Source organism: Stegostoma tigrinum, chromosome 16, assembly GCF_030684315.1.
Source record: "Stegostoma tigrinum isolate sSteTig4 chromosome 16, sSteTig4.hap1, whole genome shotgun sequence".
NCBI classification, from domain to species: domain Eukaryota; kingdom Metazoa; phylum Chordata; class Chondrichthyes; order Orectolobiformes; family Stegostomatidae; genus Stegostoma; species Stegostoma tigrinum.
The window spans coordinates 8,591,609-8,879,966 of NC_081369.1; the positions used below are offsets into that span (position 1 = coordinate 8,591,609).

At 44.7% G+C, this 288,358-nt stretch overlaps 3 protein-coding genes across 5 annotated transcripts; all 3 read right to left on the minus strand.

The window, feature by feature from the left end:
• Positions 1-11,178: 11,178 nt before the first annotated feature.
• trim71 (tripartite motif containing 71, E3 ubiquitin protein ligase) lies at positions 11,179-59,712 on the minus strand. Its single transcript, XM_048546748.2, has 4 exons — positions 58,341-59,712; positions 37,804-37,971; positions 21,995-22,129; positions 11,179-18,259 (listed from the first exon to the last, which is right to left on the minus strand). The coding sequence occupies exons 1-4, from the start codon at positions 59,418-59,420 to the stop codon at positions 16,808-16,810; spliced, it is 2,835 nt and encodes a 944-aa protein (XP_048402705.1). The 5' UTR covers positions 59,421-59,712; the 3' UTR covers positions 11,179-16,807.
• A 38,587-nt stretch (positions 59,713-98,299) lies between these two features.
• tmem208 (transmembrane protein 208) lies at positions 98,300-109,911 on the minus strand. Of its 2 annotated transcripts, none has more exons than XM_048546594.1 (6): positions 109,778-109,911; positions 108,138-108,236; positions 105,090-105,149; positions 103,258-103,394; positions 101,695-101,779; positions 98,300-100,601 (listed from the first exon to the last, which is right to left on the minus strand). In XM_048546594.1, the coding sequence occupies exons 1-6, from the start codon at positions 109,781-109,783 to the stop codon at positions 100,464-100,466; spliced, it is 525 nt and encodes a 174-aa protein (XP_048402551.1). In that variant the 5' UTR covers positions 109,784-109,911; the 3' UTR covers positions 98,300-100,463. The 2 variants fall into 2 exon arrangements, with proteins under 2 accessions (XP_048402551.1, XP_048402550.1); XM_048546593.1 differs by having other exon boundaries at positions 108,138-108,239.
• Positions 109,912-127,597: 17,686 nt separating this feature from the next.
• On the minus strand, positions 127,598-220,957 carry exoc3l1 (exocyst complex component 3-like 1). Of its 2 annotated transcripts, none has more exons than XM_048546719.2 (13): positions 220,538-220,957; positions 187,419-187,579; positions 184,098-184,317; positions 165,996-166,668; positions 158,504-158,624; positions 155,574-155,699; positions 151,433-151,533; positions 148,354-148,461; positions 147,364-147,514; positions 145,629-145,751; positions 143,509-143,664; positions 142,132-142,256; positions 127,598-129,898 (listed from the first exon to the last, which is right to left on the minus strand). In XM_048546719.2, exons 1-13 carry the CDS (start codon positions 220,602-220,604, stop codon positions 129,712-129,714), a joined length of 2,319 nt encoding a protein of 772 aa, XP_048402676.1. In that variant the 5' UTR covers positions 220,605-220,957; the 3' UTR covers positions 127,598-129,711. The 2 variants fall into 2 exon arrangements, with proteins under 2 accessions (XP_048402676.1, XP_048402677.1); XM_048546720.2 differs by lacking the exon at positions 220,538-220,957 and adding an exon at positions 196,113-196,228.
• Between the last annotated feature and the right edge of the window lie 67,401 nt (positions 220,958-288,358).

Consider the following 288,358-nt stretch of genomic DNA (forward strand, 5'->3'; position numbering starts at 1 on the left):
TGTCAGCCTTGACTATTCTTAATGACCCAGTCTCGACAGCCCTCTGTGGTAAAGAATTCCACAGATTCACAACCCTCTGAGGTATGAAATTCATCCTCATCTCTGTCTTAAATATGCAATTCCTTCTTTTGAGTTTCAACCCTTTGGTCGTAGACTCTCCCACAAGGGGAAACAACCTCTCCACACAACTACCGTGTAAAGTCCCCTTGTAAGTGTTAACAAGGTCACCCTATAAACTCCAATGAGTACAGGCCTAACCTACTCTCCTTCTCCTCACGGGACAGCCCCTCAACTCCCAGGATTGGTGTAGTGAATCTCGACTGAACTGCCTCCAATGCCTTAGATAAGGGGCGCAAAACTGGCCATAGTATTCTGGCTATGGTCTGACTGGAGTTACATTTAATGTATAGTTACGTTTTATACTCTATTCCATTCGAAATAAAGGTCAACATTCCGATTGCCATCCCTTTTAAGCACTGAAATTGGATGTGAGCTTTGTGTATCTCATGGAGGATTCTAAATCCCTCTGTTCTGTAGCTTTCTGCAGTCTTTCTCCGGTGAAATAATATTCCGCTTCTCTATTCCTCCTGCCAAAGTACATAACCTCCCATTTCCCATCTGCCACGTTTAGGCCTCATTCAAGCCCTGTCCCACAGTCACCAACTTCATCATCATAGACAACATTGAGGCAGCAGTGTGTCGGGGGAGGTGTGATAGTTTATTCCCTGCCAAAAGAACCAAGAATGGCCATCGGGCCACTACTGCTCTTCTCCCACTTGAGGCGCTATTTCTCCAGGGCCATAGCCAGGCAGTTCCAGCCATTCTAAAAAATAAATCACTCCGCCTGGTCTTTGCCAGTCACACTCTTTCCCCAGATCCCAATAGCTCATGGGCACCAACCTCAGGAACCTACTCACCATTCCTGAGTGGAAAACGAGTTTGTTCTAGGAGTATGATTTACACCAACACCCCTCCCCAACCCTGTCTCAAAGTAACAGCCTCTAAATCCTGCAGATTCGGGACCTGGAACTCACGCACCACGTCAAGGTTTATGACCTTTGACTGAGAACTCATCTCCATGTTGGAGAAGGGCAAAGCTAAGCGCAGCGTAAGTGTAGCGTCGACATCCAGGAATAGTGTTGGGAACCTGAGATGAACCTCTTCACCCAGAGACTGGCTAGAATTGAGGCAAAATGCATTCAAGTGCAAGATGGATTAGGATACAAGATGGACACAGCTGCAAGAGTAAGCTGATTGGATGAGATGGTGTTGGATAACCAAGGGTAGGGGTGGTGGGGGCGTGGAAGCTGATCAGGAGTAGATTGGAACGTGGATTAATCGAATCAAGTGTTGTCAGAGTGAATGGCAGAGTAGGGTCAAAAAACAGAGGGACCAATTTTTGGTTCATAGTCCCTATGTTCATACACACATAGGCTGAGACTCATTGGGATCCAAGCACTGGTAGAGAGTGATCGGGCTGAATGGCCTGTTTCTGTCATTACACACTACGAAATTCCACACAGGGATCCCTTACTACCATTCAAAAGATGTAGAAGTGTTTGCTTTCCCCTGGTATCCCGATCAACGCCAACCAGCACCCAACGGCAACTATCCACTCACCATCTCGCGGCAATATGTGGGATCTTGCAATGCACACTTTGGCTGCTGCATTGTCAGCTTTGAAAGAGAGTCGGCCCTTCAAAATAGCCTCATTGGTTGTAAAGCGTTGTGGGGCGCGAGCTCATGGAAGGTTCTACGTAAATGCAGTTCCGTTCCTTCTTTATCGTTCCGAGTGAGGGCAGGAATGGGGCTAATTGATGCCGCCCTCTGTGGCCAAGTAGCTCACAGGGACAATGGAGCTTCCTGTGTAACCACGCCTGGGGCCTTGTCGATGTTCCCCTGTTGGATTTCTCCAGGCTTGCTGGGTGCGTTTTTTTTTCAAAAACATAAAGTGAGAAGAATTCAGCATCGAACCAAAAAAGCAGCGACATAATTTGAATGCTCAATTTACGGCTGAGGCCCTGACACTCAAGTGTTGCCTCTTCCAGACTATTAATGGCACCAAGTGGCGACTGAGCTAATTGTGTTTTATGATGAACAAACACGCAAAGAGAGAGAGAGAGACGTGCAATATATCCCAACAGGGTTATAAATGGAGATTGCTCACCACAAACATCCCTTCCCAGGCACAGCAAAAGCTTAAAAAGACATCAGCCAAACAACAACTGTCATTCAGTCTGTGCCTCCCTCCCTCCTTTGAGGGGCCTCCATCGAGCCCCTTTGATTTACAATTTATAGCAACTTGAAGGAGCCAGTCTGTGTCCCACCAGACGTGTGATTTAAGTGCCAGAGAGAGCTTTCTTTCTCCTCTTCCCCCCCAGCCCACACCACCCCCCCCCACCACCACTTCCACTCCCTCCCACCCTACGGCCCCTCCTTTGTTTTAAGGGGTATTTGTAGCGAGGAGATTCAACGCTGGAATTCCTGGCGACAATGACTCCCTTAACAGACAGCACAATGGAGGCTCTGCTGAGTTACCCTGTCAGCTTGCTGTACTGTATGGCCTCATAACAGACTCAAGAGTGTGTCAGGGGGGGCTTGGGGCAGGGTGGGGGCGGATGCTGGTGGGTGGGTGTGTGTGCCTGCTTTGTAAAGGCAAAGAAATGCCAGGAATTCTCACTCGCTGGAGGCTGAGCAACATTCCACTCCCACCCCTCCACCCCACCCTCACTTTTGGGCAGACGAGCTCTAAAAGCGACAGCGTCACAAATGAATGGGAAGAACAACGGGACCGAGGCCACGCCAGATTCTTTCACTTGCTAGGCTGTGTTATACTTTGCGAGAGCAAGAGGAGACCTTGCCTTGCTGTTTTCATTCATGTCACCATCCTGGTTTAAGACAGGGCTCCGGCCCAGTTGATGTTCTGCCGGTTCGCGCCTTGAGCCGAGCCCTCAGGAGAACGCTGGCTTTGGTCTATAGCAAATTAGCAGACCTCGGGGATCACTGCATTGGATATAAAGACCGGCCTACTCCATGTGACTCCCTACTGTAAAGGAGCTAATGATGGGAGAAGACATGAGGAGGCCACTCAGCCCCATCCACCATTCAGTTTGGTCCTGGTTAGTTGGGGTTTGGGTAAAGGGGTGCTTCCTGGCTTGACATTATCCCAGTGTGGTCTAACTCTAATGGAAATGTAATGCTCCCCTTGTCATGAACTCCCTGACCTGGGGAAATGATTCCTCTCCATCTACAGCCAACAAGACTCTCTCCACTCTTCATTGGGAGGGATACAGTGGAGTTGGGTGTAATATGTACCAGAAAACCGGACCTGAAATATTAACTCTGGTTTTTTTCTTCACATGCGCTTGCCAGACCTGCTGAGCTTTTCCAGCAACTTCTTTTTTGTTCCTGATTTACAGCATCTGCAGTCCTTTCAGCTTTCCTTTAAAATCTGTCCTCTCTCACCTGAAACCCATGCCCTCTACTTTTGGACTCCCCTACCGTAGAAAAGACCTTGGCTATTCACCCTATCCGTGCCCCTCATGATCTTATAAACCGCCGTAAGGTCACCCCTCAGTCTCTGACATTTCAAGGAAAACAGCCCTGGCCTATTCAGCCTCTCCCTGTGGCTCAAACACTCCAGACCTGGCAACATCCTTGTCAATATTTTCTGAACTCTTTCAAGTTTAGCAACATCTTTCCTGTAGCAGGGAGGCCAGAACTGAACACAGTATTCCAAAAGTGGCCTAACCAAAGTCCTGTACAGCTGCATCGTGAGGTCCCACTTCATACCCAATGCACTCTCCATTCACATCTTTTCAGAAGATGCAAGTTTGCAAAGCAGTTCATCTGAGGTGCCTTCCTTCTTCACTCACCAACAGCACAGTTCATACTTCTCACCCCAACAGTCTCCATCGTCAACAGATACCTTGTGGTACCCTTCACAGAATCACATCCCACGCTCGCCTATCCTCATTCCAAAGCGAACATTCTCTCTCGACACCCTGCCCCAATCCCAACTCCACTTCCCTTCACAACAAAGACCGAAATTGCGGGATGAACTCAGCATGTCTGGCAGCAGTTGTGGAGAGAAAGCGGAGCTCTGCAGCAATTCCTGTTTTCGTTTCATTTGCCAGCATCCACAGTTCTTTGGTATCATTTCTCCCCTTCCCTCTCGTATGGCACATTTCTGCATCTTACAGCCAGACCCTGGGTGAGTTTGTCTAAGTTGAACAGTTCCAGACGTCAAACAAAATGATTAAGCCCCTGGATGGGGTGGGGGTGGGGTTTGGTGGTGGTGGTGGTAGGGATGGACTGATCTCCCCCTGTATTCATCCATGCCCTCTTCAGCTATTTCTAACAAGGTTAATTTTGGCCAGATCCCTTCTGTTACCATTCTCCCAGACCCATGGAAATGATGTTTTAGACGAAGCCAAACTAACCAGGCTTTCTTGAATTAACATAGTGAGCTTATTAGTTAGAAATGTAAGATGAATTAGTAACACAAACACAGATAAGAAGTGAGTCCAAAATGATGAGACATAATCCAGAGGGGCCTGGCTTGCTATTGAACAGGAGCATCCTCATTGTCTTTATAGTCATGAGGCATCACAATCCAGCCTGTTTTGAGATAACAAGATGTGGAGCTGGATGAACACAGCAGGCCAAGCAGCATCTTAGGAGCAGGAGGGCTGACCTTTCCGGCCTAGATCCTTCATCAGAAGAGTCTAGGCCTGAAACGTCAGCTTTCCTGCTCCTGAGATGCTGCTTGGCCTGCTGTGTTCATCCAGCTCCACACCTTGTTATCTCGGATTCTCCAGCATCTGCAGTTCCTACTACCTCAGTCTGTTTTGATTCCCCTCATTCTCCTTTTAAGGATCATTGTTTGACATTACCCTTTCATCTTTAGATTTGAATTACAAATTAAGTCTTTCCACAGTACTTTGGGGCTCTGACACATGGTCATGGCTCATGTAAGAGGAGTTGCAACATCTGCCATCTTACCACCTTCCTCCTCAGCGTTCAAGGCCCCAAGCACTACTTGCAGGAGAAACAGAGGTCAATTTAGCTCACTTGTCTGGAGAGATGATGTGCAAAGCAGTGTGATGCCAACGGCCTGGGTTCCGTTCTCATCACTGGCAGAGCTTACCACAAAGGACTCTCTATCTCAACCTCTGCTGAGGTATGGCAACTCTTAGGTTAAACCACCACCAGTTGTCTCTCTGTAATGAGAGCGCAGCCCTATGGTCTGGTAAGAATGTGGCAACTTGACTGACCCCTTCTGTAGTGTATATATATCTGCTCACTCCACAACTATGATCTGAGCGTGTTATTCTTGTTCCCGCACTGTCCCCTTCATCCAGAGGGTTCTAGTAAAGCTCAACACCAGCTTGAGGGGCAGCACCCAGAGTGAGACCAGGCTTCTACCTGCAACACCAGGATGTATAGGGGATAGTTCTTTTGACTGTGAACTTCACAACCTTCTGATTCAACATTGACCATTGGATCATAATCTCTGCAACCAGTTTGTTTCATTTCCTTTCTGAGATAGCAAGAACTTCAGATGCAGGAGTCGGCGTCAACATAGTGTGGAGCTGGAGGAACACAACAGGACAGGCAACATCAGAGGAGTAGGAAAGGCGATGTTTCGGGTTTATGCCCTTCATCATGACGGGTCTGAAACATCGACTTACCTGCCCCTCTACTGCTGCCTGACCTGCTGTGTTTCTTCATTTCTTTTCTGACGTTTTTGATTGTGCCTCAATTCATTCTTTATTTCTACATGCTTTGTGCAGTTGAATGCTATCAGGCATTTTTAAAGAATTAGATTTAGGTTTTACTGTCACGTGTACTTAAGCACAGGGATAAGGAGTACAGTGAAAAGTTTACAATGTTGCCATTCCTGGCACAATGTTGGGCACAAAGGTGCCCAGGTACAAACTGATAGGTTAAAAAGTAGAAAAAGAAAGAAACAAGAGAGAAGTTCAATATTATTTCTTATTTATGATTTTGTACTGAGAAGAACTGGCAAGTTATAAGTTCCAAATTACAGTCCTTATGTAACTATGGGTCTGCAGTCACTCCACTCCAGGCCTTCCCTGCAAGGGCTCGATTTCTCAATCCCTATACCTCCACGTTTTCGTCTTGCTACTGCTCATTCAGGCTCACCAGCTGCCTCACCATAGGCTGCCAGTGTCCAGCCCCTGATGTTGCTCCGTGCCCCACCCAACCCCCAGCTGCTTCCACAACGCTGCTGACCATCAGAGATCTGCCCAGGCCTCACCAACTGCCTTGTGAGATGCTAGCAAAGTGCCTGCTCTAGGCCCCTAGTCCCTGTCCCCCACAGCTGAGCTCCTTTCAGAAGGCAAGAGAGAAATAAAAACAAAAAACAATGAGAAAGGAAAAAGAAATGCAGTCAGAGTAGACAAGCTCTGGCTCAGGAGTCCTATTAGGCAGCCATCCTGCTGCTCAGCATTCGTACCTCATCTTGACAGAGCTTCTGTTTTTTTTACTCAATCCATTACCAATGCCTTTGGATTTTGAAGACTTCAAAGTTGTTATCAGGAAAAGACAGAGGGTGTTGTAGACTTGCTCACTGAGCCAGTGTGTTTGGTTGCAGACATTTCATCACCCTGCTTGGTAACATTGTCACGGCGCTTCCAGTGAAGCATTGGCATTATTTGTTACTGCTTGTTATTTGTAAGCCTCAGTTTGCTGAGATTGTTGGCATTACTTCCAGTTCTGTTTTTCAATTTTGTATATTGGGTCCAGCTCAATGCGTTTGTCGAAGAAGATCCAGTTGGAATGCCAGGCCTCAGGCATGTCTCTGTGTGGCTTGTGCTATTACGGACACATTGTCCCAATCAAATTTGTGTCCTTCTTTGTCCTCGTATACCGAGACCAGTGAGAATTGGTTATGTCTCTTGGTGGTTAGTTGGCATTTGCATATGCTTATTGTCAGTTTTCCTCCAGTTTGACCTATACAATACTTTTCACAGCCCTTGCATGGTATTGTGCATATTACATTAGTTTTATTGTTCATGGGTATGGGATCCTTTTATTTTCATCAGTAGCTGTTGCAGAGTGGTTGTTGGATTATGGGCTACCCTGATAGCTAGGGGGCTGGGAAAAAGGTGGAAGGAATGCTTCCTCTTATGGGAGAATCTAGAACTAAGGGTCATAGATAAAACAAAAAAGGGTCACCTAAGACAGAGATGAGGGGGATAAAAAAAAACAGCAGAGTGTCTTTTGAAATTCCTTTACTCAAAAGGTAGCAGATGCAGAATCCTTAAGTATCTTCAGGTAGCAGTAGATAGATTGTTGATGATCAAGAAGATGAAAGGTCATCAAGGGATATGTAGCAATGTGGAGTCAAGGGAAAAAAAAAAATCAAATCTGACAGGGTATCCCAAAGATAACGGTACAGAAACAGTGGCCATAAGTGATATGCCAGGGGTCTATTAACTCAGTAAGAATGGAAGCAGGCTAGAGTAGTCCCACCCAAGCAGGCTAGCAGCAAAACTACAAGCAGGTCAAGGGCACAGAGAAGACAAGGCTTCCTTTTATTGAAATCACAAGGACACCATGATGTGAAGTTGATGGAGAGCAGTTTCTCTGAAAGCAGATTATATCATTAACAAGACAAATTAGATAGATACTTGAAAGAAAACAATTGCAAGGTAACGAAGAAATAGGACTACTTAAACTGCTCTAAAGTGAGCTGGCAAAGCTTTCAATAAATCACCTGAGCTGTAACCAGATGATTCAACTGAGCCAAGTTTTGGTTTTGAACAGATTTAAAAATGATTTCTTACATCCAACAATGTCAGGTAACCACTTGCACTTGTTTTTCAGTTATATTCTGATCTTTCTGCATAACTAGAAATAAACTGACTGTGATTAAAGATGTATGTTTTACATATACAAAAATAGTGGGAATGGCTACTTTTCTAAAGTGTTTTAAAAAGAATAAGGTCAAACAGTTAGCCAGTCTAGTATGCACCAGAGAGTAGGAACCCTGCAGTATTAATGAGAAACTGTTTTTACTACAGTTGTTAAAATTAGGTAGGGTTAACATTGAAAACCATAAGCTTATTTTCAGTTAAGGATAAATCAAGAATTGATTTTAATTCAGAGAATCCAGAATTTGAAAGTTACACAGCAGTTTGGAGAATGGCTAAAAGCAAATACAAAGGAATATAAAAAACAATTCAGGGAAAGCAGTTGCCTCAGTGCTTAGGTCAAATTTGAGAAACTTCAAAACTAAGGGTGCCTGTTAAGGATTAAAGTTCATTTAAAGCAGAGAAAAATCTAAAAACTTTGAGTAGTCAAGTAGGACAACTTCAGAGCTCACAAAAATGAAAGGGAAGAATCAATTAAGTCAAGTTAATTGATACATAAGGATAATTTTTCCAGTTGAGTTTCTAACATTGTAACAGAAGACAGGATTAGACTTTGTTTTGCTGCTTTTTAAAAACATCTTTCAAACAGCTCTGTATTTAGGCAGCTTAGATTGTTCTTTCCATTGTGTAATCAACATCTGTTGTGCTGTTGAAAGAAATTGTCAGCACACACAGTCAGTGAAAGTGATATTAACTCAAGATCTACCAACCAAATTTTAACTGAAACCGCAGAATCCCTAATGCAGACAAGGTCATTCAGCCAGCGTCCACACCAACCCTCTGAAGAGCATCCCACCTAGACGCTGTCCCCACCCCCACAAACCCTATTTTCCACAGCCAATCCACTTAGCCTGCAAACTTTTGAACTGTGCGAGAACGTGCATGCAGACAAAATGTGCAAACTCCACAGTCACCCAAAGATGGAATCAAACCCAGGTCCCTGGTATTATGACGCAGCAATTCTAATCAGATGACTTGTCCAGTAGTACCAGAAGCTGGGATCGTGACATAGTCAACAACGGCCTGATTCGTTTTGGGTTTTATCATCACATGGTTGGGATCACTTCGAATAGCGTGCTGTGAAATCAGGTTTGGCAATTTGGAACCTTCCTTGCTTCAGTTGCCTTGATGTCTAATCAGATGTGAGATATAGAGCAGTCCAAATACCCTTGTCCTGAGCTCAGTATACACCATGTTGCCCAGAAGTTCAAGAGTCTACAGACCAGCAGATCCTATTGGTAAGAGAGAGAAAAAAAAAAGTTACATAAGTGAAATACTGGTCACTAGATAGAGCCTGTGGGAATCAGCAACCGGTCATCATTGACATGGCATTTTTCATCCCATGCGATGTCTTAAAGATGCAAGTGTGCTTCTATTAAATCGGTTTTAAATTTAAAAAGCACAAAGCTGAAGCTCCTCCCCCCAACCCCAACAAGATCATAAAAACCTCTTATAAAAGAAAGAGTCAAAACACATTTTTAAAAAAAAAGCGCTGATATTACATGAGGGATCAAGGGCATTAATTTGTGAAATGGACTCCCTAGCAATTTCCTTCCCATTGCCTGACATCAAGTCTACAGGTGACAAACGAGCAGTCAATCCCTGACATGACTTTGTACTGAACAAGGTGTAGGTGGGTTTGCCACAATTTGCTAGCATGCCCTGGGCAGGCAAGTCAAAGCTTCTATTCCTGATCTCTATTCAGTGAGAAAGTATTGTGTGCAGCTGTTGAAATATCATTTAACTGCTGAGCTACTTGTTCCAATCCCCCCACCCGTCATCTATTAGAAATGCAGTGACATGCAAGTGCCCCCATCCCCCCATGAATCCGAATGCAGTTTTATTTTAATCACCATTTGTTTTTGTACTTCAGTGGCTTCTCATTTTTGTTGGGAATAAGCACGTGTGGTGGAAAGGCAGTCATACCAAGAAAGCGGCGCCTGAGATTTCAGAAACGGAAGCTTGTAAAACTGAAAGCACTTCAGCCCTCCATTTTCTTGGAGGTCAGAAGTACTGAATCTCAACAGCTGTTTTAAATTATGTATCTTTTGCCTTGTGAATCCAAAATGAAGTGACATTTGTTTGTAATTACAATACCCAGATATAACTTTAACAAAACATTTTGAGATTGTTCTTGTGAGCCACAGCTTGCTATGAACTAGCTTGCTGCTTTTAAAGATGATTTTCAGTGCCTGAAAGTTCAGTTTAGTGTCTTTCATAGACCTTTCCTTCAAGCAATGGGCCTTTAATAGCTATTGCCAGGCTATTTCAAGGGAATTGAAGGGTTAGCCACATTGGTATGGGACTGGAGTAGGTAGTGATCAATCACGAGTAAGATGGCAGATTTCCTATTGACGTCATTAGTGAGCCAGATATTTACTCAATCCAACAACCTCAAGGCCACATTTTCAGATTTGACTCAAATACTAAAATTTTACCTCAAAGTGCAGAGGTGGAATTCAAGTACTAATTCTCAGAACTACTAGTCTCGACCTCTAGGCTAGGATTAGTCACCCAATAGCTACTACAATATTCTAGTCCAAGCTACAGTTATCTTTGCATCTAGGGGGCTGAAATGCACTAACAAGGCCATTATTATATCCTACTAGCATGTTATGTAGTGACACTGGCCTACCAGGAACTGTGGGAACTTGGGGATAATGCAATAGTATGCAAAACCCAAGTCCACAGATTTTTTGCTTACCTACAGTTTGCTAATTTTTGGCAACCTTCATTTCTATTTTCTGCCTATTTAGGCGCTGACCAGGCTCCAATAATGGCACAAATTAGGGAAGAACAAACAACATGAACAAGACACAAGTAGACGGCTCTTGAAGCACAGTGGTGCTGTCCCTACCCGTGGGCCAAAAGATTACTGTTCAAAACCCACCACTCTAAGAGTGTAGTTATGTTAAACTATTGCAGTTAGATCTGGCCCAGGGGATTATGATACAAGTCTTGATATTATGACCAATCCAAACTTATGCAGCAAGTACAAGTTTCTCTATCGAGTCCACATAGCTTCACGTTTGGTTTTAAACTGTTAACAGCTTTCATACCCTGCTAGAGTATGTTGAGGAAATTAAGAAATCAGGACTTCAATCCAAAAAAAATCAAAACTCCTAATTCAAGTCTGCCATGATTTAAGTGTCACTCATTCGCATCCATTTTTGCCACTTGAAATCTATTACATGTGGTGTACTGATTTATTACTTGAGAAAACAGAACAAGAACACATCATCAATTGTAAACAAATTTTATTGAACTTTCATCCAGATAAAATTGCACAAACATCAATTTTTAGGCTTTCAAACACACAGGATTAAGAAGTGTTCCAGGTCAGTAAACCTCATTCTTTGGTGCAGAGGCTGGATCTTATAATGTAGAGGTAAGTTATACAAAAGGGTGAAACAAAAAAAAAATTACCCGTCACCTTACTGTAAAGACAACCCCAAGAGGAATTTTCTTTTAAAACACTTTTCTGGCAGTCTAGGACTCCAATTCCCCCTTTCCTTTAAGCAGTGGTAACCACCGATGAACATTAAATGCTGGGTTGTTGTACAACAGTAACTTAAACAATACTGCTCAGACATCTTTAAATACAGAAACAGGCTCCGTCATTTTGAGGCACTTGTCTAAGTTTGAGAAAAGGGCCTTTGACCACTTGCACCAGACATTTTAATGCTATCCCCTTAATCTAGAACACAGACTACAAAGTTAAAATTAGAAAAGAAAAACAGAGGCAATAAGCAAAATCACTTCTTACACAACTCAATATAACTTTTGATTTTACTGTAGCTCTGCCTCTAAAATAATTTGAGCCCAGAACTTGGTTTCACCGTTTTTAGAAAACAGTGAAAACTTCTTTAAGCTATATATTACGTCTTCTCAGCCAGGATTTCTGGATCTTGGACCAGACACTAAATTCTCAAGAATAAATTTTGAATAAAGTCTGCTTAACTAGTGGTTTGAAACCCAGTTTCACGAAATATAAAAAAAAACTTAAGCACTTCATAAAATCAGTTCACAAAAACAATTTGTTTAAACAAACAGCACATCAGGTGCTCCCACTATCAACCAGGGTCATACTTTGTCAATGAAAATGTCAATAACTCCTGTCTACATTTGAACAACATCCAACGTTTTAGTGTGTGAAACGGGTTATTCAATTTCTGATCACTCAGCTTTGAGTAAACTGCACTGGGTTAAATGGTCAAAACCCTGCAAGGCTTCAACTGCATCTGCCAGCAAGCTTAGAAAATCAACTCAAGTGCCTGTGAGCTTCAGATTCTATTTCGTACACATGTTCACAGATGACAAACCAAAGTGGCCAGGAGTCCAACTGCTCCCCAAACCGATGTTAACATCAAATCTTCCCCTTCCTCCCAAGCATTGTCACCTTTCAAACAACTAACCAGAACAGCACCTCTATCTACACTTTTGCAAAACCTTACCTGACATGCAGAAGGACAACAGAAGGGATGCCACAACAAATACCTTAAGGGAAAACTCAAGACAACTGACCAAAAGCTTGTCCATTTCCTACCACCAAAACATTTCCCAACAGGCAAGTGAGAACATTTTGGGACAGTGGAAAAAAAGGACGAGTCACCTTTGAGATTAGAATGTTTACCATTATTTTGTGTATAAATATAACAATTCTTCTGTGTGTAAAAGAGGTAGAGATTTGGCCTGCCCTGTGATGCCACTAAATCAAGCCACATGACTATTCATAAAATTGTACCATTCAGCACACAGCAGGGCTAGTGGGAAAGTCACTTGCCACTGAGTTTTCCCAAGAGCTTCCTTTTGACAGCAGTTGACAGGATAAGCCTGGAAGCATAAGGTCTTTTAAACATCTAATTTATGTACATTAAAACAAAGATAATTTCTGTTAAGTTTAGAAGTTCTGCTCAGATTGTAGAATTTCTTTTTGTGAAGTGTTACTGAAGCCACACTACAGACACTTAACTATAGAACCTAACGACATGCTGAATGGGAGTTTTCTAAAATAGGAGATGACAAAACTACTAGGGGCTTCGTATGAACCATCATCCATATATTTATTTGTTCAATGCCCATTTCGGCAGCATTAAAATCCTGACATCAGAAGACTGCACATTAGCCTCCGGTGCAAGCTATTCACCCAACGGCAGGTGAGCCAATTGGGTTCCAACATGAGGTAGTTTGAAGCTGCCACAGAAAGAGGCACTGAGGTAGACAAAAACCATTACCTGACAAGGCACCAGAACCACATCTTGCACCCCAATTACCATCCAGAGATAGTAGGATCACTTCCCTGAGAATTATGTATCATTTTGACCCTAGTCTCTGAATTAACTGGCTTATTGGAATTCTGCAAGTTGATCTTTTGTTGAGGTTATTGGAGGTAAGGTACTGTGCCTGCTTAAACGTTAAGAATTGTGAACATAATCCATTAAGCACTTTGAGTGAACTCTGAATTTGCTTGTATAGCTGTGTGAAGTTGTTTTGTGTATACTCAAGCTAAAACAGACTTTGGGGATTTGTCCAGTTACAGAATTGGGAAAAAAAGTGATGAGTTTTGAATGCTGATGCACCTAATTCATAGTAGTGATTTAGTTTTTTATGCATTATCTTCAGTCACCAGCTGGATAGCAGACATTTAAGCCAAATTGAAAATGATTAAAAAAGGGTGAATTTTTAAAACAAGAACTTTACCTTCTCCCCTGGAATCATGCTTTTAACTTCACATTTTTGCACCTGTGAAAAAAGTAGCTTAAGGTTTCAGATCAATGCACTTACAAAAATTCAAGAATGCATTATGTTTTGAAAAAATACTGCAAATATTAACTGATGACCTCATTATGAGCAACATGATAAAAAGGGTCATCACATTATAGATTAGCGAAGTTCACCAATTGAGTCCATCAGGACAAGAACTGGCTATCATAACCAATTTTTTTTAAAGCCAGGAGACCATTGCAAAACCTATATTATACCAATAACCTCAAACACAGTAAGATATTTTAAACAATCTTCATTAAGGACACACCCTTTTTTAAATAAGATTCAATTTGGTTAAGATTTATCTGCTATCCCAAAGGAACTCAATACAGTAATAACTGATTCATCTGGTGTGTAAAAATTGATACATTTTTCAATTTTTACTTTTAAAATGCACCCCAAAAGTGGGGCTGACAACTGTGTGCTTGTATCCTTAAATTTGTGCTAGAGGGAAAAAAAATGGCTTCAGGAGACATATCTATGGCTGTATACCAAGAGCCGTAACTGTATAAAACTCAGTTAAGAGCACAGCATTCAAATTACAAGAATTCTTGTAAGTTTCAATCTAATTTTAAAGACAAAACCTATTTCATACTTCAAAAGGTGGAGAGTCTACATATATTTTTCAAATTGATGGGCCCCTTAACTGTTTCGCATTAACCATTAACCACTGCTCATGAACAATTTCCCGATGTGTAAAACAAAAGCCATTCTACGCTACAACATCTAACCACGACATACTCAACCGACTGTTACAATCTGAAGCAGCACATTAGCCAGTTTCATCTTGAAAGCTAAACAGATTCAGTAGGGAGCTCACAACAATGTAGAATACTAACATTTATAAATGGATACTGCTCCACACAAATTTTGAATTTTTAATCTTAATGTTAACCAAAAAAAACCACTTTTCCAGGCTGGGACCTCAAATTTACATTAATGTTACCCCTCATTTCAGATTTCGCCATTATCATTTTACTGACTAGCATGCCTCTTTCATCCTACAAACTAAAATGTCTTGTCTCAACAAGCTCAGAGTAATGATAAAAGTTGCATCAATTTGTTTCATTTAATTAAATAACAGCTCGTACACTTCAAATTCAATTCCTTATGGCCCAGGATTAAGGTCCAGCCGCATTCAGAGGTTAGCCCAGTAGTTCATCCTTTAGCCTGATTTAGAGAGCTGACCAAGGTGAGTTGCTCCAAAATGAAGTCACAGTCTTCTGTTCAAAAGAAAACAAGCTGCCAAATGTGAAAACCCCCAACCTTCACAGCTTTTAAACACTTGGACCCATTTCCTTCCCAAAAGGCAATGATTACTCATTGTTAAAGGTTGAATGAATCACAGGCTACTAGCTTTTGCAAGCTGCAAACAATTGGCAGGCAAAAGGCTAAAAAGTGAAATGAAAATGGGATTCTATCTTTAACTCTGATTACCAAACTAGCAAGGCAGGAAAACTAGTGGAGTATCTTAGCAGGTATGATGAAACTGGCTCAGAGTCAAAACTGTACAATTTACGGCGATCAATGACCTCTGGATTTTGCAAAAATATTCAGTGTGGTTTCTGTAAAATGTCATGTTTATTTGCTGCGATCCCCAGACTGTAAAAATACTGTTGTCTTTTCTAAAATCCATACTTAAGAAGGCTGTGAAGGAAGTCACTTGCATAAACTTAATTTAAAATAGTTTTAAAGAGACATTGTCTCATTTCTAAACTAATTGGTCACTTTGGGCTACAGGAAAAACGGAAGATTCAGAGATGAAAATAAATCCAAGGATTCTACCAATGTTCCTACGACTACAGCGCGCATATATATATGTATGTATATATATATATATTTCCTCAACTATTAGCTACAACTAGAATCCTGGCAGAATATTCACATAACAGCGCAGTGCCAGTCCTAATGGGTCTTCACAAGCATTACTACTGCCCCAGCACACAACACACACAAGCCATTACAATAATGCTCTTTAAAGAACTGACTTTTTTCCTACTCGAGGGGTCAGGACAACATAAATCTATTGCCTAAAACCGACCAGTAAAGAACTAATCAGCTCAATTGCATTTTACACTTTTTTGCATTAAAATACCAACACATGATTTCTCAATGAAGTATGGAGGATTAAAAATCTCCCCATTTAGGAAACTTGGCATTGAGAAACATTTCAGTTTATGGCATCTGTAACAGTGCGTGTGCATCCAAACAGTGGCACACCAAAACAGGACCAGTGGACTTTGATCACCCTGAACTCGTTTTTCTAAAGATTCCCAATTAACGGAACTCAAGACTAAACAAGACCCAAGGAAATAGTCTTCTAAATCAGCCAATTCACACTTCCAAAGCAAAGTAATACTGCCTCTGAAACCAAATACAGCCTACCAATTCAGTAGGAAATTGATTTTATGTAGGTACCTGAGCTAGCAGTTGAGGTAAATATAATTTGATTATCCCAGGTGCCTTACTATACTTTGATCTTCAGGGTATCAAATAGCATCCCAAGTCTTCCTTACACAAATATCCCAAATAAACACACACTTAGAAGAACCCTCAACAACTTCTATGTTCACCATTATGTGCATCAGGCCAAAGAACATTACACCCCAAAAACAACAAAAAAAAGTATTTAGCTTACATTCAGGTGAAGCGTAGGGCTACATTCAGAAGAGTGTAGGGCTAAACGTACGAGATATTCAATATCAACTAATCCCTGAAAACAAAACGTATGCAGGTAGGCAGCCGAAGCTTTTCAGTCACCCACGAATGGCCATTTTTAGGCTAGAGAAGTGGCCAATAGTCTTCCTACCTGAGAGATTTTTCTTTAAATAAAGCTACAGGACAATTTTAATACTAAGAAACAAGTCTTTGGATTCAGGTCATAAAGGCACCAATTGCCTGGACACATTTGCACAGTTCCATGGAAATATCCAAACATTAAGTCAGCCCAACATCTGCAGGCAGTGAGGTAGGTCTATATATTTATGTAGTTTTGAAGTAGTCTCACAGCTCACACTTTACCAACATGAGGTAGATGACTGCAGCACAGAAAAAAAACCTGTCTTCTCTAGGGAAAACAATTAAGACATTGTCCCTGAGCAACAAATCCACAATATAGAAAATCAAAGCACACAGCATTATTAAAACAAGAGGATACGATTGTTGCCAAAGTCGACGACTACTATCAGTCCATCTGGCATCAGGGCTATTCCGGATGGTCGATCCATCTGTCCAAAGCCACTGCCTTGGGTCCCGAACTTGCACAGGAAATTGCCATTTGGTTCAAAGATCTGAATGCGATGGTTCCTGGAATCAGCAACAATTATGCGCCCTTCTTGGTCAATAGCTACACCCTGAGGTCGGAGGAATTGACCGTTACTTGTGCCTTCAGAGCCAAGGAAACGTGCAGACTGGAAGTCAGGATGGATTACCAGCAGCCGGTGGTTGTTGAAATCTGTGACCACAAGGTGTCCTTCATGGTTAAAGGCCACTCCACGAGGAGAATCAAAGTGCTTCCACAATGCTCCCTCAAAGCCATATTTACTTACAAAATTTCCATCTGGGCCAAAAAGCTGAACTCTATGATTGCGAGTGTCAGACACTAGGATCTTTCCATCAGTATTGACTGCAACATCCCAAGGATAATTGAACTGGCCATTCTTGCTTCCTTTCTCCCCAAACTTAAGGATAAATTGCCCCTCAAAGGTAAACACCTGAATGCGGTGATTGTCCTTATCAGCCACTACGATGCGACAATTCTGATCACAGGCAACTCCAGCAGGACGATCAAACTGCCCGGGCCTGGCACCCGCTGTCCCAAACTTGTGGTGATAGGTTCCACTTGGCGTGAATACTTGAACACGGTTGTTGCTACGATCAGCAATGATAATATAGCCTTCTTTGTTGACACAGACACCCCACGGTCGGCAAAGCTGCCCGTCTTCATCCCCTTCTCCGCCAAAGGAGCAGATTGGGAGCCCAATTCCAGAGTAGTTGCGACCAGCTTTAACAATTACTCGAAAAGGGCTGTTCTCAATATGCTGACCGCGAATTGTCACAGAGACCACATGTTCTCCTTCCAGATGTGGGGAGTAACTAACTGTGTAAGTGCCGTCATGATGATCAAGAACATCAGCACGAAAGAGACAGCCATCAGGTCCCATGATAACAACTACGACCAAGTCACCACCAGATGATCTTCCTTCACCAGTGTGATCCTTGGTGATTACGGTGAAGCTGCTCATTTTCCCACGTAATGCCCGTTTCAATCCTTCACCAGTTGCTGTAGATATTGGGGCATATGCACTGCTACTAATTATGCCCAGTGACTTGATGGCTTTGTACAGTACACCATCGGGTGGAATGAACGAAAGTGTGTCATCGTCTTGAGGCTGAAGGAGATTCCGAAGTTTCTTCAAGTCCTGGATTTGGACAAACATTTGTTCTTTTGCCAAGAGAACATCCACATCACGTCCATCCAATAAGGCTTTCTGAACACAATCTATAGTGCTTTCTAGCCGGGTTAAATTCTCACGCAGTGCTTCCACTTGAAGGTGCAGGGTCTTGGCCTTCATTTGCCGGATCTTTTCAACCTGTTCATGTGAAAATTAAAATTAAGCAAATTTTATTTAAAATGCTGCACACTATTTTAATGATTTCACCAACTATAAATAACATTGACCGCCCAGCCTATTTCTTCCACCTTGCTACCTCAAAAAAAAGCATCCATTTAACTGCTTCAAACTTTTTATTTTTAAAGGTATAAGTGCAGAGCAAATCCTATGCTCAGAGGAAAAGATCCCTCCCTCCCCAATGAGTTTGCTAGATAATAGTCAAAAATCAGGCAATGAAGCAGATTTCCTCTAGTTTAGGAGCACTATACCCAACTGAAACATCCAAATCCCACCTGAATGGAGATCAGTTTATGCTGGAAACCACGTGCTTCTAATCTGTTATAATTCCACATCATCTAAAAACTGGAGCAATAGTTGCTGTACAGTACAATATTATCCCAAATTGTTCTTTGCAAAGGCTACAATTAGGTCTTAACACAAGGGCTCTCCAGTCAAAACCTTCAAACAAAATCAATAACTCTTACTACAGAACCTTAAAATTTCTTTGCCCGCAGTACACAAAAATAATATACTATTAAAAGCACTGAGTCAAATCTCAAATGTTAGCAATGATTACCAAGACAATTGTAGAGCAACTAAATTAAAAACAGAGTTCAGTCTTACTAACTTCTCAATATTGAATGATACGGTTTTTATCCTATTGCCAAAGACACCTTGCAGTGCATAACCTGGGTGCAGCAATGACAGGTCAAAATATTTAAGAGCACTGTAGGACAAAGTTGAACTTTGAATTTACCTCTTGTATTTTGAGGTAGGAATACCTTCGCAAATACTAATGCAGCACCTTTCAAATTTGAATTATCCTGTACCTCAGAGAATCCCTACAGTGTGGGAGCAGATCATTTGGCCCATGGAGTTCACACTGACCCTCCAACAAGCATCACACCCTGACTCAACACCTATCCTATCCGGTACCTGTAATCCTGCGTTTTAGCACAGTCAATCCATCTAACCTGCACATCTTTGGACTGTGAGCAGAAAGCAGATCACTTGGAGGAAACCCATGCAGACAGAGAACATGCAAATTCCAGAGTCGCCCACAGGTGAAATCAAACTTGGGTCCTTGGCACTGTGGGGCAGCAGTGCTCACCACTGAGACACCACACTGTCCCCTCCTGAACAAATCCACAAACTTAAGGTTCAACACAAATTCTGTGGATGCACCATGTAGTCTTAAGTATTCCACTGTCTCTATTTTTTTAAAAAATGATATGTGCATTGTGTGTATTAAAATTCAACCTAACAGCATTTCCATAATTCTCATTCTGAAATATGCTAATTCCTCACAGGTAAATGTAAAGAATGATCTATTACATAATACTACTGAAGCGGCTGGGTTATTACATTCCTGTTTGTTGATCTGAACTATTGACTTCATTTATGAAATGCAGTTTTCAAAACCTATTTAACCTAAATTTGTGAACCAGGGCTTTTATTTACCCTCCATTTACAAACTGTTTTCTGCTGTTGTTCCAAACAATGGCATCATCTTCCTCTACTACAATTCTAAGAACCTCCAGTACACCACAAATTGCCACTCACACTTAATCCTTGCCAATCCATTCTCACCAGACACACTCTCCTGCCGGGTTCTTTGGAGAGGACAAAGACAATCCTATTGTACCCAACCTCGTGAATCTCCTCAGCAATGCTTCCATGCCAATACATCTTTCCTTTGATATTGAGGTAAAACTGTATAGTGTTGAGTGTAGTCTGATGAGTCTCTTGTATAGTTTTATCAAACTTCCCCATTTTTATAATTCATTCCCTTTGCCAAAGACCAGTCAATTTGTCATTGCATTTTACAATTTATTCACAAGAACTGCCAAATTCTACTGTGTTACACCCACATGCAGTCTTTCTCTATTTAAATAATATTCAGGTCATCCTCTTCTTGCCAAATGTTGGCAAATATGAGCATAGTGTGCCAAATAACCATTTTCCACGCTGTAAATTTCTATGATTTAACTGTAGGCCAATTATTTTAATATTAATAGCCAACAGCAAAGTTCTGTTCCAAGAAACATTGATTTTAGGAGCTTTTAACGGCAGATCACGTCTAAGCTAATCAAGTTCTCTGAATGAGAGAGGCTGGAATGGTTGTCTAGATCCAAATCCTTATACCCATTCTTCCTCTCTACTTTGAGAAATCATTTGTTTTTGTCTTAAAGATGGACAAAGTACTTATGCAGTGCCTGGAGAAACAACATGGTGAGGCAATAAAACTCTATTCTGAAGTGGGTGCTAGCACAAAAAAAAAGGGATTTATATGCAAAGCTCTCAAAGTGCAAGCAGCTGGCCAACGAGCTAATTGAGAAACTTCATTTGTAAATAAAAAGAATGAATTAAAAAAAATCATGGTACATTTAGAAATCTCTGGTTTGACTTCAGCTGGAACATTATGTACAGTTCCGTACACCATGTTTTAAAGCTGTCCAGACCCTGGAGAGGGCGGAGATGTTGTTTACTGGGATAGTTATGAAGAGAGATTGGAAAAGTTATAATTTCCTTCTGCAATAGTTTAGGACCCAGAGATGCACAAAATTAGGAGCATTTTGATAACCAAATACTAGCCCAAGAAATTTGCTCTTGCAATTTAGGTTGTAACCAAATGACATATCTTTTTAAAACTTGGTTAAAAGAGATTTCTTCAAAAGGTTAAAACCTGGGAGTAGAAAGGCGTTAATTCAGATTCCTTGGAGCTTTCAGAAAGCAACTAAAATGTGCTCACAGAGGTTGAGGGGTATGGGGGGGGTCCTGCTTTGGACAGCTATCACAAGCGTGACAAACCAAATGGCCTTCTACATTAAGGTCCCAACCCATTTAAATCTTCATCTTGAGCAGGTGTTAGATTCCAAGATTTGCTTGAGAGAAATGCTTTTCCAGTATAGCATCAAGATCAATACCATCAAGTGAATTAAGTGGTTATTCATCGGATTTCCGTTGGCAGGACCGCACTCCTAATGACTACAGAAGAATCAAAGCACTTCGGTCAGATGTCACTTTTGGGAGACTACTACTTCCTTTCCTCACAATCCATCTTCTGTGCAGGCAGTCAGATATGCAACATGAGTATTTCATTTGATGCCGATTATGAACCAGACAGTCAGTCTGGTTTGCAAACGCAGTTCAAAGTTGGGATGGGGCGCGCGACCTCTTACACTCCAAGACAACAGCTCACTACCTGTTTCTCTCAAAGCAACTAGGGAACGACAATGACTACCGGCCTAGCCAGCATTACTCACATCCTATGAATGAATTAAACAAAAATAGCTCCAAACCTATCTAAACTCACGTACATAAAGCACGGCATAACAAAGCAATGCAGTGCAAGTCAAAACCAACAGAAGAATGGGGTGGAGATGGAGCAGCAAAAGAAAGTTTGGTTCCCATGTGAGCATTTAGTACTGAGCCACAAACCAGAGATGTACCATGTTTTTCAAATGCCAAACTTCTCTGTACAGCTTGCACTGAGTGTTTGATATTCACTGTCAGTCTAACTGTTGAGGCAGAAACCCTCAATTCATTTAAAAGGAACATGGACCTGCATCTGAAATGCTGTAGCCTGCAAGGCTATGGACCGGGTGCTAGAAAAGGGAACAGAATGGACAGCTAGTTTATTGTGACAGCTCTAATATGATGGACTGAATGGCCTCTTCTTATGCTGTAACTTTATGATTCTCAGTAACTCACCTTTCTTAATAGGTCACACTCACGTTCCTCTAGAGCCTTCTTGTGCCGTGAAGTAACTGCTTTGACTTCGGAACGAATCACTTGGGCTTTCATCTCGACTTGTTCCACCATAGCTCTGACTTTCTCTATGCTGAGCTGATTTTTTTTTGAGAGGGTGTGAAGGAGGAAGAGAATAGAAACAATTAATGAACCACTAAAATAACTTACAATTTGCCTTTATAAATACTGCATTTTCTCATGATTGCTATAGCACTGGAGGTCAATATCAAGATGTTCTACAGTTAGCTTTCCAAAACGATATGCTTTTCCTCAACTAAGAATTTTTTTTCATATTTTTAGAACTTCACGCAGCCATCCTTTATTGTTGTCTTGTGTTAACACAAGGGTATACAACTTTTGTACAGGAACACTAGATAATGGGAATTGTTAAGACTATATTTGAAGGTTGGTATAATTCCTTATGTCCCTTTACAAAGTTACAAACTAGGAATTACGTAGAAATCCACATCATCTTTAACATCCATTCTCTGCCTTGTGCTGACAGCTCCTAAAGAATGGGGGTCAGAAATAGTAACTGAAATTTTGCCCTCCACTAACCCAGGGTAATGCAGCCAGCTGTAGCACCCCACTGCAGCATAAGGGATCAGCCTGTATGACTCAATTTTCACAGATTCAGCCAGCTGCATCATTATGTCATCTGTACACAAATGGTCTAACATGGACAGTTGCTACATTAATCTATCATACAACATTACTAGAAATTTCTAGTGCAACCAGAGCCAAGAGTTACTAATACAGATCTATTCAGTCAAATTTAATTTCCAGACTACTTGACACCCAAGTAGATTTTCAGTGTAAACTGTAGAACGTTAAAGAAAGGAGCTGCTCAGAATGAACAGCAAAAAGGATCAAATTCACTCAGGATTAGCCAGCCAGAAATCTTTATGTTCAGTGTTAACAGCTTGAAGGAGGGAACAGGTTGACTCTCATTTTACAACTATCTGAAGTGTTTATTTTTAATCTAAATGGTTCAAATAACAAGAAAGAATGTTGGTGCATGGTGGTTTGATTGTGGTTCAGCGAAGTACCATTTGGAAAACCATTTCAGCAATTACCAAGATTTCATCATTGTTATTTGGAACAGCATTACAGCAAAGAAGCTTTCTCCCCACTGAAGACAACAAAATTTAACTTATTGCCTAAGTCACATTTAAGAAATATTCCCAAAGATGATTTATTGCAGTGATTGCACATTAACTGCACTCAAGTCCCTCCGATTCCCTTCAGTAATGCAGAACTTCAAAATATCTACAGTCAAAGTTAGAGCTAGAAAGTGAGCTACTTTTCCTTTCTGATTGAAACGCTAATTTGATAGGATGACCATGAGTTGGCACACTTAGTCCAGTTCAAGAAACAAACATATCCAAATGTTTTAAAAAAAAAATTGATTTCGGTTGGTAACACAATTGAGTGTAACTCCAACACAAACAAGCCACATTAAACCCAGAGCACAGTATTCCTTTGTGTTGTTTGCTCCTTGTATGGGAAAATTAACAGTAAAGTAGTCACAAAACTGTAGAAAGACACATCCGATATAGCTGTGGTGATACTACCAACAGAATGACAATTATAGATATTTTATCAGATAATACAGACACCTGAGCAGTATGGAGGAGTGCTGCATTGGAGATGCCCCTTTCGGTTGAAATGCTTAACTGAGGCATTTACTTGGCCACACTGATATTACAAGATCCTGAAGTATTAGACAGGACCCAGTGACCTGGTCAGTGTTTAACCCTCAAGTCAAGCATATTGAATCAGATTATAGATTCATACATGATTCAACTAGTCTTTATTTTTAACCTTCCCAAACAAACGGATGCAAGATTTCCTTTACTATTCTTCATTGCGTAAGGTAACTGATTGTTCAAAAGACTGTCACAAATAGAATCAACAGCAAAGTTAAAGCTCATGAGATAAAAGAGAGTGGCAATGTTGGCTGGGTGGCAAAAAACAAGGGCCAGTGGTCTTTTTTTCAGATTGGAGGAAAGTATATAGTGAGCATGACAGCCAAGAAAAACTTAAACCATACCAAATTCTGAGCTTTTATGAACAGCAGTGAAATTATGATAAGTCTGCAAGTAGGACTGGTTTGGCCTCAACCAGAATACTGCACTGGGGCACTGCATACTAGGAGGGAAGGAAGAGAAGATTTTAGATGAGGAGTAGAGCACAATGATCCCACAGTCAAATGATTTCAGTTAGATGGACAGATTAGCAATACCAGGATTATTTTAAAAGATGATTGAGGGGATATTTGACAAATGCGTAAATGTGGGGTCCGAACAGGGTTGACAAAAGTATCAAGAATCAGAAGACGGCAAACAACAGAAGCAGCAGCAGTAACTGAGGAACTTTGTGCAGGTGTTAGGATCTGGTTTCAAAACCCAAACGGAGGTGGAGAGATTCAAACAAAACCTCAATAGAAAATTGAATAACTGTCTGGAAGGGAAAAGCTTCATCATTTAGGAAATTCAGGCAAGTGGGACTAGCAGCAGCGCTCTTGCAGAGAGCTGGTAATGTCATGGGCTGAACAGCCTCCAACTGTACTGTAACCATCCTATGATACAAAAATATCAAGTGTGCACACGTGATTTACTCACACCAAATTGACATTACTTCACTATTGCGAGGGTGCTCATGAGTCAGTAGCAGTACTTGATATTTGAGGGAACCCAGTTTACTGCTTAATTTCATTAGCCTTAGGTCACCAAGTCAAATGCTTCCTCTTCAATGGCAGTCGCTTGGGGATGGACAATGATTTCCTATCTAGTTTGATGGGTTCTCACTCAGTTGAGATCAACCTCTGATCTGTTGAAACGCCACACATATGGCAAGTTGGGCAAACGGGCTGCTTCAAGGTCTATGCAGCCCGTCAGAGGTCTAGACATCGAGTGGTTTTCAGGAGCATGCAGTCAATGTGTTTTGTGACTTTCCGCAAGAAACACCTCTATTTTTGTCAGTCACAATCAGGGCCTTGGAGGAATGTCTGTCCTTTCAGGAATGCACTGAAGATATCTTGAAGACAATTTCCATTTCTCCCCCCTCAAGTATTTTTCTAAAGGTCCACACAATCATCACCTAAATACCAAAACTCAATGATCGAAGTCATGAAATTTTGATCTACTTGAAAGTGGCACATTTTGATCAGTTTCCCAACTAATTTTGTGAATTATTGCAGGCAATAACTTGGTAAGAAAAATGGAGAAGATTAATACTACGACCTTGCCTTGTTTGGCCCGCCTTCAGAAATAGTGTGTGTTGGTTTAATTTGGTGTGGATTGCAGCATGCATGGCATTCTGAACCAGGCAGAGAATAATGGCAAAGTTAAAGACAGCCATATTTAAGGGAGGATAGTCCATAAACTTCCATGGTTGACACAGTCAAACACTGGAGGTTTGAAAGGCCACAAACAGCAGTGGGTGCTGTTCCTTGCATTTTTTCAAAACAATATATTTTACAGTGATATGTTGGCAATACCTCTGAGGAAAACCATGCTTCCTATGGAAAGAGTTTTATCACTGGAAGCAGGCAATAAAGAGAAGCCTCACCATGTTCAATTATGGAAATATGCAAAGCAGTTTCAATGGGCTGAATGGCCTAATTCTATTCCTATATCTTATGATCTTACATCAGCGAGATTCCTCCAAGTTAATACAAACTGAATCGACTCCCTTATTGAATACAGTCAGTCACACCCAAGTTCAGAGTAGCATCTGGAAAAAAGAAACAGCTGTGCTAGAAATTTGCAACAAAATACTGGAAATACTTAAAAGCTAACTTTTCTGTACTAATGAAATGCCACTTATCTGAAATATCATCTGCCACCCTCTCTAGAGACACTGCCAGGATTTTCTGCACCGTCCCATGAGATGCTTCTAGCTAACTGAAGATCACTCGGGTTCAATTAATTAATTGAATTCTGCACCATACTATTGTCTGAAGGAAATCTTAAAAATTACACAATTTAAGTTTCATTTCCCAATTCCACCCGGCTAGTGGGCTTCCACGAGGAAGTTCAATCAGTATTCTTGATACAACCCTTTATGCACTTTTAACTATTATAAACTTTGGGTATTTTGCATGACAGAAGGAAAACATTTCTTACATCGACAGTACAACTTTAAGTTTCATTGATCTAAATGACATTTTTAGAACAAAGTATAGCTTTTCCAAAGACAGAATGCAAAATTAAGTAGGCCTTCAGTAATTTATCAAAGACAACAAAATATTGGACATTTGAAACAAACGTACAGGTTGGTAACATCTCAAACAGGATCAAATCACTTTTGCTTTTGTTCTGAGTTTATTTTCTAATTTTTTAAAAATTAAAAAGTTGAAGCACATTAAGATAGCTTAATTTTGAGTATGCATTTCCAGTCCTTGATGGATTAACCTGAATTTTGAAATCTACAACACAGTCAACAATTTAATTCCTTTCGACATGTAGAGAATTTCAAACTGCAGCATGTTTCATTTCCAGCAGGTCAGCAACTCGTTTGCAACAGCATGATATTCAGAGCACAATGCAAGTAATTTCACTAAACCACAAGCCCTTGTGGAGTTTAGAACATTCAGCATCAAGCTAGAAACAAAACTTGAGCATTTACACAAAATAATAGACCATAGTCCAAGTATTTGTGGGCAGAGAAGAACTGTCCCACAGCTTAAGATGAAAGGTTAATGTCACCGTATGTAAGGGAATCAGCACCAAAGACACAGGAGCAGACCTTGCTGTTCCTTGAGCTTCCTTTGCCGTCCACTAAATTCATGGTTAAACTTTTAGCTCTTCCATAGTTCTGCCCTATCCTTGTACATCTCCATTTCCTTGGTGTCTAAAAAAAATGTCATCGCTCATTTTAATGCAACACCTAGACTGCTGTGGCAGAACGTGGTTCTACATGATCCCTTAAATGCAAGATTATGTACAGTTTAGTGTCAAATGGACATTATACTCGTACGCATTGGGATTTATTTAAAACACAGGCCAGCTCTGCACAGAATTTGAATTAGTGAAGACAGCTGCCCACACAGTGCTAGGTCAACTGCAGAACTGCATAGTTAATATTGCAGACATATAATATCTAAATCTAAAATAGTTGTTATTCCAAAAACGAACATACTACAGATCTTGTTGCAACTAGACAATGTCCTCCTGGCAGAGGAGGAGAAAACAATGGGTAGACCAATGTTTTGTGAAGTGCTCTTTTACGACCCAAGTTAATTACTTTTATCAACTGGTCTTCAAAAGTGGATTTAAACAAAAGGAGCAGTAAGCCTAGAATTATGAAAAGAGTTATGAGACAGGGATAATGAGCCAAATTAAAATGAGGTTCACAATCACTGGATTCACATTCATACACGTGGTCAGAGTTAAGGGATAAATCTTTTAAAAAATTGCATTTTGATGGATACCAGGCCTTTATAAAATCTTTAGACGATTATTCACAGATAAGTAGAGCTGCATATCTTGCTCAATGCAACCAGTTTCAGCAAACTTGTAGTAATATTTACTTATTTGTTATAGACTGGGGCTCTTTCCTCCAAGCATTTGACAAGTCGATAACTGGAGAGAAATTAGAAGGAGCAAAAAGACAGGGGAGTCTAGAAGCTTCCAGCATGACAGTCGCCTGCCAAACTCAGTCAGAAACAGGCCTCTCTTCACTTTTCAATCTACAGTCACTGTAGTTGGCTGACTAACACCAGTTCTCCCTTGGTTAGCCAATTTAACACCCAAATCAACTGCAAGGACTGAGCATAGCAACCACACTATCATCTACAGCATCTTTACGTAAGTAATTAATTTGCATTCCATTCCAGGCCAGTTGCCAACAAAAACCTTGTCTTCGTTCTGTTCCTTCTTAAAAAGAAGCTACTGTTCAAAGTTCAATGCTTATCTTCAACTTTGCTCCAAACTAAAAACAGAAAAATGAAAAAATGGGTCATTGTCTCTACAGAGTACAGGAATGGAAGTACATTCTAAGGGCATTTCAGCTACCAAGATTGGGCTTGGGAAAAGAAAGATCGATATCATTGCCAGTAAATTAAACTTTAATGTTATGCTCTCTAGACAGTATCTTAAGTGTGCACTGAGTGGCCATTTAAAACAAGCCATCAGTATTCCTAACTCTCAGACACCCTTACCATTAAATCACATTTCTCTGGACCAAGGATATGATGGCAACGTGTAGGGCTGTTGAAACAGACAAGGATGGCAGTATTAGCGTCTTATTATTTTGACCAGTTACAGTTCTCAAGACACTGCAACACTTACCAAATCCTAGTTTTGGCTAGGGAGTTGAAGATTTATTTTGAACTTAAGTCTAGAATGCATGCGTTTTTGAAAAATGTTCTTTCATGACATCTCATGTTGCTAGGGCATTTACTGCCCATCCCTAATTACTAACACAAAAAGGTGGCAAGTTGCTTTCTTGGACCACTACAGTCCATTTGGTGTTAAGTACATCCACATTACTAAGGTAAGAGACAAATCCAAATGAGGTGATAAAAGGGGCTGGAAATACTCAGCAAGTCCAGAAGAATCTGTGAAAAGTTAACATTTTGATGCCTATACAACTCTCCAAACTTTGAGTTTCTTGAGACTTTTGATTTCATTTCAGATTTCCATAGTAGACAGTATTTTGCTTCTTTAATAGTTGAAAAAGATCAGCCAGTAACCACATTCCCATCATTGAACCCCCTTAAAGTCAAAAACTTTACTTCCAACGTGAACCTCAAGCACCCAAACTAATCAAACAGTAGTGTGGGAGATGATAGAGCTGAGGCGTCATAGGTATAAAATACCCCAGATCAAATATGGAGATAATTCATTATTCAACAAAAAGGTCTGATCAATTCCAGGTCACAAGGCTAAACATGAAACTGCAGCCTCCATATGAGTTGGGGGTAGGGGAAGATAGTGGGTCAGTTAGCACCAATTTCCCTTTCAGATTCCATTGTTTCAGTGTTGTGGTAAAGGAAAGGTAAAGGTGAGCCTACATTGTGGTTTTTGTAAAAGCAAAAAGTAAAAGATCCCAATCTAATTTATTACATACAAGCTTATCTAGCAAGTTTCAGTTAGCCCCCTACCCAGCCGCCATGCAATCTTGCTGACATGTAGGTCAGAAACAACTCACTCCATTACTGCCAGCAAGTCACATCCCTGGTCATGCACCACACAAACCCGTTCAGTTAATTGCCAGCTCCTTGCTAACCCAGAAATTCCATAGCATTACATTGCATTCAAGCTGTTCAGCAAAAGGTATAGGATTTTAACAAGAGAATTTAAAGTTAGGCCAACTGAAACCAGCTGGCTAGATTTGTCTGCTGTAATGTAAGCTATTCATTAAAGAAGGAATGAAAAGTGAGTTCCATTTAAAAATATACAGAGTGGGGAGGTCCCAGAAAAAAACACCTTCCTCTTTCTGGTGTCAAGTACATACAGAATTACATATAAGGCACTGGTTTGAAACCAATTTTCTATAATTAATACTGCCTTTCACAGGGAGAATGTGTAATGTGTGGACAGTTAAGTGTGTGCAGTTTAAGTTATCTGTCCAACTACTGTTAGGAGCAATGTCTCTCATCTGGTCCCACAATACCATTTTTCCTCCCTGAAATATGAAGAGGACAAAGTAGGAACTTTGACACATGAACTAGACAATTGTCCAGAAAGCCACGCTATATTTCAGAGCACCTTAGCACGAATTGGTTTCAAATGTTGCGCATGTTCCCCGGTCAACTAAAACTTAGAACAATTTATGTCCAAGAGTTGTCACATTGCATGACAACACAATCACAGACCCAGGAAACGATCCTAAAAAGACTGAACACTGTCAGCCAACATAGCAATGTGTCTCCCATAAACTCACATCCAAAGCCACAACTTTTCACTTTGAAGCCGAGGAGGATAGGAATCTTGAGGTGGCTTTGATTCAGTTGCTTTATGGCTCGAGTCAGTATGAAAGGGGCTCAGGGTCAGGTCACAGTACTTTGCAAATGAAAACAGGCTGGTGCCAATCTCCACACGATCCTTCTCCCCCACAGCAAATAGTTGGGGCTTTATTTACTATTTTAATTGTTTCAATTCACCATAAGACATTCACAATCACAAGCCATGGTCAAAGGTTGGGTTTCTGCTCACCAACGAGAATGAGAGTTCTTTGTGGATGGCTGTTGATCTAATATAATTGAATTGCAGTCATCTCTTGATATTTGTTTCAAAAGATTTTGTAAGCTGTCTGTAGTTTTCCTTGGACACTGTGGCAAAGGTCAGAAAAACAAGAGCAAGGTAATGGCTTTGATTGACAGTTGTATCTTACACTTTGGAGATGGAGACACAGAGAGCTTGTGGACAGGGGATTCAAAATCTCAGAACTGATACAACCAGGAGGCTATTCAATTCATCATGCCTGAACAGTTTCAATGCCATTCCTCTGCCTTCTCTGTGTAACCACACATTCTTTTAAAGGAGCATGAGACGGCTACAGGAAATGTCTCCACCCGACAGTCAGTACATTTCAGAACGTAACCATGCTCAAATGCTTCCTCTCATTTTTGCTTCTCTTTCAGATTATTTTAAATCTGTGTCCTCTCTTGTTTATCCTTTCATACAGGCAACATTTTCTTTTCATCTACTCAGTCTGAGTTTGAATATATTGAACAGATCTCTCCGCCTCCCACTCTCCAAGGAGAATGGTCTCAGGTTTTCCAATCTAATCTTTGTAACCGAAATTCCTCTCATTGGAACCATTTCCATAAATCTCTTCTGCATTCACTCCAATGCATCACCCAAATAGGAACACAAGACTGAGGCCAAAACTAGTGACTACAGAAGCTCAACACAATCTCTTTTCTTTTTTATTCTATGCCTTATTAATAAAGCCTCATATTGCTCCAGTAACCACTCTCAAACCTGTAGTGCTGGCTTTAACTACATATGCCCTCTGCTCCTGTACCCCTTTCAGAGTCACACCCTTTTTTTTTATAGTCACTGCATGCTGTTCCCACTGTAATGCTTCACCTCTACCTCTCTGCATTGAACTTCATCTTTGCTGAGCTGACCACTTGCCAATGTCATTTTGAAGTTCTGCACTTCAGTTTTGCATTGCCCATGCATATTGAAACTGTGCCTTGCTGATTTCAAGGTGCGGAATGTCGCCCAACCTCCCAGAGAAAGTTAGAATTCCTAGAGAATGGCACAAATGATAAGCCATTGGACATAGTTTCAGCAGCAGATTGGGAAAGGCTCTGAAAATTATCCATGTTTTGTTCTACAGGGAGTGCTTCAATTTTATGCAGAGCAGCCAACAATTTACGCTAATCAGAAGAGTTTGGTTAATTCTGAGCATGAGCTGTGTTATACTGTAGAACGGAAGAGACGATGTTTTAAAGTTTGCCAGGAAGACAGAACAAAAGGTTGATATTTTATTTAACTCATCAAGGAGAACACCATTTTTATGCTTTATCTTGTGTAAGTAAAACCAATGATGGTTCACTTTGTTAAAATGTATATTCAGCCCACTTTAAAACAAGAGCATTACATGATCCATTCCAGTGACAAGTGTACAAAAGGTTCCCAAGTCACAATCCCTCTGTCATGCCATTATTTATCCAGATAAATGGACAATAAAGTCTACATGTTGGATCATTAAGCATGTGATTGATTCTAAGCTTACAGGAATAACTTGAAACAAAACTGTAGAAAATATCAAAACTAAAGATCCAAACGCAGGAGCCTTTGATCATTATGTGGCAGCCTTGTCAGAAATACATTTAGTCACACCTTGTCTGTGATAAGCACCCACAGTCCAACAGTTGATGTGTTAGGTCAGTGCAGAGGTGTATAGGAACATTCAAGGAACTAGAAAGCAGGTTCTATTCTGGGAACCATACCCCAGCAGGAAAAGGGAAGCTGAAAGTAACCTGAAATGAATCCCAATTTTTTTCCAACCAAAGCTTCTTCAAAGGACTGATATGCTTCAGCAATAAGCTGGGGAAAGCAGACACAGAACCAGATCAGGTTTAAGAGTTTAGTCTGATTTGCAAATGTCACCCACAACATCAATTGTGGTCAGGTGGACTGCAGATTGCTTTTCTTTGTAAAATGGAGATAATAGCAGCAAGATTTAAGACATAACAAAAGCAAATGGGAACAAACCCCACTCAAAATAACTTCTTTTAACATCAGTTTGATTTAAATAGCCAGATAGAGATGCGAGAAAAATTATTTTCTGTTTCTTTGGAGGCTGTTGAAACTGATTACTTAATTGCAGATTAACTAACTTCCTTGAAGGAAAAAAAGTGACCATACAGCTTGCAAGAAATTCATTACAGTAGGCATGACAAAACTTTATGTCCCATGAAGAGACTTGAGAAGGCTCATGATCGACATATTTCCCAACTTTCTGTTTTGTTCCAAAACTCAAGTCTTCTCCCACACTACCAAAACAAAAGTAACGTTTCTTGTACAGTTCACCTCCCACCAACCAGTTGATTAAAAACATGGTGACTCATCAAATCACAGGAATTTACAGCCATAATTCCACAAGAAAACAATTAACACACCCAAAGACTAGGTCCTGAATTATCTCTCACACAAAAAGCTGCATTTACCCCAACACAAGAATTGAGTGCGGATAGATGCAATTTGCCCAATTAGGTGAGATTACTGTGAAAGAAGCAGAGACACTTGAGTAAACCAAGTTCAATTTAATCTTCAAACACAGCTTAACATTCACTAAATAAATAACGTGAACCCTTGTCTGTAAGTTTCCTTCCCAAGTAGTCTCAGCATACAATTCAAACTTAATAATTAATTGCTGCTCCAACTTATTCAGTATATAGAGGTCAAACTAGGGACTTCTGCAATTTGTGCAACTTAGTACTGAGGGAGGGAGGGAGGGAGGCAGGGGATGAATAATGGAGTGTATTGCAAAAATATATTATCAGAATTCTGTTTAATAAAGGATGCAGATTCAACATATAAAAGTACACCTTTCTAGGATCTGGTGGCTCTCAACTTGGTGACTATCTACCATGCTGTGACTCAGCTGCACAGCGACAAACAAAGGTGTTAATTCAAATGGAGTAGCTAAAAACAAAACACAAAAGCAAGTACTAAAAACATGGCTTATCTTTAGGGACCAGTCTTTCAGCATTCTCCTTCAACTGAACCACTTAGAAACAACGTTCTACAGGTCAGCTCATAATCTAATGATTCAAAGGGTAAAACAGACTTAAGTCAAAAAAATTGAAAAAAAAAAGGAGGGTAACAAAAACAAATCTGGAAAGGACTCAATGACTAATTACAAATTTTGGAATCAGCAACAGGGCGGTGGAAACACAACCCCGCTCATAACTCTATTCCCAACTAAAGAGGCTTTCACGCACATTTTCTGCATCTACCCTGGCTCACAACAGATCTGGAACGACCAGAATTCAGCTGCAAAAAAGCCAAATTCTCTCAATGCGATTTTAAGTATTTCAAACCAAGGCACATTACATTACCTGTTTGTCCTCATATACGTTTATAAACTCTGTGCCTTCATCAACTACAGCATGCTCGGTGGTCAAGTGGACAAGAAGCCACGGTTCATGCTCTAATAACCATGGATTCTGGTGGAACTACACTCCAATTGGGCTTTCAAAAAAAACAGGATCCTGTACAATGTCCCTATACCCACCAGAATGAAATAATCTCCCAAACGTGCAAGACATCACAAAGTTACTACACTCAAGGAACAGGGTATTACTCTAGGGTGTTACCTTCAGGGAAGGAGACAAGAGCGTTATTATTTAAAAACATATTTTTAGACAGGTTGGCTAGATGTGCCCTAATTTACATAAAGAATGCAAAATCTAATTGCACATTAAAATCCAATGAGTACTCAATTTATCCCTCAGACAAGCCAAACCCACCAAACAGAATATTTTCCCCCAACTGTAAGCTGTGTTTGAGCAAGACAAAGATCCAGTTGCACCTGCACGCAATATTTAAACAGCTGCACACAATAAATACACCTCAAATCAGTATTTTATTTTATAATCAGAAAAAGAGAAAAACCAGTTTGACACAATATGCACAGGTCACATTTTAATATCTAACTAAAGTGCACAACCATTAACGACCCTTATTTTATCATGGTTTCTGTCCCAAACAAGTTGAGATACGGCAGTTGTTTAAACCCAAGAAATGTTAAGGCAGTTATTGCTGTTTTAAATTAATTCCACATCCAGTGTTTAATTGCATACAGGTGGTAACATCAAAAGAGAAGTAATAGCTGAAATCACGATTGTTCGGAACGGAGGGACACATCATGTAAAGTGTGTCTGTAAACGGGACTCGGTTCCATTCTGCACCACCTGCAAAAGTTCTAACACTTAAGACCCCTGTTGTGATTCAGCACATTTACATAATTGATAGCTCAGCCACGGAAAGGAGGGCTGAAGTTCAATTACTGGCCTGTCTTCAGTTAGCTAATCTTTGCAAGAGGTCAGAACTGACCTCATTCTGTGGACCAGGCAATGAATTACTGCCATATATCCAGTACGCAAACACAACTAAGCAAATGTCTACCAGGTAAGCACATTTTACCATGACAAGAGAACAAATGGTTCCTCAGGTGCCATATTGAAAGAAATTGTTGTATAGAACACAACAGTTTTAGTATGTTTAGACTTGAATGACAACTTAGCTAAAGGCTGGGACCTGGGAAGTGAAACAAGCTTTTTCAAGAAGGTAAGCTGCAACTTCTGACACACCCAGAAATGAACTTAAAAGGACATGGAAGAATATTTAGAATGCGCATAAAAGGGATTACAATTTTGCTGATATCAAACAAAGATACACAAATGTAAGAATGCACAATATATCTTAAAGGAATGCGTAGATTTTCAGCCAATGGAGCTTCAACATACAAAGAAGTTTAGAAGAAGTGAGAACACACCAGTTATTAGTAAATTTGGAAAGATTTCAGAAACACAGAAGGGATAGACAAACAGAAAAACTTCAAGTAGGAAGAAAGAACAGACGGCAATTTGGGATACTAAGTTGTACAGCTATGATCCTGAAAACAAAAACAGGGAGGGATAAGGAGATTTCACATGGAACTTCAGAATGTCATGTTAATATAGAAAAGAAAGAGCATAAGGTATTCAGATACACTTGCATACACAAGTAAAAGGAAATAAGGTGGCATCATCTGTACTGGTTCTTTAAAAGGAACAATTCACTAAGTGCCATTCTCCCAACTTCTTCTCATAATGCTGAACATTCTTCCTTCTCACAATAATCTGACTCCCTCTGTGTGTTAACTGAATCCACCTTCACTCCACACTGTGTTCATCAGATCCTCACCACTCACTGAAGTTTCTTCTCATGCCCTTATTTTTTTTGCCAGTTGTCTTAAATCGGCACTATTTGGTTTTCAATCTTCCAGGAATGGAAATACTTGCCATCTACTCTGTCCAGAATCATGTTTTTGAATACCTCTAACACATTACTTTGGAACAATCAGGGATCTCCTTTTGAGAAGAGATGGATGAGAGGTAAAGTTTCTCATTTCTGCAGCAATGCGCATGAATCTTTTCTGCACTCTGATGTCGTCAAACCTTTCCAAAGGTAAGGTACACAGGACTACAAGCAGCTCTCTATTATCTTACAGCATGGAAACGACTTTTTGGTCCAGTACGACCATACCAACAAGACACCCCAATCTGACCTGGTCCCATCTGCCAGCATTCAGCCCATATCCCTCTAAACCCTTCTCCATTCATGCACTTTTTAAATGTTGCAAATATACCCATCTCCTCCACTTCGTCTGGCAGCTCATTCCATATGTAAATCACCCTCTGCACGAAAAAGTTACCCAATAGATGCTTTTCAAATCTTTCCCCTCACCTTAAACCTATGCCCTCTAGTTTTGGACTCCCCTACCCTGGAAAAGACCTTGGCTAGTCATCTGTCCATGCCCTCTTGATTTTTCAAATCTCAAAAAGGTCACGCCTCAGCCTAGGGGGAAAATGCCCAGTCTGTTCAGCCCATCCCTATAACTCAAACCCTCCAGTCCTGACAATATCCTTGTAATCTTTTCTGCAGCCTCAAGTTTACCAATCTCTTTCCTACAGGTGGCATATACACAAGTTGCATGTAGTATTCTAAAAGTGGCCTCTCCAACAACCTGCACAGCCACAACATAACACCCCAAATCCTAATGTCAGTGTTCTGACCAATGAAGACAAATATGCCAAACACCTTCTTCACTGTCCAACTCCTACTCCACTTTCAAGGAACTACGCACCTGCATCCCTAAGTCCCTTCGTCCAGCAACATTGCCCAGAGCCATAGCATTAAGTGTGCAAGTCCTCCCCTGCTTTGCCTTACCAAATGCAGCACCTCATTTATCCAAATTAGACTCCATCTTCCACTCCTCAACCAATTGGCCCATTTGATCAAATTCCTGTTGTACTCGATACCCCTAATTCACTATCCACGACACCACCAATTTTGATGTCCATCTGCAAACTTACTAAGCATACCTCATTTTTATATAAATGATTTAGATACAAAGACAAGAAATAGTGGACCCAGTACCAATCCTTGTGACACATCCTGGTCACAGGCCTTCAGTCCAAAAATCAAGAGTCTACCACCCTCTGTCTCTTATTTTCAATCCAACTAGCTAAATTGTCTTGGATCTCATGTGATCTAATCTTAGAGAGTCTACCACATGGAACTTAATGCTGAAGTCCATATAGACAAAGCATACTGCTCTGCCCTCCACCAACTTTGTTGTATCTTTAAAAATCCCAGTTAATGATTCCTAATCAGTTCTTGCCTTTCTAAATGAAAGAAATCCTGCCCCCCACCCCCAACTTCCCCAAAAGATCATCCACCACTGATGTTAAGGCTCAGATGGCCCCAGATAAGGCCGAACCATGTTTTAAAAAAATCAAGTTTAACGAATTCTTTGTCTGGATTCTACACCCCTATCAAAAAAACCTAGGATGCCTTACATGCTCTTCTAGGGAGTCCTCTGCTCCTGCTTCCGTTACTTTATAAAAGATACAATTTTAATATCTCTCCATATATCTTCTACCAAAATGAATCATTTTTCTCTTCTAAAAGTCCATGTACACCAGAACAACAGAATTAACTTCAACTTTCTCCTTTGTCCCTTCAAAAGCTCCAAGTTAGACATGATTTGTCTTTAACAAATCAGTGCTAGTGCTCCTAACTAACCTGCACTTGTCCATGTAACTATAAATGCAAGTCCTAAGTTATCATTTCTATTGATCTCTAAGCATTGGAGAAACCTGGTTAAAAGTAATAAATAGTGAACAAACGTGGAAGACTGCAACAGCAGTGTATAACAAAGACTGTGCTAGACTGCATAGAGGACATTTACGGACTGTTGAGGGGGGATTTTTGGACGGATTGATCTGAAAAGATTAAAAAAGCAGATGATAATTGTGGACAGAGGCCAATGCAAAGAAAATAGTATCTATCACAGTTGCAGTGTTTAACGTACAGGCCACAGCTGTAATTACAAGGATATTAATCTTCAGCAGAAACTGAAGAAATCTAAAAACGACGATGCAAATGGGAGGCAGTTATAAGCTAAGCTGAAGACAGACTTGGGGTTGCGATCATGAAATTAGACTGAAACAGGGGCAATACAAATGAAGATATTAATACAAGAACTACAACCCAATGTACCTTGGTCTAACAATGTTCACTTTTACAAACCTGAATTGCCTGTCGGCCTTGCTGTGCATCTGCTAATAACTGTAGGGTAATTTCTTTGGAGTCCTGTACGGCATCCTGGAGGTAGACAAAGCTGTGCCCCACATGACGGCTCATTGTGCATTCTCGACAAATTGGGACAGCGCAAGTATCACAGTACAGACGCATCACCTAGAAGAGGAGACAGTGACAATTTTAGCTAAGTTAAAATAAATGAGATCAAAATTAAAACCAGCTTCGACCAAAATATTGAAAACACAACTGAGATTTTAAAAAGCTCTCGCGAAAGCAACTCCATGAAACCGTTTCTAAAATGTAGTGTTTCAGAATGTATGTTAGTGCAGAGATGATCTTATCTCCCAAATGATCATGTGATTTTTCAGATAAGACAACATTCACAATTTATCTTTGTAGTGCACCTGGTGTCCTATGCCAAGGCTGCAGGAGCAGAGAGGCGCATCCTCTGGCTCCCGAGGTCAAAAAGCAGTAGGTAGCATGACACCATTTACTCAGGAAGACAACTGCTTTGTGCGAAGTCCTTTATATCCCTACATCTCCATGGCAAAAAGATGGACTTCACTTAGCACTGCACAAAAGGATGTGCCAGATATCATGAACAAGAGTGGTAGTATGATTACACCACAAGCTCCTGACTGGTCTTGACAGGGGGAAAGTTGAAAGAATCTCTGCTAGAAAACTCAGTTCCGGTAGCATCTGTGGAGAGAAAGCAGAGTTAACATCTCAGGGCCAGTGACCCTCCTTTAGAGGGTTTTTTTTGTTCTTGTGGGTCAGCCCAAAATTTGAAACAATCATTTGAAAATTAGGGCTTACCCTCAGGACATCGATGGGATATTTCTCCCCCTTGACAGTTGTGCAACTTTGGAACCCTGTCTCAGGTGGTGGTGAGGGTGGGGTCTTTAATATTTGTAGAGAGGTAGATAGATTGTTGTTAAACAAGGGAATTGAAAGGTCATTTGGGGGTCGGGGGAATGTGGAATTCAAAAAAACAGATCAACCATGAGCACGATGGCAGAACAGACTTAAAGCTGTCTACTTCGGTTCCTATTTCGTATGCTCAAATGCCATTATTAACCCTCACCTTGCTGGCCCGCTGTGTCTAAACACTAGAAACAAAAATGCATATTGGCCTGCAGAGAAATTTGAAGCAGAATTAAGCTGCGCGCTCCTCATAGCTCTTACTGCTATCACAAGGATTAGTCTAATGTTGTTTTCTTTTGCAAAATTTCTGGAATTTACAACCAGAAAAAGTTACTGTAGAATTTCAACACTGATATGAACACCAATTAGGATACTCAACTACTTAATGTATTATAGATAAATTACAAGCTCCTGATAACATCCAGCTGACTGCTAATTGAATTCAATGGAGGGAAAGAATGCATCCAGGAAACAGACTTCAAATTGCGTTACACACGTTAACGTTCTTTCCACCATAAAAAATATCCGTTCTCATCTCTAACCAAGAGGAAGAAAAGTTCAGGTACAGAGGGTTTCCTTAGCTCAGTTTGATGCAAAAGCCTCAGCATCACTGCACTGACATGATTTGGAATTGCACAATACCCCAGATAACCTGGAAATCAAAGTTTCCATATTCTGCTCACATCATCCATCAACTAATTGTACCACTCTTACCCTACCAAATAGATTCTCAAGGATGATAATGGTAATACCGGAACAATTTGAGGGATGAAAATGTGAACTTCAGATTCCCCATTCATGTACATAAAGTGCTATTGATGGTATCTGCAGGCTCCACTTCTCCCATGCAAAAATCACCTACCCTCTACTCAAGCATTGACTGGTAACTCCCACATCACAAATCTTTTAGCTACTTTGTTGCATCAGCTGTCACATGATTCTTATTTCCACCTTCTCCCATCTCAAATCTACCTTAAGGTGGAGAAGCTTGACAGGGTAGATGTGAGAAAATATTTCCCCTGGCTGGGAGATCTACAACTCTGATTCAGTGTCAGAATAAGGGGCTCAGCCATTTGGGCTTTAGGAGAGCAGAATTGTCTCCAAAGATTGTGAATCTTGGCATTCTGAACCCCACAGCTGTATCCAGAATGTTCATTTCTAAACAGAATATTCCAAAAAGAAATCAGTTTTGGGGTATTAGGAGTAATTGAGGGAAAAGAGGATTGTACAAAAAAGTAAGGTACAGTCAGTCTTGTTGGCTAGAAAAGTCAGCTCAAAGAGCCAAAAGACCACCTCCTATTTCCATCAACTCTGAAAACAGTAGGTAGCAGAAATTGGTCAGGTCACTAGACTCTGACTGTAATAAAAACTGCAAGTTAGCTCACCTACAGCCATAAAATATTAGACTTAATGCAAACAAGAAAACACAAATTGGAATGAATTTCCATCTTATAGTTACTTTAAAAGTCATGTTGATTTTTTGAGTCATCTAATGAGGCTCCTACATCAACATCACAACATAGTGCACATTTTCCCCCAGGTCTAAAACCTCGACTGCATTTGAATCCAGCATGCAGGTGATACTTTGACAAGGCATTTCAACCTCACCCAAATATCACATCTCTATTTGTTCTAAAAGAATTCAAGTATTAGGCCCGAGCAGATTTGTACCATGACGAAGGTTTTGGAGTAGATTTGTAGCTCAGATTGTGGGTGTTGAGGTTGGTTGGCTTGCCAAGCCGGTTTGTTGTTTCACAGACATTTCTTTACCATGCTGGGTAACATCCTCAGTGCAGCCTCCCATGGGGTGCTAGTGTGTTTTCTACCTGGTTTTAAAACTCCGGGGTCAAGGAGAAGCACCAACTCGACTGGGACAACACCAAAATCCTGGGACAAGCTAAGCAGAGGCAGGCACGGGAATTCCTAGAAGCCTGGCACTCCACGAAGCATGCTATCAATGAACACAGAACTCGACCCCATATACACTCCACTATGGAGGAAACCTGAAAGTGAGGCAATCCCCAACGGACTCCAGAGTTTAAAAACCAGGTGGGAAAACACACCAAACGCTTCATCGGAGGCTGCACGGAGGATGTTACCCAACATGGTAACAAAACGTCTGCGAAACAACAAACCAGCTCAGACTTGTACCGTATATATTAAAAGATGTTTTCCAGACCTCCATCTTGGAACTGTGCAAAAAGAAATCAATTTTTTTTCTCTAAATGACAAAATAACTTCTTCTCTAACACCAAATTCCATGCAACAACTGTCACCCTGCTTGAAATTCGCTAAACAGTACAGACCCTAGTTAAAACCTGGAATCTTTGTAAAACAAACTGCATGCATATGGTGGCAGAGGTGTGGGAGTGGGGGAGTGAAGCCAGAAGTAAAGAACTTTAAAGAAGTCGTTTGGTGGAAAGCACAGCTACGGGAAAAACAAAGAGGAAGCAAATCAGAGTTCAAAAAGAAAAAACCCTTGAACTATGAAACTATAATGCCTTCTATCTCTTCAGAACAATTCTTCAAAGCTCTCAGCTGACTTCTACACTGGAGTAGCGCTTTCGGGTTTCGAAAGGTCTTTGTATCTAAATGTGGGGGGAATATCACGTCTTAACTGAAATCAAGCTAAATCTGGTGAAAACCGTAGAACTTGAGGCGTTCCAGTCATTTAGCCACAATTAAAAATATACATTTCTTCAAATGCTTAAGACATAGCAGACTATCAACTAACCAAGCTGAGTAAAATTCTGTATTGAATGCTATTAACATACAAAACAAAAGGCTCTATTTCCATCGAGATTCTTCTTGGAAGAGTTGGGGGGGGGGGGGGGAAGAATAGGAAATATGATCGCGAGGTCAAGAGAATCACGTTTCACTCCTTCCTCCAAAGCAGTAAGGCAAAAAGGAGCATTTGCTAAATGCCTCAAAATGAAACCAGTGCAAAGAAACTGCTAAATTCATGAATGGCTCCTCTGGTGGTCACAAAAACACAGCTTTCTTTCAGCTCTGTTTAAGAAAAACAGAAGAGCGTAAAGGGATGCAATGCTTCTGAAATCTTACACTGCGGCAGCATAAGTGAGTAGTGTCACTATTCGTGCAGCGCGACAATAAATTTCACATCTACACAGAGTGCTGGTAATTTAAAGTTACAAGATTATTCTGAGCAAACAAGAAGCTGTCTCAAAATGCAATATCAGACTCGAGGCATTTGCATTCTAGAACCTCAACTGGTGCTAGGTCCTATCAAATTGTTCTGATTTGGTACAATAATGTGCGTGATGATATCAAGGATAAATTGCACTGTGGCACACAGACTGATTTCAATTGCTGCATGGAATGTTCAAAGACTCTTCAGAGCTACCATAAAACAAAATATGACATTAAAAAATAATGGATCATACAAGTAAAAATGTCTGATCAAAAGGAGTGCATTAAAAGCAGGAAACCAAGGTGGAGGGGTTTAGGGAAGTATTCTAGCGTTTACAGCCGAGACTACTAAGGTATGGTCACCAATGAAAAAACAAATACAACTGGGAATGCAAAAGAGGCCAGAATTAGACAAGTGTGGACTTCTCTTCCACTGTATTATGGTTTGGAGAAGGTTAGAGACAGGAAGGCTTTGAGACTTTAACCTCCACAAGGCTAGAAATTGCCTCAATGTTTCATGAAATAATGTACATTTATGCATGTTACATACCAAAATGTAGAGCTTTTATAGTGCAAGAAGTGATGTAATTATTCTAGTCAATAGTTGTACAGGTAAATAAAGCACCAGTATCTAAAAATCCCTATCACAAACAGATAGGTTCTATTAAACGACTTTTTAAACCAAGATAGGCATGTCTGTTTTCAAATTGTTTTCCTTTCAACTTCACACATTTCACACACAAAATCATGAATCAGTCCACTAGCTTGGTGACATCTACAAAATGCAATTTGAAAGTGAGGCTATTCATTACATTCTTTTCACCTCAATTTACCAGAGACATTAATTCAAAGGGGTCTGCTAATGACCCTTGAACTGCTGCTGGTTCAAAATTCAGAATGCATAAATAATTTAATCTTTTAAAAAATAACTCAATCTGTGGATTAATATGGACCCTAAAAGTGTTAGATAACGTGTGCAGAGATAGTAGGAACTGCAGATGCTGGAGAATCCGAGATAACAAGGTGTACAGCTGGATGAACACAGCAGGCCAAGCAGCAGAGGAGCAAGGCGGCTGACGTTTCAGGCCTAGACTCTTCTGAAGGTGATAATGGTCTAGGCCCAAAACGTCAGCCTTCCTGCTTCTCTGATGTTGCTTGGCCTGTGTTCATCCAGCCCTATACCATGTTATCTCAGTGATAATTCACTGAATAACTGAATTATAAAGTATACAACCTGTTATTTGGACCTAAGCCAGCTAAATTAGTGTTGGCAACGTCCCAGTTGTTGTGAATATTCCTTACTGAAACACTTCTGAACCACAACATGAACAAGTGTATGTGGTTTTGTTGACAGAGATAAAAATTCATATGCAACATACCACATCATGAGTTAAGTGTGGTCAGAACCATAGATTAGGATTACTTCTGCAACCCATATTAACCAGCTTTCCCAAATTCAGGTACTAATTGGATATCAGTTTAGTTCAAGATGAAATGGTGATGTCATGGTAACATCACCAACTAGTAATCTAGAGACCCAGGCTAAATGTTATGGGGACAAGGGTTCAAATGCCATCGCAGCAGGTTATGGAACATAAAAATAAGACTGGAATTAAAAGTTAGACCATGACAATGCTCACCAGATTGTTGAAAATCTGCTTTAATGATTTTTGTAGAAGCAAATCTGCTCTCCTTAGACTGGTTTACATGTGACTCCAAAACTTACTTAAATGTGATAAGGGGGACTCTTACTGCCCTCTGCAGTCTAACAAGTCATACAGTTCAAGAGCAATCAGAGCACCTACATCTTGTTTAAAATCATAAGTTAAATATTTATGTAAAAGACGAAAGGAGGCAGTGAACAAAGGGCAGGTATAAAACTTAAGTTGTGTTTCTTTTCAAACTTACCAGGTGAGCAATTGCTAATACCAACAGAAAAAAGGTAACTAGTGTCTATTGCCCATTAGCCAGTGTATTAAATAAAACCAGACATTGTGAGTGCTTCAGATAAAAGCAATACATGCAAACGTTTGTACTTTTAAATGGAGTATCTGGTTTCACAGAACAAAAAAAAAACTTAATTTTCCAAATATATTCCCACCAAGCTTCTGAAAACATCGTCATCAGTACTATAATAATTCATGTGGGGATACAGAATAAAAAATAAATATGATTACCTGACAGTTTTCCTACCACCATTTCAAGCGAGGAGTGCCAATTCTGATTTAGTTCAGTCAACTATCTTGACATTTTGAAACAATATTACAAGCAGATTACAAGGATTTTTAAAAGTATATTAATTCTGGTCAACTTGAAGTGAGAACTTCAGGGGTCACAATTTATTGTCTGTCTAGATGAGTAGCAAGCAGTGATGATGCAAATATACTGCAACTACATCCTGACAAATAACATAGAAATTAAAGTATTTTTGGCGGGGTTGAAAAGATCAGGAAAGATAGTACACTAGCTTAACTATGAGCTTAGTATTAACAGTCCAGTTCTTTCTAAAAGTCAATCTGGTGCCACTTTGTAAATATCTTCCATGAAGTGCTCACTTCTAAGCCACTTTCCCAATGGCTGTTAAATATACATATCAAGAATGCATTAAGTTTGGTTTGTGACACTTGCTAAGTTAGGTGATTTCAGTTGAAGGTAGAAGTATTGGTGGTATTGAAGTGTAATATTTTTCTCAATCTGGGGCAAGGAGCAAGTGCACGTGCACGTGCATCTGGTTTTGGGGGCACATGCTGAGAAGGAATGACAGATAAAAGGAAAATAACGGACAGAGGCACAGTCCCATATAGACACTGATGAGATGAACAGCAGAATTAGCCATGGTTTAAAAGTGCCAAGGGCAATCAAAACCTAGGTTCAAAATGCCAATTCTTACCATAAGGGACAAACCAGTGTGTAAACAACTTCCAGCACACAGCTCTGAAATAGCAACTAAATAGCTCACCACAGACCACCACAAAATAGCTTTGTTTTAAAATCTACAAGACAACACAAGTGGCAAGTGGAAAAAAATGCTTTATAGGCAATACTGCAAGCTGAGCTGGCTCAGAAAATAAAAGCTTTTACTGGATCAATCTGTTGAGAGCTAGCAGCATGTGGTATAATGCTACAAGCACTTTTTGTCACTCATTGTTCTATTTCTACATCTGCTGATTCAACGCAAGTTTAAACTCTCCACATACTGAAGGATGTTCAGGTGGTCAGTGATGAGGTTTTTGTTTAAGCTAATAGTCACTGTACATGAACACCTGGTTACCATGTGATAAACACAGGTACTTTGATAAGATTTGATAATATGAATCTCTCCTACAGTCACTGCGTGGCCATAGTATGGTCAGGAGTTCAGTAAATAACTCACACCTTTTGGTTGCCTACTCGACCAAGTATGCTTTCAAAAAGAAATAATCTGACAGTAAACATAGTAATCAGCGGGGGTGGGGGGGGAGGGGGGAGAAACGATGGGGAGGAAGAAAAGAAAGAAAAAAACGAAATATCCAGTGGCCTTTGCTTGGAACTTTACAAGTATGCAAATCAGATAAGGACCAGCTTCACCCACAGGTGGGACTTCTTTCTTGTCCCCTTGTAACTAAATAACCTAACATCTATACAGCTAGTAAGAACTGCAGATGCGGGAGTCACATGACATGGCATGGAGGTGGAGAAACACAGCAGGTCAGGCAGAGGAGCAGGAAAGTTGACGTTTCAGGTCAGGACCCTTTACTCTACTCTGATGTTGCCTGGCCTGCTGTGTTCCTCCAGTTCCACACTGTGCTATCTACATGGCTACACTGGCAATCTCAAGTAGATGTTCTCTTATCAAATTGCAGTTAATGAAAATAAAATCAGTGTCACAATGAGCAAAAACACTGTGGGGGGAGGGGGTGGGGAGAGGAACTCTAATATGCTTAACTCTTTTTTGAAAAAAAAATGAGTCTTAGAGAACAAAAACTGACTGCATGGCTCAAACAGCCAAAAACAAACAATGCTTTGCTGCTTCATTTGTAATGCCAGACTGGATTAATTTACTGCTCCCTTTGATTTATCATGCAGATACTTGCAACATTAGTTGATCAGAATTTTAAATGGTGGAAAGGGTCTGCAATTTTGTTCTGCAGAATGCAGTCAGCTTACGTTTATTTCACACCAAGCATTCTTCACGCTGATATTTCTTACCAAACATCAGCTCATGATCGTTAGGTCACATTAAAAACGTGCCAGCCACTGAAGCATGAGGTATTTTCATTTTAGGTACCCACTATCAACATTACCTCTTTTGAGGTTAGAGGCAGATTAGTTTGTGAAGCGTACAGTGTCTTAACCTTGAACTAAAAAAATGTACAGAGTCACAGTACAAAAGAATTATGGCAAGGCAATGGTGTAATGTCACTGGACTAATAATCCAAGGCCCCAGACTAGTGCCCTAGGGTACACCATAACAGATGGCGAAATTTGATATCAATAAAAGAAGTCTAGAATTAAAAGCTAGCCTATTTGGTGACCATTTTGTAAAAATTGCATCTTATTCACTCATGCTCTTGAGGGAAGGAAGTGTGTTGTCCTCACCTGGTATGGTTTACATGTAACCCCCAATCCACAGCAATGTGGTTGACTCTCAACTTCACTCCAAAATGGCCCTTGCAAGCCACTTATTGCATATAGTAATTTCAAAGGGATGAGTAATAAATGCTCACTCAGCCAGCAATGTCTGCATCCGCAAACAAATAGTTATTCCATATCCATCCAGCCTCCCATCTCTTTTTCAGCAGAATTGTTAGCATAATGCAAAGATATGGGAAGTTTTTGACTTCAGTCAAGACTGACCACAACCATTCCAGCCACATGCTTTCATTTCAACAATTGAAGAAAGACTGAACGCAAACCCAGGGATGTAACCAACAGAATCAAGTGCAACTTAGGAAGTACTATTACTAATACTAAGAAGGAACACCAGTGAGCTATAATTTTTAAAATCTACAGGCTAAAATGCATGTCAAATGTATTTCAGTCCAACACTTAAATATGGTAAAGCTGCAAGGAGGTTGCAAAAAAAAAAGCAAAAACAGTCTGCAAAATGTTAACAGTTTTTAAAAAGTCCTCTGCCCACCTAAAACCACGTGCTCACAAACAGCTTGTTAAAAGCTTTAACCTCACCCCAAGAAAAATCTGGTTACAGTACACAAGTGTTGTTCTTTTTGAACTTTCCTTCAATCTCATTGCCTACAGGGTGGTACAAATACACGATCATTATTTTAACTCCCAGTTGTTGACATTTTAGTATACAGATTTGAGCCAGCTTCAACTGTTCTGGCAACATGCCTGCGAGTATTTTCATCAAGCACCTGAAATCACATCAATAAATTCATTGGGTGACAAGAGAAGTTGAGGGGTAAAAGAAGAAAAGCCTGTGGGATTGACTGAGTACACAGCTTTCATTTAATTCCCTTAAGGTAAGGGCAATGTAAACTTCTGATAAACGCCAGGATGGTAAACAAGGCCAACATTTAGCACCTCAACACAAACTATTCTGGCCTGTTGTGAGATTATCACCTTCTCCCCACAAGGGCAAGATGACTACAACACTGTCATGGATTGTGCCAATACTGTTTGCAGAGCTCCAAGCTAGAGCAAAATGACTGCGTCAAATGCAATTATTCCAGTGCTCCAGCACAACCAGCTACTCCAAAAGGCTGAGCACCACCTACAAATGGCATCTTAAATCTCTATGCCATTTCACCCTTTTCTAAAGGGTAATGAGATACATGATTTCAGCTAATGTCAGGATGATGAGGGTACGTCAATCTTGTATGTGGTGGTAAATTAATTAGGGAGAGGACAATACACTAACTTGCAAAGCATATGTTTCATTCCTAATAATCCTATCTCCATGTGAAATTAAGGGAAAGTATTGTCAGAGATAATGGGAACTGCAGATGCTGGAGATTCCAAGATAATAAAATGTGAGGCTGGATGAACACAGCAGGCCAAGCAGCATCTCAGGAGCACAAAAGCTGACGTTTCGGGCCTAGACCCTTCATCAGAGAGGGGGATGGGGGGAGGGAACTGGAATAAATAGGGAGAGAGGGGGAGGCGGACCGAAGATGGAGAGTAAAGAAGATAGGTGGAGAGGGTGTAGGTGGGGAGGTAGGGAGGGGATAGGTCAGTCCAGGGAAGACGGACAGGTCAAGGAGGTGGGATGAGGTTAGTAGGTAGCTGGGGGTGCGGCTTGGGGTGGGAGGAAGGGATGGGTGAGAGGAAGAACCGGTTAGGGAGGCAGAGACAGGTTGGACTGGTTTTGGGATGCAGTGGGTGGGGGGGGGAAGAGCTGGGCTGGTTGTGTGGTGCAGTGGGGGGAGGGGATGAACTGGGCTGGTTGAGGGATGCAGTGGGGGAAGGGGAGATTTTGAAACTGGTGAAGTCCACATTGATACCATATGGCTGCAGGGTTCCCAGGCGGAATATGAGTTGCTGTTCCTGCAACCTTCGGGTGGCATCATTGTGGCAGTGCAGGAGGCCCATGATGGACATGTCATCAAGAGAATGGGAGGGGGAGTGGAAATGGTTTGCGACAGGGAGGTGCAGTTGTTTGTTGCGAACTGAGCGGAGGTGTTCTGCAAAGCGGTCCCCAAGCCTTGTCAATGCTTTGCTCCCATCTTTACACAACAATAGGTGCAAATCCACTTCTAACACCACCCAAAACTTAACCGCCACCCGCAAAGCCAGCTTGTGTATCGCGCCTCCAATTTTGTATTCTAACTAAACTTCAAAAACATCAATGCCTGCTTTCTATAATATTGTAATCTATGAAGAACTGACTTACAGCACTCCAACTTGCAAATTCTCATCCCTGCATTTTAAGTCCTCCAATGACATCAGACCTCTCAATCACCAACTTCCTTCTTGCAGATAAAGGTTATCCCTTTAGCTAATACAACTCATGCACTCACCAAAACTGACCACTTGCCTTTAAAACCCTCCATAAAATAAATTTCTTTGACCAAAGTTTTTGACAGGAGCCAGAGTTGAGCTAGCTCCTGTCTTTATCCAAAATCACTGGAAGAGGATCACGAACACCGTGTTTACATTTCCCTTAGGCAGGATTAACACACCTCACCTTCAAATTATGAATCTTTAAGTGATAAATGAAACATTAAATTCCAAGATTCACTCATTTATCAGAAAGAGAAAAGCAAGACTCATTCCATACAGCAGATTAAATACAACCATCTGCACTAAACCTATTCCTTTCAGCCCCCTTAGATGCCTAGAGTCTCACAATAAGCACACAATTCAAAGAGAGAGACATGTTAAGGTCACATCCTCAGGAACACAAAGTCAGTGACAAAAAAGTGCTATGCATTAATAACAAATGGCAGAAAAGCATTAACAGCAGCTGCCATTCTAAGTTGCTTAGCCATTCAGTCCTAGAAGTAACTGAGGATACACACAAAGCATGAACATACACTCCACATTGCTAGTCGTAGCTGGTAACATACCCATTTACCAGAAATTGCGTGATTCTCAGGTCATCCTGTTTCTCCTTTATCAAAATGGGGCAAGAGATTTATTGCCATTCTAGGACAAACTATTTTCTCTCAGTATACCAGTTTTTAAAATTGAGCCCCTGGGGGGAAAACCAGGCAAGTTTTTCATGAGAAAATAAAATTAGTTAGTGGAGTACAAAGTCATAGGGCAGTAACAGCACGGAAACTGTCACTTTGGTCAAATTTGTCCATGCTGACAAGATATCCTAAATAAATCCAGTCCCATTTGCCTGCATTTGGTGCATCCCTCCAAATGCTTCCTATTCACACTCATCCAGGTGCCTTTTCATTGCTGTCGTTATACCAGCCTCCACCACTTTCTCTCAGCTCTTTCCATACACTCACCACTGCAAAAATGTTGCCAAGGTCTCTTTCAAATCCTTTCCCCCTCACCTCATTATGCCCTCTAGTTTTGTACTCCACCGCCCCCCCCCCCCCCCCACCCCAGTCCAGGGAAAAGACTTGTCTACTCACTGTATCCACGTCCCCCACGATTTTATGAACCTCTATGAAGTCACCCCTCGGCCTCCAACACTCCAGGAACAGTCACCCCAGCCTACTTGGCCTCCCCTGATAGCTCAAACCCTCTAACCCCAGCAGCATCAGTATATAAATCTTTTCTGAATCCTTGCAAGTTTCAAAGCATCCTTCTTACAGCAGGGAGACTATAACTGCAGGCAGTATGCCAAAAGGTGACCTAACCAATATCCTATACAGCTGCAACATGACATCCCAACTCCTCCTGTCAATGCACTGACCAATAAAGGCAAGCATTCCAAACACCACCTTCACCATCCGATCTACTAGGGACAACTCTTTCAAGGAACTATGAACCTGACCTCCAAGATCTTTTCATTCAGCAACATTCCGAGGCCTTACCATTAATCACCTAAGTCCTGATCTGATTCGCTGTTCCAAAATGCAGCACCTCATTTATCTAAAATTAAACTTCATCTGCAATTCCTCAGCCCTTTGACCCATCTGATCAAGGTCCTGCTGTACTCTGATAACCTGCTTCACTGTCCACTACATCTCCAATTTTGGTGTCATCTACAAACAGACAATCCATACCTCTCACCTACATTAACCATTTTTCTTGTTGTGATATCTATTTGAATTCCAGCTCAAATTAATTTCACAATTCAATTCTACAGTTCTCATGAGACTCTTAACTAAAGAACTTTTGTAATGCACTGTATCTACTATACAAGTGCATTTCAAAAGATGTGGTATATCAGTACACTGACATTCCATGCTTAAGTAATTGAAATTTCACACAAACATTAGCATGTTTTCTTTTTCCACAATTATATGTTCCAATCCCACAAATCCAGGTTCACCTCTGCAAGTTGAGAGAAAAATCAAGTATCTAATTATAATTGCAAACAAAGCCAATGATTACTCAGGTGAACTTTCTGACATATATAGTCTGTAACAAATTTAAACATTACATTTATAATCCAAGGCATCCAAACCTATTTTATACAAGATTCTTGAACAACTTCCCGATTATCCAATTGGTCTGAATTCAAAATGGGTGTCGTGAAGCTAAATATAGACAACTGTTTGCAAATCTCGAATGGCTTCATTATTTAAGGCCGTTTTATAATTTCAGAACGTGTTTTTTTTGGGGGGGTGGGGAGAGAGAAATCTTAGAGGGAACTTTGAAGAGGGAACGGTAAAGTGTACAGTCTGATCTTTGCACAGAATACTTCAGTTATACCACACCAGTTCATAACTGGCTGATTTCAAAATGAATTTACAAGCACAGCAGTTAAATTTTTTTGTGTAGAAGCTGTCATGTATCCAAAGCTTTTGTTTGTTTTTCAAATGTGACTTTCAAACGATTTCTAATTTAGCACTTAATGCGAAGGATGATAGCACACAAGGGAAAATGCTTCCCCACTTTAGGCACCTAGTTTCAATACTACTTACTCCCACTGTCAAGAACAACACATTTCCTCCTACTGTGCTCCACCAGTGCAAAACTGTGCTTCTGCTGCCAGTGTAGCATCAGTTAATGTATACCAAGTTAAGCCAGCTTTAGTCCCATAAATCAAGAATATGTTAAGGTACCGTCCACCCCTTAATGGATGATATAGGTCATAATATCATACTGTATTTACCAGAGGTATTTTAAAAAAGACAAAACTTGATCGAGTGTTAAAACACTGAGCACTGCATGTGAAGCTAACAAACTGACAGTTCAGAGAACAATATGGCCACCTGTGATGGCGTGGTATTTTGGAGGACGGGTGGAGTTGGAGGAACATAATTTTCTGTACACCAAAAGTAATTAGCATTGTCTGTCTTTTAACTACTTAACATAGATGATAGCAAAGTTATGACCAAGATGCCTTGTACACACGGAATGCAACTGCGTGTAAGCAATAGTAATTAACCTAATTGCAACATTGTTCACCATTGAAGCAGAGGGATATCACATGGGAAGACGGACTTGAAAAACAGTAAGGACCGCAGGTGCTGCAAGTCAGAGTCAATAGAAGCTGGAAAAGCACAGCAGGTCACACAGCATCCAAGAAGCAGGAAAGTCAACTTTTCAGGCCGAAACCCTACATCATGGAACAACCGCAGTGTCAGGTCAGGAAAAATGTGAACCGTAATAAATTGTTAACTGATTCACAGAAATAAACATGCATATACATTTCCACAAAATGCTTCCAGCACAACATTAAATTTAGTTCAGCATTATGGAGTCCCTCCTCTACTTAATCAACAGAACAGTATAGATGTATTCTGTGAATCAAGGTCACATGGAGCAGAAGCTGCTGGGAATTGCAAGCTTTAAAAATATTCAAACTAGCAAATAAGTCAAATTCTGAAAAATTAGCAATGTCTACCTGTAAAAAATCAGATATATAATGATGGCGCTTTCTGAGCATGCACAGCATCAAGTTAAAAGTTAACCCTCACATACTTACCAACTGCACTGAAATACAAGACTGCAAGATTCTTTGGTCAAAAAAGCCTCCAAATGAAGGGAGGGAACACTGCAGACCTCATGAAATGTTTACTGTGGGTTCAAACCAAACATATTCCAATTGTAGTGATCACTATCTCCTTCCACAGAATCAACCAAAGTGAACATATAAGCTTTTGTACCCAATCACTAGATGTGATTTTAGTACTTTCTTAAATTTCATTCAATTATCTATCCATAACAACCAACAACTTGATGTTGGAAGACAAGGTAACCAATTGGTATTCCAATATTTTAGAGGATTAATACTATGGAAACATAGAAAGATAGAAAATAGGAGGAGTAAGCCATTCATCCTTGGGAAGAGTGAGCAAGGGTGGGAAATGTGTTTTTGGGGAGCACTGTAACGGGTAACGTTGTGCAACTGGTCCCTAGATCGTCTGTAGTTGATAATGTTAGAAGTGGCAAGAGAACTCCGCCCTATGGAAAACATAAGTGGCAGTGATTAATGACTTTGCAGACAACACAAGAACTGGTGGATAGTGAGGAAGAATATCAGAGAATGCAGGGAATAGAATGCTTTGCCTGCAACGGTAGTAGATTCGACAACTTTAGGTACATTTAAGTCGTCATTGGATAAGCATATGGACGTACATGGAATAGTGTAGGTTAGATGGGCTTGAGATCAGTATGACAGGTTGGCACAACATCGAGGGCCGAAGGGCCTGTACTGTGCTGTAATGTTCTATGTAGCTGAAAATTTCAGTAGAGAAATGACATATGGAGTTTAATCCCGATAATGCATTTTGAGAGGTCAAATGCAAGAGGAAATTATATTGCAAATGGCCAGACTGTCAGGAGCACGGATACCAAGCGATTTGGTATCTAAGGCCATTGCTCTCTGAAAGTGGCAATATAAGCGGACACGGTAGTAAAGGGAGCTTACAACACACTTACCTTCAGTCGGAGCACCGAGTATTAAGACTGGCAAGTCATGTTGCAACTCTAAGAGTTTGACTCCAAATGATTGGTCAGCTTGGCACAATTCCTGCTCCAAATCTATGTCACGCTATGCCAGAAACTGTCCATGGACTGGGATGTGTGTTGTGCAAGAAACTCTTGACAGTGAGTCTAAGGGATTGAATACCAGAGATCTGCCAGCGGTCATAGCTAGTCATCAGGTAATGTATACAAGTGGCAACGACACATTCTCCTTATACTTGAATTTTCCAGATCAAGGACCCATAAACAAGACAAATAACATTAATTCCATCAGGATTGCTCCAATGATTTCTCCAAAATGATGGAATGCTTGTCCACTTAGAATCATGGCTTTTTAGTGAGTAACTTAGCCTTGCTTATAGCTTTAAATCAGAGATGCAACCACAAATCAACAGTTCGGCACTGAGAAAGTAACAAAAAAAAATGTTCTCATCGCAAACTCTTAACTCGAGAAACATTCACTATTCAATTCCCATTCGACACTGAATCAGGAATGATACATAACCTCACTGAGGAATATCTTCATTATTAAATCATTTGCCCCTCCCATTACAGAGCATCCATCCATTTACTTTAGCAAACACATCTAACAAAACACCATCATATCCCTTGATCTTGCTCACTCTTCCACCTGACTGCCGACCTTTTCAAGTTTTGATATTACTTCAAGAAAGGAGCCTAAGCACTTAATGGATGAACTGAGGAATCATTGTTTGGTCTCGTTTCTTTATTAAAAAAATTAAATCTGACACTTTGTCCTGAAGAAAATGAATGCAGTCTATAAGTCCCTTGCTACCAACTAATTTTGGCAAGGTGTGGAGTATGTTTGTTAAAACTGAGCTCAATTCTGTCCATCTGCCTATCAGTTTTCCGCCTTGGGGTGGATGAACTAAACTTCCTAATGCAAGAGGGAAAATCCAATTGCTTTTTTTCCCCCCCTTACACTGGATTCACAGCTACCTCATACTTGCTTTAGTTTGGCTCACAACAGTTAGCAGATCAGAACAGTGTGTCCAGGGCAGACTGACATTGCAAACGTTTTACACTTGCCTTTTAACTAAATACAAAGCAAAATTTTCACTAACCTTTTGCTGTTGATACTAAAGTAAGCATTTTTAAACTGAAGGCAAAGGTAGCTCTGGGCAGAGAGAGAAATTGAACATTTATCAGATGAGAAACAGGAGAAGTATGTTATTCAGCACCTCCAGTTTGCTATATCATTCAAGATTACAAACTGAAAGAGTTAAGGCCTTAACTCCATTACCCTCCCTGCACTCCAAAAACCACAACCCCTTTGTAGATTAAAAATCAATTCCTTGAGAAATGCAGGGAAATCCTGTTCCACAGCACAATGTACGGATAGTTTTGGAAACTTTCAATAATGAAGGTACTTTATCAAAACACTCACCCACTTGAGGGCTGCTGAAAAAGGGTAAACGAAAGTTCAAAAACTTTGGTTGGTAAGGCACACATCCATAAACACTGAAAAGGCTGATACATGTGAAAATAAACCATAATTTAAAAGTGCAATGAAAGATGCAATACTAAGCCTGCATATCCCATTTATAACACATACCCAATTATTAAGGGATAGTAGGAACTGCCGATGGAGAATCTGAGATAACAAGGTGTAGAGCTGGATGAACACAGCAGGCCAAGCAGCAGAGGAGCAGGACAGTGATCTAGAAAGGGTCTAGACCCGAAACATCAGCTTTCCGGCTCCCCTGATGCTGCTTGGCCTGCTGTGTTCATCCAGCTTTACACCTTGTTACCCCAGTTAAAGAATTTTCCTTTCGGGAAGAATATGAAACCCTTGTAGATAACTGCTTTTTCACCAATGTAAATCTATAGATTAAACGTTTTTTCAATTTCAAAAACGCCTGCAAAAATCCATTTTTCTCTGATTCATCCAGTTGCTAGAAGTTCTAAAATCGAGAAAGCAAGTATGATGGAGATCATTCCAAAACCCTTCATAGGAAATCAAACCGTTAAAGTAGACATTGCTGTAGCATGGTAAACATGCCAGCCCATTTGCACACTGAGCCCAGAATTAAACATGGCCAAATTATTTATTTTTGCTGTTCGCCAGAATGACTTTTCTGGATTAGAATCCAGACCGAATAGAAGCACTGTATTCAAAACACTATCAGTTAGGCCAAAAAACACACCCCAGTCGGTGGACTTCAGGTGAAAACCTATCTATATGCAGTATTTTTGATAGACAATCCACAACCTCAAATTTATATGCCTAAACATATATTGTAGTTAAATTTTCACATTGGAATAAGAGTTTTGCTAACAAGACCAGGGTCAGAAATTAAGTTGCAACTATGTAGCACCTTGTGTCACCAGGAGATCCCCCAAACTGCTTTTTATTTATTACATCTTCACATCCTGTCATCATTTGAGCTCATTGCAGCAGTCCTTTTATACAAGTCAAACAATCCAGTGTCACAAGGAGTCCAAGGGAATTAACCACTTCAAATAATGAGAAAAGAATTATGTTTGAAGGTTTTCAGTCAATTGCAGTTAGATCAGGCTGCATCACCAGCCTGGCACCTAACTAGTTAGCCAGTTAAGAAAAACAACTATTTCAGCAAGAATGAAACTAAGGGGTTTTAGTCAATACATTAATTGACTATCAGAGGTACCCTCAAGGCTCTGGGCATAAAAAATATTTAAAACTACTAAAACGATTTGTGTTATAATATGCATGAAGCAACATCTATATACACAAGGAAAACTTATCCCAATACCCCCAATTTCATTTAAATTGATTCTGGTCTTGATTGTAGCTTTTTTTCTGCCTAGGTGTGTTTTACCAGATGCTCCTGAGTACTAGCCCCGTAACCAAACTGTGAATTCCTGATCAGCGATATGATCCATTAGAAATTTGTCTTCGCTCCAAATGACATCAAAAACACTGCAATTCTTGGCCGAACACGCATTTAAAAAATACCAAAATTATTGTTTCTAACAGAAATTGCATTAACGCAGTAACGCGTTTTCTTTGGCTGAGATTATTACTTTGTAACATTTGCAATTCTTTAAGAGATTTACCTCTCCTGGGTGAAAAGGATATTCACGTACATTAGCGCAGCCCGAAAAATTAATGAAATGGGTGAAAAATAAATGAATGACAACAGGCTGTTACTCATCAGAGCGGGCAGAACAACAGGACGACAAAGCAAATTTACACTCTGCGAAACAGAGAGGTCCTGGTCTCGGAGTAAAAACGCACGTTTTGACTCGGCCCGCCCAACAAAAGGCACCATTTTGTTTTGGGGGAAAAAAGGCTGCCCCGCAACCCCGGAACGAAGAGGGACGACACGTGTACGTGTACACACAAAACCAAGTCTCCCAAGTCAAACATGCTGTTTTCTCCAGTGCTAACTTAAGTTGCTGTTGCGAACTCGCCACAATCCAAAATTAATCGATACCTTATTGATATGTTGTCCAATTGACAGTGGGCAGAACATGAATGGACACAATTTAGCAGCGATCGAGCAGAGACAGGCTGAAAAAGACGCCCTTGCTGTCGAAGCCACGTTTGAGGACATATTGTTTCCAGGTTGTTCAAACGAGACCCCTTTAAGGCTGACACCTTTGCAATTAAATATTCTTGGCGCTTAGCCAACTCATCATTCAAAGAATATTTCCCAATTTATTGCAAAAACCCGAAACAAAGTTTCCTAATATTATGTAGCGCAATTGTAGAAGTTTTGTTCTAAATATGCTCATCGTCCCTTTCTTTTCCGACCCGTTGAATTACACAAGATTTATCAACCATCCAACTACCGTCTATGTTGATCCTGGTCATTTTAAATATTTATGTCATTGTTCCACACCAATATTGCTTCATCTAAACACCGGTAAGGCAGCCAAGATGATGTCAACAGCTGCTGTAACCTATGACAAATTTGTCAGCAAAATTAAGACATCGAATAAGCAGCATTGGACACAACACTGAAAACAGTAGACCTGTGAACCTGGACTGAAGATCGGCCTCAAACCAGGGCAGAAAACGTTTGCCCCATATCGCTCTAGAAGTTAAAATGTTAATTAAAAGTAAAATGCAAACAAAAAAGGTTGGAAATGTCAGGATTTGCGGCCACGAGAATAGTTTATGGTCGTTGTTCGTATTAAAATCTGCAACCAGAACATGGGGAAAATGAAATGAACTTTAGGAATATAGGCAAATAAAGGCAGAAGAGCAAAACCCCGAGTTGAAACATGAATATGATGAAACATTTCCACTCATTTCGAACAAAATTGTGACCTCTAAGTTAAGCTAAGAATGTGTACATAATTTATTACACCCAGAAATTATCAAAACATCCCAGTTCCCGGTATTAAATTTCAAGATTCATGGGACTATCAAGTAAATATTACACAAAACAGTTGGGTGCATATACCGAATTGCACCTAATTCGTACCTCCAAAATCACTCGTTAATGCTTTAGCACAATTTATTTAAAAACGATTTTCCTCAAAACTAAATTCATCAAATCAGAATTTGCCAGAAAAAAACATCGCAAAGCATGAAGCTAATTCAAAACGTTGCATCTTCTCCAGTGCAGCGAAAAAAGGTTGCATTCCTTCCCCAAGCAACGAATAAATTGCAATCTAGTCCCAAGTAAGAAACGAAATATTCCGTACTTTAAACCCCACGCAACGAACGAGGCCCCGATGCATTCCGAGCCCCACACAACGAACGAGGCCCCGATGCATTCTCAATGCCGGACCAACGAATGAGCCCCGCCGAAATTAAAAGGTCGCGGCATTTTAGGCCGTTCCTTCACAACGCGGGCTTTGCCTTTACAACCGTCCAGTGCAGCCAACCGAGCCACGAAATGGAAGGAAACGCTGCATCTTTCTCTCCTGGGCAACCCTCCCCCCACCCCGGAACCACCGAGGCGCCGGTTCGGTAAGCGGGCCACATTTGAACCTACTTCGTTCTCGTGTTGCTGGCAGTAGCTGACCCGTTCGTGAGAGAGGGGCAGGCTGGGGAAGGGCTGCTGGTTGTAGTGGGGGGGCTGCGGTTGCTGTTGCTGCTGCTGCCTGAAGCGGTGGATGGCGTGCTCCTTGGTGAGGCGGACCCGCTGGTGGGCCCGCACGCAGCGGTCACACAGGTACTCGGCGCAGTCCAGGCAGCGGGAGGTGACCGGGGCCCCTTCGTCACACGAGCTGCAGCCGCCGCCTCCTCCAGCCGGTGAGCTCCTCGGCCGGCCACGGCCTCTGCCCCCTCCCGCTCCTCCCCCGTCCAGCTCATCCTCAGCCGCCGACACCACGTCCAGCAGGTTGTTGAGCAGTAGCAGCTCGGCCGGGAGGCCCGGCTCGTTGTCGGAGGGAGCCGAGGCGCCGGGCATCAGGCGCTCGCAGATGGGGCAGCTCAGCTGCTCCGAGGAGGAGGAGGAGGACGACGATGAGGTGGAGGAGGAAGAGGAGATGGCCGTGGAGGCGGCCTCGGGCTCCGGGCCAGGCCCGTTCCCGGGTTGGAGGCGCCGGTGAGCGGCGGTGGGCGGACCCCCGGCTCCCCGCCGCTGCCTGCGGGGACCCCCGGCTCCGTGAGCCTCCAGGCACGCCTGGCAGAAGGAGTGGCGGCACGGCAGCAAGCGTAGCTCCTCGGCCGCCGCGGAACTCCGAGGGCGAGGCCCCGGGACCGGAGCGGGCAGCCCGCGGGAGCAGCACAGGCCGCACTGAGGCTGAGCGGGCGGTGCCGGCTGGAGTTGGGTGTCGGGCCGCCCCGAGGGAGCCGCGCTCGGCTGCTGTTGCTGCTGCGGAGGCTGGGCTTGGGCCTGGGCCTGAGGTGGCGGCGGCGGCGGGGGAGCAGCAGCAGCAGCAGCCGCCGCCGCCGCCTGCTCGGGACCGCAGAAAGGGGCGGCCATGGCGGCGTCCGAGCGCTGGAAACAGCGCGGGTAGAAGCGGCCCTGGGCCAGCTCGGGGGCCGGCGGCGGCGGCCTGGACGAGGGCAGCCGCTCGGCTTCCTCAGCGAGAACCGCTCCCCTCTGCAGCGACCGAGAAATCCACATGGAGAGGCCGGCGGGGGCTCATATTCCCCCCCGCGGGAGGCGCCGGGAGGTCGGGGAGGGTCCGGCCTGGGGTCCCTCAATAATAATTTTTTTAAAAATCTCCCCTCTTTCTCTCTCGCTCCCTCCGCCCGCTTGAATAGCTACTAGAGGCCTCTCTTCAATCCCCGGGCCTTCCTAGACCTCTTGCCGATCCTCCTCCTCCTCCTCCCGGCCTCTCTTCAGCTGCACTCCGAGCTCCTACTGCTCGAGCCGCCGCTCCCTGGCGCGGCTGCGCGCTCCATCTTCTCGCACTTTCTCTCCCTCCGCGCGCTCCTGCCGCCTCTTTCGACGTCAGACCGACGCCGTGCGAGAGGCGGGGCCACCCTCACGTCGCCCTGCGTCCAGGTACTGCCCCGCCTCCTCCTCCTTTCATTCATTCATTTCATTCACTACAGGCCATTCATAATTCATTCCATTCATAACTCCGACGCGCCCTCCCCCGCCCGCAACTAGGAGGAATGATTTGCAAACTATCGAACTCTCCTATTTTGGCTCAGGTGTGGCTTCGACGCGTTTTCGCCCTCCCCCTATTTCTGCGAAAACATCTTTTCGTGTGCTTTCACCACATTTTTTATGAATCGCCCTAAACCACAAATTTGACGCTGCGATCCCCCAGCATTTGTTTTTCAGTACAGGTTCCTGCATCTGCAGTAATTTGCAAATTATCTTGCGGAGTCTTACCCTTGCAAATTCGACATGCAGTCCAAATGCAAAGGTGGGCAACACATTCTGATCTGGCCAGACGTGCCAACTTACCGTGGAGAAATAAAACAAAGGTCGTACCAAACAGAACGTGCTCGGAAAACTTTGCAAGTCTTGCAGCAACTGTGGAGCGAAAAAGAGTTTTACACTTCGAGTCTGTACGAGAAACACCAACCACAGAGAATGGTGCTAGGGTTATGCAGGGGAAAGAGGGGGTTCCCATCCTAAAAAGAAAGTCACCTGTTGAAACCACTATCCTTATTTCCTAACGTCGTGAATATCCAATTTGTACTTTATTATCTTCAGTGACAATCACTATCACTATCTATAACTATCACGACAAGATGTTTCTGACGAGTATCTCATTTTGAGAGACACGGTTTATGTGTTTAAACTGTTACCCATATCATGGAATATTTTCCAATTATATCTTCCGTTTCATGTAGAATCTCCCAATTATATCTTGATTTTTATTTCAGTGTAGCGTTAGTGGCAGTGATTCATAAAGTTGTGGATTCCAGTGCCACTCTCTCGTAGACTGGACCACATACCGTACACTTAGCTAGACTAACAGGAGGCTGGAAGAATACAGCAAGCCAGACAGTATCTGGAGGAAAAGGGCAGTCAACATTTTGGGTATCACCCATCTTCAGATCTCCTGCTCATCTACCTGGATTCCAGCATTTTTCCAGATTTTTTTTTGACGTTACACCTAAATGTTGTACTGAGGGAAGTTGCTTCAATATGAATGTTTGAGCTGCTGATATTTGGATGAGACATTAAACGAAGATTCTGTCTACACTCACATTGTGATAGTACACTGGAAATCAAGCCTCACTATTCCTGGAATTGTCACGACAGCGAAAGATTTGGTCAAACTATCCAAAGCCCTCAGTTTACCTGAACTGGAAAATTCAGGTTAAGAGTAAATAAACACTAGGTTTCTATACTTCACAAGATTCTAACAGTTCATTATGACCAAATTGTCTTTAACGAGTGGCATTTAAGAAATATGAATTGCCAACTGATAACTCTATAAATTAAACTTTATCTCTTCCAAAATGTCCACTTTTCACAACAGACAGATACACAAAGACATGGATATTAGAAGTGGAAAAGGAAAAGGGAAAAAAAACAGGACACAGTTCAATAGCACCAGTCTGCACAACAGAAGTTGGTGAGGTGTTGAACTGAATCTTTTAGTTTCTTCAAATTCTTTTCAGTTCTTCGCTGTTGACATAACATTATTTAAACACTGATGTTCTCTTTCATTCACTGGTTGAAAATCTGTCATTTCATTTTCTTTAAAGGCAGTTTATTCCTCCTGCAACAGAGAATTTGAAGAGTGGAGGGCATCTAAGCAGCTACTGGAGACTTTCTGGTGTTTCCACACAGGAGAGACACATGTCTGCTTTCTCAGTGCAGGTTGTGTGGTTCTCTGCTGCACTGGTCCCACCTAAGCCTCGGTCACTCGGTCAGAAGCCAATCAGCATGCTGTTGTCAGAGATAATGGGAACTGCAGATGCTGGAGAATCCAAGATAACAGAGTGTTGAACTGGATAACACAGCAGACCAAGCAGCACCTTAGGAGCACAAAAGCTGACGTTTCGGGCCTAAATTCTGATGAAGGGTCTAGGCCTGAAATGTCAGCTCTTGTGCTCCTAAGATGCTGTGTTCATCCAGCTCCACACTTTGTTATCCAGCATGCTGTTGTCAAGCAGTTGTCCCTTAATTCAGAATATCAGCTCCACTGTGTCTGCTTTTACTGTCATTGTTCTTGGGAATACAATATTGTATGCAACTCACAATGTGCTCCAGTAAACATATTTTTAAAAATCCAGCCATTTCTTTGCATCATCTCCTTGGTTTAAAGCAGTACATTTTTATGCCATTATCCAAAAATTAGATGAAAATAAGGAAAGATACACTCCGTACATTAACCTCATAGGTGACTGTCAATGATTTACTAAGGTCAGAGGAATTACCATTGTACTTCAGTGAACATTCTTCTTTCTTTCAACCAACATAACCAACTCTAGGTTTTCTAGTCATTGTCTCTGTGTTGATTAAGGGCCATGCAATGAGTAAATTGGCTGTTGTATTTCTTGCACCACTCACTTCAAAATTACACGTTTGGCTGTCATAATCCAATCCACTAGGGATCTGCCATCACCGCCCCCCACCTCGATTTATTTCAGAGCCCCATTTCTGAAGAAGGTTCCGGACCTGAAACATCAGCTTTCCTGCTCCTCTGACGCTGCCTGGGCTGCTGTGTTCCTCCAGCTCCACACCTTGTTATCTCAGACTCCAACATCGGCAGTTCCTACCGTCTCCACGTTTGGCTGTCAAAGGCAAGTTGAAGCAATGGAAGGCACCACATAAATTCATATTATTTATATACTTCAGCATATGTGATAAAGGCTAAACACCCACTTTATAAAGTGATATGGTAACAAATTAGGAGCCTGCTTACATCTCACCCGATTTTTATGCTTCACCCTCCCTCCCCCTGTCAATTATGAGTGGTTTGTGATCATTCGCCGTGTGAAAGAATTATCCAGCAGCGTTGTTGTTGAATAGCTCATATTATTGTCAAAGCCTCGACACTTGTGACCTGTGTACCCTCTGTCTGTGCTGCTCTCTGAGGGTGAAGTGTACCTAACGGGTTCCAGGCTCTCTCCCTTTTCGTGATCTCTGCTAAAAGACAGCACCAGCTTGTACGTGATGAACTGTCCCTTGCCTCTTCGCCCTCTCGTGGCCAGAATGGGCCGGTGATCGTGCTAAGACTGGAGAGATTGTCTTATGTCGTCAATCCCTCAATCTCCAATTAAAGAGCATGCCTGCGCCTTAAAATCAGAAGGTGCTGCAAAAGACCCAAGGATCTTGCTGTATCTGTGGACTATGCTACAGAATGAGTGTAGTTTGTTGACGTAGAGCTACAATTTGTGTGTGGCAAGTTCTGGATTCAGATCTTTGCTCTCTTATTATGAAACGTGAGACTGACATACTTTTGTTAACCAGAAATATTAACGGGTGTGGGACAACAGAAGGTTTATGGAGTTAGGCTGCACGTCACCCAGGCAATGACCACTGCTGACAAGAGAGAATCTAATCATTACCCCTTTACATTCAATAGTGATACTACCACTGAATCTCCCACTATCAACATGTTGGGAGTTATCATTGACCAAAAACTAAACTGAACTAGCTATAAAAATACAGAAGCTGCAACAGCAGGCTACAGGCTAGTATTCTTGCAATGAGTAATTCACTTCCTAACTTCCCAAAGCCTGCCCACAAGGCACAAGTCGAGTGGGTGTGGAATACTCCCCATTTGCCTGGATGAGTGCAGCTCCAACTATACCTAAGCATCTTTACACCATCCAGGACAAAGCAGCCCACTTGATTGGCACCACATCCGCAAATATCCTTTCCTTCCATCACTGACACTAACTGGTGCACCACAGAAATTTGCCAAAGCTCCTTAGAAAGCATCTTCCAAACCGTCCCCCCACCCCGACCACTTCAATCTAGAAGGACAAGAGCAGCCGATACATGAAAACACCACCACCTTTAGGTTCCCCTCTTAAGCCATCCTAACTTAGAAATATACCACCTCAGTGTCGTTGCATCAAATTCCTGGAATTCTGTCCCTGACGGCATTGTGGATCTACCTACGGTACATGGGCTGCAGCGGTTCAAGAAGGCAGCTTATTACCACCTTCTCAAGAGCACTTAGGAATGGACAATAAATGCTGGGTCAGCCAGCGACACGCACATCCCATGAGTGAACAAGAGAAGGAACTCTGAACTCATTGATGGTGGGAAGGACTCAGGGGCTAAATCATTCATGCCTATTTCTCCTGAGATCCTATGAAAGGGACTTTGACTTTTAGTAGCTTTTTTACCAGCAAGGCTTAAAGCAACAAGCCACAGCACAGGAGTTCAGAGACACTAGCCTGTGGAAATGGCCAAAAGTCAGATGACACAATGTTATAGTTCAACAAGTTTTTTTGAAAACACAAGCTTTCAGAGCATTGCCCCTTTGTAAGGTGAAGCAAGAGAGGAGCTCCCAGGCACAGAATTTACAGTCAGAGAGATCAATCAGCAGAGAGATCAAAAGCTTGTACAATCTTTTGGTGAGTGGAGTGCTGACAGAATAATAATTCTCAGAAAGAGATCAAGAGTGTCAGACGGTATGAGTAAAGTGGCAACAGCTGAATAACAAGTGAAGGGATGACCTATAATCCAAATGAGTGAGGCAGGGAGATACTTACGAAAACATTAAAGATAAGTTGGTGCTGGAGACAAACCAAATGATTGCAATAACGTAGTAGGTATAGAGTTGCAAGCTGAGTGTCTAACTAAAGTATAAGCCTTTGGACAGTCTGCAAGTTCAGATCCTGCTTTGGGAAAGAAAAATTAAAATGTGAACTCACTTGAAATCAGGTAGATGATTTTTGCCAAGTATTTTCTATTCATCTTCATTGGGATTTCAATGGGGTTATTGGTATATTCATTGAAAGAATAAAAATGGGAGCACTGGGATGGCAGGCTGGAGACAATAAGTTTTAAAAATTCAGTAAATTAGTATTCAATATCTACTTTATGGACGCATTTCCCTGGAGCATCAGAGACTGAGGGATGACCTTACAGAGGTTTATAAAATCATGAGGGGCATGGATAGGATGAATGGTCAAGACCTTTTTCCCAGGTTGGGGGGAGTCCAAAATTAGAGAGAATAGGTTTAAGGTGAGAGGGGTAAGATTTAAAAGGGGCTTAAGAGGTAACTTTTTCACACAGACAGTGGTGCATGTATGGAATGAACTGCTAGAGGAAGTGGTGGAGGCTGGTACAATTACACTATTTAAAAGGCATCCAGAAGGGTATATGAATAGGAAGCATTTAGGGGAATATGGCCAAATGCTGGTAGATAGGACTAGATTAATTTAGGAGAACTGGTCGGCATGGACAAGTTGGACCTAAGGGTCTGTTTCCATGCTGTACATCTCTATGACTTATTTGGTATGAAATTGGAGTAATTCTACTTTCTCCAGTTTTATATTGTACAAAAGTAAACTTATGGCACACCAGGGCAGCTCACATTTTCACAGAATGCCTATTTGTGGCTTGTCGACAGTTGTGAATGCTTCAGGTGCCTATGTAGAAGAAGTGCAGTACGCTGCAGAATCTTGACCTCCAGGCTTCAGAACTCGAGAAATGTTTCCAGTCACTGTGGTGCCTCCAGGAAACTGAGAACCATGTGGAAAGCCTATTTAAGGAGATGGTCAAATGTGCTTAGGAACATAGAGGCAGAGATAGAATAGGTCAGACAGGTCTGGAGTCCCGGGCAGGTAACACAGGAATCCCTTGAGTCTGTATTGCTCACAAACTGGTTTTCCATTTTGGATATTGATGAGGCAGAGGATCCTTCGGAAGAATGTAGCAAGAGTCAAACCTGTGGTGTCACAAGTGCCTGAGCTGTTTAGGTGTTGGAGGAAGCAAAGTGGAAGGGCAATAGTGACAAAAATTTGCCAGTTAGGGAAATAGGTAGATATTTCTGCAGCCATTGATGTGACTTGAGGATGGATTATAGCCTCCTGGGTCAACTGCTGTCAATGAGTGGTCTCAGGACATTCTTTTAGGAGAGGGTGGACAGTCAGAGATTGTGGTCCCTCTCTGTATCAGTTGACATAGGGAGATAGAGCATATGATCCTGAAATAGAGTTTAAAGGAGTTAAGCAAAAGGTCAAAAAGCAAAACCTTTAAGGCAATAATTTTATCAAATGTATTCATTCATGGGATGAGGGTGTCACTGGCTAGACCAGTGTTTATGGCCCAAACCTAGTCGCCCAGAGGGCGGTAGAGTCAGAGATAATGGGAACTGCAGATGCAGGAAATGCTACACTTGTCCCCACACCTCCTCCCTCACCCCCATCCCAGGCCCCAAGATGACATTCCACATTAAGCAGAGGTTCACCTGCACATCTGCCAATGTGATATACTGCATCCACTGTACCCGGTGCGGCTTTCTCTACATTGGGGAAACCAAGCGGAGGCTTGGGGACCGCTTTGCAGAACACCTCCGCTCAGTTCGCAACAAACAACTGCACCTCCCAGTCGCAAACCATTTCCACTCCCCCTCCCATTCTCTTGATGACATGTCCATCATGGGCCTCCTGCACTGCCACAATGATGCCACCCGAAGGTTGCAGGAACAGCAACTCATATTCCGCCTGGGAACCCTGCAGCCATATGGTATCAATGTGGACTTCACCAGTTTCAAAATCTCCCCTTCCCCCACTGCATCCCTAAACCAGCCCAGTTCATCCCCTCCCCCCACTGCACCACACAACCAGCCCAGCTCTTCCCCCCCACCCACTGCATCCCAAAACCAGTCCAACCTGTCTCTGCCTCCCTAACCGGTTCTTCCTCTCACCCATCCCTTCCTCCCACCCCAAGCCGCACCCCCAGCTACCTACTAACCTCATCCCACCTCCTTGACCTGTCCGTCTTCCCTGGACTGACCTATCCCCTCCCTACCTCCCCACCTACACCCTCTCCACCTATCTTCTTTACTCTCCATCTTCGGTCCGCCTCCCCCTCTCTCCCTATTTATTCCAGTTCCCTCCCCCCATCCCCCTCTCTGATGAAGGGTCTAGGCCCGAAACGTCAGCTTTTGTGCTCCTGAGATGCTGCTTGGCCTGCTGTGTTCATCCAGCCTCACATTTTATTATTAGGGCGGTAGAGTCAGCCACATTGCTGTGAGTCAGGAGTCACATGTAGCCCAGACCAGATAAGGTTGGCAGCTTCCTTCCCTAAAGGGCATTAGTGAGCCATTTGAGTTTTTCCCAACAATTGACAATGGATTCATGGTCAATAATTTCTCATAATTCCACATATTTATCAAATTCAAATTCCACCATCTGCCATAGTGGGATTCGAAACCCGGTCTCTGGTTTAACAGTCCAGTGATAATATCACAAAGCCATTGTCTCCCTACAGTACCACATGTAGAGGAGATGGGACTTGTACAAGGAGGATGGCTTACACGTCAGCGAGACTGGAACTAATATCTTCGTGGAGAGATTCGCAAATGTGTTTGGTGAGGTTTGAAATGGCCTCATCAGGGGGATGGGAGATTGAGAGGAAATTACAACAGGAGAAAAACAGAAGTAGAAAAACAGTATGTGAAAGTGGAATGCAGCTATAACAAATGCCAACATCTAAAAGGGTCAAAACATGTAAGAACATTAAAAAGCCAGAATTAAAGGCATTCTGCCCAAATGCATGCAGAATTCTCAACATGTTCAGTGAATTGTTGGCAGAAATCGAAGTAAATGGGTATAATCTTGATTGTTATTACAGAGACTAAACTGCAGAGTGACCTAAATTGAATATTAAATTATATTTGACATTTAGGAAGGACAGGCAAGAAGCAGAACAGGCTGGAAAGTGCTAGAACATAAAACAAAGAACAATACAGCACAGGAACAGGCCTTTTGGCCCTCCAAGCCTATGCTGACACATTTTGCCCTTCCATACTAAAACTGTCTTCACTTACAGAATCTGTGTCCCTCTATTCTCTTCCTATTCATGAATTTGTCCAGGCGTTTATTGAATGCTGCTTTTGTCTCTGCTTCCACCACCTCCTCCGGCAGCACATTCCAGGCACTCACCATATTTTTGTGAAAAACATGCCTTGCACACCTGTTTAAAACTTACCCCTTGCACCTTGAACCTGTGTTCACTATACCCTGGGAAGAAGTCTCATACTTTCCACTCTATCCATGCCATTCACAATCATATAAACTTCTATCAGGTCACCCCTCAATCTCTTGTATTCCAGTGAAAACAAACCCAGTCCATCCAACCTTTCTTCATAACTAAAATCCCCCTTACCAGGCAACATTGTGGTAAACCTTTTCTGTATCACCTCCCCAGAGCATCCACATCTTTGTGCTGACCAAAGCTGCAATGTAACTTGCCTATCCTTATACACAGTGCCCCTTGTGGGTCTCCAATTTACAAAGGTCCAACTTACAGATGCTCGCACTTACAAGTACAATCCCATTCAGGGCTGTAATTTTAAATATTCAACATATGAACATTTTCTGTTCTTACAACTGGCTGGTTTATATTGTCCTGTGTTATGGACCAGAAAAGACCCCCTTGGAATATTTTAAGAACGTAGCCTAGACCTGACGATTTTCTTAGTTTAAAGACAAATGTGATGTGCTATGTTCACATGCAATATGACTGATCAAACTACTGGACGCTAAGCAAAACACGATTTACTCATACACTATTGTAAAAATACGACAAAAGAAATAAGAACTTAGAACAACTTAACTCTATTAGAAAACTTAACAGAATAATACATATAGTACCTGTTACTAATTAACTGTTCCAATATAGGAACATCCCATAAACATACCCCTTGGCCAAAAAGCAAATTCAACAATCAGATTTTATCACATTTAACGCTTGCAGTATGAAGAGAAAACTCAGCTCTAGCTGTAACTGAGAGGGGGAAAAGTAACTTCCAAGCACAGCAGCTTCTGCCTCTAGTTAAATCTGAGATACTGAAAAAAATGTAGAAATCCTCAATTGAGACCTGGCCACAGCCAGCCAAGCTGCATCTATTGTTCCAACATTAAAAAAAACTCAAGGCCTCACAAGTTGTTTACATTTATGTTATCACAGGCTGCTGTTTACCTCTCATTCAGTCTTTCTTGTAAAAGTAACCAGACAAAATACGCCTCTTAAATCCACAGCATCATCACACCTGCATTGTGTTCCAACTTGCGTAGAAATTGACTTGTGAGTAGACTCAGGAACAGGACCCATTTGCAACCCGGGGACTGCCTGCATTACTGACTGACTCGATAGGCAGTGCTTGAGAGCATCTTCCCAATATGCAGCCTCTACTACCTAGTACAGGGGCAGTAGAGTCATGGAGTCAGTAGGTGCATGGCAATACTGTCCACCTTCAAGTTGTCCTCCAAGTTACACAGCATCTGGGACTTGGAAATATGTTGCCGTTTTGTCATTGTCACTGTTGCTGAGTCAAAATCCTTATTGAGCAGCACAATGGGAGTATACAGGAGTTCAAGCTGAAGATTGATCACCACTGTCTCAAGTTCAGTTAAAGACAAGTGATAAATGCGAGCCATATCAGAACCCCCCACATCCCTAGAATGGCACTAATGGGCTTCCTGTGCTGCCATATTACCCTGGCGTACGTAGTAGTTCACATTTCCAGCTACGGTTCTCTCTCATTTTGCGGCTGTACTTCAAAGGCTAATATGGTTGGGATCCTTGCGAGGGCTTCTCTGCTTGTGCCTTCAGCTAGTCCACACTTGCTTTTCCATCTGGCTGCTTTTCTTTAATGAATACTAGAACCTATTGCTTTTTAATGGATTTTGTTTAGTCTTGCCTGTGATATTACCTACTGTAAACTGAGGCCAGGGTCAAGCTGAATCCTTTCCAACATCTGTTAATCTTCCTGGCCTAACTATGAATCACTTCTTTTTGGCGTGAGTCATTTTATTGAACATTACATTTGTGCACCGGATCATGTCTCTGAATCCTTGCATGACTGTCTAGTATGGTCCCCTTTCAACTTAAACAGACTGACTTCTACAATCCTCCACCCCCTCACATAATCAGTGGTTTTCATCACTTTTTAATATGAAATGGAAGCTTACCAGTTATCGTAGAAGCCCTACAATGTGGAAGCAGGCCATTTGGCCCAGCGAGTCCACACCAACCCCCCGAAGAGTATCCGACCTAGACCCATCACCATCCCCGATCCTATCCCTGCAACCGTGCATTTCCTGTGGCTAATCCACCTAGCCTGCACATCCCTCGACACTATGGGCATGACAAATCCATTAACCTACACATCTGTGGACTGTGGGAGGAAACCCAAGCACCCGGACGAAACACAGACACAGGAAGAATGTGTAAACTCCACACAGACAGTCGCCTTAAGGTGGAATCGAACCCAAGTCCCTGGAACTGTGAGGTAGCAATGCTAACCACTGAGCCAACATACTGCCTTTTATTTCAGTCTCCAAATAAACTCACTAAGGCTTTTGATGTGCCTAGTTCTTCCTCTCACTAGATTGATCTCCTGGGATGAGAGGGTGGTCCTATGATGAGCGACTGAATACATGGGGTCTGTTATAGTCTGGAGTTTAGTAGAATGAGAGGTGATCTCATTGAAACAAATAGAATTCTGCAGATACTTGACAGAATATACATGGAGAGTGCATTTCTGCAGGGTCAGATATCTACGACTTGGGACCATGGTCTCAGGATATAGAGGTTGATCATTTAGGGCTGAGATGAGGGGAAATTACTTCACTCAATGAGTTATAAATCTTTGGAATGTTCCACCTCAGAGGAAGCTTCATTGTTGAGTGTATGTAAGGCTGGGATGTTCTGTTTTCTTGGGGAATATGTGGAGTAGGCAGGAAAGTGGAGCTGAAACCCAAGATGAGCCATAGTGCTATTGGATGGCAGAAAAGGTTTGATGGTTTCAGGAACCTCTGCTCCTATTTCTCGCGGTTTTACTTTGGCCGTTTTGTGGAAGGTGTGCTCTGATATGTCAGTAGGAGGTCTTATTTGATAATCACAAGGCTGTCAATTCAAGCCCCATGGCACAGAATTGGAGATGAACTATAATCTGTCACTGCGGGTGTACTGTACTCCTGACATTGCTATTTCCTTGGTGACAAATTAAACCGAGGCGCGTGTGTGGTCCTCAGATCAAAGTAAGTGAATTGCAATCATTTAAGAGCAGGGAGTCACGGTGTCCTGGGCGTTATACATATCTCAATGAATATTCTTTCCAAAGAAAAAGGTTGTCTCCTTATAAATGTTGTAAGAGCATGAATTGTCAGCCGTGCTTACCAGGAAGCCATGATGGCGCCTAATAGGTCTCCTGAGCAGCACCTTTTTTGCTTCCTCTGTTTGTTTTCTTTTCTCCTCTTTTTCTTTCCTTTCTACTTACCTCTTTGTATTCAGGTGGCACCCATGACGATGAGCTTAGCCAGTGCTGCCTTGATGTGAAGCCCAGCGCAGACACAAGCCAAAGCCAACTGCAGACTTGTCTGCTCCATCTCCTTTTACTTTCTTTCTTTCCCTGCTCTTTTCTTTTTTAACTTTAACCTTACTTACCTTCTGTGGACGCCACCGGGCAGAATCAGCAGCTGTCGCATTGCCGAGATCAGCCTCATGCCGTCTCACGGCGGCGATGTTGTCGTCGGTAGGGACAAGATGGCGTTGAACAATGATGGCACAGTTCTGTGGCAGCAGCGCAGTGAGGAGACTCCTGCCGGTGATGGTCTCAGCTTCAGGGTGGAACAGCCCAGATCCAGGCCCACGGTTAAGCACTATAGGAGAGCTGTAATGCGAAAATTTTAACTTTATTTCTTTATTTTCTACTTTAAACCTAAGATTTTGTACCTACATACCCCCGTACCTAAGATGGTGCCCGAAAATGGCAACGTTGTACACTTTGCTGTGTACTCCTGTACTTGAGTACACATGAGAATAAAGTCTAATCCTAGTTCTATTTCCTATATTGGAAGAATGACTACGCTTCAGAAATTCCAAACGATCTCTGAAAAGTTTACAATACCTTGAGACCGCATGCAAAACCTTTTACTTAATTCCGTGAAAGGTTGTTAAAATTGACCTTTCATATGAATCTTTTCTCCCTTGAATTACACCAGCTGCCAACTATTTTAGTTGCAGCTCCATGAAAATGAGATATGCAGAAGACTGCTGCGTAATATTAGTAATTCCTCTGCGTCCCAGTGGACTGGGAATGTTAGCATCATGAAATCACAGTGGTACAGAAAGACACCATTTTGCCTGCCATGTCTGTGCTGACCCTTTGAAAGATCTATCCAATTTATTCCACACCTCCCGCTCTTTCCCCATAGCCCTGGAAATGTCTCCTTTTGACATGCGTGTTCCATTTTGAAAATTATTATTGAAACTGCTCCCACCATTCCCAATCACAACAACGTGTTCTGAAGAAAATAATCTTCTCATCGTTCCTTTGATTCTTTCATGTACTTGAGTGCAGGATGATCCCTCAAACAGCAATGAAATAATTTGTTTTTGATATTGATTGAGGTTTTTACATTAACCGGACACTGAGGAGAAATCTTATCCACATAGTGCCTTGGGTTCTTTTACATTTGGCCCGCAATATTGTGCTGAACTTTTACCCTAAACCTAAAGTCTACCTAACCTCCACCCCTACCTTATACTATCATCCATATGCCTATCTAATAGCCGCTTAAATGCCCCTAATGGCATTTGCCCTACGACAAGGGCAGTTTGCCTGTATTTTGTGCTTGAACCTTTGAAGTGGTGCGTGAATCCAAAACCTCATAATTCACGATTGTTACCTCAAACTGGATGAGCTGACAATCTGAAATAATGGAATAAGGAAAATTCATTCATGAGTTATAGAGTCATACAGCATGGAAATAGACCCTTCAGTCCAACCAGCCCATGTTGACTATAATCCCAAACTAAACTAGTCCCACCCGCCTGCGCTTGGCCCATGTCCCTTCAGACATTTCTTATTTATGTACCTGTCCAAATATCTTTTAAACGTTGTAAATGTACCCACATCCACCACTTCCTCTGGAAGTTCATTCCTCACACGAACCACTCTCTGTGTAAAAATAACTGCACCCCATGTCTTTTTTAAATCTTTCTCCTCTCACCTTAAAAATATGCCCCTGGTCTTGAAATTCCCCCACCCCAGGGAAAAGACACCTGCCATTCGTAAGAACTAGGAGCAGGAGTAGACCATCCGGCCTGTTGAGCCTGCCCTGCCATTTAATAAGATCATGGCAGATTATTTTGAGACTCAGCTTCACTTAACCACCCACTCACCATATCCCTTAATTCCTTTACTGTTCAAAAATTTATCTAGCCTTGCCTTAAACACATTCAGCGAGGTAGCTTCAACAGCTTCACTGGGCAGGGAATTCCACAGATTCACAACCCTTTGGGTGAAGAACTTCCTCCTGACCTCAGTCCTACATCTGCTTCCCTTTATTTTGAGGCAATGCCCTCTAGTCCTAGTTTCACCTGCTAGCGGAAACAACCTCCCTGCCTCCACCTTTTCTATTCCCTTCATAATCTGATATGTTTCCATAAGATCTCCCCTCATTCTTCTGAATTCCAATGAGTATAATCCCAGTCTACTCAGTATCTCCTCATAATCCAACCCTCTCAACTCTGGAATCAACCGAGTGAATCTCCTCTTCACCCCTCCAGTGCTAGTATATTGTTTTGCAAGTAAGGAGACCAAAACTGCACACAGTACTCCTGGTGTGGCCTCACCAGGACCCTGTACAGCTGCAGCAGAGTCTCTCAGTTTTTAAACTCCACCCATCTAGCAATGACAGACAAAATTCCATTTGCCTTTTTAATTACCTGCTGCGCCTGCAATCCTACTTTTAGTGATTCATACACAAGGACACCCAAGTCCCTCTGCACAGCAGCGTGCTGCAATTTTTTATCATTTAAAACATAGTCCATTTTGCTGTTATTCCTACCAAAATGGATGACCTCACACTTGTCAACATTGTATTCCATCTGTCAGACCTTTACCCACCTACTTAGACTATATGTATCCCTCTACAGACTTTCAGTGTCTTCTGCACACTTTGCTCTACCACTCACCTTAGTGTTATCTGCAAATTTTGACATACCACACTTAGCCCCCAACTCCAAATCATCTATTCAGCTTATCTATACCCTCCATGAATTTATATATCTTTAGAAGGTCACCCGCTCAATGTCCTACTCTCCAGTAATGAAAGATCCAGCCTGCCCAAACTCCCCATATAACTCAAACCCTCCATTCCTGGCAAATCCAGGCAAGTCTCTTCTGAACGCTTTCCAGCTGAATGTTTTTCTCGTAACACAGCAACCAGAACTGGACACATTACTTCAGAAGAGTTCCTCGCCAATTACAAAGGACTCTGGGCTGAGGTGAGGGGTGGGCCTTTTAAACCCTTTGAACCTGGTACACCATTCAAGAAAATTCTGGCTAATCTGGTTGTGGTCTAAATTCATTTTCCTGTCTGCAACCCCCACCCATCAATGAATTTTGACTCCTTTCTCTATCAAAAATCCACCTAACCCAATGCCCACAGTTTTCTAGGGGAACACAATTCCACAGGGTAACAGCCCTGTCATAGATAAAACATTTCTCCTCCTCTCCATCTTAAAAGCAAGACCACTTATTCTTAAACTGTGCCCTCTAACTCTAGTCTCTCCGAGCAGGGAAGCAGTATCTACCTTGTCAAGTCTGCTCACGATCTTGCATGTCTCAATAAGATCTCCTCTCATTCTTCAAAGCTACAATTGGTAAAGGTGCCTTAAAATAAGGTCTCAATCCTGGGAATAAGACGCAAGAACCTTCCTTGAGCTGCTTCCATTGCAAGTATATTTCGTTACCAATAAGGAGCTAGATGTGGACTCATTAACACCCTGCACAGCTATTTTTATTTTTCATTTGTTTTGCAATAACATCAACATTCCAACCATTTTCTGTACCCGATTCTAACTTTTAATTATTCAGGTCACCTGATATAGTTACTATTACACACTGCCGCTAATAGTCTCCATGAGTAGTCATTCATTCCAGTAGGCTGACTATTATCCACTCATTTGTCTGTCCGACTGTTGTTCTCTCTCTTTCGGCTCTATGCCCACCAATCGTTTACTCCTTACTCCTTCGCCCTACCCTATCTTCTGCATATAAAATAAATTTCCTACCCATCATCAGTTCTAAAGAAAGGTTATTGGACCCGAAACATTAACTCTTATTTCTCTTCACAGATGCTGCCAGACCTGCTGAGCTTTTCGACGTTGACCCCGATATAGTTTCCAGCATTTTTATTTCCCTCTGTTCTTGAATAATGTCATACTGGTATACTTCCGATATGATGATGCTGTGATTTTAAGAGGTGTTTTTTTGTCCCTTTATTGAAAGAGAGTGATTGGAAGACTGGTGATGTGGAGATTATAAACAACTTGTGAAGCCTTGAAGTGTTATGTTAAAAGGCTAAAACAATAGAAGCAGCCTGAATGGGTGTGATCAAGCCTCCACCCACAGAACCAGATGTTTTTAGTTTTTAGTTTGCAGTAGTTTGGGGTCTTGAAATGGTGGAAGTTATTTTTCCCCTCTCTTGCTTACAGCCAAAAGCCGGGTGCTCCCTTCCTGCTATTGGCATTGCATTTGAGACAAAATCTTTGACCTTGCCTTTTACCAAGGGTGCGTTTAGGGAATGTTACCATATTGGCACAGTTCATTAGTAATAGATATTGTATCTATTATTCTGTTAAGTTTTCCAATAGAGCTAAGTTATTCTGAGTTATAGAACATAGAACATAGAACATTACAGCACAGTACAGGCCCTTCAGCCCTCGATGTTGTGCTGACCTGCCATACCAATCTCAAGCCCATCTAACCTACACTATTCCATGTACGTCCATATGCTTATCCAATGACGACTTAAATGTACCTAAAGTTGGCGAATCTACTACCGTTGCAGGCAAAGCGTTCCATTCCCTTACTACTCTCTGAGTAAAGAAACTACCTCTGACATCTGTCCTATATCTTTCACCCCTCAATTTAAAGCTATGCCCCCTCGTGTTCGCCGTCACCATCCTAGGAAAAAGGCTCTCCCTATCCACCCTATCTAACCCTCTGATTATTTTATATGTTTCAATTAAGTCACCTCTCAACCTTCTTCTCTCTAACAAAAACAGCCTCAAGTCCCTCAGCCTTTCGTAAGACCTTGCCTCCATATCAGGCAACATCCTAGTAAATCTCCTCTGCACCCTTTCCAAAGCTTCCACATCCTTCTTATAATGCGGTGACCAGAACTGTACACAATACTCCAAGTGCGGCCACACCAGAGTTTTGTACAGCTTCACCATAACCTCTTGGTTCCGGAACTCGATCCCTCTATTAATAAAAGCTAAAACACTGTATGCCTTCTTAACAGCCCTGTCAACCTGGGTGGCAACTTTCAAGGATCTGTGTACATGGACACCGAGATCTCTCTGCTCATCCACACTACTAAGAATCTCTGCTCTCTCTGATGAAGGGTCTAGGCCCGAAACGTCAGCTTTTGTGCTCCTGAGATGCTGCTGGGCCTGCTGTGTTCACCCAGCCTCACATTTCATTATCTAAGAATCTTATCATTAGCCCAGTACATTGCCTTCCGGTTACTCCCACCAAAGTGCATCACCTCACACTTGTCTACATTAAATTCCATTTGCCACCTCTCAGCCCAGCTCTGCAGCTTATCTATGTCTCTCTGTGACCTACAACATCCTTCGCCACTATCCACAACTCCACCGACCTTAGTGTTGTCTGCAAGTTCTTCTTTCTTTTGTCGTATTTTAACTATAGTCTTTGAATAAATTGTGTTTTGCTTAACATTGAGTAGTTTGACTAATCAAATTGAATCTGAAGCTCAGCATTTGCCTGTATAATAAGAAAAAGTTAGTGTCTAGGCCACCTTATTAAAATATTTTGAGGGGGTCCGCTCTGGTCCATGACTCCAATGCAATGGAACCCTTGCAGAATCTAAGAAATTTGGAAAGATTATAACCAATGAGTCAGCTATCTCTGTAGCCACTTGTTTTAATGCTCTAAGATGTTGGTCATCTGCTCCTTATAAGTGTTTAACTCAAACAGTTTCCCAGCGCCTTTTCCCTGGTGACGGTGATTAAGTTCCTTCCCCAATTCGCTTCTTGATTTTCAAGTATCTTTGTTTTCTCAGTCATCTTCAGTGCAGAGACTCACAGGATATCTGTTCAACACCTCCATCATTTCCTTACTCTCAATTATCAATTCTCCAGACTGTCTATCAATGGCACCAGCTTTACTCTGTGCTCTATGATCTGTTCCCTAGGACGCACACCAAGACAAACATCAACTACACCTGGAGGACCATCAGCTCAGTGATAGATGCTCCCTGGTCTGCCCAAAGCTCATTGGTCTTCCACAGCAAGGAGTTGGCCTCGACTGAGTGTTGCAGACTGGCTCATTCCAAGGTCCAGGACTACGTGCTGAGTGACACACTAAAGCTTGGGGCAGCTACCCCCAAGGTGAGTGGGAAAAGACCAGTGTCTAAGGTCTTCCTGCTGAAATTAAATGGGGGTCTGTTCAGTTATCATATGCTTCTGTGCCTCAAATGTATCTAAATATAATCTTGAACATGTAGGAGGTGCCTTTGGTTTGTTTGCTGGCTAAAGTCAGACTCCAGTGTTTGCTTGTTTTTCCACGTGCTACTGTACAGAACCGAACTGCTTCAGTGAATGTGTATGCTTATAAAGATATTTTTAAGAATAAGGTATAGTTTTGAAAATAGCTTTAGTTACACTTTTCCTTTACAAACACTTATAGAAGCTCTTACCAAATAGTTTTATATTACAAGCTAGCTTTTGCTCATATCCTATATTCTTGCTTAATTTTTTTGTCATTATTTGCTGATTCTTAAATTCTAACCACTTTTAAGATCCAGCACTAAGCTTTGCAGATTTGTACAGTGTTTATTTCGATTCGGTACTTATCTTCACTTCCTCCTTCAGCCTTCTCAATAAAGTCCTTCTCACTGGGATAAACCTTTTCTGAGACTTATTAAATATTTTCTAAAACGTCAGCAAGTATATCACTACCATTCCAACTTTTAACCTAGTTTTCAAGTTCATCTTAGCCACTTCTGCCTTTATACCCTTATAATTACCTTTATTCAGATTTAAAACATTACTCCTGGACGAACTTCTCCTCTTCAAACTGAACATGAAATTCTACAGTGTTGTTGTCACCGTCAATGAAATGCTGCTTTACCAAAAAGATTTTGATAATCTTGACTCATTGCTCATTATCAAATCTAGAGTAGTCTGCTCCCCTGCCCAGGTTGGCTTGAGAATATACCACACTAATAAATTGTCTGAAAACACTCTGAGTTATTTTTCCATGCTACCTTCACCAATCTGATTCATCCAATCTAACTGTAGATTATAAAGTTTCCCACGATAATTGTAGTCCCTTGCATGTATGAGCCATTTATCTCTTCCTGTATTATCTTGCCCTTCAGTGTAACTACCGTTAGAAGGCCTATAAACTCTGTCAAATGACCTGTTATCCTTCCTATTTCTTATCTTTGCACAAAATGATTCTATATCTTGCTCCACAAAGTGAAAGTTATCTCGCACTACTGCACTAATGACATCCTGAATGAACACAGCTAATGTTTCGGAACTTCCTATGAGCAGCCTGATCATTTCTATCATTTCATTTCATCGTGCAAAATGCCCTTCAAAACTCAGGTCCTTGCCTTGGTCACCTTGCAATGACGTCTTTGTGAACATAGAATCCCTACAATGTGGAAAGAGGCCATTCAGCCCATTGAGTCTGCGCTGAACTTTTGAAGAACATCTCAGCCAGAACTAGACCCCAATCTATCCTCATAACCCCACATTCAGCACGGTCAATCCACCTAACCTGCATATCCCTGGACACTACAGGGCAATTTCCCATGGCCAGTCCATCTTAACTTGCATGTCTTTGGACTATGGGAGGAAACCCGAGCACCCAGAGGAAACCCACGCAGGCACGGGGAGAATTTGCAAACTCCACAAAGACAGTCGCCTGAGGGTGGAATCGAACCCGGGATCATGGTGCTGTGAGGCCACAATGCCACCCCTAATGATGACAGCTATCAGGCCATACCTATTTATTTGTATCTCTGCCCTTTTATCTTTTTTCAGTCTCTAGCCTTGTCTGCAGAAAACTGGAGGCGCAAAATATCACCTGTCTTAAGATAACAAAGTGTGGAGCTGGATGAACACAGCAGGCAAAGCAACATCTCAGGAGCACAAAAGCTGACATTTCGGGCCTAGACCCTTCATACAGACAAAGCGAGTGGCCATGGGTACCCACATGGGCCCAAGCTATGCCTGCCTCTTTGTAGGTTAAGTGGAACAGTCCCTCTTCCGCACCTACACAGGCCCCAAACCCCACCTCTTCCTCCGTTACATTGATGACTGTATCGGCGCCGCCTCTTGCTCCCCAGAGGAGCTCAAACAGTTCATCCACTTTACCAACACCTTCCACCCCAACCTCAAGTTCACCTGGGCCATCTCTAACACATCCCTCACCTTCCTGGACCTAAAAAGCTCTCTGATGAAGGGTCTAGGCCCGAAACATCAGCTTTTGTGCTCTTGAGATGCTGCTTGGCCTGCTGTGTTCATCCAGCTCCAGACTTTGTTATCTTGGATTCTCCAGCATCTGCAGTTCCCATTATCACATCACCTGTCTTGCCATCTTTATTATGTCACAAAATTGATTTTTCTTGTTACAGAGATAGTAGGAACTGCAGATGCTGGAGAATCTAAGACAATAAGGTGTAGAGCTGGATGAACACAGCAGGCCAAGCACACCCACAACGTCAGCTTTCCTGCTCCTCTGATGCTGCTTGGCCTGCTGTGTTCATCCAGCTCTACACATTGACTTTTCTTCATTAGTTTGTACACAGATTTTAACTCCTTTCACAAAATGAAGATATCTTTTCCAGCCCAATGGTAGCTTCTGACTGTGTAGTGAAGGTAGTCTCCTGGTCTCAGGGGCCCCCGGACATACATAATGTATGAGCATTATCCTGTACACTGAATAGCTCTATAGCTTGCAGTTAGCACAGGAAGACATGAGACATACACCACAATACAGATAAAGAAGTTTCGCTCCGCATTTAACTCAGCAAGACAACTCAAATAATTACTTTTGTTTCATACCGAGTACAGCTCAGGTTACTGCAGTAGTAGGCAAGCTGTTCGGTACATAGTTACACATCAGTGAATGCAGTAATGATACTTAAACTGATACCTGACCTGGAGGAGGGAGGTGAGAGACAGTCATGAAGCGAATGAAAAAACTACCTCGTTACCTCCTCCAGGAGTGAATCAAGTTCTCAGAATGGCTTCCCCCAGCCCCCACTGCCAATTACTTTGTCTAAATGTATATTACCATAGTCGCTTCAAGATGCCATTTAACACCCTTTTCTTGTGTTTAATTTCACACTCAGCAGGGCATTGAGCCACGCATTACACTTAATGCCTGAATCTCCTGGTTATGTCCTCTCTGACAATAAACTTAACTAAAGTGACTTGTTTTGCATTGCCACCAGGGTGTCTATTCCCAACTCAGGGCGTGGGGGCCACCATTAAATCTAGCCAATGCGGTCCACCTGTACACCAAGCCATCGCACAGTGGCACCCCCTCAGCTCTTGTCAGTATTCGGCCTATCTTTTCCATCAAAATGTTTCCGAGTTATGCTGAGCACCGTGGGGAATTACAGACTCGGTGAAATCAAACATGCAATTGTTTTTGAAAAACCGAATGAACTGCGGCTGCTGGAAATCAGAAATTGCTAGAGAAACGCAGCAGGCATCAGTGGAGAGAAAGCAGAATTAACGTTTCGAATTCAGTGACCCTTCTTCAGAACAAGTCTGTGGGCACATTCTGCAATAGTTTTCTCCTGTGAGTCACTACTAATGTGGTTTTGCATAAAATATTTTTTTAGCCCCAAAAGAATGGGCCCTTTACACTACGTTTTCTCCTTAGGACCATTCTTCCAAACCTTGATTTGATTTCTTGTTGTCACGTATACCTAAGTACAGTGAAAACTTTTGATTTGTGCGCAGCAGATCATAGCAAACAAGGACATACAGACCACAGGGCGCTTGGATAAAGCGGGGCATACAAGGAGATGCACAAAGCATGATCAACATTATTTGAAATGATCTGGAGATGATGGTATCCGACTGGGGTCAGAAATCACACAACACCAGGTCATAGTCCAAAAGGTTTATTTGAAATCATGAGCTTTTGGAGTACTGCCCCTTCATCAGGTGAACCAGCGCTCTGAAAGCTTGTGATGTCAAATAAAACTGTTGGACTATAACCTGGTGTCGGTGACTTCCAATGTTATTTGAAGTTAGAGGGGTTCCCCTTTAACAGTGTAATAACAGCAAGGAAGTAGCTGTTCTTGAACCTTTTAGTCTGTCTGTTCAAGCTTCTGTCTCTTCTGCCTGACAGAAGAGCTTAGAAGAGAGCATTACTGGGTAATGCACTAACATACTTACATTTCTTTGGCTGTAGTGACTCTATTTATATTTATAATGCAGAGGGTATCACTGCTGAATTGGAGTTGAAAAGCAGTACTTGCTAGTGGGGCTACAAATGGAGCTTTTCCTTGAGTTGTGATATCAGTTGCCCCAGAGGAGTCACTCTTTCAGCCATGAGTGAGAAACTAGTGTGACTCTCAACCTCTCTCTTAGGCCTTGAGGACATAATTGGGTGTGCTGAGGGAGTGCAACACTGTCATCAACACCTTCAGGAGCATTAGACTTTAAGCCTGGTGCAGTGCTGGGGCACACAAACATTCAAAGAGCACCAACAGTTTTTGCCTGATATTCTTCCAATAACTCAACGGGATAGAATGAAGATAAATGAAAAGAATGTTGGAAATACTCCACAACCAGGGAGAACGAGTCAGGCCAGTGACCATTCATCAGAAATAGTAAAAGTTAAAGGTGAAACAGGGATTAAGTGGATGGAGGGAGAACAAAGCAGGTCTGCAAAGGGATGGAAGATTACGTGACAAAGGAGAGGGTGTGTGGTACCATGTTAAGTGAATGAAGATAGTGTGAGTAGACAATGTGTAAATGAGGAAAGAGAAACATTGCCATCCACTGCCATTCAAAACCCAAACATTGTATCTCCTGCCAATGCCCTGGGACAGGAGGTCGGTGCCACTGATGTTATTGTCGTCACCAGTTGCTGCTGTTCCTTCCTTGCCACCCCATTCCTTGGTTCATTGCCAACTCCTCACTGGTACAGTCAGGCACTGTGCCATCACCCTAATTAGTTCTGTACAAATTCCAACCATACGGCTATCCATTGTGCTGTCTGACCATGTGGTGCCAACCATTGCCTACATATTGTTGGTGCCAGCAATCCCTTTTCTGACTGGATCTACAGGACATGCTTGGTCTGAATTGGGCAAAGAAAACCGCCAGTTGGTCTACTGAAAAGAGGCCGTTGTCAGCAATAAGATCTTGCTAAGACTGTGAGGAGAAATAGATGGCGGGTCTTTGAGATCCAAAGCTTTCCAAAACCCATGTCCTGGAGTCTACCCTCTGAGAACAATGTCCTCATATAACACCATCATCAACCCACTCATTGCTGCCCTTGCTATTCCTCCCCTCATCACTATACTCGCCACTCCACCCAACACACCCCCGCCCACTTCCCTTGCCATTCCATCCACCATACTCTTCACTGCACCACACATCACTCCCTTTATTGCTCGCCCATCACTCCCAACACCACTCTCCTCACCATTCTCCTCATCACTCTCCTCATGGTTCCCCTTGCCACTCCGTGCACCACTTCCCCTGCCCCTCTCCAAAATGTTCCCCTTGCTGCTCTCCCCATTGCCTGTTTGTGGGTGCCCTTCCTGCACCTCTTATTGCCACTCCCCTTGATCCCCGCCCTGCTCCTCTCCCTGCTCCCTTTCTGCTGTCCCTTGCATCGACCTCGACATTTGCTGCTCCAATCGCTATGTTATTGACACACTGCCCCTCTGTTGCTCCACTCACCACCCATTCAGTATTTTGGCTGTCACCTTGCTATTTTCACCCTCCTCCCCTCACTGCCTGTCTCTCACCGTTCGCTCCTTACTGCCCGTCTCTCCCCTTCCTCCCCTCACTGCCCGTCTCTCCCCTTCCGCCCCTCACTGCCCGTCTCACTCATTCCTCCCATCACTGCCCGTCTCACTCCTTCCTCCCCTCACTGCCCGTCTCTCCCATTCCTCCCCTCACTGCCTGTCTCACCCCTTCCGCCCCTCACTGCCTGTCTCTCCCCTTCCGCCCTTCACTGCCCATCTCACTCCTTCCTCCCCTCACTGCCCGTCTCTCCCTTTCCTCCCCTCACTTCCTGTCTCTCCCCTTCCTCCCCTCACTTCCTGTCTCTCCCCTTCCTCCCTCACTGCCTGTCCCTCCCCCTCCTCCACTCACTGCCCATCTCTCCCCTTCCTCCCTCATTGCCCATCTCTCCCCTTCCTCCCTCACTGCCTGTCCCTCCCCCTCCACCACGCACTGCCTGACTCTCCTCTTCCTACCTTCACTGCCTGTCTCTCCCCTTCCTCCCCTCACTGCCTGTCTCTTCCCTTCCACCCCTCACTGCTTGCCCCTCACCCTCCTCCCCTCACTGCCTGTCCCTCACCCTCCTCCCATCACTGCCCGTCTCTCTGCTTCCTTCCCTTCACTGCCCGTCCCTCCCATCCCCTTTTTAGAATACTGTGTCCAATTTTGGGCCCCACACCTCAGGAAGGACATACTGGGCTGGAACGTGTCCAGCGGAGATTCACATGGATGATCCCTGGAATGGTAGGTTTAATGTACAATGAACGGCTAAGGATCCCGGGATTGTACTCATTAGAGTTTAGAAGGTTGAGGGGAGATCTAATAGAAACTTACAAGATAATGTATGGCTTAGAAAGGGTGGATGCTGGGAAGTTGTTTCCGTTAGGCAGGGAGACTAGGACCCGTGGGCACAGCCTTAAAATTAGAGGGGGTAAATTTAAAACTGAAATGAGGAGACATTCCTTCAGCCAGAGAGTGGTGGGCTTGTGGAATTCATTGCCATGGAGTGCACTGGAGGCCGAGACGTTAAATGCCTTCAAGGCAGAGTTCGATAAATTCCTGATCTCACAAGGAATCAAGGGCGACGGGGAGAGTGCAGGGAAGTGGAGTTGAAATGCCCATCAGCCATGATTTAAATGGCGGAGTGGACTTGATGGTCCGAATGGCCTTACTTCCACTCCTATGTCTTATGGTCTTCTTCGCCTCACTGCCTGTCTCTCCTCTTCCTCCCTCACTGACTGTCCCTCACCCTCCTCCCCTCTCTGTGTGCCCCTCACTGCCTGTTCCATAACGTCCCTCACTCAAATTGCCTTGTTTTCTCTGACTATGTACTAATGAAGCACTTTGGGATGTTTCACTATGTTAACGGTACTGTATAAACATTCTTCAATGCTTTCACTTTCCTGGCGGTGGCTCAGGCTGTGGCCCTGGTGTGAGAGAGAATCCCTGGCCTGAGGCAGACGGGTAGGAATCCTGGACAGAAGGACAGCATCATAGGTCTGGCAGCCTGGAGCAGGCCTGCGCATGGAGATGTCCCAAATGAAATCCAACTGGTTGCCAGGACATTACCACATGTGGGATCTTGCTGTGCAGAAAATGCCTGACTGGATTCCTGTAGTGACCACAATACAAAAGAACTTGCCAGTCTTGCGGATGAGGAAGGCGCTGTATAAATGTGCATTTTTTCTTTCGAACTTGGATGGTTGGCAACCCCACTTCCCCTTTCGCCCTCCCTTCTACAAGCACTCGGCCTACCTCCTGTTGGCACAGTGGTGATTGAGGGTCGAGTGCACCCCCTCTCCCCACGTTGGCACTGTGTGCCAGGCAGACCCCGAGAGATGAGGTCTGCCATGACCATCCGACCTCTCGCGCTTGCAAAGGGACACCCCGCATCACATAAATCTCTGAGGGACAACACAACCATCATTTCCCTCACACACACATTATGACCTTTCTGGTCTTAATAAAAAACATCCTTGGATCCTGTCCAACACAATAACACTGCAGGAGCTTCCTATTACTTTTCTCAGAGGTAGGAGAGAAAGGGTGATGGGAAGTCACTTTGAACGCAGTCAACTCTGACTCGGAGAGGAGGTGGTGATGCTATTTTAACGACAAAATCCCAGCTGAGAGCTGTGGTCAGGATCACTTGGGACAGTACTGATGGATTCTCAGGGATTCAGGAAATCAGTAGTCAGACAGCTATCGCGCAGGCCAACAGATTGTGAAATTAACATCTGAAATTTGGGAATGACTGCCCTGGGGAACTATGTGGAAAACCAGCTAGGCTTGAGGTAATAAAACATTTGAGGATCTCATCACTCAAGCATGTTTGGCTGATGAACAAGCCTGTTTACTGAACATCTCTTCCTTAACTCTTTCTATCACACATTCCCTATTTTGCTGGCTTCATACTTGGAGTGAGGGGAAGAGGTTCCTTCACCACCCCCCTCACCAGCCCCATCTAATTTGGTGACATAGAGTCAAAATGGCATGCAAACAGCCCCTTCTGTCCAACTAGTCCTGTTCCCAAACTAAACTAGTCCCACATCCCTGCATTTATCCTGCCTCCAAACATTTCTTATTCATGTACTTATCCAAATGTCTTATAAACATTTTCATTTACCTGCACCTACCACATCCTCTGGAAGGTCATTCCACACATGAGCCACTCCTTGTGTAAAAAAATGAGATCCCCCATGTCCTTTTTAAATCTTACTCCTCTCACCTTCAAAATATGCCCCCAAGTTTTGAACTCCCCCAGCCTTGGGAAAAGACGTTGCTATTCACCTATCTCTGCCCCTCATGATCTTACAAACCTCTATGAGGTCACCTCTCAACCTCCAATACTCCAGTGAAGAAAGTTCCAGTTTATCTGGCTTCTCTTTGTAACTCAAACCGTCCATTCCCAGCAATACCCCGGTGGATCTTTTCTGAAACCTCTCCAATTTAATAACATCTTTCCTATCACAGGGCAACCAGAACAGGACACAGTATCCCAGAACAGCCTTCACCAATGTCCTGTACAATCTCAACACGAGGTCCTAACTACTATAGTCAAGGTTCCGAGCAATGAAGGCAAGTGTGCCAAATGCCTTTTTAACCAGGTAGGAGCAAATTACAGCATACGTCGGAATTTCTACCAAAAGCAATAAAAGCTATGCAACATGGTGGCTCAGTGGTTAGCGCTGCAGCCTCACAGTGCCAGGGACCTGGGTTCAATTCCAGCCTTGGGCGACTGTCTGTGTGGAGTTTGCACATTCTCCCTGTGTCTGCGTGGGTTTCCTCCCATAATCCAAAGATGTGCAGGTTAAGGTGAATCAGCCATGCCACATTGCCCATTGTGTTCAGGGATGTGTAAATTAAGTGGATTAGACATGGGAAATGCTGGGTTACAGGGTAAGGGAGTTGGTCTGGGTGGGATGCTCTTTAGAGGGGCAGCGTCAACTTGTTGAGCCGAATGGCCTGTTTCCACAATGTAGGGATTCTATGATCACTGTAGGTCAGACAGCATCCACGGAGAGGATGAAGAGTCATCTAGACTTGAAACATTATCTTGCTCTGTCTCTCTCTCTCTCTCATGGATGCTGTGACCATGGAAGTTTCCAGCCTTCTTGACCACCCTCTCTACATGTGATAACTGAAAGCAATTTGGTGGATGGTGAAATGTGTGATATAAATGCACGTTTTTCTCTAATGCTAAGATGTTCAACCTGCCTGTCCTCTCCCATAGATGCAAATGATTAATTGCAGAAGAGTTGTTCCTGGTGCCTTGGCCAAAATCTCAAACCAACGCCTAGAATAGACTAAGATAATAAAATGTGAGGCTGGATGAACACAGCAGGCCAAGCAGCATCTCAGGAGCACAAAAGCTGACATTTCGGGCCTAGACCCTTCATCAGAGAGGGGGATGGGGAGAGGGAACTGGAATAAATAGGGAGAGAGGGGGAGGCGGACCAAAGACGGACACAAGAGAGTTGCAATGGGAGAGAGATTCCCTGAGGTTGGTCCGGAGGGAGGAGGGTAACTTCTTCAGGTTAGGCATCCCTGGAAGGGGCTTCGCAGTGAGGTTAAAATAGAATAGACTCCCCGGAGATTGCTTATTGGCCCTGTTTGTGAGATCGTGCTGAACACAAACAGGCTGCAGCCACCAAGCAGCAACTGCACTCTATAGGTGTAAGATAACAAGGTGTAGAGCTGGATGGACACAGCAGGCCAAGCAGCATCAGAGAAGCTGGAAATCTGATGTTTTGGGCCTAGATTCTTCTTCAGAAATGGGGGAGGGGAAGGGGATTCTGAAATAAATAGGGAGAGAGGGGGAGGTGGATAGAAGATGGTTAGAGGAGCAGATAGGTGGAGAGGAGACAGACAGGCCAAAGAGGCAGGGATGGAGCCAGTAAAGGTGAGTGTAGGTGGGGAGCTGGTATGGGGATAGGCCAGTCCTGGGAGGACGGACAGGTCAAGGAGGCGGGGATGTGGCTAGTACGTAGGAGATGGGGGTGGGGGTTGAGGTGGGAGGAGGGGATAGGTGGGAGGAGGGACAGGTTAGGGACGTGGGTACAAATTGGACTGGTTTTGGGATGCGGTCAGGGGAGGAAAGATTTTGAAGCTGGTGAAGTCCACATTGATACCATTGGTCTGCAGGGTTCCCAAGAGGAATATGAGTTGCTGTTCCTGCAACCTTCGGGTGGCATCATTGTGGCACTGTTGGTGGCCCAGGATGGACATGTTGTCTGAGGAGTGGGAGGGGGATTTAAAGTGGTTCATGACTGGGAGGTGCTTTTGTTTGACGCGAACCGAGCGTAGGTGTTCCACAAAGCGGTGCCCAAGTCTCCGCTTGGTTTCCCTGATGTAGAGGAAGCCACATCGATAACAGCAGATACAGTGAACCACATCAGCAGATGTGCAGGTGAACATCCGTTTGATATGGAAGGTTTTCTTGGGGCCTGGGTTGGCGGGGAGGAGCAGGTGTAGCACTTCCTACGGTTGCAGGGAAAAGTGCCGGGTGTGGTGGGGCTGGTGGGGAGTGTGGAGCAGACAAGGGAGTCATGGAGAGAGTGGTCCCTCTGGAAGGCAGATAAGGGTGGGGAGGGAAATGTCCTTGGTGGGGTCAGATTGCAGGTGGTGGAAGAGCCGGAGAATGAACCTCTGATCCAATGTATCATCCTCCAGCACTTCCGCCATCTGCAGTCTGACCCTACTACCGAAGAAAGTCTCCTGCAGTGCCACAATGATGCCACCCAAAGGTTGCAGGAACAGCACCTCATATTCCGCTTGGGAACCCTGCAGCCCAATGGTATCAATGTGGACTTCTCAAGCTTCAAAATCTCCCCTTCCCCGAATGCATCCCAAAACCAGCCCAACTCATCCCCGGCTCCCTAACCTGTCTGTCCTCTCCCCCACCTAACCCATCCTCCCACCTCAACCCCCAGCCCACTTCCTACCTACTGGCCTCATTACCGCCTCCTTGACCTGTCCATCTTCCCTGGACTGCTCAAAACCCACCCCAACTCCCTACCTACACTCACCTTTACTCGCTCCATATCCACCTCCTTAACCTGTCCATCTCCTCTCCATTTACCTGCTCCTTTATCTATCTTTTATCCACCTCCCCCTCTCTCCCTATTTATTTCAGAATCCCCTTCCCCTCCCCCATTTCTGAAGAAAGGTCCAGACCCGAAACAGCAGCCTTCCTGCTCCTCTGATGCTGCTTGGCCTGCTGTGTTCATCCAGCTTCACACCGTGTTATCTGAGATTCTCCAGCCTCTCTCTAAGTATAAAGCTTCCTCCCAGCGTGAGGCCCGTGGACAGTGATTAGAAATATGGAAATGCAAACAAGGATATTGTGGAGGAGTCAGAGCTTTGAAAATTGGAATCAAGAATACAACTCAGTCGTAGGATTGCCTTTGGGAGTCAGAAAAGGGGGAGGATGATCTGGCTCAGGGGACTGATGGAGTGGCAGAGTAAGGAGTAACACCAGAGGCCTAAGAAAATTGACCAATTATGTCCAAATGCCAACTGACAATCACCAGCTGAGGGTAAAGGATACAGTTCAGAAACTCTTGGTGTGGAAAGCAGGATGACTTTGCATTCATGTAGCACCTTTCATGCTCACAGAACATCACAAAACACCTCGCAGACAATAGTTGAGATGGGTTCTGTGAATATGGAGTTGAGGCCACAATGAAATCAGTCACCATCTTATTAAATTGCAGAACAGGCAAATTCATATGTCTTAACCAATAATTTCTAGTCATCGTTGTAATTTAAGGAATGCTTCGGTCAAATATGTGCATCATAATACGGTTACAAAAAGAACCCCTCTTAATGAGGAGATAGAAAATCAGAAATTGCTAGAGAAACTGCAGCATCTGTGGAGGGAAGCGTTTCAGATCTCTGCTGTGACTCTTCTTCAGAACACAGGGCTTGAAACACTAACTCTCTCCACGCTCACTGCCCGAGTTTCTCCAGCCCTTACTGTTTCTGTTTCAGATTTCTAGCACCTTTTGTTTTAAAGACCAGATTTCCTAACTTCGTAATCATTGGTTGCATTGAAGCCAGGGAGAACTTCCCTACTCTTCCTCGAACAGTGTCTGTCAGAAGGGCACCTCACACTCACCTCAAAAGTTCGGAGGAATTATTTTACCTGTTAGTGCTAGATTTCCAGTTTCAGGGAAACAAGATGAATTTTGACTAGTTCTGTCATTCACAAGGTTGGGACCATAACAGACTGAAGCCTCTGGTGTTGGAATCTGGACAGTCACATGACTTAGAAGCCAACAAGTTCCTGTTAGGCCTAACACTTTGGGACTGAGAGGGAGAAACTGGTGGCATGGAGGGAGCAGCAGAGGGTTTACAGTCCTGCCAGGGGGCTTGGCGGAGTAAAACCTACAGCGCCCGAGGTGTTTGTAGGTTTCAGTGAGCTTACAACAAGTATCCATGTGAAAAACACATGGGAGAGAATCAGATGTTACTTTCTGCCTGCCTGGCTCTGAAACTGAATTTGAAGGAATTTCCACATCAAAGGGCTGCGATGATTCATAGGCCACAAGAATGAAGCTTACAGTTGTATAAACATCATCTCAACCTCAGCACAGCAGTGAACTGTCTGCTTTACTCTAACAAATAGAAATTTTTACCTTTTCTGCTCTCTCTGTACCTCTTCTAATCTCACCTCTTGCACTACTGTGCGGCTGCTCTCCAAATGTGGCAGGAACCAACTTCAGGTGTGGCCCTGTCCTGTCAGACACAGGTTAACAGATCAAGATCAGGAGGATTAATTCTCTTTCGTGTCCCAGAACCGAGTTGGTTAGTCTGGAATTCTTCCTACACGAAGGAAACAGAGAGATTTTTTGAAATGGTGGCATTTCAAAGGCTAATCTAAAGCATTTGGCACTCACACTGCAGATGTCAAGTAGGCCTATGCACTGTGATAAAAGTTTTACTGGTGTTTTTGGAGTTTACTCACTGCACCATGCATGGAACTGACCTGCTTAACTTGGTGCTCTGCAATAAGGGATCAGTGTCGAGGGCAAACTCTTAGGTGTGGATTTTTCTCCTTGCTGATTAACAGGTAGAGACTTAAAAGTGTTGGCTTTTCTGTTTTTCACTGCACCTAATGGATCCAGAAAATATCTGTTGGGGTGTGAAATGGCCAGCAGATTCATACATCTGCATCAAGGGCTGTGTTGGGAAACACGCAGAAAGCTTTCTGCTTTTCAGTGTCAAATTTCCGCCAGAGAAGAAAAGCTCAGCAACCAACAGCTTAGCCGCTTCAATTCTTATCAGTTTGTTAATAATTTTTGATCATTTATAATAATTCTAGACAGGGACTGAGTCTGGGTGGGATGTTGTTTGGAATATTGGATTGAACTGAATGGCCTGCTTCAACGTTGTAGGGATTCTAACTATTGCTGGTTTAGTTGTCCCGATCAGATGGGCACTCTTGGTTATTTCCAAACACAGTTAAGGGTCAGCCGTAGGGATAGTAAGGATTGCCGATGCTGGAATCAGAGAGGCGTGGAGCTGGAGGAACGCAGCAGGCCAGGCAGCATCAGAGGAGCAGGAAAGCTGACGTTCCGGGTCAGGACAGAAGGGTCCCAGCTCAAAACGTCAACTTTCCTGCTCCTCTGATGCTGCCTGGCCCGCTGCGTTCCTCCAGCTCCACACTGTGTTATATCTAAGAGTCAGCCGTACTGCTGTGGGTCTGGATTCACATGTAGGCCAAACTGGGAAAGGTTGGCAGATTTCCTTTCCCAAAAGGCATCAGTCACAATTAGACCATCCCTTTTTAAGTTTCGACTTCAACATCTGCCATGGTGGACTATAAATCCACATCTCTGGAATATTAGATTGTGGGTCTGGATGGCTAATCCAGTGATATTACCACTACACCACCATATTCCTCTTGTTGGGGGGATACAAAGATTGCTAAACGTTACAGAAAGCAGAGTACACCAGTCTACAGGCTAACCGGTGCACTAATCACCCAAAACTGAGCAAATGAAGCGAGACTCTGGGGGAGTTGCGCTCCTTAAACAAATAAGTACTCCACTTGAGAGTCAGCCTAGGCCAAGTCCCTGGGGGTCATATAAACCAATGAAGGGGGAATGGCTGCATTGGACAACACGCTCAGTAAGAGCGGTGGAAGCGGGCACGGCATGAAACAGGGTCCTTAGGATTCTGGGATTTTTTTCACTTGCTGTGGAAAGTTCCTTTGCTTCCAGCTGGCAATCAGATGTGAAAAATATGACAGCCTGCCCTGTGGCCTGATTCTGGGTCCATATATCTGTGTGCTTCACCCACCTGCATCTCTGGGAGGGGGCTTACTTACAGAGAACATTTGACCTGTTATAAGTAAGAAAATGAAAATAAAAACACACACACACACACACACACACACACACACACACACACACACACACACACACACACACAATTAGTAGAGATAGGATGCAGTGGCATTGTGGAAATCTCACTGCATAGGAACTCAAGACTCCCTTGCAGGCTAATGTACTAGGGACATGGTTCTCACAATTCAGTTAATAAGGCCAATCTCAATCATTCTGATCTTGACAACTTCCATCTTACATTGAAAAAAACCCATCAGATTCACCAATGTTGGCCTACTTGTGACTTCATGCCCACAGGGATGACTCTTAACTGCCTCTTGAAATGGCCCTTAAAGCCATTCAGCTCAAGGGCCAATTAGGGGTGACTTTGCTAACGATGCTCACATCCCATTAGTAAATTAAGAAAAAGAAAAATAATCAGTGACTCAGGTTGGGGGTGGGGGTGATGTTGAGAGATTGGACAAGCCCATAGTGGTGGGTGTGGGGGTGGGGGGGGTCGGTACTGGGGGACAGCACGGGGGAGTGTACTTTAAAAAGTTGGCCAATCAAATCAGGAGGCTTTTAGTTGAATAGAAAAAGAAACATTTCGGGTGGCACAGTGGTTAGCACTGTTCCCTCGTGTTCCAGCTGTGGGCAACTGTCTGTGTGGAGTTTGCATGTCCTCCCTGTGCCTGTGCAGATTTCCTCCGGGTGCTCCGATTTCCTCCCACAGTCCAGATATGTGCAGGTTAGGTGGGTTGGCCACAGGGAATTGGGATGTAAAGACTAGATAGTTTAGCCATTGGAAATGCAGTGTTACAGGGACTGGGTCTGGGGGGGGATGCTGTTTGGGATGTTGGGATGGACTGAATGGCCTGCTTCAACGTTGTAGGGATTCTAACTATTGTTGGTTTATCCTTACAGTTCATACCCTTTTCCGTTCACACCTGCCACTCTCTTCACCAGTTCCCCTGGCCTCTCTACCCTCTGTGGTCATGCTAATACACACAGCAGTCTCCAGCCACTTTCTTGCATCCTATAAAACAGGCAGTAGAATGCCTGACTGAGTTGGATGATCAGCCATGATCATCTTGACCAGTAGGGAAGGCTCAAAGGGCTGAGTGGACTACTCCTAATTTCTATGTATCTCCTCATCACCCATGACAACCTTTCCATCTAATTGGGAAAGAACACCTCCGACAAACCACTTCAGATGTTCCTTCCCACTCCAACTGCTTCATTTTTGGCCATCCATTCATCACAATTCTATTGTTCCCTCACCTCAGTGTTCACGTTCTTGTCATCAGCTAAAACATTACCATCTTCCACCTCGGTCATCATTTCACACCTCAGTCACAGTTGCACTTCAATACAAAGGGGGAGCAAAGCGAATAGTTTCTGAGTCACAGAGATAATGGGAACTGCAGATGCTGGAGAATTCCAAGATAATAAAATGTGAGGCTGGATGAACACAGCAGGCCAAGCAGCATCTCAGGAGCACAAAAGCTTCTGAGTCACATGCAGTTTAGCTGTTCCTTATCAAATCTGCTAGACTACATCAGTGTGAATGGACCTCATTTCCACTGCTCAAGGGTCAACTGGAAAGTAAAGATAACCCCACAGTTCTTTTCTCAACTTTATAACTGTTCTCCATCCTTACATCTGGCCACCTGAGAAGCTTATGACCTTTGTCTGACATCATCACATTCAATACCCTCTCTTGCAGCTTTCTTTTTTTGTTTATTTATCAGGAAATATGGTTTTCATCCATTTGGTTGTTTCTTGTTCCTGCATTGAGTGGCTTGCTGGCCCATTTCATAGGGGAGTTGAGTCAACCATGTTGTTATGAGCCATGTGAAGTCATACAGCCCAGAAACTGACCCTATGGCCGACCAGTCCACGCTGAACGTAATCCCAAACTAAAACTAGTCCCACCTGCCTGCTCCTGGCCCATATCCCTCTAAACATTTCTTATTCATGTACTTATCTAAGCGTCCTTTAAATGTTGTAATTATACCCACATCCACGACTTCCTCTGGCAGTTCATTCCACACGCAAACCACCCTGTGTGTCAAAAAATTGCCACTTCACGTCTTTTTTAAATCTCTCTTCTCTCACCTTAAAAACATGCCCCCTTGACTTGGAATTCCCCATCCTAGGGAAAAGGCATTCATCTTATCTATGCCCCTCATGATTATACAAACCTCTCAACCTACAATGCTGCAGTGAACAATGTCCCAGCCTTTCCTTATAACTCAGACCCTCCATACCAGCAAGCATGTAGGTCAGTCTTGGTAAGGATGGGAGATTTCCTTCCCTAAAGGACATCAGTGAACCAGATGAGTATTTTATGGCGATCAATAATGGTCTCATGGTTACCATCACTGAGTAGCCTTCCATTCCCAATGTATTTGCTGAATATTCATTCCCCTTCCTGCCATGGAGGGATTTCAATAAAACGAATTGTTTAAATCTCTCCGTTCAGATTGGTGATCCTGCTCTGGCAGAGAAATTGTTTTCACTAAAATCACACAAACTTTTGTTTTGCAGTGTTGTTTACTGGAAGACAATGGTGTGGTAACATTTTTCCTGGTAATCCACAGACCAGGGGACCTAAGTTTGAATCCCATCACAGTGGAGGGGGAAAATTTGAATTGAATGTTGAAAAAAAACACTGGAATTGGAAGTCTAATGATGATCATTAAATCATTGTCATAAAACCCCCATCAAAGCTCATTCCTGTTCTTTTGAAACAAAATCATGCCTAGTCAGAGCTACATCAATGTGGTGGACTCTTAATTACCCAAAATCCCTGAAGCCATTCAGTTGTATCAATGGCTAAAATGGAATGGAAGTGGACAAACCACTTGTCATTAACCTAGGCACTTGAGACCTGCTCTATAATACTAGCACTTTCCCTGCAGATTTGTTCCTCTCCATCCCCTCCTCCAGTTGGTAGTGTATACACTACAATGAGCAATAGTCATGCATCCTTTTCATTCCAAAGGTCCAGCCACACTGACTGCATCCTTGAACCCTTTGTGACATCGTCCTTAACTTTAACATAGCAATGCCCTCCGTCATCAATACGGCTACACCTCTCTTTTCCTAAAGTCACAATCAGATCAACCATAGATAACAAGGTGTAGAGCTGGATGAACACAGCAGGCCAAGCAGCATCTTAGGAGCAGGAAAGCTGACATTTCAGGCCTAGACCCTTTTTCTGATGAAGGGTCTAGGCCCAAAACGTCAGCTTTCCTGCTCCTCTGATGCTGCTTGGCCTGCTGTGTTCATCCAGCTCCACACCGTGTTATCTCAGATTCGCCAGCATCTGCAGTTCCTATTATATCAGATCAACCGTAACTTGATTGCGAGGCAGGCTGGCTTGAGGGGCCAAATGGCTTCCTCCTGTTTCTATTTCTGGTGCTTTGACACCACCCCATTCAATTATCTTCCATCTATTGCAAAAGACAGTTCAGACTTTGAGGGAATGTAGCAGTGCTGGATGTGACTCCTCAAGGTAAATGTCTGTTGAGACCCTGAGTATCAACAGGATATTTCACCATGTGGTGCAGCTTGATTTCCACTCTCCTGTGTGCACCACACTCACACTTTCAATACCACCCCACAGGTTAGTAAGTACAATTACAGCACATGGAAATGGGGATTATACTGACATTAGGAATTGGTTGAGACAGAAAACAGAATATAAATTGTCATTTTCAATGTGGCAGGGCTAGATTAGTAGGCACTGTGATGATACAACTTGGAGGGAGGATTTCAAAAGGATTAGGTCAGATTAAATGAGAAAGAAAATTGCACATGGAATATAATATTTAAAAATGTGGAATTATCTAATTGGTCAGAGAAACAGAAACACAGGGTATTAATGAAATGGAGAAAGATTGACGCGTCAATGTCCTCATACACAAGTCACAAAGATATTATGCATGAACTGTCATTGGGAAGGCAAATGGTATGCTTGCCTTCAAGTCAAGAAGACAAGTAAAGAAATCTTGCTGTAAATACACAGAATACTTCTGAGCTTTGTAACAAAGTTCCAGTAGACTGATTCCTTGGATCACAGGGCTGTCCTAGAAAGAGAGATTGAGGAGGCTGGGCCTGTATTCTTAAGAGATCAGCCCTTGTTCTTCTGAACTCATTGAAGCATGCAAATTTTTTAGATAGCACAGCAGGGTAGGGACAGGATGGATATTGTTCTCATCACTTAGGTGGGGGGAGGAGGTAGTGGAGGGTCTAGAACTAGGGAACATGGTCTCAGGGAAAGGTACAAGTCATTTAATACCAAGATGAGGAAGAATTACTTCAGAGAACGGTGAATGTTTGGCATTCTCTAGCACAGAGGGCTAGGGAGGCCCATCATGTTCCTTGCTAACTAGTGGAGTGACGCAGGGATCAGTGCTAAGCCATAAGTATTTACAATGTAGATTAATGGCTTGGATGAGAAGGTGAGGACACTTGTTGCCAAGTTTGCAGACTACACAAAAGTAGGTGGGAAGGCAAACATTGAGAATTACGGGGTCTGTAGGGGGATATAGTCCGGTTAAGTCAGTAGGCAAAAACCTGGCACATGAAATGAACTGTTGGCTTTTGTTTCAAGGAGAATAAAGTATAATAGTGGCTGGTTTTGCTAAGTCTATAAAAGAGCATTAATCACGCCAAAGCAGGAATACTGTGAACAGTTTTGGTTTCCTTATCTAAGGAAAGATATATTGGCATTGGAGGCTGTCCAGGCAACACTCACTAGGAGATAGCGGGCATGAAATGCGAGTCTTTTGAGAAGTGCTTGAGTAGACTGAGCCTGTACTCGTTGGGATACAGAAGAATGAGAGGTGGCCTTGTTGAGACATACAAGATTCTTAAGGCACTTGATTGAGTCGATATACAGTCATCGAGTCCTACAGCACAGAGACAGACCCTTTGGCCCAAACTGGTCCATACCAACCAAAATGTCCATCCACAATAAGCCTATTTCCCTCCACTTGGCCCATATCCTTCTAAACCTTTCCTATCCATGTATTTGTTCAAATGCCTTTGAAATGTTGTTAATGTACCCACCTCAAACACTTTTACTGTTAGCTCATTCCACATGCATACCACCCTCTGTGTAAAAAAAGTTGCCGCTTAGGTTCCCATGTATTCTTTCCCCACTTACCATAAACTGATGCTCTCTAGTCCTTGATCCCCCAACCTTGGGAAAAAGACTGAGTGCGTTGACTCTATCCTTGCCTCTAGTGATCTTATAAAAGATTTCCCCCCCTCAGTCTCCTACATTCTCAAGAAAAAAGTAGTAACTTGTCCGTCTCCCTATAACTCAGTCCCTTGAGTCCTGACAACATCCTTGTTAATTTCGTCTGCACTTCTCCAGTTTAATAACATCTTTCCTACAGCAAGGTGACCAGAACTGAACGCAATATTCCAAGGGCAGTCTCGCCAATGTCAAAAGCCTTCTTCCCTGCCCCGTTTACCTGTGACTCCACTTTCAGAGAACCACGCACCTGAACTCCAAGGTCCCTCTCTTCCATGACATTCCTTAAGGGTCTATCATTCACCACAAATCCCCTACCTGGATTTGACTTTCCAAAATGCAACACCTCACACTTATCTACATTTAATACCATTTGCCATTTCTCGACCCGCTTCCCCAGCTGATCAAGATCCTGGTGTAATTTCTGGTAACCTTCCTCACTGTTCATGATACCACCTACTTCAGTGTCATCCACAAACTTACTAACTAATTATGCCTTGCACTTTCTCATCCAAAGCTTGTCCCCCAACCTTGTGGAAGGGGACAATCTCTGAATAAGGGTGGCATACATTTAAGGCAAAGGAAGAGGAATTTCTTGAGGGTAGCAAGTCTGCAGAATCGTTTACTGCAGAGGGGTTTTCATTGGGTGGGTAAAGGAAGTAAACTCAAGGCCAAGGCAGATTTTTAAAATAAAACAGGAGTTGAGGATTATCAGATTGGCCACAATCTCATTGGATGGTGGGACCAATTAAATGGGCTGAATGGCCTACCTCTGCTCCCATATCTTCGGATTTTATAGATCTCTGCATATTAAAGGCAAAAGGACCATGCAAGAAAATGACCAAGGTATTGCAAACAGGGCAGGCGGCTTGAGGAGTCAAGTGGCTTCCTGCTCCCATTATGTTTCTAATCAGAATTACTTAAGTAAGCACATTCAAGTGGTCACTCAGCTAATCAGCGGAAACAAAAGAACATACATTTGGGATAACAAAGGTGTAGAGCTGGATGAACACAGCAGGCCAAGCAGCATCCTAGGAGGAGGAAAGCTAGAGGCCCGAAACGTCAGCTTTCCTGCTCCGAGGATGCCGCTTGGCCTGCCGTGTTCATCGACTCTACACCTTGTTATCTCAGCTTCTCCAGCACATGCAGTTCCTACTATCTCTGAACATACATTTGGGATGGTGTTCCTGCTCCCGTTCCCGTTGAAATCTCCCAAACCACCGTCCGCACCCCCAGATTAAATCCAAGGCAATCACTAGCACAGCATAGCGTATCGTACAATATTTATTCAATATGCATTTGATATTGTGTAAACTGATTGTTTCTTAGAGTTTAATAAAATTTTAAATAGTTATTTGTCACTGATTCAATACAGTAAGGGGAGAAGATCGAAGTCGTTCAGCCTTGACTGTTGATCTGTCAGCCATCATGCACCCTCAACTCCTGTAGGCAATGAGTTAAGACACTGATACATTTAAGATGTGAAAACGTTTGGTCCTTGGGGGTAAGTTTGCTGCCACAGCATTCTCCCCTGTGCATAGACTCTAAGTGTAAAACCCTGCAGGTCTCTCCCCCCAGCCGCCTAATCCACAAAGACGGCCTTGCTTGACCATGTCAAGTAGCATTTTGTCTCTAGTTCCAAATATGTCGCAGAGATATTAAGACTCAACTCGCTCGACAGTAGCTCATTCGCACGAGGAAAAGTTAGACGTACACTCATATTGCACTCTTCACATCCGCAGGACATTCCCACGAGCTTTACTGTGTGACAGCCATTTGCAGAGCAGTCGCTGTCGCAATGTAGGGAGATACAGCAGCCCATTTATGTACAGCGGGGGCTCACCAGGAAACAGCAATGCGATGACGACCAGGTAATCTGTTTATGATGTTGGCTGAGGTACAAATATCGACTTGGAGAACTCTAAGTGCCACTGGGATTCTGTTAACTGCAGAGGAAGTCAGATGGAGCCTTGTTCTTATGTCTTGTCGCAGAAGATAGCGCTGCTGGCAATGCAGCACCCCTCTAGTACTGCACTGGAATGTCACCCTCTGCTCAAGGCCTGTGTTGAATGAACTCATGATCTTCTTGGCAAGAAGGGCAGTAGAATACTGACAGCCACATCTGACAGAGCAACGGTGAAAACGACAGCTCATTAAAAATGGTAAAAAAAATTTAAAGACTGACCCTGGACGTAGGAGCACTCTTGCCAGTGTAGCCCTGCTCCATTTTATTAGAATATTCCCCGTGTATACTCCTTGGAATAGGATGGGTTTTTTTGGGGGAGGGGTAGAGTAAGGAAACCATGAGGGAAAGGAAGAGTTTTTCCCACTGCGAGTCTAGAATAAGGGGAGATCGCAGGTGTACAAAGTGAAGGCAAGTCGATGGAGTTGAGACATAGATAAGCCATGATCTCACTGATTAGAACAGGTTAAATGAACTCCCATCCATTCCAATGTGCCACTCAGTGAGGAGGGAGCTGGGAGTTGTGGCGTCCCACATGGAGGGTGGGATCAGGCAGTGGGCAAACAGAAGCTCGCTCTCTCCCTCCCTCTGGTTGGCCAACCCTTGCCCCAACATCCCTGGGATAGTAACTCCTGCTCGCTACCCATCCCACTATTTTCTGGGCAGGGTAACGGGCAGACATAGGATCACTGCAAAATCGATAGATCACTGACTGGCACTGGCCAAGGGTTTGAACATTTCAACAAACGTGCTGAGGCACAAGGGGGTTTTCCTCGAGCCGTTCCTAACTAAAATTCCCAGTCACTGGAACTGAAAGCTCTGATCCCTCGTGCGTAGTCTATAGGCCACTCAGGATCCTGTGGTGAAAGGTCCACGAGGGCCAGGCCAGGGCAGGGCACGATCTATTCTCTCCTTCTTGGTTAGCCAGGAATCAATGCTGAGGGTTACCCACCAACACAGTGGTAAAAAGATGTCCGACGTCTGAAGAGCTGGTCTCCAAGGAAAGCTGCTGCTCGGAACAAACGTGGACACGCAAACTCGAAAGCTGAGGTAGTGAGGCATCGCTAAGCCGGTTTGGTTCCACAAAGATTTCAGTACTTTACCCACCCATTTGGCTCAGTGGTGCTGTCCTTCGGGGGGTGGAGGAAAATGGCACCTAAAGCTAACAAGCAGCGGAGCATGAATCAACCTGAGGTGCAGACACACGGAGGAGAATGGCCAGCAGTGGCTCAATTCTTTCTTTTAAAAAAGCCTTGGACTAATTACACAGCAACAGGACGTACAGGGAGGGGTGGGGGGTGCCAACCATTGAGAAACAGCTAGTGCGTTCCCTCAGCACAGGTAGGCCTCTTCACGAGAGGCCCGAGGTAGCAGAGAAATCTTGGCGAGAGGGGTGGGGCGACGGCTACGTTCTCAGCGCACGGCTCTGAGGACTCGATCGGTAAACAAAGGTCTGGAAGCAGCTCGTCCTACTGCTGCTTTCTCATCTGTCGGCGCTCCTGTCGCCTGTGCTTCTTTTCAGACATCTCCGGATTACCGGGAGGCTCTGCTGTAAACCAAGGTCCCAGGATGTTCACCCACAGCAAGTAGAGAGCCCTACCTGGTGCCTGAAAAAACACACAGACAAGTCTTTAGTTCTTTGAGGTGACCAAACAGGTATATGACAGTAAATCGGTTGACGTGATGTATATGGATTTCAGCAAAGCATAGAAGGCATACAGTGTTTTAGCTTTTATTAATAGAGGGATCGTGTTCCGGAACCAAGAGGTTATATGCTGCAGCTGTACAAAACTCTGATGCGGCCGCACTTGGAGTACTGTCTACAGTTCTGGTCACTGCATTATAAGAAGGATGTGGAAGCTTTGGAAAGGGTGCAGAGGAGATTTACTAGGATGTTGCCTGGTATGGAGGGAAGGTCTTACGAGGAAAGGCTGGAGGACTTGAGGCTGTTTTCATTAGAAACTGAAGCACTCAGAGGAAGTCCATGCAGACGTGGGGAGATTGTGCAAACTCCATACAGACAGGTGGTCTCCTGAGGGTGGAAGTGAACTCGGGCGCTGAGGCAGCAGTGCTAACCACTAAGCCACCCAAGCAGATCTGACTGCATCCCTTCCACTACATCTGACCCCACAAGTATTCAATCATGACAGTGAGAGAAAAGTGGAGAGCGACCCATGCGCAGTGGGATCTGCTGTCAGTTGAGTGGTTGAATCAATGACACACTACTCCTGGAGCTGCTGGCATAGCAGGTGAAAGCTTCAGTACCCAGCTCTAAACGTCAATTACAATGAGACATAGCCACACAACACCAAGTCCCACACCAGCTGGCAACATATTAAGCACGGGAGCCCATGCAAAACGCTCCACGCCTGCTTTGCAGGCTCCTTGGGCGACAAAGTGCAATCCAGTCTGAACAGGCATAAACGCAGCCTTTAACTAAAAATGACCCTCTCCCTGACTGGGGCTACCACCTTCAAATCATGGGTGTTGAGAATAACTCGCTCTTCCACACTCTGGGTCTCATTGCTTCTCCTCCAGCCCTCTGCTTGACCCCACCCACACCACCACCACACCGCGCCCCCCCCACACCCGCCCCACCACCACACCGCTCCCCCCCCAAATTAGCAACCAAACAAGCAATTCCTTCAGCTAAAAATCCCTTCAAGTCAACAGAGCGCATTTGACACAATAAGAACTCACCAAGAGCCACAGATACCAGAAGTACATGGATACACAGCTGAGGACCTGCAAGATAGCAGTGAGTAAGATCACGTCCTTCAGATGCCTAGAAGGTAAAACAACGGCAGATTAGCACCACAGCAGCTAACCTCGGTGAAGCAGAAAGCTTTGGGCTTCAGGGGTGCAACAACTTTGCATTGAAACAGCACTGGTTACAAATGGACATCCCGGGACGCTGCAGAGGAGCGCTTTCAAATAAACACAAGCCACTTTAGGGGGTAGCGAACAAAACCTTGGCCAAAGAAATTAAAGCAGCATCTTAAGGGGGAAAGAACGAACGAGGGGTTGAATAGTTAGAGAGGGAGGTGGGAGTCACGGCCACCCATGGCAACAGGCCACAAGTGCAAGGACACAGCGATCTCAGGGTTGGATCAGGTTACCAAGGGAATTCACAGGCTGTTAATGTTTTTGTGCAAGGCTAGCAGTGTGGAAAGAAGTCTCCCTGGAGCCAGAGTTTTGTATTCATTCGGCATGTTGGCTTGATTGTGACGAGACCAGATTAGGATAAAAACAAAGGAACAATGGAAATGACTCAACAGGACAGGCAGCGTCCACACTGGGAGAAAGAAATCTGGGAAATGTTCGAGACGACAGGCTTGAAGCAAAACACGAGGAAAGACCAGAGAGAGACCTGCAACAGAGTTGGAGCAGATGCAACCAGACAATAAAGTGAATAATGGGGCAAGGCAAGGTGATGGAGCAAGGGAAGCTAATTAGTATGTAAACCAAAAACAGCTGGAAATGACTGTAAAAGCAAACTGCTGCAGAAACCGGAATTCAGAAATACAAACAGAAAACGCTGGAAATATTCAGCAGATCAAATGCCATCTGCAGAGAAAGATAAACTTGCACTAATATAGAACTCTTTTACATTGTTGAACATTTGGATGTGCTTTTTCAAGTTTGTTTTCCGGCATAGTGGGAGAAATACAGCCATTTTTTTCCCCCCACTGCCGCAACACACTCAAACAGCAATATGGTAAACCGAATAAACTGCTTTCCATATTGATCGAGGAGTAAATATTGTGACGAGACCAAATTAGGTTAAAAACAAAGGAATTATGGAAATGACTCAGCAGGACAGGCAGCGTCCACACTGGGAGAAAGAAATCTGGGAAATGTTCGAGATGACAGGCTTGAAGCAAAACACGAGGAAAGACCAGAGAGAGACCTGGGGTCTAGTGGGGATGAACCTCTGTTTTCCTCGCTATCGTGCAATGGGACACTTGATGTAATGTCTCAGCCAAAGTACAGCCCTTCCACTACCGCAGCACTCCTTCAGTACTGCACTGGAGCAACAGGCTAGATCTCTGTGCTCGAGTAGGACTCGAACCCAGAACCATTAGGCTCACGCAGCGAGTGTGCTAGTCTCAGAGACACAGCTGATACTAGAAAAGCAAAAAAGGATCACCGGTGTGAAACGTGAACTTCAGTCTGAGGAATACACATTGAGATTCAGGTGATCAGAAACTGCCCGTGTTATTTGGGGACAGGTCAGATGCTTGCAGCAGTGCGGACACTCACTCTGCCATACCCTGCTCCATGTTCAGGTCGATGCCTCCGTCGAGTAGGACACGTTCCTCAGAGAACACAGGCTGTGCCATTCCCTGCATCCAACGGTAGCTGAAACTATAGACAACAAAGGCAAAAGCCAAGAATCCCTGCAAAACAAAAAGGACATTTTTAAAAGGAGGGGGGATAGCAGAAGGCGGGGGGGGGGGGGGGGCAGCAGAAGGCAGGGAGAGCAGCAAGAGGGGCAGAAAGAGTCAGGACGGCAGGCCTTGTTTCATTTATTTCCTGCATCTCATTAAAAATAAAGGCTCGGTAAATCCCATCCATTTCTTCCTTGAATCACCACTGCTTTCCACCCTCAGTGAATGCGACATGGAATCTGAACCTTTGCCCAAACTCATCCATGCCAAACAGGTATCCTAAATAAATCTAGTCCCATTTGCCAGCATTTGGCCCATATCCCTCTAAATCCTTCCTATTCATGTCCCCATCCAGATGCCTTTTAAACGTTGTAACTATCAGCCTCCAACATTTCCTCTGGAAGCTCATTCCATAAATGCACCACCCTCTGAGTGAAAAAAGTTGCCCCTTAGGTCCGTTTTAAATTTTTCCCCTCTCACCTTGAACATCTTTTCATCCTCAGTGATCTCCACCATCTCAGCTCTTCTTGTTCTCTATCCTACGATTACTGGCTTTCTTTGCACTATAAATCTGTCCATTTTAACTCTGCTACCCCATACATGGCCACTTTCTGGTCACGTAATTCAAAGGTCTTGCTACTCCCACAGAGAAAATAGTCCCCAATAATTTTCTTGTACCATTTGCCATCCATGTTTTCCTTCCCTCTTTACACTCCACTTCCTTTTATCTGCCCTGTGGGTACCGCTGCTGCCTCACAGCGCCAGGCACTTGGCTTTGATTCCAACCCTCGGCCAACAGTGTGGGGTTTGCATGTTCTCCTTGTGTCTGCAAGGGTTTCCTCCCACGGTACAAAGATGTGCAGATTAGGGAGGATTGGCTGCGCTAAGTTGCCCCACAGTGTCAAGGGATGTGCAGGCTGAGTAGGTTAGCCATGGGAAATGCAGGGTGGGTGGGCCTGGACTCAATAGGACAAACAGCCTCTTTCCACACCACAGGGATTCTACGATTCTATGAAAAGAAACGCTCCAGGTCACTCATCTTCGTATTTTCAGATTCCCAACTACCTACCCTTCAGTCTACAACTGCTTTGAGTGGCTAGTGATTGAATAAACCATCCCCACCCACCACCAATGGTAATCTCGTCTCCATTTGAGCCGTTACTCCTTTCCTAATTATTCCCCTGGTGACAAGCCCAATCTCCACTACCTGAAGTCGTAGAGCCATTAAGCACAGAAACAGAACCTGCGGTCCAACTCGTTCTGCCGAACAGGTTTCCCCAAACTAACCCAGTCCCATTTTACTGGACTTGGCCCATATCCCTCTAAACCCTTCCTATTCATGTACCTGCCCAAAGGTCTTTTAGATGTTCTAACTGTACCTTCAACTATCATTTCCTCTGGCAGTTCATTCCACACACAAACCACCCTCTGTGTGAGCATGTTGGCACTCATGCCCCTTTTAAATCTTTATCCTCTCACCATAAACCCTTGTCTTCTAGTTTTGAATGCCCATCTATTGGCAAAATGATTTAACCGTTCATTGCCAGACTACTGAATATAAAGCGTCGTATAACGCCTTCCTCCACTAAAACTGTACCGCATTCGAAGCTCATTCTGGAATTCAGGCACGGTGCCTGGATCTTTTCACCCGCCACCATTCACACCGTAAGCTCCACTCACCAAGCCGTTCCTCCAGAGACTTACCCAGGTCCAGAACGTGACTGAGCTGTAGAACAGGAAGAGGTTCACTGTGCCGTAGATAGCCTGTGGATAAGAAAAGGCGGGCATGAGTGAGACAGCAACAACGTAACTCAGGGTCTCACAGCTCTTCCAAGAAGGGGAATGCGACGTGCTCAGAATGCAACCAGGACCACTCAGGACAGCTCCCAGCCAGTCGGACTGCTTTTGCACAGGCGGTAATATGAACCTGTGAAGTAGAATTGGACCATTCGGCCCCTCGAGCCTGTTCCACCAAACAAACAGATCAGCCATGATCTTATTGTGTCCCAAATTCCACATTCTTATCTAAGCCAATAATCTTTGATCCCCTTACCCAATAAAAACCTCCCACCATCTTCAAGATGTTCAATAACATCTCCCCCACCCCCATCAATACCTCCGCCTAAAGTTGCATAACCATCAAAAATTTAAAAAACAAATCTCACCTCTGTCCTAAAAGGGCGACTGCCATATAACAGTACTCCTAGCACTGGGCCCTTCCCCAACAGGAAACACTTTGTCCACGTGCACCCTGCCAAGACCATTCAGGATCATATTCACCCAACCAAATCACCCTTCACTCTCAACACCAATGGAAACAAGCCCAGGCTGCCCGTTCTCTCCTCAAAAGTCAACTGATTCATTCCAGATATCATTCTAGTAACCGTTCTCTGAGCCATCTCCAACACATTTACATCCTTTCCTAAATAAGGAGACCAAAATTGTACGCAATATTCAACTTGTGGTTTCTTCAACACCCTACACAAATGAAGTGTAATTTTATGTTAATGCTCAGTTCCTCTTGCAGTAACTGATTACATTCCATTAGTCTTAATGACTTGCTGTACCAGTGCACTAACTTTTTGGGAACTCTCACACTCAGTAATTCGCCGCACGCGCAGTCAAGCAGTACAATTTGAATAATACTGCTTTATCATTCACCTTGCCAAAGTTAACAACTTCACATTTCCCACACTACACTCTCTCGAGCCCAAGTCTGTGTCCTATTGTGTCATTTCCTCGATACGCTTTCCCACTGATCTTTGTGCTGCTCGCAGATGTAGCCACCATGCCTTCACCTCCCTCATCAGTCATCAAAATAAATTCTAAAACAAAATTTGAGGCCTCAGCGCAGATTCCTGTGGGTCCCCATTTGTCATATTCTGCCAGTTTGAAAAAAGTTCATTGATGCATATTCTAACTTGCCAAGCTTCTCTCTGTACCACTATGTTCCCCTCTACACCATGAACTCCAACATAATAACCTTTTAAGAGGGAACCTTGACAAACGTTCTCAAATTCCAAACATAGGACATCAGTGAGCTCCTGTTTATCTACGGCCTAAGTTACTCCTTAAAAGAATTCAAATAAATTGGTTAAAATAGGATTTCTTTTCAAAATACCACGTTGACTCTTTCCAATTGCCCAGTTACAACCTCCTTAATGATTGATTCTGACATCTTCTCTACTGAGATAACTGGCCTCCGGTTTGTTACCTCCCTTCTTCGTTGAAGAGGGGCTGTATTTGCTACTTTTCAGATCATCAGAATTGTAACTCTAACAAAATTTTGGAAAATTAATGCCAAGGTATCTACTACTTTATTAGTAACCTCCCTTAAGACCCAAGAATGAAGTTTGATAGGGGGCCAACCTATCAACCTCTCGCTCCATCAGTTTGTTCAGTACCACCACTGGGTCAGTGGTTAGGACCGGTTCCTTCAACTTCCTCATTTACAGCTATTACAAGGATTTTTTTTTGCATTGTCTATAGTGAAGACAGAGGCAAAATATTTTATCTTCTTATCAACGCCTCAATCTCACTGTATGCAGAAGCAACAATTTACTTACCCCTGTTCTTTCTAAGTAGTCCTGGAAACTTTCGCTATCCTTCTTCGTACATTTCTTGCTCTGTTTTCTTTGTCCTAATTAACCATTTTGTCATTTTTTGTTGTTCTTATATGCTGACCAGTCAAATGATCTGCCACTCACCTTTGTACAACATGATATTCCTTCAGTTTCTTCAGACAACCACAGATGGTGGGTCCTCTCGTTGAAATTTTTTATAGTAGGAATGTGGTGATTTTGAAGTATCCATTTAAATATGTGCCACTGTCTCTACTGATCTCCTTCCCCAATCTGCAATCTCCCTTCAGCTGGCTCAATTTTCATGCCCAGACAGCTGCCCTAATTTCTGTTTAAAACACTAGTCTTAGACCCACCCTGTTTCCTCTCAAACCGGATGTGTAATTCAAGCAGATTACTGTTGTTGAAACATACAGGTGCCTCTATCCACAGAGGCCATTCATTAATCCTTTCACAATACTAAGTCCAGTGTAGCCTGGTCTCTGGACAGCTCCAGAACTTGCCGCTTTAAGCGCCTCTTGCAAAACTCCTTACTTAGGCTACTACTAACAACCTGATTTTTCCAGATATGTAGGTTAAAATCCACCCCACCATAATTATTACCACTGCTTTATCACAAGTACCCAATATTTGTTCAAGTATACAGTTCAGAGGTTTGTAGTCCACTGTCACTATGGGCTACCTCCCCTTACTAGCCCTCATCACATTCTTGAGCTCTTGTGCAAAGGTCATCTTTAATTGGTGCATTACTACCATCTTTGATTAACAGTTATCCCTCCCCCTTTTCCTAAATTCCTATTCTTCTCAAATCTCATATCCATCAAGATTCAGAGCACAATCCTTGCCAGCCTGCAGTTACAATTTTGTAACAGCGACTAGATGATATTTATTCACTTCAAATGTACACTATCAATTCATTTAGTTATGAATGCTCTTACAATTCAGATACAGGCCTGCAGTTTATTTCTTATCTGCGCAGCATCTAGTCTTGACTGTTGGTGCATTCTTAGCCTTTTCTCTCTCTTTAGGCCATTCTGACATGATCTTTTTCCACACTAGCAATTCATTCTCCTGCCTTTAACTCTATTCCTTGACTGAGGCTTGATCACATGGTCCTGATGGTAATATCTCCTTAAGCCCATCCCTCACAGACACAAATCATTAAACTCACATTTGCTCCCAGAATAATTCGCAAGTAGAATGTTAGGGTCTCCTTGTTCTCTTCGAAAATCTGCTTCTTCCCTTTCGTTCCAACTTTTCCTCCCTTCGGCTGCTTGAACAAGAAAGGAAATAATTCATTCAATCAGCTTCAGGGACTGTGGAGACAGGACTGCAACTCTGTTTTCAATGCTGACAGCTACACTGCATTGGAGACAATACAGAGGAGATTCACTAGGTTGATCCTGGGTATGGCAGGACAGTCTTATGAAGAGAGATTGAGCCTGTGCTCCTTGGGGCTTGGGAGAATGAGAGATGATCTTAATGAAACTTACAAAATTCCTGGGGCACTTGACAAGGTAGGTGCAGAAAGATTGCTTCCCCTTGTGGGACAGGTCCAGGATTAGACAGCATAACTTCAGAGTAAGGGGTCACACATTTAAGAAGAGAGAAGCAGGAATTTCTTCCCTCAGGGGTCAGTGAATTGGTGGAATTCTTTACCAGAGGCAGTCAATAGACACATTCTATGACTTTGTCTTAGTCTTGAATTGTACAACTTGCTCACGTCAACTAGATATCCTGAATTAATCTAGTCCCATTTGCCAGCATTTGGTTCATATCACTCTAAACCCTTCTTATTCGTGTACCCACCCTGATGGCTTTTAAATGTTGTAATTGTACCAGCCTCCACCACTTCCTCTGGCAGCTCATTCTATGCAGAGATTTTTAATCAGTAAGGCAATCAAGGGTTATAGGGGTAAGGCAGGAAAGTGGATTGAGGATTCAGATCAGCTGCAATCTCATGGCATGGTGGAGGCTGCTTCTGCTCCTACATCTCAAGTAAACAGAAAATGCTTGAAATAGGCAGGTAAGGCAATATCTGTTGGGGGGAAACTGATAAGAATAAAGGTTGATGAACATCTGCAGAAATGCTGTTCTTATAAAACAATGTGAACTCAGTCTTCTGTATTGGATCAAGAGCACAGAAAATCACTAAAGGACAGGGCCTGCAAAGATAAGCAGGGGATAGGGCAAGACAACCTGGAACTCAAGCACATACCAGGGTGCCAATCTCAAAAAGACTACTGCCTGGTTTGTTGCTAAACCAGCAAATGACAACATCCCCAGTTTCAATCTCAGGTTGACACTGAGCTAACTGGTTACAACCGGGTCATCAGCAGTGTCACAATTAGTTCAACACAGAAAGGTCACATTGATAGGAGGCCAGTCAGCCCGCTCATGCCATGGCGGCTCTCTGCATGGCCTAGTCAATTTTATTAGAGCTGTAAATAATTCAGCTTCCACCACATTCGCAGACAGAGGGTTACAAAGTGAGCCATCCGGGCTTGTGCAACTGTTTGAGGGGATTGTACGAGACTTTGGGCTGGCCACAGGCTCTCTCCCCGTGGTGACCCCTTTAACCAGACCCTCTCTGTACTGACACTAAGGGGACATTGCCCCATTCCCCAACCTGCCACAGACCCTCCTCTCTTTGTACCTCCCCAGGGACTGGCCCTGAGCCCCTACACCTCCTCTGACCTTACCCCCCTCTACTTCTCTGCAGCACTTCACTCTTGCTTCATCTCCCGTGGCTGGGTTTTCCGCCCTCCCCCTCTCTAGGCCCCTGGGATGAACCCCACGCCCCACACTCACCGCCATAGTTTCCCCTCACTTTCTGAGGCCGGCTGCCGTGTTCGTGCTCGTCTTCCTCCCCCGAGGAGGCGGGTCAAAGCACCGGTCCGGCTGACCAGCTCAGCACTCCGGAACCTCTTCCGGCGCACAGCCAGTCCGTGTCGCTCCCTGATGTCGCACTGAGGGGGCGGGGTCAGTGCGCGGGGACGTGTCAGATGGGAGGAGCTCCGCCCACGGGGAGGGCAGCAGCGCCCCCTCTGGCCAGTGCCACTGGGAGGGCAGCAGCTCTTGAGGATGATGGAAGTCTGCAATAAAAGCCAGAAACGCTGGAAATACTCAGCAGAGCTGGCAGCATCCATGGAGAGAGAAACAGAGTTCGCATTTCAGATCAATGGCCGACTGTAGAGGAAGGACCCAGTCACAAAAAGGCATACCAGTTAGAAGTGATAATGGGAACTGCAGATCCTGGAGAATTCCAAGATAACAAAGTGTGGGGCTGGATGAACACAGCAGGCCAAGCAGCATCTCAGGAGCACAAAACCTTTGTGCTCCTGAGATGCTGCCAGTTAGAAGTGAACCTACTGGAGTCCCATTTTGGTGTATACTGAATGGCCCCAGCCGCTGAGTGTCATTCTCCAGTGTTGTTGATGTTTCCCTCTCGGTGACCCGAGTATCCTCACTCCCTGAGCAGCAAGAAGAGAATGCATTAACAAACAAATGATGTGGAGGTGCCGGTGTTGGACTGTGGTGGACAAGTTCAGAAATTGCACAACATCAGGTTATGGCCCAACAGTGTGGAGCTGGATGAACACAGCAGGCCTAGCAGCATCTCAGGAGCTCAAAAGCTGATGTTTCGGGCCTAGGAAGGACTGAGGCTCCAAAAGCTTGTGTTTTCAAATAAACCTGTTTGTCTATAACCTGAGGTCTTGTGATTGCTGACCTTACTAAATGAAGACTAGCATTTCTATGATAACGTGGTGTAGAGCTGGATGTACACAGCAGGCCAAGCAGCATCAGAGGAGCAGGAAAGCTGACGTTTCAGGTCGAGACCCTACATCAGAGTCTTCCTACTCCTCTGATGCTGCTTGGCCTGCTGTGTTCATCCAGCTCTACACCTTGTTATCTCAGATTCTCCAGCACCTGCAGTACTATCTCTCTTGCATTTCTATAGTGATTTTCACATGCTGAGACATCCCAAGACGCTTCGAGACCAATGAAATATCTTCAAACTTGTCGTGATGTGGCAAATGCAGAACTGCAAAGTGGTAATGAGGGGAGTTTGTGAAGAGGTTAGCGGAGAGATTAATACTGGCCAGGATAATGAAGTGTGGAGCTGGATGAACACAGCAGGCCAAGCAGCATCTCAGGAGCACAACCCTGCTCTTCCTCAAAGCAGTGTTTTGAGATTCTTCACCTGCACTGTTCAGTTTAACATTGCATGCAAAATGCAACATTTCTGGCAGTGCAGCAGCTTCCACAAACAAATTTATTTAGTGCTCTCCCTGGAAGGAGCCGCAGATGTCAATGCAGAGGTGCCAAAGGACACAACAAAGAAATAGTAAACAGTACATACACTTCTTGCTGCTGCTTGTCCTACATTAGAACAGAGGCTATCCCTAAAAGTAAATGCCATGATTTTTGTTGGTTTATTTTTGAATTTCCTCATGGTTATCACAATGAGAAGAAATTAGTTGTTTCAAGATGCAGCAGCGAAGGTCCATACCGCATTTGGTTAGAACAAACTGAAAGTCAGTACCTCTGCTCATTCCCAACAGGCAAGCCGCAGGTATTCCAGCTTGCGATGAGAGGTGAACATTTAATCAGAGAACAGCACAGTGGCTGTTTCAACATTTTAAAGCCTCCTGCAAGAGCAAGTCCACTCAATTTCTGGACCCGAAACATTAGCTTGCTGTCTCTCCACAGATGCCGCCTGGCCTGCTGTGATTTCCAGCAACGTTTTGTTTTCTGTGCAGGTTCCAGCATCCGCAGCAATTTGCCCTTGTGATGTGTTTAACCGACGGCCACGTCTCTTCGAGGAATGCCCAACCTGAAGAAGGTTTGCTCTTCCCTCTGACAGCAGTTCTGATGTAGAGTCATCCAGATTTGAAACATTAGTTTCCTCTCTCTCCACAGATACTGCCTTGACCCGCTGTGATTTCCAGCAACTTTTTTTTAGTTGTCAACTCAATTTCTAGCCTAGCATGCCAACAGCACACCCTCATCTTTTGCTTTCATTATTGGTAGGTCTCCAGTTAAATGACTCTAGCGAGGTGTGCAGCCTTAAGGATCACAAAGTTCCGTTTTTGATTCTGATTGAAAAGGGCTTGATTTTCTTTTAGCATTGAGAACAACAGGAGATCAGAGGAAATAAAACTAAGCAACATAAAACTTGCAACAACTGCAGGAAATACTGGAGAAACCCAGCAGGCCTGGCAGCATCTGTGGACAGAGAAATAAAGTTTACATTTTGAGTCTTGTTTGACTTTTTTCAGAACTAAAGAGTTCAAAATAGTCAGATCAGACTCGAAGTGTTAGCTCTTCACAGTTTCCAGCTTCTCACCTGTTAGAAAATACCCTTTACTTCAAAGTGGATGACCTTACACTTAATTACATTGCAGTCAATGTCTGAACCTTATAAACGTCCCAGATGGACGCTTTGTGCCAAGTCAGTCCAAAATATGGAAACAGCCAATGAAATTGTTGTTCAATACTTGATATCTGTGACACTTTGGTCATATCTTGTAGATACCTCGTACAAATTCAAAACGGGTTAGTGCAACTAACAAAGTACAGAATGAAGAGATAATAAAATGTGAGGCTGGATGAACACAGCAGGCACAGCAGCATCTCAGGAGCACAAAAGCTGACGTTTCGGGCCTAGACCCTTCATCAGAGAGGTCTAGGCCTGAAACGTCAGCTTTTGTGCTCCTGAGATGCTGCTTGGCCTGCTGTGTTCATCCAGCCTCACATTTTATTATCTTGGATTCTCCAGCATCTGCAGTTCCCATTATCACTTACAGAATGAACGGAATTTGAGCTGGAGAATTTGCATCACAATGTTGCTACATAACATCTACTTGGGACAGAGAGAGCTTGATAGATACAATGAAGTGTGAACTGACTCCTTCCTGTCTTATCAGGTGACTCATTCATGGCTGGGACATTAAAACTCATTCACATCAGCCATTACATAGTAACTAAAGAGAAGCTACACTAGGTTCCTGTAGTCTTTGGAATATACAACTGACATTGAGAGATCATGTTACCCAGCTCCTTGTGTGGGTGAATGCTGGATTTGAACATGCAGTCATTCAAGATGACACAGTTATCTGCCTTAACCCAGTACCACCAGCCCCCATAACTTTCTTTCCCACTCAGAAATCTCTCTCCGAGCTGAGTCCTGCTTATGGTTTGCCAACAAGTCAAAAGACCTCTTCACTGTAAACAGAGAGCCTCAGAGGAAGGTTTCAATCTTGCCATGGCAATTTGTGGAGAAAGGGATGCACTAGATGTTACTAAAAAGCGACTGTGTCAGAGAGCGCCACATCACCCAGATGCAATCTGTACTGACTAGACCCTTTAATCTGTATTGTTAACTTAGCCAAGTAACCTTTGATGCACTGTAAATTGTATTTTCCTGTGTGAATGAGAGTTTGTGTTTGTGTGTGTCTGTCTGCATGTGGTAGTGGGAAATAGGATGGACTAATACACTATATTTGCTTTTTTTATCTTAAGTGGGTTTTAGCAATAAGACCGCCGCATTTCTTATCAAGTTTAACTCAAAATACAACTCAGGCTTAATGCTAAGAAATTATCAACAGCCAAGTATGTACATATTTGGCAATGCAGCACATCTGAGCCAGAAAGATTTGAGATGGAGATGTCTGCCTCCTGCAGACATGTGTGTTCAGGACAACAAAATGTGAAGCTGGATGAACACAGCAGGCCAAGCAGCATCTCAGGAGCACAAAAGCTGACGTTTCGGGCCTAGACCCTTCATCAGAGAGGGAGATGGGGTGAGGGTTCTGGAATAAATAGGGAGAGAGGGGGAGGCGGACCGAAGATGGAGAGAAAAGAAGATAGGTGGAGAGGGTATAGGTGGGGAGGTAAGGAGGGGATACGTCAGTCCAGGGAAGACGGACAGGTCAAGGAGGTGTGATGAGGTTAGTAGGTAGATGGGGGTGCGGCTTGGGGTGGGAGGAAGGGATGGGTGAGAGGAAGAACAGGTTAGGGAGGCGGAGACAGGTCAGTCCAACCTGTCTCTGCCTCCCTAACCTGTTCTTCCTCTCACCCATCCCTTCCTCCCACCCCAAGCTGCACCCCCATCTACCTACTAACCTCATCACACCTCCTTGACCTGTCCGTCTTCCCTGGACTGACCTATCCCCTCCTTACCTCCCCACCTATACCCTCTCCACCTATCTTCTTTTCTCTCCATCTTCGGTCCGCCTCCCCCTCTCTCCCTATTTATTCCAGAACCCTCACCCCAACCCCTCTCTGATTAAGGGTCTAGGCCTAAAACGTCAGCTTTTGTGCTCCTGAGATGCTGCTTGGCCTGCTGTGTTCATCCAGCCTCACATTTTGTTGTCTTGGATTCTCCAGCATTTGCAGTTCCCATTATCTCTGTGTTCAGGACAGTCTTGTTGTTCACAAACTCTCATATCCTGCAACCCAGGCACACAATGTGCTCTGCCATAACTTATCTGCACTGTTTATCTTTTAAAGTGTAGCTTTCCCCCCCCTCTAACTTGTAATACATGCTGACACATTGAAAGAGATCATTCCACATTTAAACAATTCTCTCCTAAACCCTGTTCTGTTGGCGACAATATTAAATTCAATTCCACTATACTAATTGACTTGTTGACTCAAAGAATACTTTGACTGACAAAGCTGCGGTTAAGTAATGAATAATACTTTCATCATTTTAAATACCTCTCACAAACTCACCTGTAATAGAGTCATACAGCACAGAAATTGACCCTCTGAGTCTGTGCCGAACATAATCGCAAACTACACTAATCCCACCTACCTACTCCTGGCCCATATCCCTCCAAACCTTCCATATTCATGTACTTATCCAAATCTCTTGTGAACATTGTAACTGTGCCCACATCCACCACTTCCTCAGGAAGTTCATTCCACATGTGAAACACCCTCTGTGTAAAAAATTTGCCCTTCATGCTTTTTCTAAACCTCTCTCCTCTCACCGTAGAAATGTGCCCCCTAGTCCTGAAATCCCCCCCCATGGGAAAAGACACCTACTATTAACTATTTCTGTACCCTAATTGATTTTATAAGGTCACCTCTAAACCTCGGATGCTCCAGTGAAAAAATTTCAGCCTCAACAGCCTTTCTTTATAACTCAGACCTTCCATCCCCAGCTAAATCCAGGTAAATCTCCACTGAGAAGGCTCAAATTTCCAAGTCTTTGTGTAACTGTTGTGTTATGACTTTATGACTGTATTACACTCCTCTGAAATGCCTTGGCATTCGCTCCGCTGAAGGTGCTATATCAATGTACTTTGTTATTGGGCAAGTTAAGGATTGCTTCCATTTAAGCGCACTGCCTCTAAGTATAATCATATAGCCTAATTCATAATGCCTCTTGAGCACTTGGAATGCCATAACATTCAAGGTGAAGGGCTTTGTGCTGGAAAGTTGGTTTCGTGTAGCTTTAGTGTTGCTTTGGTTGTATGGAGTTGATGGGCCGAAGAGTCTCGTCTATTAAGTATGATTCTGCAAATGCCCTGCCTGTGTAGCTTTTTGACAGTCCTGTCTTAAAGGGAACAAGTGAATGTCTTATCCTTGTATTTCACGTTCACTTCTAGCGGAATCAGGCTTCTAAAAAAGACCTTTTCAGAACTTTCTTTAGTTTGCGGTTGGAATGTGTGAGGAATGAAGGGGGAATGCTCATCGGGATTTCGAAACGAATTAAAAGCAAGGTTCAACGGTGGAGACTAAGATCTTGTAGATTGCGTATGTCACAGGCTGAGGACCAAGAGAGGAAGAGAGCAAGACAGGGAGAATTTGAGCAAGCAGAAAAAAGGAAATATAATTTCGAAGACTGAGCCACAAGCCTACAAGTCTTTAATTACGGGGAAAGGGTAGCACAAGCAGGTGATGCCTGTGGGGTTACACTCTTCGGACCACACCTGATCTTTCAGTCTTTGTGAATTTATTACTCTGAAAGGAATTTAGAGATGGCATGGTTGTGACCAGTTTTTAAAGTTCAATGAATTAACAAATGTCGTAGGAGACAAATTACATTTTAATTTTTGAAGCTGAGTGATAGTGACAAAATAATTGTATCATATAAGAGAATAATATCAATGCAATTGACTTTAAATGATGTTCATTTCTGAAGCTAATTACTAGTACTTGAAATGATTTGTGTAGTACAAAGGCATGATTGCAGTGTAAAGTTCTTTAAAGTTGAATTAGCCTGGTAAATTATTATTTAACAAAGCCTACCCGATTCTGTCTAACCTCAGAAGCTAAGCAGAGTCAGGACTGCTTAATAATTGAAGGCGTGGGGGGCTGGACTTCTTGGGAATACACACCAGAGGATCCTTGAATACTGCCTTCAAATGGTGGGCATTTTGTTGGTCACTTGTTCATTCGCTCTCCCACTCCCACTCTCTCTCTTTCTTCCTCTTGATAATTCTCTGTTTCTTTTCCTTCCTCACCCTCTCTCTCTTCTTTCTCCCTATGCCTGGTTCACTCCCACTGTTCTGCCAAATCCATTGTTCCCATGCTTTCTGGCTCAATTTCACCACGTTTTTAGTCTCATTTTGCTTTCTTTCTTGGTCAGCCTCTATGTTTCACTCTCACTCTCTCCCGACTTTACACTCAGCAACATTTTTTATGGGACAATAAAGCAGGTGGCACGGTGGCTCAGTGGTTAGCTCTGCTGCCTGAAAGCACCAGGGACCCGGGTTTGATTCCAGCCTCGGGCGACTGTGTGTGGAGTTTGCACATTCTCCTCGCGTCTGTGCGGGTTTCCTCCCACAGTCCCAAAGATGTGCGGGTTAAGGGTGATAATGGGAACTGCAGATGCGGGAGAATCCAAGATATCAAAGTGTGGAACTGGATGAACACAGCGGGCCCAGCAGCATCTCAGGAGCACAAAAGCTGGCATTTCGGGCCTAGACCCTTCATCAGAAAAGGGGGATGGGGAGAGGGTTCTGGAATAAATAGGGAGAGAGGGGGAGGCGGACCGAAGATGGAGAGAAAAGAAGATAGGTGGAGAGGAGAGTATAGGTGGGGAGGTAGGGAGGGGATAGGTCAGTCCAGGGAAGACGGACAGGTCAAGGAGGTGGGATGAGGGGGTAAGTAGGAAATGGAGGTGCGGCTTGGGGTGGGAGGAAGGGATGGGTGAGAGGAAGAACAGGTTAGGGAAGCAGAGACAGGTTGGACTGGTTTTGTGATGCAGTGGGGGGAGAGGATGAGCTGGGCTGGTTTTGGGATGCAGTGGGGGAAGGGGAGATTTTGAAGCTTGTGAAGTCCACATTGATACCATTGGGCTGCAGGGTTCCCAAGCGGAATATGAGTTGCTGTTCCTGCAACCTTCGGGTGGCACCATTGTGGCACTGCAGGAGGCCCATGATGGACATGTCGTCTGAGGAATGGGAGGGGGAGTTGAAATGGTTCGCGACTGGGAGGTGCAGTTGTTTGTTGCGAACCGAGCGGAGGTGTTCTGCAAAGCGGTCGCCAAGCCTCCGCTTGGTTTCCGCAATGTACAGGAAGCCACACCGGGTGCAATGGATACAATATACCACATTGACAGATATGCAGGTGAACATCTGTTTGATATGGAAGGTCATCTTGGGGCCTGGAATGGGGGTGAGGGAGGAGGTGTGGGGGCAAGTGTAGCACTTCCTGCAGTTGCAGGGGAAGGTGCCGGGTGTAGTGGGGTTGGAGGGCAGTGTGGAGCAAACAAGGGAGTCACGGAGAGAGTGGTCTCTCCGGAAAGCAGACAAGGGTGGGGATGGAAAAATGTCTTGGGTGGTGGGGTCGGATTGAAGATGGCGCAAGTGTCGGAGGATGATATGTTGTATCCGGAGGTTGGTGGGGTGGTGTGTGAGAATGAGGGAGATCCTCTGGGGGCGGTTGTGGCGGGGGGCGGGGTGTGAGGGATGTGTTGCGGGAAATGCGGGAGATGCAGTCAAGGGCGTTCTCAAACACTGTGGGGGGAAAGTTGCGGTCCTGGAAGAACGTGGACATCTGGGATGTGCGGGAGTGGAATGCCTAATCCTGGGAGCAGATGTGGCGGAGGCGGAGGAATTGGGAATAGGGGATGGAATTTTTGCAGGAGAGTGGGTGGGAGGATGTGTATTCTAGGTAGCTGTGGGAGTCAGTGGGCTTGAAATGGACATCAGTTTCTAGCTGGTTGCCTGATTTGGAGACTGAGAGGTCCAGGAAGGTGAGGGATGTGTTGGAGATGGCCCAGGTGAACTTGAGGTTGGGGTGGAACGTGTTGGTAAAGTGGATGAACTGTTCGAGCTCCTCTGGGGAGAAAGAGGCGGCGCCGATACAGTCGTTAATGTAACGGAGGAAGAGGTGGGGTTCGGGGTCTGTGTAGGTGCAGAAGAGGGACTGTTCCACGTAACCTACAAAGAGGCAGGCATACCTCGAATACACCTCCTCTAACCCACCCTCCTGCAAAAATTCCATCCCCTATTCCCAATTCCTCTGCCTCCACTGCATCTGCTCCCAGGATGAGGCATCCCTGCACATCCCAGATGTCCACGTTCTTCCAGGACCGCAACTTTCCCCCCGCAGTGGTCGAGAACGCCCTTGACTGCGTCTCCCGCATTTCCCACAACACATCCCTCACACCCCGCCCCTGCCACATCCACCCCCAGAGGAACCCCTTCGTCCTCACATACCACCCCACCAACCTTACAACATATCATCCTCCAACACTTCTGCCATCTACAATCCGACCCCACCACCCAAAACATTTTTCCATCCCCACCCTTGCCTGCCTTCCGGAGAGACCACTCTCTCCGCGACTCCCTTGTCCGGTCTACACTCCCCTCCAACCCCACCACACCTTCCCCTGCAACCGCAGGAAGTGCTACACTTGCCCCCACACCTCCTCCCTCAGCCCCATCCCAGGCCCCAGGATGACCTTCCATATCAAACAGATGTTCACAGGCACATCTGCCAATGTGGTATATTGTATCCATTGCGCCCGGTGTGACTTACTCTACATTGGGAAAACCAAGCAGAAGCTTGGAGACAGCTTTGCAGAACACCTCCGCTCAGTTCACAATAAACAACTGCACCTCGCAGTCGCAAACCATTTTAACTCCCCCTCCCATTCTTCAGATGACATGTCCATTATGCGCCTCCTGCAGTGCCACAATGATGCCACCCAAAGGTTGCAGGAACAACAACTCATATTCCGCCTGGGAACCCTGCAGCCTAATGGTATCAATGTGGACTTCACAAGCTTCAAAATCTCCCCTTCCCCCACTGCATCCCAAAACCAGCCCAGTTCGTCCCCTCCCCCCACTGCACCACACAACCAGCCCAGCTCTTCCCCTCCACCCACTGCATCCCAAAACCAGTCCAACCTGTCTCTGCCTCCCTAACCGGTTCTTCCTCTCACCCATCCCTTCCTCCCACCTCAAGCTGCACCTCCATTTCCTACCTACCACCTCATCCAGCCTCCTTGACCTGTCCGTCTTCCCTGGACTGACCTATCCCCTCCCTACCTCCCCACCTATACTCTCCTCTCCACCTATCTTCTTTTCTCTCCATCTTCGGTCCGCCTCCCCCTCTCTCCCTATTTATTCCAGTACCCTCTCCTCATCCCCCTCTCTGATGAAGGGTCTAGGCCCGAAACATCAGCTTTTGTGCTCCTGAGATACTGCTTGGCCTGCTGTGTTCATCCAGCTCCACACTTTGTTATCCAGGTTATGGTGGATTGGCCATGCTAACTTGCCCACAGTGTCCAATGGTGTGCAGGCTAGGTGGGTTAATCATGGGGAATGCAGGGTTATAGGAGGTCTGGGTGGGATGCTTTTACAAGAGTGAGTGTGGATGCAATGGGCCAAATGGCCTGCTTCCACAATTTGGGGATTCTAATTCAATTTCCCTGTTTTTTATTCTCTCTCTCACATACTTTCTTTGGCTTATTAATTCCTTGCCAAGGGATAGAATTCCTCCCATGATGAACTCGGGTTCCTCGTTGCTTTTACCTGTGCAAGGAAAGATTGAAGTGCGCAAATGGTCGAGGTGACTTGACTTTACAAAGTGACCCTGAGCCTTTTGTAAGCAGTGAGGCCCCAAGTCTGAGCGACGAGGATAGGTTCAATGGGGACCGTAGTTTAACATTTCTTCTTGTTGCCAACTTGCGGTGCATGTATTCCTGCAGCTTTCAACATGCACACTCCCACCCCTGCCCCTAAAACAGCCTGCGTAATCCTCCTCCAATATGTTTGTAACAAAGGAAAGGGTGATATGCAACATTATTAAAGCATGTATGCTTTTTTTACATTATTGAATAATTAATGGCCATATTACGTTCGATTCCTGAAGACTGTGTCAGCATTGACAATCGACTTTTGGAATACCATGTGCAATTCTGGTCTTCCTGCTTAGGCGAGACATGAGACTTGAAACACTGCAGAAGAGATCTACGTTGCCAGAGTTGAAGGGGTTGAGATATAGGGAGAGGCTGAATAGGCTGGGGCTATTTTCCCTGGAGCTTTGAAGGCTGAGAGGGGAGCTTCTAGAGGCTTATTAAATCATGAGGGCTGTGGATAGGGTGAACAGCCAAAGCCTTTTTCCCAGGGTAGGGGAGTCCAAAACTGGAGGGCATAGGTTTTAGGTGAGAGGGGAAAGATTTAAAAGGACCTAAAGGGCAACTTTGGTGCAGGTATGCAATGATGAAATAATGGAGGTGGGTACAATTACAACATTTAAAAGGCACCTGGATGGGTATATGAATAGGAAAGGTTTGGAGGGATGTGGGCCATATGCTGGCAAATGGGAACTGATTAATTTAGGATATCTGGTCGGCAATGGACAAGTTGGACCGAAGGTTCTGCTTCTGTGCTGTACAGCTGTACGATTCTAAACATTTTTTGAGCTCTGAGTTCTTGATGTCTCTGCCATGAGTGAAACTGACTTCAAACAGCTCACAAGAAGTTGTCCTGCAGGAGACTAGCCGGTGTTTAACATCAACAACTTGAACTGTGGCCTACCCCACTCGGTGCCACCTTTATCCTCCTGTTCTCACTTTCAACAATTCTTTTATCTGCAATCGCTTGCCCTCGATAAGGGGCGTTTCTGTGGGAACCTGCCTGAGTGTCTATGTCTTGCCTTTCTATGTTGGATGTGCAGACACACACTTGATTCTCATGTCACTCAGCAGCCCCTCTTTGTCTGTCAGCGTGGATGACCGTATACAGCTGCCTCCTGACTTCTCATCAATGGAATCCTCAATTCTCAAGTCTCTCTCACCCTTCCATGTTGTCTACCTGGAAATCCCATTCCCCAGAACCACAACGAGGCTGGATTTCTACTGAGGCCGGCTGACAGTGGGGAAGGCTTTAAGTAAAGGCAGTCAGAACCTGAACATTGAAGGAAAGTCGCCCTTCCCACTATTTTCATCAGCATGAGACAGGAAACCCAAACTAAAACTGGGCTAATTTAAATTAGCATCATGCTTCAGACAGATCCCAGTTTAGCTCTCCCAAGGGCTTACCCTAAAGTATAGCAAATGCAGATTTATGGAAATGGCTAAGATGCATGTGACATATAGATACATTTAACTGTCACGGCTTGAAGTTATTTAAACCCCGAGCCCTTTCTTCTGTACTCAGAAGTGCTATCACACACCTTGACCGACTTTCCTGCCACCAAATCACCATGACATTTTTTTGAGTGTTTTCTTTTTCCCCTTAACGACTATCCACCACAAATAATCACCCGTGCAGCCAATTCAGTATGTACGAATAAAGCTCATTATGGCCAATGCAAACCATCAAAAGTGAGTGGGGGAGTGCTGGGTAGGGGAAGGGTAGGGAGAGAGGGAAGGGGCTAAATCAGAATGGAATTGGAATGAAAAATAAAGGCATTGAGAACATGGATGGGCACCGTATGCTCCATTTCCAAGAATACTGAGCATGAATGTGTCCAAGGAAGAGGGGTAGACTGTCAAGGGGGATGAGAGAGTATAGAGATGTCATGGAGGACTGAGAGGGTTTGGAGGTGTCATGGAGGACCGAGAGAGATTGGAGGTGTCATGGGGGCCTGAGAGGGTCTGGAAGTATAATAAGGGTATGAGGAAGCATTGGAGTTGGATGAACGATGGCAGATGAGGGCTAGAGATCCAAACAGCCTGTTACAAAATGTGGCCAAAAACTTAGAGAAGTGAATGAATCCTTCGATTCCCCCCTGCCTCAGTATTCACTCATCTCAGAGGCTGTCCCTGAATTGCATTTGGAAGAGACAGGTCTGACTCAGTCACAAGTGGCCCAAGTGCAGGTAAGAACCTAAGGCACATAAGAACTAGGAGCAGGAGTAGGCCATCTGGCCCCTCGAGCCTGCCCGCCATTTAATAAGACACAGCTGATCTTTTTGAGACTCAGCTCCAATTACCCGCCCACTCACCATATCCCTTATTCCCTTACTGTTCAAAAATTTATCTAGCCTTGCCTTAAACACATTCAGTGAGGTAGCTTCAGCCACTTCACTGGGCAGGGAATTCCACAGATTCACAACCTTTTGGGTGACCTCAGTCCTAGATCTGCTTCCCTTTATTTCAAGGCGATGCCCTCTAGTCCTAGTTTCACCTGCTAGTGGAAACAACCTCCCTGCCCCCACCTTATCTATTCCCTTCATAATCTTATATGTTTCCATAAGATCTCCCATCATTCTTCTGAATTCTAAAAATTATTTGAATTATGAATTATGAATTATTTAACCATGAAAATCATGCATATGGCTATCGTTTCCATGGAGATGAGTCCTGGGTTGGGAAGTTGCCCAGCTCAAACCTCCCCCAACTTGATGGTAAAAATGCAACCCAGGTTGTTTAACTGCTGCTGCATTCCTTCCTTCAGTCTCCCTGTTGGTTTGCAGAGATCCAGCCTCTCGCTCTCAGCGGCTGAATAATTGCTTCCTTCTTTTTTAAGCCTGACCAAGGATCTATTTACCTGATGAAGTAGTTTGCTGTTGGGTTTACCCTGGTCCCTGTGGAGTCCCTCTGCTGGCTATCTCCCCTTCCCTTCTCAATTTCTTCCAGCTCCGTTAAGCAGCACCATCAGATTCTGAAATGTGAGGCTGGATGAACACAGCAGGCCCAGCAGCATCTCAGGAGCACCTGAGATGCTGCTGGGCCTGCTGTGTTCATCCAGCCTCACATTTCATTATCTTGGATTCTCCAGCATCTGCAGTTCCCATTATCACCATCAGGTTCTGTTGGCCATGTTCCTGCAAGTCGGCCAGCTGCCACTTGTTAGTGAGGTATTAGATCAAGGGTCATGTGACTGTTGGCAATGTCATACTTGCCCAATGTTTACAAGTGCTTTGGCACTTACCTCAGTTGATTGCTGTCACACCACCAAGGGCTGAACAAAATCTTTGCCCTTTGGTTCTGCCGATCACAAAGATTCCGGCAATGTGGTCATTTACTAATTTAAAGAAAAGCACAAAGCAAAGAGAGAGGTTTTGGGAAATGGCGGGGGTGCCTTGAAGCCATTGCTCTTTCAAAGAAATTTCCCATGATTCTTTGGTGAGTTGGCAATCATATTTCTAAAGGGGAACAGTCACTGTCTGAGGCTTTTTAGCTGTAGTACATTGAGGACTGCACACTCTAGGCCCTCCTAGTTGCCTTATGACGAATGCATATTATGAATGGAGGCATCTCAGAGTGAAATATGATGTACAGAGCCAAAAATGCTCTATTTCTAGCACTTTCTGTAATTTCCAATATATTGCACTCAGATATTTTCTAGTCAATCTTTTATAACACTTCTCTGGAGTGGATGGGGCTTGAACCCATGTCTTGTGGCCCTGCACTCAGCTTATATACTTCACATGGAAAGTATTTTGAAATTATTAGGACAATTGCTGACGCATTGAGTGGATAGAAATATAGAAACATAGAAAACATGTGCAGGAGTAGGCCACTCGGCCCTTCAAGCATGCACCAACATTCAGTTTGATTATGGCTGATCATGCAATCTCTGTATCCCACTCCTGCTTTCTCTCCTCATACCCCTTGAACCCTTTAGCCGCAAGGACCATGTCGAGCTCCCACTTGAATATATCTAATGGACTGACCCCAACAGCTTCCTGTGGGAGAGAATTCCACAGGTTCACAACTCTCTGAGTGAAGAAATTCTTCCTCATCTCAGCCCTGAATAGTTCACCCCTCATTCTTAGACTTTAGTTCTGGTCTTTCCCAACATCAGGAACATTCTTCCGACATCTAGCCTGTTCGCTCCCATCAGGATTGTTGTATGTTTCTATGAGATCACCCGTCATTCTTCTAAATTCCAGCGAGTACAAGCCCAGTGGATCCAGTCTTTCCTCATGTGTCAGTTCTGCCTTCCCGGGAATCGGTCTGGTGAACCTTCGCTGGGCTCCCTCAGCAGCACGAGTATCCTTCCTTAGACTAGGGGACCAAAACTGCCAACAAGCGCAGGGCAGAGCCAGGTTAACTTTTATTGCAAATTCTTTAGTATTCAAGTCGTAATGCTTTGTAATGTTTGTTACAAATTTCATGAATGAATAAGTTTAAAAAAAGCTATGTAGTTTCAGTCATTAGTTCACCATCTCCTCATTAACTTTTCCTGCTTTAGGGTTTGGCGGTCCAGATAACTCCTTGTATGACAGGAAGCTCTCCTGTGAGTTTTTCTGAATCGAGCACTGGGTGTTTGAACCCTTTTCATCTGGGAAGCAGCACTTAAACGAGGCAAAAGGTCCTGCAAACCACCTACTGCTCCCTCATCCAGACCACCGCCCGCCCTCCCGCGTTTGTATACCACCACACAAAACAAAACATCGGAATCAATAGGGAGATCCAAAAACAAATGCAGTCCCTGTTTCTGACCTCTGAGGTTACAACTCAAACTACCCACTCCCCCTGCCAGAACACAGGCACACTTGCACACACAAATGCACATACTGCCTCATACAGACATCTATAAAATGCACTCACGCAAATGCAACCACAGTTAGAAACATGCACAATGGCAGAAACTAAAGAAATCTTGCACTCACACATATATGACACACATACACAGACATTAGCTCACATTGTTATGCAGCAAAACAGTCGCAGAGACGTAGAATAGTACAGCACGGAAACAGACCCTTTGGTCCAACTCGTCCATTGCCGACTAGATATCCTAAATTAATCTAGTTCCATTTGCCAGGATTTGGCCCACATCCCTCTAAACCCTTCCTATTCATGTACCCTTCAAGATGCCTTTTAAATGCTGTAATTGTACCAGCCTCCACCACTCCTGCTGGCAGCTCGTTCCATACACGCACCACCCTCTGCATGAAAAAGTTGCCCCTCAGTCTGTTTTAAATCTTTCCCTTTAGTTGTGGACTCCCCTACTCTGGGAAAAAGAATTTGGCACTTTGAAGGGAAGTTAATAAATGCCTTTGAAGGTATATGGTTGAATGTGCAAAATGAAGAAATTCCCAAAACTATCAAGGCACTAGAGAGAGTGTAGAAGATATTTATGATATGCTTCAGTTACTGTTACTCAGATGGGTTGGACAAATTGAGACTGTTGTCCTGGGAGAGGAGATCTGAAAGAAGTTTTGAAAATTACCCGTAGATTGGGCGACATTTTCACCTTCGACCAATTGCCATTTGCGAGTGAGGTATTAGATCAAGGGATACGAAGTCGAGAGTGTGCAGACTTCATTTGCAGAAGTAGCAAAAGTGACCAAAGAGAACTTGTGAGTAGTCAAGGTCTGGAATGCACTGGCTGGGCTGTGGCAGAAGCAGGCTCAATCAAGGTGTTCGAAAAGTAAGCGAGCAACGTGCATGGTCGGGGTAGAAGGCAGGAGACTAGAGCTGAGTGCGATTTTCCTCACCCTAGCACAAAAGGTCAGGAGAGAGGGAAGTAATTGGGAGAGGTGGCTCCAGGCAGATGCTATGACTTCAGCAAATAAGTACCAGGCAAGAAGTTCCAGGGATGTCTTTCTTGATTCTCCTAATAATGTAATTAAAAATCCGACCATCACAAATATGAGCATGCCTTTTTACAGACCGTGTGAGGCTGTCAATGATGAGCAGAACACATTCCGTTCAATCTGTTAGAGACCAGTTACACTGAGAGTGTTGCAGTCCATTGTCTTTTTATTTCAGGCAATATTTATCAGGGATCCAAACTCAGCCAAAGCGTCTCTGAGCTGAACATTTACATCACTTGTCCCGGGTATTCCTGGATTGTGGAAAAGGTGAATGAGGAAGTTAGCCTGTTGGTTGCCTGTAATCATTCGAGATTTTCCTGAAAGCACTTTCCGAGTTTAAGTATGAGCTGCTGTTAGACAGGACACTAATTTAGTTTTGATTCTTGGAGACTGTGAGTGGAAAGCTGGTGATACAATCCTTGCTAGCTGTTGAGGTATTGAAGAGTCAAGTGGGGCTTCTGGGGTAAAACAAATGGGGTAACAACACTGACGATTGAGATTTAACACTGTGATCTGGCTGACTGATGCCCGAACAGCTACAATTCAACAAGCTCCTGTACAAAATAGGCTTTGGAGAACTGTGGAAACATACAGTCCACGACAGATTCCATTGTACATGCCTTGGTGAAAAAAAAGGCACTCTTGCATAGAGGGTCCTGAACTGGTTTCAGGATTTCTTGTATGATGTATTGGTGGATGCAAACCTCAGGTTCAGGAATCTGAAGGTGCATTTACTGTGACTAACCATAGAGTGTGCGAGCCAGGACTTTGCCGGTGGCCTCCGAGCCAGCAGCTTGTGAGTGCAAACATTATTCTGAGGATTTACGCACAAAAGCCCCGGCTGACACTTCAGTGAGGGGCGGGGGGACTGCCACACTGCTGAAGATACTGCCTCTGGATGAAACATGAAACTGAGAGTGGTTGCCAAATTCCCCATGGTACCGTTTCAGAGAAATCTATGAGAGGTCGCCCTGGTGCTTTGGCCAGTTTTAATACTTCAACTAATGCATTCGATCTAGTCATCGTCCCATTGCAGAGTAATGGGAGCTCGCGGTGCATAAATAGGCTGCTGATTTTCCTACATCACACGAGTGGACATACTTCGAAAGAGTATTTCATAGTAAAACCCTTTGGAGCATCCTGAGATTGAGGAAGGTGATATACAAATGCAACTCATTCTTTCTAGATCGATTGCCATTTGGATTGGGAAATTTAGATCCTGACTTTCTACCTGCAGGTCATGAGGATTAACAAATACTATCCAATTTACATGGGATATGATGTGAATTACAAAGCCCATTTACATCCAGTCAACACCAGGTTAGTGCAATATTTCTGCTTCAAAGTTGATGGTATGATGGCTCAGCAGTTAGCACTGCTGCCTCACAGCACCAGGGACCCAGGTTCAATCCCACCCTCAGGTAACTGTCTGTGTGGAGTTTGCACATTCTCCCTGCGTCTGTGTGGGTTTCCCTGGGGGTCCTCTGGTTTCCTCCCACAGTCCAACGATGTGTAAGTGAAGTGGCAAAGTGTGGAGGTGGATGAGCACAGCAGGCCAAGCAGCATCTTAGGAGCACAAAAGCTGACATTTTGGGGCCTTGACCCTTCATCAGAATCTAGGCCCAAAACGTCAGCTTTTGTGCTCCTAAGGTGCTGCTTGGCCCGCTGTGTTCATCTAGCCCCACACCTTGTTATCACACAAGCAGGTCTCACTGCTTATGTGCTAAGAGGTCACAACTACATTGATAACACTCGAGGAACCACCAGGAAACAGAGCTCACTGTGGCTAGGAATAGTCAGGAAGTGGTGACCGAGTGCAGTGTGTGATTTTCAGTGCACAGTGAGGCTAGTCCTTCAGTGAAAATGAAGACCCTGCTGTTCTCTTGCTCTGAAACAGAGAGTGTGTAGCAAACCGCACCAATGATCTGTACAAGTCTTTTACTGGACAAGGACAGGATTGTATTGGAGTTGGGCTTTAAAGAGGGGTCTATTCAATCCCATTTGATCCCACGTCCCTTGGTGGCATATGGACTGGGCTCTGGTTTTGATGCATAGGGTGATCGGATCAATGAAATCAGTTGGGAGGCCTTTTTGAGTTAACATACCATTTATTGACATCCATGTCCACGACATTAGCCTTACCAATGTAATCTCCCTACTCAGACACATTGTTGTTCCTGCAGGATGGTTGGTGGGAGGGTGTTGGTGAGGTCTGTCGCCTGATACAGGCTGAAGCCTCTGGTTATAGTCAAAAGCCTGAGTTGTGAGGGATCAGCGTGAACCCCAGTGTCATTAACCGGGGGCCACTTTCAATTTCAGAGGTAGACCTGACAGATCAACAGGGTGGGGGCACCACCCAGCTGCCAAGGCAGTATTCGCAGCTTGGGTCTAGTTGAAATCTGGTCAGTCCAGCTACATTCTCTGACAGGACACCCTAGAGTAACTTGCCAATTCTAGGCCGGGGACAAAAATGGGATTTTATGTCGTGGGGTGAAAAGTTGAGGGCAAGGTGAGGGCGTCCCAGTCTCGCAAAGGCCTGCCGGCCCACTCCCACTCCATAACCCACACCCACCGTTCCTGGCACTGTGCATTTAATACCGCAAGTTTCCCTGGCCATTTTCTTTCACTGCGGTGACCAGGATCCACGCACAATTCCTCAAAATTCCACTAATCAGGTTACTGACCTGCAATTCAAAGCGGGCACTCTCTCTGGCTACCTGAGGGAAGGGGCCTTCGAAAATGGTTTCCAGGGTGGAGTGGAGATGTGGTGGCTTAGTGGTAATGTCACTTGGAATCATAGGCTAATGCTCTGGGGAATATGGGTTCCAATCACCTCATGGCACCTGACGGAATTTAAATTGTTAATAAATCTGGAATGTAAAGCTGCTGACCATGAAACTATCATTGATTGTTACAAAAACCCATCTGGTTCACTAGTACCCTTTAGCGAAGGAAATCTGCCATCCTTATCCAGTCTGGACCACATGTAACTCCATCCATGACTCTCTGAAATGGCCTAGTTCGAGGGCGATTAAGGATGGGCAATAAATTTCTGGCCTTGCCGGCGAGGCCCTTGTCCCATGAAAGCGTAAATAATTCGTCAATTTGGGGTTGCGTGGGAGGATTGTAAGCTCAGAACTCCCTCAGGCAGGAAGCTCCAGTGTTGAGAATAAACGATGAAAGGCGGATGTGACATTTACGAGCTGTCCTGAGCTTGATAAGCATTTCCTTCTCTCCCAGGAGCGGGCATGTGGTTTGTATTTGGTCTGGTGGCAGGTAATCCCCTCGTGCCCAGACCTCTGACAGCAACCCTTGGTGGAATTTTCAGCTGGGTGGTCAAGTGTGACTCTTTACTGGTATTCCTCTCTCCTACAGAGGACACAACAGCTGGAAAATAGTAGCAGGAACCAGCCCAAACATTCACTCTGTGTGGGATGGTGGCATGTCGGCCATGCTTTGGAAGGAGGAAGTTGGCACCAACAGGTTTCATTCCTCTGCAAATATGAGAGGTAAGTGTATGTCTGAGTGGGGATAGGGGGGGAAAATCAGAGGCTTGAAGACCAGGGGCTCACTAATGTTGGCAGCAACTGGTCTGCCTGCTTAATCTGGACACCTTCTGCCAAGTTAGCGTCCAGTATCCATTGCACAGTCAGATGTGGACAGAAAGATGGTGTCACATGGGCAATTGTCAGGTGACCTCTTACTCCACCCTGGGGTCCTCAGTGAGATGTGAGGTGGTGGGTGGGGTGAAGGAGTTGTTGGGGAGGTGGTCTGGGGCCTTATCCGCATTTGACAGCAGGCAGGCAGAAGGGGAGAACGGGAGCCGGCACCAGGATCTCAGAGAAGATGGGCTGGTAGTCTTCGGGGGCAGGCTGGGAGTTCTGCTCCAACATCTCCAACACCGTCCCACGGATGTCTTTGGGCACGTCGCCCCGGATATCCAGCAGGGCGGAAACGTGCTCGTCACTGGCAAAAAAAAATCAGGAAATCGTCATGTTATTCAAGAACAGAAGTGGCCTTCCCAAATCAGGCATAGAGATGCCCAGCGCAGAAACAAACCCTTCAGTCCAACTCATCCATACTGACCAGATATCCTACATTAATATAGTCCCATTTGGGCCCATATCACTTTAAACCCTTCCTATGCCCATACAGATACCAGTCATGGATTGCATTGGTATCATTCATCACGATCTAGCATTTAACCACAGTTTCCCTGGATCTGGATTTTCACGGAGGTAAAGCTTGGCATCTCCAGCTTAAACTAACAACAGACCCAAATCCTAATGTCACCTTTAATCCAAGTTAAATTTGTGATGAACCCACGTTTAAGCAAACCTTTATTGCAATACATTTGAGTCAAATTAAACATTTGCACCATGTCAGGAGTGTTTAAACAACAAAAAACAAACCTCCTCAGATTTGTTATCCACTGGAGCAGGTGAGACTTGAACCGAGGACTCCTGGTTTAGGAGGCGAGAACATATACCATGGTACCACAAAAGCCCTTCTGAGATAATAGCTACCTTACAGGAGATGATCACAAACAGTTGCACAGGTTTCAGGAACAAAAACAGAAGTTGCTGGAAAAGCTCAGCAGGTCGGGCAGCATCTGTGAAGGAAAAAGTCAGAGTTAACGTTTCGGGTCTGGTGACCCTTCCTCAGAACTGATGGTAGCTGGGAAAGCGGTAGTTTATATGCAGAAAATACGGAGGGGGATGGGATAGGGAGTAACCGATAGGATAAAGGATAGAGCTCGAAGAGAGAGAAGGGCAGTTGGATAGACAAAGGAGTCAATGATGATCTGGCTAGGGAGGGTTTTAGGTGTTAATGGGAACTGTTAGTGACTAACAATAGGCAGTGTGTAATGGCACACTATGTGGTGACAAGGCTTGGTGTGTGGGGTAGGGGACTAGGACATGGAAGAGTTTAGGCCCTAAAATTATTGAACTCGATATTCAGTCCAGACGGCTGTAGGGTCCCCACGTGGAAAATGAGCTGTTGTTTGTCCAGCCTGCATTGAGCTTCGCTGGAACACTGCAGCAAGCCTGAGACAGAGATGTTGGCCAGGGACCAGGGTGGTGTGTTAAGGTAGCAGGCAACTGGAAGCTCAGGGTCTTTTCTGTGGGCAGAAAGTAGATGTTCTGCGAAACGGTTACCCAGTTTCTGGATCTCTCTGTACAAAGACATCTCCAATGTGACTTTAAACTGCCTGTCAATCAATGCCAGGGTTCTCATCCATATCCAAGGTTCTGGGTGAACTCATGAGCCTTAGACCCTTAAAGACAGAGCATGGCTAGCTACTCTTTCATAATGGAATATTCCTGTCTATAAAATAACATTATTTACAATTTGCAGTAGCGCATGAGATTCATAACACATTCAGTTGAAAATGGCGGTGGTGACATTTAGGGAGTGACTCAGTACCCAATGGCCTCACGTTACTTTACACACTTTCCCAAGATGGAGTTTATTAGCATTTCTCTCCGTCCTCCGCTGCTTGCTTCCTATTGGTCACAGTATCACTTCCTGCGCCATCTCATACTGCCATCATCACAGCCGCTCACCAGTTGCCAATGAGCCAGACCAGGGAGGGGCACTGGGAATAGACAAATTTGAAAAGCAGGAAATCGCCTGGAAAGTAAAAAAAAACCTGAAAACTGCCACTGCACAGATTCACAGAAGTGTTATGGCACATTGTGCCTGCACAGGCTGTTCGGATGAACATCATTACCCAGTGCCACACTCCTGCTTTTTCCTGGCATCACTTATAGGCTTTTCCCCTATGGCCATTATTCAGTGCCTTCTTGAATGCCCCTTGATAATCTCTCACTAAACAAAAGTGCTTGGACTGAATTTTTCCGATGATGTTTCTCCTCTGAGTGCCCTTCAAATGAGGGGTCCACAAATCCTTCTGACATCAACCCTGATTAATTAAAGGGGACACCTTCCCTCTCTTCCATTTCAAAGCCTGAACTCTGCTTCTGCCTATGATAGAGTCATAAAGCCACACGGCACAGAAACAGACCCTTTGGTCCAAACCAGTCCATGCCAAACATAATCCCAAACTAAACTAGTCCCACCTGCCTGCTCTTGGCCCATATCCCTCCAAGCATTTCTTATTCATGTACTTATATGAGTGACCTTTAAATGTTGTAACTGTACCCATATCCACCACTTCCTCTGGAAGTTCACTTCACACACACACCACTCTCTGTGTAAAATAATTGCCCGTCAAGTCTTTTTTAAATCTTTCTCCTCTCACCTTAAAAATGTGACCCCTGGTCTTGAAATCTCTCACTCTAGGGAAAAGCCAACTTCTTTTAACCTCATCTATACCCCTCATGATTTTATAAACGTCAATAAGGTCAATGCTCAATCTACTATGTTCCAATAAAAATGTCCCAGCCTATCCACCCTAATTCAAACCTTCCCTACCCAGCAACATCCTGGTAAATCTCTTCTAAACCTTCTCAGCCTTAATAATATCCTTTCTATAACAGGGCAACCAGAACTGGGCGCGGCACTCCAGAAGTGGCCTCTTCAATGTCCTGTACAACCTCACAGCTCCTGGATTGACTGACTGGACACACAACTGGGCTATCTGGGGATCTGGATCTATTCTTCAGTGGCTCTGCCCAATGGGAAATGAGGATCGACAGTATATCTGTCATCTTCCCATGCCCAGACCTTGTGGCTGTTTTGTTTTGAACCCCATGGTCACTGAGAAGAAGCTGGGCCACAAAGTGGTCTCGCATACTTCGCCCCCTGGACTATGTCACCAAACTTTGCATTTCCAACTCCACAAATGGAATATGGGAGGCCTTAAAGCCATCATATGCATGATTGTTTTCCATACTGGCTGGTCTAAAGATAGTTACAGCCTCGAAAGGAGTGTTTGTAACATAGCCTGTAGCATTATTAATAAAAACCCATCTGGTTCATTAATGTCCTTCAGGGAAGGAAACTGCCATCTTTACCTGGTCTGGCCTACATGTGACTCCAGACCCACAGCAATGTGGTTGACTCTGAACTGCCCTCTGGGCAATAAATGACTCGTAACTGCCCTCTGGGCGTTTCCTCTTTATTCACAGCAAGTGGGCACCATTGGTCAGGCCAATAATTGTTGCCCTCCTCAATTAGGGATGGGCAAAAAATGATGGCATGGCCAGCAATGCCCAAATCCCATGAAGAAATATATTAGATAAAATCAGCTTGGAAATTCTTTCACTATTCTTCACGGGCAGATTCATAGATACTATCTGATATCACGTCCAACATTATTGTTCTGAGGAAAGAGATGGGGAGAAATTGTTTTTGGGTTTGAGAGTAAAAAGCAGCAAAGGGGAATCGGAGAATTACAACCGCAGAAGGAGAGATCTATTGTTCTGAAAGACTCAAAATGTTAACTCTGTCTCTTGGTAGGTGCACCCAGACCTGCTGAGCTTCTCCAGCATTTTCAGAGTTCATTTGCAAAATCCGGTGTTCAGTTGGGAGGCTGAGGGCAGAGGGGTTATTCGGTAACTCTTTCAAAGGGCCACAGCAGGTAATGATGGGCCAAATTGCCTCCTTTTGTGCTGCAAAATTCGAGAATATTCTGAATCTACTCCAAGAGAAGAGGTTATATGCCATGCCAATCTTTCCCTTTGGACCTGCCCTGCTCCCAGCTCGCTGACCTCACCCATTTCCCTGCTAATTATTTGCTTAAAAACTGGTAACATTTCTCACAGCTTTCAGTTCTGATGAAAGCCCAGGGAATTATAGATGGGTTTGAGGACAGAAGGAGGTAATTTGGCCCATTGTGCCTGTGCTGGCCCTCTGCTGGAATGATTCCCTTGTACCACTTTGCACTTTTTCAATGTTGTCCTTCCTGCAAATGAACAAGTTGCCTTTGGAAAGACTTGACTGACCCAATTTCGACCACACCCTCAGAAAGTGCCAACAAGATTCGAACCGCTCGCTGTGTGAAAAAGATCTGCTTCATATTATCATTCCTTCTGTTGACAATAAATGTAACAGTCTGCTTCCCAATCAGTTCTGAGGAAGGGTCACCGGACCCAAAACGTTAACTCTGATTTTGTTTGTTCACAGATGCTGCCGGATCTGCTGAGCTTTACCAGCAACTTCTGTTTTTATTCCTGATTTACAGCATCCGCAATTCTTTGAGTTTTTATTGAGGATTTCCTGCATTTTATGTTTAAACTGTTCACATTTGCAGCATGTTGCTGCTCGGCGTTCCTGTAGGCAGTCATCTCAATAAGGAGTGGATATGTAAAAGCAGTTCTGTGGTACATCAACTGCCTCAACCTCTCCACCCCTCTCACCCACTCTAACCTCTCCCCCGCAGAACGGGCAGCCCTCCGCTCCAACCCCAACCTCACCATCAAACCCGCAGACAAGGGAGGCGCAGCGGTAGTATGGCGCACTGACCTCTACATCGCCAAGGCCAAACGCCAACTCTCCGACACCTCCTCCTACCGCCCCCACGATCATGACCCCACCCCCGAGCACCAAACCATCATCTCCAACACCATTCACGACCTCATCACCTCAGGGGACCTTCCACCCACAGCCTCCAACCTTATTATTCCCCAATCCCGCATGGCCCGTTTCTATCTACTTCCCAAAATCCACAAACCTGCCTGCCCTGGTCGACCCATTGTCTCAGCCTGTTCCTGCCCCACTGAACTCATCTCCACCTATCTGGACTCCATTTTCTCCCCTTTGGTCCAGGAGCTCCCCACCTACGTCCGTGACACCACCCACGCCCTTCACCTCCTCCAGAACTCCAATTTCTTGGCCCCAAACACCTCATTTTCACCATGGATGTCCAGTCCCTATACACCTGTATTCCTCATGCAGATGGCCTCAAGGCCCTCCGCTTCTTCCTGTCCCACAGGCCCGACCAGTTCCCCTCCACCGACACCCTCATCCGCCTAGCCGAACTCGTTCTTACCCTCAACCACTTCTCTTTTAATTCCTCCCACTTCCTACAGACAAAGGGGGTGGCAATGGGCACCCGCATGGGCCCCAGCTATGTCTGCCTCTTTGTAGGTTACGTGGAACAGTCCATCTTCCGCACCTACACAGGCCTCAAACCCCACCTCTTCCTCTGTTACATTGATGACTGGATCGGCGCCGCCTCTTGCTCCCCAGAGGAGCTTGAACGGTTCATCCACTTCACCAACACCTTCCACCCCAAACCCAAGTTCACTTGGGCCATCTACAACACATCCCTCACCTTCCTGGACCTTTCAGTCTCCATCTCAGGCAACCAGCTAGTTACTGATGTCCATTTCAAGCCCACCGACTCCCACACATACCTAGAATACACCTCCTCCCGCCCACCCTCCTGCAAATATTCCGTCCCCTATTCCCAATTCCTCTACCTCCGCCACATCTGCTCCCAGGATGAGGCATTCCACTCCCGCACATCCCAGATGTCCAAGTTCTTCAAGGACCGCAACTTTCCCCCCCGCAGTAGTCGAGAACGCCCTTGACCGCGTCTCCCGCATTTCCCGCAACACATCCCTCACACCCCGCCCCCGCCACAACCGCCCAAAGAGGATCCCCCTCGTTCTCACACACCACCCCACCAACCTCCGGAAACAACGCATCATCCTCCGACACTTGCACCATCTACAATCCGACCCCACCACCCAACACATTTTTCTATCCCCACCCTTGTCTGCCTTCCGGAGAGATCACTCTCTCCGTGACTCCCTTGTTCGCTCCACACTCCCCTCCAACCCCACCACACCCGGCACCTTCCCCTGCAACCGCAGGAAGTGCTACACCTACCCCCACACCTCCTTCCTCACCCCCATCCCAGGCCCCAAGATGACTTTCCATATTAAGCAGAGGTTCACCTGCACATCCGCCAATGTGGTATACTGTATCCATTGTACCCGGTGTGGCTTCCTCTACATTGGGGAAACCAAGCGGAGGCTTGGGGACCGCTTTGCAGAACACCTCCGCTCGGTTCGCAATAAACAACTGCACCTCCAGTCGCGAACCATTTCAACTCCCCCTCCCATTCTTCAGACGACATGTCCATCATGGGCCTCCTGCAGTGCCACAATGATGCCACCCAAAGGTTGCAGGAACAGCAACTCATATTCCGCTTGGGAACCCTGCAGCCCAATGGTATCAATGTGGACTTCACAAGCTTCAAAATCTCCCCTTCCCCCACTGCATCCTAAAACCAGCCCAGCCCATCCCCTCCCCCCACTGCATCACATAACCAGCCCAGCCTGTCTCTGCCTCCCTAACCTGTTCTTCCTCTCACCCATCCCTTCCTCCCACCCCAAGCCGCACCTCCATCTCCTACCTACTAACCTCATCCCACCTCCTTGACTTATCCATCTTCCTTGGACTGACCTATCCCCTCCCTACCTCCCCACCTATACTCTCCTCTCTCCCTATTTTGTTTTCTCTCCATCTTCGTCTGCCTCCCCCTCTCTCCCTATTTATTCCAGAACCCTCACCCCATCCCCCTCTCTGATGAAGGGTCTAGGCCCGAAACATCAGCTTTTGTGCTCCTGAGATGCTGCTTGGCCTGCTGTGATCATCCAGCTTCACACATTATTATCTGTGGTCTCAGTGATCTGGTTGCGGGACGGAGGGGGCGGTGGAAATCACTGCCTCACACTCTCTAATTTTCGGGATGGTTAAACAGATGCACAATAAACCATTTCCGCAGAGGCCTGTGGTTCTCAGAGAGCGGCAGCCAGCTATGAAGTCTGGCTTTAGATCAAATTCGGAAGCTTCTGTCCACAAACTGCTCTACTCTCACTGCAAGGTGCATTGCTGCAACCAAGTGGTGGGCTCGAGGTATAACTCCTGCATGGAAGGTTCGTCACCAAGAACCTCTTCTGTATGGCACCTCGAGTGCAGAAAGAGGCTATCGAGTCTGTACCAACCATTCGAACAGCATCAGACTCAGACCCAAACCCAGTTCCCCACCCTATTCCCCATATTTAGCACGGCCAATCCACCTGACCTACACACTATAGGACAATTTAGCATGGCCAATCCACCTAACCTACACACTACAGGGCAATTTAGCATGGCCAATCCACCTAACCTACACACTATAGGACAATTTAGCATGGCCAATCCACCTAACCTACACACTATAGGACAATTTAGCATGGCCAATCCACCTAACCTACACATCCCTAGACACTGCAGGGCAATTTAGCACGGCCAATCCATTCACCTAACCTGCACATCTTTGGACTGTGGGAGGAAACCCACTCAGACACGGGGAGAACATGCAAACTCTGCACAGACAGTCACCCGAGGGTGGAATCGAAACCAAGACATTAGCGCTGTGAGGTAGCGGTGCTAACCACTGAGCCACCGTGCTGCTGTAATGGTCCTGATTCACAGCTGTATTATGAAAGGAAATAGTCAGGCCCCGTAAAGAGAAATCAGGCCAGATAGCGAAAGGCTTGGTAAAAGAGTGCTTTAAAGGGGGAAAGTGAAGAAAAATTTGGGGATGTGTGCAGGGAGGGAACTCCAGAGCTGACGGCCAGGCCACTGAGAGCACAGCCAATAAAGGGTAGAATGATCAAAATGGAGTATTGTGACAGGCCAGAACTGGAGCTGAGTGTAGACAACTGTCGGGGAGTATGTGGAGATTACCGAGGTAGGAAGGGGTAAGGCCATGGACGGATTTGTTAGCATGAACGAGGATTGATCAGGAGCCAGTACAGGTCAGTGAGCTCAGGGCTGATGGGGTAATAGGGCTGGCTGTGAGTCAAGATACAGGCAAGTAGAGTCTTGGAAGATCTCAAGTTGGTGCAATATGGAAGACCAGCCTTAGAATAGCCGTGACAGGGTTTCAGCAGCAAATGAGCTGATCATTGGCAAAATCTGTAGGCACTACAGAACTGGATCATAATCAATAATTCAATCTATCCCAACGCACAGAAATTTCTACTTATCAGTTCCAGATGTAGCTCGATAACTTCGCAACTGCAGCAAAGTTGAGAGAAGTGGGGGGCAGGTGGAGATGGGTACCATTAGCATATCAGTAAAAAAACAAATCAGATAAGGGTCTTCCTAGAACATAGAGACATAGAAAAGTACAGCACGGTACAGGCCCTTCAGCCCACGATGTTCTGCCGTGGAATAATCCTAATCCAAAAATAAAATAACCTAACCTACATTCCCCTAAATTCACTGCTGACCGTGTGCATGTCCAGCAGTCGCTTAAATGTCACTAATGACTCCGCTTCCACGACTACCACTGGTAAACTATTCCATGCGCTCACAACTCTCTGGGTGAAGAACCTCCCTCTGACGTCTCCTCTATATCTTCCTCCTAACACCTTAAAACTATGACCCCTCGTGGCAGTCAATCCTGCCCTGGGGAAAAGTCTCTGGCTATCGACTCTATCCATGCCTCTCATTACCTTGTACACCTCGATCAGGTCACCTCTCTTCCTCCTTCTCTCCAGAGAGAAAAGTCCGAGCTCAGTCAACCTCTCCTCGTAAGACAAGCCCTCCAGTCCAGGCAGCATCCTGGTAAACCTCCTTTGCACCCTCTCCAAAGCCTCCACATCTTTCCTATAATAGGGCAACCAGAACTGGACACAATATTCCAAGTGTGGTCTCACCAGGGTTTTGTAGAGCTGCAGCATAACCTCGCGGCTCTTAAACTTGATCCCCCTGTTAATGAAAGCCAAAACACCATATGCTTTCTTAACAACCTTATCCAGCTGGGTGGCAACTTTGAGGGAACTATGCACTTGAACACCAAGATCCCGCTGTTCCTCCACACTGCTGAGGATCCTGCCTTTAATCCTATATTCAGAATTTAAGTTCGACCTTCCAAAATGCATCACTTCACATTTATCCAGGTTGAACTCCATCTGCCATTTCTCAGCCCAGCTCTGCATTCTGTCAATGTCTCGCTGAAGCCTGCAATAGCCCTTGATACTATCAACGGCACCTCCAAACTTTGTGTCATCGGCAAACATACTAACCCACCCCTCAACCTCCTCATCCAAGTCATTTATAAAAACTACAAAGAGCAGAGGCCCAAGAACAGAGCCCTGCGGGACACCACTCAGCACTGACCTCCAGGCAGAATACTTACCATCTACAACCACTCTCTGCCTCCTGTCAGCCGACCAATTCTGAATCCAGACAGCCAAATCACCCTGTATCCCATACCTCCTGACTTTATGAATGAGCCTGTCTTGGGGAACCTTATCAAATGCCTTGCTAAAGTCCACGTACACCACATCCACTGCTCGACCCTCGTCGACCTGTCTCGTGACCTCCTCAAAGAACTCAATAAAATTTGTAAGGCATGACCTGCCCCTCACAAAGCCATGCTGACTTCCTTTAATCACGCTATGCTTTTCCAAATAGTCATAAATCCTATCCCTCAGAATTCTTTCCAAAACCTTGCTGATCACAAACGTAAGACTGACTGGTCTGTAAGTCAATGAGGAATAGATGTGGCTAAAGATCGATCTTCGACAAATACCAGAGATAACAGTGTAGGAGTGGGAAGAGAAACCATTGCTACTGATTCTCTGGATATCATTAGAGGATATCATAATTGATGGTGTCAAAGAATTTAGACAAGTTGAGAGGAAAAGGAGGCTGTGCTCACTTTGCTGTGAAAAACAGGAAAGCAGAGTAATACTTAAATCGTGATATATTGGGTAAATGTGGATATACAAAGGGATCTGAGTACTTCAGGCAATAAACGTAGACAGGCGAGTACAGCAAGCAGTTTGAGAAGACAGCAGGTATATTTGCCTTCATTGCAACAGGATTTCAGCTCAGACATAGGGACGTCTTAGAGCTTTGATGAGGCCGTACTGGAGGATTGTGCACAGTTTTGATCTCCCATCACAAGAAAGGATATATTTGCCACCGAGGGAGTGCAGTAGAGCTGTACTAGGCTGATACCGAGAGGGACAGGACTGTCATCTGAGGAGAGATTTGTTGAACTGGGCCTGCGTTCGCTCGGGTTTAGAAGAAGGAGATCTGATTGAGACATATAAGATTCGAACGGGGCTGGACAGACTGGATGCAGGGAGGAGGTGTTTCTTCGTCGGGGAGTCTAGAGCTGGGGAGACAGCCTCAGGATGCAGGGTCGGCCATTTTGGACTCAGATTGGGAAAGACTTCTTCACTCAGAGGGTAGTGAACCTGTGGAATTCTCTACCTCAGAAAGCAGTGGAGGCCAGGTCACTGAATGTATAGAAGGAGGAGATTTTTGGATCGAAAGGCATCAAGGGGAGAAAGAGGATCAGCCAATGACATACTGAATAGTGGAGCAGGCTCGGAGGGCCAAATGGCCAACTCCCACTCCTAGTTTCGATGTTTCTAAGTTTCAAGGCTGCCTTTCAACTGTGTTCCTTTGGAGGGTAAACTGACTGGTTGGCCAAGCGCCTTTCCTTGATATTACGATGGTCATGTAATTCTGTGAAGTACGGATAATAAAGTCATAAATTGGCACTGGAGTTGGCCTATCAGCTCTTTGAGATTCACCTCCCACCTCGACTCTAGCCTCCTGCACTCCCTCCGGATCGGTTAATTTCCCTCACACCCAAAAATGTATCAATTTGAGCCTTCCACAGTGACTGAGCATTCAGAGCCCTTTGCCATTGAGAACTCGCAAGGTTTACAATAGGGTGAAGAAGCATAGAGTCACAGAGCTGTACAGCACAGAAACAGGCCTTTTGGTCCATCTCGTCCATGCCGATCAGATATCCTAAATTAGTCTAGTCTTATTTATCAGCACTTGGTCCTTATCCCTCTGAACCCTTCCTATTCATTTACGCATTCATATACCAACCTTCGCTACTTTACTCAGGCAGCTCATTCCATACACACACCACCCTCTGTGTGGAAAAGTTGCCCCTTAGGTCCCTTTTAAATCTTTCACCTTAAACCTAAGCCCTCTAGTTTTGGACCCCCCTTCCCTGGGGAAAAGACCTCACCTATTCATCCTATCCATGTCCCTCATGATTTTATTAACCTCTGTAAGGTCACACCTCAGCCTCCGACAGTCCAGGGAAAAAATCCCCGGCCTATCCAGCCTCTTCCTGTGGCTGAAACACTCCAACCCCGGAAACATCATTGCAAATCTTTTCTGAACCCTTTCAAGTTTTACAAAATCTTGCATATAGCAGGGACACCAGCATTGAACGCAGTATTCCAAAAGTGGCCTAATCAAAGTCCTATACAGCTGCAACAGGACCCTCCCAATTTCTATACTGAATGCACTGACCAATAAAGGCAAGCATCCCAAATGTCTTCTTCGCTATCCTGTCTGGCTGCGACTCCACTTTCAAGGAATTATGAACCTGCACTCCCAAGATCTCTTTGTTCAGCAACACTCCCCAGGACCTCACCATTAAGTGTTTCAGTCCTGCCCTCTTTTCACGTCAGCTCTAGATATGCCACCTCTTAATATGAGACTGTGACTGACTAGATCTACCCTCCTCAGCCATACTGCAATGACTCAAGGAAGCTAAAGACCAACTTCTCCAGGGCAACGAGGGTTAGCATCTATGTAAGGTAGGCACTGCCAAATCCAATAGGGAATTCAGAAGAAACCCGAATGGAGAGAATGTGGTTCTAGCTATGACGGAGAAGGGAACAAAAATCGTGCATTCACAGGGATGCGAGAAAAGCATTTGAGGGAGAGGGACTGGAGGGTTACAATGGTAGATTTAAATGAGAAAAGATAGAAGGAAACTCAAGGGGAACATAAACAACAGCGTGGACACGCTGGGCTGAGTGGGCTGTTTCTGTGCCAAATACCCAAAGTAATTCTGTGTAAAGTGCATACTAGACCTGTCAGCAATGCCCAGGTTGTAGAGTGAATATTTCATACTGAATATTTCATCCAGTTTACGGAGGACGAAGGGCTACCTTTCCATTGGGAATGCTTCCTCGGTTTGCTTAAAACACGGAACAAAATATCCCTCAGATCTTCCTTTTAGCCGCACAGGCTACAAAAGAAGATCCGCTGGCCTCTACCCATTTTATACTCCAACCCATACACCCAACCAATGAGCCATATTGGATTAGGAGTGCACACGTCAAATAGTATTGGGATCCAAATGGGCAGACTGATATCACTAGTCCTGGTAGTTCCTCAGTTCTAGGTGGTTCAATTGGGGTCAGGCTGGTGTACTGGATATGTCCTGGAGGAGGAGTTACCTGATGTCAGGATAATTGGCTACAAGGCAGGAGACCTCCAGACTGAGGAGGGAAGTGTCCTTCAGTTTCACGAGCTCTGATACAGAAGAAATCACTCTGGTTAGGTGATCAGGTTCTTCCATTCCCTGCAAGTGGAAAAGGGTAGAGCTGTTCACTGGGGCAGGGGTAGTGCAATGTCAAGCTCCCTCCCCATCAACTGTCCTCAGCTGTGACCAGAGGAAGATTGAACCTTTTGGGTGTCTAAGTATTTGTGTGAACTGAATCTAAAATGTGTGTATGGCGTGTGTTGTGTGTGTGTGTATGCATGTGAATGTGTGTGTGAGTATGTGTGCAAGTCTGTGCATGTGTGTGTGTGTGTATGTATGTGTATCGTCTGTCTGTGTGTGTGTGCGCGCGCGCGCATGCGTCTTTGTCAGTGTGTGTGTGTATGTATGTGTGTGTGTCTGTGTGTGCGCACTTATGGGTATATGTCTGTGTGTGTGCTCGTGTGTATCTCTGCGTGTGTCTGTGTGTTAATGTGTGTGTGTGTGTGTATGTCTCTGTGTTTGTGTGTGTGCATCTCTGCATGTGCGTCTGTGTGTGATTATGTCTGTCTCTGTGTGTCTGTGTGTGTGTGCACCCCTGTACTTCTTTGTGTGCCTGTGTACATGCATGTACGCCTTAACAGTACATTCATGCTTTTACATTACTTTTGTTTCCAACAATAAGAAAACTAACAGACTTCAATTAAAAACTCTGTTTTTGCCCCTCAATGACACTGAGGAAAATCGTAGAATTATAAACGTCATGACCAAGATAGCCCCAAACAAATAAATAAGCTGTAAGGAAATATTGACGGTGAAGTAGTAAGGTGGATACGTATGGTACTACTGTTTCAGGACAGTAGGGGGTGGTATAAGGCCAAACGTCCCCTTGGTGTAAGTCCGTGATTGGAGCTGACAGTGTGAAAACTTTCATCTCTATGACAACTGTGTGCTCACAAAACATCAGACTGGCATGATATCCTGCAGAAATGGAACCAGAAAAGGATGTGTTAAAATAGTCATCATGCAGGTAGAATAGAGAGAGAGGGGCTGAAGCTGCCTTTGAGCGGAGTTGAGTTGGCTAGGCCTGGAGAAGCCACCTTCATAATTCCTTATCAATATTTCCTCTATGCCATGTGTGGGCTATGTAGCTATGCAGGACAAGCAGCCATCCCTTTAAGACGAGCCCGTGTGAAGTCAGGCAACAATCTTAAAGGGGCTGGCTACTGCAAATAAAGTCCAGTGAAGGAGATTTTAGAGGGCTGCTCCTCATTAACATCCAGAGTTTTCAGTGCAAAGGAAGTTTAAAGTCAATGCTTCCTCAGTAATAATTGATCAAAATATTAGGACTCACCAAATTACAGAAGAGCTCGTGCAACTTCTCTGCATCGCAGGCCATTCTGTCTGACAGCCTCTCTCGTTCCGTAGGGTTTTTGCAGACAATCTTCCTCAGCACCAGCGTACGGACATAATCAATAATTACCAGCCGGAGGCCTTCAGACAGCATGAACTGTGGAGTCAGCAATCACAGATAGAGAGAGTGATTACACCTTGTGCCTGAGGCATGTATTAAAGCTTGGGGCAGCTGCTTCTAGGGCCCAGCGGGGAACAGTTACATTGTAAGCTCTACCCTTCAAATGCTAATACACCGAAGGGCTGGGTGCTACCCATCAGCCCGTGGGTTTAGCATAGAATGTACATTATAGGTGCCCTGTTGCAATTATATATAGGCATCTCCAGCTCCAGAGAACTGTACAGAGCTGAAAAAGATGATTTTCATTGCACCTTCTGCACTCTGCAGTTTGAAACATTTTACTTTTACAAGTATTAGGAATGAAGTATGTTTTTGGAAAATAAAATAATGGGCATTACATTTACAGGGCTGATTCTCTCTCTTTAAAGTTTAATATTCCCTCCCTCCCGACCCTTGCGTTCTTTCTGGAAATACTTTGTGTAAATCACATGGCTCTCACAAAACAGCATTCAATTTTCAGTTTGTGTGGGGTAGGTTGGGTGGTTGCAGAGTGCCAGTGATACATCTGAATGAATAACATGGTAAGCATGATAAAACAGAGCACAGGTTATTCTGGCCACTCATTCAGTTCAACCATTGAGTCACAGAGCCATAGGGTTGTACAGCACAGAAACACACCCTTTGGTCCAACTCACTCATGCCAACCAGATACCTTAATTAGTCTAGTCCCATTTGCCAGCATTTGGCCCATGTCCCTCTGAACCCTTCCTATTCATGTACACATCCAGATGCCCTTTAAATGCTGTAATTGTATCAGCCTCCACCACTTCCTCTGGCAGCTCATTACCTACACGCACCACCCTCTGCGTGAAAAAGTTTCCCCTTAGATCCCTTTAGACCTTTCCCATCTTACCTTCACTTATAGTGTGTGTGTGTGTGTGTGTGTGTGTGTGTGTGTGTGTGTGTGTGTGTGTGTGTGTATATGCGGGTGTAAAGAAATGGAAGCGTATTTGTCTGCACATATGCTTTTCTGAGCAGCTGAGCCTTTATAAGTGTGAGCAAGCGTGCATCCAGAGGAGTACATTAGATGAAGTGTAGGTTTTCAAGTATATACTGGTGTAAGTGTACAGGTATACACAGGTGTGAGTGTGTTGGACTGTTCTAGGGCATCTGACATAACGCCCTGAGATGCTTTTCCTCACAGTACAAGTCAAGAATCTATATTAGTGAGTAATAATCAGAGTTTTGCAGACCTTCCTCCTTCCCAATTACCCTTGCAATATTGGACCTTGTGAACTTTGACAGAAAAGACATCAGGATAACCTTTGACTGTTATAAGAGATAATGGGAACTGCAGATGCTGGAGAATTCAAAATAACAAAGTGTGAAGCTGGATGAACACAGCAGGCCAATGAAGGGTCTAGGCCCGAAACGTCAGCTTTTGTGCTCCTGAGATGCTGCTTGGCCTGCTGTGTTCATCCAGCCTCACACTTTGTTATCTTGGATTGTTAGTTCTTTGCAACAGGCACCAATGATGATACTTACTATTTAAGTACCTTTAAGAAACATGATAAAATCGGGGGGGAAATTAAATGGTGAAGTACCAGCAGGGGCTGCTATTCCACTGAGCCTGGTTGGTTACAGTTCTCCCAGGGAGGCCAGGTTGCCACGGTAATTAGCCTGGAGCTTTCTTTCCATCACAAGGAATCTGTCCCACTTTCACCACCTGGTGTATGCTGGCAAGCTTTACAAGTTAATGCTTGACCTGTTTGGACCACATTATGAACACACTTCTTGACCGTCAGTGTCCTGGAGTGGGACTTGAACCCAGGCCTCCCAGGTCCAAGATAGGGCCTACTGGCCAGAGCAACAAGGATAGGCAGGATCTTTGCTGTGGGCCCCACTTCTAATCTCTTAAAGGAGGCTGTGATTTCTTGTCTAGTTGAATGAGAGAGAGGAGGGGGGAAAGGCAGTGAGCTAAATAAAGAGATGTCCCTCACCTGGAAGATGGGCTCCCTGATGTGGGTGAAGTAACTGCAGTGTGTCTCCAAGACAGTGCAGATAGTGTCGATAATATCAGACCCACAGAACCAGGACGTAGACCACAGCTGGACAAAATGGGGCTGGAGGAAAGATTCACCATGAGTTTAATATTTGACATTGCGCCAACTTTCATAGAGATTATAGAAATGAAAAGATCTCAAAATTGGGAAATGGAACACTTATTTCCTGTGACCACTAACTGGAACAAACACTCCCAGGACAAGGACAACAGGAGGTTAGATACAGGGTTCTGCTCCCTCAGCACTATCCCCATCAAATATTCTCAAGACAGGGACCGCACAGGGACAGATACAGTGTAAAGCTCCCTTTGCTCTTTTAAAATTAAAGCAAATGTGCCTCTAGGCTTTTATGATGAACATAAAGCTGGCTCTACTCTTTTTAAAGAAGCATAAAGCTTCCTCTACACTGCCCCCACTAAATACTCCTAGGACAGGGACAGCACAGGGTTAGATACAAAATAAAGCTCGCTCTATACTGTCCCCATCAAACACTTCAAGGCAGGGAAAGCACAAGGTGAGAGACAGAGTAAAGCTCCCTTTAATCTTTTAAAACATTAAAGCAAAGATCCATCTACACTGACCCCATCCAATACTCCCAGGGCAGTGTTAACTACAGAGTAAAAATCCCACCAGGATGCCCCAAGTTCCAATTTTAGAGGAATTTTCCCCTTATTTATTCACAGGAATTGGGCATCTCTGGTTAGGCCAGCATTTATTGCTATTCCCAACTGCCAACAGGGCAGTTGAGAGTCAATCATGTTGCTGTGGGTCCGGAGTCACATGTAGTCCAGGTAGGAAAGGCAGATTTCCTTTCCTGGGGGACATTAGTGACCCTGATGGGATTTTCCCTAACGATAGGCAATGGTTTCATGGTTATCATTCCAGATTTTGTTTTTAATTTCACCTTCCGCCATGGTGGGATTCAAACCGACATCCCCAGACCTTACCTGGGTCTCTGGATTAACAGTCCATTGATAATACCACTAGGCCATCACATTCCTTCCAACCCTATTCATTACCTCCTGAGAGAAAATCAGTCTTGTATGATTTCTTTTGTCACCAACGCTTGACTGATATGGCCTCAAGCCGATCCCATGATGCACTGAGACAGTGGGTACAACGAGGGAGGTGAGAGGTCAGAGTGCAGGCACAATTGCTATGACAACACGCTCTTCCCTCCACAGTTGTCTCGATCAGACACCTACTCGACCAGCAGACCACGACTTCACTCCGACGTTTTCTGAGCAGAATACTTACGGGGAGGAGTGCAAAGTGAGGCTTGTTGTCAGGTCACTTCTGAAATGGCTGACTGCTTTCTCTAAAAAACAATTAAACCCCGGGATTTGGGCTTCAGTAGCAAGATGGGCATTTGTTTCCTAAGCTTGATACAACTTTGTGGGTTGCCAGGCCCTTCAGCTGATGTTGGTGAAGGGCTCAAATCACAGACTGGGTAGGAGGGCGAAACAGAACCAGTTGGACTTTGATGCCAATCTGGCTTGATCGCTTGTGTTGATGCCAACCTTTCAAATATTCTTGAATGGCTGCTTGAACTCACTGTGGATGGCTAACCCTGTAGCAGGAAGCGTTATGTTACGGTTTACAATAGTTGGATTCTGGCTCTCCAACATCCAGCCCACACTAATCCTTCTCAGCCACCCGTAGAGCTCAGTACCTGGAGTTCTGAAAGCATCTCGTCTATCAGCAGCCTGCAGCCTTTCTTCGTTGCTCGGTCCACAGCTGTATCGATGGGGTGAGGTAACTTGCTGCAGCCATCGCCATGGGAACCCTGGATGCCTTGCTGCTGCAGCCATTGGATGCATCTCCTGAGACACAAATTGGGGGGGAAAGGCATCAGGTACAAGCTACAGCTCCCTCCCAAGCAGAAGGACCGTCGGTCCCTGCCCCCTGCCTGATGCAGTGCAGTCGTCTCCTGGCTTTCTTGTGCAAACTCTTAACAGGGTCAGTTGGTCATTTCAAACCAGCATATTGGCTTTCCACCTTACGTTAGCCCAGGGGGACCACAGATGCTCAATCATTGACGGCATCCAAGATTGAGGCCCACTGGTTTTTATAAGAAGACAAGGAATGGTGGGATAGTGTGGGAAGGTGAGATTGACTGTTTGCCATGATTAAGAGAGCAGATTCGAAGGGATGAACGGCCTACTCCAATTCTAACTCATTGTGTCCTTATACCTGCAAAAGTATAGCGCAGTTATGACCAGTGGTGCAGGAGGCTTAGACTCGGCTAGGAGCACCCTCACCTCTGAACCTATAGGTTCCGTTCCAGGGACAAACCGAACAGAAATAAACGCTGTCACGCTAACACAGCTCTGCAGGAGGGAAACGCTGTTGGAGGAGCACTGTTTTAGGTGAGACATCGGACCGAGTCTGTATTTACCATGCACAGATAGATGTAAAAGATCCAATGGCATCTCATCAAGGAAGGGCAGCATGTTCCCCCACACCCCAGTGTCCAGGCCAATGTTTATCGCTTCAACCACATCATCAAAAACGATCGCTCTGCCGTTTGCTGTGTTCAAATTGGCTGCTACGTTCCTGATTTTCTATCAATGACTTAACTTCAGTGAGTGCGCCATTGGCTGTAAACTGTTTGGAGATGTCTGGTAATATGGGTCTTTCTTTCTCTCTGCTGCCTACATACCTGAATGCGATACAGTTGTTGACAGCAGCCAGCAGGTACAGCAGGTAGTACTTGGGCTGTGAGGGTTTCTGTCGTTCCTTGCCATAACTGATCACTGCCTCTCGGAACCTGTGGGAAGAGTCCATGAAGAACTGAGAAGATTGAAAAGGTTCAGAGAGAACTCCCATTGCTTTCACTGCCCCCATTATTCACTGGGCAGCCATCTGTATCCAGCATAAACCACTCTGCAAGTCTAGCAGCATTTGTGGTCATGTAAACTAATAGAGAGAAGCTAACGAACCAGAGTCCACTAGAGGCTATAGGAGTCTCCTTCTATTAGTGAGGGATCAAAGCTTGTGGACCACTACCAATCTCCAGAAATGGCGAAATTCAGCAGAAATCCATTCCTATCTTATCTTATATGTGATTTATCTCCATCTCCCACAAACTGCGCACAATCTCTGTCCATTACTATCTATTAGACAGAGTTGGTGAATAATTAAAATCTTCAGACTTTATGAGGAAGGTCATGTAGAAGTATCCTTGGATGGGGAATATTTTGGTGCAATGTGATACTGCATTTGACTCATGATAAGGACTTCAAGCCACAATCCGTGGGCCCCTAGCCCTGGTGGATTTGGTTATGCGAGGGCTGGTTGTCACAGAGTTGTACAGCATGGAAACATACCCTTCAGTCCAACTTGTCTGCGCCAACCAGATGTCCCAATCTATTCTAGTCTGAGATATCAAGGTGTAAAACTGGATGAACACAGCAGGCCAAGCAGCATCAGAGGAGCAGGAAAGCTGATGTTTCGGGCCTAGACCCTGCTTCAGAAAAATGAAGAATGTTTATTTTTTCCTGCTTCATTTTTCTGAAGAAGGGTCGAGGCCCGAAACGTCAGCTTTCCTGCTCCTCTGATGCTGCTTGGCCTGCTGTGTTCATCCAGCTCTACACCTTGTTATCTCAGATTCTCCAGCATCTGCAGATCCTGCCATTTCTATTCTAGTCCGATTTGCCAGCGTTTGACCCATATCCCTCTGTACCCTTCCTATTCATATATCCATCCAGGTGTCTTTTAAATGTTGTCATTGTACCAGCCTCCACCACTTCCTCTGGCATCTAGTTCCATATATACTCCACCCTCTGCATGAAAAAGTTTCCCCTTAGGTCCCTTTTAAATCTTTCCCCTCTCACTTTAAACCAATCACCACTAATTTTGGACTCCCCCACCCTGGGAAAAGACCTTGGCTATTCGCCCTATTTAATACACTTCTATAAGTTCACCTCTCAGCCTTCGAACCTCCAGGGAAAGTAGTCCCAGCCTAATCACCGCCTCCCTATGGCTCAAACCCTCCAACCCTGGAAATATCTCGTAAACATTTTCCGCACCCAGCAACATCCTTCCTGTAGCAGGGTGACCAGAATGAACACAGCATTCTAAAAGTGGCCTCACCAATGTCCTGTACAGCTACAACATGGCATCCCAACTCCTATACTCAATGTACTGACCAACAAAGGTAAATGTGCCAAATGCCTCCTTCACCACCTTGTCTACCTGTGACTCCACTTTCAAGGAACTATGTATTTGCCATACTAGATCTCTTTGTTTGGCAACCCTCCCTAGAACCCTACTATTAATTGTATAAGTCTGCCCTGGTCTGTTCTTGGTGAGAAATTGTGAGGGGTTCGCTCAAGGAAAGGGCCATGCAGATCACCATGGTGTGGTTGATCATGAATACATGTTTTTTGGAAGAATGCTGAGCCCAGGGGTTGTAACATCAATCACAGCCTAACTCTGGTGCTATGCAGAGAAATACATATAGCTGGACTTGCACTGAGCTGGGAGTGCCACCCTCACTCACCCCCAGTGCTATCTCCTGGTGTCACCTTCGAATTTGCAGGTTCTTTTGCTGAAGGAAGGTCCCGACCTGAAACACCAGCTTTCCTACTCCTTTGATGTTGCCTGGCCTACTGCGCTCTTCCAGCTCCACACTGTGTTATCTCTAATTTGCAGGTGAGCGGTCACTCCAGTGCGGTCTCTGAAAACCTGGAGGCTTCACGAACTCATGTGCCGCACTATTTTGCGTCCTTCCCGAAGGTCTTTCAATGTTTCCGACACACTACAGCTCCTGACCCTAGCAGCAGCTAGAATCCACCACATTCTTCTGAAGCGCAGTCTGACTTCAAGTGGCACAGGCTGGCTTTAAGAGATGGGTAGGGTCGCACAAATTTGTGCTGCCCTCCCCCACTGCTGAACGGGACAGTCGCCCAGCCACACATCCGCGTTGCAAGCCACAGTCATGGAAATGAACATAACCTTCATATTTATAGAGTCGATAGCCAATAGAGTCGATAGCCAGAGACTTTTCCCCAGGGCAGGATTGACTGCCACAAGGGGTCATAGTTTTAAGGTGTTAAGAGAAAGGTATAAAGGAGACGTCAGAGGGAGGTTCTTCACCCAGAGAATTGTGAGCGCATGGAATAGTTTGCCAGTGGTAGTCGTGGAAGCAGAGTCATTAGTGACATTTAAGCAACTGCTGGACATGCACGTGGACAGCAGTGAATTGAGGGGAATGTAGGTTAGGTTATTTTATTTTTGGATTAGGATTATTCCACGGTACAACATTGTGGGCCGAAGGGCCTGTACTGTGCTGTACTTTTCTATGTTCTATTGAATCTTTGACCGAAAGACCAAAACAAATGGCTCACAGTTGCTCGGGTAAACTTGGGCTCGCATTTTCTTAATTGCCAATTGCAACGATCATCAGGTATCCTGGAAAGATGCTGTCAGTGGCTGGTCTTGCCAGGATTTCTGGGAATGCGGGGACAGAGATTGGCAGAGTTCCTACTGGATTGAATAAACCTGCATTGGTGAACATATCACCAATTTGATACCATCAAATTTTGGCTACTTGAGCTGTCCAGTGTCTCTTTCAAACACCTCTTCAATTTTATCCCTCACTGAAACACTATTATCCAACATCGACAATTTTGGGTCAGGGAAGTGTGACATTCTGGACAGTTTCTCACATTTTGACGGTCACGATAATGAGCTGTCAGGGTACAAACCATTGCACATTACCTACGTTCCTCAGTTACCTGCACAGGAAAGACTCCAGTTCTTGCAGGGCCATTGTGACCATTTGGTCCCTGAGAGAGTCACTGATGACCATCGCCACCTGGACATTCTCTTCCAGCATCTGGATAGCAAAGGTCAAAGTTCAAAAATCAAGACAACAATTCACTAAAGGCAACTTATAACAACCAGCATCAGTGGGTCCCATCGTCTGATTATTTGCTCATATTCCTTAAAATTTCAGTTATTATTGCTCTGACTAAAGCTGTATACAGAAACTGTGCTATCGAATACTTTTCTCTTGTTGGTAAAGTTATACACACTTCCACCTAGTAGCTCAGTGTCCATGAGTATCACAAATTGAGGTAATGACCCATACTAATTATAGAATCACCATCTCGATTCTGAGTTAATTCCTCAGACATGGATGTCAATCACTGGGCCAGTGTTTATTGGTCATTTCCAACTGAGAAGGTAGTGGCAAGCTATCCTCTTGAACCACTTCCGTTCTGAGGTGTAGGGACACCCCCTAAGCTGTTAGGCAGGGAGTTCCAGGATTTTGACCAGCAACACTGAAGGAACGGCAATGTATTTTCAAGGCAGGATGTTGAGTGCCTCGGATAGAAACCTGCAGGGGGCAGTGTTCCCTCGTATCTACTGCCTTCTTGATTGTGGGTTTGAAAGGCGCTGTCAATTGCCCATCAGTTTACTGGTCTTATTAAGAACATAGGAGAGGAACAGAAAAAGGGTTTTTCTTCTCCTCTGCCTGTAACATCATTCAATATCACAGTTGATGAGCCTCTAAAGCCCTTCACATATCCTTGCTGAACAAAACATTATCAGTATCAAGGAGATAACAAGAACTACAGATGCTGGAGTCAGAGACAACAGAGTGTGGAGCTGGAGGAACACAGCAGGCCAGGCAGCATCAGAGGAGCAGGAAAGCTGACGTTTCGGGTCAGGACCCTTCTTCAGAAATCCCAACCCAAAATGTCAACTTTTCTGCTCCTCTGATGCTGCCTGGCCTGTTGTGTTCCTCCATTATCAGTGTTGACATTCTCACTCCATTCCCAGCCTCCCCATTTTTGGGGGAGATAAGTCCAGATTTCTACTACCATAAGTGAGTGAAAGGCTGCTTCTTTGTCATTGAGTAGAATCATGGAATCCCTGCACAGTGTGGGACGAGGCCATCTGGCCCATCGTGTCTACACTGATCCTCCTCTTCCCGATATCAGCCAGGAACAAGAGAGCTCTAAATTTAAGGCAGAATAGATCTGCTCATTCCAGAATGTTCCAGTGGAGGAAATAATTTTTCTTTCTCTGTTCTATCGTAAAAAAACACCAAGGCCTAAAATGTTATGATGAGCCAAAGGGGTAGAGGTGAGGAGAGCGGAGGAGTGGGGGAAGGGTAATTAAGAGGGGAACCACATCAGTGCACAGGCGTTTTCTTAGGGGCTGGAGTGAGTGTGAAGGGGCTGCTCATTCCAAGGAACTGTCGCATACTTAAAAGCTCTAACTCGGCGCTGTCAACATTTTGCAGACAGTAGGGTGACAACTGCTACATCCGCTCTATGGGCTGCATGTCGAACGCAGGCAGACTTCCACCATTAGCCTTGAGGGGTCAGGCTCACTGGCCTAAAGAGGGCACTGGAAGCAGGGCTTGAGGCCCAATAATGTCCCTGTGGGCAGGGCCTCTTTTGATACTCGCCCACCTTACAAACCCCCAACCCCAATAAAACAGTTTTACTGTTGGAGCTAGCCTGCAGCAGGCCTCAGGCCCCACCCCTTCCCACCTCAGCAACATCCACTTCTCCTGGTGGGGCCTACTGAGGCTGCTGTCCCCCTAACTGAGCCAGCAACTTCAGGAACCCGTACACTACTCAAGATTGGGCTGCCTATCCACAACATAAAGACTGCATCTTTTCATTTGACTTCATTTTTGATTATGAACCAAACTGGGGAAAGCTTGTTTCAAAACAAAGAAAATGGAAATATAGAAAGCGGGAGCAGGAGTAGGCCAGTTGTTCTTTGAGCCTTCTCAGCTAATCAATAAGGTCATGGTTATTCATCCAACTCAGTAACCTGTTCCTGCTTTCTCTCTATATCCTTTAATTTCTTTAGTGCTAAGGAGCATGTATCAGAGAGCATTTCTGCTTTGTTCATCCATAACTGTGCATGGATATTTGGTAGAGATGGAGCAGGTTCAGTTATGCTGCCTGACGCAGTAGAATAGCCTCTTTTCACCATCAGCCTCCCCCTCGAGGGGCATGAGGGAGTGAAGAGGGGCCACTGAAATGTTAGAGGGTGTGGCTTGGATACCTGCACCTCAGATCACATGTCTAACTCCTTCTTGAAAACATTCAATGTTTTGGACTTAACTGCTTTCAGTGGTAATAAATTGTAAAGGCTCATCACTCTCTGGGTGGAGAAATTTCTCTACATCTCAGTCCTATATCCTTAGACAGACTGTAACCCCCTGGTTTGGACTCCTTGGTCATGGGGAACACCCTTCCTGCATCTACCCTGCGTAGTCCCATTAGAATTTTACAGAGATCTCCCCCACTTAATTCTTCTGAACTCCAGTGAATATAACCTAAACCAATCTAGTCTTTCTCCATCCCCGTATTTAGGAAGGAATTGCTGTACCTTTAAAAAGCAAGTTACTCATTAAGGGTTGTGTATACATCTTGCTTTGCAAGCAGTGCGGGAGGTTTAGGACAAGACTACTTGGAGCCAGGGTGTGTATACAGAGAAAGATTTGGTTGGCAACAGGTTGCTAATTGGTTTGTGACAATTTGAGGATCCCAAATGTCATCAGCCTGATGACAACTCTCTGAATGGTTCCTGGGTAGCTGAATAGCTTGTGGGTATGTACAATATAGTCAGAAACCTTTGGACTTTGGAAGTGGAGCTGGTATGTCTCTCTCTCTCTCTCTCTTTGTCCAGTAAAAGTTAAAGGAAGCCAGCTGCTTTCTCCTACCCAGTTCGAATAAGCTATAAATCAATAAATCAGAGACTTTGTAATTTGTGAACCAGTCACCCTGTGGCTCCTGCAAAGAAGTGAAAAGGACTCAGGAAACAAACGGAATATTCTATTGAATCCTGTGGACTGATACAATTGAACTATTTGAAGTATTTGCTTTTCCTCCACCCATAACACCAATTCTTTTAATCTTTATGTGTTTGTCTCCATATGCACGTAAGGGCTTTAGGAGTGGCTTAGAATTTTAACTAGCAGAGCCATATGAGATCATGCACAATTGTTTACTTGTGATTAAAATTAACTAGTATGTAATAATTAGGAGCTCTGGTTAAGTACAGGAACCTGGTTAGTGCATTCTGTTAACCTGGGACTATCCAACAGTTATATTTGAATCTTTGTATACCTTGATAAAATTCAGTCATGACTCCAGGAGACTGCCTGTGGTCAGGCCCCACTGCTGGATCATCTGAGCTTAGGGGAAGCTACAGGTCAATGCCACTTGGTTTCACTATCCATGGGTTAAGGGTGGGAGCATGCATCTGAGAGCATTTCTGCTTTGTTCATCCATAACTGCATGGGTATTTGGTAGAGATGGAGCGAGTTCAGTTATGCTGCCCGGCATAGTAGAATAGCCTCTTTTCACCATCAGCCTCCCCCTCGAGGGGCATGAGGGAGTGAAGAGGGGCCACTGAAACATTAGAGGGTGTGGCTTGGATACCTGGACCTCAGATCATTAGCATAATACCTCCATGACCTTCTATGATTCCAATGTACTCCAACATGCCTGATTATCCTGCAACCTGCGTGGAAAGGGCTCATTGAAGACTTAACTTCAATTCAAGGGTCTTCTGCTCATAGAATCACAGGAATACTGGGGCAGGCCACTCAAGTGTGCACTGCCATCTAGATCATACCACCATCCACCTCAGTGCAATATCCCTGTGCTACCTGCATAATTCCTTGAAGCCATTAATAACTAGAAAGCTCAGTCTATTATGGGGGTCAAAATTCCTTAACAAAGAAGATAACGAGACCAGTTGGATAATAAAAGCAAACAGATAAAACATCAGGAGCAGCCAGCAGCCCTTACCTGGTTATTTATGTCACATTGTGTACAGAGCCTGATACACAGAGCAGTGAAAATGCATCGGACTCACATTATGGTGCTAATTGATACTGACCTGGGTTACAATCACTGGCAGGCTGGAGTGGTAGTAACCTTCGTGGTCAGACTCAGGCTCCTCCTCTCGGTACCAGTCATTCACTTCAGCTTCCAAGGCTTTCTGCATCCAGTCTGACACTGCCACCTAGGGGGAGCAAATAATGTCAATCTGGGAATCTGAGATAATGGGAACTGCAGATGCTGCAGAATCCAAGGTAACCAAGTGTGAAGCTGGATGAACACAGCGGGCCAAGCAGCATCTCAGGAGCACAAGAGCTGACGTTTTGGGCCTGGATGCTCTGATGAAGGGTCTAGGCCCGAAACGTCAGCTTTTGTGCTCCTGAGATGCTGCTTGGCCTGCTGTGTTCATCCAGCTTCACACTTGGTTATCTTCAATCTGGGAATCTGTTTGGTCCATTCAGCTTGGATTCTGTTGACCGGTCGGCTGGCTCTCTCCCAGTTTCAGCACCCACTCTGAGCAACCCTTCCACTTCTGATGAGGAGGGGTGAGTGACCTGACCTTTCCTTCCATCTCACTTAAGAACTTGGGAGCAGGAGCCAGCCATTCAGCCCCTCGAACCTGCTCCCCCATTCAATATGGCCGATCTCAACTTGGCCTCACCTCTACTTTCCTGCCCGCTCCTCATAGCCCTTCAACCTCCTTTAGGAATTAAAAATCCACCTAGCTCCTCCTTCAGGTTACTCAGTGTCCAAGAATCCACTGCACTGTGGGGTACTGAATTCCACAGATACACAACCCTTTGAGAGAAGTAATTTCTCCTCACCTCTGTTTTCAATCTACTGCCCCTTATCCTTAAACTACGACCTCTCATTGTAGATTGGCCCACAACAAGAACATCTTTTCTATGTTTGCTTCATCAATCACCTTTAGCATCTTAAATATACATCAATTAGATAGAGTCATAGAGTTATACAGCACAGAAGCAGGCCCTTTGGCCCAACTCGTCCATGGTGACCAGATATCCTAAATTAATCTAGTCCCATTTGTCAGCATTTGGCCCATATTCCTCCAAACCGTTCCTACTCATGTACACAATCAGATGCCTTTTAAATGTTGTAATTGTACTGGCCTCCACCACTTCCTCTGGCAGCTCATTCCAAACAAGTACCACCTTCTGCGTGAAAAAGTTACCCCTCAGGTCCCTTTTAAATCTTTCCCCTCCGACCGGAAACCCATGCCCTCTAATTTTGGACTCCCCCCACCCTGGGGGAAAGACCTCGCCTACTCACCCTATTCGCATCCCTCATGATTTTATAAATCTCTGTAAGGTCACCCCTCAACCTCCTACGCTCCAGGGAAAGTAGTCTCTTCTCATTCTTCCAAAATCGAGACAGCATAAGTCTCATGCTCTCTCCATAAAACTCTCACCTCTGGAATCAATATTGTGAATGTTCTCTAAACTGCCTCCAAAGCATTTACATCCCTCCTCAAGTAAGGGGACCAAAATTGTGTGCAATACGTCAGGTTTGGTTTCACTAATGCCTTGTTCGGGTGCAGCAACACCTCCCTACACTTATACTCTGTTCCTTCAGCAATAAATGGCAACATTCCATTTGCCTTCCTTCTTACTTGCTGTGCCTGCGTACTAGCTTTAGATGAAGTGTGCACAAAGACACCAAGATCCTGTGTACCAAAGCACTCTGAAGTTTCTCTCCATTTAGATAATAATTTGCCTTTCTATTCTTTCGACCAAAATGGATAATCTCACACTTTATACCCGAACGGATATACTAAAATGGATAAAGCTTTTGCTTGAGCATATAATGGGCCAACCTTAACATTATCCAACTGAACAATGGCCTATTTTACATGTCCGACTGGAGCCCAAGCCTTTCAGCCTGTTTCTGGCAGGTCAGAGGCTTTAATAGCTACACCAACTCAATGTTCATGAGGATACCCTGTCAGGGGGCAATCACTGCCAAACTTCACAAGCGCTGTAAGGCATGAGGTGGTAGAATGAGCCAATCATTTGGCTGACGTATCAGTTGGATGCTACATCAATAGTTATGAAATTGGGTGGCCAACCAATATAACCTGTTGACAAATACCTGACCCAGAGTCACTAGTGCATTTGACAACCGGTATTCTGTAGTTATCGGGCTTTGAGGAACAAGGGTATTGACTGCGCTAACCACATATTCCACACTCGAATGAGGTGAAATCCATCTTGGCAGCAGGAGCGCTCCTGCCTCTCGGCCAGCAGGTCCGAGCTCAAGTCCCACTTCAGGGCACGCTGGCCACAGAGCTGTGTCATAACTTGCACAAACAGGCTGTTGAGAAAGGAAATTGGGGAGGGAGAGGGTCTCTGGGTCAGAAGGTGAATGGGTTGATTAAAGATGAATGGAAAGATATTTAGGGGACTCGGGAATAAGACTGGCAAATGGGGGAAGGTCAAGATGAACTGGTTGGGCCAAGAAGATCTTCATTATATGCAATTCTTTGAGTGAGACTCATTCCTCAACACTCTATGACATGACTGTTGACCCAGTTTTCCTTCTCTCCTCAGCTGACTGTGAGTAATCCTCAGGGGCCATGCTCAGACTGATCTTTGTTGTTTTGAGTCCCGCAGTTGTGCCTGCTTTCCCCTCTGCACATCCCAAGACACTGCGTTAAACAATGGAATCTGATTTTGAGATTAAATGATTCCAGTGAGCTACCGCTTTACTTAATCTTAAACTTATAGGGACACTTAGATAAGCAGATGAATAGAAAAGGTTTGAAGGGATATGGGCCAGGAGCAGGCAGGTGGGACTAGTTTAGTTTGGGCTTATGGGCGGGTTACGCCAAAGGGTCTGTTTCCATGCTGTGTGACTCTATGTAGTTTATTTTACTTTAAAAGTTCAGGTTTGCACTTTGAAGCTGAGAAATGTAAGTTTCAGTGGGCCCTCCCAAAGTTAAAAGTCCTTTTAAAAAGGTCTCAAACTCACCCGGACAGCGCTGACATACTTATTCTGCAGCTGCTCCAGGGCATCTTGGGAAATCAGAGGTCCCGGTGACACAATGTCGACATCGGGAGAGAGATCTGGGTGAGTGAGCATCTTTGGACGGCTGGGAGAGAAACAAAAGGATAGGAAAACAGGAAACCAGGTTGCGATAACACCGTTACAGGAAAAACATCACAAATGATTAACATTCCTCGGCAATTACTGGGTGTGATGGTTTCTTCAGAGGTGGGGCCCTTTCCCCTGGCTAGGAGGAGGCTTCCTGTCAGCACTGAGCAAGATTCTTTTGTGGTGAGGAGGCAAGATGAAGGATGGTTTGTTTGAGCGAAAGGGTGACTTTTCATCATTAAAACCACGCAGCCCAGCCATTTGGCCCATTGCACGTTTGTGCTGACTCTCCCGATTAGTCCTTCCCTCTGTTGGTCTGCAGCTCTTTTCTATTTTAAGTATTCCCTTTGGGACTGTTACAGCTCTCAGGTTGTGCAGGTCATGTGACCTCCTCATTATCAATTTACTTTAGGGGCAATGGTCCATTTTACCAGGCCAGCTTCGGGATAATGACATCTAAACATTTGATGTATACAACGGTTTTTGTCTGGGGGAGGGCAAGGGCTATCTTCTTAAATCAAAGAATTATTAACTCATGGAATGTGAGCATCGTCAACAAGGCCCAAGGTTATTGTTCACCACGAATTGCCCCTAAGAAGGTGGTTGTGAGTGACTTTCCTACAAATGCTACAGTATATCACGGTGCTAGATTCTCATACAACTGAGCGGCTTGCGAGGCCAGAACCAACCACATTGCTATGGGCCTGGAGTCGCATGTAGGCCCAACCAGGTAAAGAAGGCAGATTTCCTTCACTAAGGAACATTAATGAACCAGAATTGATTTCTACGACAGTGCAGTAGTTTTATGGTCACAGCTACAAATACTATCATTTTGTCCCTAATTTATTTAATTAACTGAATTTAAATTCCTCAGGTGTGATTTGAACCCGTATCTGTGAGATTATTCGTCCTGTGGTCTGGATAACGAGTCCAGTCAATACCATTTGGTAACGGTATTGGACTTATAGTCCCAATGCACCTTAACAGGCAGATCGAATCCCTACAGTGCAGGGAAAGGCCATTCAGCCTATCAAGTTTGCACCAGCCCTCTAAAGAACATTGCACCCACCCTATCCGCAGAACTTCACATTTAGCACGGCCAATCCACCTAACCTGCACATCTTTGAACTGTGGGACGATACTGGAGCAAACTCACACAGACATAGGGATGACATGCAAATTCCACACAGACAGTCATCTGAGGCTGGAATCGAACCCAGATCCCTGGCATCATGAGGCAGCAGTGTTAAGCCACTGTGCTGCCACGTAAGGATTTGAGGAGCATCACTCAATGCCAAAGGACGTTGCTTCCAATGATACTGAGCTGTCTCAGGGTTACATTGATGCCAGCCTCAGACATTCAGCTATATTGTTGTCTGGGTAATAAATGACGATATCTAATAAGTATACTGCTGATGGGAAGGTTCAGAGTTTGAGCATTCCAGTCTCGGGTTTTAGGTTGAAGATATCGCAGACAATCAGAAAAAAACCGACGCAGAAACAAACACTTTCTCGCCAGTTGGTAACTGTCAAATATCCCAGCCTTAACAGCAACATTCCCTTGACTTTTTAATCACCCTTTCACTGATCCTTAGCAAACCCTGAAAACAAGTTTGTTCAGTGCTGTATCTCTGCTGTATGCCAACTCCTCAGGCCAATTAAAACCCAGCTCTCTATTTGTTAGTTGACGCCTGCTGGGCTCAAAATTGGTTTTATGTGCTACACAGCCTCGAAGCAACTGTATTTGCCACGGGGCATAGACTAGAGTCTGCTCAGGGACGTCCAATTCTGGCTCAGCCCTATTCAGGAAGACATACTCTGTTCAGTCAGGTATCAACAATATCTCAAGAAGGGAGTTTGTTTGCAAGAATAACAATGAGGAATGGATAACAGAATCTTAGATATCGTGGAGGCAGAACAGGATTTGGCAAATAAATCTATTTTTCTTTGCTGTTGTTGAGCTACTGCTGTTCTCCCTGGTGACGTGCGGCCACCTTTTCAGCCAATTTAAACAGGAACACTGTGAGCCACGATCCCTGTCATCCACTGATAGGCCACCAGTGTATGCAACCTTCAGCATCTATGGGAGGACTCCCATTCAACACGACAGGCATTAATCCATGCAGTGTTGTTTTACAACGAAACCCCCTCCCCCAGCACCAAGTGGCCTCCAATGGAAACGTACACAGGAATAGGGGTGCTTTGCAAATTCATCCTGACAAATGATGATGCCATTTAACCATTCTGTGATTTGGTCAGGTGGAATCGTGTTTAAAAAAAAGATACATTTTGTTAAAGCTTTTCATCTCTAAACCAATCAGCACCCTGTTCCCATACAGAATAAAAAGCTTCTCCCCCTTTACAGTGTTATATTGGTGAGTGCCAGATGCAAAACATTGGCAAAATGTCTCTTTTGTTTCAGTGACATTCAATAAAAATCTGATATTCCCACGAAAGCGAGCTGTTGGATATTGGTAAAAACCAGCCCATTGAGCTTACACAGCCTGATGGGGTAGAGGCTGGTAGAATTACAATGCTTAAGAGACATTTGGACAGGTACGTGGATAGGAAAGGTTTTGAGGAATATGGGCCAAAGGCAGGCAAATGGGGCAAGTTCAGTTTAGGAAGCCTGGTCAGCATGGGCGAGTTGGGCCAAAAGGCCTGTTTCTGTGCTGTATACATTTATGCCTCTACAGATCATTGACATAAGTATCCGAGGAGCGGCAAATGGTGCTGAACATTTTGCAACCATCAGCGAACACTCTCACTCACTCATGACATTATGACAGAGGGAAGGTCCATGATGGAGGAAGTAGTTTGGGCTTAGGACAGTACCCTCAGGGACTCCTGCAGAGATGCCTTGGAGCTGAGACTTTCAACAACTGCATCTATCTCCCATTCTGCTAGGTATGGCTCTGATCAGTGGAGACCTTTCCTCTGAGTTTCAGTGATACTAAGTTCACTACAGATGTCTTGAGGTTACACGCGGTCAAATGCAGCCTTGGTGTCTTGGGCAGTCATTCATACATCACCTCTGGAATTTGTGTCACTTGTTCACGTTTGCAATAAGCTCAGGAGGTGACAGGTCTATATATTGCACTGAGCAATGTAATTGTGCACCTTTCTTGTTTCTTAAGTCTAGTCAAATCAATACTGTCCTTTCAACCCTCTGTAGCAAACTTTTTCTTCAGTGTTTATGGTTTTCGAATCCAAAAATGCCATCCCTCCTCATTTGCTTTTCTATCTTTTCTCATAACATCTGCCTCCGCCCAGTATTTCTTTGCACTCTGGCAATACAGTCTATTATTATCTCCTGGTTCCCCCTCCCTGACGCACCAGTTTATACCCTAACCAATAACCCCATCCAAACACGCCACAAGGATCTCAGTCCCAGCTCTGTTCAAGTGTCAACCATCTGCTTGGTGTTGTCTTGCCCAGAGCAAGCCCCAGTGTCCCAGGAATAGAAAACTCTCCTTCCTGCACCATGTTTCCATCCATGCCTTCATCAGCCTTGTCTTCCTCTTCTGGTACTCACTTGCACACGGCACTGAGTAATCTGGAGAATACTGTGCTGCAGGTCCCGTTGCTGATTTTCTACCTAGTTCCCTAAATTCCAATTCCAAGGCCATTTCTTTTAAATGCTGTGACTGTATCTGCACCTACCATTTCCTCTGGCAGTTCATTCAACATATGAACCACCCTGTGTCAGAAAGTTGCCCCTTGAGTCCCTTTTAAACCTTTCCCCTCTCACTGTAAACCTCTGCCTCCAGCTTTGGCCTCCACTACCCTGGGGAAAAGACCTTGACTATTCACCTTATCCATGCCCCTCATGATTATACAGACTTCTATAAGGTCACCCCTGAGCCTCCTACATTCCAGTGAATAATGTTTTTGTTCATTCACTTACAGGATGAGGATGTCACTGGCTAGACCAGCATTAATGCCCGTCTCTAATTGCTCAGAGGACAGTTAAGAGTCAACCACATTGCTGTGGGTCTGGAGTCACATATAGGCCAGGCCAGGCAAGGACAGCAGCCCTACTCCCCAAAAGAGACCAGTGAACCAGAAAGGCTTTCAACTAGTGTTGAAACACAGTATTTAACAGTAGCTGTTCAACAACCAATGACCTCATGACTTTCTTAGAGTCCATATTGGATTTTTATCCTCGTCTCCTTGTCGTGTACCTGGAGTCTGTGTTCTCTCTCCTGTAAACTGTTATCTGATGGTGACTGCTTCCTGATCCTGCTCTCTCCCATTTGTTCAGTCGCTGGTCACTGACCCTGTTTGCCCTTCTCTCTCGTCCCTCTTTCAGAAAGGTGTTCAACATGGAGGAGTGGTGCTGGTTTGTCAGCTGACAGAGGGCACCAAACGGTTTGAAGTTCAGGGTTTAGGAATGGAGGACTCTGAGGTTAACTGCTTCCAGACTGTATAACCACTGGGTCACCACTTTGAATGGGTCTGCCTTCCTGTTAAATAGGAATGGTGATGGAGGAGTCTGGATCATTGTTTGAATTCTGTGAGCATGACTAGTCTGCACAACAAATCTCCCAACCTTGCTAACAATTTCCCAGATTTTAGTGAGTAAGCCCTTGCAGAATTAATTGCACTGTGCTTTTGTCACGTCTGGCGCCTATGTTGAAATTAAGTGGTTAGTTTGGTGGTATTTGTGTTATATTCTTCCATAACTGTTTAATACAACTGAGCAGTCTACTAGACCATGCCAGAGCGCAATTAAACACATATATGGGGTCACATTTAGGCCAGACCTGGTAAGAATGGGCAATTTCCTTCCCTAAAGGACATTAGTCAACTAGATGAGTTTTTATAACATTCATTGTTACAACAAATATTAGCTTTTATTCCACAGTGATTTATTTAACAGAATTTAGGCTAATATGATGGGATTTGACCTCATGTCTGGGCTACTAGTGCTGAAGCATAACCACTATGCCACCATGTCCTTAGTGCAAAAGATCTTAATTTTTTATATTCTTGTTAAAACTTCAGCGACCAGTAGAAACGGACTACCACAAATTATAAATATAAATCGAAAAAACTGCAGATGCTGTAATTCAGGGACGAAAACAGAAGTTGCTGGAAAAGCTCAGCAGGTCTGGCAGCATTTGTGGAGAGAAATCAGAGTTAACATTTCAGCTCCGGTGACCCTTCCTCAGAATTGTTTTTATACCACAATTTATAATCAGGGAAAACTCCATCAGGTCACATCGTAAAGTATGAAAAAGTCTTTCAGTAACTTCTTGAAGCTCTGACTGCAATCGAGCCATAGAGTCATACAGCACAGAAACAGTCCCTTCGGTCCAACAGTCTATTGCCAACCATAATCCCAAACTAAACTAGTCCCACCTGCCAGATCTTGGCCCGTATCCCCCCCAAAACCACCCCTACACATGCACTTATCCAAGTGTCTTTTAAACATTATAACTGTACCCACATCCACCACTTCCTCTGGAAGTACGTTCCACACGCAAACCACCTATTACTGGGATCTGTTTTGTATCCTCAATCAAAAACAGAAGTAAAATATTTATTTATTGCATTCACCATTTCTTTATAATCTATTATTAACTTCCGATTCTCACTTTTCAGGGGCCAGTACTTACTTAGCTTAGTCCTGTCCTTTTTAGATTCTTGTAGAAACTCTTACTATGTGTTTTTTATGTTCCTAGCTATTCTTCTCGTGCTGTAATTTATTAGTCCTGATGAATATTTTAATCATTCTCTGCTAATCTTTGTGTTTTAATCAGTCATCGGTGAAATAACTCTACAGAACCTGGCATCCTATTACCAAGTCACCCTTTATTTACATTTGGAAAGTCCTTGACACTGATCCAGCTCCCTCAGAGCCAGCTTACAGAGTGACTAGAACCTCTGACGCTCCTCTTTCTATCTGTCAGCCAGGAGTCCCTGATTGGACCAGATTCACAGCCCCAGTCAATGAACTCAGATTCCATGAGTTCCGCCTGACTGGCCTCATTACTACAATCTGACCAGCAACTTGGCTTTGAATAATTATTTGCCTTTTTTCCCCTATGTTTGATGCTTTCCTTAACTTCTTTAGTTAACCAGAGCTGGTAAGTCCAACCCTTGGAATTTTTCTTCACAGCGTGAATGTAATTATCCTGAAATGTCTCCTTAAAAGTGTGCTCTTAGCAATCTAGTTTTTCCAGCTTATGTACAGGTTAAACGCCAATAATTATTACCATCCTATTATCACAGGCATTCAACATATCTTCTTAATCACCTCTTGTGGTCACTGTCAGGAGCCTCTGAATCACTCCCACTCGGAACTTCCTTCCCCTGCTATTTCTCAATTCCACCCAAACCAATTCTACACCCTGACTTCCTGAACCAAGATCATCTGTAACTATTCCATTGACAGCCCCTTAAGTTAAGCCTGCTATCTCTCTGCCCTGACTTAGCTTCCTGTTGCTCTTGAATATCATGTTCGCCTCAACACTTAGAATGCCAATGCTGCAGTCAGACCTATATAATGGCTCTCCGATCATATTTATTCACTTCAATTCACACGATCAATTCATTGACTTTATTCTGAATCTACATGTGCTCAGAAACAGAGGGCAGAACCAGACATAATACACACCATAGCGATGGGACGGTATTTAATATAGCAAGTTTTGTAAGATTTAGTAAGGTCGCCTGTAGGTCGAAGGTCAATGTCCTTCTCCACTCTGGTAAGGTCCACTGTCATGCCTCCGATACCTCACTCCCACTCCATCCCTGCTACAGCAACCATCTCCCACTGAGGCTCATGCTCCAACACATGCACTTCCTCCCTTGCAATGCATTCCCTTACTCCTCACCACCCCACCCAGTCTCCGATGCCACTAACTCCGCATGCCCTCTGTGCTACCTACTCCCTTGTTCAAGGTACCTCCCACCTGCACTAATATTCTTGATGTGCCACCCACTTTCATCTCCTGTAAAATTGCACTCCCCCCGCCTCTCTAATTCCGGGATGGCGATGGCCCACAGTAGGCCAGGAAGGGTCAAGGTCGCTGGTGGATTGCCCAACTTTCAGCTCCTTTGGGTGGCCAGGATCCCAGCCCTGACTACCCCGAGCAGGGCCTGGCCGCGTAATCAGAGGCCACCCTTGACTAACTATGTCGGGAGCCCCTCAGAGGGAGGCCATTCCTCCTTGAGCCAACCGAGGCCTGTTGTCCACTCTGGCCAGCTTCCAGTCTTCAGGTCTGCACTAATGACAAGGCAAGGGCACACCGCTACATCCAGCAGTACAATATTATTGACCACGTAAGGCACTTCCAAATGCTATCCCGAATCAGATCGGAGTGCCGCACACGTATGAGACTCCCACTCCCCTGCCACCTACCTGTGGTAAATGTGACGTATCCAGCTCAGCACTGTGTAGATCTCACTCTTCTCTAAGTCCCAAGATATAATATCTTGCAGATGCCCCGAAAGGCAACTGTGGTGCAGCAGCACATAGGTCTGTAGGATGTTGTACTGGGGTGGACAGCACTGCACCATCAAATGCTTCACTACTTTGAGATCGCTGAGAATATTGTTGTGTAAGACCGCCAGATGATTGGCCAGCCCCGGTCCCTTTGTGTCGGTTTGCCTCGCTCGGAACTGTGCCGTGGTCGACTGCTCGATAACTTTAAAAAAGGTCTGCCGCAGATTTTTCGGCCTCCCAGGAGGGAGAAACAGGTGCTGGCTTTGGCCGTCCATGGCTGCCTGGTCGATCCGCTCTTCCCGCTCGATGATGCGAATGGCCGAGACAAAGAGGGACGGGTCCTGCTTCACCAGGGCTAGGCCACAGCTCACGACATCCCAGAGTTCCTTGGCCAGCTCCTCGTTGAGCCGACCGACAACGGCGAAATACGACAAGACAATCTGCTCCCCCTCTGTGTTCTGCCTCCCGGCACGGTGTAGCTGCTGAAGGATGCTGTCTCGCCAGCACTCCATCTCCATCAGCTTGGCATGGGCCTCCAGCAGCCTCCTTTCCTCTATCAGCTGCCGGGTCTCACTCACAACCTCAGGGACTGCAATCGAAGAAATCAGGTTTGGGTCAGTCAGTTCGTTAGCCCTCTGCATTCTAGACAGCAGTCTACATTTTTGGAGACAACAAGGTGTAGAGCTGGATGAACACAGCAGGCCAAACAGCATCATAGGAGCAGGAGAGCTGGCGTTTCGGGCCAAGGGTCTAGATCACTTTCCAGCTCTTCTGACGCTACTTGACCTGCTGAGTTCGTTCAGCTCTACGCCTTGTTATCTCAGATTTTCCAGCATCTGCAGTTCCTACTATCTCAGTCTACGTTTTTACCAGTGTTCCAGAGTTTATTCCTCCTTTTCTACCAACCTTTTGACTCTTGTTAATCATCGTTCCTGGATTGGGGCCTTCCCTCAAATGATAACCAATTAGAAGGCACTGAGCTGTCCTCAGCTAAAGGACCCACACCAATATACTTTAAAGAGACACACCTTATAAAAAGCTTCACTACATTTTGTTGGGAAGTTGGGTAGAGTACTTGTGGACTGGCAAGGCAGAAAGTTAGAATATGGTGTTAGTTCTTAGAGGTGATGGGGTGGACACCCTCTGCTTCATACCAGGCTGGGGGCTCGTCTGGGATTTGGGCAGATCTGAACAGATACTGGACAGATTGGAACAGATTTAGGATACAAAAAGTTCCAGCAGATTTAAACAGACTAGGGGACTACTCTCCTGGATCTTTCAATAGAACTGACTTGAGAGGTGGAAAATCTGTTTTATTTCAGTTGCTTCTTGTTGTTTAAATCAAAAATGGGGAAATGGCTCTTAACATTGCCAAAGAGATACTGGGGGTCAAAGATGCTTCCCAAATTTGCCAAGAATGTTCAGAAGGATAGAGAAAGGTGACACTTCTAGAATTAGCAAGAGTTGCATTTAACTGTGGACAAGGAGAAAAGAATTTTGATATATCAGAGAAAGAGTCAAGTGCTGTGGAGTTATAAAACATTCAATTGCAAATTAGACAATTAGAATTAGAAAAGAAAGAAAGTGAAAGAACTGTCTTAGCTGAAGAGAAAGAAAGGGATTTGAAACAGTACGGTTAAAAGCAGAGGAAAGAGAAAAGGAAAGAATTGCTCTGACAGAACAAAAAGGAGGAGAGAGAAGAAAAGGGAGAAGGGAGAGAGTTTGAACTTTGGAAGTTGGCAGTTAGAAAGTTGATACAAAAGGATGGAGGAGAAGGAAGGTAGGCTTAGTGAAGGTATTAGTGATGAGGAGCAAATCCATCATAGCCAAAGGCCTGCTATATACAAATACGTCAAAATGTTACCAAAATTCGATGAAAAAGATGTAGGCGCCTTTTTCATTTCCTTTGAGAAATTGGATAAACAGATGAACTAAATCTGTGTGCGTAATGATAATTCAGACCAAGTTGATAAGGTAGGGCTAGTGAGGTGTTTGCAGCACTGTCAGAGGAGGTGTCGAAAGAACATGAAGGAATAAAATGGGCTATTCTTGAGTGCCTACAAATTGCTACCAGAAGCATATAGACAACACCTCAGAAATGTCAGAAAAGAAGCAGGTCAGACTTATTCAAGTTTTAAAGAATTAAACAGAGCAACTTTGAGAGATGGATGACAGCATTAAAGGTGGAACAGATATATGAGACTCTTAAAGATAACATTCTGCTGAGGGGTTTAAAATCCCACTTCCAGAAGTGATAAGAATTCATGCTGAGGAATAGAAAGTTAAAACAATGAGAAGAGCTGCAGAGATATCGGGTGAAAATGCATTAGAGTATAAATCGAAATCTCACCTCCAACAGCAATTTCATTCCGTGAGGGATAGAACTTGGGAAAGAGGGAGATCCTTCAATGAAAAACAAAAAGCGGATCACACTGGGAACAGTTTCCCATTTGTGAAGGAAAGAAACCCAAGAGGGTGGAAAGGAGGTGAAAGGCCTCAGGAGTTTCCACTGTAATGGAGGGGTACACACTAAGTCACAGTGACAGTGGCTTAAGAAAGGCACTGGTAAAAAGGTTGCGGTAGAAGAGGATAATCCAGTGGGATTAGTCGAGGTAGTGAAGGAAATCCTAAGAGAAGTGGAAGAGCTGCAGCAGAGTACACAGCCCAGTCACCAGCTGGACAGTAACATAGTGCTCGCTCTTTTCAAAGACTTCAGCTGTGTGGGTAAGATTTACTCAGGTAGAGCAGGGGGAGTAGGTAAAGAAGTTAAACTATTGAGAGATACAGGAGCTATTCAGTCTCTAATAGTAAGAGATGAAAGTATTTGCACTCCTTCTGAAATATTGCCCGAGCGAGTGGTAATCTGTGAAATAAATGGAGAGAGGGGTAGCGCTCCCTCGTGTAAGATAATGCTGGAAAGTCCAATCTAGACTGGGGACGTGATAGTGCAAGTGATGGGAAAATTGGTTATTCCAGGAATACAGTTTGCTCTTGGAAACGATATAGCTGGATGACAGGTGGGAGTGATGCCCATCACAGTGGAAAACCCAAAAGGGAACCAGGGAACTGAGGAGTTAAAAGCAAAATACCCGGGAATGTTTTCTGGACTGTGTGGTGACAGCCATAAGTGAAAGCAACTAGGTAAAGCGATGGGGACAAATGAAGGAGTTGGGGTCCAGTTAACTGACACTCTGTTCGATGAGATGGTGAAAGAAAAACATAAGTAGGTAGAGGATCAGGCGGAGGCGTTTAATTCTGAAAGATTAACAACAAAAAGATGAGACGATAAAGGATTTATATCGTAAAGCCTACTTCGAAAAGGAATCAGAATGCACTGGGGACCTTGGCAGGTTAGTGCAGATGAGAAATGGGTGGACATTCTCCAGATTGTTTTGCCGTTAGAATACAGACAGGAATTATTGTGGGTAGCACACATATCACCTGTAGGAGGTCATCTAGGAGTGAGGAAGACTCAGGCTAAGGAATAGAAACATTTCCAAGGGCCTGGATTACATAAAGATGTAGTTGAATTTTGCTGTAACCTGTCATGTGTGTCAGCTGCCAGAAAATCCACAGGGAGTGATAAAAGCAGCGCGTTTGATGCCAATTCCTGCATTTGAAGCACCTTTTACGCAGGTTACAAATTGATTGTGTAGGTCCCCTCCCCTGAAACCAAAAGTGGAAACCAATATTTGCTTTCCGTAATGGATGTGTCTGCCAGGCTTCCAGAGGCAATTCCATTCTGGAATGTCAAGACAACAAAGATTGAGGAGGAGTTGTTTGCTTTCTTTACCCATTACGGGCTACCCAGGGAGATTCAGTCAGGGCAATGGTCCAATTTTACTGCCAAATTATTTAAAGAGATCATGGGTAATTTAGGCATCATACACTTTACATCACTGTGTACCATCCTGAAGTACAAAGGGATCTGGGAGTGTTGGTCCAGGATTCTCTAAGGGTTAACTTGCAGGTAGATTCTGTAATTAAGAAGGCGAATGTAATGTTGTCGTTTATCTCAAGAGGGTTGGAATATAAAAACAGCAATGTGCTTCTGAGGCTTTATAAAGCTCTAGTTAGGTCCCATTTAGAATACTGTGTCCAATTTTGGGTCCCACACCTCAGGAAGGACATATTAGCCCTGACGCGTGTTCAGCTGACATTCACACGGATGATCCCTGGAATGGTAGGTTTAACGTATGATGAACGCCTAAGGATCCTGGGATTGTACTCATTAGAGTTTAGAAGGTTGAGGGGAGATCTAATAGAAACTTACAAGATAATGTATGGCTTAGAAGGGGTGGACGCTGGGAAGTTGTTTCCGTTAGGCAGGGAGACTAGGACCCGTGGGCACAGCCTTAAAATTAGAGGGTGTAAATTTAAAACTGAAATGAGACGACATTTCTTCAGCCAGAGAGTGGTGGGCTTGTGGAATTCATTGCCACAGAGTGCAGTGGAGGCCGGGACATTGGATGCCTTCAAGGCAGAGATCGACAAATTCTTGATCTCACAAGGAATCAAGGGCTACGGGGAGAGTGCAGGGAAGTGGAGTTGAAATGCCTATCAGCCATGATTTAAATGGCGGAGTGGACTTGATGGGCTGAATGGCCTTACTTCCACTCCTATGTCTTATGGTCTTATAGAATCCCAGGGAACACTGGAAAGGTGGCATCAGACACTAAAGACAATGCTGAGGGCTGATTGCCACGGTTACCCAAATGATTGGGATAAAGGTACCCCTTTTATATTATTTGATATTAGAGATGCTCCAAATGAATCAGCTCAGCTTACTCCATTTGAATTGATAGTCAGACACAAAATAAGAAAAGCCTTTAACATTAATTAAGGAAAAGTCGATATATCTGAAGTCAGAGATCTTGTGAAAATATTATCGCAGATGAATCATTGCGAGTTTAAAAGAAAAATGTTTACCTAAGATAGAAACGGTAGTGTTCAATGCTGTATATAAATAAAATTTGACTAAAATGTGTAACTTTAGATTAATGAGCTATGGATTAGTAATATAATGGAGTTAAGATTTCAAAAGAAAAAAAGCCATCTTTGCATAATGACGGTTCATTTATTTCTTAAGGGACGAAGTGTTGCAATGCTGGATAGCATGCTTACAGAATGGGAGGCAGGAAGTTAGAATTTGGTGTTAGTTCTCTGAGATCAACTACTGCTTTATAACAATGTAGTTAAGGGGAGGTGATGGCCTGGTGGTATTATTACTAGATTATTAATCTGGGGACCGAGGTTCAGAGTCTGCAATCTGAATTCAATAAAAATCTGGAATTACGAGTCCAATGGCGGTCATGAATCCATTGACAGTTATTGGGAAAAATCCTCCTGTCCTTTTGGGAACGAAGCTGCTATCCTTACTGGTATGGCCTACATGTGACTCCAGACCCATAGCAATATGGCTGACTCTTAAACCAGCCTCCGGGCAGTTAGGGATGGGCAATAAGTGGCCAGCGATGCCCTCATCCTGTAAATGAATTTTTTAAAAAAAGGGATGGATTTTATTTGTCCCCTCTGGGCGTGCTTTTGGTGGGATCGGGCAGAGGTGTGTAAAATAGAGTGTGCACCCAACTCACCAGCTTTCCTTCCAACCCCAAGCATCTTCCCATTGCCCCAACCATAACACAGTTTGTGAGTGACTATCAAATCCGTCAGTTGGGTCATCATATTTCAACAAATAATTGAGTTGAATGGGCCAGTTATCCTCAATATTACCCTGTACACATTATTATAGGGTTGTGCTTGTGGTAGTGTCCCTAATTTTGTGCCAGAAATCTCAGGTTCAAATCCCACCTACTCCCAATAATATGAGATAACAAAGTGTGGAGCTGGATGAACACAGCAGGCCAAGCAGCATCTCAGGAGCACAAAAGCTGACGTTTCGGGCCTAGTGCTCCTAAGATGCTGCTTGGCCTGCTGTGTTCATCCAGCTCCACACTTTGTTATCTCGGATTCTCCAGCATCTGCAGTTCCCATTATCTCCACTCCCAATAGTATATCTGAACAGCGTGATGAAAAAAAATCAATGATAAGAGTTGGTGCAGGTAGCTGAGTGAGTTGAGCAAAGTGGCTTTAAAAACTGGGGGAAAAGCCATAGATAGTACTCCCCTTCCTTGTGTACCCCCCTCCCAAAGGTGGCTAAATCTCCCTCATCCAATATCCTTAACTCGCCTCACTCCAGGGGTCCATTGGGCCTACTTGATAGAACAGGTTGTGACCCTGGTACTTCCACTATCAAATTGGATTATGGGTGGCTCAGTGGTGGTGCTGCCTCTAGGTGAGTGGGCATTGGTCCCATTCTGTTGATTGACTGTTGACTTAAGAAAGATAAAGGACTCCTTTCTAAACTCAACTCGTGATATTATTACCGGCATCCTCAGTACAGAGCTGGGAACATGTTCCTTCCACAGCCAACAGGATTCAGGAAAGCTAAGAGAAGCAGAGCAAACAATTATCCTTCCAAGTTAACTCCATCCTAAAACAGTGCACAGGCATTACATAATTAAACACCCAATTGATTATTCACTCTCTAAAAGCAAGCCCTTGCTCGCAATGACCTGGTATGTCAGTTCATATGCAGAATGATCCATTCCTGTCATACCGGAGGTGCCCAGTATCACAGGAGCCAATCCGAAGCCAGTTTGATTTACTTCACACAATGCTGCAAAAGCTTTCAGCAATAAAAGCTCCAAAATTTCTTGTGTCCCAGTGCAGCTCCAATACTGCAGTATACCCAGCTGTATGGAAAAATACAGAGCAGCACAGGAACCGACCCTTTGTCCCACCATTCCTGCACCAGTTCCAAATTCTTATTTAGACCCGTCACTTATTGCTCATATGTGGTTTCTATCCCCCTGTTCACTCCCATTCAGGTATCTACTAAGATAGGCCTTAAACACTGCTAATGTGCCCGATTCCACCACCTCCACTGGCAGTGTGTTCCAGGCACTCTCTGTGTGAAATATTTTCCCCCGCACTTCTCCCCTAAACTTTCTCCCTCTCACCTTGAACCTGTGTCTTCTTGTAGCTGATCTTTCCACCCTGGGAAAAAGCCTCTGACTATCCACCCTATCTCAGCCTCTCATAATTTTGTCGAACTCTATCAGCACGTCCCGCAGCTTCCGTATTTCCAGTGAAAATAATTTGAGTTTATCAAGCTTCTTTTCATTACGAAAACTGTCCAGGCTAGGTAACATCTCTCCAAAACACCCTCTCCAAAGCAGCCACGCCCGTCTGATTGTGCGGTGACCAGAACTGCCAGCACAATTCCAAATGTGGCCTAACTACAGTTTTGTACAGCTGTAACACAGCTTGCCAACTTTTACACCCAGTGCCCTGACCGATGGAGGCAAGTATAGTGTATGCTTTCTCGACCACCTTATCCACCTGTGTTGCCACTTTCTGAGCTCTGAGGACCTGTATGCCCAGGTTCCTTTGTATGTCAATGCTCCCAACATTTCTTCTATTTACTGTATGAAAGGCAAGGTGCACACACAACATTCCCCTCCTTTCCAAAAGAAAGTTTAACCAATTACAATAATAATTGAGCCCATGATCCTACATAATGTATAAGTACCTTGCTAATAGGCCCATATCTTGTGATGGTGGTTTAGTCTTGAAATGCCATCAATTGAAACAGGAGATGTTGTTATGTCTTTCTTTCATAGGACTTTTCAGTTGCTGCCCCAGAATTTTCTTATTCTGATGCATTGCAGCCATGTTTTGGTCCTCAAGACCTTCCAACTCATTTCGTAGCTTCTACTTTTACTCTAGATTCTTATAATTCTATTAAGGTTTTAACCTTCTGTTGGTTCTCCTTTAATAAGCAACTGGGCTCACTCTCAAATCTCTCAATTTTGTTTTTTTTAGGAAGCTTGGTCCTCTTACACTTGTTCATTTATTGTTCGGATTTCTCCATACCCTGCTTGCGCTCCTTCAGTAGAGTATTACTGGAGATGTTTATTTCGAGTGATTGAGCTACACAGCACGTAAATGCACTCTTTTGTCCAACTCTTCCATGCCGACCAGATATCCTAACTTAATTCTAGTCCCATTTGCCAGGATTTGGCCCGTATCCCTCTCAATCCTTCCTATTCATGTCCCCATCCAGATGCCTTTTAAATGTTGTAATTGTACCAGCCTCCACCACTTCCTCTGGCAGCTCATTCCACACATGCACCAACTTCTGTATGAAAATGTTGCCTCTAAGGTCCCTTTTAAATATATACCCTCTCACCTTAAACCCCTGTGCCCTCCACTTTTGGACTCCACTACCCTGGGGAAAAGAACAAACACAGAAGTTGCTGGAAAAGCTCAGCAGGTCTGGCTGCATCTGTGAAGAAAAAGAGTAACAGTTAACGTTTTGGGTCCGGTGATCATTCCTCCAGGGAAAAAGACCTTGTCAATTCACCCTATCCATGTCCCTCATGATTTATAAACCTCTATATGGTCAATTCCTCAGCCTTTACTGCTCCAGGAAAAATAACCCCAGCCTTTTCAGCATCCCCTTGTAGCTCAAACCCTCCCACCCCGGTGACATCCTTCTAAGTCTTTTCTGAACCCTTTCAAGTTTCACAGCATAAAAACCAAAAGAACTGTGGATGCTGTAAATCAGGAACAAAAACAAAGCTGCTGGAAAAGCTCAGCAGGTCTGGCAGCGCCTGTGAAGGAGAAATCAGAATTAACGTTTCAGGTCCGGTGACCCTTCCGCAGAACAGCTGCAACATGACATCCCAACTCCTTTATTCAATGCACTGACCATTGAAAACAAGCATGTCAAATGCCTTCATCACCAATTTGTCCTCCTGCATCTCCACTTTCAAGGAACTATGCACCTATACCCCAAGGCCCCTTTGTTTGGCAACACTCCCCAGGCTCTACCAGTAACTGTATAAATCCTATCCTGATTTATATTATCAAAATGTAACACCTTATATTTATCTAAATTACACTCCCTCTGCCACTCCTTGGCTCATTGGTCCCTCTGATCATGGTCCCTTGTACTCTAAGGTAACCTTCTTCACTGTCTGCCACACCTCCAATGTTGGTGTCATCCTCAAACTTACTACCCATGTCTGCTATATTCACATTCAAATCATTTATATAAATGACAAGCAAGAGTGGACCTGGCACTGATCCTTGTGGCATGCCACTTGGTCACAGGCCTCTAGTCCAAAAACCAGCCCTCCACCACCACCCTCTGTCTCTTACGTAAAAGTTAAATTTGTGTCCAATTGGCTAGCTCTCCCTGGATTCCATGTGACCCAACCTTGCTAACTGATCTACCATGTGGAGCATTGTCAAATGCCTTGCTGAAATCCATATAAACAATGCCTACAGCTGGGTCTTCATCAAACATCTTTGTCACTTCTTCAAAGAACTCAGTCAAGTCAGTGAGACATGATTTCTCACACACAAAGCCATGTTGACTCTCCTTAATCAGTCCTTGCCTTTCCAAATACATGTAAATCCTGTCCCTCAGAATTCCCCCCAACAATCTACCCACCACTGATGGCTCACCAGTCTACAGCTCCCTGACTTTTCCTTACAACTTTTTCTGAAAAATGGCACCATGTTAGCCAATCTCCAGTCTTCCGGCACCTCACTCGTAGCTATTGATGATACATTTATCTCAGCAAAGGGCCCAGCAATCACTTCCCTAGCTTTCCACAAAGTTCTGGGATACACCTAAGCAGGTCCATGGGATTTATTCACATTTATGCATTTTAAGATATTCAGCACCTCCTCTACCATAATATGGATGCTTTTCAAGATATTATTATTTATTCTGAAAGGTCTGTGTCCTAAGTGATTTGCAGCTTTGTGAGTTGTAAATCTCCACCTGTTTTAATAGGTAGAATTATTCTCACTAAAGGTGTTTAGAAGCCAATGTTTCTGTAGTTGCTCCTGCGGAGCCTGATCTCTTGTATACCCAAGGTGCACTTCTCATACACTAACAATCTCTTAAATACATTGATGCCTTTCTTTCTCTTCAGGTTCTTCATTTCCTTTTACGAGCCAATCAGAGATACCTCCAAGAGCTGTTATTTTGATGTTTGGATTGATCATGACCTAATTGTTAGCCCTTTTCCTCCTGAATGCTTATTTGCATCTCTGCAGCAGTGAGCTGATATTTGAGTTTCACTAATTCAGAAGACAAGTGAAATGTTCTGTCCTCCTTTCATGTTTGGTTGTGTGCAATGTTTCTTAAACTCTCTGCTGCAAGTTTCGGGTTGTGTATTTGGTGTTTGATCATGGATTGTGACTAATGTGGGACATACCAGTGTACCTGTAATTGTTGATCCAGTGATGTTTGTGATGTAGAATATCTGCGATGTGCAGGGGAATTGATTCTGTTTGCACTCCATCACTGATAATCTTTAACAAGGAAATGGTGAACCATTGTGAGCTGAAAGTTTTACATGTACAGGTTTGGTCATGGTTTGCCCTGCCTGTGGGTACACATCTTTCAGGGGCATTATAATGGCATTTACCCCTTTGTCAATCTTAGCCAATAACAGTCACCAATTTTCTTCCATTTGAATTTGATTTTTTGCAAATGATGTGGTGATCTTGTAGCTTTCCACAAGACCGTGTTAAACATGTGCTCACCCATACTTTGTCTCATCATGTATATTGTCAAATTCTGGTTTCTCCATCATTTTACATATTTGCTCTCGGCAGGATATTTGTTTCTTCTTCATTGTAGCTGGAAGATGCTCTGGGTGCACAGTCTGTTTGGGTCATCACAGAGCTTTATGTGGCTTCGTCAGCCTTTGCTCTAGTGAATGGTTTCTGCCAATGGTCTTTGCTGCCACATGCCTTGAAAAATGGATAGAAATCTGGTCATTTTCCTTGGTGCGAGCAGAAAGCCACATCTTCCACATGATTTACCATATCTGGGTGTTCAAGTGATTGCGCCAACAGTTAAACTGCGAGGGTTGCCCGGTACTTAGTTCTATCCTCCATTGGCTCGTTGACACTTTATATCATGGGCTTTTCTAGCAAATGTCTCTGGAAAGCCTCAATGGGGTTGGATCTGTGCAAATTCTGCTTGCTAGCTCCGCACCCAAGAAATCAGAGCATGAGGCCGTTTTCTCTGTAACTGCTGACAACACGGATTCAGAAAGCTTCCATCTAAATGGTGTGAATTCTGACGAATGTGGAAACGCTATCAGATTTGGATTTGGGTTTTCAAATGTAGTCCTTATCGTTCGGGAATCTTTTAACCCTTCAGCTGCTAATCTTGACATGGTCGGTTTCTGTAGACCTCGATTCCAAATTACTAAACAAATCTCAAAGTCTGGTTTCTCTGCATTGCACGCCTCCCTAAGTAGAAATCATCACTCCAAAAGCTATTTAAACGTTTTTAGTTCTGTTTAGAGATTTGTTGTCCCTCAGCTTAAACTAGGCACAGTCTGACAATACACTCTGATGCCTTTCCTTGCTTGTTGCCAATTTGGCACACATCCTAGTCCCTTGTCTATCTCTTGTGAGTTAAACTGGCCTCTTGATATGTATTTGGCTGCTTGCTAGCAAGTTGTGATTTCAACACATATTGACACTGTAATGAACAAGGGCTGTCTTGCGCACTTTACAGAGATTTTCAAATGCTCCTGTTCAGAGATGTTATTTCACACGTCTGGAACAGCTGGGACTTGAACATGAGCCTCCTCGCCCAGACGTTAGCACATTTTAAAACCATTGAGCACATCTTTTACCTATAGGTGGACTCACTCCAAGCAGCATGATGTTTTCCACTGACCTTCACCACATCATGTCAAAGACAGTGTTCTAATAACCAGGGTTGGATTAACTTTGAGATAGTAGCAACTGCCAGCATTGGAATCTGAAATAACACAGTGTGAAGCTGGATGAACACAGCCGTCCAGGCAGCATTAGAGGAGCAGGAAAGCTGACGTTTCGGGTCTGGGCCCTTCTTGAGGAAAAATAAGGCCCAGACCCGAAACGCCAACTTTCCTGCTCCTCTGATGCTGCCTGGCCTGCTGTGTTTATCCAGCTCCATGCCTCAAATTAAATTTGTGGATTAGTTTATTTAAGACTGTAAAATACTTTAGAAGTTAGAAAGCAAACCAACTGATGAAGGCGTGTGCAACTCGCAGACCCACAGCAGACTAACTGCCAAAGTCACAACATTGTATACTCACAGCACTTGGAATCCTTGAAGTAAACTTCAACACTGCCGAACCTGCAGTGAAGGGCATGGGCACTGAGAACCCAGGTTCCTACACTATTTAGCAGTGCTAAATATGGACCAGTATCCATGGCAGTACACTTAATGATAGAGAAAAAGTAAGAGAGGATGTGGTGACCGAGTAAGAAAGCATTGGTCTCGTAAACTGAGCCCAAACATTCAAGCCCTGTCAGTGTCCAGAAACAGCTTCTCAGACTTACCAGGTGGTATGTTCGCTCAGTGGTCAGTGCTGTTGCCTCACAACAGCAGGGACCTGGGTTCGACTCCACCATCTGCCTGTGTGGAATTTGCACTTTCTCTCTGTATCTATGCGGGTTCCCCCGCCCCGCATCAGACCTCCAACACCCCCTTCCACCCCCCAACACACACACCCACATATTCAAGTCCAAAAATGAGCAGATTAGGCGGATTGACCATGCTAAATTTCTCATAGTTTCCAGGGATGTGCAGGATTATGGGGATAAGGTGGGAAGGGTCTGGCTCTCGTTGGGATGTTGTTCAGAGGGTTGGTGGAGACTCCATGGGCCAAATGGCCTACTTCCACACTGTCAGAATTCTAAGATTTACATTCATAAACAGCCTTCCACATCATCTGGATGCCCCAAACAGTTCGTAATGAATGTATTGTAGTGAAGATACAGTCATAATGTCAAAAATACAGCAGCCAATATATCAAGCCAACAACAAGGCCTCATGGGTTGAAATTAAAAAGTGGGTCAATAGTTTTGTCTACTACCTGCATGAGACATGTTCAGCAAGTCATTGGATTGAATGCCCTGCTGTTGCTTTAAATAGTGCATTCAGATTTTTTTTCTCACCTCCGAGAGCAGGCAGGACCTCAGTTTAACTCCTCCATGGGGTGGCACGGCCAACAGTGCACCAATGAGTGTCCACCCAAGGCATTTGCTCAAGTCCATAAGACTTATAAGATGTAGGAGCAAAGACAGGCCACTTAGCCCATCGAGTCAGTTCTGCCATTCAATGAGATCATGGCTGATCTGTTGATCCTCAACTCCACTTTGCTGACTTTTCCCTATAATATTTGATTCCCTTAATTGTGGCACAGTGGTAGTGTCCCTGATGCTGGACTATGAGATCTGGGTTTAAGCCCCACCTCTTCCAGAGGTGTGTCATAACATCTCTAAACAGGTTGGTTAGAAAAATAGATGACATTTTTAAAAAAATCCATCTCAGCCTTGAATATACTTTATGACCCAGCCTCTACAATGAAGAATTCCAAGTCTTTGAAGTATAGATTATCTCAGTGCTTGACATGATTGTCTCTATCATGAGATGCCTACTTGAACTGACTTTTTCTCATTCATTAACAGGATGAGGGATGTTGCTGGCTAGGCAGCATTTATTGACCATCCTTATTGCCTAGAGGGGAGTTAAGAGTCAAGCACATTGCTATGGGTCTGGAGTGACATGTAGGCGAGACCAGGCAAGGATAGCAGTTTCCTTCCTTAAAGGGTGTTAGTGAACCAGATGGGTTTTCCAACAATTGACTCATGGTCATTATTAGGTTTTCAATTCCAGATATTTCATTAAATTTAAATTGCACCATCTGCCGTGGCAGGATTTGAATCCTAGTCTCTGGGACATTATCTGGGTCTCTGCATTAACAGTTCAGCGATACCACTGGGCCATCGCCTCCCCCTTAGCTGCTAGCTCTCTTACAATAGCTGAGGCTGTCTCTCAGTGATCTCCCCCTCCTTGGAGATCCGCCTCCATACCTTTCCGTCGCTCTGAAAAGTGAACTGGGGTAAAAGAGTGAGTGGCGCAGATTGTCACACTTTCGAACTTTTGGCTCATAGCCTTGGCGGGATTTCTGACCGATTCGAATTCAGTGAGATTCAGCTCACAAGCAAATAAACTGGAACAACCGTGGAGTGAATCAGATTCCAGTCGAAATGTTTGTCCAAAGGTTTTCCTACATATTGCATCGGTCAAGGCTGTTCAGACATTCCGTTGACATCCACAATCTAATCCCGGGGGCTTCACACTTCAGTGAGATTGGTGTCAGCAGCTCACATCAAAGAGAGCAGTAGAAACTTTAACTGGCAACTCAATGGTTAATCTCTGGCAGTGGGAGAACTGGGAAAAGATCACAGGAGTGGAATTATTTTCTAACAAGAGAGCTCCTTAGAACGTCAGTGTGGAAATGGTCATTTGGGGAGGAGTAAGAGATAGAGGCTCTCATTGTACATGCTGATTAGATTCGAAAAAAGTTGTTAGTTTGTCGAGCTCCTGCATAGGGATAGTGTGCTTTGCTAACGTCAATCAGACGAAAATATGAATCCTCAGTGACTGGGAGATAAGAATATAAATGTGTTTCTGGTCACATGTTTACAGAAAATAATGCCGGTCAGTGCTGTCCCTCTGTAGAAGGACTAAAATAATTTAATAAAGGTCCTTTGTCTCGGTTGCAGATCTTTCTGTGAGAGAGACAATCTGCTGCGGGCAAATATTTGTTTCTTTATTTTAAAACAGGAAAAGCAAAGGAAGCACCAGCTGCAAGGGCATCAGATGAACTTGCAGCAATAAATCAGTGCATCCAGAAGGTGGGGAGTAAACAACTGGCAGGATTTCAGAGGGTTTTACAAAAACAGAATGGCTCAGCAGGACTGACAGCATGGAGAGAGAGAGAGAGAGAGGAAGGGAGAGGGAGGGAGAGAGAGAGAGATCGATGACCTTTTATCAGAACTGGAAAAAGTTAGAGATATGTCATGTTGAGGCTGTGCTGGGTGCTGGGTGCTGGGTGCTGGGTGCTGGTGAGGCCTCTTCTGGAGCACTATGTCCAGTTCTGGCCGCCCTGTAACAGGAAGGATATAATGGAGCTGGGGAGGGTTCAGAAGAGATTTATTACTAAGTTGACGGGGATGGAGGGTTTGAGTTATAAGGAGGGGCTGAATAGACTGGGACATTTTCACAGGAACATAGGAGGCTGAGAGGTGATCCTATGGAAGTGTATAAAAAATGAGGGATGTAGATAAGGTGAATGGCAGGTGTTTCTTCTCCAGGATGGGGGATTTCAAGACCAGGGGACATATTTTTAAAGTGAGAGGAGAAAGATTTTAAAATGACAGGAGGGGCAATTATCTTAAAGAGAGAGTGGTTTGTGTGCGGAATGAACTTCCAGAGGAAGTGGTGGATGCGGGTACAGTTACAACATTTAAAAGATGTTTGGGTAAGTGCAAGAATAGGAAAGGTTTGGAAGGAAATGGACCAAGTGCAGGCAGTTGGGACGAGTTTAATATGGGATCCTGATCGGCATGGACTGGTTGGACTGAAGGGTCTGTTTCTGTGCTGTATGACTATGACTCTCTATTTAAATCATTCTAGAGGTAGGATAAATGGGTATTTGGTCAAGGTTCTAAATCCCCTTTTACATGTCATTTTAACTCATCTTTGTTTCTTGTCCCATTCACCACCCCACTGTCATCTCCAATGAAGGAAGGGATCATTGTGGCATCCCTGGCTAGCCACCATCCACCACAAGATGGGCAAGCCATCAATCAGTGACTTGCTGACTCTCCCAGTCTGACTGCTTCACTGGGTGCTTGGGACTGAATCCACTGGACCAGGCAAACCCACAAAAATAAAGGAACAAGATGCCAACTCATCCACTGGCAAGTGGGTACATCAGGAGTATTGTGAACAGGACTGACAGGCAGTCCAAAGGTCAATATCCTGCACAATTCGACTGGGAGGCCAACACTCACTTGATGTTCCTACGAAGAGAAATGTGTTGCCGAGAATGGATCCCAGAAAGAAAGTGCACCTCCATCTGAGTAGGGCAGGCAAGATGTTCCAGTAAACAATTCCTTATTCTCAATTTGTCTATGTGTTCTCTCCTTCTGCCCCTCAACTCAAGCTGGGCCAGTTCATCTCACGTGCATCCATGCTTCAATGCTATGTTTCACCATGAATGCAAAGACTAGTTCAATGAAGAGACTGACTCTCCAATGAGCAGCATCCCAAAGTCAGAACATTCAGAGACAGGAAGAGGGGCTGGAGACATGGCTCCCTGCCTCTGCCATCGCGAACAGACAGGGGATGCCTGAGCTTTGCTGCAACCATGAGCTTTGTGTAACTGATGCCCGCTTTTCAATCGGCCCAAGCCACAGGGTGTCCTGGAGTCATCCAAGATCAGGGCATTGATACCCGCTAGTTCTGATCATCACTGCGTCTGACTTGTAAAAAGTGTTCGCAACGCACAGATTTACCACAGATTGATGCCGATGTGCACCAGGACTCCTACCTGGAAAGTTGTTAGAGGTCAGTCATCTTAACTCTAGCGCATCTCTGCAGGAGCTCCTCAGGGAACTCAGTGCTATGTTGTAGCTTCGCCAGGTTGACACCTTATTTTTAGGTATGCTTGGTGCTGCTCCTGGCATGCCTTCGATACCCTGGCTTGATGGAAATGGTTGAGTGGGGGGTATGCCAGGCCATGAGGTTACAGATTGTGCTAGAATACAGTTCTGCTGTTGATGATGGCACACAGCGCCTCATGGATGCCCAGTCTTGAGTTGGTAGATCTGTGTGAAGTCTGTCCCATTGAGCACGGTGATAGTGCCACACAACACGATGGAGGTTATTCTCAATGTGAAGGTGGGACGTGCAGTCATCGTTCTTGCCATTACTGTCATGAAGAGATGCATCTGCAGCTGGCGGATTGGTGAGGATGAAGTCAGGTATGTGTTTCCCTCTTGTTGGTACCCTCATCGCCTGCTGCAGACCCAGTCTAGCAGCTATGTCCTTTAGGACCCGACTGACTCGATCAGTAGAGCCACTGTTGAGCCACACTTGGTGGTGGACATTGGAAGTCCCCACCCAGAGTACATTTTGTGCCCTTGCCATCCTCAGCGCTTCCTCTAAGTGTTGTTCAATATAGAGGAGTACTGATTTATCAGCTGTGGGAGGACGGTATATGGTAATCAGCAGGAGGTTTCCTTGCCCATGTTTAACTTGAAGCCATGCGACTCGATCTTTGGTGAGTCTGTGCTCCCAGTGGGTCAGAAATACCCAAGGATGATAGCGGTGATGCTTGCGGTGTTGTTGGTCGGATATGACTGCTGTGTGTCTGGAGTTGCATGTCGGCCTGGTCTGGTAAGGATGGTAGATTTCCTTCCTTGAAGGAGATGAGTGAGCTTTTTCAACCATCGAAATTTACGGGAAAAGGGGTGGCATAGTGGTAATGTCGCTGGACCAGGAATCCAGATGCCCAGTCTAATGCTTTGGGGAGATTGGCTCATATATCCTGCCATGACAGATGGTGAATAAAATGCAGTCCTAATAGCAAGTATGTTACCATTGTTAACTGTTACAAATGCTCATTGCCATCACTAAGGTCCAATGGAGGGAAATCAGCCATCCTTACCTGGACTAGCCTACATGTGACTCCACAGCTATGCAGTTGACTCTTAAATGCCCTCTGGGGCAATTAAGGATGGGCAATAGATACCAGTTCCACCCGCCTATACATTACTGATGCTAACATGGCTACCCTTCGAAGTATTAACCATGGCTTATTGGTCAGCCCATCCCTTTGGACTCAGAAGACCGCGGGTCTGGCTGAAACGCTCTTCGGAAGGTTGGTGTGGACTCAATGGGCTGAATGGCTTGCTTCCACACCGTAGGGACTCTATATCATCCCACCCAGGGCAATGAGGTTACCTGTAGTGGCCTATTGAGATCACCATCATCAGAGTGTGCATGTTGTGCCCTTTAGCATGAGGATTAATTAGCCAGTAATACTGACAGTGTAAACAGGGCTTCCTTACCTGAGAACACTTGCTGTAAATTGTGCACTACAGTAGCCAACTGGACATGGTCAGAAACCAGGCTGCGTAGCTGCCCCAGGCCTTCAAACCCACTGACTTTGTTCTGCCAGTCTTCACAGACGTCAACCAGGGTGCGGCGCACTGCCCTGACATCATCAAGAGAAGCCTTCAGCTGCCCAAGGCCTGTCCCGACCCCTTCCAGATACGACTGAACAGCAGACTGCAAAGAGAGAGAGAAATGCTGACATTGGATTCTATTTTACACTTGGAGACAGAAAAGCTGAAGAGCTGCCCTCCTGCTGGAGGTCAGTGTCAAACCTCATAGTGTCAATAATCTCACAGACTATACACAACTGACTCAGTGGCCGAATGACCAACAGTGCCAATGTCAGTCGCGATGGCAGCCTAAACTATAGACGTGGCACTGACAGGACATCAAGCTCCTTCACCCAAAATTATTGAGTTGTAAAGCACACAAGAAAGCCATCTCACCCAGCATGTCTATTTTGGCCATTAAAATGCTAATCAATTAGTCCCATTCCTCTGCTATTTCGCAACAATCCTACAGAACTTTCTTTCTCAAGTAGAAAAGTAATATCCTTTTTGGATGGAACTTATGAATCTTTTGCAGTGTATTCCAGGCCATAACAACTTTCTAAAGTGAAGAATTTCTGAAGAAGGGTCTAGGCCTGAAATGTCAGCCTTCCTGCTCCTCTGATGCTACTTGGCCTGCTGTGTTCATCCAGCTCTACACCATGTTATCTCAGCCTTTCCCTCTGGGGATTTTCCAAATTATCTTTAAGTTTGTGTCTCCCTGAGCCAGTGGAAACAGCTTCTCCTTATTGTCTCAATCAAAGTCCCTCCACATGGTGAAACACTGCCGTTGAGATCTTCCATCTTCTTCTCAGAGGTGAGCAATCCCAGTTTCCTCCAATCTCTCTGCTTGACCATTTGGTGCCATTGAAGTAAACCTCCACTCTACCCCATCCAATTTATGAATGTCCTTCCTAACATCATGAGGTTAAATCATCTCAAGAGTTTGGATCAGGGAGGCTTGGTGATTGACATTGAAGGGAAAAGTCCAAAGAGAGCAAGATTGGCTTTTAGATCAACTTAATCGATGACATTCAGATTAATTTTTCCACTATGTTCCTTGGAGATACAGGATGCACATTACTGAACCATCCCTCAATTAGAAGTCTTCTGAAAGATTTCACTTTGTGGAATAGATGCATATGAAATTTGAAAATTCACATTTCTGATTCTGAGGCAAAGCAGGTCAAAGGTTGGGGTCGTAGGCCCAGCATTTCTCAATCTGACCCTCCGCACTGTGACGGCCTCAGTGTCTTTATGGTCATGGTATTTTCGACTTCAGTTTCTTCTTCTGTCTTATACCAATCAGACATAGGCAATTATAAAGTAACTGTGAGGCAGTGGGATTTCTCCAATAATTGAAGTTTTAATACTATTTAAATCAATTATTTTTCCTTCTCCCAAAAGGCACTGCTGCCTCACTGGGACCCAGTACATTGCCCGACTTTCACATTGACTAGTCAGAGCAGAATTGTGCTCTCTGGAATTGATAGCAATCTTTGACAGGATTGATAGGGCCCATTGACGAGGTATAAGGGAGTTAGCTCCACAGTTAGGTTGGAGATGCTCGGGTTGTCCTGTTTGGAGCAAACCAGATTCAGAGGAGATATGATAGACGTGTTATAAGATGATGGACATGTTTGGTTAAAGTAGGCACAATAAAAACTAGGACTAGAGAATGCAAAGTTCAGAACTTGGGCAAAGATGCAGGTCTATGTTGATTGAACAGGCAACTGGGGCTGATTGGATTGCTCCATGGGGATCAGGATGGACTTGATGTGTCAAATGGCCTTGTTGCATGCTGTACGTGACTGCACCTTCAATTAGGAAGCAACTAGGTGCAGATCTCTGGGCACATGATTTCTGTCCCTGACTCACGCTTGCTACACAACCCCAACTCAGCATATTACATGGTGGCAGCTACCCAAGCTTAAAGAAGGGATCAGACCCAAGAATTTGGGTGTCCTTGGGCTATGCAACTGTCAGGCATCATAGTCTCATCCAATCCTGTTCTTGGTTAATTTCCACGTGCAATAACATATACAGACACTTGTGCACATGCACCCACAACTCCCACAGTCACACTCAAACACACACACATACACACACAAATAGTCCCATAGTCACACTCAAACACTCCCCCACACACAAATACTCCCACATGTACACACACAAATGTACACACACAAATGTACACACACACACACACACACACACACACACACACACACACACACACACACACACACACACACACACACACACACTCCTGCAATCATGACTGGAATTCACATAAGATAGAAAAATTATTTGAAAGCAAGAAAACATTAGGTGAATATTTTAGAAACAAAAATGGAATTGAAGAGAGGGGAAAGCTCATCTCTAGGTGAAACTCAGGCTCACAGTCAGCAACATAATTTTTACTGCCAGCCCATTCAGAAACATTGACCTTATGAAAGAGTCAGAAGGGAACTGGAACAGTTCCTGTGATGCCTGAAATGGGAAGTGGCTTTTCAGAAACTTGACTTGGGCTATAGATTAGATTCCCTACAGTGTGGAAACAGGCCCTTCGGCCCAAGATAATAAAATGTGAGGCTGGATGAACACAGCAGGCCAAGCAGCATCTCAGGAGCACAAAAGCTGACGTTTCGGGCCTAGACCCTCTCCTGAGATGCTGCTTGGCCTGCTGTGTTCATCCAGCCTCACATTTTATTATCTTGGAATTCTCCAGCATCTGCAGTTCCCATTATCTCTGATACTATTTTAACCTCACTGCGAAGCCTCTTCCAGGGATGCCTAACCTGAAGAAGTTACCCTCCGGACCAACCTCAGGGAATCTCTCTCCCATTGCAACTCTCTTGTCTTCCCTGGACTGACCTATCCCCTCCCTACCTCCCCACCTATAGTCTCTCCACCTATCTTCTTTTCTCTCCATCTTCGGTCCGCCTCCCCCTCTCTCCCTATTTATTCCAGTTCCCTCTCCCCATCCCCCTCACTGCTGAAGGGTCTAGGCCCGAAACGTCAGCTTTTGTGCTCCTGAGATGCTGCTTGGCCTGCTGTGTTCATCCAGCCTCACATTTTATTACCTTCGGCCCAACAAGCCCACGGTGCCCCTTGAAGCATCCCACCCAGACCCATCCCCCTATAACGCACACACTCCTGAACACAATAGAGCTCATGTCAGCCTGGGCTAGGCACCAGCAAATGCTGGTCCAAATGCATACTTGCCTTTAACCTGGACTGAACAGAGGAGGTTCTTTGTGTCTCTCTCTTGCGATATTGGCCCAATCTCTCCAGCTGATCTGGATGGTAGAAGATTCCCGACGCCCATTTCAATGCGGCTCCTCGGGCCAGTTTTTCAGCCTTCTCAAGCTCGGGCCACATATCATCTGGAAGATCAGAGCAGACAGCTGCTTCAAACCAACCGTCTCTTTCTACTAATAGAAATGCCTCATTTCGATTTAAAATACCCTAATGACTATCCTGATTAACTGGAACCAGCTGATAATACAAGCCTTACTTGCAAAAGGCAGAATAAGAACATCATCTGTCTCCAAGGTCACTAACAGCTAATGCACAATGACAAAGATCAGTCAGTATTTCATTGTACCGAGTGCACAGAACCCAACGTCCCAAAAGTATAACAATGTAAACTAATCAAGTGCGTAACATTCCTTAACACTCTGTATGACTGGGATCCTTCAATTCCATTTTGATGTTTTTCCTTGTACAAGCTGAACACTGTCTTTGATTGTTCATTGAGCTACACCAATAACCAATAACCTGTTGGACAAGGACCAGCTGGCTTCTGGGATGGCACAGTGGTTAGCACAGCAGCCTACCAGCACCAGGGACGCAGGTTCAATTCTGCTCTTGGGCAACTGTTTGTGTGGAGTTTGCACATTCTGAGTGGATTTCCTCCCATAGTCCAAAGATAGGTAGGTTAGGTGGATTAATCAGCTTAAGTTGCCCACAGTGTGCAAGCCTGGTGGGTTAGCATGGGAAATACAGGGGTGGGCCTGGGTAGGAAGCTCTTCAGAAGGTTGCTGTAGATTTGATGGGCCAAACAAGCTGCTTCTGTAGGGATTCTTTGGTTCTGCCACAGCCACGCAGCTTTAGTCACTTTTTGATCTCAAGTGAAGAGTGGAACGCTGCAAGGGGAGCGAGAGTGAGGCCTTATTGAAGCAGCACCCACCCCTGAAGGAATCCGAGACTCAACTGTGGGAAGTTAGAGTCAAAACAAAAGAACAACAAAGCACAATAAGGAAGCGTTATGTAGAATAAATGATCAGGTTCCTATCCGTCCTGTTCTATGCTTTTATTCATCAACGTGCCGCAGAGACACAGAGACAGGGACATTTCGAGCCGTATTGCATTGAGTTTTAGCTGGTGTCATGGGGTTGGGGATGAAAATTGGCCTCATTCGCCTTATTCACACAGGGGAGCTGCAGCCAGAGCATCTAAACCTAATATCCCTGTAATTACCCCAAGTGAGGGGAGCTGCAGCCAGAGCATCTAAACCTAATATCCCTGTAATTGCCCTTACTGAGGGGAGCTGCAGCCAGAGCATCTAAACCTAATATCCCTGTAACTGCCCCAACTGAAGGGAACAGCAGATAGAGCTCCTAAGCCTAATATCCCTGTAATTGCCCTTACTGAGGGGAGCTGCAGATAGAGCTCCTAAGCCTAATATCCTTGTAATTACCCCTACTGAGGGGAGCTGCAGCCAGAGCATCTAAACCTAATATCCTTGTAATTGCCCCAACTGAAGGGAACAGCAGATAGAGCTCCTAAGCCTAATATCCCTGTAATTGCTCATCCTCATAACGGAGTATCAAGCTTATTGGAGAATCACATCAGACGTGAAATGTTAATTCTGTTTGGCTCACCAGAGAGGCTGTCAGCCCTGATGAGATTCTCCAGCACTTTCTATTTCTGTTTTAGATTTCCAGCATCTGCAGTTTTTGGTAAAGAATTGAATCGAGGTGGAGGGTACCAGCAGAGAAACACAACTTAGATGTTGGCGTAAACAGGATGGAGTAGATTGTTCTTTCTGCACCTTGCTTGATGGTCAATGAGATGAAACTCAGCCCTGGGTGTAAAGCACCGTCAGGATTGGATTCCCTTGTCTCTTTCATCCTTTCCTGTCACATCTCAAGCTGAAGGAACATTGCTCAAACGGACAGATTTTGGTGATGGTATCATACCGTTTAATGTGTCATGCTTTGCAACTTGCACTATCCAGCACCGCACCACCCCCACCTCCTCCCTCCACCAACCACTTGCACCCACCCCCAGTCAGGTGACCCATGTGCTGTACAGAGTCCATGTGATAGAATCTTATCCAATGGCTGTAGATTCTCCAACACTCAGGTCCACATGTACTCAGCTTCCATCATAACATGTCCGCATCTCCATCACATCTCGCTGGCTTTTCTGCAATGACTCTGTTGCCAATTGGATAAAATCTATATTCTAGTTTTGGTAGTCTCCTCTCATGCTGGGGTCTACCTGCTGTCCAAGGAACAATGCTCGCTGTGTCGAGTGTTGTCATCTCCTCTGGAACTCTTTCTCCCTCTGGATGGCAAAACATTGTTTGTTTTGGGCTTGTTTATCACTGAATGCACCTCACTCCCTCCATCTAGTTGATCTGCGGCTGTATCTTTGGCTTTTTAGAGTCATACAGCATGGCGACTTGTCCATGCCAACCAGTTTTCCTAAACTGAGCTAGTCCCATTCGCCTGCATTTGGCCCATATCCCTCTAAACCTTTCCTATCCGTGTACCCGTCCAAGTGTCATCTAAATTGACCCATGAAGCATTTCTGTCATTGAGATGTATAGCACGGAAGCAGACCCTTTGGTCCAACCATTCCATGCCAACTGGTTATCCTAAATTGAGCTAAAGTGAGCCCCATTTGCCAGCATTTGGCCTATATTCTTCTAAACTCTTCCTATTCATGTACCCATCCTGCTGACTTTTAAATGTTCTAATTGTACTTCCTCTGACAGTTCTTTCCGTACACCCTTTGCATGAAAAAGTTGCCCTTTAGGTCCCTTTTTAATCTTTCCCATCTCACCTTAAACCTATACCTCCTAATTTTGGACTATCCTACACTCGGGAAAAGACTATTCACCCTGTCCATGCCCCTCTAGACTTTATAAATCTCTATGAGGTCACCCCTCAGACTGCAACGCTGTGGGGAGAAAAGCTCCAACCTATTCAGCCTCTCCCTCTTGCTCAAACCCTCCAGTCCCGGCAACATCCTTGTAAATCTTTTCTGGACCCTTCCAAGTTTCAAAACATCTTTCCGATAGCAAACAGCTCTCCCACGGATACATAATTATTATGGGTGGCACCTCAAGATCTGACATTATTGTCCTCCAGAGGTGAAAGAGCAGACTTGGTCCCATTGAGATGTAGAGATTGCAAACATGTAATTCTTGGGGATGAGCAATGTGTGAGGAATGTAAACATTTCAACAGTATCAGGAGGTCTAGGTCCCTAACAACAATTAAAAGAAACTGAAGATTTAAATTGAAATAGCAAACAAAAATATTTAAAAGCTGCAGGAACAATGGGTTACAATCTGCAGTTACCTCAACAGAAAGGAAATCATATTTGCCTTTTCAAAGCAAGTTTAAAAATAATTCAGACTGACTTAACATCCTCTCATTTGTCTTTTTGTGTGTGCGTATATCAGGCATGTTTCTGTTATTTTTCCCATTAATTATTTCCTGCTCGTTTCCTCCCTTCCTTTCCTGAAGACACTGACTCACTTTACTCACTATCTGAGGGGTTAAGGCCTGCGGACTTAGGCCCGGGCCAGCCTGAAAGAAGACAGCGAGAGACGATGAGACCAATCCCCAAGGGCTGGCAAGGCGACCACCAAGGTGGTGTTTCAAAACTGTAGAAAAATTAACGGGTATTTACCAAGTGGTGGCGTCACTGGTTATGCAGCTACAGAAAGTATGACAGAGCTCACTCACCAAGAAGGGCAATTGTAGGGATATCAGGTACAGGAACTCTAGCTGCAGCTCCCCTTCCTAAATAAAGTTAATAAGGTCAATTGTTGTCTCCAATCCCAGCTAAAACTCAACATACTAAATCATTGAATCCCTGGAATGCAGAAAAAGGCTAGTCAGCCCATTGAGTCTGCATGGCGCCTCAGAGGAACATCCTTTCCTAGCCCCATAACCCCTGCATTTATCATGGCTAACCCACCCAGCTTGCACATCAAAGGGCAATTTAGCAAGGCCAACCCAATTAACATGCAAGTCTTTGGGCTGCAGGAGGAAACACACACAGACACGGGGAGAATGTGCAAACTCCACACAGACAGTTGCCTGAGGCGGGAATCGAACCCAGGTCCCTGGTGCTTTGAGGCAGCAGTGCTAACCACCGAGTCACCTATAAGTGCCCCTGTCCCTTGCTTAGGAGTACACTGGCTTACCAAAGGCATTGTGTGAGAGGGATGGGAACCCAATCCTGTCGCAGACTTCAGGTGTTCCGAAACTCTGCCTCAGGTGGTTATTGCTTATAACATCAAAGCATTGAGTCTAGGTTTCAGTTGCTCAGTTATCTGGCTGAAGGTGAAACAATAACAGCTTTCTGATATATTGGCTGAGGAGGAGATGGGTGTTAGTGATGGTAGGGAGAGGGGAATGGACTGTAAGGAAGAATGGGGGATCTTGATCAAGAGAGGCGCTGGAAACAAGGTTACCCTGACTACAGTGGCAGAGGTTAGTGTAAGGACCACTAGGAGGTTGATCTAAATGGACTGCAGTGGGATGAGAAGGCAGCTCACCATCGCCTTCTCAACAGCAACTAGAGGTGGGCAATAAATGCTGATCCAGGCATAGAGTCATAGAGCACAGAATCAGATCCCTCGGTCCAACCAGTCCATGCGACCATGTTCCCAACTAAACTAGTTCCCAACTGCCTGCTCCTGGCCAAACATTTCCTATTTATGAACTTATCCAAATGTCTTTTAAGTGTTGTAACTGTACCTGTATCCATGACTTCCTCTGGAAGCTCATTCCACACATGAACCACTCTCCGTGTAAAAATGTTGCCAGTGATGCTCTCATCCCACAAATGAATAAAGAATAAATTCACCTTATCTATGTCCCTTGTAATTTTATAAACATCAATAAGGTCACCCCTGAACCTCCTCAGCTCCAGTAAAAGAAGTCCCAAACTATCCAGTCTATTTTTGTATCTCAAACCCTCCATTCCCGGCAACATGCTGGGGAATATTTTCTGGACCCTCTCCACTTTAATAATATCCTTCCGATAACACGGGGATTAGAACTGGACACAGTACTCCAGGACAGGCTTCACCAGTGTCCTGTACAAGTGACACCCACACCTCATGCACAAATAAACAAAATGAATCTCTCCTTCTAATTGCTCAAAACAATCAATAAACCATAAACCAGTAAAATATTCAACCATGTAGGATTCCGTTTCCAGCCTCCAGCCCTCATACTCAGAAAGGGTTGACCCTTGTGCTTCACAGGGGCTGATGGTGGAGGGTATGGTAAGGAGGAAGGGTTGCTAACATCCACAGGGTAGCCAAGTGACCATGGTTTCAAAGTGAACTCAATGACCAGACCTCAAGAAATCAAAGGAGGGAGGATTAGATATTAAGAATGATCCTACAGGAAGGGTGCTATTTCTCAGGTGGTTCTTTTGAGGTTCTCAATCTTTGTTATTCAGGAATGCCCGTTGAGATCAAAGTCCTTCAGGCTTTTGTATCAACAATCCACCAGGATTATCCAGGAGCATCCAGGAACAAACAAATACTTCCTTTTATTTAATTTGTTTGATGGAATGCAAGCGTCCTTGGCTGGGTCAGAATTTATTGTCCAACTCTAATTACCCTTGAGAAGGTGGTGGGCTGGCTTCTTGAACCACTGCAATCCAGAGAAAGAGCCACAATGAAGTTAGAGAGGGCACCTCCGGGATTTTGACCCAGTGACAGTGATTGGCGTATAATGTCAGGGGATAAAACTTATGCATCATCTAAGTCTTAAAAAAAGTCCAGCCAGGTCAGACCACGCCTGGAGTTACCGTGTGCAGTTCCAGGCATCGTATTTTCAGAAGGATGTGTTGGTTTTGGAAGGAATAGAGTATAGATTTACTAAAATAATATCTGATTTCAAAGATTAAGCTGCTGAAGTTGTAATCCCTCAACTGTAGAAAGGGAGTAGAAATTTGAGTGTAGTTTGCAGTGTATTAAGGGGAGATGAGATAGATAGAAACCATTTCCACTTGTTGCGAGTTAAGAAAGCGTTGTCTTAAAAACTCGAGCCAGTACTTTTAAGCATGAAATTCAGAAACATTTCTACACACCAAGAGTGACAGAAAGTTGGAGCTCTCTTCTGCAAATAGCAATTGATGCCAGATCAATTGTTATGTTTAAAATGGAGAATGAATCAAACAAAAGGTCCTAAGGGCTAAGGGTCAAAGACTGGTATATGGAGTTATGTTACAGATCAGTCAACTTCGCATTAACTTCCTGTAAGCTCCTATAGGCCCCAGGCCTGACACCTCAGGATGCAGGTTGCTTGTACAATCACAGCTTCAGATGCCTGTTAGCCAGTTATAAGGGTTCAATTCCACCCTTGGGCGACTGTCTATGTGGAGTTTGTATGTTCTCCCTGGGTCAATGTGGGTTTCCTCCCATAGTCCAAAGCTGTTAATTGACTATGTTAAATTGCCCATTGTGAGCAGGCTAAGTGGATTAGCCATGGGAAATGTGGGGTGACAGGATTGGGGGAAGGGTGGGCCTTCAGTTAGGGGAGGGGGGCGTATGGACGCAATATTTTACCCTTCCATCTTCCCCCTGTCCTCAGCCACTCATCCTACCAGGCTTCACATTCAACAGATCATCCTCGGTCATCCCCACTCTGACGTCAACCCCAAACGAGTCTTCTGTAACGCACTGGTATATTCCTCAACCCCCTTCCCGTGACAATGTCCTATACAGCAGTAAGACCCAAGATGGCGGCAGAGTGGGACGCTTCAGCCAGCCTGCTCCACCTATTCTTTTGCTTTCTCTCCTTTCTTTCAAAACTTCTAACATTAAACTTACTCGGAGGGGAATGGGGGAGGTGACTCCTGGATTGGAGGCCATCACAGGCAAATCCCAGGGGAAGCCGGCGCAGGAGGCTCGGAACGGACCAGAGGCTGGCGCAGGGAGACAAGGCCCTTGTGCACTGGAAGCGAGGCCTTGCGTTTTGAAGCCCAGCATGGCCTGGAGGCTTGGCCCAGTGCAGTCTGATGGCTCAGTGCTGGCACAGACTTGGGTGAAAAGGAGTCCAATTCGAGTACTTCGTTTTTCCCTTTTATTCTTATGCTGGACTTCCATTCTTTCGAATTTGCAGCATCCGTACCTAAATATCTTGTACCTAAGATGGTCCCAGAAGCATTGGCATTGCAAACTTTTCACTGCACTCATTTGAGTGCACGTGACACTAAAGCTAATTCCAGTTCTAATTATTTCTTCCCTCCTCAGTATTCCACAAACACTCCTTTCCTTTTGCAACAGTGATTCACTTGTGCTTCACATGATTTGGCTTCCTGCATTCACTGCACCCAACGCGGACTCCTGCACTTTGCAAAGTTCAACCATAGACTGGATGGTCACTTTGCAGAAACTTCCACTGAGACCATTTGCCCGAGGATTCTTGAACTCTATTCCTCTGCCCCACTTGCAGCCTGACCCTGTGTGTACAGCCTCCCTTTACAGGATCTTGAAGGAAAGCATGTCACGGTCTTCCAGAGTTCATGATTTCAGGTTGTAACCGCTGCTCCCATTTTCTTTGCGTGTGTTGGACAGTAGTTGTTGATGATGCTTCTGATGTTTCAACTGACTGGAACTATTTTTTGTTTACTTATTTTTCACTTTGCATCCTAAACCCTTTTGTCATTTAATCTCTCCTGCCTTCCGCTCAATCACAAATTGCCACTTTGGTTCTTTCCAACTTTTCCAGCTTTATTTAAAACCTGTGTCAGAGTCATGGAGTTGTACAACAGATAAACAGACCCTTCGGTCCAACTCTTCCATGCTGACCCAGATATCCTAAATTAATCTAATCCCATTGGCCAGCATACGGCCCTTATCCCTCTCGACCCTTCCTATTCATATACCCATCCTGATGCCTTTTAAATGTTGTAATTGCACCAGCCTCTACCACTTCCTCTGGCAGCTCATTCCATACACGCACCACCCTCTGTGTGAAAAAGTTGCCCCTTAGGTCCCTTTTAAATCTTTCCTCTCTCACCTTAAACCCATGACCTGTAGTTTTGGACTCCCCCACCCCAGAAAAAAGACCTGGGCTATTCATCCTATCCATGCCCCTCATGATTTTATAAACCTCTATAAGGTTACCCCTCAGCCTCCGACATTCCAGGGAAAAAAGCCCTGGCCGGCTCAGCATCTCCCTCTAACTCAAACCTTCTGAACCCTGCAATGTCCTCTTTTCTGCACCTTTTCAAATTTCACTGTGCCAGCTTAAAGCTCTCCCGTCCTGATAAAGGATCATCAGTCTGATGTATTGACTCGGTTTCTGTCTGCACAGAAGCTGCTGAATACTTCCAGCATTTACTGTTCTATTTAAGATTTCTAGCATTTGCAGTAGTGTTCTCCCATAACCTTTGGCCATATTCCTCCCTTCACTTCAAAACTGAGCTTTCACGTAGCAGGTTCACTTCAAATTTGCATTTAATATTGCACATCTATTGGAGGGCAAGGGCTAGTTGGTAATTTTGATATTAACGACAGGAACTGAAGCAGAGAGGGGCAAAATCACCACAGGTTACATTCAGTCCAGAGCCTTCTGAAGAACAGTGAGTGAAACAAGCTGGAATATAATCATAGAACATCCAGGCTGTGGAACAAATATGCTCACATTACCTTATAAACAGGGGGGCCTCATCAATCTTCTGAGCATCAGGGCTGTCATTTAACAGCAAGCTTCCATTATTCATCAACTGTAAGGTAAACACATTCCATTTGAGGTGCACGGCCCAAACTGAGCACCTCAGGAATAAACACAGGGAAAAAATGGTGGACCTGAATTGCCGTTGTGACCCGTTATGGGCTCCTCCTTCTTTCAGTATTATTTTAACATGTGCTTCACACAATGTTGGTGAGTAGCTGTCTGACTCGAACGGCTGCTGGGTCAGGTACAGCGCTGCTTCAGTCTCTGGACAAATATTTATTCTTTATTCTTTCTCGGGTTTTGGATATCACTGGCAAGGCTAACGGTTGTTGCCCATCCCGAGCTGCCACAGAGCTGAGTAGCTTCTTGGGTGATTGCAGAGGGCAGTTTAGAGATGCTTAAGTAGGCTATTCAGCCCATCCAGACTGCTCTGCCATTCAATGAGATCATGGCTTACAGAGTCATACAGTATGGAAACAGACCCTTCAGTCCAATCGGTCCATGCCAACCCTAATCCCAAACTAAACTGTTTTCACCTGCCTGCACTTGGCCCATATCCCTTCAAAAAGTTTTTATTCGTGTACCTATCCAAATGTCTTTTAAACGTTGTAACTGTACCCACATCCACCACTTCCTCAGGAAGCTCACTCCACACATGAACCGCTCTCTGTTAAAAGATTGCCCCTCATGCCTTTTTACGTCTTTCTTCTCTCACCTTAAAAATATCCCCCTGGTCTTGAAACGCCCCACCCTAGGGAGAAGACACCTGCCATTCACCTTTTCCATCCCCCTCAGGATTTTATAAACCCCGAAAAGCTGATATTCGTCAACCCCATTTTCCTGCCTTTTCCCATTACCCTTGGCTTCAATACATAATTTGGGACAGATTCCCATAACGTCTGGGGCAGCAATCCGGCTGTAGCATGAAAACTAGTTGGGTTCGGTAAGAGACAGCTGGTTCTGTCTTTTAATGCTGCGAATATCCATCCTATTATCTATGGAACCGTTAAAAAAATAACGGGTTTTTGACTCATTAACCTGAGAAGTAATTGTTCAACTGCCCAAAATGCTTCCCTTAGCATCAAAGGAACATTATCTATTGAAGTACCACCATCACGGTCCTGTTCCAGGTTTCACATTGCATCTACAAGGTGCTGGTTTGAAGAGGTCTCTATAAAGTGCTTCTCCTACGTAGCTCCTGTCTGAGACTCCAACAAGTGCAGCAGGAATCAATGTCAGACCTTTGGACTGTCTCTCTTTTGTTTTAAATTTGCAAACATTGATGAATACTATAAGTCTGCTTCAGTATATTATTCAAATTGTAAATAAATATTTTAGCCTGGTTGCATTGTACGAAAGCTCATCCTTTCAAAAATATCTTGCTGGGTTTCCCACATGATCGATACACAATAAGTTATAACTTAAAAATTTACACCCCCAAGGTAGGGTTTCGTCTATCTAGAGCTAGTTTTAGGGATTTTGAGGTTCAGCAGTCATTGTGCCCAAAAGACCTATCTTACTTTATTGCTAACTGATAGGACAGTAGCTTTTGCAACCAAATTGCATTTTGTACTCTCAACATGTAAAGTTCCATTTGACACCACACATTTGTAAGCATTACCCGGCAATCTGAATATGTATGGTTTCTGTATGCATAATAAAATGTCCCAAGGTGCTTTATAAGACAAAAATTTGATATTCAACCTCAGAGTTGTACAACACAGAATCCTCTGATGCTGCTTGGCCTGCTGTGTTCATCCAGCTCTACACCTTGTTATCTCAGATTCTCCAGCATCTGCAGTTCCTACTATCTCTGAAACAGATCCTTTGGCCCAACTCATCCATGCTGACCAGATATCCTAAATTAATTTTAGTCCAATTTGCCAGCATTTGACCCATATTCCTCTAAACCCTTCCTATTCACATACCCATCCAGATGCCTTTTAAATGTTGTAATTGTACTAGTCTCCACCACTTCCTCCAGTAGCTAATTTCCCACATGCACTACCCTCTGTGTGATAAAATTGCCCTTCAGGTCCCTTTTAAATCTTTCACCTCTTGCCTTAAACCCATGCCTTCTTGTTTTGGACTCCCCTACCCTGGGAAAAAGATCTTGGCTTTTCATCCTATCCATGCCCCTCATGATTTTATAAAGCTCTGTAATGTCACCCCCCATCCTCTGACACTCCAGGGAAAATAGCCCCAGCCTACTCAGCCTCACCCTTTATCTCAAACCCTCCAATTCCGACAGTATCCTTAATAAAAACTGAAAGAAATGCAGATGCTGTAAATCAGGAACAAAAACAGAAGCTGCTGGAAAAGCTCAGCAGGTCTGGCAGCATCTGTGAAGAAACAAATCAGAGTTAACGTTTCAGGTCCAGTGACCCTTCCTCAGGATGAGGAAGTTCTGAGGAAGGGTCACCGGACCCGAAAGGTTAACTCTGATTTCTTCACAGATGCTGCCAGGCCTGCTGAGCTTTTCCAGTGATGTCTGACAACACCCTCGTCAATCTTTTCTGAACTCTTTCAAGTTGCACAACACCTTTTCTATAGCAGGGAGACCAGAATTGCTCAGTCTATGTTTGGAAAGTAAAAATCTCCTACCAATAAAACCCTATCATTCTTACAGCTAAGTGAGATCTCCATATTAATTTGGTTCTCAATTTCCCACTGGCTACTGTCAGTGGGGAGTTGGTGGTTGCGGTGGGGTGTGGGGGGGGGGGGGGAGGTGAGGGTGGAGGTGGTGGTGTTTTTAGACAATCCCTACAAGGTGATCATCACTTTTGTATTTCTCAGTCCCATCCAAGTAACTTCACTGGAAGTACTCCTCAGAATATCCTCCCTAAGTACAGCTGTCAAATTGGAATAAGAAGAGATTAGGGCGGGTGACCTAAACCATGGCTTGAGAAGAGTTTTTAAGGAGTTTTTTGAAGGAGGAGATGGAGAGGCAGGATGTTCAGGGAGGCTAAGCTGTTGAAGATATGGTCACTGACAATGAAACAAAATAAATCCGGCAGAGATCGCAGAGGATTAGAGGAAGTTACGGTGAGAAAGACAGAGAGGGAGACTATAAGTTCACTAAGGGCCACCAAACGGTTCAACCTCAGTGCACTTTTTGGTTTAAATACAAAACAGGGAGCAAGTCAGATTCAAAACATAGACCTACAAGTTTCTCAGTGTGAACTGGAAGTGAAAATATCTCCCAAGGCTGAATGGCCAGGGTTAAATCCATTGTATCCCATAGCGCGTGCGCGCGCACACACAAACACACACACACACACACACACACACACACACATATACATACAAACATACACACACACACACACACACATACAAACATACACACACACACACACACACACACAGGTACACACACAATCACACATGCACATACACACACCCATACACAGACACATTCATACACAGCACCCAACAGTGAGCCAAGAACTTCACAGGGCACAGACACATCAGTCACATTGTCGCTGCAAGCTATTTCATTTCTCCTGCACGTTCAGCAGGCAGCCAGCAATGAAGTAGCTAGTTGGCAGAATGCTGTAGGTAATGTATCACTTGGTGGAAATGAAATCACACTGTTGAAATCATCCTGCAGCAAAGATCAATATTGAGCAGGAGGACTGCAAAGGTCAACAATGGCAGGCAGGTAACATATTAAAGAAAACGGATTAGTTACCGTCACTGAATGCATCTTGAGGTTTTATGAATCATCAAAAGATTCTTAAAACGACACAGTATCCTTGAGGTTTAGTAGGAACTGCAGATGCTGGAGAATCTGAGATAACAAGGTGTAGAGCTGGATGAACACAGCAGGCCAAGCAGCATCAGAGGAGCAGGAAAGCTGACGTTTCGGGTCTAGACCCTTTTTCTGAAGAACGGTCTAGGCCCGAAATGTCAGCCTTCCTGCTCCTCTGATGCTGCTTGGCCTGCAGTGTTCATCCAGCTCTACACCTTGTTATCACAGTATCCTTAAGAAACTGTTTGGAATTGGCCGTGAGAGGAAGCTAAGGTATGGCTGTTACTCACAATCAGGGAGACACGTAATGTGCACACCGGGAATGGAGTTAGCTGAAATCAATGACTGTAGATGGTGGAAAATTGAGCCTGGAGTCTAGGCTTCAGGGTAGCACTGAGACACTGCTGTTTTTGTGGAGCTGCAGGGAGCGAGAAAGAGGAAGAAGGAAGAGTCAGTGGCTTTATTATTCATTCAGTGAATGTGGGCTTTGGCAGTTTGAGCCAATGATTATTGTCCATCCTCAATTGCCCTTGTGTGGTGATTTGTCTTCTGAAACTATTGCTGTCCATTCGGTGTAGGGACGTGCCCAGTGTTGTTAGGAAGGGAGGGAACAGTGGTGTATTTCCAAACTTGCTGGTGGTATCTGCCACCTTCAAATTCTGGACGGTAGCAGTTGTGGGTTTGGAAGATGCTGTCTAAGGTACCTTGGTGAATTTCTGCAGTGCATCTTGTAGATAGTGCACACTGCTGCTACCGAGCGTCGGCAGTGGAGGGAGTGGAAGTTGGTGGATTTGGTGCCAATCAAGCGGAGGCTGCTTTGTCCTGGATGGTGTCAAGCTACTTGAGCATTGTTGGAGCTGCACTCATCCAGGCAAGTGGGGAGTATTCCATCACAGTTGTAGAAGGTGGGCAGGCTTTGGGAAGTCAGGAGGTGGGCTACTCACTGCAAGATTCCTAGCCTTTGATGTGCACTTGTAGCCACAGTACTTATGAGGCTAGTTCAGCTCAGTTGCTGGTCAATGGTAACTTCTGAGATGTTGATGGTGGGGGAATTCAATGACGGTAATGCCATTGAATCTCCTAGGTTAGCTTGTCTCTTATTGGAAATGGTCATTTTTTGACTTTTGTGTGTGTGAATGATACTCACTACTTTACAGCCCATGCCTAGAAATATTAACCAGGTCTTGCTGCATTTGGCCATGGAATGCTTCAATGTCTGAGGAGATTTTGGCAATAATGTATGGGTAGAGAAACAGGAGAAGTGTTTGAACTAGAAGGTGTGAGGGAGGGGAAACGGTAAAAGGGAGAGTGAGAAAAGAGGATGTCAGTGATCAAGTAATGAGAGAGAAGGCAAAGAAAAAGGGAGAAAGGTGAAAGTGGGAGAATGAATGTGAGGAGAAAGTGAATGAAAGTGTAAATGAGAGAGTGAGTGACAATATTAACAGACCATTTAAATGAGGGAAAAAAAGACTGAAAAATGAAGGCAAAGAATAGAATTTTCCCATTCTGTATCCGTGTGGCCAATGGCGAGAAGATTAGGCAAATATGGTGAAAACGAAAAGTTCAGACTGCTGAAATCGAGAAAACATTTCTTGATTTTTCCCTTCGGCTTTAAGTGGTGATTTCCGAGTCTTAACATTGAGTGGTGACTCCCTTATTTCCATGGATTTGCATGTCATCGTTAGTGCAACTCGCCTCATTACCACACCTCTTCCAATTCTCCTCTTCTTTCCTGAGAAACTAGACTTCCTATTTCCTGACTTGGAAATCAGCGTGGGTACCAGGCAGCTGCACGTGATCCAAACATCACCGGAATGTTTAAGATCATTACACTTAGACGCAGAAATAGGCCATTCAGCCCATTGAGCCTGTGTCATCACCAAATGAGATCCTGGCTGATCTGAGAATCCATAGCTCCACTTTCTTACTTTTTCCCATAATTTCCTTACTGACCGAAGGTAAAGTTGCCATAATCCTACTGGGCCATAGCATTACCCTCTCATTAGAGAGAGAGAGAGAGACGATTGGTGGTGGTCTAACCTTAGGGTCACCTTGCCTCAGGCAAAAGGACAGGTTGAGAAGCAGAGTCTTTCATGAAGTGGGGGTTGACTAGCTCAGTTGGCTGGATGGCTGGCTTGTGATGCTGAGTGACACCAACAAAGTTCCCTCACGGGCCTATCACAGGTGAGCTTACCATGATGGGGAATGAGTAATTCCAAATCCGCCCTATAAGATGGGTGTAACGATAGAATGGTATCTGTAGGCCTGGCTTTAGTACAATTCACTGCAGAGTTGTCCACCTTAAATTGCAAAACCTCAGCTGCTGTCCTCAAAGGCATGTTTCAAGGATCCCTCATGTCTGAGGCTGTTGAGGAGCAAGATAACAAAGTGTGGGAACGGATGAACACAGCAGGTCAAGCAGCATCTTAGGACCACAAAATCTGATGTTTTGGGCCTAGACCCCTCATCAGAAAAGGGGGATGGGGAGAGGATCCTGAAATAAATAGGGAGAGAGGGGGATGCGGACCAAAGATGGATAGAGGAGAAGATATGTGGAGAGGAGAGTATGGGTGGGGAGGTAGGGAGGGGATAGTTCAGTCCGGGGTGGATGGACAGGTCAAGGGGGCAGGATGAGGTTAGTAGGTAGGAAATGGAGGTGCGGCTTGAGGTGGGAGGAGGGGATAGGTGAGAGGAAGAACAGGTTAGGCAGGCGGGGACGAGCTGGGCTGGTTTTGGGATGCAGTGGGAGGGGGGGAGATTTTGAAGCTGGTGAAATCCACATTGATACCATTGGGCTGTAGGGTTCCCAAGAGGAATAGGAGTTGCTGTTCCTGCAACCTACGAGTGGCATCATTATGGCATTGCAGGAGGCCCAGGATGGACATGTCATCTAAGGAGTGGGAGGGAGGGGGAGTTAAAATGGTTCGTGACTGGGAGGTGCAGTTGTTTACTGCGAACTGAGCGTAGGTGTTCTGCAAAGCGGTCCCCAAGCCTCCCCTTGGTTTCCCCAATGTAGAAGAAGCCAGACCGGGTACAGTGGATGCAGTATACCACATTGGCAGATGTGCAGGTGAACCTCTGTTTGATGCGGAAAGTCATCTTTGGGGCACGGGATGTGGGTATGGGAGGAGGTGTGGGGGCAGGTGTAGCACTTCCTGCGGTTGCAGGGAAAAGTGCCGGGTGTGGTGGGGTCGGAGGGGAGTGTGGAGCGGACAGGAGAGTCACGGAGAGAGTGGTCTCTCCGGAAGGCAGACAAGGGTGGGGTGGGAAAAATGTCTTTAGTGGTGGGGTCAGATTGTAGATGGCGGAAGTGTCGGAGGATGATGCGTTGTATCCGGAGGTTGGTAGGGTGTTGTGTGAGAACGAGGGGGATCCTCTTTTGCATGCTGCTTGAGCAAGATCATCATCATAGAACAGGCCCTTCAGCCCAACAAGTCCATACTGACCCTCACAGCATCCCACCCAGACACAACAAGCCTGCACATCCCTGAACACGATGGGCAATTTAGCATGGCCAATCCACCCTGACCTGCACATTTTTAGACTGTGGGAGGAAACCGGAGCACCCGGAGGAAACCCACGCAGGCACAGGGAGAATGGGCAAACTCTGCACAGACAGTTGCACAAGGCTGGAATCAAGCCTAGATCCCTGGCACTGTGAGGTAGCAGTGCTAACCACTGAGTCACCAGAAGACATGAGCAAAGCTTGGCTATTACAGCCTTGGGAGCCCGAGGAGTCCACTCATTTCTCACATAACCAGGTCCAACAGAGACAAAGACAGCACAGCAGGCATTTTAAGAGTGTAAGCGAGGGTATATTTACAAAAGTGCAAGATTGTTTACGATTATATGTGATCCATACCACCTGCGTGCCCTTGGTAAGCATTTTTCTTCTTCTCCCTCCCACTCTGTCTAAATCAGTGCCAATATCTGCAGCTGGGTTGGAAACAGCCTGCCCTGAAGTTAACATGGTGTGGAGCTGGATGAACACAGCAGGCCAAGCAGCATCAGTAGCTACCCTGGAAGACTTGGATGTTCCACACAAGGGCGTTTGGGCCCACTGGGGGCAGGCTAGCTTAGAGTCTCCTGCCTAGATGCAGACTCTCATTCCTGAGCTGGGTCCTCTGCAGCGTTGGGATCATGGTTAGGGGGAAGGTGGCCAGGCCCAGAGAGCATCCTGGGTATCCTGTGTGTGGCATCTCATCCCTGTGTGTGACAACTGGCACCACCTCATCACTGAAAGGGTGGGGGGCCACCTAGAATAAGGTAGATGGCCTTAGCTCCCCTCTTACTTTGCTATTGATGCTGAGAACCTATGGCCAGAGCTATGGACCTGCAGCTCCATGCCATCAGTGAGGAAACATTAGATTTGGGTCTCCGTGGTGGATGCCAACCTCACCAAGGAGACAACCCGGCATATACATGCCAGACCCAGCATGGCATTGGTGGACACTTTCGTGCTTTGCTCCGATTTACTGACTGCCTGCTGTTCCTGCGCCTGCCTGTGCATTCGGACAAACCCATCCATGGCTGACACCATGGGATCACCAGAGGCTGGAGTAGGTGCCAGTCTCCAGCAGATTAAAAACAAGATAGGTCGATGGTAATGGGACAGCAAATGCGGGACAGAGCGATAATGCTTATACAGCGCTGACTGGATGTTGAGGCTTCCTCCTTGACATCAGGAAGTGAGATGGAGGGCACGTCCCTATCTGTACCAGTTGTGCTGGGGTGGGGATGGTCAAGAGCATCACATTCCTGTGAGTGGTGATCACCAACAATCTATCCTGGTCCACCCACATCAATGGTCAAGAACGCACAACAATACCTCTACTTCCTCAGGATGCTAAGGAAATTCAGCATGGCCACAAGCACTCTTACCAATTTTTAGAGATACACCATAGGAAGCATTCAATCCGGATGCATCACAGCATGGTTTGGCAACTGGTCTTCCCAAAACCGCAAGCAACTACAGAGAATTCCGAACACAGCCCAGTCTGTCATGCAAACCAGCCTTCCATCCATTGACTCCACCTACACTTCCCACTTCTCGGCAAAGCAACCAACATAATCAAAGACCCCTCCCACCCTGGTTATACTGTCTCCCACTCTCTTCCATCTTATAAAAGATATAAAGGTTTGTGCAGACACATGAATAGATTCAAGAACAACTTCTTCCCTGCTGTTATTAGATTTCGAATGGACCTCTCAAATTTTAAATCTAGTGCGATCTCGCTCTTTGTGCACCTTCTCTGCAGCCGTAACATCGTAATCCTCACTCTGTTTTATTCCCCAATGCACTTTGTACGGTATGTTGTGAGAAGGAAGGGAGGTAGTGACGTGTGTGGGCTAGGTGATTGTGTAGGGATGAGGTGGTGAGGGTATGTAGGAGGGGAGGGTTGCGATGTGGGGAATGAGTGTGTAGGAGGGGAGGATTTGAGGTGCGTGGAGTGAGTCTGTGTTGGGGGCGGTGGTGGTGAGGTGTGCCCAGTAAGTGAGTGTATAGGAGGGGAGGGGGCGAGGTGTATGGAGTGAGTGAATGTGTTGGGGGGATGCGGTGTATGGAGTGAGTGAGTCTGTAGGAGGGTGGGGGCGAGGTGTGCGTGGTGAGTGAGTGTGTAGGAGGGGAGGGGGCAAAGTGTACCTGGTGAGTGAGGTGTGCAGTGAGAGTTAGAGAGGGCAATGGCTGTGAATGTGAGATCACAGAGGAACAATGGTGACCCTCAGCCATGTCCACTGCAGAAGGTCATCGCCTTCCTTCCCGATCTACTGTGCCTTCCTTTTTACCCACAACACACCTGGATTCAGGCTGGCTAGGCCTGGGAGCATGGCATCATGTGTGCATCTCCATAACCCCATGTACCAGCACCTCCGAATCAGCAATGTTCTGTACCAGCCTCCCTGTCTGTACCAGGTTCTCAGGTTTACTGTGTCTCCAGTAGTGTGCAGCTGGGATTTAATCTGGTGCCAGGGCGAATGCCAGGAGGTCCCAGCACTGCTTGACATCTCTGTTTGAATCATAATTACTGAGGTGAAGAGCAGAAAACTGTGTGAGAGAAGTCAGTCCAAACTGTGCTTCACAAATCTCACTCGGCAAAACACTGCCAATGGAAAAAAAAATCAACCTGAAGAGTCACAAGGAAACAGAGAAAGAGGGAATGGTAGAAAATGAGAGTCAGAGACAGAATAAGGGAAAGTGTTTGCTGAAGGCAGTTGGAGTATGACACGGGTACAGATGGTACTAGCCCTTGGCAAAGTTGCCCAGTATTATCTCATCAGCAGGCTTTTGAGACAGCCTGCGCTCTCATTGTGTAGAGACTCTAGAACGGCAGATGTCTACATGCCAATGCCATTCATTACCAGGATCTCCTATCCTGAAAGGGGAGGTTTCGCTTGTGCTGGCTCCCACGATCATCAGTTACCTTCACCGATGTGACTGTTACTTGTCTAGGCAGCAATGGTTAGGAGATTATTCAAACATGTTTGGCATCACAGTCCAACCTGTTCAATCACTGAGGTCTCACATCCAATTCTCAGAGTGAATGCAGAGCGATGAGAAGCAAAACTCTGACCTTGAGGCTTACTAAACGTCATTACAAACCCCTCAGACTGAGAACAGCTAACTCAGAGCCTGGAATCTGCCTTGTGTGGATCACCCTCATCAGGTGGTGCGCCAAATCCTCCAGCCATCAAGCACATGACTGGTGGTGATCTCCAGGGGTTGGCACTGAGGCCTTACAGTTTCACTACCTTAATAAGCCAGGGACTTGTACATCTACGATTCCTGACAACAACAAGACGGTCCAGCAAACATGAAGATGGTCATAGAATGTCACAAAGGGACTTCGATGAGTCGGTGAAATTTTGGCAGATTGAGCTCAACATCAGGTCATTCACTTGAGATTTATAAAAGATCCCCAGTTTTCTCTGAATGATGAGAAAAGTAACTGCAGGTGAACAGAAAGGTTCAGAGGTACAGGCACTAAAAACTAGCAAACAGGTACGAAACGTTATTTAAAAGGCAGATGAAATACCGGTCCTTATCAAATGGTGAATGGAGTACAAAGGAGTAGATGCTATGTTACAGCTGTAGAGAGTTCAGAATGCATTCCATCCAGCGAACTCTGTTGCGTTCTGTTCTGATCTTCACACCTCAATAAGGAGTGACTGGTTTTTGGAGTGAGCAGTGAAAATTTGCCAAAGTGTTACCAGGGCCAATACATTTAACTTCGGTGGGGGGGCAAGTTACACTGATTTATAATCCTTTAAATACACAATACTAATGGGTGAACTTGTTGAGGTGTTTAAAACAATTAAAGCTTTTGTTTTATTTATTCTTGGGATGTGGGTGTGGCTGGACACCATTTATAAGACCATAAGACATAGGAGTGGAAGTAAGGCCATTCGGCCCATCAAGTCCACTCCGCCATTTAAATCATGGCTAATGGGCATTTCAACACCACTTCCCTGCACTCTCCCCGTAGCCCTTGATTCCTTGTGAGATAAAGAATTTGTCATTCTCTGCCTTGAAGGCATCCAATGTCCCGGCCTCCACTGCACTCCGTGGCAATGAATTCCACAAGCCCACCACTCTCTGGTTGAAGAAATGTCGTCTCATTTCCGTTTTAAATTTACCCCCTCTAATTTTAAGGCTGCGCCCACGGGTCCTAGTCTCCCTGCCTAACGGAAACAATTTCCTAGCGTCCACCCCTTCTAAGCCATACATTATCTTGTAAGTTTCTATTAGATCTCCCCTCAACCTTCTAAACTCTAATGAGTACAATCTCAGGATCCTTAACCGTTCATCATACGTTGAACGTACCATTCCAGGGATCATCCGTGTGAATCTCAGCTGAACACACTTCAGGGCTAATATGTCCTTCCTGAGGTGTGGGGCCCAAATTTGGACACAGTATTCTAAATGGGGCCTAACTAGAGCTTTATAAAGCCTCAGAAGCACATTGCTGTTTTTATATTCCAACCCTCTTGAGATAAACGACAACATTACATTCGCCTTCTTAATCACGGACTCTACCTGCAAGTTAACCTTTACAGAATCCTGGACCAACACTCCCAGATCCCTTTGTACTTCTGCTTTGCGAATTTTCTCACCATTTAGAAAATAGGCCGTGCCTGCATTTTTTTTCGAAAGTTCAAAACCTCACATTTACTCACATTGAATTTCATCAGCCATTTCCGGGACCACTCTCCTAAACTGTCTAAATCTTTCTGCAGCTTCTCCACCTCCTCAGTACTACCTGCCTGTCTACCTATCTTCGTATCATCGGCAAACTTCGTCAGAATGCCCCCAGTCCCTTCATCCAGATCATTAATATATAAGGTGAACAGCAACGGCCCCAACACTGAACCCTGCGGGACACCACTCGTCACCAGTTGCCATTCTGAAAAAGACCCTTTTATCCCAACTCTCTGCCAATCCTCAATCCAAGCCAGTAGCTCACCTCAAACACCATGGGCCCTCACCTTGCTCAGCAACCCCCCGTGAGGCACCGTATCAAAGGCCTTTTGGAAGTCTAGATAGATAACATCTACTGGGTTTCCCTGGTCTAACATACTTGTTACCTCTTCAAAGAATTCTAACAGGTTTGTCAGGCACGACCTCCCCTTACTAAATCCATGCTGACTTGTTCTAATCTGACCCTGCACTTCCAGGAATTTAGAAATCTCATCCTTGACAATGGATTCAAGAATTTTACCAACTACCGAGGTTAGGCTAATCGGCCTATAATTTTCCATCCTTTGCCTTGATCCTTTCTTAAACAAGGGAGTTACAACAGCAATTTTCCAATCATCTGGGACTTTCCCTGACTCCAGTGACTTTTGAAAGATCATAACCAAAGCCTCCGCTATTTCCTCAGCCACCTCCCTCAGAACTCTAGTATGCAGCCCGTTGAGGCCAGGAGATTTATCAATTTTTAGACCTTTTAGCTTTTCTAGCACTTTCTCTTTTGTAATGCCTACCATACTCAGCTCTGCCCCCTGGCTCTCCCTAATTGTTGGCATACTACTCATGTCTTCCACTGTGAAGACTGACGCAAAATACTTATTAAGTTCTTCAGCTATTTCCTTATCTCCCATCACTAACCTTCCAACATCAATTTGGAGCGGCCTGGAGCGGCCCAATATCTACTTTTGCCTCTCGTTTGTTTCTTATGTATTGAAAGAAGCTTTTACTATCATTAGTAAAAGTATCATTATTGACCATCTTTAATTGCCTTTGAACTAAGCGGTTGCTAGGACCACCTCAGAGGGCAGTTAAGAGTCAACCACATTGCTGTTGGTCCAGAGTCACATGTAGGCCAGACCAGGAAAGGATAGGCTCATTTCTTAATGGACATTAATAAATTAGATGGGTATTTAAGACCATTGCCAATGGTTACAATTAGACTTGCTTTTAATTCCAGATTTTTAATTAAATTTGACCATCTGTCATGGTGGAATTCAAACCCATATCTCCAGGATATTAGGCTGGGGTGTTGGAATAATGGTCAAATGACAAGTCATGTCAAATTAAGACTGAGATGAGGAAGAATTTCTTCTCTCACAGGGTTGAGAGTCTTTGGAACATCTTGCCACAGAGAGCTGTGGGGGCAGAGTCCTTGTGTAAATTTAATGGCGAGACAGATTCTTGATCAGTCAGAGAATCAAGGGGTTATGGAGAAAGGGCAGCAAAGTGGATGTGAGAAACATCAGATCAGTCTTGATCCCATTGAATGGCAGAGCAGGTTCAAGGGGCCGAGTGGCCTACTCCTGCTCCTATTTCTTATGGTCTTATGTTTACTGCACCACTACCATCCTCCTTAAACATTGGGGTAAGTAGACTGTTTCCTCTGATCAGTTTCATGTCAGAACTGGGCCACTTATGGCCGATGCAGGAGAAGACTCCATCACGCAAAGCACAGTTGAAGTCTGAAACTAAGCTTCACCCCTAAAAGAAAACTTGGAGTTGAAATCAATTGGAAATTTCAAAACAGACATTGATAGATTTCTGCTGGCAAGTGAATTAAGATATAATGGAACTAGGTAAGGTAGATAAATCAGACACACTCAAGTAGAATAGCAGAGCTACCTTTAAAAACAGTCTGCGGGAAACTAATTTGCATCAGCTTTCAATGAGGGGGCCAAATGACCACCTCCTGTTCCTATGAATCATTCTGCCTCTATTTGCGAACATCCTTGACTCTTAGTCTTTAGCTCATGCACTGCACTGACACCTGTATTCAGTGCTGGGCTATTGGGAGTCCTCTACTTATGTCACCGTAGTGAGCCCTAACTGCTCAATGAAAGTTGATGGAAATTATTTGCCCTCCAAAAGTTTCTCAAGGCAGATAATGTTGAATTCAACAGCATTTCCCTCTGTGAAAACCTTTTGGAACCAAAGAGTCAATCCTAATGAAACACTTCAGCAATTTGGTCCAGAGATCCCTAAACTGAATTGCTTAATCTTCTGTACAGTCAATTAATTTCCATATTTTATTCATCAATGGAATAACTATCTGTTTTTCCCAACTATTTAAAGCCAGTCTGTGCTCCACAGGCATTTAATAATGGGTATTTAATCGATCATTGTTCTTGTACATTTTATCCAAGAATTCTCACAGAAATGTTGATCCTCACCGTCCAAATGATGAGCATCCAGCTCACTAAATGCATTATGACTGATTTTAATTCTGATAGGAAGCAACAATGTCAAAGCCAGACTCTGTTGGCACTTTGCTAAGGGATACATGTCCCATGTGTACACCTCATTTTGAGAACACTGGCAGGTAATCATATTGCCAACAATCTGCACTTGCTTTATGTCATTTTCCAAAATGGCTGCAAGGATTGTCACTTCCTGTCAAAGCAGATTTTTGTCTCTTTGTTTCAAAGTCTTACCATTAGGCAACTATTCCTGCTAATATATACACAATTTCATTTATCACATATTTTAAACATACATGTATACATGTAAACACTATAAGTTCAGATACCCTATCAGAACATAATTCAGATATTCCATCAAAATCTCCATCAGTGAACACTATAGGTTCAGTAACAAAAACAAAGTTCCTGGAAACGTTCAGCAGGTCTGACAGCATCTGTGAAGAAAAACCCAGAGTTAACATTCTGGGACCGGGGACCCTTCCTCAACACAGAAGTTCAGTTATTGCATCAGCGAGTACTGCAGGTTCAGATGCTCCACCAGTGAGCACAATAGGTTCAGATACTCCATCAGTGAGCACTGTAGGCTCAGATACTCCATCAGTGAGCACTGTAGGTTCAGATAATCCATCAGCGAATACAGTAGGTTCAGATACTCCATCAGTGAATACTATAGGGTCAGATACTCCATCAGTGAGCACTGTAGGTTCAGATACTCCATCAGTGAGCACTACACGTTCAGATACTCCATCAGTGAGCACTGTAGGCTCAGATACTGCATCAGTGAGTACTGTAGGTTCAGATACTCCATCAGTGAGCACTACACGTTCAGACACTCCATCAGTGAGTACTGTAGGTTCAGATACTCCATCAGTGAGCACTACACGTTCAGATACTCCATCAGTGAATACTGTAGGGTCAGATTCTCCATCAGTGAGCACTGTAGGTTCAGATACTCCATCAGCAAATACTGTAGGTTCAGATACTCCATCAGTGAGTACTGTAGGTCCAGATACTCCATCAGTGAGTACTGAAGGCTCAGACACTCCATCAGTGAGTACTGTAGGTTCAGTTACTCCATCAGTGAGCACTACACGTTCAGATACTCCATCAGTGAGTACTGTAGGTTCAGATACTCCATCAGTGAGCACTGTAGGTTCAGATAATCCATCAGCGAATACAGTAGGTTCAGATACTCCATCAGTGAATACTATAGGGTCAGATACTCCATCAGTGAGCACTGTAGGTTCAGATACTCCATCAGTGAGCACTGTAGGTTCAGATACTCCATCAGCGAATACTGTAGGTTCAGATACTCCATCAGTGAGTACTGTAGGTCCAGATACTCCATCAGTGAGTACCGTAGGTTCAGTTACTCCATCAGTGAGCACTACACGTTCAGATACTCCATCAGTGAGTACTGTAGGTTCAGATACTCCATCAGTGAGCACTGTAGGTTCAGATACTCCATCAGCGAATACTGTAGGTTCAGATACTCCATCAGTGAGTACTGTAGGTTCAGATACTCCATCAGTGAGCACTACACGTTCAGATACTCCATCAGTGAGCACTATAGGCTCAGATACTCCATCAGTGAGCACTGTACATTCAGATACTCCATCAGTGAGCACTGTAGGCTCAGATACTCCAACAGTGAGCACTGTAGGTTCAGATACTCCATCAATCAGTACTGTAGGTTCAGATACTCCATCAATCAGTATTGTACATTCAGAGACTCCATCAGTGAGCACTGTAGGCTCAGATACTCCATCAGTGAGCACTGTAGGTTCAGATACTCCATCAATCAGTACTGTAGGTTCCGATACTCCATCAATCAGTATTGTACATTCAGATACTCCATCAGTGAGCACTGTAGGCTCAGATACTCCATCAGTGAGTACTGCAGGTTCAAATACTCCATCAGTGAGCACTACACGTTCAGATACTCCTTCAGTGAGTACTGTAGGGTCAGATACTCCATCAATCAGTACTGTAGGCTCAGATACTCCATCAGTGAGCACTGTACATTCAGATACTCCAATCAGTGAGCACAGTAGGCTCAGATACTCCATCAGTGAGCACTATAGTCTCAGATACTCCATCAGTGAGCACTGTAGGCTCAGATACTCCATCAGTGAGAACTGTAGGCTCAGATACTCCATTAGTGAGCACTCTAGGCTCAGATACTCCATCAGTGAGCACTGTAGGCTCAGATACTCCAATCAGTACTGTAGGTTCAGATACTCCGTCAGTGAGCACTGTACATTCAGATACTCCATCAGTGGCACTCTAGGCTCAGCTACTCCCTCAGTGAGCACTGTACATTCAGATACTCCACCAGTGAGCACTGTACATTCAGATACTCCATCAGTGACACTATAGGCTCAGATACTCCCTCAGTGAGCACTGTACATTCAGATACTCCATCAATGAGCACTGTAGGTTCAGATAATCCATCAGTGAATACTGTAGGTTCAGATACTCCATCAGTGAGCACTATAGGCTCAGATACTCCATCAGTGAATACTGTAGGGTCAGATACTCCATCAGTGAGCACTGTAGGTTCAGATACTCCATCAGTGAGCACTGTAGGTTCAGATACTCCATCAGCGAATACTGTAGGTTCAGATACTCCATCAGTGAGCACTATAGGCTCAGATACTCCATCAGTGAGCACTATAGGCTCAGATACTCCACCAGTGAGTACTGTACGTTCAGATACTCCATCAGTGAGCACTATAGGCTCAGATACTCCATCAGTGAGCACTATAGGCTCAGATACTCCATCAGTGAGTACTGTACGTTCAGATACTCCATCAGCGAATACTGTAGGTTTAGATACTCCATCAGTGAGCACTGTAGGTTCAGATACTCCATCAGTGAGCACTATAGGCTCAGATACTCCATCAGTGAGTACTGTACGTTCAGATACTCCATCAGCGAATACTGTAGGTTTAGATACTCCATCAGTGAGCACTGTAGGTTCAGATACTCCATCAGCGAATACTGTAGGTTCAGATACTCCATCAGTGAGTACTGTAGGTTCAGATACTCCATCAGCGAATACTGTAGGTTTAGATACTCCATCAGTGAGCACTGTAGGTTCAGATATTCCATCAGTGAATACTGTAGGGTCAGATACTCCATCAGTGAGCACTGTAGGTTCAGATACTCCATCAGTGAGTACTGAAGGCTCAGATACTCCATCAGTGAGTACTGTACGTTCAGTTACTCCATCAGTGAGCGCTACACGTTCAGATACTCCATCAGTGAATACTGTAGGGTCAGATACTCCATCAGTGAGCACTGTACATTCAGATACTCCATCAGTGAGCACTGTAGGTTCAGATACTCCATCAGCGAATACTGTAGGTTCAGATACTCCATCAGTGAGCACTATAGGCTCAGATACTCCATCAGTGAGCACTACACGTTCAGATACTCCATCAGTGAGCACTATAGGCTCAGATACTCCATCAGTGAGCACTACACGTTCAGATACTCCATCAGCGAATACTGTAGGTTTAGATACTCCATCAGTGAGCACTGTACATTCAGATACTCCATCAGCGAATACTGTAGGTTCAGATACTCCATCAGTGAGTACTGTAGGTTCAGATACTCCATCAGTGAGCACTACACGTTCAGATACTCCATCAGTGTTACTGTAGGTTCATATACTCCATCAGTGAGCACTACACGTTCAGATACTCCATCAGTGAGTACTGTAGGTTCAGATACTCCATCAGTGAGCACTGTAGGTTCAGATACTCCATCAGTGAGCACTGTAGGCTCAGGTACTCCATCAGTGAGCACTGTACATTCAGATACTCCATCAGTGAGCACTGTAGGCTCAGGTACTCCATCAGTGAGCACTGTACGTTCAGATACTCCATCAGTGAGCACTGTAGGCTCACGTACTCCATCAGTGAGCACTGGAGGTTCAGATACTCCATCAGTGAGCACTGTACGTTCAGATACTCCATCAGTGAGCACTGTATTCTCAGATACTCCATCAGTGAGTACTGTAGGTTCAGATACTCCATCAGTGAGTACTGCAGGTTCAGATACTTCATCAATGAGCACTACACGTTCAGATACTCCTTCCGTGAGTACTGTAGGTTCAGATACTCCATCAGTGAGCACTATAGGCTCAGATACTCCATCAGTGAGCACTATAGGCTCAGATACTCCATCAGTGAGCACTGTAGGTTCAGATACTCCATCAGCGAATACTGTAGGTTCAGATACTCCATCAGTGAGTACTGTAGGTTCAGATACTCCATCAGTGAGTACTGTAGGTTCAGATACTCCATCAGTGAGCACTGTAGGTTCAGATACTCCATCAGTGAGCACTATAGGCTCAGATACTCCATCAGTGAGCACTGTACATTCAGATACTCCATCAGTGAGCACTGTAGGCTCAGATACTCCATCAATCAGTACTGTAGGTTCAGATACTCCATCAGTGAGTACTGTAGGTTCAGATACTCCATCAGTGAGCACTACACGTTCAGATACTCCATCAGTGAGTACTGTAGGTTCAGATACTCCATCAGTGAGCACTATAGGCTCAGATACTCCATCAGGGAGCACTACACGTTCAGATACTCCATCAGTGAGCACTGTAGGCTCAGATACTGCATCAGTGAGCACTGTAGGTTCAGATACTCCATCAATCAGTACTGTAGGTTCCGATACTCCATCAATCAGTATTGTACATTCAGATACTCCATCAGTGAGCACTGTACATTCAGATACTCCATCAGTGAGCACTGTACATTCAGATACTCCATCAGTGAGCACTGTAGGCTCAGATACTCCCTCAGTGAGCACTGTACATTCAGATACTCCATCAGTGAGCACTGTAGGCTCAGATACTCCAATCAGTGTGCACTGTAGGCTCAGATACTCCAATCAGTGAGCACTGTAGGCTCAGATACTCCATCAGTGAGCACTGTAGGTTCAGATACTCCATCAGTGAGTACTGCAGGTTCAAATACTCCATCAGTGAGCACTACACGTTCAGATACTCCTTCAGTGAGTACTGTAGGGTCAGATACTCCATCAATCAGTACTGTAGGCTCAGATACTCCCTCAGTGAGCACTGTACATTCAGATACTCCATCAGTGAGCACTGTAGGCTCAGATACTCCAATCAGTGTGCACTGTAGGCTCAGATACTCCAATCAGTGAGCACTGTAGGCTCAGATATTCCATCAGTGAGCACTGTAGGCTCAGATATTCCATCAGTGAGCACTGTAGGCTCAGATACTCCATCAATCAGTACTGTCGGTTCAGATACTCCATCAGTGAGTACTGCAGGTTCAAATACTCCATCAGTGAGCACTACACGTTCAGATACTCCTTCAGTGAGTACTGTAGGGTCAGATACTCCATCAATCAGTACTGTAGGCTCAGATACTCCATCAGTGAGCACTGTACATTCAGATACTCCAATCAGTGAGCACAGTAGGCTCAGATACTCCATCAGTGAGCACTATAGTCTCAGATACTCCATCAGTGAGCACTGTAGGCTCAGATACTCCATCAGTGAGAACTGTAGGCTCAGATACTCCATCAGTGAGCACTGTAGGCTCAGATACTCTAATCAGTACTGTAGGTTCAGATACTCCGTCAGTGAGCACTGTACATTCAGATACTCCATCAGTGGCACTCTAGGCTCAGATACTCCCTCAGTGAGCACTGTACATTCAGATACTCCACCAGTGAGCACTGTACATTCAGATACTCCATCAGTGACACTATAGGCTCAGATACTCCCTCAGTGAGCACTGTACATTCAGATACTCCATCAGTGAGCACTGTAGGCTCAGATACTCCAATCAGTGAGCACTGTAGGCTCAGATACTCCATCAGTGAGCACTGTAGGTTCAGATACTCCATCAGTGAGTACTGCAGGTTCAAATACTCCATCAGTGAGCACTACACGTTCAGATACTCCTTCAGTGAGTACTGTAGGGTCAGATACTCCATCAATCAGTACTGTAGGCTCAGATACTCCCTCAGTGAGCACTGTACATTCAGATACTCCATCAGTGAGCACTGTAGGCTCAGATACTCCAATCAGTGTGCACTGTAGGCTCAGATACTCCAATCAGTGAGCACTGTAGGCTCAGATATTCCATCAGTGAGCACTGTAGGCTCAGATATTCCATCAGTGAGCACTGTAGGCTCAGATACTCCATCAATCAGTACTGTCGGTTCAGATACTCCATCAGTGAGTACTGTAGGTTCAGATACTCCATCAGTGAGCACTGTACATTCAAATACTCCATCAGTGAGTACTGTAGGTTCAGATACTCCATCAGTGAGTACTGTAGGTTCAGATACTCCATCAGTGAGCACTGTACATTCAAATACTCCATCAGTGAGTACTGTAGGTTCAGATACTCCATCAGTGAGCACTGTACATTCAAATACTCCATCAGTGAGTACTGTCGGTTCAGATACTTCATCAGTGAGTACTGTAGGTTCAGCTACTCCGTCAGTGAGCAATGTATATTCAGATACTCCATCAGTGAGCACTATACGTTCAGATACTCCATCAGTGAGTACTGTAGGTTCAGATACTCCATCAGTGAGTACTGTAGGTTCATACAACTATAAGACATTGGCACAAAAGTAGGCCATTCAGCCACTGATTATGCTCTGCCATTCAATGAGGTCATGCAAGATCTCATAATCCTTAATTCCACTTTGCCTTTTTTCCAATAATACTCAATTCTCTCACTGCTTAAAAACCTTCACATCTTAGCCTTGAGTATATTTAACAACTTAGATTCTACAGCCCTCTGTGGTAAAGAATTCCATCGATTCATTACCCTCTGAGAGAACAAAAGTCCTTTTTGTCCCTTTTTCAAATGGATGAGCCCTTATTCTGAGATGATCATCTCTGGTCTTAGACTGTCCTACAAAGGGAAACAACCTCTCCACATCTACCCTGTCAAATCCCCTAAGAATCTTCTAAGTTTCAATAAAGGCACCTGCAATTCATCTAAATTCGAATGAGTACAGGCCCGGCCTACTCCATCTCTCCTCATAAGAACATCCCTCTATAGCCAAGATCAACTTCATGAACCTTCCCTGGTCTGCCTCCAAAGCCTGTATATGTTTTCTTAGATACGGGGGCCAAAACTGTTCACAGTATTCCAGTTGTGGTCTTGCTAGGACCTTGCATTGTTTTAGCAAGGTGCCCACCTGCCCCCACCACTTAATCCTCCATTCCCTTTGAAATGAAGGCTAATATTCCATTTTCTTTCCCTGTTATCCACTGAACGAGAATGCTAGCCTTTTGTGATTTACACACAGGGTCTCCCAAATTGCTTTGTGCCGTAGCTTTCTACACTGTCTCTCCATTTATATAACAGTCAAATAATAATATAAATAAGAATACTCTTCCTGCCAAAGTGCACAACCTCATATTTTCCCACATTATATCCCATCTGCCAATTGTTTGTTCATTCAGTGAACCCTGTCGATATCCTGCTGCAGACTTTTTGTGTCGTCCTCACCACTCGCCTTCCCAGCTATTTTTGTGTCACTTGTAAAGTTGACTTATTTTCCTTCGCTTGCCTCAGATGACATTGATTCAAGTACTCCATGAGGAATGGCTATCTGTAATGCTTGACTGGTTTCTCCAGTAGTCAGTTTAAAAAATTGGGCACTGCTTAAATATTAGCATTTGTTATTGATAGGGGCTACTATGCTTGTTCCTCTAACAATAAGGAGTGCACAACAAAGCAGGGCATTAGCAGACAGAATCATACAGTCATACAACTTGGAAAAGACCTTTTGGTCCAACCATTCTTTGCCAAACATAATCCCAATCTAAACAAGTCCCGCCTGCCTGCTCCTGACCCATTTCCATCCAAACCTTTCTGATTCATGAACTTATCCAAAATGTCTTTTAAACATTGTAACTGTACCCCTATCCACCACTTCCTCTCGCAGTCCATTCCACATGTGAACCACCCTCTGTGTAAAAAATGTACCACTTATGTCTTTTTTTTAAATCTCTCCCCTCACCATAAAGATGTGCCCCCTTGCCTTGAAACCCCCATCCTTGGGAAAAGACAATACCTCATCTATACCCCTCATAATTTTATAAACTTCTGTAAGGTCACCTCTCAAAGCCCTACGCTCCAGTGAGAAAAGTCCCAGCATATCCAACCTTTCTTCAAAACTTAAACCTTCCATACCCGGCAACATCCTGGTGAATCTCTTCCGAGCCCTCTCCAGCTTGATAATATCCTTCCTGTAACTGGGCAATTGGGTGAGCCTGCCAACTGTATGTACTGCAGGCTGGCAAACTCCTTTAGTAAATTACTGTGTGTTTAAATACACATTGAGTACATACAGTGGATTTGGATAGTCGAGATGAAGAATTGATGTGCTTCAATTCACAACGATTGCAACAGGTTGGATTCTGTGACAAAAGTTACCACATATTCCGCATGTTTACATTGAAATTCCCCAACAATAGATTGGGAGTTTTCAGTCAGTAAATGCTACCAAGCTGGCTGCTCAATTGAGATTCTGTTTTCAAATGAAAGAGTAAATATAAATGCATATTTCTGCCCTCTGGGGTTTTTCTCATGCTTTATTGATTGTAAAATGCTTAGGTATTACATTTCATTTAACAATGAGTTGGCAATCTGGTATGAACTAATGGTTCATTATGACATTCCTTGAGAGATACTGAGAGAAACCCCTAAAGGGAGCGAGTCTAAATATGGCCATTTGATTTTTCAGGGAAGCCTGCTCTTTTTTGAAAGAATGCAGACATTTGTGCCCAGATTCCTGTCTATCTTTAGTAAGTAAATAGTAGATTTACTAATAGGTGTGGCTCATTCCCAGAACCGTCCTCAGGCGAGGGTGTACTGGGGCAAAACTCTGGGGCCACGGGCACCAGGGAAGACTGTGATCCAGGGTGGGGGCTGATCTTTGACTGGGTGAGAGGAATACATGCTGAATGGAAATTGCAGCAAAATTAAACCTGCAGACACAAGAATCTATCGGTCACTGAAATGGCAGAAGTTGAGCAGCCGTAAGGGAGGGAGTGAGTGAAAGTGAGAGCTGACCATTGAGATTCACCCTGGGGGTGGGCACTGTGAGAGCTGCCGGGGGTGGGGGGACTGTGGGATTTAGTCTGGGGGCGGGCACTGTGAGATTTGCCCTGGGGAGGGGTGGGCACTGTGAGATTTACGGTTGGGCGCAATGAGAATTACCTGGTGCAGGGCATCGGCAGGAATCCGAGCTCATTCACGGTCAGAGTGCCCGGAGCGCCGGGCATTGACCGCGAAATGAGATTGATGCGTCTCGTTCGGGAAGATGCTACAAAATCCCGTTCAACGTTAGAAATCAACAGCGCTCCCTCTAAAACAACAATCCTTCATTCAGCTGCCTCCAGCATCAAGAACAAAATGCACATTGCTGGAACAACTTGGGGAAGGCTTTCCAAACCTTTCAAGATTCACTGCACAAGTGGGAAGCAGGAGAAATCAGGGCAGAGAAAGATATAAACTCTGTTCCTAATACCCAGCAGCACTCTCCCTGCAGCACTGCCGTCTATCCCAGGCAAACTAAAGAGCAGGCAGAAAGCAGGACACAACAGAGGGAAATGAGGAGGAGAAGCCGCTACAAGTAGCTTGTAAAGTCTTTTAAATAAATAAAAGATAATCGAGAATTTCACATCTAAAAGGCAGAGTGACCCACAACGTACCCCAAACAGGAACGGATTACTCAGAGGCAAGAGATGTGACATGACATAGACCCAGTTTAGTTGCATCCGTTAGCATTCCGAGATTATCAGTCACTTTGTGGAGCTTGGAAAGATCTTTTACACAATCTCAGTCGCGACCACACCGGATTCTGACCCTGCCTGGACTTCCCGATCGCCCCGCTGAGCTGGGATGAAGAGAATGATGCCTGCAAGTACAGTCTCATCTGCCTTACCTTGTCTTTTCAGAGTATCATCCTCTGCAGACATCCCCTGCTGCGGTTGTGGATATAGCCCCTGCATGTTACTGTCTGGCCGGAGAACCGGGGCACTTTTAGCTGCTGTGCCGGAGGCAGGGGCACAGTGCGATCCGGGAGCAAGCAGCTGTCAGTCCCGGTGTGGACATACTGACACAGAGAGCGAGAGAGAGGTGAGTCAGCTCCAGGCCGCCAGGAAAGGCGTCTCTCTCTGCACACAGCGAGCCCGCTCCATAAACCAGGGAGTGGCAGCAGACCCACACTCACGCTGCTGTCCACACCCTCAGGCCCACACCACAGACTGACCACTCCCAGACTGGCCACTCCCAGATTGCCCACTCCCAGTTTAACCACTCCCAGACTGACCACTCCCAGACCCACAATGCAGACTGACTACTTCCAGACCCACACCATAGACTGATTACTCCCAGACTGGCCACTCCCAGACTGGCCAATACCAGATCCACACCACAGACTGACCACTCCCAGACCCTCACCACGGACTGACCACTCCCAGACCCTCACCACAGACTGACCTCTCCCAGACTGGCCACTACCAGATCCACACCACAGACTGACCACTCCCAGACCCTCACCACGGACTGATCACTCCCAGACCCTCACCACAGACTGACCTCTCCCAGACTGGCCACTCCCAGACTGACCACTCCCAGACCCTCACCACAGACTGACCACTACCAGACACACACCACAGACTGGCCACTCCCAGACTGACCTCTCCCAGACCCTCACCATGGACTGACCACTCCCAGACCCTCACCACAGACTGACCACTACCAGACCCACACCACAGAATGCCCACTCCCAGACTGACCACTCCCAGACTGACCACTGTCAGGCCAACACCATATACTGACCACTCCCTGACTGACCACTCCCAGCCCCTCACTTTCAAATGCTCATTCTCAGACCCATACAACTGTCTACTCCCTGACACTCACTGCCAAATCCACACCCACATTCTCACTCCCAGACCCTCACCACAGACTGACCAGTCCCAGACTGACCACTACCAGACCCACACCACAGAATGCCCACTCCCAGACTGACCACTCCCAGACTGACCACTGCCAGGCCAACACCATATACTGACCACTCCTTGACTGACCACTCCCGGACCCTCACCACTGACTGACCACTCCCAGACTGGCCACTCCCAGACTGACCTCTCCCAGACCCTCACCATGGACTGACCACTCCCAGACCCTCACCACAGACTGACCACTACCAGACCCACACCACAGAATGCCCACTCCCAGACTGACCACTCCCAGACTGACCACTGTCAGGCCAACACCATATACTGACCACTCCCTGACTGACCACTCCCAGCCCCTCACTTTCAAATGCTCATTCTCAGACCCATACAACAACTGTCTACTCCCTGACACTCACTGCCAAATCCACACCCACATTCTCACTCCCAGACCCACAGCACAGACTGACCACTCCCAGACCCATTCACAGACCCTCACACACAGACCATCAATCACAGGACCACTCCCAGACTGACCCTACCCAGAACCACACCACAGACTGACCACTCCCAGACACTCACCACAGACTGTCCACTTCCACTCTGGGAAGGCGACGGCCTAGTGACATTATCACTACACTATTGATCCAGAAACTCAGTTAATGTCTGGGGGCCTGGGTTCGAACCCTACCACGACAGTTGGTGGAATTTGAATTCAATAAAAGAATCTGGAATTAAGAATCTACTGATGAACATAAAACCATTGTCGATTTGTTTGAAAAAAAAGCCCGCTGGTTCACAGGTATCCTTCAGGGAAGGAAACTGACACCCTCACCCGGTCTGGCCTACATGTGACTCCAGACTCACAGCAATGTGGTTGCCCTCTGAAACGACCTGGTAAGCTATTCAGTTGTACTAATTGCTACAAAATCTCAAAGAAATGAAACCTGACGGACAACCTGACAATCTAGGCACTGGAAAATACAACGGCAAAAATGGCTGTGTTGATCCTGCAAAAGTCCTCCTCGCTAACATCTGGGGGTTAGTGCCAAAGTTGGGAGAGTTCTCACAGACGAGTCAAGCAACAGCCTGACACAGTCATCTCACAGAATCATACCTCACAGACAATGTCCCAGACACCACATCACCATCCCTGGATACGTCCTGTCTCACCGGCAGGACAGACCCAGCAGACGTGGAGGCACAATGCTATACAGTCAGGACAGTGTGCCTTGGGAGTCTTCAATGTTGACTCTGGATCCCATGAAGTCTCACATCTTCAAACATGGACAAATCTTGCTTGATCACCACGTACCGTCATCCCTCAGCTGATAGCTTAGTACTCTTCCACCTTGAACAACACTTGGAGGAAGTACTGGGGGTGGCAAGGTGAAAAATATCCTCTGGGTGGGGAATTTCAATGCCCACCACCAGGAATGGCTCAGCAGCAGCACTACTGATCCAACTGTTCAGGTCCTAAACCAGGCCGACCTCAAGAGTTTGTTACCACAGTTCCACCAACACTTCTCTTGTCTCACTAGAGCTCCGAACATCCCTGACCATTGCTACACAACCATAAAAGATGCCCACCACTCCTTCCCATGTCCACATTTTGGAAAATCAGACCACAATGCTGAGCTCCTCCTCTAGGTATACAAGCTGATATTGAAGCATGAGAACCCAGTACAGAAAGTAAAGCAGTATTGGTCTGAGGCAATGGAAGGGCTTCCGTGGAACTGGTTGGAATCAGGGGACTGGTCCATATACAAGAACTCAGTGGTCAACCTAAACCAGTATGCCACTACTGCCACAGACTTCATTAGTAATTGTGTAGATGACTGTATGACGAAAAAATTAACCCAAACATTCATCAGCTTGAACCTGCGGATGAATCACGATCCACTCCCTATTGACGTTCAGGTGTGAGGTTTACAAGATGGGTGACCCTGACCCATACAGGAAATCCAGTTGCAACCTTCATATGGCCATTGTGGACACTAGAGGCAGTACCAAATTAAGCTTGAGACTCAGAGTAACCACACAGACACTTATCATTTGTGGCCAAGCTTACACAACATAACGGGTTACAAAGCCAAGTCAAACTGAATCGCGGGCAACATTACCATCCTGTTCCAACAAGCTCAATGCACTCTATGCTTGCTTTGAGCAGAAAGGCAGTGAAACGATATCACCTTATCCCAAAAGCATTAGAAGCACCTGTCCCCGCGTGGGTAGATGCAGTATAGAAAGCATCCTATCTGGATACATTACAACCTGGTATGCAACTGCCCTTCCCAAGACCACAAAAAACTACAGGGAGCTGTGAAGCGGACATTAGATCAGCCTCCTTGAGGTCAAATCCATAGAAAGAGACCGGCCTGGATGGAATCCCTGGCCATGCACTCAGATCCTGTGCGAACCAGCTGGTGGGAGTATTCGCAAACATCTTTAGCCTCTCCTTAATCAAACTGAAGTTCCCACCTACTTCAGGAAGACCACAATCATCCTGGTGCCAAAGAAAAATCATGCAGTGTTCCTCAATGAACACTGCCCAGAGGCTCTGACCTCTGTAATTATGAAGCGCTTCAAGGGATCAATCATAGCTCACATTAACTCTAGCCTCCCAGGTTGCCTTGATCCTTTACAATTTGCTGACCGTCACAGCAGGCCCACGGCAGACCCCATCTTCCTGGCCCAACATTCATCTCTGGAACATCTCAATAACAAGGATATCTATGTCAGGCTCTTAATTAGTGACTACAGCTGTGCCTTCAACACCATAGTTCCAAATAAACTCATCTTCAAACTCCAGGATGTAGGTCATTGCTCCCCGCTCGACTTCCTGACCTATAGACTGCAATCAGTAAGGATAGGTGACAACACTTCCTCCACCATAATCCTCAATACTGGTGCTCCACAAGGCCGCGTACTCAGTCCCCTACTATTCTCCTTACAGGCACACACAGTGGGGTGGCCAAATTCTGCACTAACTCCAATTTTAAGTTTGCTGACAACACCATTGTGGGAGGTCAGATTTCAAATAACAACGAGACGGAGTACAGGAAGGAGATAGAGAGCTTAGCTGCACGGTGTAAAGACAACAATCTCTTCCACAACGCCAGCAAAACAAAGGAGCTGGTCATTGACTTCAGGAAGCAGAGTGGAGGACACGTCCCGGTCTGTATCAATGGCGCTGAAGTGGGGATGGTTGAGAGCGTCATGTTCCTGGGAGTGATGATCACCAACAGCCTGTCCATGTTGTCACTGCAATCAAGAAGGCACAGCAAGAACTCTACTTCCTCAGGAGGCTAAGGAAATAAAGACTCTTACAATTTTTATAGATGCACTATAGAAAGCATCCTATCTGGATACATTTCGGCGTGGTATGGCAACTGCCCTTCCCAAGACCACAAAAAACTACAGAGAGTCCTGAACACAGCCCAGACCATCACGCAAACCAACTTCCCAACCATTGACTCCATCTACACCTCCTGCTGCCTCGGGAAAGCAACCAACAGAATCAAAGACCCCTCCCACCCCGGTTATACTGTCCTCCTGCCTCTTCTGCTGAGCATAAGTTATAAAAGTTTATATATAAAGTTTGTACACATTTATGAACAGATTCAAGAACAGCTTCTTCCCCACTATTATCAGTCTTTTAAAGTGACCTCTTTAATGACAATGTTGATCTCTCTCTGCACCTTCTCAGCAGCTGTAACATTGGGTCCTGCACTTTGGTTCTGTTATCTTGATGCACTTGTACAGTACGATCTGCCTGTAAAGCACATAAGACAACACTTTTCACTGCATCTCGGTACACATGACAGTAATAAATGAAATGAAATGAAATCAAGAATGGAAAGGACATCAGTGCTAGACTGGGTCTGCGGCAGGTGGTGAGGGAACCAACAAGAGGGCAAAATATGCTTGACCTCATCCTTACTAATCTGCCAGCTCAGATACATCTCTTCATGACAGTATTAGTAACAGAGATCACCATACAGTCCTTGCAGAGACAAAGTCATTGCGGAGACATTGAGTACATCTTCCATCGTGTTGTGGGTCACTAAATGGGACAGACTTGATCTAGCAACTCAAGTCTGGGCAACTATGAGGTGTTGTGGCCATCAACAGCAGTAGAATTGTACTCCATTACAATCTGTAACCTCATGGCCCCCCATATCCCCCACTGAACCATTACCATGAAGCCAGGGGATCAACCCTGGTTCAATGGAGAGTGCAGGAGGGTATGCCAGGAGCAGCACCAGGCATACCTGAAGATGAGGTGTCAACCTGGTGAAGCCACCAAACAGGACTACTTGCACACCAAACTGCTAAAGACAGAGCTAAGCGATCCCATAACCAACGGATCAGATCCAAGCTCTGCAGTCCTGCCATATAAAGTCGTGAATGGTGGTAGACAATTAAAACTCACTGGACGAGGAGGCCCCACAAATCTCCCCATCCTCAATGATGGAAGAGCCCAGCACATCTGCGGCAGGTGGTGAGGGAGCCAACAAGAGGGCAAAATATGCTTGACCTCATCCTTACTAATCTGCCAGCTCAGATACATCTCTTCATGACAGCTTTTGCAGCAATCTTAAGTTAGAAGTACTTAGTGGTTGATCCACCTCAGCTTCCTTCTGGGGTCCACAGCATTTAGATACCAGTCTTCAGCCAATTCAATTCACTCCACATGATATAAAGAAACAGTTGAAGGCATTGGACACTGACAGCATTCTGGCAATAGCAATAAGACTTGGGCTCCAAGAACCTGCCATTCCCCTAGCCAAGATATTTCACTACAACTACAACACTGACAATTACCCAGTAATATGGAAAATTGCCTAGATATGCCTTGTACACAAAAAGCAGAACAAATCCAAGCCGGCCAATTACCGCCCCATCAGTCTCCTCTTGATCATCAGTAAAGTGATGGAAGGGGTCAGTAACAGAGCTGTCAAGCAGCACCTGCTCAGAAATAACCTGCTCAGTAACGCCCAGTTTAGATTCTGTGTTCGGCCACTCAGCTCCTGATCTCATCACAGCTTCAGTTCAAACATGGACTAAAGAGCTGAATCCCAGAGGTGAGGTGAGAGTGACAGCTCTTGACATCAAGGCTGCATTCGACCAAGTGTGGAATCAAGGAGCCCTGGCAAAACTGGAATCAATGGGTATCAGGGAGCAAACTTTCAGCTGGTTGGAATCATACTTGGCACATAGGAAGATGGTCATGGTTGTTGGATACGGTTATCTTAGCTCCAGGACATCTCTGCAGGAGTTGCTCAGGGTAGTGTCCCAGGCCCAACTGTTTTCAGCTGTTTCATCAATGATCTTCCCACACATAAGGTCAAAAGTGGGGATGTTTGCTGATGATTGCACAATGTTCAGCTCCATTCACTCAGATACTGAAGCAGTCCATGTTCAAATGCAGCAAAACCTGGACAATCTCCAGGCTTGGGCTGACAAGAGGCAAGTAACATTTGCACCACACAAATGCCAGGCAGTGATCATTTCCAATAAGGGACAATCTAGCCACTACCCCTTGACATTCAATGATGTTACCATCACTGAATCCCCCCACTATCAACATCCTTGGGATTACCATTGACCAGAAACTCAACTGGACCGGTCACATAAGCGCTGTGGCTACAAAGCAGATCAGAGACTAGACTGTGATGAGCACTCACCTCCTCACTCCCCAAAGCCTGTCAATCATCTACAGCAGATGGTAGGTATGTGATGGAATACTCCTCACTTGCCCGGATGGATGCAGCTCCAACAACACTCAAGAAGCTCGCCACCGTCCAGGACAAAGCAGCCCGTTTGATGAGCACCACATCCATAAACATTCAGAGTCTGCACCGCTGACACTCAGTAGCAGCAGTGTGTGCTATCTACAAGATGCACTGCAGAAATTCACCAAAGATCCTCAGAGAACACCTTTCAAACCCATGACCACTTCGATCTAGAAGGACAAGGGCAGCAGATACATGGGAACGCCAGCCCCTGCAAGTCCCACACCATCCTGATATCGAAAAATATCACCGTTCCTTCACTGTTGCAGGGTCAAAATCCTGCAATACCCTCCCTAATAGCATTGTGGGTCAGCCCACAGCACAAGGACTGCAGCGGTTCAAGAAGGCAGCTCACCACCACCTTCTCAAGGGCAACTAGGGATGGGCAATAAATGCTGGCCCAGCCAATGATGCCCAAATCCCATGAGTGAATAAATAAAAAAAAGAGCCTTCACCAGACTATAAGACCCTCATCCACACTGTCCACTCTCCGACCCTCACCACAGACTGTCCACTCCCAGACCCAGTCTACTATAGAAACAAACACAAACTACATTAATGAGACCTGGTCAGATGTGAATCTGCCTTGCAGTGATCACCTTCTCAATGCAACTCCCACAACTTGGAACCAATTCAAGGAATGTTGGAAATGCTCAACAGGTCATAGAATCCCTACAGTGCAGAAACAGGCCCTTTGGCCTAACAAGTCCACACCAAACCTCAGAGCATCCCACCCAGACCCATCCTCCATAATCCACACATCCCCGTGGGCAATTTAGCGTGGCTAATTCACCTAATCTATACATCTTTGGACCATGGGAGGAAACAGGAGCAAACCCACACAGAACATGCAAAGTCCACACAAACAGTCACCCAAGGCTGGAATCGAACCCAGGTCCCTGGTGCTGTGAGGCAGCAGTGCGAACCACTGAGCCACAGTGCCGTCCCAGTCAGATAGCATCGTTGGAAGGACAACGAGAGTTAGTAAGCCAGGTAGATCATCTTTTGTCAGTAGTTTAACTCATAATCCTGGACTGCATTAAATGTAATGAAATATGACAGAAGCTTTTTCATTTTGGAGAGTTGGTTTGTAATCACCATAGTTTTACATTTAGAATGCTTGATAACTGAAAGGTATTGCAAGTGGGAATCGAAGCAAAAGATGAGATGATTTATGTATAAATGATAATTTCTCAATCTCCAATTGCGGGGCGAGACAAGCAAAAAAATTCCACATTGGAACTAGTCAGTGCATTGCACAATAGAATAAAATGTGAGGCTGGATGAACACAGCAGGCCAAGCAGCATCTCAGGAGCACAAAAGCTGACGTTTCGGGCCTGGACCCTTCATCAGAGAGGGGGATGGGGGGAGGGAACTGGAATAAATAGGGAGAGAGGGGGAGGCGGACCGAAGATGGAGAGTAAAGAAGATAGGTGGAGAGGGTGTAGGTGGGGAGGTAGGGAGGGGATAGGTCAGTCCAGGGAAGACGGACAGGTCAAGGAGGTGGGATGAGGTTAGTAGGTAGCTGGGGGTGCGGCTTGGGGTGGGAGGAAGGGATGGGTGAGAGGAAGAACCGGTTAGGGAGGCAGAGACAGGTTGGACTGGTTTTGGGATGCAGTGGGTGGGGGGGAAGAGCTGGGCTGGTTGTGTGGTGCAGTGGGGGGAGGGGATGAACTGGGCTGGTTTAGGGATGCAGTGGGGGAAGGGGAGATTTTGAAACTGGTGAAGTCCACATTGATACCATATGGCTGCAGGGTTCCCAGGCGGAATATGAGTTGCTGTTCCTGCAACCTTCGGGTGGCATCATTGTGGCAGTGCAGGAGGCCCATGATGGACATGTCATCAAGAGAATGGGAGGGGGAGTGGAAATGGTTTGCGACTGGGAGGTGCAGTTGTTTGTTGCGAACTGAGCGGAGGTGTTCTGCAAAGCGGTCCCCAAGCCTCCGCTTGGTTTCCCCAATGTAGAGGAAGCCGCACCGGGTACAGTGGATGCAGTATACCACATTGGCAGATGTGCAGGTGAACCTCTGCTTAATGTGGAATGTCATCTTGGGGCCTGGGATGGGGGTGAGGGAGGAGGTGTGGGGACAAGTGTAGCATTTCCTGCGGTTGCAGGGGAAGGTGCCGGGTGTGGTGGGGTTGGAGGGCAGTGTGGAGCGAACAAGGGAGTCACGGAGAGAGTGGTCTCTCCGGAAAGCAGACAGGGGAGGGGATGGAAAAATGTCTTGGGTGGTGGGGTCGGATTGTAAATGGCGGAAGTGTCGGAGGATAATGCGTTGTATCCGGAGGTTGGTAGGGTGGTGTGTGAGAACGAGGGGGATCCTCTTGGGGCGGTTGTGGCGGGGGCGGGGTGTGAGGGATGTGTCGCGGGAGATGCGGGAGACGCGGTCAAGGGCGTTCTCAATCACCGTGGGGGGAAAGTTGCGGTCCTTAAAGAACTTGGACATCTGGGATGTGCGGGAGTGGAATGTCTTATCGTGGGAGCAGATGCGGCGGAGGCGGAGGAATTGGGAATAGGGGATGGAATTTTTGCAGGAGGGTGGGTGGGAGGAGGTGTATTCTAGGTAGCTGTGGGAGTCGGTGGGCTTGAAATGGACATCAGTTACAAGCTGGTTGCCTGAGATGGAGACTGAGAGGTCCAGGAAGGTGAGGGATGTGCTGGAGATGGCCCAGGTGAACTGAAGGTTGGGGTGGAAGGTGTTGGTGAAGTGGATGAACTGTTCGAGCTCCTCTGGGGAGCAAGAGGCGGCGCCGATACAGTCATCAATGTACCGGAGGAAGAGGTGGGGTTTGGGGCCTGTGTAGGTGCGGAAGATGGACTGTTCCACGTAACCTACAAAGAGGCAGGCATAGCTGGGGCCCATGCGGGTGCCCATGGCCACCCCCTTAGTCTGTAGGAAGTGGGAGGAGTCAAAAGCACGGACATAGGTGGGGAGTTCCTGGACCAAAGGGGAGAAAATGGAGTCCAGGTAGGTGGAGATGAGTTCGGTGGGGCAGGAGCAGGCTGAGACGATGGGTCGACTGGGGCAGGCAGGTTTGTGGATTTTGGGAAGGAGATAGAAACGGGCCGTGCGGGGTTGGGGAACAATGAGGTTGGAGGCTGTGGGTGGGAGGTCCCCTGAGGTGATGAGGTCATGAATGGTGTTGGAGATGATGGTTTGGTGCTCGGGTGTGGGGTCATGATCGTGGAGGCGGTAGGAGGTGGTGTCGGAGAGTTGGCGTCTGGCCTCGGCGATGTAGAGGTCAGTGCGCCATACTACCACTGCGCCACCCTTGTCTGCGGGTTTGATGGTGAGGTTGGGGTTGGACCGCACCTACACAGGCCCCAAACCCCACCTCTTCCTCCGGTACATTGATGACTGTATCGGCGCCGCCTCTTGCTCCCCAGAGGAGCTCGAACAGTGTGTGTGTGATTTTTGTGTGCTTGCGTGTCTGTGTATGTGTGTGTGTGTATCTGTATGCGTGTGTGATTGTGTGTGTGTCTGTGTCTGTGTGCATGTGTGATTTTGTGTGTATGTGTGTGTGTGAGATTGAGTGTGTGTGTGTGTGTGTGAGATTGAGTGTGTGTGTGTGTGTGTGTGTGTGTGTGTGTGTGTGTGTGTGTGTGTGTGTGTGTGTCTGCATGCGTGATTTGCAATGGGATTTGTCATTAAAAGCCAAATTCCTGTCGTTGCTTCTGCCTGCTTTTCCATAACCCAATCCCCCGTGGTCCACATACCACAAACCTCATTACCTTCAGTGCTGGCAGCAATGGCCAGCTGCCGGTTTCTGATTGGCCGACAGCTTTCAGTGAATAGAACTTCACTCTGGGCAACCTCAATTATGAGAAAGATCCATCATTGACCTCTTAGATGTTTGTTGAAGAACCCTCAGTTCTGTCTGGTACAGTCAATGGAACTGGTGATGGCTCCCCACCTGTTCTCCAGCCTGAAGAGACATATGCCCCTTCAGCCTGATTGAATCCCTACCATTACCTCCATTGAACAAAAGAACTGTAAGAGTGAAATTGCAAATAGGAAATTAATGGGTGGCCTGTGTATGAGAATCATTGCAATAGCTGAATTTGCTCTGCATCCATTTGGATGCGTAGTTTGGCTATCGTTCCCGTCTCAATCCTATTATTTCTGGTCCCTTTGATCCTATATCTTTCTTTTCTGTTAGCCAGAAATGCATCCTTTCACTTTCCCATCTCATGTGCTTTGTTAACCTCTCCAAGTTCCCACCCTGACCCTTCCCATACCCTCAGACTTCCTATCATCCTGCTGCAGCCTCATATGATACTCTTCAGGATGAGGCCATTGCTTCCCACTGTATTAGCAGAGACAGCTGCCCAGCCTCTTTCGGAACAGGAAGCCCATCTTCCTCTCTCTGACCTTTCACACTAAACTCCTTCCTGGCCTTCTCACCGCACTCCCACTTGGGCTTCTGCAAACGTGTCAACAATTAAACCGCCTTCCCTCCTCGACATCTCCCTGGAGAGCGTCCATTCTCCTGCAAACAGAGCTTTTGCCATCAATGAGCTTATTGTGGAGGATTGCAAGAACATTGATGGAAACCTGACTGGCAGTTAATGCCATCTTCTCTTTCTGCAAGCTCCCAGCCGATCTACAACAATAAGTTGTACTTTTACAGTGCCCTTAATGCAACAAAACTCCCCCCAAATATTTGACGGCAATTTTAAAATCTGACACCGAACCATACAAGGAGCTGTTAGGGAAGATGATCAAAGTCTTAGTGAAAGAGCCACGTCTGAAGAAGCATCTTGGAGGAGGATAGGGAACTGATTCATTGAGGACTTAGGAGACCCTGGAGTTAAGGCCTTGAAAGCTGTAGGCATGGTTACCAATGAAGGAGCAATAAAATCAACAAAATAGAAGCAGTCAGAATTAGGGGAGCACAGATATTCAGAGGACTATGGGTCTGGTTGAGGAGATTATAAATGATAGAATAACTGGAAGCCAATGTTGCTCAGGAATCATGGTGGAATGGTACTTTGCCTGAGCTAGCTGAGTTTTGGGTGAGCTCAGGGACTTGGAGGGCATGGTTATTTTTAGACTTGTCTATTCCAAGCAGTCCAAGACAGTAAGTATGGCCTGGCAAGCAACACCCTCATCCCAGGAGTGAATAAAATAAATCAAAGACTGCAGGAAGATCAAGAAGATTGATGTCATGGATGGCATTTGATGTTTTTACTACCCAAAAGTATTATGTTTGTATGTGGGAGCCGTGTGCTTACCCTACATTGTTCCTTTCATTCTGGGCCTGAATCTTCACTCAGTTTCACCTAAGTTACTCATGTTTGATCTGTTTTTGGTTGGGAGAGGAATAATAAATCAGTAGGTCTCAACTTTCTACATTGTAAATGCAGAATTTTAACATTCAGTGTTGGACCTAGAATCCCTGATTATCTGGTCATTCATACAATCACCACCGTTTATGAGGCCTTACTGAAAGAAAATTCAACTGCAATGTTGACCAATGTAGCAACAGAATTTCATTACAAATAGCTCATTCAATATGAAGGACTTGAAAAATCATGGATTGTAGAATCCCTACAGTGTGGAAACAGGCCCTTCAGCTGAACAAGTTCACGCTGACACAGGGAGCATCCTGCCCAGGCCCAACCCTGATCACTGCAGGCAATTTAGCACGGCCAATCCACCGAGCCTGCACATCTTTGGAATGTGGGAGGAAACCAGTACAGTCACAGGGAGAATGTGCAAACTCCACACAGACAGTCACCCGAAGGTGGAATTGAACCCAGGTCCCTGGAACTGTGAGGCAGCAGTGCTAACCACTGAGCGAGCAGGTCACCCCACTCTTAATTAACTCCTTAGATGGGATATATTCTGAACGGGTTCGCATCCACCCCCACAACATCTGTGCTTTCACTCCATTAGAATATAAGCGTGCAGACAAATGCTGAAATAAAAAATAATTTCCTGGTGACCCAAAGTGAACAAAAACTGCTGGGGACACTCAACAGGTCTGGTGGTATCCATGGAGGGAGAAACAGAGTTAATATCTTGAGTCCAATACGACTCTTTTAAAGAATTTGAACCAATCAAACATTGACTATGCCATGCCCTCCTCTTAACGGCCTTCTTAAATTCTAGAATATTTAAACATCAGGAAAGTGCCCTATTCTAATGTTAAAATTGACAGGAAGAAAGCCTAGAGTTGAAATCTGGGATATCCCTGGGCCAAATCACATGGTGCCATTATCTTTCTGAGCAGCAGGTGACGGAACACAGTGTTAAGTAAATTTTTAAGGAAAACAGACAACTGTTTTGAACCTTCCTCTCACAGGCCAGATATCAAAGTTTCATTTTCATGGATTTATAGAGAATGATCCAGAAATGACCACAGGAAGACTCTTTACCCAATCCGCCATGCATTATTTATATAAAACAATACTCTGTTAAATGATTAACCATCGATCTCAGCAGGCAGCAGTTTGAGCCAGTGCAAATTACATTCTGGCTTGTGTGTGAAATATTTGATTCTCTTTCCTCTTGTTGGCCACAATGCCCTGGAGGTACTGATTCAGGCTCGAATATGGATTCAAATTTACAGCAGTCACCTAGAACTCCAGTCAAGCTCTTATTTCTCACACATAAAACCAGGCAATAAACCTTGGCAAACTGTTTGGCTGTGGGGTGGCTGCTTCAATAACAACAACTGCAAGAACTGGCATTTACAAGGCTCTTATACCAGAGTACCTTCTGCCTTCACAGGGAGTTTGACATCGAGCCGCATGGGCAGATATTAGGACAGGTCTGTGACTGATGCTCTGGTCAAGGAGAGGAGATGTTAAGGGGCATCTGATAGGAAAGATGCCTCAAGGTTTGCAGAAGAAATTCTAGAGTTCAGGATAAAGGCTACTCACCAATCTTCAGCTAATATATAACAAGGTACAGCTGGATAAACACAACAGGCCGGGCAGCATCAGAGGAGAAGGAAAGCTGACGTTTTGGGTCTGGACTCTTCAGAAAAGAAAAGATTTCTGAAGAAGGGTCCAGACCCAAAATATTAGCTTTCCTGCTCCTCTGATGCTGTCTGGCCGGCTGTGTCCCTCCAGCTCCCCACCTTGTTATCTCAGACTCTAGCATCTGCAGTTCCTACTACCCCTTTCAGCTAATGTACGCTGTGAAAATGCTCTGGTTTTAAAAAGCTATTTTGTCCATTTTTTTTAAAAAGAGGTTTTAAAACAGAGGTTTTGAGCTGTCTACTTCCTCCACCCACAAGCTTGTGAGGCCTTGGGAAGTTTTTTAATTAAATTATAACAATAGAAGAAGCCTGGCTGGGTGTGGTTAACTCTCACAGGCCAGAATTTCTAGTTTTTTTAGTTTTTAGTTTTAGCTTCAAGCAGTTGTTGTTAGAGTCTCAACAGGGCAGAACCAGCTGGAGTTTTGCAGAAATAGAAGTTATCTTTTCTGTCTCTCTGTTACAGCTGGAGGCTGGGGTTTCTCTCTGCTACTGGGTTATCTATGAGGAAAATCCATTTTTCTGAATTTTCCTTTTTTCCCCAAGGGCCATGTTTATAGGATGTTACCATATTGGAACAGTTAATTAGTTACAGCTACTGCATATTAATCAGTTAAGCTTCCAATAGAGTTATTTTAAGTTCCTCTTTCTTTTGTTGTATTTTAAATACATTGCTCAAATAACTCGTGTTTTGCTACATAAAGCATTTTGACCAGGCACATTGCACTTTACACATTTGCCGTTAAAATAAGAAAAACTTAGGAACAAAAACAAAGTTGCTGGAAAAGCTCAGCAGGTCTGGCAGCATCTGTGGAGGAGAAAACAGAGTTAACATTTCGGGTCCGGTGACCCTTCCTCAGAAATGCTGAGCTTTTCCAGCAACTTTGTTTTTGTTCCTGATTTACAGAATCTGCAGTTCTTCTGGTTTTTATTAAGAAAAACTTAGGGTTTAGGCTACTTTCTTAAAATCTTTTGAGGGGGTCTGGACTGGTCCACAACAATACTTAAAACATACAATCACATGTACACACATATACACTCACATATACATATATCCTCACATACACAGACATGATTTATAGGAACTGAAGGCTAGCTAATACTCTCATCTCAGATCAATAAAAGCAAAACTAACTAGGATGGGATCATCCTGTCTGTCTAGGTCAGTGTTACATACTATATGATATTTTTAGATTTTAAAATCTACTTCTTCTACTTCTTATATTTTTACTCTATCACTTTTTCATGGTAATTTCAATTTCCCCCCATTTTTAATCTAAATCTGGTGTCAAAGAGCTTTTAATAATGAGGCTTGGATGGATAAACATGTTCCACATTATTTATTTCAGTGACACTTTGGAGGGTTTGGAAATAAATACTGTGCTTGTGGATAAAATGTGGAGCTGTCGCAATTAATCTCCAAAAAGGAAATTTCTGTTGCTACATGTTTACTCACACTTTGTGTGCATCTGTTTCCTGTTGGCCTCTTTGTAAAAACGTCTTGTGATGTCACTGATGGAAATATGCAGTTTTCTTCAGAAGACTTGCCTTGGATTCATGACGCTGTCTGTAGAAATGCGACTAATATAAATAGACTATCTAACTTTACTCTATGTGTGCCACAATAAGTTTTCACTTAGCGGAGGCTTGGAGACCACTTTGCAGAACACCTCTGCTCGGTTTGCGACGAACATCTGCACCTCCCAGTCGCGAACCATTTCAACTTTCCCTCCCACTCCTTAGATGACATGTCCATCCTGGGCCTCCTGCAGTGCCACAACGATGCCACCTGAAGGTTGCAGGAACAGCAACTCATATTCCGCTTGGGAACCCTGCAGCCCAATGGTATCAATGTGGATTTCACAAGCTTCAAAATCTCCCCTCTCCCAACAGCATCCCAAAACCAGCCCAGCTCGTACCCGCCCCCCTAACCATTCCTCCCACTTCAAGCCTCACCCTCTTTCCTACCCACTAACCTCATCCCGACTCCTTGGCCTGTCCATCCTCCCTGGACTGACCTATCCCCTCCCTAACTCCCCACCTACATTCACCTTTACTGGCTCCATGCCACCTCTTTGACCTCTCTGTCTCCTCTCCACCTATCTTCTCTTTCATCCATCTTCTATCCGCTTTCACCTCCATCCCTATTTTTTTCAGAATCCCCTTCTCCTCCTCCATTTCCGAAGAAGGGTCTAGACCCAAAGCGTCAGCCTCCCTGCTCCTCTGATGCTGCTTGGCCTGCTGTGTTCATCCAGCTCTACACTTTGCTATCTCAAGTTTTCACTTGCATCTGTCTCACCAAGTATTCTACAATCAGTTGCACCGATTAAACACATTGTGCTGAAAGATCAGATAGAATCTTACCACCTCATTTCTGTTTAATATTTCTCGAAGAAAACGTATTTCTGCATTCATTGCAAAAATAAAATGCTTCTCCTATTAATTCAGGGCATGCAGATTGTCCACATCCAGATGTCTAACTGACTTTCTTTTACAACATTCCCAGAACCACAGTTGCTTTCCAAGATTTTCCAACTTTACCTCATCCTTATGCTGTTCTACAGTAACTACTTCCATGTGCCCACTTCTTGTTTCTATGTTTGTCCCAGTTCCCTTACCTTTCTGATTTAATTGTCCTGCCCTGTTCCCCATTACAGATGCCTCCCTTTTGTTCATTCCATGACTCTGTACCTGTTTCAAAGCTGTTCATCTCTAAACACTCCTGGTTCTGATGAGAAGTCAAGACTTTATTTCTTTCTTTCTTTACAGATGCTACACAAACTGATATTAGATTCTGGTAATTTCTGTTCGTAACTCAGATTTGCAGCACCTGCAAAATTCCTCCCTTCAGATAGAAAATGTAGTGGGCGATGTTGGAACATTTCTAGCCTTGGTGTATGTAGACAAACATAGAATTATAGATAATAGAAGCAGGAGTAGGCCATTCGGCCCTCTGAACCTGCTCCCCTATTCAACAGCATGAGCTATAGGTGATGTTCCGGAAGATTGGAAGATGGCTAATGTCGTTCCATTGGTTAAGAAAGGTGGCAATGACAAAGCAGGGAACGACAGTCCAGTGAGCCTGACATCAGTGGTAGGCAAGTTAGTGGAGAGGATACCGAGGGACAGGATCAGCCAACATTTGGATAGTCAAGGTTTGATTAGGCATTGTCAGCATGGATTTGTGCGTGGGAAGTCATATCTGACATATCATTAAGAGATTTTCGAAGAGGTTTTCAAGAGAATAGATGTGGGTAGAGCAGTGGATGTTGTCTATATGAAATTTAGTAAAGCCTTAGACAAGGTCCTGCTCAGCAGGCTAGTTATGAAGGTTAGGTTGCATGAGATTCAGGGAGAGCTAACTAATTGGATTCAAAATTGGCTCGATGGTAGGAAGCAGGGAGTGGTGGTTGAAGGTTGTTTCTCGGACTGGAGGTCTGTGACTAGCGGTGTGCCACAGGGATCGGGGCTGGGACCTTTGTTATTTGTAATTTACATAAGTGATCTGGATGTGAATGCCCAAGGCATGATTAGTAAGTTTGTAGATGATACCAAAAGAGGAGGTCTTGTTGATAATGAAGTAGGTTATCAAAAAAATACAGAGAGATCTTGATCAGATGGGGAAACAGGCTGAGGATTGGCAAATGCAATTCAATACAGATATATGAGGTGTCACACTTTGGAAAGTCAAACCGGTAAATGATAAGGTCCTGAGGAGTGTTGTGGAACAGAAGGATGTAGGAGTACAACCACATAGTTTGTTGAAAGATGTCACAGGTGGACAGGGTGGTGAAGAAGGCATTTGGCATGCTGGCCTTCAACAGTCTAGGCATTGAGTTTAGGAGCTGGGATGTTATGTTACAGTTGTATAAGTCATTGGTGAGGCTGCACCTGGAGTATTGTGTACAGTTTTGGTCACCCTGTTTTAGGAAAGACATAGTTAAACTGGAAAGCGTGCAAAGAAGATTTACACGAATATTGCCAGGTCCAGTAGGCCTGAGTTATAGGGAGAGGTCAGCCGGGATAGGACTTTATTCCTTGGAATATAAGAGAATGAGAGGTGACTTTATTGAAGTATATAAGAACATGAGGAGCATAGATAGGATGAACGTAAATAGGCTTTTTCTCAGGACTGAGGAATTAAAAACTAGAGGGCACAGGTTTAAGGAGAGATGAGATAGATTTAAGAGGAGCCTGGGGGGCAACTTCTTCCTGCAGAGAGTTGTGCATATGTGGAATTGGCTGCCAGAAAAAGTGATTGAGGCAGCTACAATAGCAACATTTGAAAAAAAACTTTTGGATAGATACATGGATGAGAATCGGTTCGAGGGATATGGACAAAATACGGCAAAATTGAGTGGGCACCATGGTCAACATAGATCAGTTTGGGCTAGATGTGGTCTCACCAAAGCTGTGTAACTGCAGTAAGGTGTCCTCATTGTCTGAACTCAAATCCTCTTGCACTGAAGGTCAATATACTAGTTACCTTCTTAATTGTTTGCTCCATTGCCTGCTGTACAAGGACACTCACATCCCATTGTACTTCCACACATTCATATCAACAATGACATAATACTCAATAATGAAATAGTACTCTTCCAGCCTGTTTTTCACACAAAAGTGTACAACTTCACACATCACCAGGTGGTTCTGCACCTGCCTCGTGTTCACCCTCTCACTCAGTTTCCCTAAATCACCTTGAAGTCTCCTTACACCATCATCACAACATGCAATCAAAATTTGATATCATCAGAAAACTTAGAAATCTCATCCAGATCATTCATCATAGAATAGAATCCCATTTGGCCCATTAAGTCCACACCAATCCTCCGAGAAACATCCCACCCAGACCCAGCACAACCCTTACCCTACCCCTGTAACCCTGCATTAACATGGCTAACCCACCTAGCCTGTACATCCCTGGACACTATGGGACAATGTAGCATGGCCAATCCACCAAGCCCGCACATCTTTGGACTGTGGGAGAAAACCGGAGCACCCAGAGGAAACCCACACAGATACGGGGAGAATGTGCAAACTCCACACAAACAGTCGCCTGAGGCTAGAATTGAACCCAGGTCCCTGGCGCTGTGAGGCAGCAGTGCTACCCACTGTGCCAACCCCCACCCGTAGATAAACTCAAACTCTTTGATCAGGAATCAAACCGAGGCTGCAACAATGAAAGCACCAAATCCTAACCACTAGACCATCAGGGAAGATTTAAATACATATTGTGAATAGCTGGGACCATCTTGCTGCTTTTTCTAGCAATTTTATATGTTTTCTCTTTGGATCTAATACTATCCCTAATTTCTTTGTAAGCCATGGTTGAGCCACCCTGCCTCTTTTCATTAGAGTCCGGACAGGTCTGAAAGACAGACAATGTTAATCTTTGAATGTCAGGTACAGTCACAATCACCATTGGGAATTCATTCTGTTTAACCCTTACGTCTAGAAAGAGATCTGCCTGGATCCAGGGAATTGATTTTAATTGGATCGTTTGGTCTTTTGATCTATGGTCATGTTAGGCAGTTCTGATCTCCTGATTTGCTTCAATCACCTCGTTGTAAAGTGGCTCAGGGATAGGAAACAATGGGCTCCCTTGAGATCATCATAAGAAACACCTTAAGGGCATGGATTTTCTACACTGCTACAAATGAAGAACCAATTAGTTTGGGAACAGGGATCCAAAATCACCCTTTTTCCACTCAAGTAATTTAGGTTTACCAAAACATGTCTCAAATGACACAACAAACATTTTCAAAGTGATATCCCTCAAAGAACTCTATCTATTTCCATTTGAATCAAATATTGCTAATTGCTTTCAGCATCTCTAGGCAATTTTTCCCATCATTAATCACTTTCTCATTGACATATCCTACATCTTCCAATCATAGCAATGTTGGACACAATGCTACTGTCCATGAAGGGATTTTTCCAACCTGGCAATGCTAGTCATTTATTTCAGGATCTTCTGGCCCTGGCTGAAGTAAAAATATGAGGTACAGACTCTGTAGGCTAGGTCTGACAAGTGTAGGAGAATCAAGTGAAGGAAGAACTCTCACATCTCCCACCTTCTTTTGGGCAACAGCAATTATATACAGGCAACTTTATAGAGGTCTCAAGTCTTTTAATGAACAGTATAGGTTAAAGAATGAGTGACAGTGTGAGTGAATAAATCAATGTACAAGTGAGTGGGTGCATGGATGGGTTAGGAGGTACATAGCTGGCTGTGTGCGAAGTGGGTATGTGAGTAAGGTGGGTAGCGGGTTAGGTGGGGGGATGAGTGTTCAGCGGGTAACTGTGTGGCTGAGGGGTAGTTGGATGATCAAGGGCTAAGTTGAGTGATTAGGGTTAGTCTGATGGGGTAGATGTGGGGCAGGCTTCGGTTATGATACCCAGTTGAGTTGTTATTAGACCAAGTAACTAACAGTCTAACATTTCAAGGGTAGGTATCTAGGTAAATCTCCCATAATGTCTGCTCTGGGCTCGGGATTGGAGATGATTGCAAAGGGACCCAGTAGGGAAGGAATCAGTCCATCAGAAGTCAAAACGTCTCGGGTAACTTTTGCATGCATTTAGCATCAGGAGCTCCACAGGGTCCCTTTGTGTATCTCCCAATCCATGCCCTATTTCCTTGGTCTGGAGACCAGAAGGTTTGAGCCAATGTTTCCTCGGATTAGTTTTAAATTTATTTCCTTCAGAGTGCAGAATGTGCTATCTGGGTCTACCATACTAGACAAGGTGATGTAGCTTGTATAGCTTGACCCCTTTAGGTTAGAGAAACATATTCTCTCCATTTGATATCACAGCTCCTCTGATGCTGCTTGGCCTGCTGTGTTCATCCAGCTTCACACCGTGTTATCTCAGATTCTCCAGCATCGGCAGTTCCTACTATCTCTACTGTCTAATGTCGATTATCTATCGTCCCCAGTTGGTCAGCATGGACAAGCTGGACCAAATGTCTGTTTCTGTGCCATATGACTCTATGACATCACAGTTCACTGTCCCCCATTTCTAGTTATAAAGGACCTGGGATTCCTGCCAATTCTTATAAACACATTCCCTTCAATCCAAGGAATGTCAGATTAGCTTAAACTCATAGGAACTAAATTGGAGTTAACATTACCCAGTTTTATGGTCATGCCTAATATCACCTGGATCCATGTGACTGGATTCCAAAATGAAAAACTATGGCACCGAAAGAGGCTCTTATTTATTTCACAGCCTCGTGAAATTTTGAACAGCAGAGAGCTGGCAGAGACATGTTTAGCCAAGCAGCCTGAAGCTGTGCCTCAATGATTCAATGACTGGACCTCACTCAAAAGCATGCAGGGATGGAGTAAACAATCCGAGGGACAGGAACAGTCAGAAGGACATATACGATCGGAGGGATAGGAACACTTTGGATGAACTTTCAAGATACCAAATACAGTGGGCACTGTATGTGGCCATGCATGCAGTCAGCAAACCAAGGTGGTGATTATGTGATGAGAGTCAATGATTAGAATCCAATAAAACAAGTGATACATACACATAGTGAAAGTCCAACATATTTTAGATGTATGGGTCAACATTTAATGATCAATATTTATGTGTAAGTCACATCAACAGGTCGCAATACTCTGTAAACAATAACGTGCAGCTTTGCATTATTAATGGAATGTGACTTGAGGAATTGTAGAAAGATCAATCGTAAGGTCACCAGCTACAGACTTTGTGGAACCAGAGCCTGTGAATGAATTGTTTGTTGCTAATATTAGCTCATGCAATAAGGCCACTGCTCTATGATTGCATCAAATGATTGCATTACTTTCCCACTTGGTGTTTCTTCTGAATTCTGTTAACATTCCTTTCTAAATAATCAGCATCATCAGAAACAAAAGGATGTGCTTGCCCTATATTGTACTGAGCTGAGTTCCTTGGCCACTTCACCACCTATAGAGCAACAATCTGTGAATCTAAAAGCAGCTGTCTCTACTCAGACCAGTAACGACTGCTTCCAAGTCTTCTTTTTGTATAACACAGTGTGAAACTGGATGAATGCAGCAGGCCAAGCAGCAGCAGAGGAGCAGGAAAGCTTGACGTTTCAGGTCTCGACCTGAAATGTCAAACTTTCCTGCTCCTCTGATGCTGCTTGGCCTGCTGCGTTCATCCAGCTTCACACCGTGTTATCTCATTCTCCAGCATCGGCAGCTTCTACTATCTCTGTAACTTCTTTTTGTATTTTTTTTGTTTAAGATTTTGTAATAGAAATTCAGCTAACTGTATTGACATAAAACTGGTGATGCAGTCTAGTCAAATCTATTGATCTATTACGTATCTGTAGGAGTCATATTAAAAAAAAGCATAAATCCAATTTCCATTCAATTGTATCAACCTTGAATTTTTGATTCTAGTTAGGGGTTTTGAGATAACCCGGTTATAAACAGCTCTTTCCATCGATCCAGTAACACAGAAGCCAAACAGAATGAAGCTGCAACAGAGAAGTGACTTTCAATCCAGAATCAGGAATCACAGTGAATTTTAAGTATGCACTGTCTGAAGCTTTTCTAAACAACAGAATGTGGCAGAAGGAGAAAGCAGCACCTCATTCCCATTCGTGACCTAAGTTTCCTTCTCTGCTTACACTGCACACTGGTTGCTGCTCCCTTTGTACTAACCACAGTCAGAAGAAGTTGTAGATGCAGATATAGTTACAACATTTATGAGACATTTGGGTGGGTACATCAGTAGGAATGGTTTAGAGGGATATGAGCTAAATAAGGAAATTGGGACAACTTTAGTTCAGGAAACTTGGTTGGCATAGAAGAGTTGGGCCAAAGAGTCTGTTTCTATGCTATCTGATTCTATGACCTGCACCAAGAAATGATTTAAGTGGGATAGCACAAAATGTAGGACCCATTATGTGAAGGTGCAGCACTCATGAAAATGACCCTCACATAAAACAATGCATGGGAGCTGGTCTTCGACAAAAAGTACTTGAATAATTCTTGGTGTGACTTACAAGTGATGAGGTGACGGAGGATTACCTGCCTTAGTCATGAAGGACAGCTCATCTTCAGGAAAGCTGCAAATCACAATGGGGACATTGGCACCTGAAAGACAATTAGCAGATTACACACTGACCATGATCTTATTCCTCAGATATATTAATAAAATAGAAGGCAATATAACAAAATGTTAAATCAATTAACATATCAGGAACTGATTGCACAAAATTGAATCCCAGCCTTTGCACACGATTTTCACATGATTTCAAAAAACTTGTACCTCTCCTAGATTTTCATGTTGTTTCCACATTTTCACTGAATCAAGAGTCTTTCTAATTCCTGCATGTGGATAGTTTCACTTAGTGATGACATTGTACAGTAAACACATCAAGGTTTAATTTAAATGTAATAAGTAAAAGGGGAATGGATAGGAGGTTTTCACACCGGTGTTACCTCAGGAGACGACAAAGGTTGGATTCATCAGCTGGGTTCCTTTATAACATAGGAACGTAGAATATAGATGCAGGAATAGGCTATTCGACCTTTGGAACGTGCACCCCCATTCAATATGATCATGGCTGATCAGTATCCTGCTCCCAGTTTCTCCCCATACCCCTTGATCGCTTTAGCCACAAGGGCCACGTCCCGCTCTCTCTTGAATATATCTAACTACCTGGTCCTGACAGCTTTCTGTGGGAGAGAATTCCACAGGTTCCTAGCTCTGTGAGTGAAGAAATTCGTCCTCATCTCCATCCTGAATGGCTTACCCCTTATTCTTAGACAGTGACCTCCAGTTCTGGACTCCCCCCAACATCGGGAACGTTCTCTCTGCATCTAACCTGTCCAGTCCCATTAAGATTTCATGTTTCAATGACAACACCCACCCATCCCATTCTACTAAATTCCAGAGAGTACCAGCCCAGTGGATCCAATCTTTCCTCATGTGTCAGTCCTACCATCCCAGGAATCAGTCTGGTGAACCTTCGCTGGACTCCCTTAATAGCAAGAATGTCCTTCCTCAGACTAGGAGACCAAAACTGCACTCAATACTCAAGGTGTGGCCTCACCAAGATGCAGCAAGAACATTGCTTGTGAGTCAAATATCACCTCTGTAAATCACCCCCCAAACCCTCAGGCTATGCTCTTACTGAGCCCGATCTTCCTGCCCAGCTTCCCCAGGCAGTTCCACAACAATCTGTGATTGATCATCCACACGTACATAACCCCTTGGGATTTGCGACCACAAACAACCCCCAAACACCCCCCTCCCACTACACTCTACTCCATGATTCCATTGTTATTTGACACTGAAACCTCTCTACATCTCTCTCTTCTCAGATACCATCATCCTTCGGGAACTAACTGTTGGGAAACCTGTAGAAACAAAGTAAACAGGTTCCATGGTATTCGTGATAGCCTCTACTTCACAAAACTCTTTGTAATTTTCCTGCCAACCAGAGTGCCTTCGAGCTCCAGTGATACATGCATTCCTTAATACCTTCTGAAAGTTGTCATCTTTTAGATGTGCAAGTCAGCAAATTTGAATATAGGGCTTTGAGAGTGAAGCCTAACCTTGGCCTCACTCAGCATTGCAACTATTAGACTGCGACTTATCTTTATTCACCCATGGGATTTCTGGCTGTCTAACATTTACTGTATGCCCCCAGCTGTCCATGAACTGAGTAGCTTGCTAGGTCATTTCAGATGGATTTTGAGAGTCAATCATATTGCTGTGGGTCTGGAGTCATATGGAAGGCAGGCCAGGTGAGGATGGCAGGTTTCCTTCCCTGAAGGACATTAGTGAGCCAGATAGGTTTTTCCTGATAATCGGTAATGGTTTCAAGATTATCAGAGGAATCTTAATTCCAGATTTTTTTTTAAGAATTGAATTCAAATTCCACCACAGCAGGATTTGAACATGTCCCCAGAACACTAACTGAGCATCTTGATTAACAGTCTGGTGGTAATGCCATTAGGCCTTTACTTCCTCCAAATCATTGAGCTGTTGCATCAATCTCTATCAGTTTATAAAAGACCCAAAATGCCTTATGCAAACCAACAGTATTGGAAAGCCATGGTGTCCTACATTTTCATTTGCTAGCAAGGCTTACTGAATGGCCACCAGTCACCACTATCTAATCTCACATACCCTTCCAATGCCTTTGGGCAGTGACCATCCCACCACTTGGTTGGATGCCATCAATGAAACTCAGTACAGGTCAAAAATCAAACTGGGCCCTTTTTGGACCAAGATAACAAAGTGTGGGGCTGGAAGAACACAGCAGGCCAAGCAGCATCTCAGGAGGACAAAAGCTGACGTTTCGGGCCTAGACCCTTAGTCTCATGATAGCAATGAATTTAACTTGCGAGTCGGGTTAAAATGCTTTGATCTTTTTATTAGCTTTTAGTAGTTGTAATGAGTGGAAGATAGACAACACGACCTAAATCATTACAGATGAGGAAAACTATGTGGCCGATCTTAGTTTGTCCATTCAGTAAGATCCAACAGTTCCCCACCTATGGGTCAGTGGGCCACACTCTCAGCTCAGAGTCAGGAGACTGTGGGCCCCAAATCCCAACGCAAATTTCTGAGCACAAAACTCTAGGCTGACACACCAAATCTGGTCTAAATGCTTTACCAGAGATCTGTGGTGAGACATTAAAACCAAGCAATGTTTGCACACTCAGTTGGCAACAAACAATATCACGGCACTAACCAAAGTCCTGCCAGTATTTATCCCTCAGGACCGACGCCGGATTCTCTGGCCATGAGCACATTGCTGTCAGTGGAGCATTGCGGTATATAAATTGATTGCTGCATTTCCTACATTATGTCAATGACTGCACCTAGTCGAATGCAGAGAGTTTCAGGATAGTTTAAGGTTGTGAAAAGTGACATGTAAATATAAGCTTGTAATTGCTTTTGCCAATTTGTTCCAGCATTTTTGTCTCTATTATTCTATTTGGGAGTCATGTGTTGATCTCTCTTTGCTTAAATTTGTTTTTGGCTAGCTTTAACCAATGTCCAATTACTGTAATCTTGCAACAAAATTGAAAGCACTTTTATACATTTACCTGCTCCATTTCTGTACTACCTTGCAGCCTCTACAAGACGGCCTTGTCATTCCTTGCTTACAGACAGAAGAGTACAAATTTCTGTCATTTTTTTTCACATGCCAGACATTTAAGTTGGAGAATCAGCTTGTCGGTATTATCTTTGCATCTTTCTGTGTGCCTCCGTATCAGCAATTAAAGATTACAAAGCTTGCATTGAGTCACAGGATGTTGCATCATGTACCAAGCACAACAGAAGAGGCTTTATCCTTCTCCATGAATGAAGTACTTGCAACACTCATTTTTGTACTAAATGTTACTTTGCAAAGTCAAAAGAAAAAAAAATTTTGTTGTGCTATAGTTCAGCATTCTCAAACAGCTTCTGCTTAATTAACACGATCTGGCAAGTACATTTGCATGTACTTTTATCTCAGATTTCCAAACAATAATTCAATATTGGACATTGAGAAAATCGCACTCCTGTGTTTTGGTATCCGATCAGACTGACGATATGTACACATCTATGGATTGGCAACGCTCAGCGCTGACCCTAAGACTTATTCCTGTTCAGAAACTTTGGCTCCAATGTTGAAACTGAGTGGTTTGAGTAGATGAGTTCTGTTCAGTTCCCCAATATTGGAGAGATGCCAAGGCAATCTGCTGCATAGGATTCAATTCTGCCTGCTCTCCTGTCACTTCTTCAAGTCAAGAACAAAAAGGTGAATTGATGCTTAAAAGTTTCGCAGTGTTTTGTCCTTTTCACTGGAAGTACATACAAACATAGAGTACTGAAGGAAGAGGCCCTTCAGCTCGTCATGTCTGTACCTATAAAACCTATACTAAACCTACACCAGTCCCAATTTTCAGCACTCTGCCCATAGCCTTGAATGTTATGACACTTCAAGTGCTCATGCAATTCAGAAAAGACCTACAAGAATTTTGCCGAGGCTGGAGGGTTTGAGCTATAGGAAGAGGCTGAATAGGCTGGGGCTATTTTCCCTGGAGCGTCGGAGGCTGAAGGGTGACCTTATTGAGGTTTATGAAATCATGACAGGCATCGATTGGGTGAATAGTCAAGGTCTTTTCCCTGGAGTGGAGGAGTCCAAAACTGGAGGGGCATAGGATTCCGGGTCAGAGGGGAAAGATTTTGAAAGCGGCCGAGAGAAACCTTTTCACGCAGAGGGTGGTCCGTGTATGGAATGAGCTCCCAGAGGAAGTGGTGGAGGCCGGTACAATTACAACACTTAAAAGGCTTCTGGATGGGTACATGAATAGGAAGGGTTTAGATGGATATGTGCCAAATGCTGGCGAATGGGACTTGATCCGTTTGGGATATCAAGTTTGCATGGGTGAGTTGGACCAAAGGGTCTGTTTCTGAGCTGTACAGCTTTACGACTCTCAGACTGCTGGTGTTAAGCTGTAATTTTGCAGCATCTCCCACAAGCTTTCCAGAGCGATGTCAAGTGAACTGTTGGCTTGCTAACTTTTCACATTCGGCTCAGACCAAACCAACTCATTGGCTGCTTTGGGGTTGCTTCCATTTAACTCTTCACAAAACCCAGTGCTCCCCTCCACAGCATTCACTACAGGTGGAAGTGTGACCATATCTGAGGGACTGTCTTCAGTCCATCTGGGACATTTCATTCCAACCTGCACTACCTCTGAGGCACACTGTCGCTGGAACTTGTTGCATTCTGCTCTGACAATTTGGACCTGGGACGTGGGGAGCAACTCCACTGGAATATTCATAGAGTGATAACAAAGTGTGAAGCTGGATGAACACAGTAGGCCAAGAAGCATCTTGGGAGACAAAAGCTGACATTTCGGGCCTACCTAGAAGGGTCTACCGAAGACACATACACCAGACACCACCAACCTCATCAGCAAGGACAACATCATCAAGCTAGTGGACCTATGCCCCACCACCCACTTCACTTTCAATAACAAAACCTACAGACAAACCAATGGTACACCCATGGGATCTCCGATATCAGGGTTCTTAGCAGAGGCAGTAATTCAGAGACTCGAACAAACAGCTCTGCCAATCATCCAACCCAAACTTTGGGTCCGCTATGTGGATGACACCTTTGTCATCACTAAACAAAACAAATTAGAGGAAACATTCAAGACCATCAATAATACCCTTACTGGCATAACATTCACAAAAGAGGAAGAAAACAACAACAAACTGCCATTCCTAGATGTCACAGTAGAGCGAACAGCCAATGGGGAACTTCAAACCAGCGTCTACCGGAAAACAATACATACGGACCAAATACTGAACTACAGGAGCAACCATCCCAACACCCACAAACGAAGCTGCATTAGAACATTATTCCAACGAGCCACCACACACTGCAGCACAGAGGAACTACGCAGAGCAGAAGAAAATCACCTATATAGCGTATTCAAAAAGAATGGGTACCCTATGAACACAGTCCGCCGATTCCTCAGCAATAAACCCAAACAGACAGACAAAACGGGCCCAGAAACCATAACCACTCTCCCCTACATCAAAGACATTTCCAAAATGACTGCCAGACTACTCGGACCCCTTGGCATCAGGGTAGCCCACAAACCCACCAACACCCTAAAACAGCAGCTAATGAACTTAAAAGACCCTTTACAGACAACAAGCAAAACAAACGTATCTACAAAATACCTTGCAAGAACTGTGACAAACACTACATTGGACAAACTGGCAGAAAGCTAGCCACCAGGATACATGAACATCAACTAGCCACAAAACGACATGACCCACTATCACTCGTATCCTTACATACAGATGAGGAAGGACACCACCTTGATTGGGACAACACATCCATCCTAGGATAAGCCAAACAGAGACACGCACGAGAATTCCGAGAAGCATGGCATTCCAACCGGAACTCCATCAACAAACACATTGATTTGGAGCCAATCTACCATCCCCTGAGAAAAAGAACAGGAAATGACATCACCAACCCAAGGAAACCAAACCAGATAAATAGAAAGCGGGACATAACACCAGTGCTTTGTTGGAGGCTCACTGATGATGTTACCTAGAATGGTGACGAAACATCTGGGAACAAACCGGCCAGCTCAGTGAACCAGCTTACATCTCGAACACAATAAAGACCCACTCTCTTGTGGACCGAGAGGACGAGAGTGCGATCTTGGAGGTGAAAGGAGGACGTCGGGTTGGCTGTGCACCCTTGCGAACAGTGGATCTTAATGCTGGCTTCGGCCTAACGCTGGTTCAGGGGAGCAGCCAACCTGCAACGATGGCTGCGGCAAGTGCTTGTGCCCCAGGTCAGGGGGTCCGGAACACCATCCGTGTTTCCGTAAAGAAGGTGGATGAAGTTGCACCTGTGGACCGCACCTTCTTCGTGAAGAGGGTCCTGTTGGACTGTTGTGTGTTCGCTGCTGTGGACATTTACTGCCTGCAGGATTTCCCCGGAGGGGGTTTTTACGATGTGACCTTCCGGAGTGCCAAGCTTTGCGAGCGCTTCCTGGAGGTTTTCAAGGAGAAAGGAGGTGAGGGCCCCCTCTCTGTATTGACCGCTGTCCCACTGTTTGTGATGCCAGCACAGAGGAGCCATATGGTGACTGTACACATGTACAACCCGCATGTGCCAGCAGTTGATGTCCTGACCTTCCTCGGAAGGTATGTGAAGGTGGAAGGGGACCTAACTGACATGGTGGACCCCTTTGGCATCTGGACGAGTAAGAGGCAGGTCAAGGTGATGCTGAGGATGGGCGCAGACAGGAATGTCGCACATCCACCGTCCAGCTTCGCGATCGGCGGGAGCAGGGGCTACCTGACCTATGCAGGGCAACCTAAAGTCTGCCATGCCTGTGGTAGGTCAGGTCACATGGCGGCCGACTGCAAAGCCACCATCTGCAGGAACTGCAGGGAGGAGGGACACCTTGCAAAGGATTGCCCACGAGAGAGAAGCTGCAGCCTTTGCGGGGAAGCGGGCCACTTCTATAGGGCATGCCCGCAGCGGGGTGCCACCTACGCCCAGGTCGCCGGCAGGGGAAATGCGGGGCCAGCCCCCTCGGAGGAGAGGAAGGCACCAGGGCCCAGCAAGGACCCCACTAATGTGCACGATGGCCAGGCCGTGCAGGATGGGCCCGAGGCCAGCAAAGCACCCCTGCAGGCTCCGATCCCCCCCGACAACCCGGAGCCAATGGAGGCGGCGACAGGCGATCCAGGGGAGTGGACAACAGTCCGGAAAGCGAGGAGGAAGGTGCGTCGACGGGCCCAGGAACCGCAACAATCAGGCGGGAAGAGGCAGCTACAGGGGGGCTATAAGAGCTCCTCTGACGAGGAGGATTCGGAGAGGGCCCACCCGAAGCAGACGTTAAAGGTCTCGAGGGGGAAGGAAAGCAGCACCCCGCTTCCAGGTGATGGAAGGCGTCCTGAGGCTCACTCCGACACCCAGTCAAGTGCCGCTGGAGCACTGGAGGGCCCCCCGGAACTTCCAGGCGGGAAGGAGGAAACAGCACGTCCCCAGCCTGACCCGGAGCCGGACCCTCCTGCCTCCGCACCCCTGACGGGGGGATGCCACCCGGAAGGCAGCATGGACGCTTTCCTGAGCCCGGAGAGCGTCCAGCAGTTAGCCCGGGCAATGGGCATGAAGGGACAGATGGAGAGACTGGACCTTGGACTTGGGGAGGGTACTGCGGTCACTGCCCACAATGGGGGTACGAATTGCGAGCATTAATGTGCGCAGCGTCAAGTCAACCACGAGATGTGTGTCCACGTTGGCCTACCTGACCACCATCAAGGCAGACCTCCTGTTTCTGCAGGAGTGCGGGATACCGCACCTCGGCAGGTACGGGAAATGGTCTGGCGCCTGGACCTGTGGGCCTTCGATCTGGTCGGGGGGTAACGACTGTCGCTCCTCGGGCCTGGCTATTCTGCTGCGGGGGCGCAACTTCACCATCTCTCAAGTTCAGGAGGTGGTGGAGGGGTGCCTCCTAGTGGCTGACATCACCTACAGGAATGCTCCCCTGAGGCTGATCAATGTGTACGCCCCAGCGGTACGGAGTCAGCAGTTGGCCGTCCTGCAGCGGCTTCCACCCCTGCTGGCCACGTCCAGGCCGGTCATCCTAGGCGGAGACTTCAACTGCATCATTGATGCAGATGGAAGATCCGGCGTGGGGACAGCGGGTGGGGGGATTCAACTGGACGTCACGTCCAGATTCCTGATGGGCACGGTGAAGGACGCCAAGCTGCTCGACGTCTTCAGCACCCCTGCAGACGGAGCGCAGCAGAGGTACACCTGGTCGCGGCCAGACGGGTCTATCCGCTCAAGGATAGACTTCCTGTTTGTGTCACGGACGTTCTCGGTCAGGTCCACCGGCGTCGAGCCGGTGTTCTTCTCTGACCACTGCCTCCTGTTGGCCGACTGTCACTTACAGGATGACCAGCCGGCTGGCAAGGGGACGTGGGAGCTCAACACGACTCTGTTGACCCCAGAGAACGTCGAGGAGCTTAAGAGGGAGTACGCCGGTTGGAGAACCGTGAAACCCCTCTTTGAGTCTCCAGGCGACTGGTGGGAGACGGTGAAGGAGAACATCAAGAGGTTCTTTGTCCTCAAAGGTGTTCAGAAGGCAAGAGAGAGGCGGGGAAAGCTGTCACGACTCCAGAAAAGGGTGCAGAACCTGCTCCTTCTGCAGTTGATGGGGGTCGATGTCACGGAGGACCTCCGCGAGGTGAGGGGCCAGCAAACCTCGCTCTTCGCCGCGGAGGCCTCCAGGTTAATCTTCCGGTCCAGGGTCTGCTCCGTGGAGCAGGACGAGACGTGCTCGCGTTTCTTCTTTCAGAAGGTGCACAAAGAGAGCTCTGTGCTTAGCCGGCTGAAGGAGGACGACGGCTCGGTGACGTCGTCTCGGCCCGACGTTTTGAGGATCAGCAGATCCTTCTATGCCGGACTGTACGACACGAAGCCCACGGACAGCACGGCCTCCGAGTCGTTCCTGTCGTCTATCACGGAGGTCTTAGACGACGGCACGAGGGAGTGGCTGGACCGGCCGATATCCCTGGACGAGCTGGCCAGAGCCCTCAAGTCCTTGCAGAGGAATAGGACTCCCGGAAGCGACGGCTTACCGGTCGAGCTGTATTCCGCTCTGTGGGGCCTGGTCGGCCAGGACCTGCTGGAGGTGTACGATAGTGCGCTTCGGGCAGGGGAAATGTGCAAGTCCATGAGGAAGGGCATCATCACCCTCATTTACAAGAGGAAGGGGGAGAGGGAAGAAATTAAGAATTGGCGTCCCATTTCACTTTTGAACGTGCACTACAAAATCCTGGCCAAGGTCATTGCCAACCGGGTCAGGTCTGTCCTGGAGTCAGTGATTCACCCTGACCAAACCTGTGCTGTGCCGGGCAGGAAGATCGCTGAGAGCCTCGCGCTCATCAGGGATACGATCGCCTACGTACAGGACAGGCGGGTGGACACCTGCCTCGTCAGCCTGGACCAGGAGAAGGCCTTCGACAGGGTCTCTCATGCTTACATGAGGGACGTCCTCTCCAAATTGGGGTTCGGGGAGGGCATCCGCAATTGGATCCGGCTGCTCTACGCTAACATCGTTAGCGCAGTCTCGATCAACGGGTGGGAATCAGACAGTTTTCCTGTTAGATCTGGAGTCAGGCAGGGCTGCCCGCTCTCTCCTGCCTTGTTCGTGTGCTGTGTGGAGCCCTTCGCCGCCTCCATCAGGAAGGACGTGAGCCTGAAGGGCGTGACTATCCCAGGCAGCGGAGGCCTTCAGGTCAAGACCTCCCTGTACATGGACGATGTCGCCGTCTTCTGCACCGATCGTCGGTCGGTGAGTAGGCTGTTGGACATCTGCGGCCAGTTTGAACTGGCCTCGGGTGCCAAAGTCAATAGGGGTAAGAGCGAGGTCATGTTCTTCGGGAACTGGGACGACCGCTCCTTCATCCCCTTCACCGTCAGGACAGACTACCTGAAGGTGCTGGGTGTTTGGTTTGGTGGAGCTGGGGCATGCACTAAGACTTGGGAGGAGCATATTGCCAAATTTAAGCAGAAGCTGGGCAGGTGGATGCTCCGGTCCCTCTCCATCGTGGGTAAGAACCTCGTTGTCAGGTGCGAGGGGCTTTTGGTACTGTTGTATGTGGCGCAGGCCTGGCCTATTACCTGGACCTGCGCCGCTGCGGTCACCCGGGCCATCTTCCACTTCATTTGGGGGTCGAGGATGGACCGGGTCCGCAGAGATACCATGTACAAAGACCTGGGAAATGGGGGAAAGGGCGTACCGAACGCCACCCTCGCCCTGACGGCTACCTTTGTGTGCGGCCGCATCAAGCTGTGCGTAGATCCTCAGTACGCAAACACCAAGTGTCACTACTTACTGAGGTTCTACCTGTCCCCGGTGTTGCGAAGGATGGGCCTGGCCTCGTTGCCGCGGAACGCTCCGAGTAGTTGGACCGTTCCGTACCACCTGTCCTTCGTGGAGAAATTTTTGAAAGGAAACACCTTTGACCACCAGGCCGTCAGGCAGTGGTCAGCACGTAGTATCCTCAGGACCCTTCGGGAAAAGGAGAGGGTGGATCCCGTCGTGTGGTTCCCCACACAGACTGCCAATGTCGTTTGGCAGAATGCCTCATCACCAGAACTTTCAAACAAGCACAAGGACATTGCTTGGCTGGCGGTGAGAGGGGCTCTGCCAGTGAGATCCTTTATGCATGCCCGGAATCTCTGCACCACTGCACGCTGCCCTCGAGGTGGCTGCGGGGGGGACGAGACTGTTGATCACCTCCTTCTGGAGTGTGCCTATGCGCAGGAGGTCTGGAGGGGGATGCAGTGGTATTTGTCGAGGTTCGTCCCGAGCAGCTCCGTGACGCGGGACTCCGTGCTCTACGGGCTGTTTCCGGGGACGCACACCGAGACCAACATCAACTGCGCCTGGAGGACCATCAATGCGGTGAAAGACGCTCTTTGGTCTGCCCGCAACTTGCTGGTCTGCCAGCTGAAAGAACTGACCCTGACCGAATGTTGCAGACTGGCGCACTCCAAGGTCCAGGGCTACATGCTGAGGGACGCGCTAAAGCTTGGGGCAGCCGCCGCCAAGGCGCGGTGGGGAAAGACCACCGTATGAGCCCCCTCGTCCAGAAAAGGGAAAAGAATCCTATCTGGTAACTGGGCCCAGCTGGCGCCTTCCCCAACTGGTCAGGGGGCCAACTGGGACTGTGCGGGGTGACGACTGCCGGGGTGTTTTCTTTGCTTTGTTTTTTTTTCTCTGTTTTGTTTTTTTCCTTTAGTTGGTGTACGTACCCCTGGGTAACCCGGAGTGGCTTGCATGACTGGGTAGGTGTATAAATGTTTTATTTTTTTGCACATTCTATGAATAAAGTATATTTTTTCAAACAAAAAAAAAGTGACGAAACGTCTGAAAACGAACCTTCCAGCTCAGCGAGCAATCTCACATCCAGAACTTGTGGTCTAGGTCAGTCTTTTCTGAAAGCACTCTATACCTTCTGAATCCCCAAAGCCAGGGAGAAAACGACAGTTGACACGATGTGGTGACAGGGCCAAAAATCAAAACACATAGAAAACTCAATTGTGTGACATAACTTCGCAACATGAGATTTCAAAACAAAAACTTACTTACAAGTATTTTGATAAATGCCCAGCAAAGCAATTGTGACATTTTAGTTCAAGAAGATTTTTATTAAAATCTTTTATGAAATACAATGTGTGATTGCATAGAATCTCCACACTGATTCTCTGAAGAACATCCCACCCAGAGCCATCCCCCTACATTATCCCTGTAACCCTACATTTCTCATGGCTAGTGTACTTAACCTACACATCCTTGGACACAATGGGAAATTTAACATGGCTAATCCACCTTACTTACACAACTGTGGACTGTAGCAGGAAAACAGAGCACCTGGTGGAAACTTGCGCAGACAAGGGAGAACATGCAAACCCCACACAGTCACCCGAGGTTGGAATTGAACCCAGATCCCTGGTGCTGTGAGGCAGCAGTGCTAACCACTGAGTCACTGTGTCAGATATTTTAATATTATTTATTTTTTACTTTGGGCTTTGAATTTTGGATGAGTAGAATATGGGATTTCTACGTGTCTAAAGGGGTTTAATGATTAAATTGTAAATATTTCTATAGACAGAGTGGTTCCTTACAAAACACTGTGTGTGTGTGTGTGTGTGTGTGTGTGTGTGTGAGAGAGAAACATTTTATTGAGGAAGAATTTTATGAGTGTACAAAGTAAGCAGTTATACATTCAGTTTTCAGTTTAGAAAGTCAGGAATTGATTTTTTTTTTTCCCCTTTTAATTAGGAGAAACACCACATCTTGAAACAACAAGATATTTATAGTTTTAGTTTGCCAGTTCTGCAGAACTCTCTACTGAAGCTGGACATGCAAAGCAATTGTTCCAGAAAAAGGGAGGTAGGTATTATTGTTAGGAAATAGATGACCTCAATACAGGGATTGTAGCGAAAGTTCCAACCCAGAAGTGTTTAGTTAAAACATTGAAGAGGTTATTTGAAGTTGAGAAAGTTTAAGATCACTTGTATGAAGGCTTCAAGAAGAGGGTATGAGATTCTCCAGACTGGAAGTTGAAGCCACCATTAAATTAAGCCCTACAGACATAAAGGAGGTGGTATTTCTCTCCAATGTGAGAACCATGAAGGAGTGCAATATGGTAAATGGAACTAAATTTTTCTGTGCATTATGAATTCTTTGAACTTGGTTCATATATACTTAATTTGCTTTATTCTGTTTTGTTTTCACTTCTTTTGTGTAATAAATTTCTGTTTTATTGCTGAAAACAAATCTGCAATATCACATGCTTCTGTTTCAACGAGAGGTCCCTCATTAAAACCAAAGAAAACAAAATATGACATATCAAGCCAGTCACCAGTCTGGGATCTAACAAATCCAGTAGCAACATTAGCTGACATCATAACACTTCACTTTGCTACTCAGATTAGCTCAGTTATAGGTATGATCAATGTATTGAAAAGTAAGTATCTTCCCCTTCCTCCAGTCACCACTAGCCATTCCATGTTTGCAATGCCCTCACAGAACATCGAATAGGTACAAAATTGGGCTACATAATGAATTGTTCTGAGTGTGTGATTATTTGAAAATGACAGCTAGGAAAATATACAGTAGTCCGTCCGGCCTATCCCATAAGCATTCCAGTCTTTATCACAGTAGTGATGATTGTCTCTGTGGCAACAAATGCTTGTGGCACACGAATACCTGGCTGTGCCAGGGTTACACACTGATGCTTCTTAAAATCAGAATCAGTAACAACCATGCATCGCATTACTGACAAAATCAGCCATGGCTCTTGTATGACAAAACCGATCAACTGCAAGAGAAGTAAATTCATGATCAATGCAACTAATCTGTAAATACAAGCAATTGTGGAAGCAGTTTTAAGAGCAGTAAGGGTTTAGTTCAACGTCAGCAAGTCCACACTGGGGAAGCTATTTGATTGCTCTGACCGCTGGAAGGGACTCAGACAAGGTCCCTTATGGTAGGCTGATCCAGAAGAATAAATCACATGTTGAGTTGATAAATTGGATACAAATTGGCTTGGTCATAGAGGTTGGTTTTGGGGTTGGGGGGGATGGTTCTGACTGGAAGTCTGTTACCAGTGGTGCTCGGCAAGTATCAGTGCTGGGACCTCTGTTGTTTAACATACATAAACAGAGAGGCAATGGCCTGGTGGTATTATCGCTAGACTGTTAATTCAGAGACCCAGATAATGTTCTGAGGACCTGGGTTTGAATCCTGCCACAGATGGTGGAATTTGGAATTCAATTAAAAAAATCTCGAATTAAGAATCTAAATGATGACCATGGGTTTATTGTCAATTGTCAGGAAAAACCCATCCTTACCTGGGCTGGCCTACTCCAGCACCACAGCAATGTGGTTTACCCTTAACTGCCCTCTGTGCAATAAATGCTGGCCAACCTGATATGCCCTCACACCATGAATGAATTTTTAAAAAAAAGATCTGGATGAAAATGTAGCTGGTCTGATTAGTAAATGTGCAGACAACATGAAAAATGGGTAGAGTTGTGAATACAGAGGAAAGTTGCCAAGGGAAGTGGCAGAATATAAATCAGTTGGAAAGTTGGGCAGAGAAATGGCAGCTGGAGTTTAAGATGGAAAAGTGTGTGATGCTGCATTTTGGGAGGTCAAATGTAGGAGGAAAGTATACAGTAAATGGCAGGACCATTTGACATACAGAGGAATCTTGGAGTGCACATCCGTAGCTCCCTGCAAGTGGCAACGCAAGTGGATACAGTGATAAAGAAAGCATATGGCATGCTTGCCGTCATCAGTCGGGGCACTGAGTATAAAAGTTGGCAAGTCATGTTGTAGCTGTATAAAACTTTGGTCAGACTATGTTCAGAGTATTGTGTGCACTTCTGGTCGCCACACTGTAGAAAGGATATAGAGACTTTGGGAAGGGTGCAAAACAGGTTTACCAGGATATTGATAACAAAATGTGGAGCTGGATGAACACAGCAGGCCAAGCAGCATCTCAGGAGCACAAAAGCTGACGTTTCGGGCCTAGACCCTTCATCAGAGAGTTTGTGTTCCTGAGATGCTGCTTGGCCTGCTGTGTTCATCCAGCTTCACACTTTATTATCTTGGATTCTCCAGCATCTGCAATTCCCATTACCTCCTACCAGGATATTTCTTGTATTGAAGAGTATTGGCTATAGGGAGAGGTGGGACGAACTTGGATTGTTTTTGCGAGATTGTCAGAGAATGAGGGGGTGACCTGATTGATGCATATAAAATTAGGGAGGCTTGGTGAGGATGGCAAGGTGAAGTCTCTTTCCTAGGGGAGGAAATGTCAAATGCAAGGGAACATAGATTTAAGGTCAGAGGGGGAAAGTTTGAAAGAAATGTGTGAGGCAAGTTTTTTTACACACAGGGTAGGTGCCTGGAACCTGCTGCTAGGAGAGGGTGGAGCTGGGAGAAGCAGATACATTAGCAACATTTAAGACACAGACAGGTGAACAGGAAGGGAATAGACGGATGCAGACCATGTGCAGGCAAATGGGACTAGTTTAGAACAGCATTGTTGTCATCACAGACATGGTAGGCCAAAGGGCCTGTTCCTGCGCTGCACATGTTCTATGTTCTATTTTCCACATTGCACAGTTACACATTCTTCTTTCATGATTTGGGTTTAAATCCATCTTCAGTGCAAACCAGCTAAACATAAAGTGAGTTTGGGCCATTGAGTCGGATATAATCTTTTGAACTCAGTAACCAGATGGTCCATTATACTCTTTGATTTCAGGTTGTTGAAGTGGCTTAAGTATTAAATTCACAGCATCTGATAACTACAACGTCAGTTCACCAAGCACTAACATGTAGCTGTTATTACACTTGACACACAACAGGACACAGATGTGCTCGTCATAACCAAGTGCACGAAATGCTGAAAGACACTCTCTGGGTAGAAAAGGCATGGACTCAAATAATTACACACGCCATTCCTGCTATAGGGAGGGAAGGGAGAAATCATGAACCAGTCACAAAATTCTCTCCATCCACTCCCCAAACACTGCTCTTAACTGGTTCCAGTAGCAGGGCCAAGTGGGAGTAAATTGATTCAGCTTGGGATCTTATTGTCACGCGTACTCAAGTACAAGAGTACAGTGAAAAGTGCATAATGTTGGTTATATCAGAAAATAGTATCGTCCTAGGCATGTAGATGTGATAATGTTGACCAAAAATCTAACAGGCTGTGCGGAAACAGCTTGAAATTAGAAAACAGTCTAGCTTTTATCTGGATGAGTTCCCACCACACCCCCACCTCTCAGCAGTGTTACATTAAAGGATGCCGTTTCGATGTAATGTAACCCTTGTACACCAGCCAAGTGAAGGCTTGTACCCACTGCCAGTGATTATCTTTGCAGAGAATGAAGAAGTTGGTCAGTCTTCTGTTCCCTGTCTTCATCAACCGAACAATAGGAATTATAACAAGATTAGGAACATTGCAGAGAACTTTTTTTTTAAAATAAGTGCGTTTTCTTATAATAAAGAGACTTGTGTGCTCCAAGCGGTTAATTCTGGGGAACATAGTTTCTGTTTCAAGTATCAGAGATCAGTTACTTTGAGGCAATGTATAGAATGACTGACACACTGTCAAATTACTTCTATAATTCCTCCATGTAATGCTCAGAACAGCTTCACTGATGCAGTATTTACTACCAGCCCAAGCCTTTTCTGAGTTCTCTGAATGAAATTGTCATTTGGAACTGGTTAAGGCATATGTCTTTAGGATTTACAGACAACTGATACTTCAGGATGATTGTAAAGCTATAGTCCAGGAGTAAAAGTCTTAGAGCTCTTCTCCTTCACATTAACATAAGATACATTCTCGTATTCCAGATCAATGGCCCTACAGATAACTGCAGTCATTTTCAAAATGCTAAATTTTTCAAAGGCTCTCAAAGCCTTGATGTATTATAGATATCAATAGCAAGTTCAAGCTAAAGTACTCACCCTGTACAAAGTCTCTACCAAGAGCTACATCTCTGATATAATTGAAAGGCCCTATTATAGCATGGACCCAGTCGGAAGATTGACAGCAGAATACATCATCCTGTGCTGAACTTCACAGTCAGGTCGTGGTATAATGTAACGATGTACACAACTGATACTGTGGGGTGATGCCTGGGACCAACCACTGGAGGGAGGGATTGCGGATGGTGTGCTGAGGGGTGAGCCTTTATGGTTATGGCCTCTGTTACCAATTCTCCTTCCAATGTGAGTCGTCAATGGTGGAGGATGCACCATGAATAAGTCTCAGCAGAAGAGACACGAGTCTTTCAAATCAAGATGTAATTTTTGATATCACAGTAACTGTATCAATGTTACATTAAATCTTAGGCATGTGAACTATCACTAACTGGAAGGCAGAGAAGATGGGTGTGTCTGCATCAGGGAGGCTGTAACAGAGTCTGACTGAATCTCCACCCAGTCACTATGTGACATTATCAGACTGCAGCTCAGAATAGCTCAAATGTTAATTCTTTCAGAACCATTACCGTATTAAAAAAGGAGATAATTACATCGGATAGAGCAATATATATCAGGCATCATCAGTCTCTTTGCAAATTCAGCTTTAAGTGGCCAACATTATCACATCTCCATGCCCAGGAGATTGCCAGTTCAGAGCAAGAACAGTTGTGTAGAGAATATTCCAAGCAGAGGATCATTGAAGTGTTAAATATTTTGAGAGAGAGCATTGCTAGAGCAGAAAGATACAGTGGAAGGGTCAGAGGCAGTGGGCCAGGGGTTCTGGGAGAGTAGTAAATTTAGAGGGGCTGCAATGTAGTGAAGACAGGAGGATATGACCTGATGAGGAGGGGAGGCAAAAGACTAATGGAGACGGAGCAGAGTTGCAAACTGCTGTGACAAAGAGAGAAGACATCGCTGCATCCTTTAAGAGAAGCTGAGAAAGCTTGGAGAGAGATGTTGGGATTTCTGTAGCATCCAATCAACCTGGGTCAAAATTATGCTTCTAGTTCTATGATTGACATTCAAACCCACCCCCTCTCCCTTTGACAGGGTGTTTTCAGCAGAGGGAGCTTTGGATTTAACTGGAGCACCTCCCCATGGTCAAACAAGCTGCTAGCATTCAATGTCTGGGCTTATGTGCAGCTTATGCACTCACCCTACCCTCTCATCACTTCATTAATAATGGAAGGACTATTGATGAAATATATGTAGCAACTGAGAAGTTGGTTAGAACTGCTGCCTTACAGCACCAGGGACCTCAATTCAATTCCACCCTCAGGTGACTGTTTGTGTGGTGTTTGCACATTGTCTCAGCATCTGCATGGGTTTACTCCAGCTTCTTCTCACAGTCCAAAAGGTGTGCAGGTTAAGTGGATTGGCCATGGGAAATTATCTGTGGTGGCCAGAGATATACAGGCTAGTCGGGTTAGCCATGGGAAATGCAGGGTTATAGGTTGGGGGCTGGGGCTGGGTCTTGGGTGGGATGCGGTTTGGAGGGTTGGTGAATCAATAGCCTACTTCCACACTGTAAGGATTCTTTGATGAGCAAGACATAATATATTTTTGTAAAAAACCAAAAGGACTGCGGATGCCGTAAATCAGGAAGAAAAACAGATGTTGTTGGATAAGCTCAGTAGGTCTGTGAAGAAAAAAAATCAGAGTTAATGCTTTGAGTTCGGTGGCCCTTCCTCAGAAGAGGAATATTTTTGGTACAGTTACTAGTCATATATATATTATATATACACAGATGTGAAGACAGGGTCACTACCTCACTGATTGTTTTGCCACACCGACACAGCGCAATTTAAAATTGAGGAACTACTGTTTGATTTATTTTTTGTTCCCTAGTTCACAACCCAGCAGCTGGCAGATCAGCGGTGATGTGGCCCATATTGCGTTGCACTGTGCAGCCTACCTCAGCAATGGGAGGCCTCCTGGTTTATATTTAGCTTCATTCAAAGACATAGCATCCTGTTTGCTGTGCCTTACCAAGGAAGGGGCACCTGTGATGTTGGAGCTGAGTGTTTCGGACAGGAAGTGTGGAAGCCCAGATGGCTGGAAGGAGCTGTGTGCCTCAAACCTGGAATGTTGGCTGCCGGAATGGACACAAAAATAGATTTCAACTATTCCAATAGGATCACTGTGAAAGGGTCACCCCAGTGAGCTGAGCAAAAGAAACAAGTCTGGATTTTCATCTGTTACTCTGTGTAAACACAACCTTTTGAAAATCAACTTGTCTAGTCTGTAGAAATCTTTGATACTCTTGATTTCTTGCACCCTCTCCTCCTGACACATTTAATAAATTCAGGCAACCAGGACACTTACAGAAAGTCCGAATGTCTCCTACACCAGCCCAGGCGTTATGAGCTCCCAATGCAAAGGCTTTGTGCTTTGCATTTCAAATTTTAAAATTGCTTAGGGATTCAGGATATGTGCTGACTCCCTGAGGCTCAATGCTCTCCTTTGTGCATGCCCGATAAAAGGCAAGAAAGATCGAGCCACGGATGTCTGCTTTTTAGCAACAGCATTGAGGGCTGAGACAGGAATGAGTCATAAAAGTGATCAATGCAGATAACAATAAGACTCAATCACATTCATTTCTTCAAAGCTTACAATGAAAACATCAAGGAAGGAGAAAACTTGCCTTCATGTAGTGCCTTTTGCAACCTCAGAATGTCTGATGAGTTTCGCAGCCAATGAAATGCCTTTTGCGGGAACAGTTAACTGCTGTAACATGGGAAATGCCTTTTGCAGGAACTGTTGGCTGCTGTAACATGGGAAATGAAGCCACAATTTGCTCACAGCACAGTCCCACAGACTGGAGGGAGGTGGTGAGCAGACAATTGGTGAGAGTTGAGGGATGAATATTAGTGTACACACTAGGCAGAACACCTGAAACTTCTTCAAGTAGTACTGCAGGATCTCACACACAAAAGGGGAGATGTTTCGTTCGAAAATTGTCCTCTCTGACAAAGCAGTGTTTCTTCAATGTTGCTCTGAAGTGCTGTGTTTCATGTGGTCGGGCAACTGCAAACGATTGAAATCTATAACCTTCTGATTCTGAAGTATCTGTCCAACATATTAAACCGAGACTGACAACTAAATGAGCAGAAAAGTTAACAAAATTTTGAGACAATGGAAGGGTTAAGATGGCATAGGAATGGGGTTTAGAACATAGAACGTAGAATATTACAGTGCAGTACAGGCCCTTCAGCCATCAATGTTGTGCAGACCTGTGAAACCGATCTGAAGGCCATCTAACCTACACTATTCCATTATTATCCATTTGTTTATCCAATGACCATTTATATGCCCTTAAACTTGGCGAGTCTACTCCTGTTACAGGCAGGGCATTCCACGCCCTTACTACTGTGAGTAAAGAACCTACCTCTGACATCTGTCCTATATCTATCACCCTTCAACTTTAAAACTATGTCCCCTCGTGCTAACCATGCTCTCACTGTTCACCCTATCTAATCCTCTCATCATCTTGTATGTCTCTATTAAGTCACCTCTTAACCTTCTTCTCTCTAACAAAAACAGCCTCAAGTCCCTCAGCCTTTCCTCATAAGGCCTTCCCTCCATACCAGGCAACATCCTGTTAAAACTCTTCTGCACCCTTTCTAATACTTCCACATCCTTCCTATAATGCAGCGACCAGAACTGTACCCAATACTCCAGGTGCAGCCACACCAGAGTTTTGTACAGCTGCAACATGGCCTCATGGCTCCAAAACTCAATCCCTCTAACAATAAAACCTAACACATTGTACGCCTTCTTAACAACCCGATCAACTTTCAGGGATGTATGTACATGGACACCGAGATCTCTCTGCTCATCTATGCTACCATGAATCTTACCATTAGTCCAGTACTCTGTATTCCTGTTATTCTTTCCAAAGTGAATCACCTCACACTTTTCCACATTAAACTCCATTTGCCACCACTCAGCCCAGCTCTGCAGCTTATCTATGTCCCTCTGTAACCTGCAACGTCCTTCCGCACTATCCACAACTCCACCGACTTTACTGTCATCTGCAAATTTACTAACCCATCCTTCTATGCCCTCATCCTGGTCGTTTATAAAAATGACAAACAGTTGTGGCCCCAAAACAGAACCTTGCGGTACACCGCTAGTAACTGAACTCCAGGATGAACATTTTCCATCAACCACCACCTTCTGTCTTCTTACAGCTAGCCAATTTCTGATCCAAACCGCTAAATCACTCTCAATCCCATGCCTCCGTATTTTCTGCAATAGCCTACCGTGGGGAACCTTATCAAACGCTTTACTGAAATCCAAATACACCACATCAACTGCTTTACCCTCATCTGCCTGTTTAGTCACCTTCTCAAAGAACTCAATAAGGTTTGTGAGGCACGACCTACCCTTCACAAAACCAATACTTTAGTTTTGGAGAGAGGAGGTGCAGGAGCACAGTAGACATAAATAAAAACTTTAGGTTCAAGTCCCACTTTAAGCCTTGACGGCCAACAAAAGTGTATTTACAACACGGTCCAACAGATTAGGTATCAACTTGTCAGTCCTTCCAACACAGGCCATTGGTGGCTAATGAGAACAGGAGCTTCAACCATCATCCCATAGTGACAGCCTACAACATTCATGTAAAAGTACATGTTGCCAAAAGAGACCTGTTGGTGTCAAATAGATGGGGTTTAACCCCTGCTCCAGCTGGGCTGGATTCAGGGCTTCTCATCTTGTCCTATCTGTGGTGCTGTGTGTCAGACCTGCCAATGGGAACAGATGTCAAGAAAAAGCAGCAGCCTAAAAGAGCTCTCCAAGTTTTGTTTGGGATAATAATTTGATGTCACCAAGCCCAGTCCATCCTGCAAGCCAACCGTCCTTCCACTGGCTCCACCTAAACTTCCCACTGCCTCGGGAAGGCAGCCAACGTAAATACTCTTCCCACCCCGGTTACACTCTCTCCCACCCTCTTCCATCAGGCCGTAGATACGGAATCTCAAACACACGTACCAACAGGTTCAAGAACAGCTTCTTTCCTGTTGATATTAGGCTTCTGAATGGACCTCTCAAATTTTTAATTTAATGTTGATCTCATTGTTTGTGCACTTTCTCTGCAGCTGTAACATTATATTCCTCACCCTGTTCTATCACCCTAATGCACTTTGTACGGTATGATCTACAGGGCAAGCAAAACAAAACTTTTCACTCTACCTAGGTACATGTGACAATAATACATCAAATCAAAACAAAAATTTCTTGATTCCTGGGTGCCCTAAGCAAGGACTTCAGAAAGTTCCCTGCAACTGTTGCCTTGCACACTTGAGAATGGATTTGGTACTGACTTCATTGTCCAGTTCCAACCAGCAAACAATTCAGTTCGCTGTATGAAATTGTTTTAAGAATAGCTTTCTCGATTGGTCATTTATTGCTTACTCTGTTCTAAAGTGCAGGCCCACACAGACCAAGGCAGTAGGTTCTGGTCTTGGGGTGTGGGGCAACACCATGTATTTATCTCATATCTTTAATGTTGCAAAGTATCTCAGGGTGCTTCACAAGAATGTAACTAGGGAGAAGCGATCTTTATTTCAAAGGTGACATGAGGGGACGCAACCAAAGAATTTGACAAAGCAGTGTCTTCTAAGCAAAGCCTTAAAATAAAAACATGGTTGGGAAGGTGCAGAGGGATTTAAGCCCTAGATAACCACCCGTCCTGGGATGCCGTGAGGAATGAACAGGAGAAAGAGTTGGGTCAAAGACTGTGCTTCAGGAGGTTGTAGGGTCAGAGTAGCTTAAAGCGATCAGGAGAGGCAGGGTATGGAGCAAAGAATAAGAATTTTAGAAACCTGGTTCATATTGGACGAGGAACCAAAGGTGAGCCAGCAGACACAGGTATGATGAATGAAAGGGGCATGGTCCAGGTTAAGAGTTTTGAATAAGCTCAAACGTATGTGAGAGACAGAAAACAAGCTGGAATACTGCATTGTAATAGTTGAGCTTAGAGACAGCAAAATCAGGAGACACCCATCACCATGGCAGAGGTAGATTTAGAGTCATAGGGCCATACAGCACAGAAACTGACTCTTCAGTCCATCTGGTCCATACCAAACATAATCCCAAACTAAATTAGTCCCACCTGCCTGTTGCTGGCCCATATTCCTCCAAACCGTTCCCTATTCATGTACTTATTCAAATGTACCTTAAATGTTGTAATTATACCCACATCCACCACTTCCTCCAGAAGCTCATTTGGATGATAATACAGGGTTGGATGTCTGCAGTCTTAGCGATGGAGAGGATGGAGGGTAAGGAAACTCAATTTGAATGCGGAAGTTCCAACCAGCCTGGTTTAACCTTGAGATAGTGGCTAGGGAAGGAGATGGAATTTGTTGCTGTGGAACAGAGTTTGGGCTGCGGGCTGAAGGCCACTGGTCAATCTGCCAAATATACTACTGGAAGGCACTTGGAATCATGTAAGGCTAGACAGCATTCTGGGAACACAGAGGCAGTGTCTGGGAAGGTTAGTGAGGTAGAACTGGATATTGGAAGCATGTGTCTTGTTTGACAATACAGTGCAGTGCCTTCGACAACATCGTCACTTTCTTCAGCATCTGGTGGAATAGGAAGAAGAGAGAGAGAGCAACATTGTTGTAGCAAAAAATGCCAATTATATCTCTAACTCTTTCCCAGTTCTGGTGATAAGAAACATTAACTCTGTTTCTGTCTCCACTGAAGCCGCCAGGCCTGCTGAGTATTTCCATTTGACAACTGTATCTGCTCTTGATTGCCCTCTATTGGAAAGTTTGCATCGCTCAGGTTGAAAAGCAAACAAGTCTCCCAACTAACATTCATGAAAGAAGAACAGATATTTAACACAAGTTCACAGTGCCATTGTTGTGGAACAATAGCCCAGTCAATTGTGTTCAAGATTAGAAGAGAGGGGGAATGGAAAAGCTGGCTGAGGTTACAAAGCTAGACTGATTTGTATGAATTTTTGTACGTAAAATGTTGCTTGGAAGGCTGTGCAGGAGCAGGCAACAATTATCAGCTTTAACTGAAATAAACCTGGAATTAACTGGGAGAAACAAATAGGGATTCCTCACAGCAAAAATCCCATCAAAACAGCATTCTGTCCAATTGTTGTTTAGATTAGATTCCCTACAGTGTGGAAACAGGCCCTTGGGCCCAACAAGTCCACACCGCCCGTTGCAGCATCCCACCCAGACGGTTCCCACTATAACCCACACACCTATGAACACTATGGGCAATTTAGCATGGCCAATCCAACTAGCCCACACATCTTTGGACTGTGGGAGGAAACCGGAGCACCCAGAGGAAACCCATGCAGACATGGGGAGAATGTGCAAACTCCACATAGACAGTTACCCGAGGCTGGAATCGAACCCGGGTCCCCGGCACTGTGAGGCTGCAGTGCTAACCACTGAGCCACCGGGCCTCCCACAAATGTGGTTGGATACCTACACATCATTATAATCTCTTATTGAGAGGGCCCTTGTGGTCTAATGGTCATATCTCTATCTTTGAGCCTGGTGGACTGGGTACAAGTCCCATGTACTCCAGAGCTGTGTAATAATATCTCTGAACAGGTTGATACAAAAATATATAGACTTACAGAGGCGTGTAAAGTCATGAGGGGTATAGATAAGGCGAATGCCGGGTGTCTTTTTCCTAGAGTGGGAGATTTCAAGTCTAAGGGGCATATTTTTAAGGTGAGAAGAGAAAGATTTTAAAAAGACGTGAGGGGCAACATTTTTACACAGATAGTGGTTTGTGCGTGGGATGAGATTGCAGAGGAAGTGGTGGATGTGGGTACACTTACAACATTTAAACGACATATAGATATGTACATAAATAAGAAATGTTTGGAGGAGTATGGGACAAGTGCAGGCAGGTGGGACTAATTTAGTTTGGGATTATGGTCAGCATGGACTGGTCGGACTGAAGGCTCTGTTTCTGCACTGTATAATTCTGGGACTCTGAAATGTCTATAACCCCTTGCTGGATTCCATATGATCCAGACTTACTCCTATTGTTAACTCCTTTTGTACAGGGTCTGTCACCTTTTATTCAGCTTCAAGTCAGGGAAAATCAATGTAGATACATAATTAGTAGACCCCAGACAGATTACATTTAATAGATCTAATTCCCCTCTGCTCACTACTCCATTAACAAGGAACTGGGGCCTTGCCCTGGTTTGCCATTCACTCTGCATCAGCCACCGAGGTCTGGCAAGCTATTCGGCTATAGTGGCCATCACATGCCTCTTCTGGACCCATGCATTTTCCAGCAGGAATGGTGAGAAATGCTTTGATGGGTGCAGGAGTGGTGACTTTTTCCAACTCACCGCTCCCCACCATCTGATTAGGCAAACTGCATTAGGTGTAATTCCTTATAATCCAATGCAACCCTGTTGTGTCTGACTGAGATCTGTTCACTCAGCGCCGAAGGGGTATGAAATTGCAACCTTCCTCAACTCAGTGTCTCAATGGGCAACCTCACCCCGGTGAGTGAAGATTCACTGGGGGAGCATTTATGGAGTAATGACCACAATACAGTGAGTTTTAAGATACTCATGGATAGGGCTAACAGCGGTCCTCAGGTGAATGTGTTAAACTGGGGGAAGTTGAACTACAACAATATTAGGCAGGAACTGGAGAATTTTGATTGGAGGCATCTGCTTGTGGGTAAGCTCACATCGGATATGTGGGAGTATTTCAAACAGCAGTTGATAAGAGTTCAGGAGCAGCACGTTCCTGTGAGAATGAAGGATAGGTATGCCAAGTTCCATGAACCTTGGACGACCAGAGACGGCCTTGGTCAGAAAGAGAACAGAAGCATACGTAAGATTTAGGAGGAAGAGAACTGATGAAGCCCGTGAAGTGTATAAAGAAAGTAGGAAAGAATTTAAACAAGGAAATAGAAGGACTAAAAGGGGTCATGCAAAGTTGTTAGCAAACAGGGTTAAGGGGAATCCCAAGGCTTTTAATAAATATATAACAAGCAAGAAGTTAGCCACAGAAAGGGTTGCCCCACTCAAGGACAAAGGAGAGAATCTATGTTTGGAGCCAGAGGAGGTGGGTGAGGTCCTCAGTGAATACTTTGTGCCAGTATTCACCAAAGAAGGAATTGGTAGAAGATGACCTCAGGGAAGGGAATGTCGAATTTCTAAGCCAAGTTGCTGTTAAAAAGACAGAGGTGTTGTGCATCTTAAAATGTATTAAATTCCTGATAGGATCAATCCCAGAATGTTGAGGGAGGCAAGAGAACAAATTACTGGAGCATTAACAGACATCTTTGCATCCTCTTTGGCCACAGGTGAGGTCCCAGAGGCCTGGAGAACAGCCAATGTTGTCCCATTGTTTAAGAAGAGTAACAGGGAAAATCCAGGAAATTGCCGGCCTGTAAGCCTCCCGTCAGTGGTAGGGAATTTATTGGAAAAGATTCTCACGGACAAGATCGAAAAGCATTTAAAAGCAAATGGGCGTATTAGGGAGAGGCAGCATGGTTTTGTGTGGGAAAGTTGTCCCTCAGTAATTGGATCAAGTTTTTTGAGGAGGTGCCAAAGTGATTGTGAGGGAAAAGTGGTTAATATTGTCTATGTGCACTTCAGTAAAGCCTTTGACAAAGTTCCTCATGGCAGACTGGTACAAAAGGTACAGTTACATGGTATCAGGGGTGATCTGGCAAGATGGATACAGAACTAGCTCAGTCATAGGAGACAAAGGATGGGACTGGAAGATGCTTTTCAGAATTGTGTATTGTGACTGGTGGCGTTCAGACCTCTGTTAATTGTGATCTACATAAATGATTTGGAGGAAAACGTAGCTCATCTAATTAGGAAGTTTGCCGATGGTACAAAAGTGGAGTTGTGGATAGTGAGGAGGATAGTCAGAGAATGCAGCAGGATATAGATTAGTTGGAGGCATAGGAAGAAAAATGGCACATGGAGTTTAATCTGGACGGATGCAAGGTGTTGCATTTTGGAAGGTCAAGTGCAGGTGGAAATTAGACAGTGAATGGCAGAACTTTTAGGAGTATTGATATGCAGAGGGATCTGGGTGTGCAGGTCCACAGATCACCAAAGGTGGCAGTGCACATAGATAAAGTAGTAAAAAAGACCTATGTCATGCTTGCTTTCATTGGAAAGGGCACTGAGTACAAGGACAGACAAGCTACACTGCAGCTTTACAGAACTTTAGTTAGGCCACACTTGGAATATTGCACACAGTTCTGTCTCCACATAATCAGAAAGATGTGGATGCTTTGGAGAGGGTAGAGGAAAGATTTACCAGGATGTTGGATAACAAGGTGTGGAGCTGGATGAACACAGCAGGTCAAGCAGCAGCAGAGGAGCGGGAAAGCTGACATTTCGGGCCTAGGCTCTTCTTCAGAAAATTTATCATGATGTTGCCTGGTACGGGAAATCTTAGCTATGAAGAAAGTTGGATAGACTGGGTTTATTTTCCCTGGAATGCAGGAGGTTGAGGTGTTATCTGATAGAAGTTTATGAGGTTGTAAATGGCAAGGAAAGAGTGGAAAGTGTGAGGCCTTTTCCCAGGATACAGGGGTTAATTACTGGGGGACAATGTTCATTGTGCAAGGGAGGAAGTTTAAAAGAGATGTGCGAGGCAAGTTTTTCACACAAAGGGTAGTGAGTGCCTGGAATGCACTGCCAGAGGAGGTGGTGGAAACAGGGACTATAGCAGTATTCAAGGAACACCTGGACAAGTACATCAATAGGAAGGGAATAGTGTGATATGGACCCTGTAAGTGAAGCCAGTTTTAGTATGGAAGGGGAAATGTGTCAGCGCAGGCTTGGAGGGCCAAAGGGCCTGTTCTTTTACTGTATTACTCCTGTGCTGTATTGTTCTTTGTTCACAGTTTGATAGTAGAGATTTTGCATTCATATGTAGGAATGAACAAGACTGGAACTTTCTAGAAACGGCCATCTTTAAGGAACTGTTCATTTTTCAACACTTATTCATTATGCTGTCATCCTGCCTCCTTTTGTAAAACTCTGCTGTTCTTCTACTATAAAATCTTTAAGCACATCTCATTTCTCCATTTAGAGAGACAGACCCTGGGGTATGCTGTGGTTCCACTTACTCCTTTCTGGGATCTTTCATTTTCCATTAAAGATCCTGGAAGAAGTCTAGTAATAAGGAACCTGAACAACAGTGTTGATTACTTTTCATGACAGCTCCATGGATAAATGTACCATATGATGTGGCAATGGAACTGAGCTTCAATTTACAATCCGCTCCAGTGTCTCTGAAGGTGCTAGGATGGAGAAGACACAAAGTGAAAGATGTGAATTCTTTGCCAGCACTGCCAATATCTGCTTCCCAAACACCACTGCACTGCCCCAACTCTCCAAAACTCTGGCTGACACCTTCTCTCTCACAACAAATGGTGCTTGACTATCGCTCCAGTCTTCACTAACTTCCATTTGCTCCCTACACCCATTCCTCAGCTCCATGCCTAAATTTTTTTTAAAAACTCAGCCCTTGTTTACCCCTTTTCCAGCCTTGCCCACCATTCTGCCTCTTCAATTGTCTTAGACACCCCCTTTTCCAGCCTTGCCCACCATTCTGCCTCTTCAATTGTCTTAGACACCCCCTTTTCCAGCCTTGCCCACCATTCTGCCTCTTCAATTGTCTTAGACACCCCCTTTTCCAGCCTTGCCCACCATTCTGCCTCTTCAATTGTCTTAGACACCCCCTTTTCCCACTCTGTCCCATAACACAGTTTCCATTAACATCTGTGGCAAAGATCCGGTCCGGCCCTGTCGACTCTTGCACTAAACATTGAAGGCTGAGTGGTGTGACCTAATAGAGGTCTCTCAAGTTAGGAAACGATTTGGAATGGATGGAGTGAATGTCTGTTTCTTTTGGGTAGAGGCCAGCAATTTAAAATGGTCAGAGAATCACAATAGAGTTTTCAAGGGAAACTCCATTAGCCAATCGAGAACATGTGACAACAGGAAACTGTCTAAGTGAGTAGTGAATTGTAGAGTCCCTACAGTATGGAAGCAGGCCATATGGCCCATTGAGTTCACACACGCCCTCCCAAGAGCATCCCACCGAAACCCATACCTCTACCCTATCCCTGTGTTTCCCATGGCTAACCCACCTCGCCTGCACAATTTAGTCTGGCCAATCCACCTACCCTGCATATTTTTGGACTGTCGGAGGAAACCGGAGCCCCTGAAGGAAACCCATTCAGACATGGGGAGAACGTGCAAACTCCACACTGCTGCCTGAGGGTGGAATCAAACCCGGCTCCCTGGCACAGCGAAGCAGCAGTGCTAACCACTGAGCTGCCATGCTGCTCCTTAGTGGAGATGCACTTAATTAGAAAGTAGCCTAGCATCTGCAGGAGGAGGGAATAGATGGTTTAGAATGTAGATTTAGAGGAGGCTCGAGTGAAGCATTAGCACAGGAAATGCTGGTTGGGCTGAATGGCCTGCCTCTATCCCACACATCTTGTGTAATTCTCTGCAACAAACTCAGTTCTTCATCCATATCATCAGTCAGCTGATGAAAGCTTTGTAGCTTGATTTCCCCAATAGTTAGCATTATGACCCTTGCTTTCCTTGATAAACACAAACAATCCTGATAATTGTATACAGGAGACAATTTCAAATTTTGCAGATGACAAAACTTGGGAGAACTGTAAACAATGAGATGGCATTTGAGAAAGACATTGAGATGTTGGTGAAGTGGACAGATGGTTGACAGATGAAATGCAGCGTGGAGAAGTGTGAGGTGATACATTTTGATACTAAGAACTTGTACAGACAGAGCAATTGCATTCTTTAAGGGTGTGCAGAAATAGAGAGCCCTGGGTGTATATGTTCATAAATCATTAAAGGTGTCAGGCCACGTACAGAGAACTGATAGTAAGGCATACAGTTTTCTAGAATTCACTACTAAGGCAAAGAGTACAAGATAATGGACACTATGAAGCCCTTACGTAGAAAACTGGCTAAAGCTCAGCTGCAGTATAGTGTGTAGTTCTGTTGCTATATTTGGAAAGGATGTGAATATATTACACAGACTGCTGAGGATGTTTCTGTTGATAAATTTCAAAATCGTTTTAACAAGTAGATGGTTTTACTTGGGACCCTAAATGGGAAGCTGATCAAGGATAAAATGTTCATTATTTTTAATGCTTCTTGTTGAAGGATCTTCTTCATTGTAGTGCCATATATATCTTTTTACTCTCTGATTAATTGGTCCCAGAATTGATCGGAGAAAGTTAAGGTATGGAATGTACTGCTCGGAAATGTGCGGGAAGCAGGTCAATTGAGGCATTCAAGAGGATGTTGTGTTATTTTTAAATAAAAATGATGTGCAGGGTTACAAGAAAAGCACTGGGTTAGATTAACAGGAATACAGAGTACTGGGCTAATGGTAAGATTCATGGTAGCGTGGATGAGCAGAGAGATCACCGTGTCCCTGTACATAGATCCATGAAAGTTGCCACCCAGGTTGATAGGGTTGTTAAGAAGGCGTACGGTGTGTTAGGTTTTATTGGTAGAGGGATTGAGTCTCGGAGCCATGAGGTCATGTTGCTGCAGTTGTACAAAACTCTGGTGCAGCCACACTTGGAGTATTGTGGACAGTTCTGGTCGCCGTATTATAGGAAGGATGTGGAAGCATTGGAAAGGATGTAGAGGAGATTTAACAGGATGTTGCCTGGTATGGAGGGAAGGTCTTATGAGGAAAGGCTGAGGGATTTGAGGCTGCTTTTGTTGGAGAGAAGAAGGTTAAGAGGTGACTTAATAGAGACATACAAGATGGTCAGAGGATTAGAGAGGGTGGACAGTGAGAGCCTTTTTCCTAGGATGGTGATGGCTAGCACGAGGGGACATAGCTTTAAATTGAGGGGTGATAGATATAGGACAGATGTCAGAGGTAGGTTCTTTACTCAGAGTAGTAAGGGCGTGGAATGCCCTACCTGCAACAGTAGTAAACTCGCCAACTTTAAGGGTATTTAAATGGTCATTGGATAAACATATGCATTATAATGGAATAGTGTAGATTAGATGGGCTTCAGATTGGTTTCACAGGTCGGCGCAACATCGAGGGCCGAAGGGCCTGTACTGCGCTGTAATGTTCTATGTTCTACGTTCTATTGGCATCACGTTAAAATGCTCTGAGAGCGGGTTGGATGCTTGGTGTCATAACAGTTCTGTTTTGGTCACCTTATTGGAAAAGAGAAGTCACTGCTTTCAAAGTCATTTCAGAGAAGGTTCACACTGATCGTTCCTGGAGAAGAAGTGGCCATCTTATGAAGAAACCTTGAACTGCTTAGTTCTCCTATAACACGATAGTTGCATTCTTATGTCATGTTGCGTTATAGAAAATCATGTTATAGGGAAATCACTGCAGAAAATCGCTGTACTGCACAGTGAAAAGTTTATGTTATCCCAACAGATATTCGTCAAATGCAATACAGCCAAGTCGCGTTAACAAAGCTCATGTTATAGCAGAAATACCTGTATCCAATGGAGTTCAGAAGAATGAGAGACAATATCTTGAGGGACTAGATAGAGTGGAATGCCTAAAGGACCTGCCCTCTTGTGGTGGATACTGAATCCTGACCACATTGGTTAACAATACGGAATCTTCATTTTAAAACAGAGGTGAGGAGAATTGTTTTCTCTCAAGGAGTCTGTTGGAGCGTACGGTGTGAATGCTGTTACCCTGAAGGTAGTGGAAGCTGTGTCTTTACTCTCAGCTGAGTTCGATCGATTTTTGATCGACAAGGGGGTCCAGTTTTATGGGGGCAATACAGGAAAGTGGACTGAATCAGCCAATCAGCCATGATCTTATTAAACGGAGGACTAGGTTTGAAGGGCCAAATGGCCCACTCCTGCTCGTAACAATCATGTTGCTACGAGAGAGAGATTGCGTTTAAACCATACTGCCCACTGGGTGAATACAGACTCAGGGTCTTGGTTCAAACTTGGTCAATGGGCATTCGTGAAAATTACTGGGGGGGTTCTTTAAAGCTAATTATAGAAGTGAGCTTCAACCTAAAACATCCCCTTCAAGAATCAAAAAGGATGAAACTAAAGAGATTACAGTTTCTGGAATAATAAGTGAGCAACCAGAGAGTAATGTGAAAATAGGGAACTCTACGGAAAAAGGTGCATGTGTTGGAAGAGGACAGGTATGAGCCAGACTGTGACACCCTTAGCACCAGAGCACCTTTACCGACTTTCTAGGAACGCATATAGATAATCGACACTTTTGGGTATCAGTAAAATATTACCTGAGCAAGAATGAGTGGATGTGTTGGGGTAAGTGCTGGTGGAAAAGGGTAAGGACAACAAGAGACCGTGTATTTGCCCCATCATTTACCTTTTCAATGGTTTTCCGCACAGCAAAGCACATCTTTGGAGTCAATAAAATAATAGCAGAATGCTTACGTAGTTCCACCTCCGTCCAACCTGAAATCAAGTTAATCCTGTCATAAAGTGCTCTTAATCTCAATGGCCACAGCAAAATGGTAAATGAGCACAGAGGATGTGGCAGCTTCTGCAGAGAGAGAGAGAAACAGAGTTAATGTTTTGAGGGAGAGAGGGATATCATAGGGAGGTCTAGCTGAGGTAAAAGCCACAATCTTATTGAATGATGGAGTAGGACTGAGACTGCTTTGACTTTATATGCCCTAAGTTTAATACACAAAGGGCAAATGCATCAAATTCACTTCTCATATAATAACAGAGGTGCTGGAGTACAGATCACTTCCGTGCATGGCAAAGACAAATTGGTTATTAGGTTGGTGAATCAATATCTCACTGTGGCAGTGAGTTGAAATTCAATCTGTACCATTCTCTTTGCAGAACGTTTCAAACCTAGCAATAAGCAAAAATGTCACTTTATGGTTATCTTTTCAAATTTATGGGAAATTCCAAAGTAGTTGTATTTGCAAAGTGAGAGCAAGATATTTCTTAAAAAGATGTTATTTGAAGCAATCAGTTAGTGAGGAAGATGATAGTTTATCAATGAAATGCATAAAAAGTCCTTTCCTCAGGGTCCAAAAGACATGGTTGGATTGCGCAGAGGATAAAACTGTGCTTCATTTTCTAAGGGGCCTCCCTTTACAGAATTCAGAGCTTGACTAAATTAACGTGAGGTTCTCAGACACACTGCAACTCCACTATATCAAAGTGACCCATGGCTGAGGAGAGCTTCTGAACAGTGACCACATGCTGGGAGGAGGAACTGAGGGAAAGATGGGGCAAGGTGGGGATTATAGATTTGAGATTGCAGGATCCTACAACACAATAAAACTGACCCAAGTTAGGAACAGGAAGAAACCCTTCATTCCTACAGACCTGCTGAAACTTTGACAACGACTATGGTGGATCTGCGTCACAGGCTCCACTTATTTCCATATCCAACTGAACAGAAAATCTTGCAACAAAAACAAAGTTGCTGGAAAAGCTCAGCAGGTCTGGCAGCATCTGTGGAGGAGAAAACAGAGTTAACGTTTCGGGTCCAGTGGCCGTTTCTGAGAATGGATGGTGGCTGGGAAAACATCAGTTTATATTGCAGAAAGTAGGGAGGTGGGTGGGGTACGGAGTAAACAATAGGATAGAACCCAAAAAGAGACAAAGACAGTTGGACAGACAAAGGAGTTGTTAACGATCAAGCTGGGAGGGTGAGTAGTTGTTAATAGAGACTGTTAGTGACAGGCTACGTGGTAACAAGGCCTGGTGTGTGGGGGGTAGGGGCTGGGACATTGCGGAGTTTAGGCCCTAAAATTGTTGAACTCAATATTGAGTCCAGAAGGCTGTCGGGTCCCCAAGCGGAAAATGAGGTGCTGTTCCTTCAGCTTGCACTGGGCTTCACTGGAACACTGTAGCAAGCCGGAGACAGACATATTGGCCAGGGAGCAAGGTGGTGCAATGAAGTGGCAGGCAATGTTCAAGGTCTTTTTTGCAAGTAGAACACAGATGTCTTCTCAAAAAAAATCTAGCAATCTGTTTTTTTAAATGTTTTTGATTGGCCTGAGTCACTGGACCCGAAACGTTAACTCTGTTTTCTCCTTCACAGATGCTGCCTGACCTGCTGAGCTTTTCCAGCAACTTTGTTTTTGTTCTAAGTGAGGATCTTGCTTTGATTCTGGCTGCAAGGTTCACCCCAAAACAGAGTCCTAGTGTGTCCTGAATGTGACTGGGTGGCCTGATGTAAACAGACACATAGAAGCATAGAATCAGAGATAATGGGAACTGCAGATGCTGGAGATTCCAAGATAATAAAATGTGAGGCTGGATGAACACAGCAGGCCAAGCAGCATCTCAGGAGCACAAAAGCTGACGTTTCGGGCCTAGACCCTTCATCAGAGAGGGGGATGGGGGGAGGGAACTGGAATAAATAGGGAGAGAGGGGGAGGCGGACCGAAGATGGAGAGTAAAGAAGATAGGTGGAGAGGGTGTAGGTGGGGAGGTAGGGAGGGGATAGGTCAGTCCGGGGAAGACGGACAGGTCAAGGAGGTGGGATGAGGTTAGTAGGTAGCTGGGGGTGCGGCTTGGGGTGGGAGGAAGGGATGGGTGAGAGGAAGAACCGGTTAGGGAGGCAGAGACAGGTTGGACTGGTTTTGGGATGCAGTGGGTGGGGGGGGAAGAGCTGGGCTGGTTGTGTGGTGCAGTGGGGGGAGGGGATGAACTGGGCTGGTTTAGGGATGCAGTGGGGGAAGGGGAGATTTTGAAACTGGTGAAGTCCACATTGATACCATATGGCTGCAGGGTTCCCAGGCGGAATATGAGTTGCTGTTCCTGCAACCTTCGGGTGGCATCACTGTGGCAGTGCAGGAGGCCCATGATGGACATGTCATCAAGAGAATGGGAGGGGGAGTGGAAATGGTTTGCGACTGGGAGGTGCAGTTGTTTGTTGCGAACTGAGCGGAGGTGTTCTGCAAAGCGGTCCCCAAGCCTCCGCTTGGTTTCCCCAATGTAGAGAAAGCCGCACCGGGTACAGTGGATGCAGTATACCACATTGGCAGATGTGCAGGTGAACCTCTGCTTAATGTGGAATGTCATCTTGGGGCCTGGGATGGGGGTGAGGGAGGAGGTGTGGGGACAAGTGTAGCATTTCCTGCGGTTGCAGGGGAAGGTGCCGGGTGTGGTGGGGTTGGAGGGCAGTGTGGAACGAACAAGGGAGTCACGGAGAGAGTGGTCTCTCCGGAAAGCAGACAGGGGTGGGGATGGAAAAATGTCTTGGGTGGTGGGGTCGGATTGTAAATGGCGGAAGTGTCGGAGGATAAGGCGTTGTATCCGGAGGTTGGTAGGGTGGTGTGTGAGAACGAGGGGGATCCTCTTGGGGCGGTTGTGGCGGGGGCGGGGTGTGAGGGATGTGTCGCGGGAAATGCGGGAGACGCGATCAAGGGCGTTCTCGATCACCGTGGGGGGAAAGTTGCGGTCCTTGAAGAACTTGGACATCTGGGATGTGCGGGAGTGGAATGTCTTATCGTGGGAGCAGATGCGGCGGAGGCGGAGGAATTGGGAATAGGGGATGGAAACCTATCCCCTCCCTACCTCCCCACCTACACTCTCTCCACCTATCTTCTTTACTCTCCATCTTCGGTCCGCCTCCCCCTCTCTCCCTATTTATTCCAGTTCCCTCCCCCCATCCCCCTCTCTGATGAAGGGTCTAGGCCCGAAACGTCAGCTTTTGTGCTCCTGAGATGCTGCTTGGCCTGCTGTGTTCATCCAGCCTCACATTTTATTATCACTGTGGTTTACTGATGACTAACTGCAGAACAAGGAAGTGGGTGCTAAGTGCTTTGGGAAGGCCACTGCTCCTTAAAATACTGACATAAAGCTACAAGAGGTTATGCCTCTTCACACTGAGTTATTGATGGTGCATATATCAGAGGTACAGAGGTACAGACAGGCCCTGGTTGTGCTGAGCAACAACTGGCTATTTTAACAATTGTCTGTCATTTCATCAGACAGTCTTAGCATTTTGATTAAACCCAACACGTGAGGGTATACACCACAGTGTCCAAAGCCCAACCTGCCTCTTTGTTTGGTTGTCATGAAAATGAACTGTTTGCTTCATCTCACACTTCAGCAATGGCTCTGGCCTGAGCAGTTTAAGAGACATTTCATTCTTTTTTTACTCCTTAAGCAGCATGGATGGATTTTGATTTTGCTTTTCAGATGTGGCAAGGCAGCATCGAGATCTCCTGAACCTGTCTGCAGCCTCCGTCCTATTTTACTGATATCAACGTACTAAGTGGCTCTGTTAGGAGGCATATTTTGACAGATTCCGATGGAGGGATAGAGGGAAAGAAGGAGGTCAAGGGGAAGAAAGAGGGAGGTCAATAGAGAGAGAAGAAAAGAGAGAGGGTTCGGCGAGAGGGAGATCGGCCAAAGAGAGTGAGAAGGCAAGGGGAGGTTAGGGAGTATGAAGGGTGGAGAGAGAGGGAAGGTGTGGGCAGATGGATGGATGAGCAGCTAGGTAGGTGGATGGTTAGATGGATGGACAGACAGACAATTGGATGGATGAATAGATGGAGGGAAGGCTGGATGGAAGGATGGTTGGATGGTTATTGTGAATGTGTGGTGTGAGAGTAGTCGCAGCCACATTTGGACAAAAAGGGCTGTCAGGAGATGGGGCTAGAAGTTGCTGTTGGAACTCAAATACATGTCCCCCTTTTGGGCAGGAGAGAATTGTTATGTCTTAAAGGGTTCCACAAGATTTCCTGATTAAAGGTTAAAGGATTGAGATTGTAGTGTTATGTCTCTTTAAAGGAGCTGTCAGTGGTCATTAAATAGGCAATGAATTTTTTATTTGCAGTCAGATTGTAAAGGGCTTTGGGTGAATTTACCTCAGTTTTAAGTACAGCTGTAATAATGTCAACTGAGAAAAAAAGAATTGAGATAAACGACACAATCCTTAAAATGCTGTACTGTTTTGTGTTTAGTATAATGGAAGTATTTTAGATAAACAGTTAACTTCAGAACTTTTGTGATTGAATTGTCAAGTTTGGAATTTCGTTTTCTGGCCAGAGTGAGCTTCCAAATATTATTTTAGCCTATGGATGAATTTTTAACTCTGGATAATAAGATTTGCTCATGTTAAATGTGAACTGGTGCGAAATAGCTATTTAAAGAAAAATAAAGAAAATTGGAATTTTGAAACATTGGAAGTGCAATTTTCTTTGAACTAAACTGTTTAAAGATATGTTCCGAAATCTGAGAAAGCTGATTTCAAAGAGTTGGAAATGTAAAATCTGTAAGGACATCTAGGGCTTTGCCTTTGTTCTAAAATCTACAACACATGACTTTTATCTCCGTAGGGAAGGAAGAGCTGTTGAAAACATAATTATATCTGAAACGTTTGCCCTGCCCCTTTTAAATCAGCAGAACAATTGACTGAATAATTCTGAGAATTTACTCTGCTCAATATGTTGTAAATTTCAGGTTTTTGAATTGCCAGAGATGTTTGGATTAATAAACTTATTCATCACGAAAACCACCACAACTCATCCCTGTCTAATGAGAGAGCAGCCTAATGGTCTAGTAGGACTGTGGTGCATTTCCCTTTTATCTTCCTCAAGCAGGATGGATGGATTTTGATTTTTGTGTTTCGGATATGGCAAGGCAGCTTTGAGATCTCCTGAATCTGCCTGTAGCCTCTGTGATGATACTATGGCTTTAACAGGTGCATTTTGTCCCTTCTTTTTGAAAGTAGGTTTTAAATCAGAGCTGTCTGTTGAAAGCCCGTAAACAACTTGTGAGGTCTTGGGATTTTTTTAAAAATTTGAAACAATAAAAGCAACATGATTGGGTGGGGCAAACTCTCACTGAACAAGGATTTTTTTGTTTTAATTTTAGTTTTTTGGTAGCAGTTGCTGAACTCTTGAAGCTGGACGTGGAAGCTAGTTTTTTCCTCTCTCGGTTACAGCTAAAAGCTGAGGGTTCCCTTCCTGATGCTGCAGTTGCACAAGACACAATCTATTTTATTGAATTTGCCTTTGTCAACGGTGTGTCTATGGAATGTTCCTATATAAGAGCAGTTACTGTTTAGTAGTAAAATAATCCAGTTTTTCCAGTAGAGTTGTTATTCCAATTTGTTCTTTTGTTGCATTTTAACCAAAGTGTATAAACGTAGTGTGCTTTGCTTCAAATCTGGAAGTTTGGCCAACTGAATAGCATCCAGAACACAACACAGGCCACTCTCCTTGAAAGTCAGAATAAGTTAGGGTCGAGGCAGTCCCCTTAATACATTTTGAGGCGGTTGGTCTGGTCCACGGCACTTCCAATGTCAATGTGCAGCGATGAACTGCAAACACCTTGGCCTTCGAAAACGAATCATCCTCAACCCACCCAAGTCATTTGTTAATGATGTGTCTAAGATCAGGAGAACAGCTGTGAAAACACTAATTATATTGAGTGTCAGGCATTTCAAATCACCAGTCTGCACCCGTGAGAGGAAGTAATAAGGGATTTCATTAAGACTTACATAGGTGGGTATTCTGAAATATTTAAAAGGGATTCGAAACAGAATTGAAATTTAAAGGGATTCTGGGAAGAATAACGAAATGCCGGAGTTACCATTAATTCTGAAGGAGGTTCACTGGACTCAAAACACTTACTCTCCCTCTTCACAGTTGCTGCCAGACCTGCTGAGTTTCTGCAGCAATTTCTGGTTTTGTTTCTGATTCCTAATCTATGTCATGATAACAAAACACTCTTAGGGCAAAGCTGTGACTGTGTCACTCAAAAGAAACACAGGGCCTGCAATGCTACCATTCATAACCTTGCAACAGTTTGCAGTGTTTCATACAAATTGAATAGTTTTAATTATTATTGGTGGTGTTTTGATTATTATTGTTGGCCACTACACGTTTCTGCATTACGGCAATTCACATGTAATCAGGTCGGATGGACAATAAGGACAAAAAAATCTCAGAGGCCAATGTCCACTGAAAGCATGTGAAGGTGACATTTGAGAATGTAATCAGGCTATGTTCTGGTGCCAAGTTTAATAGTCTGGCTGTTCAAAACCATGTATGAGGAGAGACAGGTTGGAACAGTTAGACCAAAGGGTCTGTAGCGCCTGTCAAACCTTGTCCCACTGAGAATCTTTGCTTCAAGAGAAAAGGCTAAAGTTCAAACACCCCATGCCTGGTGATTTTTATCAAGCGACAGCAGCACTCTGTGAGTGTGATATGTTATAAATTAGCCTAAATTTCAACTGTCATATTCAGTATCAAAGCTGTATCTTAGACTTGGTCTGTACTTTTAGGTTATGTTACTGAAAATATAAAGTCAAACAAAAGTAAGATGCATGGTTTCCAATTGGAGGAAATAAATTGATGCCAACTAGAACAATGTTATGAAGAGCAACTCATTTGGAATGTGTCATGTTTATTGAGAATTAAATGCTTTATAATAGTCCATTGTGGATTTTTATGTTGCATATTTTTGTTGCAATGAAGGAATGCTTCTGGAAAGTGGGGATTGCAACAATGTATAAAGTCTACAGAGAATGGTGAGAGTCAAGCAGGCCTGACAGCAGAGCTAAATTATCACTCACTAGGGAGCGACAGCCACACACCCCTTTTAAACAGGGGCATCTATTTTAATATAATAAAATGTGAGGCTGGATGAACACAGCAGGCCAAGCAGCATCTCAGGAGCACAAAAGCTGACGTTTCGGGCCTAGACTCTTCATCAGAGCCGAAACGTCAGCTTTCGTGCTCCTGAGATGCTGCTTGGCCTGCTGTGTTCATCCAGCCTCACATTTTATTATCTTGGAATTCTCCAGCATCTGCAGTTCCCATTATCCCATCTATTTTAATGTCTGATTTAATAGATTCTACGTTAATGTGTTGTCATCTATTTTAGCGTTGTATCTCAGATCTGTCCTATGGTTTCATGCTGTTTGGAAAGAACACGCAAGTTAGGTTAATATATTTATATTTCACAAGGAGTGACTGGCTTAAACAATTCAATACCAGAATTTGAAGGGGAGACGGCTGAAAATCAAAACTGTCTGGTTCTGGTTCATGGCAAAATTTGAAACTATTTTAAACGTCAGTGGTAGAGAAACAGATTCTGCCAGTAAATTGTGGCCTTTTTAAGTATTGACCTTCCTTATACCGTACGACATTCAATGGTATTACCACGGCTGAATACCCCACTGTCAATATCCAGAACAAAGCACACTGCTTGATTAGTATTCGATTCACCACCTCCAACATTCACCCCTGAAATACAGTGATGTCTTTAAGATGCACTGCATCACAACTCCTCCAAAATTGCCTTCCAAATCCATAACAAGGCAAGCCGATACATGGGAACACCATCCCCTGCAAGTTCCCTTACACGGCACATATGTATTCACTGTTCCTTCGCTGTCTCTAGATCAAAATCCTGGAGCTGCCTTCCTTGTCGCATTTGTGGGGGTGTCCCTACAGCTCAAGGACAGTAGTGGTTCAAGAAGGCAGCTCGCTACTACCTTTTCCATGGACAGGCAATAAATACTGGCTTCTTGCCAGCAATGCCCACATCCTGATAATGAATAACTTTTGCTTTATGTACTTGAAAAATCAGTCAAACGTGGAAGGTCTTGACTGTTTTCAGCTGTGCCAAATCTCAAGAGTAAACTAGACCTCCTCCATCTCCTTTTGCTAAAATTTCATAGAAGCAGACGGCACAAAAATAGACCCTTCTGACTAACCAGTCTGTACCAACCATAATCCCAAGCTAAACTAGTCCCACCTGCCTGCTCCTGGCCCATATCCCACCAAACCTTTCCTATTCGTATACCTATCCATGTGTCTTTTAAATGTTGTAATTGTACTCATATCCAGCACTTTGTCAGAAAGTTCATTCTGCACACGATCCACACTGTGTATAAAAAACCTGCCTCTCCTGTCTTTTTTAAAAACTTTTTCCTCTCACCTTAAGAATGTGCCCCTGAGTCTTGAAATACCTCATCCTAGGGAAAAGACAACCCCCATCAACTCTATCCATACTCCTCAGTATTTTATAAACTTTTATCAGGTCACTTTTTGACCTCCAGTGAAAAAAGTCCCAGCCTATCTAGCCTTTTTTCATCACTCAAACCTTCCATACTCGGCAACATCCTGGTAAATCGCTTCTGAACCCTGTCCAGCTTATTAACTGAACGATCAGAATTGGACACAGTACTCCAGAACAGGCCTCACCAATGTCCTGTACAACCTCAGAAGAAACATGACACCAGGTTAAAATTACACAGGTTTAATTGAAAACACAAGCTTTCACAGTGTAGACCTTTTGACAGGTGAAGGGAGAAAGAAGAACACAGAATTTATAAGTAAAAGATCAAACACTGAGCAATGAAGGCAAGCATGCTAAATACCTTTTTAACCACCCTGTGTATATGTGACACAAACTTCAAAGAATTAAGTACCTGCCACCTGAGGTCCCTCTGTTCTACAAAACTACCAAAGGCCCTACTATTAATTGTATGAGCGCCCCTTGTTTGTTGTACCAAAATGTGATACCTCACATTCAGAAATATACTTCTCATAAAATCATCTGTAACTGCATACAAAGGTTCTAAATTATACCTGTATGGTCTTTGCACAGAAAATAAACAAATAAAACATTGGAATTTGACATTTCTCAGAGCTTTTCCAAGAGCCTCTACCTGCAGTGCCCTTCAGGGTAATAAAACTGATTGATTACAAAATCCAAATGATCTCTTGCTCAACAAAAAGTGTAACAAACACTGCTGTCACCCACTGCATCCCAAAACCAGTCCAACCTGTCTCTGCCTCCCTAACCTGTTCTTCCTCTCACCCATCCCTTCCTCCCAACCCAAGCCGCACCTCCATCTCCTACCGACTAACCTCATCCCACCTCCTTGACCTGTCCGTCTTCCCTGGACTGACATATCCCCTCCCTACCTCCACTTTCCTCTCCACCTATCTTCTTTTCTCTCCATCTTCAGTCCGACTCCCCCTCTCTCCCTATTTATTCCAGAACCCTCCCCCCATCCCCCTCTCTGATGAAGGGTCTAGGCCCGAAATGTCAGCTTTTGTGCTCCCGAGATGCTGCTGGGCCTGCTGTGTTCATCTAGCCTCACATTTTATTATCTTGGATTCTCCAGCATCTGCAGTTCCCATTATCACTGCTTTGGGAAAGATGTCTTTGTGGTTTGGATTCTACATTAGTTCTTCTAAATACTGTGCTGTTCCTGCGTTATGCTAATTTTCATCATGTGTTTTAGTAAAGGCTGATCAGTCTCACAACAATGGTTGGGAACCTGTTGAAGAGACTTCTTTAGGGATAGGATTTACATGCATTTGGAAAAGCATGGCCTAACTAAGGGCAGTCAGCCTGACTTTGTGCAAAGGCAGCTCATGTCTTAGTAACTTGATTGATTTTTTTGAGGAGGTGACAAAGGTGATTGGCTGAAGGGAAGCTTCTAAAAACATTTGAATTTTTGTTTGTCAGAGAATGGGTAACAAACCTGAAATTCATTGCCTGTTGCAGGCAAAACAGACCTTGGCAACATCTTGACCTTCGGCTGAAAACAAAAAAATTAAATAAAAAAACATACGTAGCAATAACAAACCTGAAAAACTGCATTTCTTTATTTTCACACTATTTTGTTGCAGTGTTTAACAAAATACAATTCCAGAAGCTATTTTGAAGTGCTTCATATACTACTGTGCTCATGAAATTCTGAATTATATCTTGGAGAAGCCTTTGTTGTCAATCCTAAAATTCAGGAAGCTTTAGGCTAAAAGAAACATGTCAATCAGTTAAGAAATGGTTTGGTCACTTGTGTCATGCTTTCAACATGAAGCAAAACTGGAATATCCAACAAGATCCCTACAGGGAGACTGGTCTTCTTGTTGACTGGTCATTTCCAGTAATGACCATTGCTGACATTTCTTAGTAATGAACATATGGACATTGGGATTGGGAGAGGAGGCAGCTACTAAGCCCCTCAAGCCTGGGTTACTATTCAAAAAGATAATGTCTGAACTGATTACTGCGTGTTCCCACATGCTGTTGATAATGTTTCATCCATCTACCTTTGGTCTTTAAAATTTTCAGGGGCTCTGCAATATTTCTTACAGATATCCACATGTTGCAGTGAGCCCCAACCCCACCATGTCTGCCTAACCTTATTTATTTACTTGATTGGTTAGTTTAGTCACTAAATTAGTTAAAGCAACATCAAATTACAATGTCCTACTTTTCAGAACCAACCACTGGACAAAGTGAAAGGGAATTTCTTTTACAAAACATCTCCTTCCCCAGCCATATCAAATTGCTTTTTGCACTGAAATCTTGACGTATTATCCGGTCATGAAACACTTTGGTCTTCAATCATGCTGTGATTCCCCATTGGTAGCCCTTCCAGGATTGAGTGTTGTATGCACCCAAGGTCTGACCGTGGTGCTGCCTACCACAGCCATATCATAGGGATATTCAACATCTGGACTGAAGGCTAGTCACCAGGATGATATTTCATTGGGTCATTAGGAAGCATGTATGAGCTGGTGCATTCAGGAGAAAATGATGGGAAAATGGAGAAGAAAACTGATGCAAAGAAATGACAGGGATAGTGGCACAAAGATTGGGAATAAACCTCCATAATGCCCAGTGACACAAAACAAATTCTTTGAGGTAGTCACTCTTTCAGCTTTGAGAAAGATGCTGGGTGTCAACCAGTAATTACATTGTGAATGGTATCAACCATTCTAGTTAGAATGCTTTTGGCAAAATAAATAATTTGTTATGAATATTTTGAAACAATATTTTGCCTTGAATGTAATAAAATGTCCCATGCTGTAGACAAAGAACTCTTATAGCACCAAAGTAGCACACTTTCAGGCAGATGTCCCCAAGATCAATAAAACAACACTTTGAGGAGTGTTTTAAAGGAGGAAAGAGAGATGGTGAGGAAGAGGGGCTTACTGACAGAATTTCAGAGCTTAAAGTGTCGAGAACGGACTTTCAAGTCAACTGCCGGAAGAATCAAAGATTAAAGGAGAAAATGGGAGCAATAAATGACAACTGTTTCAAACAATTTGATGCAAATTCCCCACAATTTTACAAATATTAATGTATACATTGATAAACTAAGCATCTGGATCTGGATTTTATGTGAACTCATGTTCCTGTATTTCAACAAACCTACCAGTGGAAAAGTGCCACTTTGGCACAATGCAATCATTTCAGACATTGTGTAGCTTTACATTTGCAATTATTCTCCATGCAGTGAAGAATGTTATTGTTGCCTAATTAGCTGGATATTTTAAATGCATGCTGCAGATCAGAGGGACCTGCTCATGGGTCTGCTCCTGCGCTTGGCCAGGCTGGCTACAAACAGGTTCAAGCAGCGAACTATGGAGGGGACCATCTCTGCTGACTGTCTGCTCTCTTCCATGTATATGTTAGAGCCTGGGCATTCTTGGACAGTGAGCACAGGGTGCCCATCAATGGTCCCAATGCTTTTAGACAGAGGTGGGCATCTCAGGGGATAGAGTGCTTTATTTCACCCCCCCTACCCAACTCCATTTTGATTTAGTTCCTTCCCTTTGTCCCTTTCTCCCCATCATGCTTGATTGTTTGCATTGACTTTAATGGCTTTGCATGTAAATATTGAATTGGTTGCACGTGTATATTATTGGCGGTGGTTAGTGTTTAAGATGGAAATAAATGAAATAAGAAGGGCCACGGTGATTATGGTAGTGGGAAAGCTGCTCATTTGTACGTGATAGTGTTTTTTGAATATAGAGAGCAAAAATGTGGGCTCTGCTCCAAATCTTCAGTCTCACTAAGTAGCCTCTCAATTTGGGATCAAGTGTCATTTGTCAGCAATTTGTATCTGCCAAAGCTAATGTTTGCTCTGGATCATGCACTGTTCCTTTGCCAGTTCAAATAGCTGCTCATTGTTATTGACCCATTCAGCTGTTCTCGTGCATCGTTCAACCAAGTGAGACTTTTTGCCTTCTGTGCAATATTTTCAGTGACAAACTACTCATTCACATTCAGTCTGAAGCCTGTGACCTATTGATAGTCTCTTATTATAGCATGCAGGCCACTGCTTTTCACACTGTCAGTGTGGGTCACTGTGGCATCACAATTTGTGCCCTGCTTTCTGTGCATTGCATACTCAAACGGATTCTCACAGGGCCCTGCTTCTGTTGCCTACAGCGGTGTTGGAGACATGTCTGTTCTCCCTGTTCTTTCTAGAAGAAGGATGAGCTAACAAATTCACAGCATGAATAAAGCTCTTCTAAAACCCTGCGGAAATGTGGTAGCAGAGTAGATCACGGACTAATATTCATCACAAAGAAGTGTAGAGAGTTGAATCTGGTGATGCTGATGTGCAACGTGCTGTATAACTGGCATTGCTCATTTACAGTTCAGTTTTGCTCACACTGAGTTCA

What these genes read in the sequence shown, in the direction of transcription:
- trim71 (XM_048546748.2), bottom strand. Translation starts at nt 59,420, where the DNA reads ATGTGGATTTCTCGGTCGCTGCAGAGGGGAGCGGTTCTCGCTGAGGAA. An exon ending in GCCAGCAACACGAGAACGAA is followed by an intron (nt 37,972 to 58,340) that starts GTAGGTTCAAAT and finishes CTCCTCTTCTAG; the next exon opens with GTGATGCGTCTGTACTGTGA. An exon ending in AGTGTGACCTATTAAGAAAG is followed by an intron (nt 18,260 to 21,994) that starts GTGAGTTACTGA and finishes TCACATGAACAG; the next exon opens with GTTGAAAAGATCCGGCAAAT.
- tmem208 (XM_048546593.1), bottom strand. An exon ending in CAGTCACGTTCTGGACCTGG is followed by an intron (nt 103,395 to 105,089) that starts GTAAGTCTCTGG and finishes TTTGTTTTGCAG; the next exon opens with GGATTCTTGGCTTTTGCCTT. An exon ending in ATGGAGCAGGGTATGGCAGA is followed by an intron (nt 101,780 to 103,257) that starts GTGAGTGTCCGC and finishes TTTACCTTCTAG; the next exon opens with GCATCTGAAGGACGTGATCT.
- exoc3l1 (XM_048546719.2), bottom strand. Translation starts at nt 220,604, where the DNA reads ATGCAGGGGCTATATCCACAACCGCAGCAGGGGATGTCTGCAGAGGAT. An exon ending in AGATGCTTTCAGAACTCCAG is followed by an intron (nt 145,752 to 147,363) that starts GTACTGAGCTCT and finishes TCTTTCCTCCAG; the next exon opens with CCCCATTTTGTCCAGCTGTG. An exon ending in GCCAATTATCCTGACATCAG is followed by an intron (nt 129,899 to 142,131) that starts GTAACTCCTCCT and finishes TTTTTTTGCCAG; the next exon opens with TGACGAGCACGTTTCCGCCC.